The sequence below is a fragment of the Sciurus carolinensis genome, chromosome 8 (genome assembly GCF_902686445.1).
Source record: "Sciurus carolinensis chromosome 8, mSciCar1.2, whole genome shotgun sequence".
NCBI classification, from domain to species: Eukaryota; Metazoa; Chordata; class Mammalia; order Rodentia; family Sciuridae; genus Sciurus; species Sciurus carolinensis.
The window spans coordinates 24,091,724-24,305,454 of record NC_062220.1 but is presented as its reverse complement, the minus strand read 5'-3'; the positions used below and the strand labels follow the sequence as shown (position 1 = coordinate 24,305,454).

At 40.4% G+C, this 213,731-nt stretch overlaps 2 protein-coding genes and 1 non-coding gene across 11 annotated transcripts; all 3 read right to left on the bottom strand.

Moving 5' to 3' along the window:
* Positions 1–11,518: 11,518 nt before the first annotated feature.
* On the bottom strand, positions 11,519–111,298 carry Ube2h (ubiquitin conjugating enzyme E2 H). 3 transcript variants are annotated; one of them, XM_047560260.1, is made up of 7 exons: positions 110,805–111,298; positions 54,407–54,483; positions 53,553–53,627; positions 35,312–35,351; positions 34,028–34,080; positions 19,660–19,788; positions 11,519–15,719 (listed from the first exon to the last, which is right to left on the bottom strand). In XM_047560260.1, the coding sequence occupies exons 1-7, from the start codon at positions 110,855–110,857 to the stop codon at positions 15,595–15,597; spliced, it is 552 nt and encodes a 183-aa protein (XP_047416216.1). In that variant the 5' UTR covers positions 110,858–111,298; the 3' UTR covers positions 11,519–15,594. The 3 variants fall into 3 exon arrangements, with proteins under 3 accessions (XP_047416216.1, XP_047416218.1, XP_047416217.1); XM_047560262.1 differs by lacking the exons at positions 54,407–54,483; positions 110,805–111,298 and adding an exon at positions 41,818–42,070; XM_047560261.1 differs by lacking the exons at positions 34,028–34,080; positions 35,312–35,351.
* Positions 111,299–132,814: 21,516 nt separating this feature from the next.
* Positions 132,815–132,889, bottom strand: Trnat-ugu (transfer RNA threonine (anticodon UGU)). Its single transcript has one exon. It is a non-coding gene; the product is annotated as a tRNA-Thr (tRNA).
* A 16,711-nt stretch (positions 132,890–149,600) lies between these two features.
* Zc3hc1 (zinc finger C3HC-type containing 1) lies at positions 149,601–194,157 on the bottom strand. Of its 7 annotated transcripts, XR_007109954.1 has the most exons (12): positions 194,010–194,157; positions 192,318–192,429; positions 185,078–185,228; positions 184,460–184,543; positions 177,762–177,889; positions 176,284–176,438; positions 174,963–175,206; positions 173,746–173,958; positions 173,083–173,289; positions 170,300–170,509; positions 150,751–150,805; positions 149,601–150,181 (listed from the first exon to the last, which is right to left on the bottom strand). XR_007109954.1 is itself a non-coding variant. In XM_047562633.1 (10 exons), the coding sequence occupies exons 1-10, from the start codon at positions 194,153–194,155 to the stop codon at positions 170,441–170,443; spliced, it is 1,509 nt and encodes a 502-aa protein (XP_047418589.1). In that variant the 5' UTR covers positions 194,156–194,157; the 3' UTR covers positions 170,077–170,440. The 7 variants fall into 7 exon arrangements, 4 of the variants coding, with proteins under 4 accessions (XP_047418589.1, XP_047418591.1, XP_047418593.1 ...); XR_007109955.1 differs by lacking the exons at positions 149,601–150,181; positions 150,751–150,805 and adding an exon at positions 164,821–164,839; XR_007109956.1 differs by lacking the exons at positions 149,601–150,181; positions 150,751–150,805 and adding an exon at positions 165,912–165,984.
* Positions 194,158–213,731: the final 19,574 nt, after the last annotated feature.

Sequence of the window (213,731 nt, the reverse complement as noted above, 5' to 3'; positions counted from 1 at the left end):
ATTTTGTGGGGATTGAACACAGGTTCCTCACATATGCTAGGCAAGTACTCTACCACTGAGAAATATTCCCAGCCCATACAATATTACTTTAATACAAAGTTCCAATTCTAATTAACGTTTATTTTATCTACTAATATTTTTTAATGTTTTCCCTTTCTATTAGAAAAAATAAAATCATATGCCAGTTGACAGACTGATTACTTCTTATGCTCTTCTCTTTTGGAATTACTGGAAGAATTTAAATATATGTGTAACAAAATTGATGGCATTATTTTGACTTCCAAATACGAGATTCTTGGCTGGGTGTGGTGGCGCATGCCTGTAATCCCAGCATCTTGGGAGGCTGAGGCAGGAGGATCTTGAGTTCAAAGCCAGCCTCAGCAATTTAGGGAGGTCCCAATTAACTCGGTGAGACCCTGTCTCCAAATAAAATATAAAAAAGGACTGGGGATGTGGCTCAGTGTGGAAGTGCCCCTGGGTTAAAAAAACAAAATTCCTTATTAATTTCCCCCCAAAACCTAATGCCAGAGGTTGTTTTTTGTTTGTTGTTTTTATTCAATCCTGGGGACTGAACCTTGGGTCTTGCACGTGTTAGGCAAGTACTGGACACTGAACTACAGCACAGCCTCCCTAAGTGCCCCGGCTGGCCTCAAACTTGCCATCCTCCCACCTCAGTCTCCCCCCAGGCATCCGGGATCACAAGCACGCACCAGCACATCTGGCCTATCACCACATTGAAACACGCAGAGCCACACATCTGTTGGAGGAATTTTATGCCTACTTATGATATTCTCTAAATTATAAATAACAATTTATGATTTTAGTAATCATCAAATTTGTTATTTGGTAATATATTAAGTTGCATTGCTATGCCTTAAATAATGAGTAGAAAAACAAATGATCCAAACATGGAAACTCGTGAAAGAATGGCTTTGTGTTTTTGTTTTAAAATGACTTACAAATATTTTCTCTCACCTTTTTATAGTGTCCTTTGAAGAATAAAATTTTTTGACTTTTTAAATTGAAGTTAATTTATTTTTTCAATTTGTTTCAAGATTGCTGTTTTTCTACTTGCATATTCGTTTGGTATCATATCTAAGAACCTGTTACCTAATCTTCAGAGGATGTGGTGGGGCACACCTATGATTCCAGTTACTCAGGAGGCTGAGGCAGGAGGATAGAAAGTTCAAGGCCGGCCTGGGCAACTTAGTGAGTCTGCCTAAAAGTAGAACAATTGCTAGAGATGTAGCTCAGCAATTGCCTAGCATATGTGAGGCCCTTGGGTTCATATCTCAGAACCACCAAAAAAAATTTTTTTTTTACACCTATGTCTTCTTCTGTCTCCTCTACTTGGATTAACTTTGAGTTAATTTTTATATATAATGTGAGATATCTGGCTTCATTTGTTTGCATGTGCATAGCCAGTTGTCCCAGCACTATTGGTTGAATTGGGAATTGAACCCAGGGGCACTTTACCCCTGAGTTACATCCTCAGCATTTTTATTTTATGACAGTGTCTCACTGTGTTGCCCAGATTGGCCTCAAACATGTGATCCTCCTGCCTCAGCTTCCCCAGTGGCTGGGATTAAAGAAATGTATTCCTGACCCCATATTCTATTAGTATGGTATATTACATTAATTTTTTTTTTTCTTTTTAAAGAAGCTACTTCCCAGTATTTTATTTTATTTTATTTACTCTGGTACTGGGGTTGGAACCCAGAGGGACTTAGCCACTCAGCTATATCTCCAGCTCTTTTTATTTTTTATTTTGAGACAGGGTGTTGCTAAATTGCTGAGGATGGCCTTGAACTTGTGATCCTCCTGTTTCAGCTTCCTGAGTCTCTGGGATTATCTCTGGGATTACATGTTAAAACAACCTGGCAATTGTGGGACAAATCCCAGCTGGCAGTGGTGAACAGTGTTCTCGTGAGGTCGTTGGCTTCAGTATCGTAATCATATCAGCTTCCTAGGATGAGTTGGGAAGTGCACCCTTCTTTTATTTATTTATTTATTTATTTATTTATTTATTTATTTATTTATGTGCTGTTCTGGATTCTTTATTCCATTGGTCTGTTTGTTTATATTTATTTTATTTATTTATTTATTTATTTATTTTTTATTGTAAACAAATGGGATACATGTTGTTTCTCTGTACATGGCGTAAAGGCATACCATTTGTGTAATCATAAATTTACATAGGGTGATGTTGTTTGATTTATTCTGTTATTTTTTTCCCTTCCCCCCACCCTTCCCACCCCGCCCTTCTTTTATTTTTAATTAAAAAATTTTTATATGTGTCCAATGTTGATATCAATTCCTCTTAACATTTCCTGTGGAGTTCATCAGTGAGGCTTATGAAGTCTGAGTTTTCCTTTGTGGGTGGTTTTATAATTATAGGTTCAAACTTTGAATTTCTCCAGTCATTAGTTTGTCTTTCTGAAAAGTCGTCAGTATCATCTAAGTTATCTCCCTTGAGGGTTGTTGTTCATGGTATCCCTTTTAATTTCCCTTTCCTTTTTTCTGTAAGGTTAGTAATAATATCCCTTCTTGTTTGAGTTTTGTTTTTCTTTGAGATCCCCACTTACCCCAGCCTTGTCTGGAGGTGGAGCCCAGGGGTGCTCTACACTGCTGCACCCCTTTTTATTTTTGAGAGTCCTGCTAAGACGCTGAAACTAACCCCAAACTTATGATCCTTCCACCTCAGTCTCTGTAGTCGTTGGGTTGACTTCCGTTCCTTTAAATGTATTGAGGTTTGTTTTTATGGCTGAGCAGATGTACTACCCTAGAGAATGTTCCATGTGGCAGGCACAGTGGTTCCTGAAATCCCAGTGACTTGGGAGGTTGAGGCAGGAGGATTGCAAGATCAAGGCCAGCCTAAGCAATTTAGAGAGGCTCTAAGCTACTTAGTGAGACCCTGTCTCAAAATAAAAAACATAAAGGGCTGGGGATGTGGCTCAATGGTAGTGTATCCCTGGGTTCAATCCCTAGTACAAAAAAAAAAAAAAAGCCAGGTGGTGAGTTCTGTGGATAACTGTCAGGTCTGCTTGCTTTACAGTGTTGTGATTCCTTGTTTATTTCATTTCAGTTCTATTTCCTTGTTGCTCTTCTATCTAGTTTTTCTATCTCTTATTGAAAGTGGGCCACTGAAGTTTCCAACTATTATCATTGCAGGGTCTGTTTCCTCCTTCCACTGCTTTTTGCTTCCTGTGTTTTGTGGTTCCGTTGTAAGGTACCCGGATGTTTGTAATTGTGTGTTCCTGATGGAATGACCCTTGAATCAATATAAAACTTCCCTCATTTCCTCTAGTAACATTTTTTTGGGGGTACCGAGGACTGAACTCAGGGGCACTCCACCACTGAGTCACATCCCCAGCCCTTGTTTGTATTTTATTTAGAGACAGGGTCTCAGTGAGTGGCTTAGGGCCTAGCTTTTGCTGAGGCTGGCTTTGAACTCGCAATCCTCCTGCCTCAGTCTCCTGAGCCGCTGGGATTACAGGCATGAGCCACTGCTCCCGGCTAGTAACGTATTTTTTTGTTACTGTGTTGGCCAGGCTGATCTTAAACTCCTGGGTTCCAGATGCCCTCTCCTTGCGCCTGCTGGGTGACGACTTTGGGGGTGAGCCACCACAAGCTACATATTTTGTTTTCTTATGGCTGCCATTTGCAGGATGTGTCTTTTCCGGTCTTTTGTTTTCAACCTATTTGTATCTTTGAATCTAATGGTGTGTCACCTGTAGATGGCATAATATTGGCATTTCCCCCCTCATATTTAGAAGAGGGATACTAAAAAGCTGATCGGAAGCTCTGCGTGTGTGGGCAAGATCGTCCCCGGGTGACGTTGGTCACTTGTGAGCCAGTTCAGCCATTTCACTGGAAACGTCTCATGTTAGCTCTTTGGTCTCTCCTCTTGAGTTGGTCAAAGTGCCCAAAAAGGACCACTTCCATTTCCTGCCCGGGTGGATGAATCTGGCAGCAGCCACTTTTTTTTTTTTTTTTTTTTTTTTTGCGGTGCTGGGGATCGAACCCAGGGCCTTGTGCTTGCAAGCCATCTTGCAAGCTGACTGAGCCATCTCCCCAGCCCAGCAGCCACTTTTTGAGAAGGAAGTTGAGGTCCTACTGTGCAGAGTGTTAACCTTCACTTTGGAAAGTGAAACTTCCAGATGGTAGTTTGCCCTGATGTGCTCCCATTCCTCGGGTTTACTGCTTCCTTAGCAAAATCCTCTGGCCTTCTCAGTTGGAAGAGGATCAGAGACTGGGTGCTCAGAGCTGGGGAGGAAGGCCAGGCATCCATCTCTTTTCTTTTGTCAGTGCGGGTGTTGGAACCCAGGGCCTCACACCTGCTAGGCAAGGGCTTTATCACTGAGCGCCTCCCTCCCTTTTAAAATATATATGTTTTTTCATTGTCCATAGACCTTTATTTTTATTTATTTATATGCGGCACCGAGGATGGAACCCAGTGCCTCACACATGCCAGGCAAGCGCTCTGCCACTGAGCCACAACCCCAGCCCACAACTGAGCCCTTTTTATTTTTCACTTTGAGATAAGGTCTCACTAAGTTGTAAGGCTGACCTCCAACTTGGGATCCTCCTGCCTCAGCCTCTGGAATCTCTGGGATTTCAGGCATGTGCCACCGTGCCTGACTGTATTACAGATTTTTAAGAGGCCATAGTGACCTTGGACTTTGTGGTAGCATCTTTGGGTTTTCTTGTCTGAATAATAAAAATGCCAGTTAGTCAGGATTCTTGACAGCAGGTGACAGGGAGGCAATGCGACCTGGCTTAATACAGGCAGGCTCTCCTGGCCTGGCTCCAGGCTCCCATTAGCTCTGCCAAACGAGGGGAAAAGTCTCTTCTCTTTCCCAGCGGTTGCAACAGAAGTCCCAGCTTTGGCCCCTCTCTGAACTCCGAGTAAGTCACCTGCCTGTGAGGAAGGGGGAGAGGAACCCCCAGAACCCATATGGCCGAGAGTGAGCAAGATGGCCTTGTACCCGCGGCAGCAGAGGAGGGAACAGATGCTGGGCAGGCAGGAGGAACAGGTGTCTTCTGCAGGGTGATGCGCAGCCTCGCAACCCTGATGTAAGTTAAGCCCTCGGCTGGTGGCGGGGACAGGACCACGGAGCTGCTGTCGTTATTGATAGGAGACTTCGAGGTCTCTTTATGCTGAACCTTGTGGCAGTCGGGACACAGACACAGAGGTGCGGCTTCCTGTGGCCCAGGTCACACAGTGAGCAGCGAAGCTGGGCAGCGCCTCCTGATCTCAGGCTCCTCTGCTTATCTAGTCAAGTCAGGACCCAGTGCATCCCGTGTCCAGGCCCCGCCCTTCTCCCTGAGGGCACACGCAGTATGCGCGGCTGGACTTGGCGCCTATCTTGGAGCCATCACTTGGAGCCTGGGCTTGTTGTGCGGGTCCTGTGCAAATAAATGAGAAAGTGCTAGGGCCAGGGCCGGGGTCTCCTCGCCTCCAGTTCCACCCTTTTCTTCCGCACAGGCCCACAGTGCAAATCTGGGCACATGAAGGCAAGTCAAGTGTCTGGCTGGTGGCCTGGCATGGAGGGCAGGGCCCAGGACAGTTGGAGGACACCGGATCATAGGACATCAGCTTCTAGTAACTATGACAGAGGCTGCTCTGCATGTCCCCCAAGTCAACTTCCCTATTTCTTAGAAATAGGATCCCATTTTTTTAGAACTTCAATTTTTCAAATATAGAACTTAGTACTTTTACTTAAAAACAGAACTTTAAAGAAACTTATGAAAAATGTATCACCTATTCTAAAGCAGAGAGAATGGCATAAGGAGCTCGCAGGTAACTGTCACTTCAGCAACTGTCCGCACGTGGGTCTTCTGTTTCCCTCAGCTTATTCCACCCCACCCACCATTGTAATATTTCGAAACATGTCCAGACAGCACATCGTTTCATCCACAAATTCAGCGTGTTTTTGAACATATATGTGGTGTGTCATTTTTTTTTTTTAAAAAGCTGACTTGTTCCAACAGGTTCCAAAAATAAAATATCTAAATGTTGCATTGGTAGAATCCCAATTTTATTCAAGAGGACAATATGCTCTGCTGAAGAAGTAAATTTCCCAACTTCCCTGAAGCCAGGTGTGGTCATGTGGCTCAGTTGGCCTTGGAGATGTAAGTGGAAGTATGGAGGAAGCTTCCAAGAAGACTTTTTATAAGGAGCCATCAGCTGGGAGATGAGTACCTCCTATTCTCCCCTTCCTCCTTCTACCTGGAATTTTGTGATATGATTTCTGGAACTCTAGCAGCTATCTTGGACAAGGAGGTGACCTTGCAAATGGAAGCCAGAGCTAGGATGGCAGACAGAGAGTAGGAAACTAACTGTTCTACTGTTGTTTGCAGTCTTTGTGTGTATGTGTGTGCGTGGTGCCAAGATCAAACGCAGGACCTCAGGCATGCTAGGCAAGTGTACTGCTACTGCTAAACCACATCTCCAACCCATTTCCAGACTTCATCAAATATAAGGTTAGGTTCAGTTGTAATGAATAGAAAATAAAATAAAAATGTAAACGCCATGACTTAAATATGACAAATTACTTCTCTCTAAGTCTAGGGATATGCAGTTTAGGGCCAAAACAGTGCTTCCACAAAGGCATGGGGTATTGGGTATCTACTGCTGCATAAGGAATTACAAAGCTTCCAGGCTTAAAGCAACAAACACGGCTTCCTATCCAATGCCTAGTTTCCCAGAGTCAGGAGTCCGGCTGGAAGTTGCGCTCAGGTTCAAAGGCCCAGGGTCTCCCCTGAGGTCTGGCTAGAGGTTCGTTGGGTCAGCGCTCCACTGGTCTGGGGGATCCACTTCCAGCTCACTCCCACGGGTGTTGGCGGGCCTCAGCTCTTGCCAACTGCTTTTGCAAAGCTTCAGATCCCGGGGCTCTCCAGAGATCTGTCAGCGCAAAACGCATCAGCGGGCTTCCCCAGAGCTGGCGATGCAGAACAGAAATAGGAGCGAGGGGCAGCCTCGGTGCGGGCACATCTTCCGCTCAGCCTCCCAGGCGAACGCCCTGAAGCCCCTTTCTGCCTCCTGGCCCTGCCTCTGGCCCAACGGCCTGGATCCGGGTCCTTGCCCCGCAGCCCTGCCCAGGCCCTCCTCTCCCGCCTGGCCTCACCCTCTTGCCTCCCCGGGACACTTCAGGTGCTGGCCCACGTCTCTCTGCCCTGTCCATTCCTGTCCCTCTGATGCAGACCCGGTCCCAAGCCACCACTCCACCTCCCTTCCCACGTCGTCCTGACCTGCCCTACCTCCCTGCACTCCCCGCATGCTCCCGTCACCCAGCCCTTCCCAAGGCCAGGCCCCTCCTCTCGGGAGCCCCCTCCCCTCATAGTGTGGCCACCCTTTGCCTCCCCTTCTCAAAGGCCGGGGAGTCGGAGGGGCGGTGGCAGGAGGAAGGCAGAGCAGTCTCGCCCCACCCCTGCCCCGGCGCCCTCGGTCCCTGCGGGGAGGGCTGGCAGGGGCGCCTCGGAGGCACTGAACGCAGGGCCTCTCCCCTTTCTGTTGGGGGCTTGCCCCCTCCCGGGCGTGGATTCCGTACTTGCCCACCTGGGCCGGGCTGGCACCTGGGCCTCCGATCCCAGCTGGAGTCGAGGCTCAACACGAGGCTCGGGCTCCTCCTGGTGGCCAGGGAGGGGACAGAGCACAGGTGGCAGAGCGGTCCGCCAGCCTCTGAGACCCACCAGGGAAAGGTGCCCGACCAGAGGGGACAGTTGGGGGACACGGGTTCCGTGGAGAAATGTACCCATAGAGTGACTCCAGATAGGGCCTTCCGGTTCTGGAAGTCACCCCACGGGTTGGCAGTGCTCCCCAGGAGTCCCTGCGAGCCTTTTGGGGCCCCCGGGACAAGGTCAGGATAAAGGCTGCTGGTCCACTAGGTCCCAGCTGCAGGGACATCCCCCGGGAGAGACTGGCTATTTTACCCTTCCAGACCCTGATCAGTCTGCGGGGCGGGCGTGAGGTCCTGCGTTGACTCCAAACCCCCGCAAGAAAAGCAGCGTTTCCACTCTTGTGAGTTTTTCTCACTTAAAGTTCTTGCTGCAGGGAGTGATGCTTCTCAGACTGCCCTGTGCAACAGGCAGTCACGTGGCTATGGAGCACAGAATGTTTTATTTTTTGCAGCACAGGGTGAGCACCGAATTTTTCATGGTATGTAATTTTAAATAAATTTAAATCTGAAAACAAGCAGTGTTTTTCTGCAAAACAACTTTGTTTTGGTATGCCTAGGTATCACTTTAAACAGTGATTTGAAGATTTAATGACCAAATTGAGATGTGTTATGTGAAATACACACTGAATTTCAAACAGGTAACTCAAAGATAAGATTTTAAAATAGCTGATTAATTTTTAAATATTAACACTGAAATATTTTGGGCATATTAAATAACATTAATTTTACTTTTTGTTGGTTCTGGGGAGTGAAACCAGGCACACTCTACCACCGAACTATATCCACAGTTATTTTTATTTTTCCTTTTCTTTTCATTTTGAGACAGGGTTTTGCTAGGTTGCTCAGGTTGGCCTTGAACTTGCTATCCTCCCATGTCAGCCTCTGTGCCACTGTGCCTGGCTTCATTTTACCTTAACAGCAACAAAAAATGTGGGCACCAGAAAGTTATTGGTTACTCATGCAGATAGCATTCTATTTTTATATTTCTGCCGAGGGAGCAGGTTCCCAATAAATCTGGGTTTTATTTTCTGACTCCTCTACAGGCCCCAGAGGTTGGGGGACACTGGTATCAGTGGAACTAGGAATGTATGTGGGGACAAGCCCTGATCTTTAGACGTAGCACAGGACCAGGAGAGGGTCCCCATGGACAGCTCAGGTAGGTGGCATCTGGTTGGTTGGGTCCCAAATGACAGGAGGCTAACAGATAACAGGTGCCCACAGTGAGTGGAGGCTGGAGATGGGCCCTGAGCTTGTCGCAGCATAAGTTCTTGGGAATGCACTCATGCAGGGCCTGAGGCCCCAGGTTCTGGCCTCAGTGGTCCCTCTCCGTGTTGGAGTCCACACTGCTTGGCATCTCACAAGAAGTTAATGGGCAAGTAGGGTCAAAACCTGGTCTGCTTATCAGGGTACTCACAGTGAGTCATGGTTGGAAGTGGGCATCACTGGAGGAGGGCATTGTGGGACAGTCTACTTGTTTCTGGAATGATTTGTTACCAGCACAAATATTTTTTGAAATTTATAGAAATTATTTTTTTAAAAGGGTCATTTCAGCCAGGCATGGTACCTGTAATCCCAGTGACTTGGGAGGTTGAGGAAGGAAGATTGCAAATTCAAAGTCAGTCTCAACAATCTAGTGAGGTCCTAAGCAACTTAAGTGAGACGCTGTCTTGAAATAAAAAAGGGGCTTGGAGATGTAGCTCAGTGGTAAAGCACCCCCTGAGTTCAATTCCCAGTACCAAAAATGAATGCATGAATAAATGGGTTATTTCATACTTTTAAATGAACACAAGTGGCCCATACCTGGCCCAGGAGGACAAGCTGAAGGAGACCTAAAGGCCAAACTGCATCTGCCATCTGACACCCCCTCTTTGGTTCATTGTCTATGGGGTACCCAGAAGGGTTGATTTTTTTCTGTTAGGGAGCCCAAGTCTGTTCCTGCCACTTCTGACTACTTGACTCCAGGACCTGGTCCTCCAAAGAGCTCAGAGGAGTGCAGGACACAGAAGCGCCCAACTTTGATCAAAATAAATATCTCATGGGCACAGTGGCACAGGTCGTAATGCCAGCAACTCCAGAGGCTGAGGCTTGAAGGATTCCAAGTTCGAGGCCAACCTGGCAATTTAGAACTTGTCTCAAAATAAAAAGGGCTGGGGATGCAGCTCAGTGGTAAGGTTGCTCCTGGGTTCAATCCCTAGTACAAAAAAAAAAAAAAAAAAAAAAAAAAATCCTTCATTACAGACACACACACACACACACACACACACACCAATGCACAGCCAGAGGGAAAATGCTCCTTTTCCACCTTCCAACGTTAAATCCTTGAAGCAGGTAACACTTTTCTTCCAAGAGGTGGTGGGCTGGAGAACAGGCCTTGGCTTAAGGCAGGCTACCCTGTACTCTTTATAAATAAGGTGGCTCAGTCTGTCTGGTGGCTCCAGGGCATCTGCAGGCCCAGGGATGTGGGCTTCCTAAATATCCTGTCTGCCCTGTTTCTAGGTGGGGAACAGGACATCCCAGGATCCAGTGTCATAGCAACATACTCCCTGGCAACAGCAGCCTTCAGAGACAGCAAGAGAAGTTAGAATGAATTCAACTTCTGGGGCTCTGGGCCCTCGACAACCTACCTCAGAAACTTAGTATCCTGCTTCCCAGGAAAGGGGCAATGCCTCCTGCGACCCAGGGAGGCAGTGAGGGGTGAGTGATGCGGGGCCACCACTGCATGCAGAGGGAAGGGGCACCAAAGCTCCAGTGAATGCAGAGACTCCTGAGGCAGTTTTCCGAGGAGCTGCCTATGAGATAAACAGAGTGATGGGTCACGTGACCAGGCCTCTCTTCTTCCCTTGTAGGTTCACGTGTGGATGTTCAAAACTTCCAAAGCTCTTGGGGTCTAATGCAGCCAGCCTTAAAACTTGTATCCTGGGGATTCATGTAGGGTGTCCTCTGGAGATTGAAATATAGTGCTTTGGGGCTGCATGGAGTCACAGGTATCAGAAGCCACTAGTATAGAGACCTCACTGTACAGCTGAGTGCCTGAGGCTCACAGGCCATCCAAGAGCTCAAGGTCACACAGCTGGCTAATGGTCCCAGCTCTGGTGTTCAGCCCTCTGGCTGGGGGTTTGGTGAGGACCACCTGCAACAGCACAATGCAGGGAGGAGGAAACTTTGGGGAATTAATGAGGAAAAAAATGGGAGAGAGGCTGAGAAGAGAGTAGAGACCAGAGGAAAACTTTTCCCTTTGTGTGAGAGCTTTTTAACAAAGCTATCGGCAGTCCTGGTCAGACTGCCTGGGCAGCATCGCCACCTGGTGGTCAGAGGGCATGAGTACTAGGAAGGAATGTCCACATGGGTCTAAGGCAGTGATGGCTTGGTGGGGAAATCCAGGGCTGCCCCATCTGAGGCAGGGTGGAAGCTGCCCAGGGCAGAGGGGCTCCTGTTCTGGCAGAAAAGTCCCAGCAGAAGGGTGCATTTCTGCTGGCTGCAGGCTGAGCTGTTACCCTCCGTCATCAGGCTGCAGGTTTAGGAACTGCGTGGTTGGGGACCTCCAGACTATAACTTCCCAGAAGAGATGGCTTTTCAAAGTGCCAGTGGAGAGTCTTTACAGCTCCATTTCTAGCCAGCAGCCATCCGTATCTGGGGACAGAACTGTGGGCAGGGCCTCCCGGTTATTATGACCTGCAGGCAATACATTCTCTTCCCACACTAATCTGGTCAACCGTCTTACAAAAGTTGTTCAGAGGAACCAGAGGAACATTAGGGTTTTTTGTGAAAAGTGGAATGGGCTAAGTAAGAGACATCATGGGGGCTGTTATCTTATTGATCAAGGTCCAGCCATTTGGCAAGGTATATACACATTTTATTTAAAAAAGTTTACAGTTTTCATTATACACAACTATTAAGAGGTTATAGTCAGAGGAGGCATTTGTCTTGGTGACAGACATGCCACAAGATCATCACAATGCAAGGAAAAAGGTGGAAGGAAGGAGATGGGGCAAGGAAAAAATAAGCGATAAAAAGCTTAGATTTCAATGAAGGGCTGGTAAGTCCCTTTTATCTCTTCAAGTATCACACAATATGTACCAAATACAATCAGTAAATAATGGCCATTTCTTCCCAAGCCCACAGACAAGACGAGTATTTGCTAAATTAAGAGCCCTGGCTCTTCCTCAGGTGAGCGGAAACCTGCACCTGAGAGCTGCTAACCCTCCTTTCCCAGAGGGCCTCCACTCCATCCAGTCTCTGATGGGATCACCAAGGTCTTCAGTGGCCAGAGGAAGTGTGAATATGGATTCAGAAGTCCAGAGAAATGCAGTTCTTTGTGCCCAATCAGAAATGATTTGATTTCACGCAACAAGGCTGTGAACCCAGTTAGGAAACTGATGAAGTAAAACTCTTGCTCACTTTTGAAAATGGCTTCACTTTTCTAATTGAGTCACTAAAACATTAAAGGGCCACATGCCATTTAAAATCAAACACATTCCCGGAAACGTGTGCCTAGGAACTTGACCCACAGAGGTTAGCAGAGGACCTGTCATGATTCTCAGCCATCCCAACAGGAGGCCTAGGAAAAAGCAAGTGTTAAGCCAAGGCCGAGGGCTTCGGGAGCCTTTTTGAGGGCAAAACTCCTTCACGGGAGTCACTGCTCAGCAGCCTAGACCAGCCAGTTGGCAATCAGAACAGTTTTTGAAGTGGATGAAAAACATTAGCATTGGAGAGTTTATATGGCAACTTTGATAATTATCTCACTAGAAAATGCTGGTTGAAAATGCACAGTAACCTCCAGGAGGGTGACGAGACTGAAGACAAACCCAAATGCCAGTGTCTGATTGGCTACCACTGAGCATGGTCCATTAGTCACCATGCTGGGCTTCTGGAGGGCACTGGGTTCCGTGCTGCTGGGCTGCAGTCACCTGACTTGTTGGTGCTGGGTGAGAGCTTGAGCTGTCATTTGAGTAGGGGCAAAGGGTAGCTTGTGCTGGTAAACCACAAGGTAGGATTTCAAAAATTATGGGTACTAAGGGTAAAGAAATTGTCAGATGCAGCTTTGACCTACTGTCACTGCCTCTAAAGCCAAGCATTTCAGCAAGGACAACCCCCCACCCGTCCCATCTCTGGAGGTCCCAGTGTAAGGGACACTCTTGGATGGCTCAGCTCGGAAAGGCTTTTGGTGTCACAACACCCTCTACTGCAGACTTAGTCCCCCATCTTTCACAGGAGCTTAGAGACCCAGCCAGGCCCTCTTCTCCTTTGCACCACCTGCGAGCATGAGCTCCTATTCCACCTTGCTCTGGAGTTGGGAAAGGGCAGAATTAGCCTAAGAAGAGATCTGTCCAACCAACCGAAAGCCAATTTCCCAGTGCAGAGGAAAAGGCTGAGAGCACCAAAACACGCCAGCGACCAGGGTTAGTGCCTAGATGGGGTTAGTGCGCAGAACCAGGGTAGTGTGATCTCGGTGGGAATCAGGAGCTTCCACTGCCAACAGAAGCCCAATTACACCTTTGCCACACACACGACACACACACGCTGTAGCCACACTCAGACGTGCTGCTCAGCCCCTGCAGCCTCCACCCCAGCCTTCATGTGGAAATTCGTTCGGCACCATGGCCCAGGCTGCCTCTCCAAGCCAGACCAGCTGATGGCTTTTCCCTGGAGCAAAGTGGAGATGATTTTCCAGCGAGGGGCTCATAGGCCTTCCCTAAACTTGGTTCTATTAGGCTTTTTTTTTTTTTTTTTTTTTTTTTTTTTTTTGACAAGATCAAAACAATTATTTTTTTTGGAAAGGTAATTAGAACACTATTGTTTGTACGATATTGAAAAAATACAATTTATTGTTTGAACTCAAATCACCACCCAGCACTTCAAGCCTACCCTAAGTAGCACCTACAGTAAAGGCTACAGAACAAGCAAACTGCTAAAGTGCAGGGAAGCAGGTCCCACAGTGCTGGCAGAGACCCTCCTCCCCCAAGGTCATGAGAAGACAGAGAGCCAGGTCAAGTACACCATCACATGTTAAATAGTTAATACTACCCTTCCAACAAGCCACAAATGCTAGCGATAACTCAGTATAGTTAACTATCCACAGCCCTACAAACTGCATTTTTCAAAAAGAATAACTTTTGCTTCATGCCCGTAATCAACATAAAATTAGTAAATTCTGTTTTTTTATTTAGGAAAATAATCATGCTAAAATCAAGTTGTACTTTATAGATTTTCAAAGAAAAGACTGATTGTGCTTTTTGAATTAAAAAAAAAAAAAAAAAAAAAAAGATAGGGTATCTTCCAACCTCACTGACTTAAACCTTGTCGAAATACAGCACTTCTAAACTAAAGACACACATCAGAAAGAAAAATTATCCCAGGGACATTCAAAAGTTGTCTTTAGAGGCTTTTAGGATTGACTAATTCTGCTACTGTCCTACTGGTTTCAGGGCGGGGGTGGAGAGCTGCTGTCTAAAACATCTCCGAAATCCCCTCCAGATTCAGCAGGCAACACTCAGATTTGAAAGAAATTCCACCACAACCTGGACGCAGGGTTAGGTGAGCAAACAGTGGACTAGCACACACCTTAAACTGACTTGCTCTGAACCCACCCAGAAAAGAAACCAACCTTTCTTCACAACCCGCCCTACTACCACGTGTTTCTGGATCCCTTCTTCCTAGTCAGTCACTCCGAAGACAGCGGTTTTTCCCATGTAGAGCCACTTTGGGTACAAGAAACTTTATTTGTTCCAATTATTATTCATCTTAAATTTAGAATGTGTATTGGGTCTGAAATACTCATTTCCCACTCCCACAAGCATATGGTGACCAGGCTGCTGCCAGGAGTAGCAGCAGGAGAGAAAACAAAACCCAAGCATTAAAGAGAGCCCGGGGCCTTGCAGCCACCAGGCAGATCTTCTTTCCCAGGTCTAAGAGTCCACCGAGCGGCTTGTCCAGCGAGGAGACCATCTCTTGGTAGGTGAAGTTTAAGTTTGTTACCTGTCTAAGCACAATTCACACAAATTAAAAAAAAAAAAAAAAAAAACCCAAAAACAAACAAAAAGCCCCCTCCAGTTTAAAGCTCTTAAGTCCAGGGCAGCGGTCTCAGGCTGGCCCAACACTAGGATGTGACTTTTCACTGCTGGATGAGAGGAAGCATCTTCCAGTCACTTTTCTCCTCCTGTCCGCTCAAAAAAGGTCTGGATTACAAGCTGTACCCCAAGAAAAATAATTGAATTCAGAAAACACTTCCAAAAGCTTCTCCAAAGCAAAACGCTGTGGCCGCAGGTCTGGTAGCGTGAAGGGCAGGAATCTACGTATAAAAACGTACTTAAAATCAGAGTCAAAAAATTGTTTTAAGTTTCAATTCTCCAATTAGCTCCCTGTTTTACACTGTTACTCCACAGAGACGGGCCCACTGAGGACTCACGGGAAGGAGCAGCTGATTCACGCACGGCTGGCTCTACATGCTCCCAAAGCAGGCCTCTTCCTCCCCAATTTTTTCCTTTCCACTTTGAAAAAGCACTATTCTATCTTCATGTCCAAGAGCTGGTTGGTTTGGTTTGTTTCTTTGGAACCATCAATAAAAGAAGCAACTTTTTCCTGTTTTACTCGTGTCTACCTATCGAGCGGCTATTTCTTTTGACAGTTCAGTAGCACACAGGCTGACTTGGCCAAATGGACTTATGAATGCATGCATTCGGACCGCATATTGCTACCAAAATGGAATGTGGGAATATGCTATGCACCTCAGGTTGAGAAATGACCAAGAAATCAAGATCTAAAGGGTGATATATAATATATATATATCAATGCTATTATTCATAAAAACCTTGTTTAGTAATAAAAAAAATTGCTTTGTTTAAATATGAATATTATAGTCTGCTTCTCATGGTTAGGAAATAATAGTCTTTCTGAAAAGCAGGTGCTTTTTCTACTACAACTCCATGTCCTGGGCCTCATCTTCCGAAAAGTCAGACATAGAACTCTCCGATGAGCTGTCACCAGTGCCCTCTTCCTGCTCCTTCAGGGCCTCCTCCGTTGCATATTTTTGGATGTACTCTGCACGGGGTGTGGGAGAGAAAACACCAGGGGTGAGTGGGCAGACATGCTTCAGTGACCCCAACGCTGCCAAGTCCCACGGAGCTTCCAACTCCCTTTCAATAGCAGGGGTGACCAGATGACAGTTGGTATGGTCACTACAGCTAAGGGGGATCCCACAGGGGAGATGGTAAGGAGTAGGGGCAACCCAGAATGCTGGTTTTGCAGAAGGATAAATACCTTTCATCACCATCCTGAAACGCTGAAGGGATGGGAGAAATGGGCACCCCACACTTTGTATTTTTTACTTTTATATTAATAAAACAACTTACATCCCAGATACAACAGGACTAGTTAGGATTCCACATCAGAAAATCCCCATCATTTTCAGATTTACAGTTGTATAATTACAGTTAGCCCAGATCTATTATTTTAGGATCTACTATTTAGTCTACACAGATCCTGTCAGGTTTTGGAAGCAGCCAGCAAAAACCATCTCCCAGAATGAGCTGCAATCTAGAGGCACAGGAGCCTCTGCATGATTTTACCATGCATTATTCACCTTAAGATTTACACTGCTAGAGCCTAGGCTCAATCTACTGACTAAAAAGGAATTTAAGAACTGCTGAATAAACAATAAACTTGTTCCTAAAATTGCACACTGTTTTCAAGTAAATTGCCTACACACAATATGAAGAGACAGGCAGACAGTGTGAATCACATCAAGAATGAAGGATGGTGCCAGTGGCACACGCCTGTTAATACCAGCAACTTGGGAGGCGGAGGCAGGAGGATTGCAAGTTCAAGGCTAGCCCCAGCAACTTGGCGAGAGCCTGTCTCAAAAAAAAAACAAAAAACAAAAACAACCAAAAACCACATGAGCTGTAAATGTAGCTCAGTGGTACAGTACTTCTGGGTTCAATCCCCAGTACCACCCCCCACCCCCCCAAAAAGAACGCAAGCTGGTCAGGCATGGTGGTGTGCTCCTGTAATCCCAGCAACTTGGGAGGTTGAGGCAGGAGGACCACAAATTTGAGGCCAGCCTCAGCAACTTAGCAAGGCCTTGAAAAAAGTGGGGGGTAGAGCAAACCTGGATTCAATTTCCACTTCCCCACCCCCCAACACAAATGTAAGCAGGACACACACATAATTGTCTTTTCTACTATGCTGTTGCAGGGATAGGGATAGGTAGATGGCTACATGGACTTGCCAACTTCAAGGAAACCACAGGGGTCTAGCTAGACTATTTTCCATATTTTATTTAGAAAGTTTGCAGACTTAAGACTTTAGTTCATTAAAAACTTTTTAAAATTCTCAACCATATGCTTTTTTTAGTTGTAGATGGACACAATACCTTTGTTTTATTTATTTTTTTGTGGTGTTGAGGACAGAACCCAGTGCTTCACACATGCTAGACAGGTGTTCTACCACTGAGCCACAACCCCAACCCCATTATAACAAATATTTATGCCGAGAGCATGAAGTTTAACTAGCCCTTATCTATGTAAGAGTTTACTTTTTGGAGTGAGAAATATTAAAGCCTTAGAAATTTTATTTGTGCCTGGCTCTTTGCTTCTTCCTTCATAGAAGTTGGTACACTTTGACAGTTTTTTGACACTGTAGTTTGATCCTATTAGCTTTCTTTAGTATAGTCAAGGGACAGCAGCTGGGTGAGGTGAGGTGGCCTATAATCCTGGCACTTGGGAGGCAGCTCAAGCGCTAGCAGGGAAGCAGCTTGGGAAGGAATCAGCAGGCCCTGGGAGGGGGTCACAGCCACACAGATCCCAAGCTCTGCCAGTCACACCACAGGACAGGCCATTCTAGGGGACAGGCTTGGGATGTGAGAGTACAGTATCAAAAGAGAACTATGTGTCTTCTTTCTTGAAAGAAATCTGAAGCACATAAGGCAGAATAGTGAGGTTTTGCTTCATTGACATATAGGTCAATAGTGGCTCATGGTAATTAAGTGTTTTTATATAGGTTTGGAACTACCCATGATTAACAAAAGAAAAGAATATACCTGGGTACCTGAAACTCATCCAACTGAATTGTCACATAGTGATACATTTAGAGAAGTAAAGGCGAAGATGTTGATTACCTCAGTACCAGAGAGCCTGCAATGGCAGACTTTATGCCACTCAGCAAAGGTTTTTGAGCAGAAAGTGACATATCTTTAGACAGTTGCAAGGATGCCCAGTTCTTCAGGCTGTTCAACATTTAAACCTGTTTTCAGGTTGTATTTCAAATGTGCACTCTAAAATGGCACTGACCAATGTCCAGGATAGGAAAAGGGTACATACGCTTTGCCGTGAGGTAAATGTACTGTGTTTGTGGTGACTGCCACACAATGGCCATTTCCAGCAGGTAGACTGGGAAAGGGTCAGGCTGGGACACACACATTTGGAAAGCTTCGACCTGCAGGGGCACCTGAAGTTGAGAGAAGTGGACAGCTCCCCAGTGGGGAACAGAGGGGCTCTAAGGACCAGTACACAAGGGAATGGTCACGTTTAGGAAATGAGAAATTTTCAGAAAGGAAAGGAGTAAAAGATCAAAGTTGCACAGAGGTTCAAGAAAATGGAACTTGAGAAGGGTCCACAGCATCAGGAAGAAATGAGGTCACAGATTCAGCAGAAATGGAGAAACAACTGCGGAGTTTAAGGCAAGGAAGCAGGAAGTTTGAAAATGAAACAGGCAGCAAGAGTCCTGACGGAGCCGACAGGAGCAGATAAAGGCTTTGAAACAAGGCAGCTGTGACAGTCAGGGATAGAGGAGGAAGGGACAGCTGGGGGAACAAAACACAGGTTGGTGAGGGGAGTGAGTTTAAGAAAGAAAGTGGGACACCTCTTACTCCTATGTGGACAAAGAAGGTGGGAGGGCTATATAACAAAGGCACAGCAGGAGGCAGGGATCACTGAGGTCTGAAGGCCAGAGTCCTCAGGGCATCAGGAAGATAAAATGATCACCAATTAACAATGGGTTCCTTCTGTAACTGGGATCAGAGCAGATACGCACGAAAATTGGGCTCATGCTAAACTGCTGAGGCATAATGAATACAAGAACCACAGAAATATATTCTGCACTGAGATATCTGTTTTGCAGACACTGTTAAGTGATTCCTAAGTCAAAATTTTAATATGTTTCTCATAACAGAACTTTTTTGAAACTGCCTCTTTTTTGGAATACCTGTTCACTTGGATATGCAGATACTGTGCTACATACATTAAATATTAATTTGTGAAGTATTTGCAACCTGAGTAAATTAATTATACTAGATTTATTTCTACTTTATCTAAACAAAAGCACCGAACAATACCCTACAGAGACCTATAGAAAATGAGGAAATAGAAGAAAAAAAATCACTGTTCAATAAATACCCCCAATGCTCCTGTTTGTCTTATGCCTGACACAGTTAAGACTTAAGGACTACAAATAAGACCTATATATTCAAGCTCTCATAAAACTACTGTAGTCTCTTACAAATGTACCTCAGAGGACCACACATTTTGAGGAAGCCGACATTGTGGAGCCTATGCAGATGGAAAAGCTGTATTAAAACTGGGAGGGTGCCAGTGCCCGCCATTCATTAAGAGCAGGTGCACTTTCACCAACTGAATTTCTTCTCTTTTTTAATGGAGCGCTATATATCCAGACTTTCCAGTGTGAAAGTTCTCAAACTCCAGAGGTGGAAAAGTCAATGAACATCAGTAAACCACTGGAGCTTTAGCCTTCTTTCACACATTTTCCTTTTAAAGAAATTTCAGCCCCATTAGTATGCAAACTGTCTTAATCATGGGAGGAAAAAGGATTCTAAATCCTAAGGGCAAGCCAACTATCAACTAGAGGCTGGCAAGTGCTACAGCTGTCTCTTTTTAGGTCTGAGAAAAATTGAGGAACTAAGCAGCTTAAGACTTGAAATGATTTAAGTTCTTTTGACTAGAGTTTAAACTATGTACCTTCTTACCTTTAATTTTCTGCTTGTATTCTTCTGGTCGATGGAGGTACATGGCTGCAGCATCACCATTGAGAGGATCTATGGGGTTAGGATAGGCCAACAACTGGGGCAGGAAGGATTCAAATATATTGGTAAGATCTGAAACAGACAAACAAACAAGCCCTTCATGCATGGGAACAGGAACATGCAAGTTCACCTAAACCTCAACTGAATTCAGTAGTCAAACCTGCTTACCTTCTCAGATTTTTTTCTTAAACTACATGAGGATGACTTTCCATAAAAGTATGTTCCACTATAAGTGACCTACATTACACATAGGTCCTTTTATTACAGTCCTTTTATTTTTAAATTTTGAGGCAGGGTCTAAGTTGCCCAGGCTGGCCTAGATCTTGCAATCCTCCTGCCTCAGCCTCCTGAGTCACTGGGATATGCCACCATGCCCAATTTCATTTTAACTTGAAGAACCAGATTCAGATATACCTGATATTTGCTTTGAAAGGCAGTTCTTTAAAAAAAATTTTTTTTAATTATTAATTTAATTTTGTGGTACTGGGATGGAACCCAGGGCCTCGAAATGCTCAGCAAACACTCTTCACTAAGCCACATCCCCAGTCCCAACTTTCCAATTCTAAGTCACTCTATTTTCCAAAATGAAAATTTAGAAACACTGCATATATTATTAAAACTTGTGCCAATACTCTACAGCACCCTGTAGTCTTACAAAATGAGCAGTTTCTTAAAATAGCCATCTTCTACAACTTTTAAAATCCTCTAAAAGTATTCAAGTGTCAGCTCTTCTAAGAACTGAACAAAATTGCACAGGATTTGACATTTTAATTCTCATTGACTTCTTTTCTTTGGTACTAAGGATTGAACCCAAGGGCACTTTATCACCCACCTGCATTCCCAGTACTTTTTAATTTTGAGATAGGGCCTCACTAAATTGCTGAGGCTGGCCTCAAACTTGCGACTTTCCTGCCTCAGCCTCCTGAGCCCCTGGGATTATAGGTATGTGCCACTGCACTCAGCTCTATTTTTGTTTTTACAATGAGCCTTCTATGCAGAGTTACATGTGAATGTGTTGCCAAGTCACATCACTTGAGAGTCACGGTTTTTTAACCAGGGGTTTTGCTCCCCAGGGGAATCTGGCAATGACTGGAGACATTTCTGGTATCACAACTAGAGGCTGCTACTGGAATCTAGTGGGTAGAGTCCAGGGACGCTGTTGAAGCATCCCACGGTGCACAGGACAGCCCCCTATAACAAACAATATTCTGGACCAGAGCTATAGTGCTGAGGCTGAGGAACTTGGCTCTTGAGAAGGGGTGAGCAAAGCTTTTTGCAAAGTATCAGTAAATACCTTAGGCTCTGTGGGCCCCTTACATCTGTATTCAACCATCAGTTCTGCTACTATAGCACATAAGCAGTCAAAGATAACAGCTAAACCAATGGACGTGGTTGTATGCCAATAAAACTACCTAGAAAACCTAGCAGACTGTTTGTTACACTCTGCTCTAGAAAACCCTCCACTTAAGAGGTGACTCTTCCTGACCACTGTAAGTTTAAGAAACTGAGCTGTTAGAATACTCTAGAGCTGCACCATTCAACAGAACTTTCTGCAGTTATGAAAATGTTCTCTACCTGCACTGTCCAAAACAGTAGCCACCAGTCACATGGCTAGAATGATTATGTGAATAAAATTTTCATTTTATTTAAATCCAAGTTAAATTTTAATGACCACTAATGGCTGGAAGATGCTGTATTAGGAGACAGGTCTAGAGAATGATGTACAGAGGCCCTTAACAGCTAGATACTAAAACCAAGCAGCTCTCCTTTTTTGGGAGGGTACTGGCAATTGAACTCAGGAACACTTGACCACCGAGCCATATCCCCAGCCCTATTTTGTATTTTATTTAAAGACAGGGTCTCTGAGTTGCTTAGCACCTCACTTTTGCTGAGGCTGGCTTTGAACTCTCAATCCTCCTGCCTCAGTCTCCTGAGCCACTGGGATTATAGGTGTGCACCACCATACCCATCTTTTTTTTGGATACCAGGGATTGAACCCAAAGGCATGTTAACCACTGAGCCACATTCCCAGTCCTTTTAAAAAATTTTTTTCTTTTGAGACAAGGTCTTGTTAAGTTGCTTAGGGTCTCGCTAAATTACTGAGGCTGGCTTTGAACTTGCAATCCTCCTGCCTCAGTCTCTGGGATAACAGTTGTGCACCACCATACCCACCCTTTCCTTTCCTCTCTTAATCCTTGGGTTGGTAGGTGAGTTTTTTAAGGTAACGACAGAAAATACCAAGAAGTGAGCAAACTAAGATTCACAAACTCTCCATTTTACATGTAAAGAAACCCAGGCACACAGAAGTTAAGTAACTTGTCCAAAAGGCTGGAGTTCAAACCTGGGAGTATCCACTATGCTACCACTGTTAATGGATTAAAAAAAGGAGAGGGGGAATGTCTCAACTTTCACTGTGGCACAAGCTCCCAATAGCTCTGCAGCAAAACTACATACCTTCTCGGGCAGGGGAGCCAAAGTCCATGGCTTAAAGACAAGCCCACCCCTTTCTACAAGTTCAGGTCCAGCAGGACAAGCTCTAAGCTCTTTCTCAGAAGCAATATGCTTGTTTCTGCCATGTTGTTACAGGTGCCACTCAGAAGGATTAGCTGCTGACCACACCTACCAAACACCAGAAACCTTTACAAAGTATAGGTTCTATTCTCTGTAAGTAACACCGAGAAGTGCTTCAGGGCTAGAGATATTGCAAACAACATATTACATAACCAGGGGTTTCCTGGGTCCCAGGAAGAGATTTTATACCCTTCCCTACTACCTTTAAGTTTCTTCAAGCTACCAATAAGTGGCTGTGCCTATGTGTTTGTTCCAAACAAGTAAAAGAGCCCTTAATTATTAGTTCTTCCTTCCTGTGTTAACACACTTTTGATCCATTTTTACAGACGCACTGAGTCACACCTACAAAACAGAAGAGCAGAAAAGGAAAGCCCACAGCTTGTCTCTGGGTGAAGACAATAGCTTCTGCAGGCTTAGATGTTCTGGTTCTGGCTGCTATAAAACAGTGTAAACTTCCTCAAAGTGGCTAATAAGGGTGCTAAGCAGCCAGAATCCTCCCAAAAAGGATATCTCTTAAATATGCAGATAACCTACTTTTAAGATAAAGATGTTGGAATGGCACAGTGGCACATGCCTAAAATGTCAGCAAATTGGGAGGCTGAGGGCAGAAGGATGGCAAGTTTGAGGCCAGCCTCACCAAGACCCTGTCTCTCTTTCTTGTGTGTGGTACTGGAGATGAACCCACAGCGCTGTACATGCTAGGCAAGTGCTCTACCATTGGAGCTACATCCCCAGCTTGTGACACCCTGTCTCAAATTTAATAAAAGAGCTGGGTATGCAGCAGCTCAGTACACCCAATCTAGCGATTACAGTCAGCTACCTCCACTTCTGGCCGACCCAAGATCCCTGTGAGGCATGATTTTTGATAAGCCTGAGACTAAATCCGCAGGTACTAAAGAGCGGTTCTACAGCATTCATGTGACTGTGACACTCTTGCCTCAGTTAAGGTATAAGAACTAATGATTTATGTTCATATTTTTTAAACACTCAAATAATGATTTCTCATTAAAAGCAGCATCATTTACCTCACTTAATCTGGAGCAGTGGCTGCTGGGTGAGTTAAGTCTTGGCTGTTTATTAGAAATCACCCAAAAAGCTCTTTCAAGATGTACTTGCTGAGGCGTCATACCTACCCCAGGGCTTCCAACTTAATGACTAGCTGGCCTTTGCACGTACATGATACAAATATCTGAGCCTAAATGAGCAGCCGGGGACACTAGCCCATGTGGCCCCTACCCCCAAAGACCAAACGGGAAGGGTGTGGCTATTTGCTTGTGGGTTCTTTGGCAAGAACATAGGTTTGGCAGCTGAGCTGAAGAGGCTCTGGCTGAGCAGCCTTCCCCAAGTCTATCTTCTTTATGCACAATGAAGTCACAACCACCTTCTTCAGGTGGAGGTATGCCAAACCATAGGCAGGAAAAGGTGGATCCATTCCAGAGGCATTAAAAGGTTGCTTTAGAGAATGGCAGGGCACACATTGCCTAACACAATGTGGGTATCCAGCAGAGCAAATTCCATTAGGATGGAGATTTCAGCAAAATGCAAGTTAGTTCCTCAGTGGTGAGCAATGAATGAAAACCTAGTCTAATCTCAGGCCTTCCCTGACTTGCTCTTTGACCCTGGGCAGGTCTCTTCCTCTCTGCATCTCAATTTCTGCAAAAGAGAAGTATAATACTGCTGGTTCCTTATCAGGAAGTAGTACACATTGCTAAAAATGACTCTAACATCTGCTTCAAACTGCACCAAGGGACTACACTACAATATTAATACAAATGTAATCTCTTTTTTTTGGTGGGGGTGGGGTGGGGGGGAGGAATCAGGGATTGAACTCAGGGGCACTCAGCCACTGAGCCACATCCCCAGCCCTATTTTGTATTTTATTTAGAGACAGGTGTCACTGAGTTGCTTAGTGCCTCACCATTGCTGAGGTTGGTTTTGAACTCTCTATCTTCCTGTCTCAGCCTCCTGAGCTGCTGGGATATAACATCTCTTAAGAGTAAAAATTTCAGCTACCTGTAACTCTTAAGGATTATATGCTAATTAAAATAAGTCACACTGGAAAAAAAAATTGCTTTCTTCAGGTTAAACTGCTGTGGATGTTCAAAGCAGGCCTCACTTAGCAAGCAGGCAGTCATCTTAGGGACTAGTATTTGCAGGATCTTCATTTGTTTTTTAGATTTTTTTTTTTTTTTTTTTTTTTAAAGGTACCAGGGATTGAACCCCAGTGTACTTAACTACTGTGCCACATCCACAGCCCTTTTTTGTTTTGAGACAGTCTCACTAATTTGCTTATGGCCTTGCTAAGTTGATAAGACTATGTGATCCTCCTGCCTCAGCCTCCAGAGCTGATGGGATTACAGGCGTGTGCCACTGTGCCTGGCTCTGTTTTTCAGATTTAATACTTAAAAAAAAAAAAAAAAAAAAAAGCTATAACTCAGAAAATACCACTATCAAATAATATTTACAACTAGGTGTCAAGAATAATTGAAGCCATTCCTACTTTCTCAAAAGTCACCTCACTCACTCCCCTTTCTACTTCTCCTGTCCCCTGGATGCCCATGTGTTAGGCTCCTTTTTACATACAAAAAAGTAACTTAAAAAAACTTATTTGAAAAGATAGCAGTCCCCTGTACAGCAGTGTAAATTCTGAGGTATTTTTAAGAATTAGTTTTGTATCCTCTCACTTTGAGAAGCCTATTCTTAAAAGTTTATTTTACTTATTTTGGGGGGGGATCAAGTCATATAATTTTAAAGAATGATGTTATGATTACCAAACCTTTATAACCCGTCCTTCACATTTCCAGTTTTATCAGACTTGACATTAAAATTACCTCTCGGAAACCCATTCCCTCCTAAGAGAGTAGATTAACTGCAACACCCTCGCCCGTGGGCTCCAAATCTCCAGAGGAAAGGTAGTTAGGCTTTCTTCTTATACAACACTCAGTTTCCCCAGACTTGCCAAGAGCTCTGACAAAACACCTCTAGTTCCTCTTCTCCTCAGCATGTCTTGTCAAGCCCCATCTATATTCCAGGCCTGGATCAAGGCAGCCATCTTCTGGATGGCCTCAGGGTTCCAAACTCTTCCTTTTGTAATCAGAAAAAAACTTCCTTAAAACAATCAGGTAATTTCTCATCAAGGCCAAGTTCCCCTTGCTCATGTTCAAACCTCTTCCTACTTCAGAGGCATGCTACCAAATTTATAATTCTGTCCCTCTTCCCTCTGGTGGAGGACTTCTTTCTGCCCAAGATGAAAACCAAGGGCGGTCTGTCTCTAAGGTATCTACCTGTTCTGTAATTTAGTAAGGAGAAGGGTTGACACCTAGTTGTAAATATTAAAACATCCTGCTCACAATTAGAAAGGGAACAGTGCACAAAACCCACAACGGGTCAATTCTCATGGTCTAGAACTGAGGATTCCCTCTGTGATTTACACAGATCTCATTCCCTGGGTTTCTGGCCAGTACAGTTGAAACTAATGGCTAAAGAAGCTGTGGCCACCTGGGAATTTCAACCATGTTATTCATATTCTTATTACTAGGGAAAATCAATTGCTCACCTTTCCAAATACCCTAGGCTAACTTCTGCCCATCTTATAAGAAACTGTTGAATTCATCACCATCAACTGCCAAGCAAGTCATCAATTGACAAAGGAACAAAGCCAACCACAAAAATGTAATTTCTTTCTTTAGACAAGTTTATTTTTTTGGTGGGAGGAGGGCATCTACTGTATGTATAAAACCCAGGTAGCCAAATTTTGGATGGTAAGATTGAGGGCTGGGGTTGTAGCTCAGGGGTCAAGCATTGGTCTAATTTAACTTCTCTTCCTCATACCAAGGGGAGAGGAAAGTTTGGAATTAGAGTAAATAAGACTTCCAGATTTCCTTTATATGTAATAATCTTGGGTTAATTAACACATCGTCATCTTTTGCTCTTTTGGCCATTCCTAAGAAGTTGCATAATAATGTATTTGTTTTATTTTATTTTGATTCATTGTACACAAATGGGGTACCAACTATCATTTCTCTGGTTGTACACGAAGTAGTGTCACACTGTTTGTGTAATCATACATGTACATAGGGTAATGATGTTTGCCTCATTCCATTATCTTTCCATCCCCCGGCCCCCTCCCCACCTCTTATTTTCCTCTATACATTCCATCCTTCCTCCATTCTTGCCTCCCTCCCCCTTTTACTTTCTTGCTTACATCTATGAACACTAAAAAACCGAAATTCTTATAATCCTAGTGACTAAAGGCTGAGGCAGGAGGATCACTAGTTGGAGGCCAGCTTTAGTAACTTAGTGAGACCTTGTATCAAAAAATAGAAAGGAGTGGGCATGGTGGCAAGGCTGAGGCAGGAGGATCACAAGTTCAAAGCCTCAGCTACTTGGCGAGGCCCTAAACAACTCAGCAAGACCCTGTTTCTAAATAAAATATTTAAAAAGGCTGGGGATGTGGCTTAGTAGTTAAGTGCCCCTGGGTTCAATCACCGGTACCGAAAACAAAAAGAAAGAGAAAGGGTTGATGGGGACAGAGCTCAGTGGTAAAGTACCCCTGGGTTCAATTCCAAGTATTAAAAAAAAAAAAAAAAAAAAAAAAAGGGTTAAAAACCTACGTACCCCATCAACCAGAGAATCCTGCATTGTCCACAACTGGGCAGTTGTTACACACTGGAGGAAAATATATCTTGGGATAAGCAGATGACCAACACACCAAGGGGCTTTAAAACTTCAATAAAGCCTATCAGGAATACCCTCAGATAGGCAGGCAGACTTCAAAAGAGAAGGTTTTTAAGATTTAGAGTAAGATTCTCTAAAATGATTATTTTGAACCCAAATTCAACAAACAAGAGCCCACTTCTCTGTTCCGAGGACACAAAGGTGCAAGCTGGAACAGTTCACCCACAATGACCTCCTGTGGTGCCACAGTACAGGTCCCATTGGCCACAATTTGTCATGCCAGATATAGTTTGCTGAATGCTAACAAGCAACAAATACCATGGTACATACCAACACCAATTTGCTAAAAGGTAAATTAAAGAGTGTACATAACTACTGAACTGAGAGGGTCTTATGTGTGGATAAACTATACAAAAGGTCTGAACTCATAATCCATGCTAGTTCGTGGATCTTTTTAAAGGTCTCGATGCAGGCAAACCCCAAAACAAATCATAACACCTTCCTCCTCACAACTCTTCTGCTACTAGCAGGGATTAAGGATTATTTAAAAACTCAAAAGAAATTTTTTACATGATATATTTAATGTCACTTGGTGGTAGCACTTTGGCTTTTAAATATTCTAAGCTTAGAAATGGTTCTGTTGTATGTGGGAAAAGGGCAATGTCAAAGATGCAGGGTACTAAAACCTAGAGAAGAGTGGATATTTCTGAAGTACCAGGTCACCAACATGAGGTGTGTAGTTATGTAACATGGATGACTTTAAAGCATTCCAAACCCAGTTACCAAATCATTTCCTATTCATTGCCTAATAGCAACATCCCCACCCAATATATTTAAGTTGCACAGTCTACAGAAGAAAATGAATGTTCCTACATAGATCAGAATAGATCAAACAGCTCTTGTTCACTGAAACTGCTGTTCATTGCTTTGCCAATCTCAAAACATTTCTCACCTTACTGAGGTATTTTTTAGAGGTCATTCTAGTTCGAACCTTATGTGCCCTTGCTTACCTTAAGAGATTGCAAGCTAAAAATACAGTAATAGGACTTGTTATTAACTTTTCTGAAATGAAAGTAGTTAATGTGTAATTAGCTAGCTAGGTATTCTTACAGTTACACTAAAACTCCTTATTAAAGCTTTTAATTACTAGGTAATAATTTAGTTGTTGTTAATGCCAGAAAAGAATAACAAGAGACAATGTCATTCAATCGTAAGTGTTCATGCATGGGGAAGACTTTACTCACATGTTGTAATCACAAGCAAAGGAAAACAAATCAAGGTTACTTATCCATATCATTAAGAATGAAACTTGAGCCCTGAAAACTACAGCTCCCAAGAAAGCAGAACACAGCTGTGACTGTCTTTCAGAACCATCATGTTCCATGATCCACAAAGCCTGGACCACTCCATTATAATGCTGACCACCAAATATGGTATGTCTTCCTTCTGCTTCCTTTTTTTTTTTTTTTTTTTTTTGAATGGTTTTTGAATGGTACTAGGGACTTAACTTAGGGGCACTCTACCACTGAGGTATATCCCTGGTCCTTTTTATTTTGAGACATGGAATCACTAAGTTGTCCAGGCTGGCCCTGAACTTTGATATCCTTCTGCTTCAGCCTCCCAAGTTCCTGGGATTAAAGGTGTGCACCACCACACCAGGCTGAACTTGGTATTTCTACTGAATTTTGACTAAGTGTTCAACCCACAAAGACTCCATTTTCCTGGGATAACTAACTGAATTCCTGAATCCCATATTTACACCACCTCTGAAGATTTCCAAGCAGATAAAGGAGGTTGGTCAAGGAGGTAACCTGTATTGCTGAAGTCAACAAATCCAAAACTTAGCATAGTCATATTTCTTTATTTATGATAGGTGACATTACTCCTAAGTACTGAAAAGAAACGGCTCTACCTGACCTCTATGAGACTCAGAATGACACCCAGCCACTCCAAAGGCAGGATGATGTCTGTGATTCCAACATGGATGGATCAATACCGAATACTGAGTTCTGGAACCTATTCAATAGTGTAGCTGTTGGCCAATCAATCATCCGAGAGCACAAAGATTTCTTATCAGTGTGATGACACTACAATGTCTGGAAACAGCATGTACTAATGCAACACAAACCATTATTTAAAGAAACAACTACCTTGAGCCAAAATCTGAATTATTAGGGAAGATGCACAGGTTGCTTAGCTGAAAAAGTGAGATAATAAATCTATGTCTTAAGTTTTTCCTAATCAGTTTGTTTCTCTTGCCTAATCTCCCAGTTCCTGACACATTCCTTCTGTGGTAGTCAATTTCATTTGTCTGTTAAGAATGCCCTAGATTACTAATGAAGTAATATTCTAAATGTTATTTTTCTCCTCAGCAAAGAAACAGTGGGAGTGTAGTGTTTACTGGTTAACAAGCTTAAACTTATTTTATAAGAAAATAGTCTTCCACTTTATTTGTAGAATCCACAACACAAGTAATTTGCCAGTCAAATGGGGATGATCACAATGGAGGCTGGAGAGAGAAATATAAGTGCAGATGTCAGCACGAATGATATCACACGGCACTGCAGCGACGGTGCCGCAGCCCCAGAGGAGTACAACTGAGGATAAAATACATTTTGGAGAAAATCAGAAAATGACAAAATCAAAGGAGGGTTTAAAAAGCTACCCCACGGCTTAATGAACTCTTTCCATCAGTTCTTAAAATTACATTTGTTTTTGAAACTGAAATCCAAGATCCCCTTGGCTGCATTTTAAGTTTCCCTGTGCTTTTATCACAGCTGTCTGGAATAACAGAAAGGATGGTAAGAAAAGATGCTATCATGCAAGAAGCCAAAATAAATAATTTTGTCACCTGCTACTTTCCTTTTAAAGTCACAAGAGTAGCAATAGATAACTTTCAACTGATGACAAGCACCTTTATAAAATTAACTGTATTACCCACTATAATTAGTTCTCTTGCAGAGTTAAATAAAATTAAAAATTACTGGGTAATTAAACTATGATTATGCCAATTTTGAACTTCTGAATGAACAAGTTGCACATACACTTGGCAAAGAGGAAAACAGGATGAAAACAGAAGCCATATGTCAAATGGGCTGCCAGCAATCAATTTTCTCTGGGGAGATAGAGGACTAAATTTACCAAAAAGATAAACATTTTTAATATCAGGTTATAATAAGTGTAATATAAACTTTATACTACACATATGTATACCCATTGCAAAGCACACGCCTGGAGCAAAGTGAACTGCAGGAAATTTCACAACCAACTCCCTGCTACTCACCATATTATATAGTAGGGGTAGGTGTTGAAACAAGTTTCAGGTGCCAGGCTAAGCCTTTTGCTTTTCAGTTGAATAATTACGCTAATATGCCAACTTTCTCCTGTTAGTTATTTAGTATTAGATTGTTTTTCGTCCTTTGAACTAAGACTCTCTTAAGAATCACTGTAGGAAATGAGTGATTCAGAATTCATCAATTATGTTCTAACTTTCAATGCCAGAGCTTCAGCAGTTTGTAATAAAAATTCATTTCAAATCAAGAAAAGTCTTTAAAACAAAAAACAAAAACAAAAACAAAAAAAAAAACCCTTCAAGGTCATTTGAACCAACTCTTCTTACCAGTACTGTACGTGTGACTGGGAATTGAGCCCAGGGCTACATCCTTCGCCATTTTTATGTTTTGAGTCACTGAGTTGCCCAGGTTAGCCTCAAACTTGCAATCTTCCTCCTACCTCAGCCTCCTGAGCAGCTAAGATTTCAGGCCTGCATCACTTCTACCAGTACTTTTATATATGTTATATTAGCCTGCTTCTAAAATGTCCCATGGAAGAAATGTTGAATTTTCTTGAGAAACTATTGAGTAAAATGTCATCAGTTTTCCCATAGTTGGTATACTTTTTTTTTTTTTTTGAACCAAGGATTGAACCCAGGGGCACTTAACCACTGAGCCACATCCCCAGTCCTATTTTGTATTTTATGTAGAGACAGGGTCTTGCTGAGTTGCTAAATGCCTAGCCAAGTTGCTGAGGCTGGCTTTGAACTTGTGATCCTCCTGCTTCAGCCTCCTGAGCTGCTGGGATTACAGGCATGTGCTACTGCACCCAGCTACTCAGTATGCTTTTGTTCAAACTGGAAATATTTGTGTTTTCCAGCACTTACCTGTAATGTTAGTGTACCCATACTCTTGTTATGGAACAGTTAGAATAACTCATACAGATGCAATGTGGAAATCTGCTTTCTGTTTCTATTAACGCTTTTTTTCTTTTGTGGTACTGGGGATTGACTCTAGGGGCGCTCTGCCACTGAGCAGCATCCCCAGCCCTTTTTATTTTGGGACAGGGTCTTGCTAAGTTCATGAGGCTGGCCTCAAACTTGCAATCCTTCTGTCTCCCGAGTTGCTGGGATTACAGGTAGAGGCCATCACACCTGGCCTGTGGTTTAATTCCTGCTGCTTATTAAATGCTTTGCAAATGCAAGAACATATCTAACATTTTATAAATGTAATAAAACCTTAGTTACGTTGGCTTCTGCTTTAAAATCTGTTCTGACACTCATATAGCTGATAGAAATGTGAAAATGGTGCAGCAACTTTGGAAAATAGACCGTCATTCCTCAAACAGGAAAACAGTTACCATATCACCTACCAAACTTACTCTGAGGTACATACTCAAGAGAAACGAAAACCTATGTCCACGATGAGATTTGTGCACAAATATTTACCAAGGGATTATTCACAATAGCCCAAAGTGGAAATAATCTGAATGTCCATCATCTGATAAACACAAACAAAATGTGGTAACAAGGGAATATTATTTGCCCATAAAAAGGAAATTCTGATATATGCTGTGTCAGGGATGGGCCTTGAAAACATTATGCAAAATTAAAAGAATCAAGTCAAAAAAGAAGACATTATATAATTCCACTGATAAGTAATGTTCAGGACAGACAACTCTATAGAAATAAAAAGTAGATTAGTGGTTGCCTAGGGCTGGCTGGGGTGGAGGGTCGGGGAGGGAATAAGTATAAAGACGCGACCTTCCCTCATTCCCTTTGCAGTATCAGGGATTGAACCCAGGGGCACTGTGTAACTGAGCTGCATCCCCAGCCTCACTAAATTGCCAAGCCTGGCCTCAAACCTGTAATCTGCCTGCCTCAGTCTACCAAGGAACTTGGATTACAGGTATGTGTCACTGTGCCCAGCATGAGTTTCTTTTAAGAAAATGTTCTGAATTGTCTGGTGATGGTTGTTCATAGCTGAATATACTACTGAATTACACATTTTCAGTGGGTGATTCAATAAAGCAGTTATTAAAAAATTTGTCCTGAGACATGAGGTATTTGACAATCAGCAAACCTCTTCTAGAAAAAAAGATCTTAGTCAATCTAAAGTCATTGTAACTGAAACCAGCTTGCAGTATTTTGATATGTACACATTTCTAAAATGTGAAAGTAGTTTAAGAAAATACATCATTACATCAGATAGTCCAGGCAGCCTGCCATGAGACATTTTTTTTTAAACCTCCAAAAATCTTAAAAGGAATCCATTTAATCAACTCACAGTATATGTTCTCTCTTGTTGCCTCCTTAAGCCACCATCTCCCTAAAACTCTCAACAGTAGTGGGCATGATTAATTTAAGTTAGCAAAGAGTTGAACCTGTACTGTACACGAGGCATGGTTTTAGGTGTGTGAATGTGTCTATGTGCAGACAAGCAGCAAGACAAAGTCCTTATTCTTGTGGAGTTTTTAACACAACAGGACAGAAGAAACTGTAAGTGAGTTTTAAAAACTTAAAGTAAGGTACTGTACAATGGAGTGGTTAGGAAAAGGAGGCTTCTCTGAAGAAGTCATGGTTGAGGTGAGAAAAGAAGGTACAAATCACACAAAGATCAGGGAAGAGAACTGCAAATAGAGGAAATAATTCCTGACCAGCAGAATGGGGTTGGAGGGTTAAGTGCGTGCTGACCACCAACCCTCCTTTATGATTCTTATTCACTAACTAGCACAAAGATATCTGGGAGATGCCTTACCTACCTTAGACCATTAAAATGTCTCCCGACTCTTCAACTAAAGGAAGCTGTCTTGTGCCCTTCAGCAACTGTTCTACCACTCACGCTTGCAAACCATAATGGACTGCACTAAGAGTCCCAGGACTTTTAAGACAAGACATGCACCTGACAATCTTTAAGGCAGGACACAAGCTAGCAGCACCAAAAAATGAAGGTAAAACCAACAAATACAGGGTGCAAAATAAAACTGGGCCAGAAAGAACTACAAAATATGAGGGTATCTATGATGACTGCCAACAGGAGAATCAGAGGAATCTCATGGGAACCACCAGAGCAAGGAATGTCTGGTCTGAGAATTTCTGACATATGCGTAGAACAAACAGATTTATCTCTAATTTCAAATATACTCCAAAATATTCAGCTCCCCAACCAGGTCACAAGCTCAAGGAGAAAAGGCTTGATACGTCTCATATCTCTGATTTTCAGTTTAGTGTTTTGCAGATGGGCCATTCATTTGTTGATTCACTGCAAAAGATGGGTTATAAGAGCTTGTGGCCTTTGAAAGAGACGATTCCTGGAAACCACTTACACCATTCATCTCATTTCAGAAGGACATTCCTAAGAGTTTTTCTAAAACTAAACCATATTACATATAAACATGGATATACAATGTGCTTCTGAATATACACATATTTAAAATGTCCACATATGTACTTGTGTGCCTATTATACGTATGCCTTAAGTTCAGAATCTCTCAAAATTACTTTAAACTTGCACTGCTAAACAGAAGCTTGTATTTTATAGAATATATTTTTTCACTGAACACACTATCATTCAGTCCCTCAAAATTCCTTCCCACCCCCAACAAAGCATCTTAAACCAGAGAAGAAACACCATTTTTTTTTTTTTCTTTTTTTTGGGTGCTGGGGATTGAACCCAGGGCCTTGTGCTTACAAGGCAAGCACTCTACCAACTGAGCTATCTCCCCAGCCCCCCAAACATTTTCTTAAGCAGTGTCTCAACATCTCCAAAAGGTATTCCATGGCCAAACTCACCATAGAGAGCTGTCCAAGTTTGATTAATTACATCTAGACACACAGTTCCTGACCTGAAACAGATGGAAAGAATGGCATTTAAAAAAAAAAAAAAATCAGAAAGTTAGTTGCATGTATCTGGCAACTAATTTTATTTATCAAGAATAATACTTTTAATAGATCCTTAAATTTAAAAACAAACAAACAAACAAATGGGGCAAAGTATGATGAGCAGTAAAATATTTACAAGGTCATAGGTGTCTCCTTACAGACTGAAAAGGAAAAATAATTATACAACAAAGAAACCAATAAACACCTGAACCAGGTGGTCAGAATTAACATTGGGAACAGGGGCAGACAGAGTTGTGACACCCTGAGAAACAGATTTTCACTATGTGGTGAAGTGAGCGCATACCCTGAAACTAATAAGGAAACAGACAACTGAGGGACAACTTATAAAATAAACTGTCTATATTCTAGATGAAAGTAATTTTAAAGAAACATGACAAACATATGCAATATGTGGTTCTGAACTAAATCTTTTACTAAAAGGGGGAAAAAGTACTAAAAAGTACATTACCACAATATGGCAATAAAGTATTACATTAAGTTCCTGAATCTGGAAACTACTTTGATTATGTAGGAAAATATTCTTGTTAGGATGACTGATATGCTGAAATATTAAAGCACAAAGGGACACAATGTACTTATACAACCTACTCACGCTAAGTTCAGAAAAAGCTCACAGGTAAGCGGTATGAGGGCAAAATGGAATGCTGTGAAAAGCAAAACTGCAGTCCAAATGATCACGTATCCTAAGCAGCACTGGAGGGATAAAATAGGCTACAGTGGAATCATTTTAAAATACCACTAATACAAGAAAAGGAAAATTAAGATTCATAACTGAAATGAAACTAGTCATTCATATTTGCCTTTCTCTAAAGAACTAAGAAATACTTTTAAGGTCTAAAAAATAGCAAATCTGTATGCTGAAAACAGATCTCTGACCTGTGTCTATAAAATGAGAACAGAGACGTGGAATATTATAAATGTTAGCTGGATATCAAGGGAAGCGAAGGACCCAGGCATGACAATGAAAAAAGCAATCCAACAGGTGAACCACAGCTCAGTGGTTTAGAATAGCATATCACTAGAATTCTACAATTTAAATGACCATTCATAGTCCACCTCCCCCATAAAACCCAAAATGATAACTATGGATTCTTTCATAACCAGGAGAGAAAGAGGAACTCTAATCAAGAGCAGTTGCTGCTAAAATGTAAACATTTTTAAATAGTTACTTACGCTTCATCAATGTTGGGATGGAAAATTTTATTCATGAATCCTGTAAAAAGAGATGTTAATTAGCAGCAAAAAATATTCAGAGAACAATGCGTTTTAAAGTTTGTCAGCACTAGAACAACTTCAGTATGATAAGGAAAAAGGTGACAATACTCATAAACCAATACTTTTAACCTCAGATCACTGGCTATTGATAAGACTGTATTCTCCTGTTGACTCCAATTAACTAAAACATATGAGAGTTCTATTAACAAACAAGCAAATTTGGGGGAACAATGCAGTTTTATACAAAATAATCTTAAAAGCAATTGTTTCCTGAGCTATGAAGGAACTCTCCAAAGAAGAATTTTTAATACTGATTTATAACTAGTGTTGTGATAAATGTTAAGAAACTTCACTGACAACCCCCCACCCCCCCTACACAGTTTTATTGTTCAAGCTCCAATCTGGAGGTTCTGCACTTGAACTTCTCCTTCTGAGGCTCATTTACCGTCATTATTAGGCTACACCATGTGCAGAACACGAATGAAGCTGTTGAAACGCTGGAGGAACACCACTTGCAAACTAAAAGGATTTCACAAGAAGTGACCAAAATATTTCCTTTAATTTTTGTCTACTCATTCAAGAAAACCTAATCTTGATTAAAATTGAGGCAACTAAGAAATGAGACACAAGGAGTTTAAAAAAATTCTCAAAGATAGCTGTATCTGTCAGGGATTTAAGTTTTTAAAATTTATTCTAAAAAACAAGTACAGATTTTAATGCATTGCTATTTAAATTGCAAGGAGAAATCATTTTCTAATTTAGAATAAATGATTTAATCAATATTTGTATATGCAAATGACAATATTCTACAGTAGAGATCTACTGTCAAAGTTGTCATTTTGTCATTCTTTCCACTTCGTTTCCTTATTTAGGATTCCATTCTAAACTTGTAGTAAATTCAAGTTCCTTACTGAGGCACTTTTTGCCATTGGCATGTCCCAACCCCACCTTCCTTCACCCGTCCCCACAGGTTCACTCTCTCATTCAAAACCTACCAGAAGCACCTACATGGCAGTCATTGTGCTTGTTTAGGATAAAAAAAATAAAAAAATACACTATTCTTCAAGAGATCACTAAAGAGGACAAGAGCCAGGAAGGAATAAGTGCAATGCATACAAGGTATGGACAAGGGGAACGCATGTGGAGAGGGGAAAAGTCTTAAAGATAGAGGCAGCACTGCATTGCAGGAGGAGCCGCAAGTCAGTTGCTATTGACATTACCTCCAAAAATCTTAGAAACTTTCTTCAAATTAACAATTGGGGGAAAAGAATATAGTCTTTGGTTGCTCTAGCTACTCAAATACTAATCCTGCTTCAATTTGTTTTTACATCCTTTTGTACTCTGTACTGCAACAGTTTTATCTACTATAATGAAGAGGGTCCTGCAATGTTTAAATTACTTTGATTCCCCCCCCACACACAAAAAGCCGTGTTCAATATTAACTTTTCATTAAGGAAATTAAAGATGTTTTAAAGTCTATACTTAACAGGTATATGGTTTATGAAGAAATCATAATAAGCTGATAGACATGATCATGCCTAAGTATTAAAAAGCAGGGGGAAAAGTTCCAGATGACCCATAAGGGTATTCATAGCAGCATTGTTTATAAAAGCCTAGAATGAAAGTCAACCCCATGAACACGAGATGAATGACAGAACACCCATATATACTTGGGAGTCCTATACAGCCAAACATAATCAACTAGATCAATACGTACCAACTTAGATCTAAAGCTGAGTTTAAAAAAAAAAGCCAGATAACAATGATATATTTACAGCATAATAAAATAAAGCAATAACTCTTATTCTCCATGGAAAAACATATCAAAGTTGGAAAAATATTTCATGTAGGGTACAGGGCCATGGTCATGGTGGCAATAGGGAACAGAAGAGGAAATGATGGTTAAAAATGATTTAACTGACACCATATTCCTTTTAAAAAGGGATAAAGTGCTTGTACATTATTTACTTTTTTTTTCCAATACAACCATACACACAGATAAACTGGAAGCAAATATGGACCAAAGACTAGCAGTGTCCAATTCATGATGGTGCAGACATTTTCTCCACTGTACTTTCCATGACCTATCACTCCCTCTGCCACCCTTGAACCAGAAATGGGATTGTGGAGATGTGAAAGGCGAGTGTCAATAGTAGCTGTTTTTGAGAGACTCCCCCACGATCTCTCTCTTCTGACTCTCCTAAATTTCTACAAGTGTAACATCAATGGTTAAACAAAAAACACTTTCAGTGTGGGCACAGAGGTGCAGGTTTTTAATGTCAATGACTTGGGAGGTTGAGGTGTTCAACCTCCAAGTTCAAGTTCAGCAAGGGCAATTTAGTGTAACCCTGTCTCAAAAAAAGGCTGTGGCTGTAGCTCAGTGGTGGAGTGCTTGCCTACCCTGAGTGAAGCCCTGGGTTTAATCCCTAATATAAAAAAACCCCTTTCAAATAAAAAGATCATGAACAATATTCAAGTCTCCTAAAGTAGACCTAATGATACATGAGTTAACCAGTGCTGAACCCTTTTAAGAGATATGTTACCTGTTCACATCTCAATTCCTCTTGTTTAAAACAATTTTTTGCGGGGAGGGGTGGTACTGGGGATAGAACCCAGGGGTCTTCTACTATTGAGTTACCTCTCTAGCCCTTTTCATTTTGAGGCACGGTCTTGCTAAGTTGTCAAGGGCAGCCTCAAATCTGTGATCCTCCTGCCTTGGTTTCTGGGATTACAAGTGTATAACACAGCACTAATCAGAAAACCCTTGGGTTGTAAGGCAAGTCATCTTCAAGATCAGTTATATATTAGGAATATGCTGCTAATCCAAATGCAAGGATTTTTTTTTTTTTCAATGCCAGAGATGAAACCTCACTCATGAGTTACCTCCCCAGCCAAGAAACTTTCTGATGAGTGGGAAACAATGTTGAGCCACTATGTGGTCTACATGGGAAAAGTATTTGGTCCTACTCCGGGAAAAGTCGTATGTTCTTAGTACTTAAAATTCTGCCTCTGCTAGAACCCTCAAAATTAATACCTAGTGAAGCAGTATTTATGGCAAAAGTTCCCAGAGCTGGGTACAGATGAGAATCACCTGCAGAAACAAAGTAAGTGCTAGGTTATAAGGCAGCTAGTGTTACAGAGAGAAAAAAAAAAAAAAAATTGGAAGGTTGGGGTGGGGTTGCAATTTCAAAGAAGATGGTAAAGGAAGGCCTTCCTGAGAAGGTGCCTTATTCTCAAGGAGAGGCAAGAGCAACATTCGGTTCTAAGGGGAAGAGCTCAGCCCAAATGGTCAAGTGCAAAGCACATCAGGAGTTTCCTTAATGCATTTGAAGAACAACAAAGGCATTAGTGACACTGAAATGGAGTAAGGGATACAAGATCAGAAGTGGGCTAGAGAGGTGATCAGCACTGAGGGCTCTTTTAAGGATGCTTTCATTCTGAGGGAGATGGAAAGTCACTGAGGCTAGTGTCTGACTACTAATATGGTATTCATATCCTTTAAAAAAAAAAAAAAAAAGGCTAATTGGAGAAGAGCTCAATCAGCTCAGTGTTGGGGAAGGAAGATGAGGAATGGCAGATCTTACATAAAATGGAATGAGAATCCTAGAAGGGAATTAAGCTTCAACAGTTTGATGCCACAGGGCACCTTAAAGGTGTAAATCAAGAAAACAGCTGTAGTAAATGTTTATCAAAACTATCTCTAAAAGATTAAAGTGCTTCCCTTGTTGACCATGGCCTGGAGAGTACATTTGGAATCAATATAGTTTCTACACTGTTTTCAATTAAATCTAGAATTGGCTCGGTAGAATCTAGGAGTACATAATAAAAAGGGCCAAAAAGGACTTAGTAAACATATGCTTTAGTAATAAGTGAATTTGGGCCCAGTCCCCAGTGCCCTAAGACTAAAATATCATATGAGCTCTGGAACACAGGGCAGAAGCAGACACCAAAGTACTAAACAAGGGTTCTAACCCCAATTCTGCTCTGAACAGAATTGTCAGTTACATCATTTCTGGGGTATGCTTCTTTACCTATAAAGAAAAATAGCTGGATTTCCACAATTCCACTCTTATTCTATTTCTAAAGGCCCTATTGACACCAAAAATCTAGGAGTTAACTATAATGAACAGAGCTCTGAGACTGGAGCTTAAGGCAGTGTCCAATGCTAAAGTCCTTAAAGAAAGCTGGTCTGTAAGGCAGCATTTTTAGTTATGGAAGTATTCTGGAGAATACAATACAGAACTACCACATGCTAAAATGCCACAAAGAGTCATAAAACCTACTGACTCTTTCAAAGTAAGTGGAATCAGAGTTTTAAGCTTGCCTTTGAGGAAGACACTGCCAGACCAATGCTATCAAAAAATCTTTTCTAAACTAAAATGATCTCTCTCCTTATTCCAAGTTTTTTTTAATTGTTAAAAAAATATATAGGGGCTGGGGAGATAGCTCAGTTGGTAGAGTGCTTGCCTTGTAAGCACAAGGCCCTGGGTTCGATCCCCAGCACCCAAAAAAAAAAAAAAAAAAAAAAAAAAAAAAAAAATATATATATATATTTCCAAAGTCAGTCCATGGAAAGGAGCATGTCTCCTTTACATTTGTTCTTGAACAAGCTGTGGGCACTATTTCTGGCAGTCATTTGCATTCTGGACAACGATGCCAACAATGGAACTTCTGGACCAGGAGGGGAGGAGACTGGGAAAGAACAGGCTAGGAATTCAGAGAAGGAACATTCTCAGGACCCAGTGTTTGCCCTGGCATGTTCTCCTTCCTTTTGGCAAGACTATCACCACACTAATGAATATGTCTGCAAAAAGAAAATTTTCCCAACACTTGTTCCCATTCAACCAGGAACTATTTTGAAGATGTTTTAAGAGAACATATTTTGGAAAAAAAAAAAAAAAAAATTTTTTTTTTTTTTTGAAACACGATAAAAGGAAGCAGCAAGTCTTTTTTTTTTTTTTTTTTCCCCCCCAGTGCTGGGGATCAAACCAAGAGCCTGAAGCATGTTAGGCAATATTCTACCTGAGCAATACCCCAAGCCCATCAACTAATTTATTTTAAAATATTTTTTAGATATTGATAGACCTTTATTTTATTCATTTATTCATATGTGGTGCTGAGAATCGTACCCAGTGCCTCACACATGCCAGGCAAGTGCTCTACCACTGAGCCACAACCCCAGTGCCTCAAATAATTTTTACTCTGTATGATATGAGATTTTATTCACTACAATTTCTATGTATTTCAGTTATCTCCACCAGATAAAACTGAGAGCTCCTTTAAATCTTCTGGATAATTATTCTCAGGTACTGCTCTAGCTACTTATTAGAAGGCGGTGGGAGGGTGACAGTAGGAATAAACATCTAGCTAAAAAGTTTGCCACTTCTGTTCTGCATCCTATAGCAGAAGGGCATCAGGTGATTTATAATTCTGGAGAAGAAATTCAAACCACGCTTAGTTGATGCAAAACTATCTTAAAAACACACACACTCTAATTGTTATAAAAGAAAACTATGCCATGTTTTTGCTTATTCCACTCCAAAACTTAACAGCTCCAGAAGAGAAGGTAAACATCATGGAGTCAGTCATGCTGAGAACTGTTTTTTATTTCAGCTTATTTCTATGTCCAATCCCAGAAGGGCTCTCTACAAAGCTATACACAGTAACTTTTAACGTTGGGGCAAATATGTGAATAAATGAGATGAAAATTAATCTTATTTTCTGCTTTCATTTCCTTTACTGGAGGGGATATTAGTGACCAAATCTGTGGGTGATGAAATATCTTAGGCCAATCATCTATCCAGGAACTTCACTCAGAATTACCTTTAAGAAAATGAGAAGTTAGACAAGTGACAAAGGAAACATGGTAAGTCCACTCTAGTGCAAGTCGATGCAAAGCACCAGAGGCAAAAATGGTAGCTCCTTCCCAGGGATTAAGCAGACCTGTACTGAGATGGTTAAGGCAGTTGTAGCCTGTTGCAACTTAATGATAAGTTTATGATGACTGTGAGAAAACAGTGAAAACGTTTAAATCATTCTCATATTTTTACCTTTAGGACAAATGTCCACATAAAGTAGACTATTCACAACCCAAATGACTAATTCCATTTAAGTAGGTATGACTATTTAAAATATGTTCAGGGGCTGGGGTGTAATTGAGTGGTAGAGCATGTGCTTACTAAGCACAAGGTTCCTGTGTTCAATCCCCAACACCAAAAGGAAAAAAAAATCTATCTGTGTTTATTTTATTAAAGATCAGATCTTTATCTTCCCGTGCAATATCTCAGACTATACATTTTTAAAGGGGAGTAACTTGGATCTCAGTTCCTAACTCAGAGGTGACCTGAGTCAGAGTACTGTAGCTGAATTAAGGGGTAGGGATGCTGCCAGCCTCACCTGTGACAGCCAGATGCTGTGTCCCTTAGTGTGCATTAGGGCACACTCTAACAAATTTTTCGTCTTACCTCAGACAGCCAGGCCCAGCCTGCACCCGGGCAGAAGTCTCTTCAGAGAGGTGGGCCTTTCCTACTCAGGAGAGATGGACCTGGGCTGGTCTCTTCTTGGGTGAGGAACCAAGCAAGAAGCTCACTCTCAATGCCCTGTGTCATGGGAACTTCTGAACTGATCCTGTGTGTGTTCAGGAGATCTAAACTCAACAAGGGGTCCTCTTTTCTGTTTCTTCCTTTCTCTCTGATAATATGGAGTCTGAGGAATGGGCTGGATGGATAAGAAAAGTTCATTTATAACTAAGAAAAGGTGAAGTGTTATCCTTCAACAGCATAACCCTTCTACCAACCTAGCAGATCATCAAAACCTCAGCCTACTGGCCTAGAGTTTCATTTTTGGAAGACTGTAACCTCTTTCCCATCTCCATAGTTTATCTTTCAAGTCTCTTGATCTTTCATATACCCACACTGTTGGAATCCAACAGAATTTTCATGGCCAGAGGCCGGACAGTATAGAACACACTGTATTTGAAATCATAAGACCCAATTTCAAGCCTCTACCACTCTTACTAAACAAAGCTGTAGTTAAAAGATCAGGCTCTAGTCAGATTGCTTAAGTCCCACTGTGCGAACCTTCAGCAACTGACAATTTCTTTGCCTTTTTGTTCCCTTATTTCTAAAACCAGGTTAAATAATGTTATCTACATATTATAGGACTGTCCTGAAAATTAAATGAGTTAATATATGTAAAGCATTTGTACAGTAACTGGCATAGTAAGCATTCAATGTTAGTTTCGGTTTAATGAGTTTCGGCAAGTAATTCCACCTCAATTTCCTCATCCTAAAAATGAAACTATCTGCCCTATACATTCATCTCTTAAGCTTTTAGGTACTGTTAAGAATATCAGGATATTTTGATTCAGAGATATGCTTCTAATAATCTTATCACACTGGAAATGGAAAATAAGTTATTCTAATGGTTTGTTAAAAGACCATTCTGACTGCATTTGGCATGGTAAAAAAATGAACAAAACGACACTAGAATGGAAGGCAGATTCTACAACTAGTAAGTAGTGATGTACCTCAACCTTATTTTTTCCATCCTTCAAATGTGGCAACTAGATGACCTAATCTCTAAAGTTCCTTTTAACAATATGATTTTTACCACCACCAGGAATATAAACAAATCTTAAACTGTGTGAACAAGTTTTTCAAAAGGAGATAAGACATTACTCTTGTTGTTTTTAATAGAAATTCAGTTTCACTAAAGAAAAAGGAAGTCAAGAATACATGTTTCCATTCTGATATCAAATCCTAAAAGGAAAGAAATGGACTTAATGCCAAAAAGATGTCAGAATAACCAGCTCAAAAGCTAGAGGTCACCCACTTTAAAGCTTACGCCCAGGCAGCAAGTAAGATGGAATTTTTATATAGTAAATGGAAAGATTATATAATAATGAACTGTCAAAGGCAGAATTCAAACAGACATAAGCCAACTTCCAGAAGGAAATGAACAAGTCCTCTGATACTAACAACCATATGCAAAGGCAAAATTACCCTCAGAGGAGGAGGGGGAAAGCTACTATACTGTTTGTACTCTAACAGTAAGATGAAAGGAGATGGATTTAGATAATACAGATCACTTACAGCAGGTTTTCTTATCAATAAGGTCAATTTGACCACTGGCTTCTTCCCTAAGAACTTCAGCACCTGTCTCTTTACCCAAGTCCTGTCCTTTTCACTCACCTGACACCCTGGCACATCAGTTCCTTATACTTCTCGATGACTTTTCCTCTCATTCCACTTCACATTTCCCACCACATACCTTGAACTGTTATCCCTAACAACAGTTCTATCTCCCATATCACAAATTCAGACATCCCCTCCCCTACCACAGTTTCCTGTTCTTTCAAAGGAGCTTCTCACCCCATGAACTAGTCTTTCACCTGAGAATTCCAACTTATTGATCCATTTTCTACCTGCCAGCACTCTAAACTTCATCCTCTTCTTAAGATTTAAGAACCATCACTGGGACTGGGGTTGTGGCTCAGTGGTAGAGCACTTGGCTAGCATGTGTGAGGCATTGGGTTCAATTCTCGGCACCACATATAAACAACATCTAAAACATCTAAAAAAAAATTAAAAAAAGAAAAAGAACCATCACTATTACCATGCTCTAGCAATCCTCTGAAAATTCCTTGCTCTCTCCCCTTCAATTGCCCACCTACCTATCTATAACTGAAGCAAAGTCAATCATGCACACTCACTATATGCTCATTCCTCAGTGTCCGAGGGGGATTGGTTCTCACCTTCTCCCCCAGGATACCAAAAGCTGCAGATGTTCAAGTCCCTACTCTAAAATGGCATCATAGTATTTGCATATAACCTTGGCACACTCTCCCATATTCTTTATGTCATCTCTGGATTATTCATAATCCCTAATATAATGTACATGCTACACTGTTATACTGTATTTTTCAGGGAATAAAAGGAAAAATTGTTCAGTACAGATGCAATTATTTTTCCAGAATATTTTTGATCCATGGTTGTTGGTTGAAGCAGTGGATGTAGAAACTGTGGATCTGGAGAGTCAACTATACTTGGATATGAGGGTGCCTGCCACTAAGTAGATATTCATTCACTTACTCATTCAAATATTCTGTGGAACAGGCATGTTATCAGACCCTAAGCATTTGCTGGGGTGAGTGCTAATAGTAAAACAGAGCCAGGACTGCCTTTATGAATTTTACATCTACTGAACTGCCAGGGAGAAGAGGTTTAAGTGAACAAATACATACCAGCTTGTCAAGATAGGCTCAACAATTACGTTCATGGACTCCACATCACCTACAACTTTCCTCTTCCTTTCTCTAGCAGCTTGCTCCCCCATTTCCCAATGAATTTTTCACTTACCTCATTCTGCAAATCTCCTACTTCCTTTTCCTCCCTTTGCTCCTTCATCCCTCTCTCTCTGCCCATTTTAAGATGGGAGCCAACTGGGAGAACCCCCCCCTTTCCATTTCTACAAACTTCTCTGCATCACATTTAATCTCTTTCCTCAATAGCTCACACCAATGCTCATGCTCCTGCCAACACCCATACTGTGCTCTGACCTTGCCCCTTCCTTTCCAAAGACATGGCTCCTCCAAGCCTCCTCCCAATTCCCAGCATCACCAAGCTTCCCTCTTTTCTAGACAACTTCCTACAAAGAACATTGAAATATCCTTCCAAATCTTCCATTTAAAAATTTAAAAAACAGAAACTACCCTTTATCTTCCTTTAGGTTTCCCTCTCCTCAATTTGGATGATTTCCTTAATATAGCCAAATTTTCACGAAGTCACAAAGATCTAGACCAGAGTTTCTCAATATTATTACCATTATTATTACCTCTAAACTGGGCCCCTTTGTGAAGAGAAACATGGAGCAAGGCTGGTGGGGAAGAATGAAAGAATCAGAAAGGAATCTTTTGCTGATAATATCTTACATAATTTCACTTCTACCGTGTCACCCTGACTTTTCCCATAGCAATAGAAAAATGCAAATCTACTGGGCACAGTGGTGCACACCTATAATCGCAGCAACTCAGGAGGCTGAAGCAGGAGAACTGCAAGTCCAAGGCCAGCCTGGGCAACTTAGTAAGACCCTGTCCCAAAATAAAATAAAAAGGGCTCGGGATGTAGCTCAGTGGCTCAGTGGTGAGCATGCCTGGGGGTTCAGTCTCCAGTATTGCAAAGAAAAAAAAAAAAAAAAAAAAAAAACTTTCACTCTATTTAAAACCTTTTCACAATCTTTCCATTAAGTAAAATAAAATTCACACCTTTAACCTAGCTTACAAAGTCCCTGCCTGTGTTTGGACTCTATATTACACCTCACTATCTACCCAGATCCCTCAGCCTACAGCACTAGCACTTGTGATTTCTTCTGCCTGGATGCTCTTTCCCTGGTCTTGGGAGATCAGGGTTGGCTTATATTTTCATTTTAGTTTCTGCTTAAATTTTCTCCAGAGAGGTTTTCCTAAATACGTAATTCAAGGTAGCTATTCTATACATCAATTCTCTGTTTACAGCTATCAAAATTTTATATTTTGCTTTATCTTCTTCTGTCTAAAGGAAGTGAATGTTGAGATCAATTTGCTCACTTCTGAATCCTCAGCACCTAGAATGATGAGCACACAGCAGGAGTCCAAAAATTTGTGGAATTAGAAGAAATCATGTCAGTTTAATCACTAGACAAATTTTTAGAAATTCATCCTGAAAAATCTCAGTAAACAGAAAACTTTTAATTATGGCTACATTCTCAGAGCCTTATCTCAAAGAACATTTACAAAACTTTCCTCCTAGAACTTTGCTTCTGTCTAATGGAATTCAAAAGACAGATCATTACGCAGTAGCAGTTATATAAGTAATTCAGACAGGAACTAATTCAAACCCAAGGTCATGAAAATAAAGAAGTATACAGAGGATCTTAATGAAATTTTACTTCCTTAGTCCAAGAATTTATTTTATTTGTGGAAATACAGTGGCCCAAGTAGGCCTTTGTTAAATGACTAAGCAACACCTCTCATGAATGACACACTCCTCTCCAGCTTGACTAAACACTGCTCACTTAAGTTACACTAGTTCCCAAGTAACTGTAGAATGTTTGCACCTAGGAACACACAAAATAAATGGTATTATAAGTTCTATAATTAGCTTAGTCATATACCATATTATAAAACTATACCCCAAAAATAGTGTGAGGTAACTTCTGGTCATAGTCAAATAAAAAAAAAAATTATTCCAGAAGAATCTACTATTCTAACAAAAATATTATAACATTTTCCATAATTACTGGCAAAAATAAAAAATATATATATATGGCTCACTGCTTATCAAAGTATTTTTCAATGAAGAAACTATAATAGCTAGTCAGGGTGGTTCACACCCATAATCCCAGATCCTTGAGAGGCTGAGGCAGGATACTCACATGTTGGGAGGCCAAACTGGACAACTTAGTGAGATCTGGTCTCAAAAGGAATGTAGCTCAGTGGTAGAGTCACTTGCCTAGCATGCAGGAGACCCTGAGGTCCAATACCCAGTACCACAAAACAAAAACAAAAAAAACCTATGACAGACTGGGAGATTTAAAAGGGATTTTGACAAATTATCTAGTCCAGTGGAAAGGACAACTAAACCATCCTACTTAGATAACAGCCTGACCAACTATTAAAGGCCACTGACACAGCTCGGTATAACATTTTAACTATCTTATTATTGCCCATGACTTTCATTTCCATTTACTCGCATGGATTTGGAGTATAGGATATCAAATTCCATGCAGAATGGGCTTGCTAGGTTTTTCCCAGCCATTCTATCAACATTCAGCTCACCATTATGCAGTCTCTCCACAACAGCGTTCTTAAGCTCCCACTTCTGCATATTTCGCTTTGGAATTAAATTGCAATCCAGACAGACTGCACACAGCTTGCTCCTAGGAAAGGACCTTTTTTACTGAGAACATGTAGATACACATTGGTAGCATTTCAAAAGCTAGTTTCTAGACCTGTTAACCAGATCTTACAACAGTTTTCTATTTCTAAAACAAAAGTAAATGGTGAAGTGGGCCCAAGCTGGTCTTAATAGTATTTACAAAAGATTCTAAAATAGTCTACATTTCTATATGAAATTAGCAAAATGCAATTCTATTAATACACTGGCCAGCAGTGATTAATTAAATATGATAAAACAACAATTTAATTTTATCTTAATGTTAGCACTTAAGTAGATATGATTTGAGGGCAACTACTACACATTTCTAAAGAGTACTTTGTGGTACTTTTAGGACCTTCACAGGCTAAAAGCCCTGAATCTAATGTTTTGTATCTTTATTAGAAGATTTGGAATTTTCTTTCTCCTTGCCTCAGGCTTATTAAAAGTATTAACATTATTATTAGTTCTAAACTGGGCCCCTTTTGAAGAGAAACAAGGCTGGTGGAGCAGAGTGTAAGAGTCAAAGGAAAAGATGGTGAGAACTGCTAGAGAAGCCAAGAGACGGGGAAAATAGGAGAAAAGGAATGAAGAAGTGTATAAAGGTAGTATACAAGATAAATTAGACTATCAGCCAAAAAAAAAGGGAAGAGAAGAGCACACACACTTACATGCACACATAATTAAAATTTAAAGGAGAAGAGGAGGTTGGTAGGAAACCTGCAGGTTAGACAGGTTTTAGCAAGCTAGCAGGTGGGAATTCTGGTCAAGGATAGCTTGGTGGCTTTCTAGAATGAAAGAAGTGCAGACAATGATGTGGACAGGACATTCAAAGGTCATGCCTTGTAATATCTTTAAAAATATTTACTTTTGTAGTAAAAGCACACAGTGCAGACTATTTAGAAATCACAGAGATGCTTTTAACCTCTAACTCAAGAGTCACTGATAATTATAGCCATATTCTGACATTAATAATTGAAATTTGCACGTAAAATATTAGCATTTTCCTCTGTCACTCTCAAAGATGGTGTTAAAACATGAGTAATGGTTGTAAAATATTTTGTCCATTAAGACATATTATAATTTAACTAGTTTATCACCAATGGGCTATTCAGGTTATTTCCTATTTTTAAGAATAAATTTTAACACTAAAATTTGCATATTCTTGTACAGTAATCATAATACACATCTGAGTACTTCTTTAGGCAATTTTTTTAATTTTTCAAAAGATAAAATTATAAAGGGCTGGGGATATAGCTCAGTTGGTAGAGTGCTTGCCTTGCAAGCACAAGGCCCTGGGTTCAATCCCCAGCACCGCAAAAAAAAAAAAAAAAAAAAAAAAAAAGATAAAATTATAGTATATACTGCTGGCCTGGCTATCTGAAACTTTTGCCAATATTGTTTAAAACATGCAATTTGATAAATTACTTATTATTACTTATTGTTTTTAATCTATATCCTTTTCAGTAAGATGAAACCAATTCATATACTATGCTTACTGGTTATTTTCTATTTTATTAAAAATTGATATATGTTGCCTTCTTTTATATGAGATCACTCATCTTTATTTCTCCCCCACAGACACTGCAAGTCTATGTCTTCTTTGGTGAGAGTTTTCTCCTTAGTTTAAGCTGAGCATACATGTAATGGGTAAAAACTGTGAGCCTGGAGAAGTAGGGAATAAATAATAGTGTCTCTGCAACAACTTTGCATAAAATAAACTCTTCATGGCCTGGATTACTTGAGGTTCTCAAAGGATACTTCCAAAGTTCTCAGATGTACCTTCACATCTTCAAAGCTTTTAAAGACTATTTTCAACATATAAAACAGTTTTTTTAGCCAGGCACATGCCTGTAATTCCAGTGGCTCATGAGGCGGAGGCAGGAGGATCAAGAGTTCAAAGTAAGACTCAGCAAAAGCAAGGTGCTAAGCAACTCAGTGAGACCCTGTCTCTAAATAGAAAAGGGTTGGGGATGTGGCTCAGTGGTTGAGTGCCCCCAAGTTCAATCCCTGGTACCCCCTTACACACACACACAGACACACACACACACACACACACACAAACAATTAAAAAAAAAAAACTATTTCCTTCTTGTACTCTTCTCTAAACAGGCACTGACTTACTCACACCTCATCTAAAAATACAATGAAGGGTTATGGGCATAGCTCAGTGGTAGAGTACTTGCCTAGTACATGCAAGGCCCCAGGGATCCATCCCCAGCACCACAAAAACAAAACAAAACAAAACAGTGCCACTAAAGAATATGTTGTAGCAATGGGGTGGCACATACCTATAATCCCAGCGACACTTTAGGCCAAGGCAGGAGGCTCTCAAAGTCAAGGACAGCCTGGGCAACTTATCAAGATCCTGTCTCAAAAAACAGGGGCTGAGGATATAGCTCAGGGACAGTGTGCTCCTGGTTTCAATCCCTAGTACGATCCCCAACAAAAAAGTAGTATATGCTATTTTATGTATGTTCATCTTCTAGCTAGTAAAGACCTTCTACAGTTTTCCTCATGTCCAGAAGGACCACATACACTGAGTATTTAATGCCCTGGTCAATATTAAGCATACAAAATTCACTTAATTCCAATATCACTTTTTTTTTTCTTTTCTTTTTCTCTTTTTTTTTTTTTGGGGGGGGGGGTGGTACTGAAGATTAAACCCAGGGGCACTTAACCACTAAGTCACATCCCTAGCCCTATTCTGTATTTTACTTAAGAGACAGGGTCTCACTGAGTTGCTTAGCACCTCGCTATTGCTGAGGTTGGCTTTGAACTTTGATCCTCCTGTCTCAGCCTCCTCGCACTGACTTTAAAAAAAAAAAAAAAAAAAAAAAAAAAGACATGGATCTCATTACTGTTGCCCAGGATAGCCTTGAACTCCTTGGCTTAAGTAATCTTCCTGCCTCAGCCGTCTGAGTAGCTGGGATTATAGGCATGCAACACTGTACCCAGAGACTATCTTATTTTCTAGAAGAGTAAAATGGTTTTCATCGGTCAAGGAGAACTGAGTCCATAACTTCTCTTTCCTGATGACCAGTGACAACTATCTAATCACGCGCTCTTAACTCTACATGGTCGCTAACCCCCAGCAGCATTGCTAAGTACTCTAGGAAATATTTTTGAATAAAAAGATAAAAGTTAGTCTGACTTCTCAAATAAATCAGAATTTAAAGACTCAAATATGATTCCTTTCAAAGCAGTCTCTCTGGAAAACTATGTAAATATTTCAATGATGTTATAGTTGATTAAAGGAGTTTTATAATTTCTCTTTGGAAGTACCCAGAAGACCAGTTTTATGCCAACTGATATTACTCAGTTTTTCCATTCATCTTACTTTCTGGGCTTAAATCACCTTTAGCCATTTCAAAAATTCATATGTAGCTTCAAAGCACCAAGATTTGCCATTACTTATGTATTCAAAGAGAATGTAAAGATGAGCTTTAAGTGGTTGAAAAAGAGTCCATAACCTCCCAAGGTGTCCATTTATATTCCTTTTCTTTCTCAAGAGGATTTGGGGTAGCTATATCACTATTTGGGGGAAAATAAGAACTCATTTATAGATGTAAATTGTTTAAAAGAATATCTCATGTAATCATGCAACTACTGAAAATCTTCTCAAATTAAATTTGCAAAAAAGTATCCCAAAGATAAGTATGTCAAATTATATTGAATATATATTCAATATGCACAGAGAAATGTTTTAAATAAGAGACAAGAATATAAATAATGATACCAATTTAAGGCATAGAATTATGAAATGTTTTTAATCTTTTTCTTTTATTTTTGCTCACCTTGACTTTCTTACATTCCTTTAATGGATATGGATCATTTTTATAATTAGAAAATATACACATAAACACATACTCAAACAGAGAAGTATACCCAGGTATATACTTAAAAATTAATCTCAACTTGTTGGTTTTCTGGTTTTTATTTTGACTACACTGGGAGTTGAGCTCAGGGCCTTATGAATGCTAGACAAGTGCTGTACCACTGAGCTATATCCCCCACTCCAGCTACACCTTAGTATCTAAGAACTTAAAATTTGGCTCAGAAGGAATGTACATCTGCCAGATACAATGGAAACAAGGTTTAAAAAGAATATGTTACCTTATTTCCTTTCCCTTCTGTATAATTTTACATCTATACAACTCAAAAAGGAAAACTTGCCTTTTCTAAGTGAGCCACAGCTTTTCCAAATGCTTAAAGCACATCAACAGTAATTACATTGTTGACAACTTGAAAATGGGTCACCCCACACAACTGATTAAAACGCTCTTATGCAATCTTCCTTTGGAGGAAACAAGGACAGCTTGTACAAATATTTCAACTAGATCTACTTCCTTAAGAGATGATGATACATATTTGTAGACTCTACCAAGTTCAGAAAGCACACAGAAAGGGAAAGAAAAACTAATGAAGTTAAAATGGTCTGTTCATTTGTCCCAATCAATTTTATACAAGGACACTGCTTATTAGTAAATAAGCAATGTCTAAAATTTAGATATTCTAGGGAAGGGGGTGTAGTTCAGAAGTGCAGCACCTGCCTGGTATGTATAAGGCCCTGGGGTTCTAGCTTAACACAAGGAGAAAAAAGCTATACTGGATAAAGTTTTAGATATTTTAGATATTTTTACTTAGAAAGCAAAATGAAATCAATCATGTTTATCTGAAATGATACGTTAAGACAACATCTGGGAAATAACTACATTTATACAGGACATCCAACTACATTTCTCTAGGTTTACTGTTTCAATAAGCTCTATTGTCTCCTCTCTGACTAGGAATGTGGTGTAATAAAACTGGATTCATAAGGCCAACTTTTAGTCTTTCAGTAAATGTATTTATGAGATGTGTCTAAATGAATTTATATGGTTTGTACAATCTGTAAAGGCTTTAGGATCATACCACTCTACTACATGTTAAAAATGTCTGAACAGAAACACTGTCAAGTTAAGAGATGAATAAACTGAGGGCAGGGAACTATAACATGCTGCCACAGATAGAAGGCAGAGAAAGGCTCATGGCTTCAACCACATGATTATCAAGTCAGATGTGCTCTCGAGTTCTTTCAGACTCGACACCTCCGGTACCACTTCACCATCCCTAACTCTACAACTTAGAGGCCCCTAGCGATGAAAAATATTCAGATTCATTTATCCATCAAGTATCTTCTGGATTGCTGGTTTAGAAAACTCACCTAAGAAACTCAAGGAAATTACCAGTCTATTGTTCAAATGAGCACAAAAGTTTCCCAGTCTAAGAATAAATTTTTGGATGCTCTATTTTTAAAGCATAGAACTCTAAAGCATGTAAATTGGTTAGCTATTGGTGAGAGGTTACCACTTTTGGACTTAAGTCTGTGACTATCCTAACTCTTCTGTATTATTTGCCCTACAGAGAAATGCAGAAGCATGAAATTAAAGCAAAGCTTCAGAAAGCTTTGGGTTTTTTTTTTTTTTTTTTTTTAATTTTTTTGTTGTTTGCCGCCAAGAAATCTGACTTTAGCTCTGAAGACAGTTACAGTGATGCCAAGATATTTGAACTCTGGCTATTTTCAGTACAAGGTTCAGTCTGCCCATCACAGCATTCCCAATATATTCCCATTTTACTTAAAATTGATCAATATTTTAAGTTATGTATAAACTGAAGCCTCCCAAAAAGTTGATTGAAGTTAATTGAAGAACTATTATTCTATAATCAAAATATTTAAAGGTGTCAACCTCCAATCAGAAGTACCTTTATAACAACTGACACTAATACACCTTAATTATTAACACTGAGCACCTTAATGGAGAAGGCAAGTTAATAACATCACAAATTAAGGCAGAAGGAAGATGAAGGCAAGGAAACGGCACTTCTTGTACAACCCCACTGAGGTTGCTGTTCTTTTGTCTACTGTTTACAACGCTAAAAAGACTGGAGAGAGTAAAAGTTGTTTCATGGCTTGGTACCCAGAACTGGGGGGTTAACGAAAGCAAAGTAAGATCTAAGCTAGATTTTTAGATGACAGAATTAGGACAGATATTATGTAAATATTCAATGACACCTAAAGAGAAAAATCTACACTGTAAGTCATTACAATCATGCAAAGGTATATGTAAATGTCCTCTATCACCCTATGGAAGTTTCCCCAAGTCACTGATTAACCAACCAAAGTCAAAAACTGAAACATTCAGTTAAATCATTTCTAGAATTGTCTCGCACAAAATGTAGGATATTATTTCCTCTTAGATTTCAAAAGTCTCTAAGGAGAGAAACCAAACCAAGTACTCACATACCTATAGATGGAGATTTGAAAGGGTATTTATCAGGAAGATCCACTCTAACTTTCCATACTCCACCTTCATACGGTGCTAGAATAAAAGTAAAAAAGGTTAAACATTAGAATTCTGTCTCTAAATTAGAAAATAAATCTGAGTGTAAGTTAAATGTTAAACCCTAATCTCTTCTGAAAACCCTCAAATTAATTCCTTCAAGAGTCAGAAACCTACTACATCCAGTAGCTACTCTACATTCAGATTAATGTACTTTATTTTAAAACATCCAAAGTTGGAAAATCAGCAAAGATTGTCCCTTTCAAATTTGATTCTGATAAATGCTATCATCTAGTAACTACCAACCACATCCCCTTTTCTCCTCAGTCAACCCCCCCCCCCAAAAAAGACAAAAAACAAACAAACAAACAAAAAAAACAATAGCTGGGCACGGTGGCACATGCCTGTAATCCCAGCACTTCCAGAGGCTGAGGCAGGAGGATCACAAGTTCAAAGCCAGCTGCAGCAATTTAGCAAGGCCCTGCAATTCAGTAAGACCCTGTCTCAAAACCAAGTACAAAAAAGGGCTGGGGGATATGACTCTGCATTTAAGCACCATTGGGTTCAATTCCCAAAAACAAAACACAATGTACTTCCCAGAAACTACTCATTGCAGCCACCCAGAATTCACAGCTCATTAGAGAGAAAAGTGTATAAAGTAATTATGATGAGAAATTGATTTTTCTCATTGGGTCTAGAGTTCAATTGAATTTACTTTTCAAAAACTATGTATGCTACCACTTGTCCTTGATGTTATGTCTTTAAGGAAAAGAGTAAAAGACTGTAAAAGAAGAACACATACCAACACATATACTTACTTCCTTGTGGTCCATAAAACTTCACTACAAATTCATTGAGTCCTCCCAGGATTGTAACCTCATGCTTACTCTCAATGCTAATGTGGAGGGTAAAGGAAAGTACACAGGCTTTAAATTAGGGAAAAACTACTGATGACATCCCTGGGATGTGCCAGCTCAAGTGTTACCAAAACTTGATGTGATACTGATACAATACACAACTCTAGTAGTTTAGGAGTCATCTTACTCTAAAAAGAGACTATGATCAAACTCTGGATTGAGAGAGACTGATTGATGTTCAAATCCCAGGACTGTCAATTATTTCGTTAGTGAGCCTAGACAAAATAATGCCCTTTGTTCTCACCCTGAAAATTGGGAAAATAGTATTTCATAGGATTTCTGTGAAGATTAAACACGGAAAATGTGTAAGATTACATTTGCCTATATTTAAATAAAAAATGGGCACTTTTAGTATTTTCTCTTTCTGTACCTTCTACTCCCCAATAAGCCCTTAACATAAATTCAGTACTCCCTTTAGTCAAATTCGGATGTCTGGCAAATCACTAAAAATTCTCCTAAACTAGAATTTGCTTGGATCATAAAATTAAAGATTTCACTAAGGAAAGTCCTCACAACTTTCTCCTTGGCCTATGGAATGCTCAAATTAGTTAATGATACAACTCTGCTATAAAGCAAACCAACAAAAAATTTTTAAAAAATCTTATCTGTTGTGTTTATTTTCACCTACTCTTTCCTTTCCTCCCCAAACTCCATCCCCTTTAGATCTGCCTCTAGATTCTGGAGTAGTTCAGGGCTTTAATCATAGAAGGGTAACTCTTCTAAGTTCTCTTCCTAAAAAACTTATCTGGCCCTGAGGCTCTTACCCTTTTACTGACTCAGTTACAGAAAATTAATTAATCCATCTTAGTAGAAGAGAGTGCTACTGATCTAAAACCTGTTCAAAGTCTGCTTTGTGGTCTAACTCAACTGTGACACTATGATAGGAATTTTAGGTGGTATGGTTTTGGAAAATTTTCAAATCTCAATGTAACAATATAAAAGAAAGCCAGAAATGACAGAACTGGTATCATCTTTCTCAACCAGCAGTGCCAACTACATTTTAATTAACACACTAATGTACAAAAGAGATAAATCAAAAAATTTTAAATGCTCTCTTAAATAACAGATAAAATGAAACTTTTAAAGGTTTGAAATTAAATATTTTGCTCCCCAAGTCCTTGTCCTATAGGCCACAATAAAAACTGGAAGAGATCAGGTATATTTTGGGTAAAGCCCTTGCTTGAGAGCCTTGCGTAGTATCCACAAGAGAATATTTAAATTACGTAATTCAGACTGTACCAATTTGGTCTCATACTTTTCTAACTGACAATTATTCTAATAACAAGCATACTCAAATAGTATTCACACAGGAAAATTGGAATCGTTTTCACTGATCGAATGACACACAAATAAATGCCTGCTGTGGTGTACTTAATTTTTCCTGACCAAAAAGTCACCCTCTTGACACTCACAAAATATCCCAATGTTAATGCAATATATATTTTTTAAAGAGTACAACATGTTTAAAATGTTTTAAAAGTTTTTAAAAAGCACCCCTGTGTCGTGTGTGTGTGTGTGTGTGTGTGTCTGTGTCTGTCTGTCTAGGGGGTGGGGGATCAACTCTAGTTATAAGGTAACAATACAAACAAGAAGCCCTCAAAGAAAATATTTTTCCATGGAAAAGGCCTTCCTAAGAATGAGACCAAGGCCAGAAACCACAAAGAAAAGATTAGCAGATATAGGCATATATGTATTTAAAACTTTTGTACTATAAAAGACAAAAATGACAAAGGAAAGGCTAGGGAGAAAAAATATACAGCATACAACCAAAAAAATGTAGATTTTGCTAGGGGTATAATTCAGAGGTGGAGCATGGGTGTGTTAGTATGCATGAGGCCCTGGGTTCAATTCTCAGCATAAATAAGAATTTTTAATACAAGGAATTATTACAAAGCAATAGGGAAGGAGAGAACATCCCAAAAAAGGTCAAAACAACCAAGAAAAAAAAAAAAAATCAAGGTATAAGAAGTTAACTCAAGTTATAAAAAGATTTTTTTCATTATAAAATTGATAAAGATTAAGAACTATATAAAACCTAGTGTTCAGTGAAATATCAATTTGTATTTCTGAGGACAACTCTAGCACCATATTCCAAAATTTCAAATATAATTACTCTTTTTTTCAAATTTAACTTCTTTGAAGCTAATTTTTTAAATAGCCAGCAGGGCATGTCATATGGTTTCATCTGCTTTGAGAAATTGCTGGCAGCACTGAACCTGTACACAGATATGTCCTGTGCCCCTCAGTGCTATCCCTGGGTATGTATTAACAGATATGTACCGCTATGTCCTCCAAAATACATGTTTAAGAAAGTACACAACACTATTTGTTATATCCAAATATTACAGACAACTAAGGGTTCATCAAGAGTAAACAGGAAACTACAGTACAGTTACCCAACAGAATATTACACCACAAATCAACAAAGAGAATTACTTGATACACAAACATGTGAAAAAACACAAAAGAGTAGGTATGAGTCCGTTTACACACTTCAATCAAGCTAAATCAATCAGTAGTATTACAAATTAGGACAGTGGTTACTCTGGTAGGGACTGTGAGAATCAGAACAAGAGATGAGGAGGCTTCTGGGGTATTTATTATGCCTTTGTTCCCTTTACCCCTGAGCTACAAATATGATTTGCATACTTTTTGGATGTATGTTATTCTTTATTTTTTCAGTACCAAAGACTGAACCCAGAGGTGCTCTGCCACTGAATCACATCCCCAGATCTTTTTATTATTTTGAGACAGGGTCTCACTAAATTGCTTAGGGCCCCACTAAGTTGCTGATGCTGGCCCTGAACCTGCAATCCTCCTGCCTCAGCCTCCCAAATCACAGGGATTAGAGGTGTGTGCCACCACATCTGGTTTATATGTTATTCTTTAGTAAAAGTTAAATGAAAATAACGAATATTGTCTTGTCTCAAAATAAAAAGGGCTGGGGATGTAGCTCATGTTAAAGCACCCTTAGGTTCAATCCCCAGTACAATTTTTTTAAAAAGTGTTTTTAATACACAAATAAATGTTTATAGCAAAACTGAAATTTAAAGATGGAAACAACCTAAATTTCTACCAATAGGAAACTGACTAAATGAATTATAAGTCATCTGTATTACACAGGTTACTAGGATAGTCTTCTAGCACCCCTGGTCTAAGAGAGCTCTATTAATGTTATGTTTCTGCTCAACTGTGGGTTTCCAGAAGTTAAAATAAATATAGTGGTGCAGGTGTTGATATCCTAGTCACTAAGCAAAAGTGGCAAAGATAATGAAAGAATAAGAGTAGGGTAAAAGATCAAATGAGTTTTAAAAAGAAGTCAAACTAATTTTATAATATAAAAATCAACAGAAGCAGTGTTCTCCATCAATCAGAAATAATTTGTATGAATGACACTAATCCATAAGCAATTATTCAATCATTTAAAATTATGAGTTATCCTCATGGATGTCACTTCTGGAAAACTAGATATCTTTCCTACCCTTTACCTAAAGAATGCAATAAAACTGGGTTTCTTCCATTTTGTGATTTGTTTAGGCTCTACTTCCACACTTACTTCTACTTGACAAAGATGACTCTCCTTTCTTAAATCATGTTAATTAGAAATCAATGCTCCCTTTTCCCCTTGATCCCCAATACAACCCACATACCAGATACAATAGGTCTCTCTTGTGCTACACATGCCCATACAGTCCATTTGATATGAGAAAGCAAACCAAATCAAACTTTTAAAACTTCTACCAACTTGGTAAATGAGACACTGTGCTAAGTTTAGGCTGCCTTGGAATGATACAGACGCGAAATCAGACAGAGAAAAAATATTCAGGTTTAGTCAAAAGAATAACACTGCATTAAAAATAAGCCATTCCATCACCACTGAATGACTTGCCACAAGAAATATAAAATTACTTGACTACTGTTACCATGAGTATTTATGGTAGAGGCCACACGTTTCTTTATTCTTCTGCTACAAAATCAAGGGCAAAAAAAAGGCAACGAGAAGCCTGGTTAAAATGACAAAAATAATGATCTGAGATGGGCCAGTCAGGCCAGTAGACCAGTGGAAACTCATTAGAAGGTTCCTTCAACACTTTCTCAGTTGCAGAACCTGAAAATATAAGAATTCCTCAGATGCTAGTCTGGTAAAATTTTGTTATATAAGCCATAAATCACATTTTACTTACCTCTGACCTAAGTTATTCACAAAATATTAGTTTTTACCCACTTAGCATTTCACTATCAAGGATTATCACTATTTTCAGCAGATTAGTGATTAACATTCCCAGGAACCCAAGTCCATTTCACTTTTAAAATGCCAGCCACCCACCACCTTATTTCTCCTGAATGGCATTATGATTACACAATTTAAAGGTGAATGCCAAAGTGTCAAGAGAACTGACATTCTTGGCAAAATTTGTCTATCAGGATTTCAGAAGTAATTTTCATATACTTCTGAAAATTTCCAGAAAGGGAACCAAGAGCTAAGCCTATGCCACAGGATTGACATTAACAGGCCAAGGACTCAGATCTCAGACATCATATCCTAAGCTTACCAACAATGAGTTTATAAAATAAACTCCAGAGCAGTGTTTTTAGGGAAAGACTGGGATAAACGACATGCTTCTGTACAGAGGCAGCAAGCTGTACAGCTTTTTCTCTCAAGATTCAGACCAGGCTCTTTAGAGTAATCACAAAGGAAAGTTAAAGAAACTGAGCAATCTTTACCACCTAGCTTCCTTGGTAAAAGATGGAAATCTGCTTATCCATTAATAGGCAAACTATCCATTTACATACAAACTATCACAAAAATACTTGGGGGGTTATGTTTATAAAGAATTCTCTTTTAGAAATACAAATTGAAGTATTTCCTATGTAGAATGTATGACATCTAGGGTTTGTTGTGAAAAAATACAGTTTGTGTAGCGGGTATGAGAGGTACCTAAGAAATGGTATCGGCCCGGAGTTCATAATTACTAAACCTGAGTGATGGCTACATGGCAGTTTGCAATTATCATTTTTGTTTATATTTGGAAATTCTAAATATAAGCTCTAAAACTAATATAGTCAGTTATAAACGGAACTCTTTATTGTTTTTTGCAGAGTTGGGGATGGAACCCATGCATGAGAGGCAAGCACTCTACCACTGAGCTACATTCCTAGGCCCAGAACTCTAGCTTTGAACAGGCATAACATTTTAGAAAATCTCAGTTACTACAGCTCTCTTGAGAATTCATAAAACAATCCAACATTTTCCTAAGGACAATATTTAATCTGCGGAAGAAAAAGCTAGCAAGTGATCCAAATACTTAACATTGCTGGGCAAGGTGGTGCACACCTGTAATCCCAGCTGCTCAGGAGGCTGAGGCAGTAAGGTCACAAGTTCAAAGTCAGCCTCAGTAACTTATTGAGGCCCTGTATCAAAATAAAAAGGGCTGAGGATGTGGCTCAGGGGTTGAGCAGCCGTGGGCTCAAAAAAAAAAAAAGAAAGAAAGAAAGACCAAAGACTTCATATTGAAAAATACTTTGCCAAAGAAAGTAAATGAACAGTTAACATTCTGAAGGAATCAAATTTTAGGTGGCTGCACAAAAATGTCTATAAAAACTCCAACCACGGCTGGGCATGGTGGTTCACACCTGTAATCCCAGCTACTCAGGAGATTGAGGCATGAGGATTATAAATTCCAGGCCAGCCTGGGCAACTTATTGAATCCCTACCTCAAAGTACAATTCAGAAAAGGGCTGGGGATGCAGTTCTGTGATAGAGTGCTTGCCTGGCATGCAGGAGGCCCTGAGTTCAATATTCAGTACTGGGTTGGGGAAGTGATCCAACCACAGAGAAGGAAGACTAGTATGGCTTTTGTGTACCCATGACAAACAGCCTCTGGACGAAATAATAACCAAAGAAGTGTCTTTGTTTAAATTACGAGTAAAGGAAAGACAGTCGTATTTATTAGGAAGGCCTCTAGTTGAAATGAGTTTAAATATAAAAGGGGGGGAGTGTTTAAAGGCTTGTGTTCTTCATATTAGAAGGGGGAACATCTATTTCAGAGAAATAGAAATAAGCTACTGAAAAAATAAGCAGAGAAAAGGATACAGGTTTAATAAGGGGGGAGTCTTCTATGAGTAAGTCTAAGTGTGTGCCTTATATAAAGAATTAAAACAAAATTTGCTCATTATCTCTATCTTGAAAGCAATACTAGAGTGTCAAGGGTAATCAACACATGACTATATATTTGTTTTTTTTTTGCAGTGTTGGGGATCAAACCCAGGGCTTTGTGCTTTCAAGTGTTATTATCTTTTAAGCTGAGCATTTTTTTTTCCCCTCAAAACTGTTCTTTTAGCTTTCCACTCAATTTAACAGGCATGTAGTAAGCTGAGCTATGGAGAATGTAGAGTGGATCTATTAAATCCACAAAAGATCAAAAAGGCTTTATTTCTAATCAGAATAGGGTCACTAAATATTTTACACACCTTCCACATACACACCATAAGGCAAACAAAAAGGTTTTTTTTGTTGTTGTTGTTTTTTTGTACTGGGGATTGAACTCAGGGGCACTCAACCACTGAGCCACATCCCCGGCCCTATTTTGTATTTTATTTCAAGACAGGGTCTCACCGAGTTGCTTAGCACCTCGCTTTTGCTGAGGCTGGCTTTGAACTTGTGATCCTCCTGCCTCAGCCTCCTAAACCACTGGGATTACAGGAGTGTGCCACCACACCCAGCTCAAAAATTCTTAAACAGAGCCTGCCTTCAATAAAATTGAAGTCTAGCATAGGAACACAAGACTTGGTCATTAAGTAGTAAGCAAGAAAGGGTTTGCATAAAAAGCTATCAGAATTTGGAGTAGGAAGAGATTTCCTCTGGTCTGACAGCCCATGTCGGTTACAGGAAGCAAAAATTTATACAGTACTTTAAGAATGTAATTTGGACACACAGAGGTAGCAGGAGTCATTTAAAGCAAAGACAATGTAGGATTGGTCCAGAGATGGCTAACACTGAATTTTTATTTTATGAATGGACCCCAGAGAGTTCTAACAGAAAGCAGGCCAAGATCAGATTATGAAGCAACCTGAAGCATGGATTTGTCTAGTGAACAGAAGTTCTACACACAGTATAGAGAAGTGTGTTCTACACAGATAAGCCAGATGTGGTGTGCAGAACAGGTTAATGGTAGGAATAAACAGAGTTAAAGCAAAAGAGCAGAAAAGAAATGTTCAAGACCTCAACAAAGAGAACAGTTACAGGAATGAGGGGAGAGATTAAACAGAGACTTCGCAGGCCTTTGCAATTGACAAGACATAGCACAGCCAGTAGAAAGTTCCAATGTTGCTACGTCTCACGAGTAATCAAAAAACAGATTTCTTCATGAATCTAATTTCTAAATGTACACAATGCATAGATGTTCCAGCATCTCTCAGGGAAGCCTGCCGGACAACTCCATTTACAATCACACTCTTGCAATGTGATATACTACGTAAGTGTTTTATTTTATATAGTGTAATTACCTATCTCCTAATAGGTGACAAACTCCACAAGGGTAGAGGTTGTCTGTTTTGTTCACGGCTGTATTCCTGGAGCCTGAAAAAGCTCCCAGCAAACAGTAGGTATTCAGTCAATATTTATAAAATGAACACATGAATGAAGTTGCAAGATGGCCATAGCCTGCTGCTGCCAGTCCGAGATCTGTGTCTAGTTCCAGGCAAGACAGATAGGTGAGGTGATACCATCAATAGCACAGTGAAAGAGAGAAGAAGCAGGTTTTTATTTTGTTTTTAATAGAAGAATCTTAATTCACTTTTGTATCTGCCAAACGAAGTATCATCAGATAAGCCAAGTGGTGATATATTATAAACAGTTGGATGACTCAAGACTTAAAAGAAGTCACCTTGTAAATCACTTAACTCTGAACTTGTCTTCTACACTCTAGAAGAGGGGTGGGAGTTGGGGGATGGTTGGGAAAACCTCACTTACAGGATCACTGAAGATTACATGAAACATACTCAGTTATCTGGCCCAGGAGGGCCTCATGCACCCTAGGCAAGTGCTATGCAACTCACCCCTCCTCAATTCCTCAATATTTAAAAATGTAAAAGACCACTCAACCTAAATTAACTCCCATGTAATTAAAATTTACTTAAGCAACAAACTTTCATAAAGCAGTATCTAAAAGTTCTATTTTCTTCTATATTTTAATCAGAATACTCAAAAAAAGGAGAAACCTTTCCTCATGCTGGGTTAATATTAATAGTTGATATATTGTACTATAAAATATAATGATGCCCTTAAGAACTAATCAGGTAGATACTCCTTATACTGTCATGCTAAAGTTCTTGCATTAAGATGTTCTTAGTTTCTTTTCTTTCTTTTTTTTTTTTTTTTTTTTTTTTGCAGTGCTGGGGATTGAACCCAGGGCCTTGTGCTTGCAAGGCGAGCACTCTACCAACTGAGCTATCTCCCCAGCCCTCTCTTTTTTTTAAGATTATTTTTAGTTTCTGTTTTTAACCTTCTTTAGTTAGATTTGTGAGCTGTCAGTGGGCTACTATCTTTTTAAAAATATCTACAAAAAAAAAAAATCTAGTTAGGTTAGAAAGATTAAATAATCAAATTCATGAAAGTGCATTTAAAATATGTATATATTAGTTGTTGATATTTTATTCATTTTTTTGATGTGGTGCTGAGATTAGATCCCAGTGCCTCACACATGCCAGGCAAGTGCTCTACCACTGATTCACAATCCCAGCCCAAAATTGCCTTTTTAAAAAAAAGGGTAAATATATTCTAAGAATGAAACTCCAATGAGTGAAATACGTAACTCTTAGCAGGTTTACAACTAAGTAAACTAAGTTCCTTCTGACTAAGAAAGGTAGCACTTATCAAAAATTGTTACTTCAAGAAAATTACCACGCACAGTGGTACATGCCTGTATTCCCAGTGGCTCAGGAGGCTGAGGCAGGAGAATCACAAGTTCAAAGTCAGTCTCAGGAACTTAGTGAGGACCTAAGCAATTTAGCAAAACCCTGGGTCAAATTAAAAAAAAAAAAGGGGCTGGGAATGTGGTTCAGTAGTTAAGCACCCCTGAATGCAATCCCTGATACAAAAAAACAACACAAAACCAAAAAAATACATGGTAAGTACGCATTGTTCAAAAGCAAAAAAATTTGACAGCTTACTATAATATCTTAAAGACATCACTGTGTAACGAGAAGCATGTATTTTTAGAATTTTACATAGTCAAAACATTTGAATAGGTTCGCCATGGTATGGATATGGTTTAAGAGGGCCTGTCCTACTTTTGTGTTGGAAACTTGGTTAAGAGGTGGAGCCTAATGGGAAGTCACTGAGAGCGTTACTATTGGAAGAGATTAAGACAGTTTCAGTAGGACCCTGAATTAGTTCTGGAGAGAGGGTTGCTATAAAAAGGTCAAACCTGGCCCCTGGCCTCACTCTGGCTTTCTGTCTGGCCAAATGAACTCTCTTCCGCCATGGTGCCACCAACCATTAGGCCCTTACCAGAGGATGAACCAATATGCCTGCCCAATCTGGAACCTTCAGCCTCCCAAACTGTGTGCTACATAAACCTCTTCTCTTTATAAAAATAACCCAGTATTAGGTATTTTGTTATAGTAACAAAATTACAAACAAAATACAAACTAGCACAAGACAGGAGTGAAGTTAAATAGCAAGCATGTTTATTACCTCCCAACAGACTATAAATCGTTCTAGCCTTCAGAGAGATTGTTAATAAAAAGCTCAAGTGTTTCACTTCATTTAGACCTTTTATATCAGAAACCTAAGTAAACACTGGCAAGATTCAAGAAAATGTTATTTTTAAAAGTGGAAAAAATCAACACTATAACTTAGCTTTCCCCCGAATGTATTATTTGGTTTAGACTTTCAAATAATAAAGTGAAAATTCCAAAAATAAAAATTGGAAGTTACAGAAAATAATCTTTAAAACAAGTTTTAGAATTTTATTAGATATATGAGAAAACTCCTCTCTGCCCTCATTCCCAATAAAATATATCTAAAAGTAGATTTATAAATACCCAAATGACCCAGTTGCACAAAAGCAAATGGAGAGAGAAAGGTACAGGGAAATAGGGAACAATGATGTCATCTTGAGATCAACAGGCTATACATTCTAAATAGAAATAAGGTTTATATTTTCAAAGAAATACAAATCCCTTAAAAAGACTTAGAAGCCAGAAGGTTATCCATAAAATATAAATAACTCCTTAACAAACTTCACTACTTTGCAATTTTTTAACAGAACATTTTGTTTACTTCTAACTGAAAATCACACATTTATGCAATACATAAATGTACATAAATTAGCAGAATACCAGTTCAGCAGTGTATTACTCTTAAATAATTTACAAAAGGTTAATCCTAAATTTACTTTCACAATTTGGTTTCTTTGATACAACTGGATTCTAGGTAAAACTGCAAGCATATTAAAAACCCATCATCTTGGGCTGGGGTATATAGCTCAGTGGTAGAGCACCTGCCTGGCATGTGCAAGGCCCTGGGTTGGATCCACATCATCACAAAAGCAGTAACAAAAAACCATCTGTGGAACAGTGGCACAACCCTGTAATCCCAGCAAGCCGAGAGAAGGTAGAAGGATAGCAAATTTGAAGCCAGCCTGAACAACCTAGCAAGAGGCTGTCTCACAACACAATCAGTGCTTGCTTAGCTTATGTGAGCCCCTGGGCTTAACCTCCAGTATAGCAGTCAGGGGACAACTTAAAAGCATCATTTTCCCAAGGCACTGCTGTTTTCTTTTTCCTTTCTTTTTGTTTTTTATTGGGGGGGGGGGGCGGGTATGTACTGGGAATGAGCCCGGGTGCTTAACCACCGAGCCACATCCCCAGCCCCTCCCCCCCCTTTTTTTTTTAATTTTATTAGAGACAGGGTCTTACTTAGTTTGAATTCATGATCCTCCTGAGCTGCTGGGATCACAAGCATATACCATCACACCTGGCTCTCTTCTTTTTTTTGCAGTGCTGGGGGACTAAATACAGGTACCTAAATTGTCAGGTTGGCCTTAAATTTGTGATGCTCCTGCCTCAGCCTCCCTAGTACCTGGGAGCACATGCCACCATATGTGGCACAATGATTATTTTCTTAAGTATGATAATAGCATTATGGTTATTAATATTCATATTTTTAAGAGAAGAATTAATATATTAGGCAGTAAATGACAATGTGTGGGATTTGCCCCAAATACTTGAGAAGAAAAAGATGTCTGAGGAAAAAAACTGATAATTGTGAAATATTAATCGGGTGATGGGAATTCATTATACTACTCTCTAATTTTATATATGTTTGAAAATTTTCACAACAAATAGATTTTGCTTTTGTTTCATTTCTAATTCTCTTTTCCCACTTTTTTTCCAGAAGACTGTACATATCTGACTACATCCTACTTCTATAGAAAGATGACACTGTTAAAGAACTATCAGTCAAGAATCCAGTTTAAAATCAACAAACTTAGAATATAACTTTGAACTGTAGAGGAAAAATATAGGCCTGCAAGATTAAGACAAAAGACATCAATAATTCACAATGCAGATCCAAACAAATGACCTAGGAAAATTATTTTTTAAAACTTTTCTGAATCTAAAAAGAATAAAAAACATTTAAAAAAAAAACTTTTCTGAAATATTTTAGAAGGCAGGACCTCAAGAAGTATACTTGATTAAATGTACTTGATTAAACATTTAGTTTTCCTTTCCTGATCTCAGAGGATTATAAATATTAGTTCTTAGACAACAAAAGTCTTTCCTGTTTAACTGCATTTAGCTAGGGTTGTCACAGCCCCTAGCACCTGTCAGATAGGAGCCCGCGGTACAGACAGGAGACATATGTGGAGCTCTAGACCTGTGAATCTTCAGTGTGGAGGTAGATGAAACCACTCTGCGTGAGAGAAGTCAGCAGAGACAGAGAACCCTGTCATTCCAAAATTCTACTATATCTAATCACAGGAGGCTGGTAAGGTAGAAGACAACAAGGACAAAGGAATTCCACCTTTAAGAATGACATTTAACCTTGCAAACTTCCAAGTCATAGGCGACGTTCAATTTCCCCCATAAATGATACTGAAACATGCAAATAATTGGTGGCCCTCTGCAAAATTCTAATGGAAACATGTTGTAAACATCCCACTTCTCCTTTAGGGCCGTGTGCTCTTTGCTGCACCACCCACAGTGCTTAGAACAAAGCTCATCACAAAACTGCTTCTCAATATTAACTAAGCTAAACTTAATACAGCTTGATGGAATATCTTTGCAGTGCATTTGGTATTCATATTTCAAATGTTGTTCTCCAAAAAAAAATTTTAAAGAACATTACTTACTTTAAAAAAACAAAACAAAACAAAAAAAACTTTATTATGTGGTGCTGAGGATCTAACCCAATGCCTCACATGTGGTAGGCAAGCGCTCTACCACTGAGCCCAAGCCCCAGCCCCAGCCCCATTACTTTTTTTCATTTTAAATTACCACCCAGAAGACTATACATCACTTTTGCCTCAGGAGACAGACCAGTTTTTATGATAACACCAGACACATAAACTGCAATGCCAGTTCTATCAATGAGGACAGAATTAAGCAAGTGTTCAAAAATCCCCACTCATAGACAGTCAAATCAACACGTATGTGAATCATTCACAGTAAGCAGAGGCATTTTATAAGGAAATATTTTCTTTGGCTTTTTTCATGATGACATATATAGTACATGACATTTACAACGTGGTGGATAAGAATTAACAAATATCAAGCATGGTACCTATTTAGCAGATTAGGATTATCAAAGTGTAAACAATGGATCTGAGAAAATAAGCAGAATGGCATCTTAGATATGCTATAATCCTCTTCCTCTTATAGGACATTCAACATACCCTGAAGTGATGAACTACCCTGAAGTGATGAACTATGTAGTAAAAGGCCCAGGTCCCCAACCCAGACCGTGGCTCTTCTTCTTTCACTTCCCAAGACTGGCCAAATTACTAGTTTGGATCTTTAGAGAGCAACAATTTTCCATCAAACTATATTAAATTTTATTATTTAAATCATCTCAAGGAAGATTTCTTAAAATAACCTCTTCAAAATTCAAATACAAATGCCTGTAAGTCCATAGGAAAAAGGAAAAGATAATACACATGCACATAAAATTACTTTTCCTTTATAAACAGGTTAGAAATCCCTGCTGTAAAGCTCTGATCACAAGGACTCATCTTTTTTCTAGAACATGAATAGCTGATACCTGCTATTCTCTTTAATACTATTCCATGTTCACTAAGCATAGCAGGTATCTAATATTAAGTGGCAGTAATTACAACTCAACTTTGATTTCATAAAAATTAAGAGTGCAGAGAACACAGACTTGTCTTTTTAAAGCATTGCATGCAACAAATGGATAACAGATTCAAGATCACTATCAAGATTTTATACCGAAGAAAGCAAAACTATAAGAATACACTAGATAGAACACTAAATAAAATCTACATTTGATTTATCAAGTAAAGAAGAAATATATGTTCCAAAACAACAGGTTTGTTGAAACGGGATTCAACTGGATTCAATTTCTATTGCCCATTTGGGAGACTTTTGAGAGGCAGTAAGCAATCGTCTGTTGGAAGTTAATAAAGGCCTGGATAAACAGATTTTAAAAGCATCAAAAAGTAATATGAAGTGATATGGAAAATAGCTTCTGTATTGAAGTTCTGCTTAAAATCTAAATGAAAGATTAGTTGATAGGCAAAATACCCTATTTGATAATATGTTCAAATAGATATAAGAAGCTGCCTTATTCATTCATTTATTTATTTTTAATGAGTATATTACAGTTCTGGGTTCAGGTAACACTTATTTTACGTTTTCTTATTTATTGTCTTTATGAATAATTAGATGAAAGAACTGGGATGAAAAATTACAGCAGAAGTTATAATGTTACTTTAATTTAAAAGTCCATAGTGAAAATAGCAAATAAAATGGGGGAAAATTTTTTTTATCTTAATTTTTGTGGTGCTGGGGATCAAACCCAGGGCCTCACACATGCAAGGTAAGCGCTCTAACACTGAGCTACATCCTCAGTCTAGAAATGAAATTTTTAAATGGAAAGACACTACTTTTAAAGAAACACTTATATTAATGTAAGAAAATCATTCCAGTATAAGTAAATGAGCAGAAAACCCTGGAAAGTCAAGAGCAGAGAGTTGAAAGAAGACTGTAACAAGGTGTGCCATGTGACACAACAACAAAGATGTCAGAGCTATTTTCAGTTTAATAGAAGTAACAGGTGTACAGCTCAAGAGGAAGCTGGCTTGCCCCACTACTAAGACTGCTAGCTCAAGCCCAGCAGAAATGATTAACAGTAAGAAATTCATTGTCAGGTCCAATGAAGAGAGAGGAAAGTGATAAATAAGTTTTATGAAGCTAACCTAATAATTAAGAGTAAACAGAAACAGGAGAATTAAATATGCACAAACACAAGCGAATAAAGGCTAGATTGTCAGGAGATACAGGTAGTAAATTAAAAATCAAGTTTCTCACATGGAGTATTTCCGGAGTAACTGGACAGTGTGGAAAAAAAATCAGTTATTTATCAAAACAAGAGTAAACAAACCTAGACATATACATAAGGATGGGTATATATATAGTAAGAAAATTTGGCATTGAAAAGGTGACAAAACTATTGGATTTCTCTCTCTCTCGTGTTTGTACCACAGGGACAAGTAGAACTGATAGGCTCAGGTGCTAGTGAGTTGGTGCTGCAATCAGGACAGAGCACAGTGGGCAGTCCCCTTTGAAAGACACATTTCAATAGAACAAAACAACCACAGCAGATCCAGTGCTGAGTTTCAGTCCTCTTCTTATTGTGTGGGGAGTAAGCAGACTTCTCATCTCCTTATCCTGAAGTCCCACTATCCAGACACTACCACTGCCAGCATATTTTACATAGAAATGTTCACATATGCACATGTTCATGGCATCACAGACCAGGTGTAAAATGTTCTGCAAATACCTTTGTCGATGCAATCCAACTACAGGATATCTGAGTACATAGAGACTTAAGATCCCCATTTCTTATGACATCAGCAATAATATCAATAACCACAATTTAAGCATCCATTAGTGAATAGGCTGATTGTCAGACATACCCCCATTACAATGTTACAAAGAACAGCCCAGAACATCTCTCTTGGTACACTTTTTCAAGTATCTGCAATTTCTAGAAGTTCAAGTTCTGATTCAAAAGGACACATACCCAGTTTTGATATCTAGAGCATAAATATTCTCCAGAAAGGGTATTTGTGTCTAGCTAATTTCTAACTACCATCATATATGAACAGAACTTTTTCCTCTTACTCTCACCAATACTGGTGTTAAAAGTTTTTGAAGTGAAACAAAGTTCATCTTGAAACACTACCCTCATTGCCACCTGCACATCAAATTGCCCGGTGCCCTTTCTCTCCCAGGCTGTTCACCAGTCCAACAGCAGCACTGGTGAGGTCACCCTAGGGGAAGGCAAGACACATGCCTTTCACACGATCCACTCTACTGTCCTTCCCTAACACAACACTACATGTTATCAGGATTAATGTAGAAAAAACACACTGAGAGATAAAGTACCTTTCATCAACTCTCTCAAAGACTAACCAATTAAATCTCAAAGTAACCCACAAGATAGGTTAACTCTAGAACCTGGACAGCAAAAGCTTAAAAATAAGAATTTAACATGGCATCACATAGTCAAATGCCTAATCAAATGACAAGTAGTAACTTATCTACATTTCTAAATACTGAAAAGTACTTTTACATCTAAACCTGTGCCCCAAATAGGATGTTAGGCGAGTTTATCTCTTTGGTGGATCTGACATTTTAAATAACTCCTTACTCCAAACTACTTTTACTATTATACCACACAAAAAATAATCAGTTTTCACAAAAGAATTACACAGATTTAATTTCTTCACTGGGTGTAGTGTCATGAGCCTATAGTCCAAACTTATCTGGAGACCAAGGCAGGAAAATGGCTTAAACCTGGAAGTTCAAGGACAGAGCCAGAACCCATCCCAAAACATAACAAAAACCATAGTCAACATTTTATAGAAGCATATGATGTTACTCTCCAATTTACTAAAAGCCAATTTATCTTTGACACTTAAAATAACCGAGAGATTTCACAGAAGATAACTGAAACATATGGAAGATAATTCAATATACTTTTATCTAAATAACATCCTGATATACTATTTTATTTTCTAGTTTCAAATATCCAATGACTTTGTCATGACAGAATGTATTTTTCTCACCTCCATATTCTATCCATGGAACAGTTATGTATCAGTTGTTAAATTCATATACAGAGATTACATTATGACCATAAAAACATTATTCAATTCTAAGCCTTATAGTTTATGACTAAATTTTTTTCAGCTTTTTCACAAGGAACTAATTACTACTTTAAAAAAAAAATTAAGCTAAAAAGAAGCCAATATACTTATCTTTAATTTTGCCCCCTCTCAACTCTGACAGAACTGTCTCAACATGGTTAAACTTATCAAGGTAAGTATTTGTATCTGACTGTTTTCCCAGCAAATTTACCTTTTTCACTTCTTTGGTTTTGATCAAGCAATATTCATTCCCTGGGCATACACTAGCTGGATAGCAAAGGAAGGTGACCCATAAATATGCTACTTTACAGTAGAAGCCACACAAGGATCAATATCTGATTCCATCCACCGAAGAGTAATTAAGAATTCATTTCACTAGTCAGAAGGAACCACTAACATCAATTTAAAATAAACTGAATGTATACAACAGCAGCATTATCTGAACTGTAAAAACCAGGACTAAAGAGTCATTTGTTGGAGACTGACAGAAGCAACTCCTAATACCAAACTACCTTTCTATCACTCAGTTTCACTAAGTCACTCAGAGACAGAGTTCCCTTCTCCAAAGGAAAAGGGCTCTTTCTAAAAATTAAGGTTTCATAATAAAGTAAGTCCTGAATCCTAATGATCAGAGAATGGGCTTACAAGTCTGAATCTCGACTTAATAATTTACTTGCCATACGGTCTTGGGCAGGTCACTTAACCTCTCTGTGCCTTGGTGTCCTCAATGTACAAAGGGAGTAACAGTAACTATATCAGAGGATTAAGGAAAGGGTCAGTGTTCACTCTATTATCACTACTCCTCAGATTTAACAAGTACATCTATTAGTCTCCTCGACCTTAGTCTCTAACTTATGAAGCTGCTATTACATCTTTTAATTGTGAGAAAAGTTAATACATCTGCAACTTTTTACCTTTAATTTGGTTAGGTCATTATATTGATGTTATTAGCACTTGCTAGTGAGGAGATTAATGTATAACTTGTCCCAAAGATGGCCCAATTTCCTGCTAGTACAGTCTCTTTAACTCTTTAAATTGCTACTTTCCTTTTCAGTCACAACAGCAAGTCCTTTTAACACTCAAAGTGCACTGAGCACCATTCTAAGTCTTTTGTACTGAACATAACCCTTACAACAGCTTAGGAGGTAAGTTGTTATTACAAAGACAGGTTAAGGAGCCAGTGAGCTGTGGAGCTAGTGTAAGAACTCAGGTAGTCTAGTTCAAGTATGGGCCCTATCTCATCCTATGCTTTCTCTTTCTACAAAGCTTCTTATCACAGCTTTTAAAGAGGAGGGTAGCATACTCAGACTGGTTCTGACTAGGAAGATGAACTGTAGCCAGACTGCAGAGTACCACAGGGTGGAAGAGAAGCCAGTGGGGGCTTGATGCACAGACAGGTAATAACTGACAGGCAGGACTGGAAAGGAAGTCACATTGCAATGAGTTTTCTAAGAACTGAAAGAACTTGATGACTAATTCTACGTAAGCAGAGGGAAGACCGCAAGAATATCTGATGCTTCGAATCTGGCAGAGAAGGTAGATGACAACTCTTCCAACAAAAATAAAAGGGAAGGCAGGAGGAGAAACAAGTATGGAGCAGGAGAGAGAAAAGAACAACATGTGGCCGGGCATGGTGGTGCACACTTGTCATCCCAACTACACTACTCAAAAGGCTGAGGTAGGAGGATCACTAGTTCAAGACCAGACTGGGCAAGAGTTATCTGAGATCCTGTCTCAAAATAAAAGGCTGGAGATGTAGCTTGGTGGTAGAGTGCACCTGAGTTCTATCCCCAGTACCACAAAAAAAAAAAAAAAAAAAAAAAAAAAAAAGAGTAGATCTTTAAAAAGGGAATTGAGGGCCAGAGATGTAGCAGTAGCAGAGTGTTTGCCTAGCACAAGCATGAGGACCCAGGTTTAATCCACAGCACCATCCCCCCAAAACACACACACACACAGAGGAATTGAGCACATGGAAGTTTCTATGTAAATGCTAAACAAATGAATAAAATATAGCTTCAGAGTCTTACAAACTTAGATCTTTCAATAAATCCCTATTCTAGTAGTGAACATAAAGAGGCTCTATGTGATAGATGAAGGCTGTGGAGTAGAGCAAACCTGGATTTGAGGCCCAACTCCATCATTTCCTAGGTAAGTAGCACAGAATCTACCTATTCAAGTGGGAAGACTTGCTAAAAATACAGAAAATGGGTTGAACTGCAGATTAATTGGATCATCATCTTCATTTTAGCAAGATTCCCCAGTGATTAGCATGCACAAAGAAACACTAGCCCAGGACAAGTTGAAATGTTCTCTAAGCCTTGACTACTCCCCTTCTCCCCTCCCATCACTGACAAAAATGAAGACAATCATATTTACCTATAATGGTAACTGAGAATTAACAAGTGCCAAATATTTACCAAGGCTTTACAAAAAGAAATTAATGTCATCCAAATGTCATTTTCATTTAATTCTCTCAACCATCCTATCATGCAAGTACATTTTCTACTATAAAGACGAAGGCAGTGCTGGGCTGCAGCACTATGCAGGGTCAAAGTGTTGATGAGTTGTACAACTCCTCCTCAGTGGGGCTCTCTACCCTGTCTTTTGCTTCCCATTAACCCCAACAAGCACATGCAACCTAGAGCAGTGAAGGGCACAAAGTGGCATAAAAGTTGGCAAGGAGAGAAGTCTTGCACTCATGGGGAATGAAACAATAATCTAAAATAGCAAACATAATTCAAAAACTGTACTCAGGCACACTGAAATGTCTAGGATGTGCTTATCCTGAATTGGTTTTCAGATGAGGATGTGGCACTAGATTACCAATGTTTATTTCAATAGTTATACTAAAATAGATCAATAGCAGAGATTATCAGTGGTCAATAGGATTATGTTAAAATTCTCAATGATACAGAAATTTCTTGATGTCTACATTCTAGGTTCACTTGGGATAGAAATTCAGACAATGAAAAGGAGCATCTTAAGAGTATCTGCAAGCCAGGCATGGTGGCACATGCCTGTAATCTCAGTGACTTGGGTGGCTGAGGCAGGAGGAAGATGAGTTCAAAGTCAGTCTTAGTAACTTAAGCTAGGCCCAGAGCAACTTAATGAGGCTGTCTCACAATAAAACATAAAAAGGGGTTGGGATGTGGCCCAGTGGTTAAGCACCCCTGGGTTCAATCCCTGGTTGGGAAAGAAAAAAAAAGAAGTATCCTCAGCCGGGTGTGGCAACACACACCTGTAATCTAAGCAACTCAGAAGGCTGTAGCAGGAGAAGCAAGTTCAAGGTTAGTCTGAACAACCAAGTGAGACACTGTCTCAAAAGAAAAAGTTAAAAGGACCGAGGACATAGCTCAGAGACAAAGTGCCCCTGGATTTAGTTCTCACCACACACACACAAAAGTGTCTGCAATTGTGGGATATACATTACACTAAGACAGAATTCTAGGTTTTCAATCATTATTTGTCACTATTAACATTCCAGCAAAGAATATGCAAAATAAACGATTAGAATCACAAATTCTAAACGGGACAAGTGGCAAGCAGATTGTCATTTTCTGGTTTTTTTTTTTTTTTTTTTTTTTTTTTGGTGCTAGGATTTGAACCTGGGCTTTCATGTATGCTCGGAAAGCATTCCACTATTGAGCTACATCTCCAGCGCCAAGGATTGTGATTTTGAGGCCAGTCTGAGCAGCATAGCAAAGTCCATCTAAAAAAATAAAAAATAAAAACCTAAAATCACGAGTTCTAATATTACTAGTTCCAAACAAACCTTAACCTATGTGAATTACTAACCCCACTCACCCATGCCCACAATATGGCTGACAGAGTAGGCCACACTCTCCCTCTCTGCCTTTCTAGCCTCACTAGTCATCTTCACTTCTTGAAATACAAGCTGTCTTCTTCCTTGGGGCCTTTGCTGGTACTGATTTCCCTGTTTCTACAGCTAGCTTGCTTTTCTTATCCTTTATGATGTGGTTTAAATGCCTCTTCCTCAAAGACCCTTTTGATCACCTGAAGTATACACCCAAAGATACCCCCACCTTTTAAAAATTCTCATTTTTTCTGTAGTAGAATATACATAACCACCCGGTTATTTTCTATTTGAGCCTCTTTTGTTACCTTGTAGGTCTTACCATGAGTACTATTTTGTCTGTTTACTTCTCACCTCCAACAAAATTCAAGTTCCAAAGGGCAAGAACCTTATTTGATTTGTCTATTTTGTTCCTGACACCAACCCGAATGCCTGGCCTACAGTCGGAGCTCAACAAAAGCTGGTTAAATGCATGATAAGAGATGCTAGGCACTCCACTAGAGTAGGATCTGGAGACAGATCACCTGCCTTTAGACAGTTCAAAGTTCCGTGAGGAAACGGACAAGCCATCAGTTACCAGGCAGGAAGATACAAGTGAAGCGATAAGGGTTACCCAGAGATGGTAGGGAGGCATCAGGGTGCTCCTATTATAATCTAAGGGTTGGGAAGCAAAGGAATTTTCAGCAGATGGTGAGGCTCTCTAAACCCAAGGGGAGACTGGCATTTTCTTACATGGCAGCTACAATGAAGTTTTCCGAAACACATGAAATAAGATGGCTCTTCATAGGTTTTTATTTTTATTTTTTGGTGGGCGGGGGGGTTGCCAGGGATTGAACTCAGGGGAACTCAGTCACTGAGTCACATCCCAGCCCTATTTTGTATTTTACTTAGAGACAGGGTCTCACTGAGTTGCTTAGAGCCTTGCTTTTGCTAAGGCTGAGTTTGAACTTGCGATCCTCCTGTCTCAGCCTCCTGAGCCACTATGCATGGCTTCCTCATCATTTAAACTGAGATCAATACACAAAGACTAGCCGAGGGACTGCCAATCACCTGAAAGAGAAAGCTTGGTTTCTCATAGAGCAAGATTCAAATATAGGGCTGGGGTTGTGGTTCAGTGGTAGAGCACTTACCCAGCATGTGTGAGGCACTGGGTTCAGTTCTCAGCACCACATATAAATAAATAAAGGTCCACTGACAACTAGAAAAAATATTTTTTAAAAAATCCAAATATAGCCATACTGAGTATATTTATACACGTAAAGAAATAAGGTATCTGATAGAATGGGACAACTCTGTAAGCACTGAAGAATTAAAAAGGGAAAGGTTAGCAGGGGCCATTGAAGCCACTGGGGAGGAGGAGAAAAAGGAGACTACTCAGAGAACTAAGTCTGCTGGTCGCAACAGATTACTACCAAGAGAAGGTGGCATCAACAGATTATGTCAGGTCATTATATACTTGATTTATCTCACTTCTGTTCTGATTCCTGCTCAAACAACCTTCCAATTATGAAACAGTCTCCACTATGTCTACCTACAGGACAGTACACAGTGGTTCACACTGACAACTCTATGCTGGCTTTCAGATTTAAAAGTCTAGTTAATCTGAGGTCAGGAAAATGAACTTGCTCTTAGTTCATTAAACACACCCTGGGAGGCCAAGAGATAGGGACAACAAAGGATAAGACTATCATGAACTCAGTGAGAGGGAAAAGGATTTAAGAAAATTATTTCAGGTGGACCTGACAAATGTAGGAGGGAAGCCAGGCATGGTGGCACACACCTGTACACCCAGTTATTCAGGGAGCTGATGCAGAAGCCTCAAAAATTCAAGGTGCATGTCAATAACTTAGAGAGACCCTGTCTCAAAAGATGAAAAGAGCTGGGAATGTAGCTCAGTGACAGATGCTACCTGGGTCCAATCCGCAGTACACAAAAGAAAAAAAGGAGTAGGCAGAGGGACAAACCAAGGATGTTATTCAAAATTTTGGGCTTGACTTATTTGGGAATGATAGTATCATTCAGCAACTGAAGAAGAGAGACATAAGTCTATGGAGACACATTCCTGTTCAACCTGAGGGCTGCAAACACCCCTGTGTATTTAGTTTACCCATCCCAAGGAAGAACTTGGAAGACTCAACATAGGTTTTGGACATTTTATTATTCATTCCTTGGTGGTGGCAGGCTGGGATACAACAAAAGGCTGCTCCACATCTAGAAGGGGGGTAGGGAACATGTCTGTATGTGTGTGTGTGAGTGAGTGATGGGTGGCATGCACACTGTGCAGGTAGAATCCCTCAGATGTTTCATGAACACATTTACTTTACAATCAGCATCACTGTGTTCAGAGTCCCTTCTAAAGACTGGAGATAGGGGAAGTGGCCAGACTCCCTCTCCATTTCCTTTAGAGACCTTATCTTACTGCAAGTTTTGGAAGCTCTAATTAGTGTTCAGCCCAACAGTTTCACTAAGGACATACTGAATCTGAGACCCCTGAAGAGCAACTATATGAAGATGTAGGCATTTGGCCATCTCTGGAGCTCAAGAGCATTCAGGCAATCAAAGATGAAATCACCCAAGGAAAGTATGTCAATTAACAAGACCCAAGGATCAAATGTGGAACTCTGAATATACCCAGGAATTAAAGGATAAAAGAGGAACCTGCAAAGGATACTGAAAAATAGGCATATAAATTTTTTTTTAAGAATTATCAATGATAGTTTTCAAAAAGAACACCTGCAATTCCTACAGAGAAAATACAAGTTTTAAAATGGAAAAAAAAAAAAAAAGAAGAAGAAAACCAATATGCATATAGTAAATTTACTGAAAGAGACACAAAAGTTCTTTCAGAGTACCATATTATGATTTCCTAGGACAGGAAGGAAACCAGTGAGATACACCCTCCTGCTTTCTCACCAGTACTTCAAAACATGCAATAAAGCAGTTTGAGAGATACAAAGAAGTTGCTTTTAAGACCTACTTTTAAATGTCTACACCTCACCAAAAGTCTAAAACTCATGATGTTAAATACCTTTGGATAATTTTCAAAGCAGAGATGAAATCTGCAATGTGCATCTTAATGACCAACACTGGTTTTAAGAGACATTACTACACATTTATACTCCTGATACACCAATCTTCAGGCTCTGAGAGATCTAACACAGTACTAGTCTCCAAGAGGTGTCACTGAATTGCAAGAACTGCTTAAAGGTTTACTGTCATCAAGCGCCATTTATTGCTGGGCATGGTGACACATGCCTATAATCCCAGCCACTCAGGAGGCTGAGGTAGGAGGAGCTCAAATTCAAGGTCAGCCTGAGCTGGGCAACTAAAGACAACCATGTCTCAAAGTTAAAAAGGGCTGGGGATGTACTTCAGTGGTAGAGCACCCCTGGGTTCAGTTCCCAGTATCACTTAAAAAAAAAAAGTCATTTATCTTTTGAATGTGTGTATTTTACTGGGGGTTGAACTCAAGGGGTACTCTAGCACTGGCTACATCTCCAGCTCTTCTTTCAAGTTTTATTTTGAGACAGGGTCTTGCTAAATGGCCCAAGCTAATCAACCTGCCTCAGCCTCCCAAGCTGCTGAGATTACAGGCAGGCATGTGCCACTGTGCCTGGCAGTTTACTGGTTTTGCTGTTGATTAGCACAGCTAAGTGCTAAAACTTGATTCGCACAACATTTCTAGCCTATTGTTTTTTAATTTTCTTGGGGAAGACCAAACAACACCATAAAAACCTGGGATTTCAATACAAGGTGCAAAATTAAGTGCCAATTTAGTGCCATATTCAGACTAGACCTTGTGTAGAAATAACATAGGGTGTGCTGCTGAATAATGAACAACTGCCCTTGCAGGGATAAAGCCCTGTTTACTGAAGTATAAACACTCCACCAGGGCTGGTTTCAGTCTACCAATGTGATGTCACTGAACTTGAAGTTGGGAAGAGATGCATATAATCGACTGGCTTGAATTAGCCTCAGATATCAAATGTTCAGCATTTTCAACCTGTTTTTGATTATTGTTGAGACCAGGGAAGGGTGGCAGGTGGGGGGGGTCCTCATTTCCCAGTCTGGCTTCAAATTTATGATCTTTCTTTCTGTCTCCTGAATAGCTGGGATTATAAATTATTATGCCACTGTGTGGCTAGCATCAACCCCCCCCCCCCCCACACACACACACACACTCACTGGGAATTGAATCCAGGGGCACCTTACCACTGAACTACATCCCTGACCTTTTTTGTTTGCTGAGCTGGCCTTGTATTTGTGATCCTCCTGTCTCAGCCTCCTGAGTCCCTAGGATTAAAGGCAAGCACCATCACCACCTGCTCTCACATTCCTTTTTGTCTTACCTTTCTTTAGAAGTCTGACTCAAGCCCATTTTTAAATACAGTTCAGTCCTTAAAGATTACACTCTCATGTGATCTTACCATTTACTGAAGAGTTCCTTGATGTTTTCTTCTAACTGGAAATAACAATTCTAAAGAGTCATTTCTTAATCTTACCATTAGTTATCAAAAAAGTGTAAGATGTAGGAGTCTAATGTTTTACTAGTCTCTAGAACTAAAGAGTGCTTATGAATAAGACAAACCTTTGTTTGTCTCTCAATCGAGGTTTCTAGCTATTATGTGATTTGCCTTGGACTAACACCAACTGATGATGATAATGTACAAAAAATTCCAGCATTCATTCCATTATACTAAAGGCTAATTGCATGGTCCCATTATTGGAATATGCTTTCCTAATTCAAACTAGCTGCATTTCAATAGAGTAAAGAGGGTTTTCTGGAGAATCCCTACTGTGAAAAGATGAACTTTGTCTTAACAACTTTAGTTTCAAAAACTATTCATTTATTGATGCCTATTTCACAGCTCTGAAGCAAAATGGCTCATTTGTTATGTAGATTACAAAGCAATCACTTAAGAATAAAGAGGTTTCTTCTTTAGAGGCTCCAGCTAACTATCTGCATAGGTTCAATCTCAAAACCAGCAAAGAATACTTCCAAATACAACAGCAAAGAATTGTGTCTGAGGCTTCTGATTTAGCTGCAGGGAACAAATGATTGGCTTCTGGAAAGAGGTGCTCTAGAGCAACACCTAAGAAAAGTTTGTCTTTAAAGAGTTGTTGAGACCCTAGATATAAAGTGAGAAACAGGTAAGACGATGAGGGTATGCAAGAGGTACAGAATGATGTTCTTTATAGCAGGTCTGAATCCATAAGCCCTTTACTAAACAGATTCATGTTTTGTTTCAAAAGTTCTTAAGTCCATCACTCATAAATCGAAATGTAATTTCTCAGGAATAAGTCAATTTTACTTGATTGCATCTGAATACACTATTTTACTCCACAATATTAACCTTCACCTATAACAATGTTTGTTTCTGCTAAAAATGTAAATGCACCTCAGAGTTCTTAATTGAGACACTAACACCTTCATCAGTTTAAACTCACTGCAGCTGAAGCCTTTATGTCTTAGAGAAAGGGAAATACAAAGGAAAAAAGATCAAAAGAACTATGTAATGTAAGGAACAAGAAGAAAATGTCAGCTGGAGAAAATGCATGAAAATGTGAAGTATGTGTGTATGAGGATCATCAGGGCATTGCTATTCCTTGCCCTACTGAAAACTTGTAGGATGAGATGGGGAGAAGATACTAACTGGACATGTATACTTGACTGAACGCCCCCCCTTCCCAAGTTTCTCATCTATACCCCAAAGAACTGCTGCTCTAGGAAGTGAGCTGCCAATTCCACAAAGAGAATATAAGGGGATAGTTCTGAGCCCCAGGCCTCTCCACTGAGCGTTCTTTGTACCACAGACTCAAGCCCATGGGTATTTTTCTTTCACCCCTCTCTTTAGGCTTCTAATTCCCCCAAAGAGTAGAAATAAGAAACTTTCAATAAGAAAAGCCAAAGGGGTACAATGTGGTCCCACTCTTCCCTCCCTCCATCTGCAAAATGCTCAGGCCCAGATATATAATGTACAGTTCTAGGAGCTGGTGACAAAGGAATAAGATATAGGACCAATCATCTAGAGAGTAATTCAAAGGAGACAAGAGTTAGAGCCAAAAAGTGAACAGCTCCATTATAGAAAGTGGTAACTAACTGCTTATCTGAGGGAGAAACAAAGAGCACTATTAAAGCATACAGCAGGCAGGAGAAGCATATAAATCAACTATTGGGGGCAGGAGGAGGAAGATGCAAGGCTTGAGGTGGATATTGAAGAATAAATAAAAATTAGCCAGAAGTGAAAGGAGCTGTGTAGTTAGGAACTCCCGCTTAAGAGGCTAGTGACTGTCACACGTGTGTACACACAGCTCAACAGCACCATACTTGCACCTATACCTAGGAGGTACTGCCTCTCTATGGCACTGATTTTTATACCAAGGCTAACCTCTCTATCAGCCTCTCTATCAAACTGACTGTTATACCAAGTTAGGCTTTCATGGGCACTGAAGAACAACTAAAGTGTTATAAGCAGGAAGTGGCAATATCAGATGTACTAAAAACAGGACTGTTCTGCAGCAAAATGAAAGGCAGATTGGAAGGAGAACGAGACGAGATGCAAGGAGCCCTGAACCTATGAGATGATTTGCAAAAGTCCAGGTGAGATTGCAGGGTCTGAACCTAACAGTGGTGCTGGCGAATACAGAAGGCAGAATAAACAGGATGAGGGAGGAGTTAAGACATATAGGCTTCCCACTTCAGGCAACGGGATGAGTGAACACACAAACAAAAACAGACTGCAGACATGGGGATGTAGCTCACCCTGCATTCACACCCCACCACTGTAAAACATCATTTAAAAAAAAAAACAAAAAACTATAGTATGAGTTTGAAGAATACAGCACTGAAATCAGTATTATACATGTAATAATTTTTAGGCACACCTGTTCGAATATTCTAGGAAAAATATTTAGAAGGTGGGAAATTATACTACTCTGGAGTTTGGGAAACAAGACAAACCATTTTACAGCAAAGGACATGTGGTGTGAAGACTCATAAGAAAACCCATTGATAAATGTATAGAGAGACGTAGACCAAGGTAGGGATTCACAATGAGACAAAATTCAGAATGTTCCTTTAGTCCAGGGATCCTTAAACTATGGCCCATCTTTTGTTTTTAAAAACAGTTTTACTGAAACATGCTGCCTATACATTTATAAGTCAATGGATGCTTATAGCAAAGATCATGAGGTCCACAGATCCTTCTTTCAAGTTTGCCCACCCTGCTCTAATCAATAGTACTTGAGGTAGAGAAAAAGCCTATCCCTACGTCCTACTTCAGTTTCTCCAATCAAGAAAAAAAATGTATTGTTTAAGTTCAACAAGAACTTAAAAGGTTCATGAAAGTGTTAATTTAAAATTATCAAAGTCATTTGTCAGCTAGGCATAGTGGTACATGAAGGGTTATGAAAAATAATATTCCTACAAGACAGTTCCCTGGGAAAAAAAGAGGAACAGTGTGACTTGGGAGGAGGGTGGGGAAATTAGCCAAACATTAAACCTCTCCCAGCACATCTTTTCCCAGTAACAATGGGCCCTGAGGGAGCAAGCAGACTTTAATCCCTTCCCAGGTTCATCCCCAGCATCTCCACCAAAAGCAAACATTTACCCCTTCCTAACCACAATGGGTCCAGAAGGGAGGAAGCAAATACTGAAACCTGGGCCCTGGACTTTTACCCTTTCCCACTGCAGATGAGTCCAGGAAGGAGAAAAACCCTGAAGCTCTAGGTAACAATGGGTCCCAGAGGAAGAAGACAAGCAGTGAACACGGAGTTGTGAGTTTCTCCCAGTGACAATGAGTTTCAAAATTTTTACAACTGCCTTCCTTTCCAAGTTAAAATTTTAACCTGCACAGTTTGGTCCCTGACTGAAGAGGCCTTCCACATCTCCAATGATTATAAAACCCAGACTCCTCCTATAACCTGAGGGTCATTTCCATACCCAGAAAATGAGCCCTCCAGTGCCTGATGGAGTGACTGCTGCAGAATAAAGGGAAGCTTGCTGATCAGAGGTTTGCTTCCAGTCTTCCAGCCATGTGCTTAGAGTACACACCTATAACCTAGCCACAAAAGATGTTGAGACAGGAGGATCTCCCAATGTCCAGGCCAGGATGGGCAACTTAGCAAGACCCTGTCTCAAAATAAAAAACAAAAAGGGGTAGGAATGTAGCTGAGTGGTAGAGCATCCCTGAATTCAACCTCCAGTACACTAGATAAATAAGGCCATTCATGAAAACATTTGCTTAATCCTTTAATAATACTGTTTCACTACACCAAGTGTCATTTCCCATTAAAGTTGAGGTCTTACAATTTAAAATTTTTTGCACAGAATTTGAGAATATAGTACTTAAGTTACAGGGCAATTTACTGACTTACACGTGACTACAATGAAGGGAATCCCCAACTTTATCTTATAGCCGATTCGAGTGTCACACAGTCTACTTCAAAAAGCATTCAGCTCCATGAAAAGTGCTGGTAATAGAAGAGATGAACCACACAGAAGTCACCACATATACCTGCATGCCTAACATGTTCATTTAAGTCCCACAACAGCCCCTGAGGACACCCATCCATTTTACAGATGAGGAAAATAAGCCTTAAAAAGACCAAGAACCTCACCTCACAATCCCTAGGGAGTTAGTGTGAGAACCAGGCCTGAACTCAGTAATTCTACTTAATCACATTTACCTATGCTGAGAATGTCAATAAAGGAATGACTAGAATCTGGAAACATTAAAAACACATATCTGCTTCTTTTCCTCCCCTGGAACTCCCTGCAGGACTTAGAAGCCAGGTTGGTATCACTGGCGTAAGGAAGAAAAGTCATCAACTGTACCAATGGGCTCTGGCCAGCCAGTCTTGGAACCATCATGGGGTACAGCACTGATGCTACCAAGACAATGAATTCTGTGAGCCAAACACCAATGCACAAATCAACTAACTTTCTTTCTTTCCTTTTTTTGTTTTTGTTTTTGTTTTGGTACTGGGGATTGAACCTAGCGGCACTTAAAAACTGAGCCACATCCCCAGCCCTTTTTATTTTTTATATTCTATCTGAATGTAAGTTGCTGAGGCCAGCTTTGAACCCCCAATCCGCCCAAGTCACTGATATTACAGCTGTGTACCACTGCACCCAGCCACAACTTTCTGAACAATACCCTTCATAAAAAGAAAGCCTACATGAGAAATAAAAAGATCTTTGTAAATCAGATATTATAGTAATGCATTCTAAGAGGTCATGTGATACATTCAGTGAAAAGAACATAAGCTTTCCCTTCAAATTGACTCAGGTTTGAATTCTGGTTTCGATACAAGCCTTATCAAAGTGACTTATTTATCTTTCCTGAACCCACTTCTCTCTGTGAAATAAGGACAACTTCCTACCAGTTGCTACCCAGTCCAGGGAACTATCATCAGTACTATGATGTAGAGTTTAATAATTCAGAGTCAAAGCTTCCAAGGCAGACAGCCTAAGTTTATCAACCACTACTACAACTTACTTCCCGTAAGACTGGGGCCTAAGCCTCCTGTCAAACAATGAAAATACTTTTTTCTGCTTTGGCTACAGGTGTAGGCGACTGTTTTACAAAGAGAGTTCAAATTCTGCTAAACAGATGCCTTTCTGTCTTGGTGTTTCGTTTTGGTGCTTAGAAAACTGCATGCTGGGAAAATGGTCTGTTTTGTTTAGAGGTTAAGGGTGTTGTCTGCCTGAAAGCTGCAGTGGTAGTAGTATGTATTTTGAAGACTGAAGCAGCAGATGAAGAACTCTTCTCCCATTAAACAAGAGTCAAGCTAGCAGTTTCAGCCTCAGAAACGTGCTTCCACCACTCCTTTAAAGCTAGGAAAGTTACTTTCACAGCCTCAGGCAAAGATGTAGCTTCCCCTAAAGACCAGGCTTAGGAGGGCTGGAAGTTGTCAGTTAGTCTATAGCTTAAATTGATAAAAGCATCTCTGAATGACTCCTGAATCAGGCACATTATTAACAGTAATAACAGCTGACGCTGTTATTACCCTGTGCTGGTCACTGTGCTTGTTAGCACTTTCATGACTTCCTCAGAATGACCCTGAGAGGTAGGTACTATTTTCCTGTTTTACAGATGAGAAATCTGAGGCTTGAAAGGAAGGAAAACAGCTTTTCTGTTTTAGATTTCTTTTCTGGAAATGGAAGTAGAAGCAAGGCTTCAAGGTCACACAGTACACACAAAGAACATCCTGTCCACTTGCCTAAATACACTCTGAGCCTGCTCTTAGCTAACAGCCAAACCACCTGCAAAAGTCCCATTTGCTGGGTCTCACATGTTGCCTACAAATTCAAGATTATGCTGTTTCATTTTGTTTATCTTAGAGCAGGCACCCTATATCCAATTGATCCAGCCCACTTTCCTACCAAGGTGTTAACATGCATTACATTTGCAAAAGGCAGGAAGTAAATCAAACAGTCCCAGCCCCTACCCTGAGGACATCCATTCACATTCCTACTCCCTTCCCACCTGTTAAATGTATGCATATATGCATTTGTGGTTAAGCTTGTGCACTTTGCAATTGGGGCAGGTGAAAGGAAAGGATGAGGGTGAGAGAATCAACATGCCCCAGGGAGTTTCTGAGAGGCCCAGGCAAGGATATTGGGCAACATACACTTTTGTCTATAGTTTTCTTAATCTCCAACATGGTTCTCTCAGTGAACACTCTACGTGGATTACATCTGAAACAAACAACAACAACAACAAAACAACTTTATCTTAGAGATAGCATGGAGGGCCAAGGCATGGTGGCACACACCTGTAATCTCAGTGGCTTAGGAGACTGAGGCAGGAGGACCACAAGTTCAAAGCCAGACTCAGCAATTTAGCAAGGCCCTAAGTAACTCAGTGAGACCCTGTCTCTAAATAAAATATTTTAAAAAGGGAATTTTAAAGGGAATGTGGCTCAGTGCTTAAGTGCTCCTGGATTCACTCCCCAGTTACCACCACCCAAAAAAATAGAGAGAGATCAAGGAGGGAAGAGTGTAACTTTAAAGAGTATGATTTTTATCTTTTTAGCTAAGATAAAACTTTGAAATGTATAGAAAAGCTAACCTACCTACATAGGACTCTCTTCAATTAAAAACAGCACAAAGAGCTAGATGTGGTAGCTTACACCTGTCATCCCAGTGACTCAGGAGGCTGAGGCAGGAAGACTGCAAGTGCAAGGCAGCCTCAGCAACCTGGCAAAACCAAGTTTCAAAATAAAAAATGAAAAATAAAGGGATGGGGATGTAACTCACTGGTAAAGCACTCCAGGCAGAAAGATGGCAAATTCAAAGCCAGCCCTGGTAACTTTTAGCAAGACCCTGTCCCTCAATTTAAAAATTTTTAAAAAGGGCAGGAAATGTATATACTTCAATGACAGAGCACCCCTGGGTTCAATCACCGGTATCAGAAAAAAGAAAACAGCACCAAGAACTGAAGGTGTAGCTGAGTGGTAGAGTGTGTGCAAGGCCTTGAGCTTGATCTACCACAAAATGGAGATGATTTATATATATCATATTAATAACATGCAACACTCAGGATTGCCTCAGTCTACAGTGAACAAATCTTTGAACAGCTACTTAAAACTTTTAAGCAAGATTCCAGCTACTTAGGAAGCTGAGGCAGGAAGATCACAAGCTTGAGGCCTGCCTGGTCATTTTAGCAAGTCCCTGTCTCAAAATAAAATTTTAAAAAATGGCTGAGGATATAGTTCAGTGATAGAGTGCTTCTGCATTCAATTCCCAGTGCTGGGGCAGGGGGTGGGGGTGGGGGAACACTGAGAATTTCAAAATACAACTCTCCCCAATTTGGTCTCCTAAAAATTGCTCCTATTAAATAAGGTGCTGGCAGGCTTCAACGTTCATGCCTTAAAGCAAGACAAACACTCCTATTAAAAAGGACTAGCAGTTCAGGAATGCCAAAGTGGCAAGGAGCCCAAGGAGATCTCCACATCACCATCTACACACACACACCCGCCACACACACACACACACCACAGCTGATTAATGAGAACTGGTGTTCTAAAGAAGGTTCTGTTTTTATATTTGCTATGATGTAGCAAGAATAAGAGATAAAGATTGAAAATATCCTCACAAGAGACACTTTCCAAAAATACAAATTCTTAAAATTACAACCCCAATTCAAGTTATACCTAGTCTTATTTGACAACAGAAAACACCTGCGTAGACCATCTGTTGTTCCACCTAAAACCAAGAAGCAAGGAAGAAACTAAATATATCTGGTGCGAAGCTACAATTCATTCTATTTTCCCACTAGGATAGAAAGTTACCAACTCCAATTAAAGGAAAAGTAAGAATTTCTATTATTTACTTGTTTCAAAAGGTGGTAATAAACGATAGCCAAGCTGACAAGCTTGAAACTAAAATTTAGAACTTGACCATCAAAAAAAGGAACAAGGGAGGGGATATAATTCAGTTGGTAGTGTTTGTCTCACATGCACAAGGCCCTGGGTTCAATCCCCAGCATCACCCAAAAAAAAAAAAAATAAAAATAAAAAAAAAAAAAAAATATATATATATATATATATATATAGAGAGAGAGAGAGAGAGAGAGAGAGATTATTATTATGTGCACCCTGCTTAAAACCTTCAACTATGCCCCAGCACCACATTAAAAAAAAAAAAAAAAAAAAAAAAAAAAAACCTTCATCTATGGCTCTGGGTGCCTGTGATACAAAACTCCTCCATCCTGCCTAAATGGGTTTTCTCGGCTTATCCCCTGGCCTCACCAATCTGGGATCCTGTACAGTCATTAAAATTCATTGTGTGAGTGACGAGGTTTTATAGTTCTATTCCTCTGCTTAGTCCTCTCCTCTCCACATGCAATTTCCTTCAACTCCACTGCTCTCTGAAAATGCCTCCTCATCTTTTAAGACCAAGGTCAAACTTCATCTTTCTTAACAGCCCTGTTTCAAATGAGCTGAACATCACTCTCTTCTTTCTACCCCTTGGCCACTCAGGTTGACAAAGCACATCTCTCTCCTAGAATGCAAGCTTTCTATAATAGAAAAGTCATGTCTCACTTATCTTGGCAGCACTTCACTTTTTTGCCAAGGGTCTGACAGAGAAGGGATTAAAAAATACTTGATGAGAAAACAAAATATTGGGAAGTCATTTCACGTCAATCAGATGGGTAAATATTAGAAAGTTGGACAAGTTTGGTGTATGAATAAAGTTCCATGTGGCTGCTCATGGGAATTTGAAGTCTCACACAACCAATATGAAGAGTGATTTTTTTGGGCTGGGGATACAGTTCAGTTGGCAGAGTGCTTGCCTCACAAGTACAAGGCCCTGGGTTCAATCTCCAGCCCCACAAAAAAAAAAAAAAAAAAAAAAAGTAAAAGTGATCTCCTCCCACCCCCCAACTCTATGGAGCCAAGCTCAAGATGTACAACATTAAGACTAGCAATTCCAGGCTGGGGATGTAGTTCAATGCTAGAGCACTTGATTAGTATGCATGAAGCCTTGTATTTGATTTCTCCAAGGGGGGAAAAAATAGCAATTCTGCTTCAGATTATGTACATTATTTGTCAAGTTGTCGTCCTGATCATTTTTTAAACGATGGGATATTTGCAAAGATGCATCTCTCACACTATGTGGGTAAATATTATTTTCAGGGTAGGTATTTTATAAAACTACAGTTTCCATTCTGCATATATACACATAGGTATACTGGATCGAAATATAAAGTACATTTATGTTTTTGTGTCCAGCGAACAAAAAGGTTTAGAAAACACTGACCTAGACTAGAAACACATGTGCTCAAAAAGACAATCCAAAATGTTGATTATAGCACTGTCTATAATGGTGAAAAACTGGAAGTAGCCTAAAAATGCATTAAAAAAGAAGTAAAACATGGCACATACATGTAATTTATTATAAATTAATTTAAAACAAAGTAGAGTTACTTCTATCAATCTCAATAAACTTCAAAAGTAATATTGAGGGGCTGGGTATATTGCTCAACTGGTAGAGTGCTTGCTTTGCATGCACAAGGTCCTGGGTTCAATCCCCAGTACCTCAAAAAAAAAAAAAAAAAAAAAAAAAAGGAATATCGAACCAAAATGTATGATATTGTTTATGTAATATGAAAGTACACATTACTCATGGTAATAAAAGTTAAAATTAGAAAGGAAAAAAATCACGAAGTGAAGGGAAAAGAAGAGAAGATTTCACAGAGGCTTCAATGTAACTTCAAGGCCTTATTAAAAAAAAAAAAAGAGAGAAAAAGAAATTCTGAAGCAAAATAAGGCAGAACATTGAAATCTGACAGAACTGGGTATTGGATGCTGTTCTATTATTTTTTTTTTGGTACCAGGAATTGAACTCAGGGGCACTCAACCACTGAACCACATCCCAGCCCAATTTTTTGTAATTTATTTAGAAACAGGGTCTACTAAATTGCTTAGGCTGACTTTGAACTCCATGATCCTCCTGTCTTAGCCTCCCGAGCTGCTAGGATTACAGGCATGTGCCAGGCTCATTATTTTATTTTTATTCCTCATGTTTATTGTGGTGCTGTAAATATTTTATCACTTAAAATTTTTTTTTAATGAGCAAATGGCTAAAAAATGTAAAAAACAAAAAAAAAAACTTTAAAATGTTCTAGCATTTTTAGCTTTTAGTTCCAAATCAACATATATTCCACCTATATTCAATTCAAGGGGGAAAAAAAGCTAACATTGAAGTGCTTATGTGCCGAATACTGTACTAATAACCAGGTACACAAATTCACTTAACTTGAAACCAAGATCCTCCATGGAGAGTATTATTTTTCTATTTGACTGCATCACAGTTTCTGGTTTCAATACTGAAGGTTCGATTTCATTCATGATTCTTCATTTTCTAAAAGCAGAGAAATGGACTATTCTACTCCAGAAGATTTTAAGATGGATTTAAATCAAAAAGATTTCTTTTGCTCATCCCTTAGTTAATTCATAAAGAATCTATTCCAAGAATGACACACAATTTTTTTTTGGTACCGGGGACTAAACCGAAGAGGCGATTAACCACTGAGCTACTTTCCCAGCCCTTTTTTGTATTTTATTTAGAGACAGGGTTTCACTGAGTTACTTAGGGCCTCACTAAGTTGCTGAGAACTTGAGATCCTCCTGCCTCAGCCTTCTGAGCCTCTGGGATTACAGGTATGCTCCACCATGCCCAGCCACAATTTTAATTGTGCTATAATTTGTCCTATCACTGCAGTCTGTGTTAAATAAACACACATATACTAAATAACTAAATGACTATCTAGGCTCCATTTGGTCATTTTGCTTTAAAGTACACTCATCAAGGTCCAGGGGCGCAGCTTAGTGGTAGAGCACTTGCCTAGCATGTGTGAGCCCTGGCTTGGATCTCTGCTGGGACAGGGGTGGGGGGAGTACACTCATCAAGTACACCCTTACAGAAATGGCTAATTTTTAAAAAACATGCAGCTACAACAGTAAATTTAAACTCCAATTTAAAATCTGACTTTATAAATTAGAGTGTATAAAAACTATTATCCCCACTGGGATAGCAGGTGTTTAAAGCAATCTTTTTTGTATTAACCTCTTCTGAATAATGTGTTAAATCTTTTAAAGAGTAAGACGACTACATACTTTCTTCCTGTGAAATGACTAAACTAAAAATCTCACCATTTGAATACTTCCTCTATAGACATTACATGATATAAAGGGATTTACTGTTCCTATTTATTGGTGCGATAATGGCAAATATGGTGCTTATTTAGGAAATTCCTTGAAGATGCATGTTAAAGTAAGAAGACTAAAGTGCCATGATATATGCAATTTACTCAAATGATTCAACTGAAAATATGAGATAAAGCAAACATACCAAAAAAATTGAGTCTATATGATGAGGTAGTATATAGGTATGCATTTATACTAAACGTTCCACTTCCACATATCTGACATTTTTCACAGTAAGATGGAAAGAAAAGTTTACAGTTAATATCTGTTGAGCATAAAACTTAACATTGCTGTCATTACACAATTCAATCTGACTTACCCTTATCAACTAATTTTCAGAATAAAATGAAGTCTTACTTGCTTTCTAAGTTTGGTTTTACTCATAAAGAATTGGCAACTTATAGGAAAAGATCTACAATGTGGCCATGTTAAAGGTCTACCCATGATATTTTAACTAATGAATATTACCTCCAACCTAGAATTGGTTCTACAGTATTAATCATAATTTACAGCAGCCCTTTCTTGTTGCTGGACAAACTAAGACACTCTATGTGACTACAGAATTACATTGTAATTTGGAAAATCATAAAACTGATCACTCATTTCTTCAATCACATTTCCAATACCGAGTGAACATCCCTGATCCCAAAATCTGAAATACGAAATGCTCCAAACTCCAAAACATTGAGCTTCAACATAATGCCACAAGTAGAAAAAGTAGAAAACTTCACATCATGAAACTTTTGTTTCATACACAAATTTTAAAATAATGTATAAAATTATCTTCAGTCTATGTGTACATGGTATATATAAAATACAAATAAATTTTGTATTTAGACCTGGGTCCCATCTCCAAGATATCTCATTCTGAATATACAAATAATCCAAAATCTGGAAAAATACCGAATCCCAAACACTTCTGATCCCAAGCATTTCAGGTAAGAGACAACTCCAATTCGAATAAACCAAATTCAGTCTAAAGGATCTATAATTTAATACCTGGCACTTACCTAACAATTAAAATACCCCAGTAACCAACTGTAGTATCTGTGGTAACTGGTATTAGAGAGGAGTGATATTCTAAAACACAAAAGCAGTCCAAAATCTATTGTTCCTAACACCAGGGATTAGAGAACAAAAATGAAAAGAAATTTATGGCTAAAAATTATACAAGTATTTGAAAAAATTCTAACAAGGGCTTTGTCCCATCTACTAAATCATACCACCTCTCCAGATGTATTCTACATGAAAATCAAAACTGAAACAAGACACGAAAGAACCACAAGTCTCCCTGTCCTGGAACATAAAGTAACAGATACACTTGCCACACTGGACAGAATCATAAGTTCTTACTTTGGCTGCTTCCCACACCAGACAAGGACCACCTTGATCCTACCATATGTAATAATGACTCATTCAGACACTGGCCAAAGTAGGACCTAAACATGGAAAGCATAGCATTTGAATTCTTAGGTAAGCAGGTGATGAGTTAACACTGGCTAGCATTTTAATAATTACACTTTCACAATACTTGACCTAACTCCAAGGATCCATTTCTAGAAACTCATTACTGGCATAGAGAGGCTCTTCCTACTCAGACTAAGTGACACAGGTTTCTAAATATGAAACAACATTTCATTGCTGTATTTTTAAAATCAGAAATAAGATGCCAAAGGTTTTCTACTTTGGACTTTAAAAAAGCCCTAATAAAAGGTGCCCTTCAATAGAAGAATGGATAAAGAAAATGTGGTGTATCTACACAATGGAGTATTACTCAGTCATAAAGAATGCCTTTATGACATTTGCCAGCAAATGGATGGATCTGCAGACTATTACGATGTGAAGTAAGGCAGTCCCAAAAAACCAAAGGTCAAATTTTTTTTTTCTGATAGGTGGAAGCCAACCTGTGATAAGGAGGGTAGGGGGGTAGGGGTGACGGGAAGAATAAAAGTGCAGATTAAACAATGGGGATGCACAGGGGTATAAGCAAAGACAGTGGAATGAATCTGAGAGTTCTTCCATGTACATATATGAAAACAACTCAGTGGATCCCACCATCATGTACAGCCATAAGAATAGGACTCTGAAATCTTTGCCACACATACTTCAGATAGAGCACTAATCTCCAGAATCTATAAAGAACTCAAAAAACTTTACACCAAGAATACAAATAACCCAATCAACAAATGGGCTAAGGAAATGGGCAGACACTTCACAGAAGATCTACAAGCAATCAATAGATACATGAAAAAAATGTTCAACATCTCTAGTAATAAGAAAAATGCAAATCGAAACTACCCTAAGATTTCATCTCACCCCAATTAGGATGGCTATCATCAAGAAGAAAGGCCACAACAGGTGTTGGCAAGGATATGGGGGAAAAAGGTGCACTCATACATTGCTGGTGGGGCTGCAAATTAGTGCAGCCACTCTGGAAAGCAGTGTGGAGATTCCTTAGAAAACTTGGAATGGAACCACCATTTGACCCAGCTATCCCACTCCTTGGCCTATACCCAAAGGACTTAAAATCAGCATACTACAGTGATGCACTCACATCAATGTTCATAGCTGCTTAATTCACAATAGCTAGATTGTAGAACCAATCTAGCTGCCCTTCAATTGATAAATGGATAAAGAAACTGTGGTATATATACACAATGGAATATAGCTCAGTCATAAAGATGAATAAAATTATAGCATCTGCAGGCAAATGGATGAAGTTGAAGAATATCATGCTAAGTGAGATAAGCCAATCCCAAAAAACCAAAGGACGAATGATCTCTCTGATAAGTGGATGATGACACATAATGGGGGGTGGGAGGGAGGCAAGAATGGAGGAAGGATGGATTGTACAGAGGAAAAAGGGGTGGAAAGGGTTGGGGGAGGGAAAAATTGAGACAAACATCATTACCCTATGTACATGTATGATTACACAAATGGTATGACTACTTCATGTACAACCAGAGAAATAAGTTTTACCCCGTTTACAATGAATCAAAATAAATTAAAAAAAAAAAAAAAAAAACAGGACTCTAAGATATATTCCAGGTATGTTTAATTATACCAAAATAGATTCTACTGTCATGTAAAACTAAAAAGAACCAATTAAAAATAAAAAATAAATTAAAAGCCCTAGTAAAAATTCATACTATGAAAACCTGGTACAGTGGTATATACCTGTAATCCTTGTGATTCAGGAAGCTGACAGGAGGATCACAATTTCAAGGCCAGCCTCAGCAACTAAGGAAGACTGTCTCAAAAATAAAAAAAAAGGCTAGGGATGTAACTCAGTGGTAAAGCACCCCCAGGTTAAATCCCTGCTACAAAAAATAAAATAAAAATACACCAAAAGAATTTACCTATTTTTAAGGCCCATATTTATCTGTGAAGATTCAAAATAAGATTTTAAATTTATAACTTTTTAAAAATTCTCTCTTCCCTAGAAGGCAATACCAGGTACGCATATAGGCTATGAAGGTCTTCTGCACCAATACATACACACACAAAAAATAAGTTACATGAAAAATGTCTGATAAAAACACTTCAAAATTACAAAGATTTAAAATGATCTTTGTAAACCAACTCCTCATTTGATACATAAGGACACAGATCTCAAGAAGGAAGTAAAAGTCCCAAAGCCTCTGGGTCACTGAGCACAGAGCCAAGGGCAAAATCACTGTTCTTCCAGGTAGTTTCCTCTCCTAGCAACCACTGCCTCTCTTCTATCAATCTCCAACAGCAACCAAGCTCCCACATTAGGTCCTCTGAGCATGAAGATAGTAAACTATAAATGAAAGAGCAGGTTAATTTTTTTCCCCTTCTTCCTTAATGCTTAAGTGTAAGTAATTTTATCACATAAACCCAGTCTCCCAGCAAATCAGAACCTAGAAGATATGGGATAAAGGTGAAAGATAAATTTCGTAAACAAAAATCCAAGACATGGGACATTTCATAAAACCTAGGCCTACATAATGCCCTCAAAAATGTAAATGAAAAAAAAAAATTAAAACTTAAAAGAAAAAAAAAAATCACTGACAGACCTTGCTTGTTCCTCAACCCTATATTTATTTCTCCCCTCTTTCTTAATAATAAGACCTCAATTTAATTTAGCACAGTCAAAAAGTCAAATTTCCCTACCTCTCTTGCAGCTAGATTTGGTAATCTGACATTTATTGCCAAGGATTACCAGTGCAATTTATGGGAAAGGACACTCAGTTCCTTAAAAGGTGGATATGAGGAGGGAGCAGTCTGCTAGTTCTTATCCCTTTGCTTCCTCATCCCCTTTCTCCCCTCCCCTCCCCACCCCACCCCGCCACTTGCCCCTGCATGAAACACTAATGTGAAGGCAGGAGCGACATTCTAGGATAAGTCATACAGTATCCACTTGAGTAGATGGGAGGAATTCAAGTCCTAGGACCCTGCCTTTCTTATCTGTCTGCCTGCTAACTTTCCATTAATGCTACATTGTTTCAGAATTGTAGCTAGCAGCACTACAATTCCTAACTGAGCTATTCACTAATGCATTCATATACATATATCTCACATAAACCTCAAAATAAACTATAGGTATTTTCTTCATTTTTTGGATGAGGAAACAAAGGCAAAGACAGATGCAAATCCAAATTTACAACCAAAGCCTGAGATCATTCCAGTATATTTTACTTCAAGTGTTATCACAGAACTGAAAAACTATATGTTATTTCAAAATGTTAATCATTCTCATATAATGTGCCACAATTCCATGTATTCTTTCCTATCCATTAAGACCCTGCCAACCCATGATCAGATTTCAACCACCTCGGTGGACATAATCTTTTCCAAGAGTCTTCCTTTGGTTGATGGATGAGGGCTCACACCTCTAGAAAAGTATCAGGTGTAGCCCTGGGTTGCAGGATGTTCCTTAGGTCAGAAAAAGACAAAAGCTCAGACTGTTCACCTTAAGCAACCCACATAATCTTGGTCACACACCCTGCCTACAGTGAATGTTTTACATCCTTGGATCCTTTAATCAAACTAAGCCTCCTGTCTCCATGACATTCAGCTTCCTCTAGGAAGCCTTCTCTGATAAACTTAACTCCATATTTTCTTAAGGCCCTATGCCTGTTTTAAACTTAAAGATCCTGTGCTATTATTCATACAGTATCTATGTCTCCAAGTTATGGTCCTATTCTTTTTTATACAGAATAAAACAAGAGGCCCAAGGTTAATAACAGACTTCGGTAATATCTTTAAATGTACTTACCAAAGATGGGAAAAAAAAAATTGAAAAAATATCAACATGATTAAATAGAAAGCAAATGGCTTTGTATTTAAAAAAAAAAATACACAAGATTTGTATGAGCTTTATATGTAATAACCTGTATTGTAGCATTTAAGTACAGTCTTCTGGCTTTTAATAAAGATAATTGCTTTATGAATAGAATATTCCAACAATGGGTCCACTGTCAACTGCCCAGTCAATTCAGTGCTCAATAAGAAAAACATCTAATGGCTGGGCAAGGTGGCACATGCCTGTAATTCCAGCAACTCATAAGGCTGAGGCAGGAGGATCATAAAATGCAAGCGTGTCTCAGCAATTTTGAGGCCCTAAGCAACTTAGTGAGATCCTGTCTCAAAATAAAAAGTAAAAAGGGCCAGGATGTAGCTGAGTGAAGTGCCCCTGGGTTCAATCCCCAGTACCAGGGACAGTGGAGAAGGGGAAAGATCCTGTAACTCAGAACTGAATTGCAATCCAGGATGTTTCCTTCTCTCCATAGTCAGCACTATATATCATCACATGTACAACACACACCTACCTTATGATAACACAAAAAAGCTGCATAAAGGGACTCACTAACAATTTTAAGAAATCTCAATTTCAAAGATGTTAAAATATGGAAAAAAGTCTTAGAATTTAGAAAATATGGTGTAAACTTGTTATTTACTAACAAAAATATTTGCTATCTTTTATGCAACAACAATTTTCCTTCTGGGCTCAATGTGTATTTTCATGATTTACTATGTAATTCAACTCAATCTGATTCAAATATTTTATTATAGAACCTACTAATATGACAGACATTATGTTGGGTACAAATTAAAGCATGTCTGAAACCTTATTACAACATGACAAACTTTCAATTCTCCCAAGTTGCTGGAATTACAGGCATGTGCCCCCACACCTGGAGACAACTTTCCTTCAACCTACCTTTGTTAGAGCAGTGGTTCTCAAACCTTTTGGTGAAAGTAATTTGAGGTCCTTAGTTTTTAAGAGTGTCTTTAGGACTCAAAGGACTTTTTTAAAAATATGAATGATACTTATCGGTATTGACCATTCTAGAAATTAACAATAATTCATTTAAAAGTGATAACAAGAGCAGGGCATGATGGCACACACCTGTAATCCCAGCTACTAGGAGGCTGAGGCAAGAGGATTACAAGTTCAAAGCCAGCCTGGCCAATTTACCAAGACTCTATATCAAAATTTAAAAAAGGGGGCTGGGGATATAGCTCAGTTGGTAGAGTAGCTTGCCTTGCAAGTACAAGGCCCTGGGTTCAATCCCCAGCACCGCAAAAAAAAAAAAAAAAAAAAAGAGAGAGAACTTCACTTCCTATCATTTGTGTAAGTGCTGCCCCTCTCCAGCATGACTTCCAAATTGTTTCTATTACAAGTGCCAAAATCCAGTCTAAAAACAACCCAAGGACTTGAGGAAATCTCTTAAGTATATTATTTATCCTATTCATTTAACAGGTACGTCCTGGGCACCTATGATATATGTAAACTGTGCGCTACAAGGGAAACCCCATCAGCCCCAAATCCACCACAAGGACTTACTCTATGATCTCAGTATTTTGAACAGGCCTACATGGCCCAGGCTTTTAATTCATAAAAAGTGAGCCATAACATCTCAGAGCAAGAATACTGCAAGAATAAATATAAAATACATTAGAATGAAAAGAACACATCAAACAACAAGGATAACAAAGGCCAAATTGAGGATAGAATGGGTCAGCAGTACAGAATTTAGCTACTCCCTACCTAAGATTTTTTTTGAAGAAAGTAAAAAGGTGGATCTGAAAAAAGTTAGGTGTTTTTATATTAAAAAAATTTTTGTTCAATCCCCAGCACCCCCAAAATTTTTTAAAATATATATAAAACTTTTTATACTATAAAAATAGCATTCTTACATATAGAAAATATTTTTTTTTATTTTAAAAGTTAATAATAGCTGGGCATAGTGGCTGCAAGCCTGTAATCCCAATAGCTTGGTAGACTGTGGCAGAAGGATTTCAAGTTCAAAGTCAGCCTCAGCAACTTAGCAAAAGTCCTAAGCAACTCAGCGAGACCCAATCTCTAAATAAAATACAAAAAAGGGCTGGGGATGTGGCTCAGTGGTACTAAAGCTCTGTTCACTAAATGTGACCCACAGGGCACTAAATTTAAGGTGAGCAAAGGAACCAAAGGGACAAAAGAACCAGCTGATTGCCTGCCCAGAATCATCAAGTCAGGAAGATGGCCTTAAGTGCCACACAGCTGACACTTAGCACCTACATGATATCTGAGCGCTAGTATTATATTTAAAGCCAGAGGTCTAAAAATGCATCACCAGGTTACTGAACCAATTTAAATAGCTGGTTATATATACTTTTGACTTAAAGATTGTACAAAAACCCAGGTATCCTGAGCAATAAATTCTGAGTTGCAATAACATGCCAATGTTTCTTAGTTTTGACAAATGTACCACAATCCTATAAAATGATAACATAAAAGAAACTGGCTGAGGTACAGGAACTCTCTGGTATACACTTGCAACTTTTCTATAAATCTAAAATGCCTTATATAAAAAAATCAAAAATCAACCAGGCATGGTGGCACATGCCTATAATCCCAGTGATGAGGCAAGAGGATCACAAGTTCAAGGCCAGTCTCAGCAACTTAGCAAGGCCCCATCTCAAAAGAATAAAAAGGGATGTAGCTCAGAGGTAGAGTACCCTTGGGTTCAATCCTCAGTACCAGGACGTAGGTAGTTTTTATATATGCTTAACTGTCTTGAAACTAAAAAAAAAATTACTGCTAAACGTCAAGAAAAATACTAGCAATTACATTTCCTACAAAAGACGTATTTAAAATATCTGCAGAGTACTGAAAGTTATAAGAATAAAACACTTAAATGCTCAAATACTGAACTATTGCAAACTCTTAACAGGATTCTACCTGGACACTGGCATATTCTTTTACTCAAGTACTGCCCTATACCCAAGTTTACCTTCTAAAAAATGAAATAATTCTGGTGATTAAATACATAAAATTTTGAAAGGAACAGCATATTGCCATTCTATCCAACAGAAGCTTTCACAAATCAGGCACTTTTACAGGGCTTATTTTACTTTTTAAAATGATTGACAGGGCACCGAGAATTCAAATTATCTTAAGAATATAAGACATAGCCACACATGGCGGCACACACTTGTAATTCCAGGACTTAGGAGGCTGAGGAAGAAAGACTGCAAGTTCAAGGCCAACCTCAGCAACTTAGATCCTGTCTCAAAAATAAAAATACATAAACAAGGGCTAAAAATGCAGCTCAGTAGTACAGCACCCTTGGGTTCAATTCCCAATACTGAGGAAATAAAATACACACACACACACACACACACACACACACAGCAACGTGCCATCTATTCCATTGTTGTAATGAGACACCAAAACATATCCTGTCATTTTTTTCCTTGTGAAATCTTATATTCATAAATATAATTAATTGAGGGATCATTAAGCTATGTTTTAATTTTGCTTTTCACATAACAAATGTGATTACTAACTAGTAAAACATTTTGCAAGTCACAGATGAAAAGTAGTTTCCTTATTTCAACCTTGACCTCTCTTTTTCCTATCAATAAAAACAAAGTTACCAGAATTTTTCTGTCAAGTTGAAGAAATACAACTAAGCATTAGTACTTCTGAAACTGCTACTGAAGAACAAAATATTGTCTAGAAGAGCATAATTATTAATTTCCACTCAAAAAGCCCTTACAGTCAGAAAACACCACTGCTTTGCAATACTACTATTTGCAATCCAGGTTTTTTACAAGTATAAAAACATGCTAAAATCTATGTAAGTATAATAAGTACTAAAATTTAACTTTAAATAATAAGATGTCATCAGAACTTCATCTGAGCTGACAAAACACTTTAAGAATGACATTTAAGAAATAAAACAGCCAGAACTGGCAGACTGAAACCATTACGTTTTATCCAATTCATTTAAATGAGTAATAAGCCCCAATTTAAAAGCATATAAGTCATACACTATTTTCTGATTCTATAAAAAAGCAGGATTTCGAATTCTATTTCCCATTTAGGGAAGAGAAAGACAGGTATATCTGTCAATTTAAGATAATCCAGGTCAAAGGCCTGAACATATACATCAGGTCACCAAAAAAAAAAAATGGAGAATAAGGATGGGTTGTTGCTCAGTGGCAGAATGCTTGCCTAGCAAAAGGCAAAGCTCTCGGTTTAATCCCCAGCATGGGGAGAAAAGGAAAACAAGCACAAGTAGACATGGTATTTCATCATCCATTCTTTCAACTGTAAGAAGCAACAGGACTAAAACTGAATCCTGGCAATAAACTTCCTCAGGGACAGAGGACCACTCCCCTTTGCCTTGCCTGAGAAGACAACAGGATGACACTGCGTGATGGAGACCTCTAGACTTCCTTCCTAGAGGACTTTATGAAAACACAGTAGGGGAAAAAAAAAACAGTAGGCAGCTTCTGAGTCTCAAACACACTGATCACACTACATAAAAGTAGCTTAAGAAAAAAAAAAAAATCCACCAGTGGCAGGGAGAGCCAAGGACCACTAAAGAACACAAAATTCAGGTGACAGCCAAATTCCTTGATGTCTGATTTCAGTGACATAGTTAAGATAAACTTCAGGTTTTGTTATTTTGACATTCAGAGGATACACATCAAAATTGTAAACTATTATATATTTTTAGCATAAGCTAATACAAGTTTGATGTATTACTGTCAAACTGCACAAAGTAAAATAGATCAAGTTTCCACCCCCTCCCAAACTCCTAGAAAAAAGGATCTTGCCTTGCTTTTGTTTATTTATTTATTTATTTTATTTAGATACTGGGGATTGAGCCCAGAGGCACTTATCACTGATCTACATCCACAGTTCTTTTTATTTTTTCAGACAGGGTCTCACTAAATTGTTGAGGCTGGCCTCAAACTTGCAATCCTCCTACCTCAGACTCTGTAGTCACTAGAATTATAAGCATAGAGTACAGTGTCCAGCTTGGATTACTTTTTAATTAAGCTTAAATGTAAGATACTGAAAAGTATCTGTAAGTATCTTCCCTCCAAGAGAGGGATGGAGAGGGAAAGACAGTAAAGTTACTTTCCTGCCAAGAAGAGTTTAACTGTCTTGATTCTTAGAAATCAAAAGTAGAAGCTAAGAGACTGGGGGTGTAACTCAGTGGTAGAGTACATGCTTAGTAGCACCCACAAGGCCCCAAATTTGATCCCCAGCATAGTAAAAAAATAAATAAATAAAAGCAAAATATAAGCTAAGAACACTAATATAAAACAGACATAGATTTGAAAACAATATATGAAAACGAGAATGAAATGGTACTCATGGCCAGGCACGGTGGCTCATGCCTATAATCCCAGCAATTTGGAGGCTCTGGCAGGAGGATCAAAGTTCAAGGTCAGACCCAACAACACAGCAAGACCATGTCTCAAAATAAAAAATAAAAAAAGGGCTGGGAATGTAGTAAAGTACATTCAATCCCCCATACCAAAAAAAAGCAAAAATAGTACTCTTTTTAAACCAACCTGTGGTCTCCCCAATATAGCTCTTAGCTAAATCTCAAACAAGGGAAAAGTCAAATTTATTATTCAAAAGTTAGAAAGAATACAGTTTCTAACTATACTAATTGAGTCTATATAAAGTAAAATTAAGTGTATATAAAGGCATGACTGATAACACAAACATAAATATATGTCACTGGATAATCAAGGTAGTATTTAAGAGCTACTTTTCTTTACTGCCAGAAAAAATGCTAAACAATTCAGATAATCTGACTAAAGAACATACTCATAGGCCTACTACTTCCAACTACAGGCAAATCTAACAAAGAAAGGTATTTTTTTCTAAAAATCTTTTAAGAATATAGAGCTGGGGGTATAGCTCAAGGATAGAGCATGAGTATGTGCAAAGCCCTGGGTTCCAGCCACAGCACTACAAAAAACAAAAACACCTTTTAGAATACAACAGGGGCAAAAGCAGGAGTTTTTTTCCCCCTTTATTATCAAGATGGAATCTAGGGAGAATTGAATCGCTTCAGTGTGTAACATTAACAGATGCTAATAATGTCCATGTTGCCAAGATCAGTGCTTGCTTTTTCAATTCACCTGATGATTTGCTATCAAACACACGGTGTTCTATATTTTAGTATACTAAGTATACTCATTACGGCAACACTGACAAATTACAATAAAGAGTTAAAACTCCTGTCAAAAAATACAAGCACTTAAAATACATTTTCCTCTTTTCATCCACTTGAATATAATTTGAATATAAACCCAAACTGCCCATGATCAACTTCATGGGATGACTTCTGTTTTGCCAATATTTTAATGTATAGCTTAATAGAAGACAGTTGGATTTTCATATTGGGATGATTTCTTGATAGATTCAGTTTGGATTAGCGATCTGACCAATTACCAATTCACAGCTATAAGAACCTAAGGCCTTATGAAAATGATCATTTGGTGTAAAAAATAAAATAAAAACCCAACCAACCAAGCCAGTTTGTTTCTTGGGGAGTGAAATAAAAAGAGCATATGGGGGCTGGGGTTGTAGCTCAGTGGTAGAGGTATTGCCTAGCATATGAGAGGCACTGGGTTCCATCCTCAGCATTACATTTAAAAAATAAATAAAAGTAGCCAGGTGAGGTGGTACACACCTGTAATTCCAGAGGTTCAGAAGGCTGAGGCAGAAGGATCGAGAACCCAAAGCCAGTCGCAGCAAAAGTGAGGTGCTAAGTGACTCAGTGAGACCCTGTCTCTAATTAAAATACAAAATAGGGCTGGGGATGTGGCTCGGTGGTCAAGCGCCCCCGAGTTCAATCCCTGGTACCAAAAGGGAAAAAAAAATCTAGTAAGGTACACTGGAGAATTACACAAACCATAGAACCTACCCATAAAAATGTAATTCAGACTAAAAAGAACCAATTAAACACACACACACTTCAGCTGCCCGGCATCCACCTATAATTCCAGCAACTGAGGAGTCTGAGGCAGGAGAATCACAAGTTTGAGAGTAATCTCAACAACTTAGCAAAACCCTGTCTCAAAATTTAAAAAGGCTGGGGATGTAGCTCAGTGGTAAAGCATCTATGGGTTCAATCCCCAATATATAAGGTTTAAAAAAAAAAAACTCTCAAATATGATACTGAGGTGAACCACTAATGCCAACAACAGCCTCTCAGAAAGCATAAACTGACTTCTCTGCATAGGTTTCTATACTGCGCCTGAGCTCCACTTTGGCAATTAGAAAATATATTCTAATTTACATGCTCAGAGCACCATCCTTGTGTCTGACCAGTGAAACAGTACTCACTGACATACTATCATTAAATCCAACCCCAAACAGACTTAAACCAAGTTCTTTTTCTTGTTGGCCAAAGTAAAAGTTATAGCTGTCAGTAATGTTAAGTACTACATACAAACTCAAATGTTCTTAATTTACCAGATAACGTAATACCAACAATTACAAAACAGCTTTTTTTATTATGACAATATTTAATACTCTACTAAATAACTCATGAGAGATCAAAAACTTTTTAAACACCATATTATTAAAAACTTTTTTTAAAATTCCAGAAACGTGTGGCTAAGGAATAACCTCTTAAAATCTGTTTCAGGTTCAGCCACTGAGTTACTACTGGTTCCTTTTACCTTAGTTCATTCCATATGAAAACTGAAGATAACTATTCAGACTTCAGAGTTCTAGGCAAGTATCCGTAAACAGATACAAATTTTACTGCAAGTGTTAAAGAAATGTCATGTTGAAAACAAATTCTGCCAGGTACAATGGTACACACATGTAACCCCAGCTACTGATAAGGCTGAAGACAGAGGATTCCAAGTTCAAGGTCAGCCTGGGCAACTTAGTGAGACCCTGTCTCAAAAAATGAGACGGGCTAAGGATATAGTTCAATGGTAGAGTACCTCAGGTTTAATCCCAAGTACAACAAAAAATAAAAATAAAATGAAAAAGGGAAGTGGGTATAGCTCAGTGGTACAACTATTCTGGGTTCAATATCCAGTACCACACACACAAAAAATTGTCAATATAGGTACCATCATCAAAAAGCATTTATCTTTACAAAGAGAATCTTACTAGCAAATGCAAAAATAAAATAGGTATTTGAGACCATATTTCTGAAGTGTTATTTCAGGTTGGGAATGTAGGTCAGTGGAAGAGCGCTTGCTTGGCATGCTCAAGGCCCTAGGTTCAATTCCTAGTACCACAAAAAAGTGCCATTTAAAGGTCCAGAAAACAAATAGGATTCAAGCCCAAATTAGGAAATTGTAGGAGGCCCCGTCTCAAAATAAAAAATAAAAAAGGGCTAGGTATGTAGCTAAGTGGTAAAGCTCCCCTGGGTTCAAGCCCCAATACAGAAAAAAGAGAAGAAAATTCAAGGCTGGGCACAGTGGCACACACCTATAATCCCAACTCGGAAAATGGGGAGGTTGAGGCAAGATGATCACAAGTTGGAGGACAGACTGGGCAACTCAGCAAGACACCATCTCAAAATAAAAACAAAAAGGGCAGAATATGCAGCTTAGTGATAGAGCACCCTGCGGTTCAATCTCCAGTACCAAAAAAAAAAAAAAAGGGTAATCAACTACACAGCTGAATCTCAAAATCGAGTAAAAGAATTCACACACAAAAAAAGTACAAACTCTATGATTCCATTTATATGTAATTCTAGAAGATGCAAAATCATCTGCAATAACAGACATCAGATCAAGGGCTGGAAGGAGGGAACAAAGGATTACAAAGGGATACAAGAAGTTTGGGGGGGAAGATAAATGTGTTCCTTATTTTGATTATGGTGACAGACTTCATGTGTGATACCTAACATTAAAATTTACCAAGTCTATCATTTTAAAACGTACAAGATTATGTCGATTAAATCTCACTAGAAAAGGGGGGAAAAAAAAAATCAAGATACCAAAACTAATTTCAATTTTATAGCTCTTGCCATTCAGAGCTGTGTTCATGAATGTAATGTATCTAACTTACCAACTCATAGTAGGTACCAAAGTATACCTAATTTGAGAATAATCACTATCACAAAAAACAAGAACATTTAAATAAAGAAATCAGAACTCATCTTTAATCACTAAGCCAGGCTGTTTCTGTTTCTGTAACAAATGACACCAACTAAAATGCAACAAATCAAGGAGGCACTGAGTGTAGGACCCATTTTTTTAATTAAGTATTTTAATTCAAATGTCTACTTTTCAAAATCTAGAATCTCATTTCTGGAAAAAAAATAATCTTAAGAAAAAGCCTTATGAGCAAAGATATTAATTTTTTTCCTCCCCCAACACCATACCCCAGTGGTGCTGAGGATGGAACCCAGGACCTCATGGATTATAGACAAGTGCTCAACCACAGCTGCATCCCAGGCCAGAGAAGTTCATTTCAGTCTTACTCAAAGAAAAGACAAATCAATGGCACAGCTGTGGAAGGACATATTACATGAACTATTCATTATATCTAATATTTTTAACTGGTAATAACAGTTGCAAAAATATTGAACAAAAACAGAAGGCACATACAGTATGACCAACAGGTTGAAAACAATATATCCTAGGGAGAGTAAAAAGACTGACATGAAAGAAAATCAAAATGTTAACATTTAAAAAAAAAAGTTAACATTTTAATAATGGTTATTGAAATGGTGCTGAGAACAGTCGCATCAGTATCACCTGGGTACTTCTTAGACCTACTGAATCAGAAAACTTTAGGCGTGGGACCCAGTAACCTGTTTTAACAAACCCTCCAGGTGATTAAGATCACACTAAAGTTTAAGAACTACTGTTTAACAGGTGACTGTTTTCTTCCCTTTTGGTAACCTGTATTTTCCTCAATTACCTTATTACTTTTATAATCCTACTAAGTCTTTTTATTATTTTATTAAAATATACGCTCTGAGTCTACAGGTAAAATGCTATTACACCGCAGCCACTGTAATGCAAGGTCTGAATTATAAGCCTAAAATATCCAATAGCTCTTAGAACTATCAAATCTGTTAATGCTAACCAAAGTAACAAGTATGTGTCTGTGTGTGTATGTATGTATGTTTATATGTGAAAAATACAGGTCAAGGTGCTGGAAAAATCACAACATTAGAAAAACCAACAAAGGTAGACAGTTTTAATGCATGAACACAAACAGGGAAAGGGACTTTCATGGGTCACATCTGCAAAAGATTATTTACCCCCAGAAGCTGAATTTGCTTGTGTGTAATTTACTAGAACTGTACTGCAGAAATCAGATGTTCTGAAGTTGTCAATGCTTACTCATGTAGGTTACTGCTTAACCAAAATAGTACCAGTATGTTATATTTGTCACCAAAATCTAGGCAGGAAAGACAAATTCAAAACACTGGGAGTTGCCAAATCTTTTAACTTTTAGCTTGAAGACCATAAGACTATTTCAACTTTCATCTCACCATCTCACTAAACGAGAGGCCACAGGAAATAAAAGGCAAACCACAGGTCCCCAGTTGACACTGGAGCTAGTTAAAAGATTACAGAATCGACTATACTTTGAACATAAATTAAAGAGTAACAAAGACAACTTAGGGACAGGATAACTACCCATTAACAGCAAAATCCCAAAGTTGAAGTCAAAGACAAATCGCTACACAGTTTAATGTTTGGTTTTGTTTCAGGTTTTCAAAATATATTTTAAATACCAGAAGTACAGACCCCATTGCACACCTTTACTTTTTTCTTGAGCATGGTGGGCAAGTACCACTAAGCTACATCCCCAACTCCTTAATCTTTCTATGTAATTAAAATTCTGAAAGTAAATTCAAGTTACTCAAACAGTGAGGTGGTGCACACACAGTTGACCTAACACAGACTGTTCTGATTTAAAAAAAAAAAAAAAAAAAAAAAAAAAAATTGCTGTTGTTTTAATTCCCTAAGCACCATGACCACTCCCACTGAATTTTTCACTTCTAACCACCACCTCCACCGCCGCCACCCCTCAGCACCATGCCTGAGCTGGCACAAAAGTGGTGTTCAAAGGTTTCAGAGATTAAACTTGTTAAAGAAACCTTAAAGCCATCACTAGCAATTCTGTAAAACTCATGCCATTCCCAAGTACAGTGTACACTGCCCCTTTCATCACTGTTGAAGGTTTTGAGAGGAAAGCTTACATTTCTAACATACTTTTGAATTCCTCCCTATGAGTCAGTTAAGTACACTTAAAGTAGCATATCCTATTTTGTTACTAAGCTCTCTGAAAAAGAAATCTTTGAAAACTCTTGATATTCTAAGTTTCCAAATCTTACAACAGTAACAAATGTAGTGTATGCCAAGTCCCCATTATAATCAGATCTGCTTTTCTGGTTTAATCTTAATATCTCTGAACATTTCTTATACTCTCACAAGTCAGGTTTTCCTATTATTACCTCTCAAAAACACACTTTGGTCCAGTTAACACCCCTCATAAAGTGTTCCCAGCCCCCACCTCTTTTGTATGTAAACACACTCTTGTCACACACTCCATCAGCTGTTTGGTAGCTCCACCCCTCCTCCTTTTCCGGGTAGTAACAGAGCAACCAATGAGCTGCAAGGAGCTGTGCCTGCGGCCTTTTGCCTGCATACGCTTTTCCAAAACAAGCAGCTCTAGCCTTCAGCAGGGGCCACTGGTTCACAGATAAAAGGATCACCAGGGCTGTGCAACAGGGTGAGACGAGTAACCCCCACCAACAAGGAAACCCATGTAATCTGAGCTGTTTGTTCCTCCACTGGGGAGAACTTAAACCGATATTCCTTTAGGGCAAATCACCGCTTTAAAGTCACCGGAGTCCCAGCTCTCAGACAATCTAAATAATCAGAGAGTTGGAGATGGAAAACCTCGGAGGTTGCCAGGTTGAGAACAGCACAAGATCACCAATCGACCTGACTTTGCAAACAAATGGCCGCACCACTCCACAGGATTTGGGCTAGCTGCAAGTTCTTTGATTGGAACACATTACTACAGCACCCAAAAGTCATGTAAATCAGTTTCTAGGCTCCTAGGGAGGTTTGCACAACCTTTAGCAGAGGATCAGAAAAGAAACAATGAATGAGTCAGAGTTTCAGAGCATAATCGCCCAGCAGATTATTAAGTGCATTGGTGCAAAACACACTCACTCCCTGCATAACTTGGGAGTCAGCTCTCTTCCTACCAACCCGTCACAAAAGAAGTATCACTGACTCCAAATAACAACCAGAGACTGTATCTGGAAAGAACCTAGCAAGGTGGTGGAAAGCAGCAGCCAATTAGTTACACATCCTCTTCTCTCCCTACCCCCACACCGCTACTTTCATACTATATAGGTTCCCTGCCAGGCTGTAAATTGTGGTGGTATAATTATGCTCAGGAGACAGACAAAAATGGGCTGAAACAGGAGATTGCAATGAAACCAGTTATCAGCCTCCACACCAAGGAAATCATCGAGGGGCAGTGAGGGCCAAGGAGTAATGTACATTCCTTCAGACCTTTTCTTTCCACTTCCTCTCCACCATCTTTCATTTTCAACCCTCGGCCCTTTCACACAATTATATTCGTTTTAGTAATGGGGAATTTTCCCTTCAATTTTTTTTTTTTTTTTTACTAAATATATCTTACTAAAAAATTGTGGGCCCCATTTGGGCCTACTGATATGAATTCCACAGAGAAAGGAGGCCACAAAATCATTCACCCTGCACAACACACACGCACACACACAAAAGGAAAGCAGAAAAATTTTAACTTACAAACTACATTACACCAGAAAACAAACACAAAATAAAGATAACCTCTGGCTTTTCAATACTGAGACTATTATCCTATCTCAGAGATCTACAATTTTAAAGCGCCTCTGCTTTCTTTTGTCAGCAAGAAGGAAGGTGGGGAAAGAACAGAAGGCCAATGCATCTTTGCCTTTCTTCATCTTCTACTAAAAATAAGCTATGAAATAAGCCACTTAGGGGGAGGAAAAAAAAAGACACCCTGCTGTTCTTTGTCTGTTTTCCTCTCCCTCTCCACCCCCCACACCCCAGCTCCTAAATGCCGTAATCATTCTAGATGCCACAACTACTAAATGAACAAAAGGCACTGTATGGAAAAGGCATCAGGTCAAGTTAGGCCTCACTCTTTATCCTCAATTTTTTTTTTTAAATCTCTATATGTACATAATTTGAGGCTGTGACATCTATCAAAAACAGCTGGAATTCTCTCCCCCACTCCATTCCAATTACCCCTTAGGTAGAAATTTGCATTAGGTGTGACAGTAACTCTGAAGATAAAAATAACTCGTCTGCCACCATGTCATTTCCTAGTTTCTAAACAAAAATAAAACCCAAAACTGCTTTGTGAAATATGTACACACAGTCATAGTTAGAAGTTTTCCTGCAACCTTATGAAAAGCCAACATTACTGGTATCATTTGCATTTACAAAACAATCACAGCTCAGCTGATTTCACTTTGGTACATTATCACTTGCTGCTTCCCAATCCCTACTACTACTCCCCCCCCCCAAAAAAAAATTCTAAACTCCAAACCCTAAATTCAGAAGTTCATCTGGTATTTCTAATTTCTAGCCAATTTCTACCCCTAGCAAGGAGAAAACACCTTCTTTTTCTGAAAAGATTATTTTAAAAAGTCTCTTATTAAGAGCCCAGGCAACTTCAGTCCCATCCCCCACTTTCAAACCATATACAAAAACTACTTTTTAAAAACTTTACTAAATTCCATACTGAGCATTTGACAATCATCACTGATCTCTACAAAGAGGTAATATAGTCAATCAAAAACAGTAACAAATAAAAGAAGGAATTCACCTGAAGAATCTAACCAAACAACTTGAGTTATATAAACAAAACCCTGCAACAGGGGGAAATGGTGGGGGGATGGGGGTGAAGCAGAAAGAGAAACAGGAGACAGGACTTTTTAACTGCCTTTCACACGCTACCGCCCCCCATTCCCTTTTCCCCCTCTCCCTAGGGATTAGCTATTCAGAACCGTGGCTCACCCCACCCTCTAAATTCTCCCTCAAAAAAAAAAAAAAAAAAGAATCCCTCGATTTGTCTCAGGAACCTTCGCGAATTTCTCTAGCTGGTCATGAAATAATCAGTCTGGCCTCCAACCAAAACCACTGCCTGAAGGACTCTTATCAGTTACAGCTTTCCCACTGCAACCTGGAGTGTATAAGTTGGGGGAGGGGGACAGGAAATAAAGGGTGTCACTTGGCAAGATCAGGGCAAGCAGTCCCCAAGAACCTGACCCTCACAGAGGGAGTTTTACTCGAAAGGCTAGTATAGGGGCTATTTTGTCCAAGCGTTCCTCTTTCTCTCCTTCCTCCCAGCTGTCAGATCCACAATATGGAGGGTGGCTTGCTGGAGGGCCTGGGGGTCCTCACCGCATACAAGTATGGGTGGGATAGGCTTTGTCAGTGGAAAGAAAACAGGAAGGTTCTCCTGGAGACCCGAAAGCTTAACAGGAGTCTCTGATTTAAAACACACAGAGCTCTTTATTAGAATAGGGGCCCTGAGCAGACTACTCTCTTCCTAATATAGAAAGGAATTAGGGATAAAGGAGGTCGTTTGAGTTACCCCAGTTCAAGAAGCACTGAGTAGAAGGAATGGGGGCATCTCAAGAGAGAAAGGTTTCCTCTTGGGAATTTCTACCGTGAGTCCCTAAATCCAGGGTGAACAAACAGGAAAGAAAAACCCTGAAGATGGGTTCGGTGGTGAAAAGAGAGGTGGCTAGTCCTGCCCAAAAAAAAAAAAAAAAAAGAGAGAGACAGAAAAAGGCCGTTTGGGGAGTCCAAACGTTGTAGAGGAAAAGTCACGGGCTCTGGGGATGCAGGGAGAGCGAGGAGCAACGCATATTTCGGGGTGCTGCAGATAAAGAGGAGCTGAAAAGGCCCTGGGCTCCTGGGAGGTGCCAAGGAGCCGCCGTAGGCACTGGGGGAGGGAAGGCGTCTCGGACAGTGGCCTGGAGTGCCCCAGAGCCCTTTCTTGGGTTTCGGGGGTGCCCTGGGCATCCCCACACCGCCCCCACACGCAGGCCGATTTCCCCTCCACGAAGGATACAGCTTGACCACGTCCGTGTCCATCCGCCTCTTGCCCGGACTGGGGGATGACATGGTGTCGCCGCCGCTGCCTCCCCGTCGCCTGAGCCGCCGCCGCCTCTCTCCCTTCCTCGGCCCGTCTGTCACGGGCCCCGGGCCCCGGCTCTGAGGAGCCCGCGGCCGCGCCGGCTCCTCGGCGGAGGTGGCAACACCCCCGCGGTCCTGTCGGGTCCCGTCAGCCGCCGCCGCCGCCCCCCGCACGGGGAAACACCGGGCACTGTCCGGCCGAGTGGGGGTGGGGACCCCGCGGCGCCCGGCTCGGGCTGCCCTCTCCGGCTGTGGTTCCTCCGCGGCCGGGTCCCGGCTTTCCTCCGCGCGGCGCGACGCTCCCTTCTGCCTGCTCTAGCTCGCTCGCCTGCCCGCCCGCTCACCCTCTCGCCGGCTCCTAGCAGCCTCCACGACAAGCGGACGACTCCTGCTCTGTCGGCCTCTCTACCCCAGCCTCGCTCTGGTCGCCGTGACGTCACCTCTGTGACGTCATCAGATGGGCGGGTCCGGTCGCGAAAGGGGTGGGGCGCCGCCGAGGCGTGTGCTTTCCCATAGCATTCTGGGAGATGTAGTTCCTCTTTCTCTTGTCCTCTCAGGACTCTGCCCCCTCCCCCAACTTCCCCACACACTTCATCGCTTAACTGTCGTTACCATCATCATAAACGATGATAGTAAATAATGGCAATATTATTACATTCACCTGTTTTACGATCCTCCTTCCCACGTACTGTTAAAAAAGCTGTTTGGATCTGGAGGAGGCCAAGGTATCAATTACTCAGGTGCCAAAACCTTGAAAATCCCACAGGGGCATGTTCCCTGCACTTTACTCGTTCGTAGGGTGGAGAGAATTTGTTTGCAGAAATTGTAGACTATAGCAAGTCTTTCTCGGAACTTGCAAAATAGGGTTCATTACCTTCCACGTGTGTAGATAGGACCACTATTTCATGGACTAGAGTTGAGGTTGCAAGGTGCAAAGGCTAGAAATAATTGAGCACCAACATCCTCATTCTGCAGTTTGAGATAATTTCACAAAATGAGTGACTGATAGAAATATTCACCTATGCTCTAGCTCAGAACAAAGACTATTCTGCCCTGTGAACTCCTGTGCCAAGCTAATATATTCCTTCATTCATTCAATAAATATTTATTAAGCATCTTTTGTGTACCATCACTTAACCGAACATACTGTAATGGTGAACCAAGATTAAATTTACATGACCCACCCCCAGTATGGATCTATAGCGTAAGCATTATCTGGGAACTTGTTGGAAATGCAGAATCTACTGAGTTAGAATTTGCTGTTTGAATGTGGTCCCCAGGTGACTCCAAAATACAGTGAAATTAGAGATATTGCTGTACAAGGCCCAGAGGAGTCTTACTGAACCCAGAAGCCAACCAAAGGGAGCAGAAAAGTGTTTTCAGGTGCCTCCCATATTTATATCAGATTCTCAGTGCCCTCTGTTTTCAAAAGTTTGATTTCCTTGCTCCCATGAATATACTTATACTTTGTCAGACCAGGTGCCATGAGTTGGGTGCCATTATGTAAACACACACACACACACACACACACACACCTGGGGCAACAGCAATCTGCTAAAATTATAGATCATTTGCTCCTGTCATTCCATCTCCCCAAAAGAACTTTTTAAATAACACATATGTAACATAAAATTTAACATTTTAACCATACTTAAGTATACAAAGCAACAGCATTGAATGCATTCAATGTTGCTCAGTCATCTCTTCTATACATTTCCAAAACATTTTTATCAATCAAAACAGAAACTCTGTACACATTAAACAATTTACTCCTCATTCCCAATTCCTCCCAGCCCTTGATAACCTCTACTCTGTGTTCTGAAAGAGATGGGCTATATTAACTGCTTCTAAAAGGAGAGGTTCAGGCCTGGGATTGTGGCTCAGTGATAGAGCACTCGCCTAGCATGTGTGAGGCACTGGGTTCGATTCTCAGCACCACATAAATAAAGATATTGACTCCATCTTACAACTAAAATTAGTTTTAAGAAATAAAAGGAGGAGTTTATTGCTCTTCCTTATTGCAGATGGCCAATCTGTCAGAAGTTAGAACATGTCTGCATGAAGAGACTTCCAACTCCCATTATTTGACTACCTTATTAAAGGGAAATAAAGATGGAGCAGAGATGTTTTCTTCAATGTGTCTTCTCTAAGCCCCCTGGATTTCTGTTGCTGCTACCTCCTCTTTCCCACCCTCCTTCACCTTTTTAACTCCCACTCCAAGGCTAAAACAGTGGTTCTCAAGTTTGAGAGTACTCAACAATCACCTGGGGATTTTGTTAAGCTCACAAATGTCCAGATGGTGCCTTCCCTGGGAATTCTGATTCAGAAGATCTGAGGTGGGACCTGAACATCGTTGTCTTTAACAAGGTTTTCAGATGGTTCTAATGCAAACCAAAGTTTGAGAACTACTGCCTTTAAGATTCCAATAGACATCACACTTTGAGGACACCTGCCTGACGGCCCAGGTAGTTAAGTGTGCCTACAGTGTCCTATACAAATATGGCAGGGTCTGTGTACTCTCCATTCCTCATTCTCACCAGAGAGGAACACTGTGGCAAGTTTAGAGGGTCCAAAGCTGTTGCTTCTAGATAAGCAGAGTATGGAGTCCAAAACAGACAGAAAGAAGGGGTCAAGGAGGGGAGATTTGAAGAAGGGAATGATGGAGTGGGACCTAGACATGTTCCCTGGCTCTTTATTTTTCACTGATAAGGTAACTGCTGTGATCCAGTACTAGGCAAAAATAATCAGAGGAGTGCCAGTGATAGAAACACATGGACAACACTGGAAAAGGTGGGGCTGCTCTATCTAGAAATGCAGTGGAGGTGTGGTCTCCAAGCTTGTGGAAATGGAGTAGTCATGGGAAAGGAATCATCTGAAAGAAGAATTACTATGTCTTTAGGAAGCATCTTAGCTCTGGACTACTTGGGACAAACCTGCCTCTCCCTGCTCTTAATTATGCCTCAGTTAATTGTCTATATCCTCCCTGAGCCTCAGTCTTCTCATCTGTAAAATGTGCCTCATAATGCCCTACCCACTCAAGTGGGTTGATGGAATAAATGGAAAAGATGAATGTGAAAGCCCCTTATAAACTATAAACTGCTTTCATAAAGTTAATGTGAAGTGTTGATTGCAAGGTGTGATGTGGTAATGATGCTGGTATTATTGTGTAACTATTACCATACAATCAATACCCCATTTGTCCCCTTATATCATTTAAGAAGAAAGGTAGATGAAATTGGAGAATATCATGCTAAGTGAGATAAGCCAATCTCAAAAATCCAAAGGACGAATGATATCGCTAATAAGTGGATGATGATACATAATGGGGGGTGGGAGGGGTTAGTGTTAGGGTTAGAGTTAGGGTTAGGGAGGGAGGCAAGAATGGAGGAAGGAAGGACTGTATAGAGGGAAAAGAGGGGTGAGAGGGGTGGGAGGGGTGGGAGGGGTGGGGGGAAGGGGAAAAATAACAGAATGAATCAAACAACATTACCCTATGTAAATTTATGATTATACAAATGGTATGCCTTTACGCCATGTACAAACAGAGAAACAACATGTATCCCATTTGTTTACAATAAAAAAAAAAAGAAAGGTATTCATTCATGGGGGGAGGGCTTTTGTTTTGTCTTTTTTTTTTTAATGCTTCTCTTTTATTTTTTTAAAATTTATTTTTATTGTAAACAAATGGGATACATGTTGTTTCTGTTAGTTTTGTCTTTTTGCAGATGTCTTAACATCAGTTCCCTCTCTTCGTGACCAAGGTATATTCACATTTTTATGATACACCTTTTCTCTCTGGGCATTTTGCCATTTATTCCCTCATAAATCTACCTCCCCTAATCCAACTTCCTCCTCTCTCTCCTTCTGTGACCCTTCTTTCCTCTTTCCAGAACTACAGAGGACTCCTGAGCCTGCCCTTGACCATCTAGGTTGAAAAAGCTGGCCCTAAAGCTGAGCCTAATGGCAACCCTGCTTTTAGGTGGTTTAGCTTAGGAAAAGTGGCGCTCCCCTTTAACAGAGGTAGGTTTGCTCTCTCTCTTTTCCCTGGTGTTTCAGCCATTCAGAATGTCAATAATTTACTCTAAGACAACACCGGGCCTGGGAGTGTCTGTTTATGTGTGTGCTCACAAGACGGTGCACTGGAATGAGCGATGTTCTTCCTTATCAGGTGCAGCCCAGGGGTGCCTGCAAGGCAGCAGCTGTCCGACCCTGCCTGACTCACTAATGTTGCAATCTGGGAAATGTATTCCAGGCCTGTTTATCTCTGCCCAAGGCAGAGCCAAGCTTGACCCAAGGGGCCTCTGATCTCAGGAGCAGCTTCTCCAAGGCAAGGAAATAGGCCTGGATAGTGTGTAATGCTTTGAGCAAGACCCTAAGATGGAATAAGATGACACAGGTCATTTGGTGGAGTGAGTGGAAGAGCCCAGCTCAGAATCGGCTGTCTCCAAAATTACCTGTTAACCCCTCTGGAACCAAAGTGAATTTATCACTGTCCCTGACCAGCATGAAATCCCCAGACACAGCCTCCTCATTCCATTCGATGATTTCTTATCGGAAAAGCAGCTTAAGTTGACCCACTCACATCTGGGATCACAGGTCCGGATCCCTCTAGAAGGTCATCATATCAGCAGTTTCTTTGCTGCTGTGGAAACAAAAGCTCAAGACTCATTTCAACTCTTCTCCATGTAACCTTGTCACAATGTGTCCCCAGAGAAGCAGTCAGGAGAGCTTAGGAATGTGCAGCATAATTCAGTGATAGCTTGGATACAGAGAACCCCCCTAGTCCTGGTTCTACTTATTACCGATAGAATCTCAGGCTGGGTCACCGAACCCTTATGCCTCAGTTTCCTCATCTGTAAACAGGGACAGCTTCTGTATTTCCTTGGTCTGGATCCAACAGGAGATGTTGCAACGCCTACAGTGCTAGTCAGATGTAAGGTATTGTCCTATCCTCTCCCCCCACCACAACTAACACTAAACCTCAAAGAAGCAGTGAGCTTGGAAACAATCGCACACCTACATCTAGGGAGCTCTCTCATTGTGCCAGCTTGCCCTGGTTGGAGCCCTTCCTTTGCCACTTGAGGCCTCCAGCCTTTCCTCTGTTGCTGTCTCACCCCCATCTGGACACTCGAGGCCTGAGGCCTCTGCTCTTTTTCTATGGGTAATTCCCAGGTGACTGACCTCCTCAGTCTCAGCTTTAACTGCGGTTGTCTGCTGCCTGCCTGACCAGTGTTTCTAACAGGGGTTCTCACCCCTGAATTCCAGACACATATATACAGCTGCTCCTGCAGCATCTGCTCATGACCCAAAAAAAACTTCAAACACCGACTTCCCACCTCTTCCTCACATAGTTTTCTTTATTTCAGTAAATGGCAACTATTAAGCTGAAGTATGTGAAATCACCTCTCTTTCTCTCTCTTTCACTCTCTCTCTCTCTCTCTCTCTCTATATATATATATATATATATAGCCCTTTCTAAATATATTTTTTGAGACAGGGTCTTGCTAAATTGCTGAGGCTGGCTTAGAACTTGCGATCCTCCTGCCTCTGCCTCCCAGCCGCTAGGATTACAGGTATGTGCCACCATGTCTGGCATGAAATTGCCTCTTAATGTTAAGAACTGCCAAGTATTGACCATTTTGTTTGGTTCAACCTAATGCATCTTTCTACTGATAAATCAAGGGCCTCAAACTATGATGCTTGACCCTTCTCTTCCTCTAACCCCCTACATCCAATCATCAGGAAAGCTGTAGGCGCTACATCAAATATATCCAAGATCTTTTCCCCATCCCCCATCAAGCTGCTATCATCTTTCACCTGGATTACTATGATCACTTCCCAGTCAGCCTCCTCCCTTCAATGCCTGTATTGACTCAGATAGTAGCCAGCTATCTTTAAAAATCATAAATCAGAGCTGGGCGCTGTGGCACACACCTGTAATCCCAGCGGCTCGGGAGGCTGAGGCAGGAAGATCATGAGTTCAAAGCCAGTCTCAGCAAAACAAGGCACTAAGCAACTCAGTGAGAACCTGTCTCTAAATAAAACACAAAACAGGGCTGGAGAGGTGGCTCAGTGATGGAGTGGCCCTGAGTTTAATCCCCGGTACCTCCCCGTCCAAAAAATCATAAGTCAGATTCTACTCCCCCACATTGTTCAGAAACACCCCCCCCAACTTCCCGTTCCAGGCTGTGCAAAGTCAAACCCATCACAGTCTTCAAGGACCGACAGGAGCTGCCCTACCCTTTTCCCTCACTCTCTCCTTTCTAGACACACTGGCCTTCTGGCTGGTCCTCAATACACCAAGCATGCTCCTGTCCCAGGGCTTCACACTTGCTACCTTCCCAGCCTGAAGCACTGCTCCCCCAAATAATAAAATAATAAGCACACCTGACTCTCTAACCTCCTATAGGTCTTGCTAACATGTCACCTTCTCAGTAGTCTTCCTTGAACACCTTATTTGAAATTGCAGTACCCAGTCTATCCCAGAACCTCCTCTTCTCTTGACTTGCTACCATCTAATATATACATGTGTATATACATATATATACATATATATACATATGTACATTTTTTTAAAATTTTGAGACAGTCTCACAAAGTTGCCTAGGCTGGCCTTGAACATTTGATCCTCCTGCCTCAGCCTCCCAAGTCACCGGGATTGTAGGTGTGTACCACCAAACCCAGCCCTTTTTATTTTTTGTTTTGAGAAAATCTCACTAAGTTACCAGGGCTGACCTTAAACTTGCAATCCTACTGCTCCAGCCTCATGTGTAGCTGGGATTATAGGTGTGTGCCACCAGGCCTAGCTAGCTACCATCTACTATCTATCTAATACATATATATACACACAAATAAATATATATATACACAGACACACAGACACAGACACACACACACACACACACACACACACACACACACCTAATTGTTGTTGTTATAGTTAATGTTATTGTTTTGCAGTAGTGGTGACATCCCCAGCCATTTGTGTTTGTTTATTTTTAAGACAGGGTCTCACTGCATTGCTGAGGCTGTCCTTGAGCTTGTGATCCTCATTCTTCCGCCTCCAGAGTGGGTGGGATTACAGCACCACTATGCCGCTTCCTAAGGGTTTTCTGGAGTGGCAGGAAACCTTGTATAATGAGCGCCCACTCTGTTCCAGGCGCTGTACCAACATGTGTTATTTCCTAACAGCCTGGCAGGACAGCTGTTATTTTGCCTGTAGTACAGACAAAAAAACCCTTAAATTCAAAGAAGTCAAAATAACTTGTCCAGGGTCATCCAGATAGTAAATGGAAGCATCATGATTTGAATTCACGTCCCCAACCTCCTGGCCCATGCTTCTTACAATCTTCTATGCCACCATATTTGTTAACTCAAATGAAAAACTTAATTTGTAGTTGATGATAAACTTATTATGTCTAGTTCCCCATCCAAATTCCAGCTCCTTCATAATCATAAAGACTTCCAGGCCATTCCAAACCAAATTAAGTCTCCTCTGAAAAGAACAAGTCTATGCCTCCCTCTGGTGTTCCCTGTCTCAGCAAAGTGACCATTGGGACAGTTGCTCAGCCTAATTCCTTAGTCTCCCTTGTCTACCAGCAAAACCCATGAGACTCCCCCCGCTTACTCATATTGCCAAATCTGAGCCCTCTCCCCACATCATCACCTAATCTGTTACCTCCCTCTTTGCAGTAAATCCCAACTGGCCTCTCTAGTCCCATTCTTGCCCACCACAACCCCCACCCTCACCCTACAGTTCAATATTTTTTATTTATTTATTTTTTTTAATTGTTGATGGACCTTTATTTCATCCATTTATTTATATGCGGTGCTGAGAATCAAACCCAGTGCCTCGCACATGCCGGGCAAGCACTCTACCACTGAACCACAGCCCTAACCCCCATCGTCCTATCTTTACCCCAGTAGACAGAGAATTTTTTTTTTTAACAGTCTAGGTGTAAGTTCTAGATATAAGCGGTTGCAGGACCCCTGTGGGACTTCGGCACTGGCAGATGCTCAAGTCCTTTCTATTAAATGGCACAGGGTTTTCGTATAGCTTACATACATCCTCCCCGACATCTTATGTATGTATGTATGTATGTATGTAGGTATGTATGTATGTAAGTACGTATGTATGTATTTTGAGATGCAGACTTACTCTACTGCCCAGGATGGTCTCAAACTCCTGAGTTTAAGGTATCTTCTCTCCTCAGCTTCCCCAGGAGCTAGGACTACAGGCATGTCACCACATCCAGCCTTCCCAAAACTTGAAGCCATCTCTATATTACTTACAATACCTAATACAATGTAAATGTTATAAATAGCTGTTTAAGGAATAATGATGAGGAAAAAAAGTCTATGTACATGTTCAACATAGACATGACTTTTTAAAATTAGCTTGAGGGACATATTTTTATTATAAATTAATATAGCAGCATTCTGCTATAAAGAAGCATTTTAATTAATGTGAATGTTATCCTATCAATGAGATCATTTTAAGATCATACAACTCTGAACCATACATACAGAAGAGGAAGTTCTACTTCTGCAACATGAAAAGTCTTTTCTCATTTATTTTGCTTATAAAAATATAGCCATCCCCATACATACTATTTCTTTTTACAGACTGCATTTTGATTCATTGTACACAAATGGGGTACAACTTTTTATTTCTATGATTGTACACTATGTAGATCCACCTCATTCATGTAATCATACATGTATATAGGGTAATGATGTCTCAGTTAACTATCTTTCCTTCCCTCTAGACAAGACTTTTTAAAAGTATTTTCAGTTCATGATTCTTTTTTCCTTTGGTCATAATTACTACTGAGCTACATTCCTAGTCCTTTTCATTTTTTAGTTTGAGACAGGATTGATAAGACTGGACTCGAACTTGGAATTCTCCTGCCTCAGCCTCCTGAGTAGTTGGGATTACAGTCGCATACCACCACACCTGACTCAATCCATGATTGTTAAATTCAGAGATGCAGAACCCATGGATATGGAAATTCTGTTATATATCTATGTTTATGTGCATACAATGCACACATGTGTTGATTGCATATATACAGTTTTGCTATTAACTATTTCTTTTTATTAAGGTATAGTTGACAAACCAGACATGGTAGCGCATGCCTGTAAATCCAACTACTCAGGAGGTTGAGGCAGGAGGATGGCAAATTGGAAGTCAGCCTGAGGAATTTAGCAAGAGCTTGGTTCAATCCTTAGTACTGTAAATAGAGAAAAATGTGCGTGTGTGTGTGTGTGTGTGTGTGTGTGTGTAGATAAATAGATAAGATAGATGATAGATAGATTTCAAATCACTCTGCACTCACAGCTCTTGCTACCTCAGGACCTCTGTACTTGCTGTTCCCCCTTTCTGCCTTATTTTATTTTTTAGGGGTGACACTGAGGCTCAAACTCAGGTCCTCCTGAATACTTTTGATTTGGTTTAATTTTTGTTTTGTTGGTGCTTTTGGTTTTGATTACTTTTTGATAATTTTTGATCATTTATTTGCTTAAAATTTTTTTTTCTTCCAGGACTAGGAACTGAACCCAGGGGTGCTCTACCAATGAACTACATCCCGGCCCTTTTTCTTTTTGGGGGGTAGGTACCTGGGATTGAACTCAGGATCACTTGACCACTGAGCCACATTCCCAGCCCTATTTTGTATTTTATTTAGAGACAGGGTCTCAATGAGTTACTTAGTGCCTCACTTTTGCTGAGGCTGACTTAGAATTTATGATCCTCCTGCCTCAGCCTCCCAGGCCGCTGGGATTACAGGCATGTGCCACCACTCCAGGCTCCTTTTCTTTTTTATTTTGAGACAGGATCTTATTAAGTTACCCACGCTGGCCTTGAATTTGCCATCATCCTGCTTCAATCTCTCCAGTAGCTGGGCTTAGAGGTATCACTATCACACTGGGCTGGCAATTTTTCTTAAATTTTTATTTTGAAAATATTCAAATATATTTTAATATTGAGAGAATAATACACTGATCACCCATATTAAATACCTGTCATCCAGGTATTAACAACTGTAAATATTCTGCATTATTTGCATTATTTACATGTAGGGGTGTGTGTGTGTGCGTGTGCGTGTGTGCGTGTTTATTTTCTTTTTTGCTAAACCTTTGCAAGATAAGTTGCAAATATCAAGTCGTTTCAGCTTTATCTGCCTTAACACACACATCCTAAAAATAAGGACATTTTTAACTGGGCGTGGTGGTGGCATGGCACAAGACCTCCACAACTGAGCTACATCCCCAACACTTCCTATTTTTTATTTTGAGGCAGGGTCTTGCTAAGTTGCCCAGGCTGGCCTTGAACTTGAAATACACCTGCCTCAGTTTTCCAAGTCCCTGGGATTACAGGTGAGGGCCACGGCATCCCCCCCCCCCCACAATCAGTTCTTAATGACCTCTTTTATAGCGCTTTTTTTTTTTTTTAAACCAGAGTCCATCAAAGATTTACATAATGTGTTTGGATTTCTATCTCTTTGATCTACTATGATGTAAAACAGTGCCCCCACCTGCATTTCACCGTGCTGTAGCATTGAGGCTTTGAAGTGAAAAAACCAATTGGCTGGGCTGGGGAGATAGCTCAGTCGGCAGAGTGCTTACCTTGCAAGTATCGAGGCCCTGGGTTCAATTCCCAGCACAGCCATTTAAAAAAAAAAAAAAAAAAGCCAATTGTCCCAAGGAACCTCTTATAATATTAACCATGGTTTCTTGGTAGTCATTTAACTTCCTCTCTCTCTCTCTCATATTTCCTATGTAAGAAACCAGATCTACCCTGGGCATGGTGGCCCACGCCTGTAATCCCAGAGCTCGGGAGGCTGAGCTCAGTAGGATACTCAGGATGAATATTTTGGGCAAAATGACGGTGCTTGATAGGTCATGGTTTGTGCTTCAGATTGTATCACTTCACTGGAAGTACACTCTGTCAGGTGAAGCACCTGATGGGGTGGTGACCAACTGCCCTGTCTCTCTATCGATGCAGCGGTGTATTTTCCTTTTGCAGTCAGTTCTCATCCTAGCACTTGCCTCTTAATTGCCTTACATGGTTGGTTGCTAGTCCCTATCTACTGGTCACTTTTGTTCTGGATTTTATGAATCCAGAGCACCTGCAGCAAACTTGGCACAGAGCTGATACTCAACAAATATATATTGATCGAATAACCAGAACTGTGCCTGCCTCTGTTCACTTTGGCATTTGGTTGCTTACAGGGGTGATACAGAATGACAGTTTTGACTCTCTGATTGACCATATGTTGATAATCATTAAAACTGCTGGGCATGGTAGCACATACCTGGAATCAAAGTGACTCAGGAGGCTGAAACAGGAGGATCACAAGTTTGAGGTCAGCCTTGTCAATTTAATGAGACCCTGTCTCAAAGATTTTAAAAATTAATCAAAAGGTCTGGGACTGCTGCTCAGTGGCAGAGTACCTCTGGGTTCAATCCCCAGTACCAAAAAATAAAATAAAATAAAAAATAAAGTTGCATGATAGATATACAAAGTTTATTGTACTGACTTCTCTAATTTTTTGTGTTTGAAAATTTCCATTATTCTCTTTTTAAAAAGAATGAGTTGAGCTGAGCACAGTGGTACACACCTGTAATCCCAGTGACTCAGGAGGCTGAGGCAGAAGGATCACAAGTTTGAGGACAGCTTCAGCAATTTAGTGAGGCCCTACGCAGTCTAATGAGACCCTGTATCAAAAGAAAAAAGAAAAAAGCTGGGGATGTAGCTCAGTGATAAAGCACCCCTGGGTTCAATTTCCAGTACCTAAATAAATACATAATGAGAAAGAATAAGTTGGGCATAGCAGGCATACCTGTAGTCCTGGCACTAGGAAGGCTGAGGTAAGAGGATTGCTTGAGCTCATGAGTTTGAAACTAGCCTGGGCAACATTGCAAGACCCCATCTCAATAAAACAGAATCCACTGAAGGTTCACATAATGTGTTTGATTTTCTGCCTCTGTAGTAGTCTGCTGTAATCTAAAATAGACTCCTCACGGGGCCAACTCAAAAAAAAAAAAAAAAAAAAAGTAAAGAATGAGGTTCTGGAAACAAGATGATTTGCTTGAATAATGGCTTCGGTCTCATTAGCTTTGTGACCTTGGGCAAATTGCTGAACATCTCTGTGCTTCAATTTCCTCTGCCAAACAGAGCTGACCCACTCTGGCCTGATTTTAAGTAAGTACTCAAACATGCATAAGTATCATTAGTTATTTAAATATCTCTTTAAAGCATACTCTGTTTTCTCCAACTAGTCGGGGAACAGAGATAATAAAATTGCATTTTATATTTATCATTAGTTTGGGTCTCTGCCCCACCCCCATGCTATGTGTACAATAGGCAATTAATAAATGCTTGCTAGTGGTTAACTGATAAGTTCAACTCTGCCACACAAAAACTTGTACACAGGTGTTTATAAAGCAGCTTTATTCTTAACAGGCAAGAACTGGAAATAATCCAACTGTCCATTAACTGATGAATGGAATAAAAAATGTGGTATGTCTATGCAATGGAATATTACTCAGCAATAAAAAGAAAAAAGTACAAATGAGCGCTACAACATAGGTGCCCCTGAAAACATTATGCCAAATGATTTGGGAGGGGTACTGGGGCTTGGGGGTTCAGCCCATGGTGCTTTACCACTGAACTATACCCCCTAGCCCGTTTTTTAAAAAATATTTTTTCAGATGTTGAGAGACCTTTATTTCATCCATTTATTTATATGTGGTGCTGAGAATCCAGCCCAGTGCCTCACACATGCTAGGCAAGCGCTCTCTACCACTGAGCCACAGCCCCAGCCCCACCCCCAGCTCTTTTTATTTTTTTCTTTTGAGACAGGGTCTCACTAAGTTACTTAGGGCCTCACTAAGTTGCAGAGACTGGCCTGGAACCTGCGATCCTCCTGCCTCAGCCTCCCGAGTCACTGGGAAAACCAGTATGTGGCACTGCATCTCGCAACATGATGCCAAATGAAAGAACCAGTCATAAGCAGTCATATTGTGTGATTCCGTTTCTATGAAAAGTTCAGAGTGGAACTATCTATAGAGTGAGAAAGCAGACTGATAGTGACCTAGGACTGACTGGTCGGGAAGAGTGGGAAGAGATGACAGGTCAGGGGTGAGGAAGTTCTTTTTCAGGTGCTGAAAATGTCTAAAATTGATAATGGTGATGGCTGCACAAATCTGTGAAAATACTAGAAACCACTGAATTGTACACATCACGTGAGTGAATTGTATGCTATGTGAATTACAGCTCAATCAAGGTGTATTTGTTTGTTTGTTTTTAAAATATTTTTAGTTGTAGATGGACACAATACCTTTATTTTTTATTCATTTTTATGTGGTGCTGAGGATCAAACCCAGTGCCTCATACGTGTGAGGCAAGTGCTTCACCACTGAGCTACGACCCCAGCCCCATTTGTTTGGTTTTAAAAACAATTTTTTTTTTAATTGTAGATGGACACGATAGCTTTATTTTATTTATTTACTTCATGGGATGCTGAGGATCGAACCCAATGCCTCATGCGTGCTAGGCAAGAGCTTTACCACTGAGCGACAATCCCAGTCCCTGTTAGTTTTTTAAGGTAGGGTCTCACTGTGTTGCCCGGGCTGTCCTGGAACTCCTGAGCTCAAGTGACCCTCCCACCTCAGCCTCCCAAGTAGCTGGGAATACAGTGCACAGCACCACGCCTTGCTTAAAGTCCTTATTATTATTATTTTTTTTTATAAAGAGCTCAGTGATAGAGCATTTTTCCTGGCATGTGCAAAGTCCTGGGTCCCCAGGACCACAAAAACAAACAGAAAGCAAGAAAAGAGTGTCTTCCTTTTCCTTGTTGCTCCAGGTCCCAGCAGGGACAAATGTTGACAGAGCATCCCACACAATGCCCTCTCCTGCTTCTCCCCTCTCTGCCTGCCTCCTGCTTTGAGTCCTCCTCCTGCAGAGCGGTGTGGGCTGGAAACCAAGAAGCTTGCAGGACGCAGGGCTGTGCTCCACTGCTCTCCTGGAGAGGCCCCGGGTCATCTTGTCTGCTAAGAACTACAGCTTTTCTTCTCAACGAGCTACTGCCTTGTGCTCTCTGAGGCAGTAGCCTATTTTATCCTATCAAATGTGTGACTGGTCCTTGCTCCCAACCTGTGAGGCTGTTGGAGGTCAAGGTTCCCCAAGAGCAAACACAGCTGCCCATCTGCAGTCAAGGGTACCTTGCCAGGCTCCATGTGTCCACAGCAGTTCTCTTTTACGGGTGTTGTGTGGTTGGAGTGGCTGCTCTTTTCCGGTCCAGCTCCCCTACTGCACTGTGAGCAGGAATCGTTTTGTTCCATCTCTGTCTTTTCTGTATGTAAAACAACCATCTGCACTTTGAAGGCAGAATATGTGGATCCAGGGCTTCCACCTCTAGGGCTCTGATTTGGCCACTCTCTGAAGAGAAATGAGGGCCCTCAGCGATAAAGCTCAGGATCTGGGGATTTCAAATGCCAATCCTGGCTCTCCCAGGGCTTGCAGGGAATTCACCTCCTCGCCCCCCAGCAAGTAGACTGTGGGGAAGATTGAGTAATTACCAGGAAGGTTACACATGTAATAGAATCAGAACCTTTTTAAAACAAAATAGGTTAAGTTTTAGCCAGCCAGGACTTTTCTGCTCTTTTTTTGTTTGTTTGTTTTTTGAGGGGGAATGGGGTTGCATTAGGGAAAAGTGAGATATATTCCTCTGCTCAGTTATCAAAGGACAAAAAAGCTGAAGTGAGAAACCAGGACTCCAGGTCCCTTTCCTTTCCTAGTCTCTCTCACCTGACTTTCTCCCATTGTCTACAGATCCTGTGTGGTTTTCCCCAGGGTCCTCTGGTGGTCTTAGTGTATGAAGGCCTTTGGCTCCAGACCAGTGGTGACACAGCAAAGGATCCAAATCTGTCCTGAGGGTCCCTGATGGCAGGAGGGGGAAAGGAAAAGGTTTATGATTGTTACCAAACTGTATTGTATGATGATTGATTTGATTCTTATCATACTCTGCCTGGTATGAGAAGTTGAATGGATTGGTGAATCAATGTGTAAGAAATAAAAAGTCTGGTGGTTCATTTTCAAAATCTAGTATTCAGCCTTAATTGGATCTAATGGTAGCCCTTTCCTTTCGTCCTCCCCAGTTCTAAACCTGGTTTATAACCTGGTTACAAACAATGCTACCCCAACACTGTTTTTGGTTTCCTGGTCAGTGGTTGAGCCAATGATTCAAGCCTTCTGCAGAGTTGCAGGCCCAGTTCCAGCTTGCAAGGCCTCTGGGCCCTTGCAAACAGTTGCATCATTACAGCATAAGAACAGAGCCCAAGAAACCACTCAATTCACATCCCACATCCTTTTATTTATTTATTTTTAAACCAGGGCATACCAAATTTGCAATCACAATACATCCGAGTATCAGGGGCCTGAACAAATTTGGAATCAAAACAGCTTTTATTCTAAGTCAGTCTCTGGACCCAGCTTATACATTTCCCCATATTTGTTAAACCCACTCCTTCCCAGGCCTCCATCCTGCCTTGCTTTTGCCCTACTTCCTGGCTGGAGACAACAGCCCCAGCTTGTATCCTTCTGTGTGACTGTCTCTGCCATCGCTTAATCCCTGCAGGCAGCCACTACTTCAGCCTCCCCCAGGGGGACAAGGCCAAGGGCAGCAACTCCAGTGTATAAGCCCACCTGGACTCAGGATCTTCAAGCTTTCCAGCAGCTGCTTAGAGGGGCCCAGTAACAACCCCATAGGGGTTGGGACAGAGCTAACACCTTGGGGTAAACGTGCAGCAGAAAGAGAGGAGACTGGAAGGAGCTGGCAAGGGCTCACCCTGCTGCTGTGGTCTCTTCCTGGTGGTTCCAGTACTCAGTGACATCCACATGAGTGAACAAGCAGTCACACAGCATCCTCGTGATAGCACACGCCCTTAGATTGCTTTCCTTTCCTCCGGCCTCAGGTCCCTTCCCTCTTTGCTCACGCTTGCTGCTTTCCGCTTCCAGCTTCCCCAGAAAAACATGAACGCTGGGACTTTGCCTCAAGTTGTTCTCTAGGAAGTCGAGCAAACTACATTTACTTTGCAAACCCCCAGAGGCTTTCTTTGCTGTCTAGATCACCCTGCCTTTCTGCTTTGCCCCTAAAGTAAAAACTTCTGCTCTCCTCTCTGAGAGCAATCATATGCCTGGGGGTGGTTGCCCTGCAGTTATGCAGTAGTTTTGCCTGTGTCTTGGGAGTAAGGTTAATTTGGGGAGGAAAAGCTAAGAAACCCACTTGGATGTAGGTACCAGTCACAGGTTTTCCAACCCAGCTTTATCAGTAATAAAGCTACATTTTTATGTCAATGTATCTGTTCCTAGGCCTTGTTCTCATTTGGTTCAGAACCTGTCTGTGGTGGTGGGGAAATGTGTTATGATTATTACAGTAATGATAGTGAGCCCACGTACCCTCCCCAGGCTACAATAGAGAGCTAGAGACCACCAGACACCCCATGGTTCCAAAGGAGGCTGCCACTGGCCAGTGGCTCTCCAAAGGTAGCCCAGGCATGATTGGCAGGTAGGAACCTGATGGGAATAATGCTAGTAAAGAGATAAGGGCATCATAATAAAATGTCTGTATTTTGCTTTGGGCACAAATGTATCTGTCGTATTTAAGACTTTTTGTTATTTATTTGGAACTGGGGATTAAACCCAGTGGCACCATGGAGCCCCACCCCAGTCCCTGTTTTTATTTCTCATTTTGAGACAGGGTCTCCCTAAGTTGCTTAGGGCCTTGCTAAATTGTTGCCGCCCGCAGCAACAATCCCTTGGAAGGAATCAGAGGTGGACTGGGAATGAACTACTTCTATTATCTTTCTTTATTGGACTGCTTTCTTGCTTGCTTGCTTATTCACTAGTTTATAGAGGAAGAGAGGCTTTGCTTAGAGGAAGAGAGGCTCGCTTAATTTTAGAGGTGTTACGCTTTCAGAGGTCTACAGCTTCTTAGAGGTGGGTCGCTTCTTGGAGGTGTGGGGTGCGGCATGCAGCGAGCGGAATGCGGACTACGGCCGGCAGCCTGCGTACTGCGTCCTTCATTCTGCGATCTAAAGGTGTGTTCTTAGTACTGCGTTCTGCCATCTTCTCCCAGGCGAAGAGAATGTCTTATATACACTAAGGCAGCCAATCAGCTTAGGATTAAATAGCACGATTGGAGCACGCATCACGTACCAATCAAGAAAGAATGAGGAACACGTGTAGACCTCGAGTGCGGAAGAGACATCAACCAATCAGGCAAAAGGTCATGAGAGATCATGCCATGTTAACACTAATCAAGTGCCACCTCTTGGCCCAACGCCAGCCACCATCTTAGAGCTTTCTACACTAAATTGCTGAGGTTGGCCTTGAACTCATGATCTTCCTGTCTCAGCCTCCCGAGTTCCTGGAATTACAGATGTCCCCCATTGTGGCCAGCTGATATTTAGGACGTTAATTTCATCATCACTGTGTCACTGAAAGATGTACTGCCTGTGTATTAATTCTAAGTGGTTGTTTTGCTGCGCTCCCACCCCCCAGTAGCTAGGCTTCTAGTGTGAGATTGGGGTTCTTAATGGTGTGCCAAGATGTGGGTTACAGATTTGTGGGGAGAGATGGACCCCCAAAGCCCTCAAACAGCTGATCCTGGGAGACTGCTTCCAGTCTATTTACCCTGCATGCCATACAGATATTACCACTGACCTTGTGCCATGACTTGAAAAAAGTCTGGGAAGCAATGAGGCAGTTCATATTCTTAATAAGGGATCTTTTGTTTCCCCCGAAGTGAACCACTATTTGAAATGTTTTGGAATTTGGGATATAAAAACAAGGGTCAGAGGAATATTGGTTGAATGGATTGGTGCTCATTGTGTAAGAAATAGAAAGTCCAGTGGTTCCTTTTCAAAATCTAGTATTCAACCTTCATTGGATCCAATGGTAGCCCTTCCCTTTTGCCCACCCCAATTCTAAAATTAGCCACTCCCATAGATTATAATGCCAGACTCCTCCCATCAGAGTGAAAGAGTGAAGGGCAACACTGCATTAGGTTGGAGATATAAAAGGGTGGACTGCCTGCCCAGACGGCTTGCTAACCAGGTCGGTAGCACACCCTTCTTCCAGGAGCAAAGCTTTGCCTTGCCCGCCTGCTCTCGAGAACGTGTTTGGTTTCTTGCAGCACCTCAGTTATTTCTAACAATTTTGGTGCCCAACATGGTTCTCCATGCGTCACAGGGAACTCCCCCGCAAAGGAGACACGTCCCACTGCCTTGTTGCCATGCCCTCCAGAGCAGGGGAGGAAACTGCCATTCCTGAGGCCAGCAAAGGATCCCAAATCTGAAGAGGATCAAAAGTGGATTGGCAATGGCAGGGAAAAGGCCCAGGCAAGTACTATGGCAACCAAGTAATTCTATGCATAGGCCAAGGTAGGAAAATCTGTTCTTGGGCTCCAGGGAGAAGTGCTCCTTGGTGGTCAGCCCATCCCCAGAGGGTTGTGCGCGTGTGACTCAGAAACATAAGATCACACCCAGAAAAACAGGATGGGAGGGTATTTGGGAAATCTCTGAATGAGATTGCACATACAGGGATCTAAGATATGCAAGAACTCTCCAGAAGGAAGGATTGAGCATATGGTGAGGCCCCAGGTGTGTAAGAAGTCCCCAGTAAGGGGCACTGAACACGTGGTGGAGGGAGGATAAATGACAAGCAGAAATTCAACTGCAGAAATCTACCAAAAATGGGAAATAAAATTTCTAGGGCTAGGAACGAGTAAGAGCAATGGAAATAGGCCATATGTACAAATATTTTCCTTTAAAGAATTCTGAGCAAGAAAATAAATAGAGGTGATAGTGGAAATAAATATCCCCTGTGAAGGATGAGTGATCACCTGAACTTCAGCAGCTACCATGACTGGCAGATTCTATTTCTACTATTCCCAACTACACAGGCCCTTTTCATGTCTGGGTCATACTGTAAAAATCTGTGACAGGCTCTATTTTAATCTGTGTATTGTATGTCCTGTGTCTATGTATGTGTTTGTGTCTATATCATGTACCTGGTACCAAAATTGGCTTATAGATAAATAAGTACTCATAAATTTAAAGAACGGATCCAAATGCCTTTCACTTTACATGACTGAAAATGAAATGAAATGAAGACAACCTATATTTTCCTCTGGTATCTTACAGAGAAAAAGGCAGAAAAATAAACCCAATTTGTCTGAAAAGAGGGATCACCTGGAATAGGATAATACAAGAAAGGAGCAGTTGTACTAGAGGAAGGACAACAGAAACTTCCGAGACTGTTCTCCTTAGGTCCTTCCACTCCTAAAAAATCTTTCCTCTATCTCTCTTCATCAGGGAGATACAAATCAAAACCACACTGAAATATCATCCCATCCCAGCTTGAATGACTGGTATAAAAAAAAAAAAAACAAAAATAACAAATGCTAGCAAGGATGTAGGTACAGGGACACTCATACACTACTGGAGGGAGTATAAATTAGTACAGCCATTGTGGAAAAAAACATGAAAGGTCCTCAAAAAACTAAAAATAGAACTATCACATAATCCAACCAGCTCACTGCTGGGTATATATCCAAGAAAATGAAATCAATATATCTAAGAGATATTTGGACTCCCATAATCATTGCAGCACTATTTGCAATAGCCAAGAAATAGAATCAACTAAGATGTCCACTGGTGGATGACTGGATAAAGAAAATGTGCTATATATACACAAGGGAATACTACTCAGCCATAACAATGAAATCTTGTCATTTGTGGCAACATGAATGGAACTGGAGACATCATGTTAAGTGAAATAAGCCAGGCACAGGAAGCCAAATACTGCAGGTTCTCCTTCATTTTTGGAAGCTGAAGAAGCAGATCTCTTAGAAGATGGGACAGTGCTCACTAATGGTTAGAGAGGAAGAAAAGGGGACAGGAAGAGGTTAGATATGTGGGACCAAAATATAGTTAGGAGGAATCAATTTTAGTGCTCTGTTAGCACAGTGGGGTAACTATAGTCCACACTTCATTAGATATTTCAAAATAACTAGGAAAGTTTGAAGCTTCTCACTATATAGAAACAATCCATGTTGGAGGAGATGGAAATGCTAATTACCTTGATTTGGTCATTACTCATTGTAAGCATGTGTACAATTATGGTGCTATCCCCTTCAAAAATGTGCAAATATTATGTGTCAATTAAAAATGTCTTTCCCCCTTTCCTTCATTATTTGTGTCACTTGGCTCTTTCTGAAGATCGTGGTTGACTTTCTGGTCCCCTCAGGCTCTCTCCCTTCTTCCCACCTCTAAATAGACAGTCCTTGTTTCCTGAAGGAGGCCCCACCTGGGCCTCCTCCCTCACCCTCCCCTGGGATGTTGGCTTGTAACCCTCCTGTGATTCACACATGTGTATGTGCCTTTGTTTTCTGCTCTGTTCACCTCTTCCCTGCTTGTGTTTTGAACTCCTGAAAAGGAAACTTTCTGGTATTCATTGGCACTGAAGAAAGACAGGAAACAGTCTTACAGCAGGAAGAATTCCAATACACGCTGTGCCCAGGATTTCTGTCCAGTGAACAAGGAGATAAACTTCCAACATTCTGCACTCAGGAGCTTTGGAAACATGCTCAAGAGCTCAAAACCCCTGGCCTGGCCTCTTCCCAATACAGCTGGTACCAGTTCCCATGATTACCAGTTAGGCCCAGTGCTCCTGCCCATCCCACACCCAGCCAGGACTTGTCTATCACCCCAATGGTTCCTTGTTAAACTCCTGACTTTTAGGTTACCCCAAATTCTCAACTTTCTCCCTCACCTTGAGGGGAAGGGAGAGGGATGCAGTGGCTGTTGGTCTACAGTGCAGGAAAGGTGAAATGAAGTCCCCATGGGTGTCTCTGCTGGCTCTGGCCCCAGACTGGCAACTCCCCAGCTCTGCTTCCCTCCCCCACTAGTCTCAGAGCTATTGGCTCCTTCCTGAGGCCCTGCAAAGGCATGCCTCCTACCAGGCCTCAGTGGTGTGTGAAGTTCACCTGCATGCCTACCTGCCACACCCTCAGAGGGTGGCCAAGGCTGGGGGAGGTGGCGTGGTTTGGGCAGAAGTAATTTCAGAAGGGAAGACAGCCAGAATGCTCTTCCAAGCTCATGAGACCAACTGCTAGCCTCTAACTCACAGGCCCTTGGTTCCTGAACTGGAAACAAAGAAGAGACCAGCAGGAAAAATTTAGAATTCAAAACGAAACTTAACTACAACTGCTTATGACTCTGAAATTAGCATTTTTCATTTTTAATGCCTCTTTTCTGATTTTAAAAGTAATGTCTTTCTAATGGGGAAAAATCTAGAACATGTAAAGAGCCGCATATGGTGGCACATGTCTATAATCCCAGCTGCTTGGGAGGCTGAGGCAGGAGGATTGCAAGTTCAAGGCTAGACTCAGCAATTTAGCAAGACCCGAAGTAACTTCAAGAGGCCCCATCTCAAAATAAAAAATGAAAAAGGATGGGGATGTGGCTTAATGGTAAAGTACCTCTGAGTTCAAGTTCCAGTACTAAAAAAATGGAAAGTAATATTCATCCAAAATCACCCCACCTCCCAGAGAAAACTTTTTTAACATTTGGCATATTTACATTTGTATGTTCATGTTTTTACATTGTTAAATTGTATTGTATATATGAGTTTGTATCAACTTTTTTCTTTTTTCTTTTTTTTTTGTATCAACTTTTTTCTACTTACTATTCCATGAGCATCTGCCCCATCAGTATATTTGGTTGTTGCAAACTATTCCATCACGTGAATATACCATAATGTATTTGATTGTTCCCTCCTCCTCTTCCTCCTCCTCCTCCTCTATCTCCTCTTCCTCCCCCCCTTCCTCTTCCTCCCTTTCTCTTTCTCCCTCTCCTTCTTCTTCTTCTTTTTTTTTTTGGGGGGGTGCTGGGGATCGAACCCAGGGCCTTGTGCTTACAAGGCAAGCACTCTACCGACTGAGCTATCTCCCCAGCCCCTCCTTCTTTAAGACAGGGTCTCCCTGCTGGATGTGGTGGGCAGGTCTGTAATCCCAGTTACTTGGGGGGCTTAGGCAGGAGGATAGAAAGTTTGGGCCAGCCTGGGCAACTCAGTGAGACCGTGTCTCAAAATAAAATAAAGAAGGCTGGAGGTGTAGCTCAGTAGTAGAGTGTTTGCCTAGCATGCCTGAAGCCCAGGGTTCTGCAAAATAATCATCACCATCTTCTTAGGCATTGTTACAAATAAAGTTGAACTCTTAGGTCAGGAATGATTTTTAGAAAGGTTGTACAGCCATCATATTTGAAAATGTCAATCTGAAGATTTTTAAGTAAAACATTGATATCCCCCCCAAAAAAATATTAACCTAATTCTGGGGAGGTGATACTGGGGATTGAACCCAGGGCCTCATGCATACTATACAATCTCTCTTCCACTGAGTTACCTCTACCCCCAGTCCTGTAAATTTTGTTTATTAGCAATAGATTTCCTCTCTGAGCTGTTAAGGGAGGAAAGGGGATGTCCTCTGAGATCTTTAGAAAGTTGTGTTGGAGCTAAATCCATCTTTGGCTGTAACCCAAGAACACTGTGTGGCTGAAGCAAAGCCCTGGCCAATACTGGGAGACTAAAATACTTGTGGACTCTTGAAGTTCATGGCTATATTCATGTGATTAATTGATTAATGTCACACTCTCTCTCACAGTACTAGAAACTCCATGAGGGTGGAAACCAAATCTCTCATACAATGTAGTCCTGGTGCCAATCAGAGTCACTAGCATATATAGCCAAGTTCTCAATAACGATTTCTGAATGAATGCACAAATTAGAGAGGGTCCCTTGCCTCCTTTTTCATGGTATCGAAATCCCTCATTTTCCAGTTCTGTCTCTGGTGGCCATTGTCCAAGTTTATGTGGAGAATTTTTCTCCCTGTCTTCCTTATGCTCTAAGGAGCCCTGAGGATTCCTATGCTACTGAAGCATCAATCCAACAATATTAGATCCCATCCCTTCAGCTCTGTTCTTTCACCATTAGATTCTGTCTGACAGATACAGCGTCCCCACTGAGAATGGATTTCCTTTACACATCCTCTTCTGTGATGGCTCGGTGCTGATTCTCTCCCAAGACATCCAGGTAGGACAACCTCAAGTCTAACCTGTGCTCAACTTTGTGTGGCTGATTTAGCATTGAGAGGGGGATATTTCTGATTATAGTTCAAGGGTTTGCTTCTTACTGCATTGCAGCTCTCTATCAGATAGATAATTAAGTCAAGGAGAATCAAAAAGAATCCATAAATTCGTTTGATATGACTTGTTTTGTAGAAATGAGTGTGTGTTGGTTATTAGATACTTTCTCTCAAACCCTGCTGGGGTTTTGATCAGTATCCCTCGAGTTCACACACAGACTACTGGAATTAAATTTCTCTCACTGAGGGATAACAAGTTGTCTGCTATTGAGCTAACTAAGTGCATTTCCAGGCTCTCCTCATTTCTACGGAGAAGGGAAGGAGATCTTGAATCACAAATGCTAAGAAGATTGTCCCAAGGAGACCTTCTTTGGTCCCATGCCCTTCTGGGATAGAATAATCCTTATTGTAGGGGTCAGTTTTGCTACCAAGGCTTATTTTCAGCACAGGTAGAAACACGGCATCCCAGGGTACCTGGGTTTCTGGAACAGTACCGATTCAGCAGCTTATTATTTGGTTAGTTTTATTAATACCCTGAAGGCAAGGTTTTAATGGAGCAAACACAAAATAAAGCAAAAACCAAATAGAAGCACTCACACACTCATAAGAAAATAAACCAACAAACAAATCCTACCCAATCACACAGATAGTCTTCCAATGTTTGTCTTGGGTGAATAAGTCTGTATTTGCTAAATTATTAACACTTTGATTCCTAAGTGCCTGGAATCAGGAGGGTCAATGGAACTGTGAACCATGGAACTGATCTTCACAACTGACAGACTTGGCCACATATGCTAGAAATTTCTCGTACAAACATTCTGCCCCCTACAAACTTGTCCCTCATATAAAAGTCTAGGAGGATGAGACACTATCATGTTTTGAAAATTAGGAGTTCTCTGCTATTAAAAGAAGGCAAGAGGCTGGGGTTGTGGCTCCGTGGTAGAGCGCTTGCCTAGCATGTGTGAGGCACTGGCTTCGATTCTCAGCACCACATATAAATAAATAAAGGCATTGGATCCACACACAATTAAAAAGATTTTTAAAAAAAGAAGAAGAAGAAGGCAAGGGCCTTAGTATTTAAGCCCTGTGATAACTGCTGGCAAGTACAATAGTGTACTAAGAGTTCTGAGTTCCACTGGCAATTCCTTCATTCATTCAACATTTATTTATTTACTTACTTATTTTTGTGGTATTGAGGATTGAACACAGGGACTCTTTACCACTGAACTAGGTTCTCAGCCCTTTTAATTTAAAAAAAGGTTTTTGGTTTTTTTTTTTTGAGACAGCCTTGCTAAATTGCAGAGTCTTACTTAGTTGCAGAGGCTGGCCTTGAACTGGCTATCTTTCTGCCTCAGTCTGAGTTCACTGGAATTACAGGTGTGTGCCATCACACCCTGTTAGACACCTACTCTCAAGGAATTGTGGGGGATGTCTGCTGGAGGATGCGAACCTTGACCTAGGAGTAGGAAGTTAGCCAGTTAAGGCTGGATAGGGAGTCTGGGAAGAGGTATTTGGGGAGGAAGAAACAGCAGTACAATTAAAAGTCCGGGGAGAGGAGAGGCAGTGGTACATGCCTGTAATCCCCAGTGACTCCGGATGCTCAGGCAGGAGGATAACAAGTTCGAGGCCAGCCTCAGCAACTTAGCCAGGTCCTAAGCAGCTGGGGGCTTAACTCAGTGGTAAAGCACCCTGGGTTCAAGTCCCATCACCAAAAACATACCAAAAAAGGGCTGGGATGTAGCTCAGTGGTAGAGCACCACTGGGTTCAACCCCCAGTATAAATAAGTAAGTAAAGTCAGGGAAGGAGACACTAGTGTGCTTGGAGAGAGTACAGCACAAGGAGATGGATACAGTGCTGGTCGCTGAGTGAGGCAGAGCACAGGAAGTGAGGAGACGTTCCCTGTCCAGAAACGTCAGGGTCCGGAATTAGATCAGGTAACCCTGGGCCACTCCCAGATGGCCTCTTTCCCCAGTTTCTCAGAACTCCCAGCTCTTCAAAGGGTAAACCATCAGCCTCTGGCAGCTGCCAGCCCTTGGTAGCAGAAAGTATTAAGCACACAGCCTCCCCTTCTTTCTGGCTAGAATAACTTCAATTTTGTTTGGGAAATCTACCTGTCATGGCTCGCTTTTCTCCTGTGTAATTTCTGACATCTGAGATGCAAAGGAAGGCTACAGCAGGCCTTCTGGCATCTCTACTCTTAGAAAGAAGCACTTTGGTGAGCGGGGGTGCAGCTCAGAGGTAGAGTATTTGCCTAGCATGGTGAGTTTTGTACTGCAAAAAACAAGAACAATAACAAGAAAGCGGGTGGGAGACCTAGAGATACAGACACACAATGGGAAGAAACCCTGGAACAAGAGAAGCAGAGGTTAGAGTGGATGTCTCCAAGATGAGAAATACCAGTAACCACCAGGAGCGGGAAGTCAAGGAAGAACCCTCCCCTGGAGCCTTCAGAAAGACCCTAACCCTGCCAACACCTTGATTTGGAGGATCTGGGACTTTCAGTTTCTAGAACTGTGGGAGAATAATTTTCTGAGTTGTGTGTATGGTATTGGGGATGGAACCCAGGGCCTTATGCATACTATGCAGGCACTCTTCCATTGAGTCACGTCCCTAGCCCTTCTTATTTTGTTTTGACACAGGGTCTAGTTCAGTTGCCCAGGCTGGCCTCCAACTTGTGATCCTCCAGTCACAGCCTCCAGAGTTACAGGGATTACAGTCATGTGCCACCACACCCTGCTTACATTTCTGTTCTTTTAAGTCATCCAGTTTGTGCTAATTGGTTATGGTAGCCTCAGGAAACAAATATGTCACTGCTCAATGACTGTTTTTCTTAATCAATTATTGTCTAATGGAAACACAGATCCATTCCAATTAGCTTCACCTTAAATTTCTTTTATCAAGGGTTTCAGTGGACCATCAATACTACAGGTCTTATATTTACGCTCCAATTCCCTCCTAAAATCTTGCCGTGCTCTCTTTCATGGCTACCATTGCTATATAACTAATCCACCCCAAACTTAAAACCACCAAGTAGAGACTGGAGTCGTGGTTCAGTGGTAGACCACTTGCCTAGCACGTGTGAGGCACTGGATTCGATCCTCAGCATCACATAAAAATAAATAAATAAAGGTATTGCATCCATCTACAACTAAAAAATAAAAAGAGAGAGAGAGAGAGAGAGAGAGTTCAGACAGATCCTAGTGGGAATGACTTGTCTCTGCTACTCAATGCCTCGGGACTCAGCCAGAAAGCCTCAGAACCTAGCTGTGAACTCATGCCTATATATATAAAGTCATCTTTGTTTAACTGTATGATATATTATTCCTCTTTTCAGAAGAGGAAAAGTTAATTTTGGCTCACTCAGTTTCAGAGTTGCAGTCTATGGTCAGCCAACTCCATTGCTTTGGGCCTAAGGTGATGCGAGAACATCAGGGCGGAAAGGCATGGTGGAAGAAAGCTGCTCAGGTCACGACAAATGGGAAGCAGGGAGACTATATGATATAGTCTTTTTTTTAAATTCAAAAAAATTTTTGGTTGTAGATGGACACAATATCTTTATTTTTACTTATTTATTTTTATGTGGTGTTGAGGATGGAACCCAGTGCCTCACACATGCTAGGCAAGTGCTCTACCACTGAACCACAACCACAGCCCTATACGATATATTCTTTTTTAAAAAAGTCTTTTTAGGGGCTGGGGAGATAGCTCAGTCGGTAGAGTGCTTGCCTTGCAAGCACAAGGCCCTGGGTTTGATCCCCAGCACCAAAAAAAAAAAAAAAAATATATATATATATATATGAGTTTAGATGGATATAATACCTTCTTTTTTTTGGCATGGTGCTGGGAATATGAACCCAGGGCCTCATGCTTGCAAGGCAAGCACTCTACCAACTGAGCTATATCCCCAGCCCTACCTTCACTTTTTAAAAATTTAGTTTTATGTGGTACTGAGGATTGAACCCAGTGCTTTGCACATGCCAGTCAAGTGCTCTACCACTGAGCCACAATCCCAGCCCTTTTCTGATATAGTCTTGAACTCAAATATATGTTGTCATTGTGACCCTAGCAGAGGTAGTAGCTACCCTGGCAGGTCAGTTCTTTGACCTGAACCTGAGAGCCATTCAGATATTTGTTAATGAGTTTATAAGTCCTCAGTATTCATCTCTGTCTCTCTCTCTCTTTCTCTCTCTATTCTCTCTCTCTCTCTCTCTCCCTCTCTCTCTCTCCCTCTCCCCCTCCCTCCCTCCCTCCCCCTCCTTCCCTCCCTCCTTCTCTAACACTAGCCAAGCTGGCACTGCTTTGGATCATTAACAAGTTGAGAAAATCAGCAAGTACACACTCTGGACATGGTCAGGTAGCCAAGTCACATAAACTCATAATCCTAAATGGATAGGAGACAGGAGCAATCTTACTTTCTAATGCTGGTGTGCCCTAGATAGTGATCACAATCTCTCACATTTGTATAGAACTTTACACTTTAAAAAAGGGCTTTTACAAATGCTTCCATATTTAATTTTCACAGGAATCCTGTGAAAAAGACAGGACAGGTGCTATTTATCCTAATGTTCTCAAGGAGAGACAGTGGGTTGCCACCACCTGTTTTGATTCATTGAGCCTCACAACAGAAAGGGACTGAGCCTTGTTCTTCTCACTCCAGTCTGCCCCATCAGGTTCCCCTGATTTCCACAAGGGCCAGTGAGGTCATAACTATCCCTCCACTTGAATGTCAAGATTCCCAGAGAAAGATGACTATAGACTAACTTCTTGAAATGTATTTAATTTAGACATATTATGGGTGCTCAAAAAGTTTTTAATCTAGTCATGGAAAAAAACAAAAGTAGGTCCCTAAATGGTTTTTTAAATAACTCTGCAGAGATAACATAAAATTCTGAAATAGAATGTGACAAGGTCAAAAACATTAGAGCACCAGTGTTTGTAAACTTGCTGTCCTCCCAAGCTCAATCTGACAGCCCAAGTTTCCTCAGATCCAGTTTTGTGGGCTGGGTGCAATGGCACACACCTGTAATCCCAGCTACTAGGGAGGCTGAGGCAGGAGGATCATAAGATTTTTTTTTTGTTTGCTCTTTGCAGGGCTGGGGATCAAATCCAGGGCCTTGTGCATTCTAGGCAGATGCTTTACCTCTGAGCCAAATCCCCAGCCCTGAAGGATCAAAAGTTTGAGGCCATATTGGTCAACTTTGTGAGACACTGTCTAAAAATAAAAATAGATCGGTGATTGAGCAGTCCTAGGTTCAATCCCCAGTAAAATACACAAACACATACATGTTGGAGCAGCCAGCCATGGTTACACTGAGGGAGGAAATGAATTTTAGTAGCTTTTCTGCACATGTGGAAGAGATCGGAAGGGGTGGTGGAGGAGAAGATGTCTCCTGAGCTCCAGGTCCACCCTTCCAATTGCCTGTTAAAGAGCTAAAAACTGCCAGTTGTGGCAGCTTATGTCTGTAATCCCAGTGGCTCAGAGGCTGAGACAGGAGAATCATGAGTTCAAAGCCAGCCTCAGCAATTTAGCGAGGCCCTAAGCAACTCAGTGAGACCCTGTTTCAAAATAAAATACAAAAAATAGGCCTGGGATGTGGCTCAGCGGTTGAGTGCCTTTGAGTTCAATCCCCTATATCAAAAAGAAAAAGAAAAAAGAAAGCAAGCTAAAAACCTCCACCCACGATTTCCTGCCAAGTCAACTCCTTCTCCACTGGGTCCCCTGAGTGCCTTCTTGACATTTTACCTTCCTAATCATGGGATTACAAGCCTCTTCCTCTGCCTTACCCTCACCCTAACTAGTTCTCAAGTACCATGGATTCCACCTGGAGAATGTCACTGTCCTCTCTTGCTGACTTGGTTCAGATCATATTTACCTTTGTTTGGGTCTCATCTGTTTAGCAACTGCCTAAATGACCCCTCTTCTTCAGATCACCTTCACCCTGCTACTGAGCTTACTGTCTTGCCTGACATGGGGTACCCATCTCCCAGATCAAAACTCATGCAAAACTGTCCTCCTGCATCTGTTCTTGAATCCATATATGCTTGTGCTAGGAATAAGTATAGATATTTTTGATGGGTTTGGGGTGGGATATTTTGATGACTTTGAGATGGGAGCAGAAAAACCCTATCCCAAAAGAAAGGTCATACCCTCATGGGATTTTTTAAAAAACCAGTGCAGTATCCCTGACACAGTAGCAGAATCCAAACATGGCCGAAAGTGGTGATTCTATGTGCAATGTAGAGTCTGCTTCCAGAAAACCTCAGATCATGTGGTCTCCCTGCTTAATAATGCAGGCTGGCTCCTCATTGCCTATGGGATAAAACCTCAACTCCCTAGCTCAGCATGCAGAGCCATTTGCAATCTGATCTCACCTTACCTTCCAGCAGCCTCCCCTCTGGACCACCCATGCATTCTGGCTCCAGGCTTCTTGAACTTCTTTGCTCTGAACCAGCCATGACCTGTTACGACAGCTGGAATTTGCTCTCACTATTCCTGCTCCTCAACTGCGCTCCCATCTACGTTTCCCTGGCAGACACCTGCTCCTCCTTCAGGTTACCTTCTCTCTAGGAAGCTGTCCCTGACTCCTCCAGGCCTGGACTCACCATGGCCTTGGCATTGCCTGGCACTAGCTGCAGCCTACTAAAATGGATGTGTACTTGTTTACCTCTCTACTCAGTATTGTTTAAGGACCCGTCTTTCCCTGTCCCCTTCTGGGGAATTGCCTGCCCTCGCAGACACTCAAGGAGCAATTCTTTTGGACAAGACTCTACTACCTCCCTGCCCACAGTTAATTGTGCTAGAGCTGAATACTGGATCAATACAGCCACCATAGGCTGCCTAGCAATTGGTGACTTGCAAGTGCGTCAAGATGGTGAATTGAGCTGATCAAATTTCTTTGTTGGGAATTTGGAATTGGACAATTGAGGGACTGAGCCAGTTAGTAGCAGGGACAGGAGCTAAAGGACAGCCTCAAGAATTGCATCATGGCCAGGCTTGGTGGCTCATGCCTGTAATTCCAGCTAGTCAGGAGGCAGAGGCAGGATTGCAAGTCTGAAGCCAGATTGAGCAATTTAGCAAGACCCTGACTTAAACAAACAAACAAACAAACAAACAAAAACCTAGAGGGGCTGAGGATGTGGCTCAGTAGTAGAGCAGTTGCCCAGTGTTCCTGAGGCCTTGGGTTCAGTCCTCAGAACTTCAAAAACAAAACCAACCAGCAGACGGTGGCCACCAGGGAGAAAGTTGTGAACTGGGAGAATTGCTAGGGTCATGTTCAAGGTCAGGTTGTGCAAGAACACTGTTTCCTTGCTAGGCCATCCCTTTCCTGGTGTTTTGGCTAAAGAGAGCAGGCTTTTGTTGGGACTTTTTTGGCTTGTGCCCGTTCATGTTTCCTGGTTGCAGGCTTCCTCAGCCCCACCTCTGAGGTAGAGGGGAAAAAAGACAATCTAGGGAAGGCACCACCATGTTGGGGTCCAGGCTCCCTTGCCTTCTTCTCTCCACCTTTCAGAGTCTTCTTATTTTGTTTCATGTGTAATGTCCAGGGTTTTTAGTGATATTAGTGGAAGTTTTAGGGACAAGTATTTCTACTCCATCTTCCCAGAAGCAGCCCTCCACCATTACTGGTACTGAAGATTGAACCCAGGGGGTTTATTTTGAAATGGGGTCTCTCTAAGTTGCCCAGGCTGGCCTTGAACTTGTGATCCTCTTGACTCAGCCTCTGCAATAGCTGGGATTACTGGCATGAGCCACTGTGTTCAGCTCTAGAAGCAGGTCTTTAGAGAATAATTTTATATAATACCACTGCGATGGTTTGAATATTTTCGTTTCCTAAGAAACCCATGCTGAAACTTAATCCCTGGTGCAGCAGTGTTGGGAGGGGGGCCCTACCGGGAGGTGTTTAGGTCACGAGGGTTCTGCTCTGGTAAATGCATGGATAAAATAAAGATTTTCAGAAGCAGGTGCGCACTTTTGCTCTTCTGCTATGTGAGGATTTTACATTTGTCCCTTCCTGCCCTTCTGCCTTCTATCATGTGATGATACAAGAAGTTCTTCAGCAGATACCAGATGCCAGCACCATAACCTTGAACTTCCCAGTCTCTAGAACTGTGAGAAATAAATATCTGTTATTTGCAAATTACCCAGTCTCTGATATTTTGTTCTGGCAGCACAAAACAGAGTGACAACCATCAACGTCCCTTCCACCTTGGTAGGCTGAGAGAGCACAAACCCTTACCTCTCATGCCCTCTGTTCTCTTCCCACCTGCATCCCTTTTCTTTATCCACACTGTGGCAACTTCTTTCCTCCACTTTATAGTTTGCCACATATGCATGTATCCCTACACAATATCTTATTGTTTTCAACTTTTTTGGAACCATACTGTATTTTCTGATTGGGGTTTCTTTTTTCTCTTTTTGTATTATGGGTGTCTTGCACATGCTGGGCAAGTGCTCTACCTCCGAATTATGTCCCTGGACCTTTTAAATTTTTTAAAATTTTGAGCCAGGGACTTGCTAAGTTGCCTAGGCTGGTCTCAAATTTGTGATCCTCTGCTGCAGTCTCCAGAGTAGTTGAGATATAGGCATGTACCACCGTGCCAGGCTCTGGCTAGCTTTTCTCACTCAATATTAATTTGCAAAATTCAATGATGTGATATATTAATGATTTCATTTACATATAGTAACCCATAGTGTGAATGTACTGTGATTTATGTAGATATTGTTTTGATAGAATTTAGATTATTGGCAGTTTTGTGCTCCCAAGATTCATGCTACCGTGACCGTTCTTATATACATCTTCTGGTACAAGTGTCTGAGTTTCTCTGGGTGTATACCTAGGAGAGGAATTGCTGGGCCTCAGGACATGAACTTATTTAAGTTAATTCAGTTCAGTTATTGCCCAAAGTGGTTATACCTATTTGCCAATGGGATTTTAACTTTTACTTTATTTATGACTGCTTAAATAATGAAAATATAGCAGTTTCCCACTCCCCTGATCCATGGTTTCATTTTTTGCAGTTTCAGTTACCTATGATCAGCTGTGGTCCAAAGATATTCAACAGGAAATTCAAAACACCAACTATGCATAGGTTTGAAATTTACACCATTCTGAGTCCTGTGATGAAATCTATCCACCCCACCCAGGACACGAATCATCCCTTTGCCCAGTGTATCTGTGCTGTATATGCTACCCTCCCAGTAGTCTCTTAGGAGCTATCTTGGTTTTCAGGGCAAGTGTCTCAGTATCATGGTGCTTATGTTCAAGTACCTCATATTACTTAATAACTACCTTAAAGCACCAGGGTAGTAGATGCTGGCAATTGGATATGCCACAGAAAAACCATGAAGTACTTCCTTTAACTGAAAAGGGAAAAGTACAATAAGAGAACATATTCATATAATGTTTATTACAGTATGTTCTTATAATATCTATTTTAGTTATCAATATTTTACTATATTTATTTATTTACACTGGGGATTTAACTCAGGGTACTTTATCACTGAACTACATCCCCAGTCCTTTTTATTTTTTTTTATTTTGAGACAGGGTCTCACTAAGTTGCTGAAGGCTTCACTAAGTTGCTGAGGCTGACTTAACTTGTGATCCTCCTGCCTCAGCCTCCTGATTGCTGGGATTACAGACATGGGTCATAATGCCTGACTACTATGCCCAATTTACAAATTAAAACATTAAGTGGGGCATGGTGGCACATGTCTGTAATTCCAGTCACTTTGGAGGCTGAGGTAGGAGGATCACAAGTTTGAGGTCAGTCTTCACCACTTAGTGAGACTCTGTCTCAAAATAAAAAATAAAAAGGGCTGGGGATGTAACTCAGTGGTAGAGAACCCCTGGATTCAAATGCAGTATTGCAAAACAAACAACCAAGTAATCAAACCATCTGAGGCTGGGGCTATAGCTCAGTGGTAGAGTGTTTGTCCCATGTGCAAGACCCTGGGTTTGATTGCTTGCTCTGCAAAATAAAAATGTAAGTAAATAAATAAATAAAATTTAAAAACCCCAACAAAAAACACCTGCCACACTTTATCATAAGTAGGTATGTAAAGGGAAAAGACACAATATATGTGGGGTTTAGTACTATCTGAGTGTTTCAGGCATTTGGTAGGAATCTTGTAATGTATTCCCCAAGAAAAAAAGGGGGCAACTATATAAAGAATTTTTTTGAGGTACTGGGTATTGAACCCAATGAGCCAGATCCCCAGCCCTTTTTATTTATTGTTTTAAGACAGGGTCTCACTAAGTTTGCCCAGACTGGCCTCAAACCTGTGATCCTCCTTCCTCAGCCTCCTGAGTCACTAGAATTACAGGCATGTGCCACTGTGCCTGGACACAAATATTTTTATGTAAAATAAAAGAAAAACAATAGATGTAGCAGGTGGTCGGTTGACTTCTGACATCCCCTCCAGCCTGGCATCCAATGAGGCCGCCTCTCTTCCCTGGTACTGAACTCATACTCCTCAGTTCTGTCCCCCACACTCTCCCACCTTCTCTGTCCAGGCAGAAATTATGTGAATGAAGTGAGGGAGACGTGGACAGCTGGCATGTGAAATGTACCTTTCTAAAGGACTTGGACATGAGCTTCTCCGAGTCCCCAAGGCATCTAACTTCTTTGTAGCCTCCTCTCCTTCGAGCTCTGTAAATTCTCTTCCATCAGAAGGAAAGTCCAAAATTCCACCAGGACACTTGGCCAGACTTCAACTTGGAGATTCCCCATCGTTCTGGGAGGAGAATACCTCCCTCATCATTCCAGGGCTTCCTGCTCTTGTTAATATCCTCATGGTGGGAGCCAGACTGGCATCCGCCCTGGTAATGAGTCAGAAACATGGAGGTGACTGACAGTCTCCACTCAGCCCCATTGGTAGGCGGGAAGGCTGAGGCCGAGAAGGGGTGGAAGAGAGGAGGGAAGAGGCGGTCTTGGTAGAGGTAGGACGGGTGCTGTTCCTCTGAGGCTGGAGTACAGCTCTCTTGCATCCCACAGCCTTTGGGGCTCCACTACCTCCATGCTTTCCTCCCTAATTTTGACCTGCAGGTTCCTTCCATCTGTCAGGTATCACTTTCTCAGAGCTGGCCCCTTCCCCTGGCCCGTCCCTGTCACATCAGCTTATTTTTGTTCTGTGAGAGCATTTCACAGCAGACACTGTTGGCCGCCTTCCCAACTGGCCATTTCCCCTTCCTCCTGCTGATGCAACTCTAGTCCCGTTCAAGTGACTCTCCCCAGCCCTGCTCATCCTAGGAGGAAATTCTAGTTAGTCTAAGCCCACATGGTGCCACCAGCCCCTTTATCAGTGCTTGGTTTAGGTTTGGGTATGTGAGGACATTATTCCCAATGAAATGTGAGGAGATCTTACTGGTGGGGCCTCTGGGGAAAATTTTATTTTTCTGAAAAGAAGACACATGGCATGAAAGAGTCCCTTTTTCCCCTCAGGGAATGTTTCCTGTTTAAGAGTGATGCCTGGAACTTCAAGAGTCAGCTGACAGCCTCATGACACCCTGAGGACCAGGTGGACACAGAGCAGGATGAAAAGAGCATAGGTTATAGATGAAGCAGTCCCTGAATTAATCAAGCCTGGCTCTGTCTGCCAGGAATTGCATGGGAACTTTGCTTTTCTTCCCATAACAAAGTACACAGATTGGATGGTTTAAACAATAAAAATGTATTGTATCACAGTCCTGGAGTCTGGGAGTCTGAGAACAAGGTTTTGGTATCTTCTGTGGCCTTTCTCCTCGGTTTCTTCTCCCTGGGTCTTTTTTTTTTTTGTACTGGGGATTGAACCTGGGACACACCCTTCCTGCAACTGAATTACATACCCAGTCCTTTTTATTTTTTATTTCGAGACAAGATCTCACTAAGTTGCTGAGGGTCTTGCTAAATTGCTGAGGCTGGACTCGAACTTGCAATCCTCCTGCCTTAGACTCCCAACTTGTTGGGGTTACAGGTGTGTACCACCATGCTCGATTACTCCCTGTCTTCACATGACCTTCCCTCTGTCCATTTCTGTGTTCTAATCTCTTCTTCCTATAAGAACCCCAGTCACATAGGACTAGGACCTGCCCATAAGACCTCATTTTAACTTATGTCTTTAAAGCTTTTATCTCCATAGCCATGTTCTAGGTATGGAGAATTAAGACTTCAATATATTAATATTGAGCAGATACAGTTCAGTCTTAACAGTGGGGTAAGAAATCACCCATGAACTTAAGCCAAGTCAGTTGAGATTTTCTGTTACTTCTGATTGAGAAAGAATATTCTGACTCAATTATCTGCTGAAATGATGAGGGACCCTACCTGGCCTGTTCCTTGCTGTATCCCTAGAACAGTGTCTGGCTAATAAATGGTTCTTGAATAAACAAACTATGCCAAACTGCTGCTCCTGATCCTGTTTTTTGTTTGTTTGTTTGTTACAGATCAGGGATTTAACTCAGGGATGCTTACCTACTGGGCCACATCCCCAACCCTTATAATCTTTTATTTTGAGACAGATTCTTGCTAAGTTGCTTAGGGCCCTGCTAAATTGCTGAGGCTAACCTCGAACTTGCAATCCTCCTCCTGCCTCAGCCTCCCAAGTCACTGGGATTACAGTCATGTGCTACAGCGCCCAGTCCTGACCGTTATTCTTGCTAATACTCATATTTTATATTTAAGAAGCAGAATCTGATATGTAAGAAATTATAATCCCTAGGCAAATAGGAAGTCAGTCCTTCATTTGGGAGGATGCATGATCTTAACATTGCTTTAGAGAGAGGCAGAAATGATGTTAGTTCCAATCTGAGCCTCAGAGGTTTCCAGTTTCAATCAAACAAGTATGTGAGGATCAAAGAGACCATGACTGATTAGGGCATTGACTATGAGTTTGGTGTGAATCAGAACCACCTGGAATCTCGTTAAAAAAAATTCAGACGCCTGGACCCACCCCATAGACTCTGAGTTAATGGGTTTAAAATGGGGCCCAGGCATCTGTGTTTTTAACAAGTCATCCAAGTGGTTTTGATGACCACTTATGGGTTTTTCCCCACCTAAATATATTGTTTTAAAGTTGTAGATGGAGATAACGCCTCTGTTGTTGTTGTTCTTAAAGTGGTGCTGAGGGTCGAACCCAGTGCCTCATACGTGCTAGGCAAGCGCTCCATCACTGAGCCACAACCCAGCCCACCACGTGTGTTTTGAGGACAATATAACTAGGGCCAGCTGAGGAATCTGAACTGAGGAAGGTTAGGAAAGGGAAGGATTCAGCTGTTATAAGTCCTGGGCTTTAGACAAGCTGTTGTCCAGGACCTGGGGGGCAGGAGGCTTGGGAGGGCTGAGACTGCCTCTCTGTAGGCACAGTTGGGCGGTGGATCTGTTGGATGAGATCATGCATGAAGAGCCAGCAGCTACCAGATTAGCTGCCCTTCTATTTACTGTGACTTTTGTTTTCTGCTTTTCGGTCAGTTGAGAGGAGGAGACAGACATGGCCTGCGTTGCTGAAAGTTTTGCTGGTGGCTTGGGAGTATGTTCGGGACTGGAGACAATCCAACCTACCACAATGTCTAAAAATAAAACCAAGCCAGCCAGAAATCAGCTAGTTAAAGATCCTGAGGTTCTCCCCAGTGATGGCGAGGCCCCGGAGCTGTTGCTGTCCTCAGGGAACCACAGCCATCTCAGCAAAGCTCCTGCGGCTCCTACAAGGTCAGGCAACTCCCTTGGGACCCCAAAACAATGCCGCTCTTGCAGGCAGGCCGCAAGAGAGTCAGCCTTCTGCCATGTTGGGTCAGCCAGGCCCCAGTAGGCCTTGCTAACTTGCCCTCGCCACCAGTAGGGCTCTATCTATTTTAAATCCTGAGAGTACAGTCCCCACAGAACAGCTGAAGCAAGTGCTTAAAATAGAGGGCCCTCTGTTTCCTGTGCCCATCCCTCCCCTCTCTCACCCAGCTTCCAACCCCCTGCTGTCTGCCTGCCAGAGAGTGGAGAACTCTTCTGAGTTTCTGTACTGCCGGGAACAAGGCGGAAGGTCAGACATTATCACAGTGAATATACCCATGAGGAAGGGCCAGGGCAAAGGGCTGGCATCTGTTTAAGCAGATGTGTTTATTGGGCACAGATCTCTTTGTGCACTTGCTTGCTTGATTCTGGGATAAATATTTTTTGAGCATGTATCACGTTGATAGCTCCATGCCACATAACAGACAAAAGTACATCCGTGGTCCCTGTCCCTGGAGGACCAAAATCATACTTGGAAAATTACTCACTCACCAAGCATGACTGTGGGACCAGGCACTAGTCTCAATGACTCAAAAAGTCCTCACTCACTGAATTTTCATAGCTATCTTATGGAGAGGTTTCAAGGAAGTCACGATTATTATTATCCCTCTTCTGAAGATGAAGACTGTTTTAGTCAGCTTTTTTTCGCTATGACCAAAAGACCTGACAAAAACAATTAGTGGAGGAAAAGTTTATTTGGGGGCTTGTGGTTTCAGAGGTTTCAGTCCACAGATGGCCGACTCCATTCCTTAGAGCCTGAGATGAGGCAGAACATCATGGCGGAAGAATGTGGCAGAGGAAAACAACTGGGGACATGGCACCAGGAAGCAGAGAGTCTCTACTCACCACGTAAAAAACATCAACCCAAAGGCAGGTCCCCAATGACCTACCTCCTTCAGCTACACTCTACCTGCCAACAGTTACCACTCAGTTAATCCATATCAGTGGATTAATGCGCTGATTAGGTTACCTCTAAACTTACATTGTGTCACATGAGCTTTGGGGGGACACCTCATATCTAAACCGTAACAAGGACACTGAGGCATAGAAGGGCTAAGTCATTTGTCTTTGGTCACAGCTTGTGAGGGACAGAACTGCAGTCTGAATCCAGTCACTGGTACCCAAAATGGGGTCAATCACCCTGGCACTACACTGCCCTTAAATGTGATTGGCACAGACTGGGGACCAAGAAGACACTTCCTGGAGCTCTTTCCTCCTCCTGGGAATTCATAACTAGGAAGGATTGAGGCTGTTTCTTAGTTGAAAATAGAACTCCAAGCTCTCAAGTTCAAAGGAACTCCAAGGTTGTGGTGTGTACGCCCTGCCTCGCTCTGGAGCCGCACAGCCCAGCCCTTTCCAACTGGGGAAGGCTGCACAGGGTTGCTGCTGTGCCTCCAAACATTCTTGGCCTGCAGGGTCGCAGTTGCTTCCAGAGACAGTTTTTGAACAAGACAAGAATCAGCCTCCAGAGAGGCACATTTATTTATTATTTATTTGCCCTCGATGCTGTTACCTAGCTTTATCACAGGACTTATTTGCCAAGCTATTTCTAAATGTTAGATCTGCCATAAACCACTCATGGCTTTGCTGCCACTGAGGTTATTCAAAAGAATGTGCCAGAGGCTCTTGAAGCTATTTCAGGAGAAAAGCTTACCAAACAAAATGAACAAAACACAAAAACCTGAGCAGGGGCAGCTTTGTTAGAAGCAGGCCGGGAGATTTCATCTCATGTTGTAACTCTGGAGGGGAGTTTCCCTTGGCACGATTCCACTCTGCAGGTTTGTTAGGAACATCAGTCTCACGGCCTGTGACCATCTTTATTTATTTGTTTATTTATTTAGTGGTGCTGGGGATTTGAACCCAGCGTCTTGTGTTTGCGAGGCAAGCACTCTACCAACTGAGCTATGTCCCCAGCCCTATGACCATCTTTGTCCTCTAGGTTATACTCTCTGGAGGGCAGGTGTCTATTTTGCCCACTGTTGTATCCCCAGCAGTAGGCGCTCAAGAAATTTGTGGTGAATGAATGAACGACTTGACATACACTAAGTGCTGTGAGAAGCTACAACCAGTAATGGAAAGCTGTAGGGCTGGAGGTGTGGCTCCGTGGTAGAATGCTTGCCTAGCATCTGCAAGGCTCTGGCTTCCATCCTCCGCCCTGAAAACAAGAAACAGCAGAAAGCATACACTGGAGGTGCTGAAGGTGTATTCTCATAACTTGAGATGATTACCTTCCCAGAGAAATGAAAATGAACACAGCCAGATACACACATATTTCCCCTGAAATAGGCTTGTCAATGTGGAGCCAGAGGACTTGGGAAACTCTCAAGACCATTCAAAGGACAGTCAGATCTAGAACAAAGAGAGGTTAGAGGGGAATTAATGGTTTGGGAAGTTGGCCAAAGAAAGAATGCCTTATCAGGGCGTGGGGTGGGGGAAGTCTACCTACAATTTGCAAAAGAGGAAGTTGAAAGAGCAAAGGCGAGTCAACACCATTTCCAGGTGTAGACACCCGGGGAGAACCCTGAACAAGACAACCAGCCACAAAAGTCATCCCTGCAGATGCGTGGGAGCCCTGTTGCTAGTTCCTAATGCCACAAATGGTTAATGTCCCCTGACCCCTGGCCTCTGACACTCTCTAAGGAATCTTAGAGATTGGGTTTTCCACGAGTCTTTCCAAGAATGTGCATTTGGAGAGCTGGCTGGCTGGTGTGCAGGGAGTTTGATTTATGAATCAGTTCCCACGAGGCTGGTCGACTCCAGAAACACTGACAGGATCATGCTCTGAACCTGTGTGGTCCAGGCCTTAGACTAAGGTGCCAACCAAACGACTGTGGCCTCCTCCCTTTGACATGTATTAACCTCTAAAAAAGATAGCACCATAATGTGAGAGAAGGTAACAAAGAGCTAACAATGCCTACCATGTGCCAGGTATTGTTCTAAGCACTTTCTTTCTTGAGGGTGGGTTGGTTAAGCCTGGTAAAATAAACATAACATAAAATTGCCAATTTAATCATTTTTAAATATACAATTCAGTGGTTAAGTACATTCACAGTGTTATACAATTATCATTACTACCCATTTACAAAAGTTTTTCATCATCCAAAACACAAACTGTTTTCATTAAATAATTCTTCATTCCCACCTTCCCCCAGACCCTCATAAGCTCCATTCTAATTTTTCTTTTTCTTTTTTTTTTTTTTTTTCTTTTCTGGTACTGGGAATTGAACCCAGGGGCCTCAAACATGCGAGGTAAGTGCTCTACCACTAAGACACATTCCCAGCTCTTTCAAAATTTTTTTTATTTTGAGACAGGGTCTTGCTAAGTTTTCCAGGTTGGCCTTGAACTTGAGATTCTCCTGCCTCAGACTCCCGAATCACTGGGATCACAGGTGTGTGCTACACCCTGCTTAGCTTCTTTCATGTACCATGTTTTCAAGGTTCATATGCATCCTGCAACTGCATTCCTTCTTAAGGCTAAATGGTATTATGTTGTATATATGTATATTTTTGTCATCTAGATGATATTGATAGACTTTTAGGTTGTGCCCACTCTTTGGCTCTTATGAATAGTGCTGTTATGAATATTGGTGTATAATAAGATCTGAGTCCCTACAGAGCTGGACATGGTAGTACACGACTGTAATCCCAGTAACTTGGGAGGCTCAGGTAGGAGGATCTCAAATTCAAGGCCAGCTTCAGAAATTAGCAAGATTCTGTCTTAAAAAAGAAAAGAAAGAACTGGGGATGTGGCTCAGAGGTAAAGTGCTTCTATGCTCCATTCCTCAGGCTCCTGAATCACTGGGCTCACAGGTGTGTGCTACACCCTGTTTGGCTTCTTTCATGTACTATATCTATATATTACTATATATGCCCCTGCTTTCAGTTCTTTTGGGCCTATACTTAGAAATGGAATTGCTGGGTCATGTGGTAATTGCAAATTTATAAGTAACTTTTGTGTAGTAAGTAATTTAATCATCACAGAAAATCCTAGAAGGCCAACAGTATTAGTATTCTCATCTTATGGATGAAGCAGAGTTAGGTAATTCACTCAAGGTCACACAGCTAACAAATAGCAAAGTCAGGATTTGAACCCACGGAATCTGACTTTGGAGTCAACATTTTTTTAAAAAATATTTTTTTTTTTAGTTTTAAATGAACACAATATCTTTATTTTATTTATTTTTATGTGGTGCTGAGGATCGAACCCAGTGTCTCAAACGTGCTAGGCAAGTGCACTACCACTGAGCCACAACCCAGCCCATGGAGTTGATATTTTTAACCACTATGGTAGACAGCAGATATGTTAAGAAAACAAAATGATGCATAAGCAAGAAATAAATGTGTATGTACAATCAGAGAATTCTAGAGTTCAGAGCAATGAATCCTGAGAGCTGGTGTGAAGCTGGAGTACAGCTTAGTTCTAAAGTGGGGGATCCTATTGAGATAGGGAGAGGGTCACAGGAGGGGCATTTGAAACCAGGGAGAAAGGCATGGGATGGAGGCTTGACTGAGTGTGGTTTGTAGAGCAGACTCTTCTTATGGAACTACAGTGTACAAAGGCTGGGTCTGGGGTTGTGGCAGAGCGCAGTGGCAGAGCGCAGTGGCAGAGCGCTTGCCTAGCAACTCTGAGGGGCTGGATTCAAACCTCAGCACCACCTAAAAATAAACAAATAAAGGCCTGCTGTCCATCTAGGACTACAAAAAAGAAAAAGAAAAATGAAAAATGAAAAATGTACAAAGGTTTTTGAAATCAGACTGGGAAAGCCCCAGTTCCATACAAATGGGGATTTGCTGAAGGATTTGGAAGGTGGTGCTTGGTAAAAGCAGGATTTGGGAGTGATTCTACTGGTCGGAGGGGGCATGAGGGGCTGGGATAAAGTGTGGAGGCAGATTCATCCTGGCAGGCAGCTGTCTAGACAGGATACCGAGAGGCCTGGACCCTGGGCTGGGTGTAGTACAAGTGGGGAAGGCAACTCAAGGCTGGGAGAGATGCAGGAGGAAGGGGTGGCAGGCTCCAGAGACTGATGAATGGTGGTGAAGGAGAGGAAACATCAAATATCAAAGGCGACACTGAGGCCTCCAGCCCAAGTGACTGCAATAACAATAATACTGACAGAAAACAGGAGGGGACCTCTGTTGAGTTTGAGGTGACAGCAGCACAACCGGATGCAAACATCCAGGAGGGTATTAGTGATGTAGGTGGAGAGTCTTCAGCTTGAAAGGACAAAGCACTGGTTTCAGTGTTGCACGCCTGTAATCCCACCAGTATGGGAGGCTGAAGTAGGAGGATCGAGAGTTCAAAGCCAGACTCAGCAATTTAGTGAGGCCCTAAGCAACTCAGTGACATCTTGTCTCTAAATAAAACACAAAAAAGGGCTGGGGATGTGGCCCAGTGGTTAAGTGTCCCTGGGTTCAATCCCCAGTACCAAAAAAAAAAAAAAAATGACAAGGCTGGGCATGATGCCAGACCCTGTAATCCTGGCAACTCAAGAGGCTGAGGCAGGGGGATCACAAATTTGAGCTAGCCTGGGCAATTTAATAAGGATTTTGTCTCAAAATAAAATGTAAAAAAGGGGCCAAGGATGTAGCTGAGTGGTAGAGTGCTTCTGGGTTCCATCTCAAATATCCCCCATTAAAAAAAAAAGACTGTGGGTGCAGCTAAGTGGTAGAGGACCTGCTTAGCACACGCAAGGGCCTAGGTTTGATCCCCAGCACTCAAAACAAACAACCATAACAACAAATGGTCAGTGGATGCTGAATCGCAGAGAACAGTTTGATAAGGAATGGGACATTTATGGAATCTCAAGCTATTTGGCCACAAATTACTCATTAGTTACAAAAGGAGAAATAAAAGCCACACAGAAGAGAAAATCGAAACATCTTAACCAGAAATAACATCTCATTAAAGATATTATGTGTGTCTCCAGTTGTGATATGCTGAGGATACCGTGTACTTTGTAATATTCTAGTCGAAAATAGGTAACCTGAACCTAATCATCAGGGAACATTGGACAAACCCAAATTAGGGGACATTCTATAAAATAACTGGTCTTTTTAAAAAGATCATGAGGTCACTGGGTACAGTGTATTTGCCTATAACCTTATCAAATTAGGCAGTCTGAGGCAAGAGGATTGCAAGTTTGAGGTTGGCTACAGCAACTTAGCAAGACCCTGTCACAAAATAAAGTAAAAAGGGCTAAGGGCTGAGGACATAGTGCAGTGGTACAGCAACCCTGGTTCAATCCCTAGTACCAAAGTGGGGAAAAAAAAGTCATGAAAGACAAAAAATGAAGGAGAGGAGAAGCCAAGGAATTAATAAGGGTTATAGCTTAGAGAAAACTAAATAGGTCCAACTTAATGGGATATGTCATCTTGGATTAGATCCTGTGCTAGGGGAAAAAATACTTTTAACAGATATCATTGAGACTACTGATGAAATTAGAATATGAACTATTCATGACCCTCCTACCTCAGCCTCCCAAGTCACTGGGATTACACTATATATTTAGAAAAAGTATATCAGTGTAAACTTTTCTAGATTTGATAACTGAATTATGGTTAAGACGGTTTTTTTCCAAAGGCCGAATGTTTTCCCTGATAAGTGGAGGATGATATATAATGGGGGTAGGGGTGGGGAATGAGAGAATAATGGGGGAACTTTAGAATATGTAGAATAAAATGAGAGGGAGGGGGGTATGAAAGATGGTGGAATGAGACAGACATCATTACCCTGTGTACATGTATGATTACACAAATGGTATGAATCTACATCGTGTACAACCATAGAAACGAAATGATGTACCCCATTTGTGTACAATGAATTAAAATGCAGTCTGTAAAAAATTAAAAGCTAAATAAAAATAATAATAATAAAAATTTACCTAAACTTACATATATAAATACAAATAGAACTATGAAATTAAAATCTAACAAAGACTGATTTCTAGCACAAAAAAAAAGTTGTTTTTTTTTTTTTTTTTTTGTTTTTTTGAGACAGAATGTCACTATGCTGCTTTCTGGTTTTAAAATCTTGGTCTCAAATGATCCTCCTGCCTCAGCCTCCCAAGTGACTGGGACCACAGCTGTGTACCACAGCACACAGCTGAGAATATTCTTTTTTTTTTTTTTTGCGGTACTGGGGATCAAACTCAGGGCCCTGTGCATGTGAGGCAAGCACTCTACCAGCTGAGCTATCTCCCCAGCCCTGAGAATATTCTTGTTCTTAGGAAATATGTGATAATTAAAATAGGAAAAATACCTGAAGAATTGAGGGGTATAAAGTAAAAAGGGCCTGAGATAAGTAGTCCACTCTCCAATTGTTCAGAAAAAAGTATGTGTGTGTGTGTATAAAAAGAACTACAAAACATTTGTGGCAAAATGTCATAAATTGGTGACACAGGGTAAAGGATATGGGTATTCTCTTTACTATTCTTGAAACTTTTCTGTAAAATTATTTCAGTTATGATAGGATATGATTTCCTTATGATAAAGTCCCACATAAGATTAGTTACCCTTATTTATTATTTACTTATTGCAGTACTAGGTATTGAACCAAAGGGTACTCTACTACTGAACTACATCCCCAGCCCTTTTTATTTTTGAGAAATGATTTTGCTAAGTTGCTGAGCCTGGCCTCAAATTTGTGATCATCCTGCCTCAGCCTCCCGAGTCACTGGGATTACACTCTTGCACCACGACACTTGGTTCCCCAGATCTTTTTGAGACTGGGTTTCACTAAAGTTACTGAGGATCTCACTAACTTGCTGAGGCTGACCTGGAACTTGTGATCCTCCTGCCTCTTTCCAAGTTGCTAGGATTACAGGTATGCACTACCACACCTGGCTTACCCCTTTTCTTTTGTTGTTGTTTTTATCATTTATTTATTTATTTTATTTTTACAGACTGCATTTTGATTCATTGTACACAAATGGGATACAACTTTTCATTTCTATGATTGTGCACAATGTAGATTCATACCATTTGTGTAATCATACGTGTACATAGGGTAATGATGTCTCATTCCACCATCTTTCATACCCCCACCCCCTCCTCCCTCTCATTTCCCTCTATGTTATCTAAAGTTCCTGCATTCTTCTCTTAACCGCCCCCCCCCCAATTATGTATCATCATTCACTTATCAGGGAAAACATTCCGCCTTTGGTTTTTTGAATTTGATTTATTTCACTTAGCATGATATTCTCCAATTCCATCCATTTATCTGCAAATGCCATAATATTATTATTCTTTATGGCTGAATAATATTCCATTTTGTATATATACCAGTTTCTTTATCCATTCATCTGTTTAAGGGCATCTAGGTTGGTTCCACAATCTAACTATTGTGAATTGAGCTGCTGTAAACATTGATGTGACTGCATCACTGTAGTATGCTGATTTTAAGTCCTTTGGGTATAAACTGAGGTGTTATTTTTTCCTTTTTATATTTCTTTTTTTTAAATTTTGTTTCCTTTATTTTTTAGTTTTTATTTTAAAATTTTTACCCTTATTTAAAAAAAAAAAAAAAAGCCCAAGATTTTGCACATAGTTCTCTCCTTTATATGACCAAAGTTGAAAATGTCAAATGAGAAGGGGAAGAGCTATAGAAGTATACATTATGTCAGCTGGGTGGGGTGGCACATGCCTGTAGTCTCAGTGGCTCAAGAGGCTGAGACAGGAGGATGGAAGTTCAAAGCCAGCCTCAGCAAAAGCGAGGCACTAAGCAACTCAGTGAGAACCTGTCTCTAAATAAAATACAAAATAGGGCTGGGGATGTGGCTCAGTGGTGGAGTGCACCCGAGTTCAATCCCTGGTACCCCCCACCCCCATAAAAGCGTATATTATGTCAAAATTTTCCTAATATTATCAAAGTCAGGCCACATACTGGGACACGCGGTCCTCCTCTTCATTTCTTTGTCTCAAATTTCCCCTCTCCAGGACTCCACTAGTCTCCCCTTCTACTTCCTCCTCATTGTTCTGAATTTCACTAAGGGGTGGACAATCATGTCTTCCACACCCCTTTCAAAGTAGGTTCTTTTCTTTTTTGATACTGGGAATTAAACCTAGGGCCTCATGCATGCTAAGCACATGCTGTAATACTGAGTTCCATCTGGCAATCCCCTAAGGTAGGTTTTTTGTTTTGTTTTGTTTTGTTTTGTTTTGTTTTTAGTACTGGAGATTGAACCCAGGGCCTGGCACATGTAGGCAGGCACTCAACCACAGAGCCACATCCCCAGCCCAATGTAGGCTCTTTGGAGGACCCAGAATGCAGTCCCTCATCTTGCATAGGATGGAAAGACAAAGTTAGCTCTGCCTCCAACCTTAACACTTAACTACAAACATGTGTTTGTTTACATATGCAAAGATTTTTCCTGAGCGTTTCTCTGGGCCAGAAACTGTGCTGGGTACTGTGAATAGTCATGGCAAAGAGACAGGCGTGCAGGTGGGTGAAGTCATCTAGAATTTCTGAGAGATCAAAGGTCATCTTACACATGATTTCACATCTTTCAACGCTCAATTTGTCTTGCTTATTACTCGTACCCTTAAGTATTGTTGTGCTCCACAAAATCTCAGTCCTAAGATTTTCAATGAGCCTGAGAACAATCAAAGCCAGTTTCTCACTGAAATCCTGTTCCTGTCCAAACTTCCGTATACCTTTAGGACACCCAGTTCCTTTGTATCAGGAAAAAGCACTAAAATTGATCTTGCAGATAAGCAAACGTGAAGGAACAGCTCCTTCTGAGATGGAGATTTGCACTTGTCCTTGTTCCAAGGATCTAAAACTGCCTCAAGGTGGCAAAAGGTAAGGGTAGAAGGAGGATCTTGGTGGAGAGAAGGAGGATTGATCAGGTAGCTGTCCCCTGTCTAATCTTTGATCTCGGTTCATGTCCTCATAGTCCGAGGGGAAAGTTCAGAAGCCTTCCCAACAGTGCACAAATAGCTTTGGAGGTCACACACTGTGGTTTGGGTTGCACTGCGGTGTTAGGCACTGAACCAGAGGGGTTACTTCACATAGACAGGACACCCAGCTTCCTGGAATGCCCAGAAATATAGCAGTTTTGGTTCCTTCAAGGGGTGTACGGGTATGGGGAGTCACTGATGAGAGCCAAAGTCAGAGACAGAGAACCTGATGTAACTGCCCCATTGTGACTATGACAGACTGGCTGATGGACACATGTGAAGCCTCATTTTGGAACTCCTCAAAAGATCTGAGGACTCCGGATGGCACTAAATGTCCACTCAGAGTTCAGAGAATAAGAATCAGCATTTCTAAAGACTTGTCTTACATGCCTGGGATGCAGTGACCTGTTCCACAGTTAGTGCCGATTCTGGCATTCCTGAGTCTGCAGGCCTCTGTTGCTTGCTCTGGCTTAGGGGCTCAGAGATGGGGAACAACCCTGGAGCCCAAAGCCTGGGCTCCTAGTGGGCAAGCTAGATACTGACTATATGCCAGTAGGATCTCAGGCACACAGCCACTGAGGAAAAGAGCATCTGCTTGGGTCATCACCCAACCCCCTCTTTCTTCTGACCTTGGCAGAAAGCTTATCGACCTGATTTCTCAGGGCTTTCTTCGTTGGCCCTTGACTTTCCATGTCATTTCTGTCTTCTGTTCTTTGCCTGTTCTTGACTCATGTCAGTCACTGTTCCTTCCTGTGGTGAAACTTCTCATCCCCAAATCAACTCTTTATGTACGTACCCTGTCACACCTCATATGGTGTCTGTGTGTGTGTGTACTTTCCCCAAAAGTTTTTACATGTTCTGAACATCAATAAGTTGTTCTGAACAAGTTAGATACTTACAACTCCTGGACATAACATGAAGACTGGCTTCCCCAAGGTCACCAGGATGACGGATGGGGCGTCAGGACAGCCAAGTTCCCGATCCTAACTTGGGCCTCCCGTGTTTACACTGAGCCCTGGGTGAACCACATATTACATATCCCAAGTTTTCTGGGTCTCTCTCTCTCTCTCTCCCTCTTTTTACACAGGTCTTGCCATGTCATCCAGCTTAATCTCAAACTCCTGGATTCAAGTGATCCTCCCACCTCAGCCTACCTAGCTGGGACTATAGGTGCACACCACCACAACTGGCTGGACAGTCTTTTTTTTTTTTAAACCAGGAATTGAACCCAGGGTCGCTTAACCACTGAGCCACATCCCCGGCCCTTTTTGATTTAAATTTTGAGACAGGGCTTAACTCAATTGCTGAGGCTGACTTTGAACTTGTGATCCCTCCTCTCAGCCTCCCAAGCTGCTGGGATTACAGGTGCGATCCACTGCGCCTGGCGGGACAGTCTCATTTTGTCATATTGTCTTCACCAAGTTGGTCCTACTTAGACCCCATGTCCTCATTTTTCTCTCAGAATATGTAGTGATGAAAGTTGTCTCAAATTACAGGCTCCAGGTCTTGTTCTGGGGAGTCACAACACAAGGACCTAACTAACAAGTGCTGTGGCCATCCTTGACTGACCTCTGCCACAGGAAGCCCAGCTGCTCCCTGTACACCAAGAGGCACAATATCCTGCGTGAGGCCATCTAGAAGGCCAGGGCGGGGAGGCCATTGGTTGGCAGAAAGTCAGTCATTATGACACTGAGGTCATGTTTTAGTCAGCAAGGCCAGAACTAGGTCTTCCTCCACCCTCCTGCCTCTCCCTCCCCTCAGGGGATAGTCTGTTGTCAGGCTTACTTCATGACAATCTAGAAAACGTGAGGGGCTGTGGGTGGAAACAGGAGTGTGCAGAGGCTTAAATGGCAGCGGGTGCCACACCCATGTCTAATGATGTGGAAGCTGTAGGGGGAGAGACAGTCAAGTGGGACCTCAGCCGGAGGGAGGCAGGCCTGACGCAATCCGCCTCTCAGCAGGACTTGGTTTTATGGGGTTCTTTGGCTGTCTTTCTTAGAAGGGAGAGCCTCATTCCTAGGCCTATGGGATCAGTGCCTCAAAAGATGGCTTCCTATATTTCCTGTCCCACCCACAGCTGTCCCCACTGGGGCCTTCTCAGTTTCCCCCGCCAGCCATACTGCAGATGGGCCTCTCTGTGGAAATCCCTTCAGAGCACAAACGTCCTCCTCCCAGTTCCACATCTTTTCTCCTCTGCTATGTCCTTGTTCCCCTAACCCAGTAAGTCAGAAGGAACAGGGGACATAGATTCTCATTTTTTATACCTTTTGAAAAAGTATCTTGTTATTATTTTGGAGATGTTTCTTGTGACACATAGCACCTATCTTGCTCCTCATCTTACTTTGGGAAACCCCAGGGTGGAGCTGTGGGAGTGGAACCCAGGTCATGGCTGACCAGTAGGGTGGGCCTGGACAGAGCTGGGGCTTAGCAAGAAAGCCCAGGGCCTCCGGGTAGTGGGACCTGGAGATGGGACGGAGGGGTGGGAGAAGCTGCTGCCCTGTTCTCTACCTCTTAGATGCAGCTCTGATCTGTGAGGGCATTTTCCAAATACTCTCAGACCTCAGCTCTTGTCTGCTCACCCAACAACGGGCGCTGGGGTTTCTGGCTTGTTGTCAGGCCCCTGCCCAGTTCCTCGCTGTTTGGAGTCATGTTTGTGAAGCCAAACTGCCTTGACTGGCTCTGGGAGGGAAGAGCAGGCAGGAAGTGCTGGCACCAGTCGGTGCAGCACACAGAAGGCGTTCCGGCTCCTGGCAGCCTGCTGGTCTAGCTCCAGGCCCAGGTGGCTGCAAGCTTCAGGATGGATGACTCAGGTAAGCTGTGCTGGACAAACAAACCAGTATTCTCACCCCAGCAGGATGATCCTGTAATTAGCCCTCCTGTTGTCATTGTACCACCACCTCCTGACGGTGGCCTTGATGGCACAGAGCCAGGACCCAAGGAGACTGGCAGGAATGTGGTTATCTTGGTTTGTGTTTTGTTGCCCAAGGTGCTTCTAAAGCTGGGCTTGGAGCTGAACTACCAGCACCCACACAGTCTGATGGTGTGGAAGCTGCTGAGCTAAAAGAGCCCTACTCAAGGCTGATCTGTTGAGGAAATTCTAGGATATCATTTTTCCTGATCCCAACATCTATCATTTCAGAACTTCCTTCTCTCAGAAGACCCCAAAGTCCAGGCAAACTGGAGACATTTGGTCAGAGACAACAGGGCGGCTGGCTGTGCCACTAAGGCAGGTGTGCCATGCCTGCCTCTTATGAATAATACCAAACAGCTTACTGAGCTACTGTTCAAAGCACTTCAATATCTCATTTAGTTTTCTCTTTCTTTTCATTCTCTCTCTCTCTTTCTTTCCTTTCTTTTTTGTAGTACTGAGGCTTGAACCCAAAGGCATTCTATCATGGAGCTATATCTCCAGTCCTTTTTCTTTTGAGACAGTTTTGCTAAGTTCCTGAGGCCTGGCCTCAAACTGGTGATCCTCTCTCCTCAGCCTCCTAAGTGGCTGGAATTACAGACATGAGCCACTGTGTCCAGCTCTCATTTAGTTTTCAAATACCCCTATGACATAGCTACTAGTATTATCTTCGTTTTACAGATGAAGAAACCAAGGTGCTGAGTAGTTGGCTCAGAAGTACATGCTGGTGCCCATCAGGTCCAATATTTGAACCCAGAATACTGGATCTAGTGCCTGCTCGCTCCACCTGCCAAGTCACCTGACCTAAGGCTGGCACTCTTACCTCTCACAGGATATTGCCTTTTTTCTGCTCTGTCATGATTACTGTAGAGCAGGAAGGGTACTGAACATGGAATCCCAGGACTCTAGGCCTGACTCAGCCACACCCACTGTGTGATCATGGCTGTTTCTGCCCACTCTGGCCTTCAGATTCTTCATTGTGGAACTTGGGGGAGTTAGGCCAATAGCTTTTCCAACTGTTTCCAGATCTGTGGCTCTACTGGCCTGGAAAGGGCACTGAGGAAAAGTCCCTCCCTCTTCCCCTGCACAGCCCCATTGGAATTCTTTACTCCTGACAATCAAGGGCAGCTTCATGGGCCCTGGAGCAGGATGGTGATAAACTTGTGACCTGGTGCCACTGACTAATGGAGCAAAGCTGCTTCCCGACTCCATACCTCAGTTTCCCCACTCAATCTAGGGAGATAATGACCTCGCTGTACTCAGTGCTACCATGAGTCAGGGTTAATTAGCATTAGTCACAGACTTTGGAATCCTTATGAGCAAAGGGTCACCTGCCGAGTCTAAGCAGCCCTATGGCTATGATGACACACCATGCTGGCCTGTGCCCCTATGAATATGTCCTTAAAACTTCATTACTGGGCTTGTTGAACTTTTTGAATTGGCCCTGAGGTGACTTGGCTCTGGGATGACCCAGACTTGAGTGCTGGTGCTGAGACTGGGGGCAAGGATGACATCTTGAGAGGGCTGCCTCAGCACTTTCACGTGTGCTGGTGGGTGCCAATGGCTTATCTTCCCCTGGGTTTGCTTTTTCAGCTGACTTCCCAGTGAACCTGGTCCTTACCCTTGCTATTCATGTCCCTATATCCTGGATGCAGGGTCCTAACCCCAACCTTGAAGTAAGGGATATTTTGTCCCACTTCTCTTGTTCTTCAATAAGTATCCATTCTCTCCATATGGACTCTTTCAATGCTTTCAATCTCTCTCTCTCTTTTTTTTTTTTTTTTTTTAGTGGTTGATGGACCTTTATTTATTTATATGCGGTGCTGAGAATTGAACCTACGCTAGGCAAGCGCTCTCCCACTGAGCCACAACCCCTGCCCATCAATCTCTTTTTCCACCACTGGACTAGCCTATAGTTGAAAGCAGGCAGCTTCAGACTGAAGTAGTTTAAGCTGGACTAGGAAGACCTGTAACAAAAATAAGGACAAAGTAAGAATGATGCAGAAATGAAGATAAATCATTTGAAAAGTGAGTGCTGTGTTGCTCACCACTGTTGATAGTGATTGGTATGAAGTGTGGAGGTCAGGTTTGTCTTGCCTGGGCAATTCAAGCTAGAAAGTCAGACATGGAGTACTGGGGGCATCTAGTGGCTGCGGCTGGTACTTCAAGCATTAGTGCTTGACACTAAAGCCCCATACCTGACCTTGAATCTCAAGTAGGCTGCTGAGACTTGCCTCAGCTCTTAGAGTTTTGGGAGATGGCATGATCAGTAAGAAGTAAAAATTTTCTAGCCATTTAATATTTGGTAAGGCACATTTCCCTTGACTTATAACTTCTCTGGCTCTATAAATAGAGTCTCACTTTTGGTTTCATTCATTTTCTTCCCCCACCAGAGAAGGTGCAATGTAAATAGAAAACCAAGACCATGACCACAGCTGGGTGTCAGAGCAGACATAATCAGACATGTCAACAGAAAGAAGGGATGATGAATTATGCTGCCCAAGTCTAGACTGGAAGAATTAAGGGGGCAGAATACAAGAAATAAACTTGTTCCATGTGTATAACAGGTTGGTGACAGTAGAAAAGGCCATTTCTATTTTCCTTATTATGGTAAAGAACACAAAAAAATTTACCGTTGTAACCTGGGCATGGTAGTGCACACCTATAATCCCAGCTGCTCTGGAGGCTCAGGCAGGAGGCCAGCCTGGGCACCTTAGCAAGATCCTGTGTCATAAATAAAATTTTAAAATTTGGAAAATTTGGGGATGTAACTCAGTGGTAGACCACTTGTCTCACATTGTGTAAGGTCCTGGGTTCAATCCTCAGTATTGCCAAAAAAAAAAAGCTAAGATCATCTTTTTTTTTTCTCCCAGACTTTGCACATTCTAGGGAAACACTCTACCACTGAGTTACATCCCTTGTCCCCATCTTAGCTGTTTGTTAAGTGTCTAGTTCAGTAGTGCTAACTATATATATATATATATTTTATATATCTATATAAATATATATATAGTTAAATATAAATATATAACTATATATAAATCTGTTGCACAATACATATATATAGAATATATATATATAGAATTTTTATTTTAGAATATATATATAGAATTTTTTCATCTTGCAAAACTGAAATTCTCATGTATGATAGGCAAAAGATCTACCAAACTACAATCTCAGCCTGTATATTTTTGTCATGGTTGTTTTACATATATCACAAAAAATTGTCCACATTGCTGCATGATCAATTACAATGATTTTAATGGTTTGAGTTATATTCCACACACATATTTCTAGTAATCAACTGTTTTAGATGTTTAGGTTATTTTCAAATTATTACCAGTAATAGTGTATTAAAGATCATCATACATATGCCTTTTCTTCTTTTGAAATATATCCTTGTTTAGGAGGCAGGCAGAATAGTGTTAGCAACACAGGCTTTGGGGGAAGATGGCTTGAGTTTGAATCTTAGTCCTCGCCTACTGACTAGGTGACTTTGAGCAAAGTTATTAATTTATACTTTAGCTTCCTCATTTGTAAAACAGGAATAGTAACTGTACCCACTTCATAGGATTACTACAAGGCTGCTGAGCATGGTGGCAAATGCCTGTACTCCTAGAAACTTGGGAGGTTAAGGTAGGAGGACCACAAATTCCAGGTCAGTCTCAGTAACTTAACAAGGTCCTGAGGAACTTAGTGAGACCCTATCACAAATTAAAGGGCTGGGAATGTAGCTCAGTGGTAGAGCACTCCTGGATTCAATTTCCAGTACCTCAATAAGAAATAAAAATAAACAAAATTTTATTTTGAGGTTGGGGTCTTGCTAAATTGCCCAGACTGGCCTCAGAATTATCTACCTCCAGAGTAGCTGGGATTACAGGAATGTGCCTCTGTGCGTGGCTTGGAGGTGAATCTTGAGTCCCTTCTAGGCCTCCCATTTTAGGCTCCTATTTCGATACCATTGAGAGGTTTGCTGACCCACCAAGGAAAATAGTCAATTTTCCTCTATCTGGCTTCTGGGATATCAGTAGCTAGCAGATAGAAGTGAGTACAGAAAGCTGACAAGTATATTCTTAGAATGATTTGAATCTTCAATAAAAGACCAAATTTCCATGACCTACCTGTCCTACCCAGAGGCCTTTGTATATTCCCTTTTTTCTTTTTCAGCTTCAGCTATACAATAGTCAATTCAACCAGAGGCACTGTGGATAGAAAAGTAGTAACCGCTATAATTGTAGCCAGGGAGCTATGGGAGAAAAGAGAACATGGCTAAAGATGGAATGAATGGTGTCTTATTAAAGGGCTCAAGTGCAACACTCTCTTCTGAGAGCATGGGTCAACTGACCCAGATGACAGCTATATAAAGCCAAAGAAAACTGAGAATAGGAATATAACTAAAAATAGAAAGGCATACTAGAGGAGGAAGCATCTGCACTTTTGTTGTTGGTCAAGCTGTACATGCAGCTCTTTTGGTGCCTAAGATGGGACAGGGTTGAAGGGATAGAAAGCTGGTTTGGAGGCAGCCACAACTGATCTGAGAGTTGTGAGCACAGGAGGTCCCCCAAAAGAATGCCCCACTTGCAAAGTCTACTAAAGTTAGTTAACATCTAAAAAGAGCCAGGATGCTCTTATCCCATAGCTACGAGGATTTCTACTGTGAAAGGAAGAATTCAACGTTGAGCTTGGGAAAGGAAAATCAGAATCATAGTGCTTGAAAGATATTCCCAGCTGTACTGTAACAGAAAGAACACGAGGCTGGAAAGAGCAACTGAAGTGCAGCTCTGCCATATTCTAGCTACGGCAGAGCTAGTTATTAAATATATTTGAGATTCAGTCTTCTTCTCTGAAAAAAACAAAGTGAATTTGGACAAGACATCCAACCTTTGTTAAAATGAAACAATTCTAGAGGCCCAGTGGAAAAAAATAATGAAAGGAGATTTTTTTGAAGGCTGGGATAACTGGGCAAACAAAGGGCATGAATAACCTTGAATATCAAGGGGTCTTCAAGATACTACCACCTTCCCTGATCACTGAGACCGTGCTGCAAAAGAAGGTGCTGGATGGAAGGCAAAGAGGAAGGTTTTGAAATTCTGTTTACCAGGAGGAGACAAATTAACACAGATTACACAGTATCCCATAGTACTTAATGCAGATAATACAAGTTGACTACATTTTTTAGCACGTTGACGTACAATACCTTTGTGGATAATAAATGTGTTGGTGTGTGTTGCTATAACAAAATACTGGAGACAGGGTACTTCATAAAGAAAAGTGGTTTATTATTTGGGAGACTGAGTCAGGAGAATCACAAGTTCAGGACGAGTCGGGCAACTTGATGAGAACGACACTGTTTCAAAATAAAATAAAAATGGGCTGGAGATATAACTTAGAAGTCCAGCATTTGCAAAGTATGTCAAGGTCCTGGATTCAATTCCCAGGACTGCAAATAAATAAATAAATAAAAGTTTATTTAGCTCAATTCTAGAAGTCCAAGGACACAGCACAACGTCAGATTCTGGTGAGGGCCTCATGATAGATAGAATCACATGGAGGGAACATGTGAAAGGGATACACAGTGAGAGAAGCAGCAAGAAAGAGAACCACCAAAGAAGTTAAACTTACATCATAACCACCCATTCTCTTAGTAACCAAGCCAGTCCAAGGACAGTGTGAACTCACTCCATGAGGAAAGCATCAATTTCTCTTATAGGCCCCAATACCTCTCAAAGGTACCATAAGCCAACACTGCCACACTGGGGACCAAGAGAGGCTGGATTTAAGATCTCCCGAGAGAAGACAAGGTTGAGAGCTTCACTCTGCACAGTCCTATAGATGCTGAACTTTTGGACTAATGTTCCTTGATTTCTTTTTTCTTTTTTTTTTTTTTTGGTACTGGGGATTGAAGCCAGGGGAATTCAACTACTGAGTCACATCCCCAGACCTTTTTTGTATTTCATTTTGAGACATGGTTTCACTGAGTTGTGTAGGGCCTCCTGAGCTGCTAGGATTACAGGTGTGTGTCACCACCCGGCATGTCCCTTGATCCCTTCCCAACTAGTTCTCTATTGTGATTGGTTAGGCCACGACTTTAAGATTACCTTTGATTTTTCCCCTTTTCCTCATGCCCAATCACGCTGAAGGCACTGCTGACATTTTTATCAAATCATGCCCCACTACCATCCCTGTGGCCACTGCCTACATACCTCCCTTAATCCTTCCTGTCTCCCCTAATATAGGCTATTCAGAGGGACCAGAATTAGCTTTCAAAGAATGAACATCATTCCTCTGCTCAAAAATTCTTCAAGACCTCTTTCCCTACAGAATCAAGCCCAAATTTCCTTGTACAATATACAAGACTCCAATATGGCCCAACTGTCACTCTCTTTGCCTCTTTCCTCTATTCAGTGCAAGGCTCTAGTCAGAACAGGACACCTGCTCTTCCTGGAACATATCCTACACTCTGCTTATTTGCTCAGTGTTCCTTCAACCTCAAATGGCCTTTATCATTGAGTGTCCACCACGTGCCAGGTATTGTTCTACATGCTGAGATTCAAACCATGATGGCCAAGGTCCCTGTTCTCATGGAGCCTCCACTTCTCACTCCTCCCCCAGGCGCAGGTCAAATCTATACTTTCCTTGAAATGCTTTGCAATTCTATAACAAACACTAACTTCCTTGTCTTTTATACTTCCAGAGCATTTGGCAGTTTATCTTGTTGTAACATCTCTATAACCAAACAATATTTGTATATTCTGGCCTGGATTACAAACTTCTTGAAGGTAGAAACTAGGTAGTCATTCATGTATGACAGATCCCATGGTGTCTCAGAGGAAACCTAATGTTTCTTAAATTACAGCAAGACTATCTCAATCTGCTTCATTTATGATAAAAATAAACACAAAAATGTGAAGTTTTGCTGATTTTAAAGAAATGTAAATACTTTTTGGAGGGAGTATAAATTAAAAATTTATAGTGGAAAGACTTAAAAACTACTCACATTATTAGAACCTGAATCTAAGGCTTAGAGTACACATGGTTACCTTATATTAAAGATTTTATACCACTCCTTAAGAAACTATTACCTAGAAGCCAGGCACTGTGGCACATGACTTTAATTCCAGCTACCTGGGAGGCTGAGGCAGGAGGACTGCAAGTCTGAGGGCAACTTAGTGAGACCCTGCATTCAAAATAATATAAAAAGGGCTGGGAATGTAGCTCAGTGGTAGAGCCCTTGCTTAGCATGCATGAGGCCCTGGATTAATTCCCAGTATTTAAAAAAAAAAGAAAAAAGAAAAAAGAAAAAGAAAGAAAAAAGGAAAGAAAAGAAAAAAGGGTACTATGACATGACACAGAGGCTCAGATCTTCTTGGGTAGATTTCCAATTAACTTCATCAACAGCCAGCAAATGATTCCCAACCTGGGCCAGAAGTCTCATTTCTATAAACATCAGAGAACTGCCCCTTAGTTTCTAAGGAGGACCATGCAGACTGACAGTGAACAGTCAAGCCATTTATCAACATCAAAAGTAGCACAGCATTAGAAAAATAACCTGTCAGCCTCCACCTGACTCCTCCATTGGGAGAAGTTTGATTAGGAGAGATATCAACAACTGTTTACCATTTTAAAAATCAGGATTAGAAATGATGAATTTTAAATTTGACAGCTTAAGAAGGAGTTTAAGTTATGCGATACACAATCTTGATTTGGACAAATTAGATATATAAAGAACATGTTTAGAAGAATGAAGAACTTTCTTGTGGTGCTGGAGATTGAACTCAGGGTTTCACATTTACTAGGCACATGCTCTGCCACTGAGCTACACCTCAGTCCCACAATTAGGAATTTTGAATACAGATTGGTATTACATGATATTCATGGATAATTACTTTTTTTCCTTGTGGTACTGGGGATAAACCTGGGGGTGCTTTACACTTAGCTACATCCCCAGTCCTTTTTATTTTATTTTAATTTGAAACAGGGTCTTGCTCAATTGCTGGGACTTGCCTTGAACTTGTGATCCTTCTGCCTCAACCTCTACATTCAACCACTGTGACCAGTTCCCAGGGATTATTAATTTTTATTGGATGTAACATGTAAGGAAAAAGGTCTGTTTTTTAGAGATGTAAGCCAATGTATACTATGGGTAAACTATTATGATTATTATTTTCTTTAAATCACTTTAGTTTAAAAATAAAGATAAGAGGCTGGGGAGATAGCTCAGTCGGTAGAGTGCTTGCCTTGCAAGCACAAGGCCCTGGGTTCAATCCCCAGCACCCAAACAAACAAACAAAAAAAAAAAAAAAAAAAAAAAGATATAAACCAGGTTTGGTGGTACATGCCTGCAATCCCAACCACTTAGGAAGCTCAGGCAGGAGGATCATGGGTCTGAGGTCAGCCTGGGCAACTTAGTGAGGCTCTATCTCAAAAAATTAAAAAGGGCTGAGGATATAGATCAGAGGTAGAGTGCCCCTAGGTTCAATCCCCAGTAACCATTTAAAAAAATAAAAATAAAAAAGGCCAAGCATGGTGGTGTACATCTGTAATCCTACTGACTCAGGAGACTGAGGCAGGAGAATCACAAGTTAAAGACCAGTCTCAAAACTTAGCAAGGCCCTAAACAACTCAACAAGACCTTGCCTCAAAATAAAAAATAAAAAGGGCTGGAAATATGGTTTAGGGTTTGACCACCTGAGTTAAATCCCCAGCAAGCCCCTGTACCCCCGACAAAAAAAGGTGAGCCATAAACTAAATCAACCAGTGACTAAAATGACATCAGAGAACACTTTCCAGTCTCTAGTAGCTCATGGTCACTTTACCAGTAGACAGATGTACTTAGATGGGTCAGGTTCAGGTCAATCTTCTCTACCATAGAGACTGATGAGCCTCACAAGCAGAAAAAGAGGCCTGGGGCACCCAGTTAAGGGAGTCAGGCATTAAAAAGCACATGAGGGGCCTCTTGTGGGTATTTTCTTCTATCCTCCTTCCATTCTTACTCTGTTAGCATCAAAGTGAGGAGAAAATAATCAGTTCACCTTATACTGCATCACACCAAGAGACCTGTTGACATAATGACACCACCTTGCTTCTAGTTTAAGAAAGACTACACGCCTTTGACTGGAATTACAAATACATTTCAGGTTTTAAGTCCACACTGAAAACCCAGTTTGACTTTTTTTGGGGGGCAGGGACAGTACTGGGCATTGTATCTAAGGATGCTCTAACACAGAGCTATGTCCCTAGCCCTTTTTATATTGAGACAAGTTCCAAGTTGTAGAGGGTCTTGCTATGATGCCCAGGCTAGCCTTGAACTTGAAATCCTTCTGCCTCAATATCCTGTGCAGCTGGGAGTAAAGGGGCCCACAGTTTAACTCTTGATAATATCACTGAAGCTTTCTCCAGCCTACCAGGCAAGGGGGAAAACAATTCTCAAGCACCGAAGCACCTTGACAAATACTTTAATAACACACACTGTCAAATTCCTGGGATACAGTTCTTGAGACACTGCCCATGCTAAAGCTGCTGAAATGAGTGTTCCTGGGTCTTTCCTCTAGTTTTAAAGCCCCACAGTCCTTTAATAGAACTGGGTTTGCAGTACCTTACCCAGTTCACATCCCCACAGGGAGATGGATCTCCTCTTAATCTTGCAGATTGTTGATACTTACTGCCTCTACAATGGCAGGGGCTCCTTATGATTAAACCAGAATGGAGAAAAACAGCATCGGCTGACCCAAAGGAAATTCAGGCTTTATTTTTCAAAAAGTCACTCTCATTTCAGTTCTCTCCAGGAATGGGCTGGAATATCTTCAGGATGAGCATAATGATTCCCACTGCCGGAATATTCGGAATACTTTTCTTGATTTTTCAGAGAGACTCTATTGGTAGAAAAGCTTACTATTAGGATTAAATTATTTTATAGAGACAAATAACAAATAACAGATAACAGTTTTTTTTCCTGACTGGATGGTACAAAGCTAAAGGGGGCTGTGGTGAATGAGTTTGATGTTGGAAAAAAGTTTATAATATTTTTTTCAGACTCTACAGCATCAGAATCTGTAAATTTCTTCTACAATGATCAAAATGTATCTGGAACTGAATAAAAACTCATTTTATATTATGCTACACATAATGTACAGGTAAGATCAAATAAAATCAAGAAGACTTTGTTCTACTGTCAGACTGCTATTAACACACTGAGGCACCAAAACATGGCTCATTATCTTTTCTGTGTCTGCAGCCATCTTAATCTTCCTATGTGATGATGACACTTCTGACCGACCATTAGTAGAGCACATACTCATTTTGCATTTTTTAAAATAAAATCCATAATGTTCAATTGGCCTGAGTTCATTATTTTTTGTGAACAGGCTTCAAATTTACCTGGAACCTACCTACTGGGGTTAACAGTATAATCCAAGACCAAGAAAGAAATGTTGAATGACCCCTAAGAGTCTAAACTATGACCTTGACTTTCTCAGCTTTATTTTTAGCCAGCAGAGCTAAAAATAGGAAGACTCTCATTGCCACTAGATCATACCTATAAAAGTGCTCTGAGATTTGGAGAAATAGTATTACAAGGAGACAAAGCAATTCAGTAGCAGATAAAAATTCTTGGTAAATCAGAACCCTTAGTTCTCTCTGCCTTTGAGATAATAAAGAGCAGATATTTCACACAGCAAGGTCTTCAGTGAGAGAACAAAAGAATATTTAGTAAAACAATCCATAAAATAACCTCAAGTTTCTCATATAAGATGGATTTCCACTGTTTTCCTATCCTCCTTGTGGGATGAGTGTTTCAATAACATAAGGACCCAGGAGGAAAAGTTTGAGCTCTGACTCAAGGAACTAAGGGGAATTTAGTTTAGTAACAAAGTTGAAAGAAACAAAGTTGAAAAAAAAATATAGGGGCTGGAGTTGTTGCTCAGTGGTAGTGTGCTTGCCTGGCAGTGATAGAGTGCTTACCTGGTGTGTGCAAAGCCCTGGGTTTGATATTCAGCACCATACATAAATAAATTAAAAAGACCCATTGACAACGAAAAAAATATTTAAAAAAATATATAAACTTTTTTCCAACGTCAAGATCCTTTGCCATAACCCTGCTAAGCTGTGTATCACCCAGTCATAGTAGCTGGTGGGAAGGTTAAAAGACAAGTTATGAAAAAGGATCCTAAAAGCCCCAGAATCCAGGGCCAATTATGAGACCAACTTTTTCCACGAACAAACAAACAAAAAACCTAACCCAGTGTGTTTTTTTTTTTTTTTTTTTTTTTTAGTATAACAGTAACAGAGGGAACTCTTAGTAAAAACTAAAAACTGCCAAAATATTATTACTTCCTAAAGGCCTAGGCAGAGAAAATTTATGTGTAAATACAGATTTAATATCTCCAAATTGAATAGTGGGGCAAATATTTGTCTTTAAATAGCTTTACACATTTCCAAAAGTTTTTAAATTGAAAAGAAGCAGATTTTTTTTTCCTGCAAAAACTTGGAAACATTCATCTACAAATTTACTAAAGGCACTAATGCATCAGTACAAGCTGGGAGTGGCCACACATTCCTGTAATTCCAGCAACTTGGGAGCCAGACTCTGCAGTTTAGTGAGACCCTGTCTCAAAAATAAAAAGGGTTGGGGATGTAGCTCAGCGGTAAAGTGCCCCTGGGTTCAATCTCCAGTACCAAAAAAAAAAGGCATCAGTACAGCTCCCTAAGACATCAGTGGCTTCCTAAGACAGTACAAAACCATGAATTTAGGAACACTGGCAAGTATTAGTTTGTACTTGGAGGGTATAGAGGTCAGAAATTGTTATATTTACACTAGGCTGCAAGGTAAATCTGGAAGTGAGCCCGCAAAAGGGAAAAAAACCTAGTTTTTACCATTCCATGAGAGAATCATGGTGAACATTAAGGACAAACTATCACTCTCATTCTTGACATAGAACAAACATTTGACTTGTTTTCACAGTTGTCATGATGGCTTTGCCTGTAGCGGCATTTGTTAACCATAGTCATGACTATGATGGCTGATGATGGTCCAGTGCACATGCGTGACACAGGGAGTAAAATCACTACCCTGGTGTTGGAGCACAGAGATCCAAAGGCTAAGTTGACTGGTCAGGCTCCAAAGGCAAGTGACAGCAACTGATGGAGAAAGCAGCTGCCCTGCAACATGAGGCCAGAGCAGCTGCTTATTCATCTATTTCTGTTTCTGTATTAGTTTTCCACTTTGAGTCATTTTATTTGGGAGAACAAAGAATTTACCAGAATTTGATGGAATGCTATATGCAGAAAGACTGGCCACTTCCACGCCTTTCTTTAGGATAAATCAGAATGAGTCTACATGACTTAGGAAAGCTGAAGGCAGGCAGGGCGCTAATTATAGGACTAGACACTGCTGCTTATACCATAAACAGCAAGTGCTACACACAAGCAGGGCAACAGCTTATCTCACCATGGAGTCTGTTTCAGCTGGCTGGTTAGACTGTTTATGGGCCAAAAGGATGGTCAGCACTGCCTTCCAGCCCGGCTCTACTGGGGTGCTGGCATCAAGCTCCGTTCCACCATTCTCTCTGGATTCTTTACCAAGTGTGATATTCACCCAAGGGCACCAGTCTCTGTGCTGAGAGGTGGGATCAAAGAAGCTCCGAGATGATGTGTCCTGAGGAGGAAGAAGAGAGACAGTGTTAATGAAGGGCAGATGCTGTATCTATTCAGGGAGACATATTATTATAGGCATACTATTAATCATAAAGTCCAGAATCTCATAACTGTCCTCACTTCTAGTTTTAATGCTCTTTTAAATTGCCTTTTCATTTTCGTTTAGTCCTTTTGTGTTAAACAAACTGTACCATCTCAGCTTTGTCCCCTATTTCACTGCTGTCCCCCTAGTCTGAAGTATTTATTACCTCTCCAGAATCTACCCAAAGGAACAAATGACAAAACCCTTCATTTTTTTCTTTTTGGTCACTTAAATGTCTCACCTTTAAACTTATTCACACAGACTACCTTTAACCAGAGGACCCCGCATGGCTCACCCCTGTGTCTCAGTGCTGCGTGGTGAGAGCACAGCCTGCTGTTTACGCTCAGTGATGGCTACATGAGAAGGTGGACTCACTGAGCTGCTGGAAGAGCAGAGGCGAGCTCGTTTGGCTTTCCGGAGAGGGCTAGAGGGTACTTCCAGGCCAGCAGAGTCTCCTGTTCCCATGCTTCGGGTCACTGGGCGGCTTCTGGTAGTGGGGCTGGCTGCCTCCGGCTCAGGCCGATCAACAGGACTAGAAGAGTCCCAGCTCCGGGTTCGGGAGACAATGGGACTAGGGCTCTTTTCAACCTGAAGAGGAAATAATGGGAAGTCCACCTATCACGATGATGATTATGGCCAGAGTATTTCTTAAGGCATATGAAAACAAGTATTTTATAGTTTAAATTATATTTAGTTAGGTGTGAGCTGGGTACAGGTTTCAGAGAAAATCTTTAATTGGTACACTGAAAATAATTTAGGATGGTTACACATGACTGTAATCCCAGTGAGTGACTCGGGAGGCTGAGGCAGGAGGACAGCCTTAGCAACTTAGCAAGGCCCTAAGCAACTGAGATCCTGTCTCAAAAAAAGGGGGAGAGGGACTGGAGATGTAGCTCAGTGGTAAAGAGTCCCTGGGTTCCATGTCCCAGTACAGAGAAAAGAAAACATTACTAAAAAAAAGATCTGGAGCAGAGTGTGGTGACACAGGCCTATAAATCCAGTGACTTGGGAAGCTGAGGCAGGAGAATCACAAGTTCAGGGTCAGTTTCAGCAATTTAGCCAAATCCTATCTCCCCACACCCCCCAAAAAAATCAATAAAAGGGAATGCAGCTTGGTGGTAGAGTGCCCCTAGGTTCAATTCCTGGAACTACAAATAAATGAATAAAAATTTAGTTTCTGCCAGGCACAGTGGTGTACCCCTGTAATCCCAGGTACTTAGGAGGCTGAGGCAGGAGGAGTCTAAGTTAAAGGCCAGCCTCAGCAACTTAGCAAGACTCTGTCTCAAAATTTAAAAAAGGGTTAGGGATAAAGCTCAATGGTACATTCTGGGTTCAATCCAAAGTACCACCAAAAATTTTTTTTTTTAAGTTTCTGAATTGCCTATATAGCTGTACTCTTCTAAGAATACTGTATTTCTTTACTGAATTCCTATAAAGAATTTAGCTTCTCAATTGGTGAACAGAAAAATGACATGATGGTCTGATCAATATGGCCAAAAGTGAAATCTACCCACCAATTTCTCACTTTCCACCACCAACACTTTGGCAAGAATGTCATTAAAACGTCCACCTCAAACAAGCTAAGTCAATACCTGCTCTAAGCCTGGGGAAAACGTGGCATCCTGGCTCCGAGTCATCATCCTCCGAGGCGATTCAGGCACCAGAGGAAAGCGTTCTGGACGACCCTCAGGGCCTGCAACTGGGGAGTTGGTCAGGCCAAATGATGTGTCCAGGTCAGTCATGGATGATTCAATCTGCTGGAAGCCCCAGAGCCCCACCTTCCGCATACACTGTGAACATGTTATCAGGGAGAGCTGCATGGGTTCCAAAGCAGAGCTAGGAAGGAATGGAAAACAAAAGTGGGTCTTTCTGAAGGATAACACTTCTATGTGAGCAAGTGTAATGACCCGTGAGTATGGCTCATCTATCGAATGAATCGCTGCAGTGGTCCAGGGACCTGGAAACCATGTCCTTTCAGAGCCCCATCCTCTGATCTGAGGACAATCATCTTTCTATGTCTCTCCGTCATCTCTCACATTATTTCCTATAGAAAGGTCTATGGGTCTTGGTGTGCTCTCTATGGCAAGGCTATGTTGGAAGTTATGTTTTATAAAATTCTCCTGGTCCCTCTTCAAACTCTTTCCTTAATCTACCAAAGAAAGCATAACAAAGGTCAATCAAGCCAGGCATGGTGGTGCATGCCGGTAATCCCAGCAATCTGAGAGGCTGAGGCAGGAGGATTGCAAGTTCCAGGCCAGTCTCAGCAACTTAAGACCCTGTCTCAAAAATAAAAGGGATGTAGTTCAGTGGAAGGGCACTCACCTAGCATGTGTAAGGCCCTGCTAGCTTCACTCCCCACTGGGGGGCAAAAAAAAGTTTGGTTTGACAATCTTCTATCTCAGAGCGAGTCTTTCCCAAACTGAGCAGTTAGAATGTTAAAAACATCAACATGGAGCCACAGGATTCCAACTAGTGTTTCCTTTTTTAAATTGGGGGAGGGGGGTGCTGGGGACTGCATCCAGGGTTTTGCACAGGCTAGGCAAGTGCTCTATTGAGTTACATCCCCAGCCCCCATCTCTGGTTAGTTTCCATCAATTACACTGATTGTTCTTTCTTTCTAAAAATGGCTTATTTTCTATTTTCAAAAAGGGAGTTTCACTGCTTGGAGCAATGCACCTGGATAGTTACAGTACAAGAAACAAAGTTCAGGTGTGAACACCAAGAATTCCCAAGTTCTAATTCTGGTTTTGTTACTAATTCTTGTTATCTATCTGTCCTGCCTATTCCTCCCCTCAATCTTCTCTTTGTTTCTGTTTTCTCATGTGATTTCCAAATACTACTTAGTGAATGCTGTATATATGAGTGAATGCCATTGCCACAGCTTATGCCCTCAGGCAAAATTTGCTGACTGACCTACACGCCCAGCCACACACAGCAAGAACACAGGCAGTGATGTGGACTTGGATGTCGGAGCCTAATTTGTTTGGAGTTTTTCTCTCTTCAGTTCCGTGATCAAGTTCATCTTCAAGCAGGTGTAGCAGAAGACTGATCTTGTCTTCTGTCAAGCACTACAAAGGAACCAAGATAAAAAACCTTCGAGTTTAAACTATTATACAAAGAAAAAATTGCCTGCAGTGGCAATTTTCTTAGAACTCTTAATTCGTTTATTAAATTGTTTTTAATTTACCAACCATAGATTTTTCTCTAAAACTTGTGAAATTCAAACCTAAATAATGAAAACAGATTACTGTTTATGTCTCAGTTTAACAGTGTACTTTTTGACAGAACAATAGATTTTGCCAGCCTTGATTTTTTACTCTAAGAATAATAAAGAATTATGACAGGGTACAGAAATTTGCCTTGGCCAGGGACAGGGTGACTTTCTAATAGGCTTCAGAAAATCAACAAATTGGTGCTAAAAGCCGTACCAGTCTCTTAACTTGAAGAAGCGAAATAATCAACTGTGTTATGGTTTGGAAGTGAGGTGTCTCCTAAAAGCTCACATGCGAGACAGTTTTGAGGAGAAATGATTGGGCTATAGCCTTAACCTAATCAGTGAATTAACGCCCTCCCCCATGGGATTAACTGAGCAGTGACTGGAGGTAGGTAGGGTGGAGCTGGAGGAGGTGGTTCATTGGGGACGTGGCTATGGGGTATATATTTTGTGTCTGGAGAGTGGAGTCTCTCTCTGATTATCATGTGAGCTGGTTCTCTGTGTCACATTCTTCTGCCATGATGTTCAGTCTTACCTCAAGTCCCAAGGAATGGAGCCGGCCTTCTATAGGCTAAGACCTCTGAAACCATGGGTCTCAAATAAACTTTTCCTCCCTTACAATTGTTCTGGTCAGGTCCTTTAGTCACAGCAGCAAAAGAGCTGACTAAAAGAAGCTGCTATTTCCTATAATACAGCTTTCCCTCACAGTACTAACAGGCTGATGAAATGGGACAGTAAGTGTGGAATTTCAAAGTACAGATGGGCCAGAGTATTTTAACAGTTCTATTCACAGGAACAGTTTATAATTTAGAGTTTCCTCTAGTACTATGGAAAACTTCACACAATAATGACATGCAGTCACATGTCAGGGTCTTCTATTAAACAATATAAGTAACCAATCAAGATAAAATTAAATTTGCCACTTGAAGAATTCAAATTAAATCAAGATAAAATTAATTATGCCATTTGAAGACTCATACCTAAACATTTAAATGGAATCTATTTACTTTAACCCTCAAGAGTCACCTTTCTGGTTGAAACTGAAAAGTCCAAATGAGAGACAAGTGAGTAGTTCTCTTCCTAACAATCTGCATCCTCTTGTCATTAAAAGAAACACTTCATGTGCAAGTGCTGGTGACAACTGGAGGTCACTACAACCTAGCCAAGAAAAACTCACCATAGTTTTCAAATCCTCTGGCCTCAGGGAAGGAAGCTGGAGGTCCAAGTGACAAAGGTTTTGAAAACGATCTAGGAATTCACTAATAAGAACAGCAGGCTCATCCAATGGTAACATACCAAATCGATCTGTGGAAAAAGTAAATAGGAAGATGATATTGGTATACGAAATAAAAAACACAAACAGAGGCTTTGAATAGGTGACACAGCTTAGAGAACCAGCATTTTATAACAGCTACCAAGCTGTTAGATAGATAACTCATTGTGAGCCAGGAAGGAAAAGAACCTGCAGGTACACCCTATCTTTGGTATTACCATCTTCATCTATGGACATCTGGTACACTGGCAAAAGCAAATGTTGAGGGCAAAAGAGCCTTTCTAGTCTATTTGGCCTATAATGATTAGTAGAAACCACAATGATCAGCTCTGATGAAGAATAAAAACACATTTTGAACCAGTCCTGGTGGCCATGCCCAGCAACTAGGAAGGCCAAGTCAGGAGGATCACAAGTTTGAGGTAAACCCAGAAAACTTAGTGTGATCTTTCTCTAAATGAAAAATAAAAAGGGCTGGGGGGCTGGGGAGATAGCTCAGTTGGTAGAGTGCTCGCCTCACAAGCACTGAGGCCCTGAGTTCAATCCCCAGCACCGCAAAAAAAACAAAAACAAACAAAAGAAAAAAAAAAGGGCTGGGGATGTAGCTCAGTGGTAGTAACCCTGGGTTCAATCCCCAGTAACACCACCATCACCACAAAAAACAAAACAAAACAAAAAAACAACCCAAGAGATTTCATAGGAAAAATGAAAAGAGAACAGGTCATCCTAACCTGACTATTTAAAAAGTATGGAATAGCGAGGGACGTAGTTCTATGGTACAGCACCTGCCAAGCAGTTACAAGGCCTTGGATTTAATCTCCAGCACCATCAAAAAAAGAAATAAAAATATTTAGCAGTGATATTTTCAAGGGTGTACATATATCACTTGTCAAAACTTATCAAATTGTATCTCTAAATATTTTAGTTTATTTTGTGTCAATTCTATCTCAATAATGCTCTTTTCCAGTTGTTACTAGAAGGAACTCAAGAGCAGTAACAGTAGCACTTTTGCCCATCCATTATATGCATCGTTAGCAATCAGATTTTGGTCTCTAATAGTATTCTAATACTATTAAAAGGATCCGGCTCTTGGGAGAGTTGCTGATTTCACATTGTTGGGTAGGGAAAATAAATCAAGTTGTATTCAGAATAGTCGCGTGTTGCTGCCAAGCAAGAATGCTTTCAAGAATGCTAGAAACAATGTTGAAAGTACAGAAGAGTCAGTTTAAAGGAAATCAATTCATTAGTCCAGCTGTGAATACTTTGAAACTCAAATAAGAAAATAACTTATAATTAGAATAAAATGCTTTTGCAAGGCTATGAATTCTTAATGATATGCACACAAACATAATACAACCACGCATACAAGAAAAAAAATAATTTTTTTGCAGTACTGGGACTAAAGTAAGGGCACTGCACAAGGTAGGCAAGTGGGTCTATCACTGATCCACATCTAAAGCCCTTTTGATTTGGAGAGAGGGTCTAACAAAGTAACCTGGGCTGGCCTTGAATATGTGATCCTCCTAGTAGCTGGAATGACCACTGTACCTAGCTGTTATTTTTTAAAATTAATTTTAGGAAGTAGGAGAGCACTTATATATTAAGTATTTTTTCTGTCGTACATGTCTCTTGCTTCTGTGTAGGATGTTGTTTGTGGGAAGGTGGACTGAGAATCTCTGAAAATCCTGTCTTCTATAAAAACAGTAAGAATGTTGGCAAAAATTATAAAAACCAACTTCTTAGCATTCTCAAATTTAACCAAAAGCTGGCAATAATCTGGGAAGCATTTAGTCAAGAAAAATGGCTGAATCTTGGTAAGAATAAAGACTCCAGTCAGCTTGGGAAATGAACTTTGTGGCATTTTACCTTGTGTTGTTTCCATCTTCCTTTCCCCAGCTTAGATCCTCCATATAGCCCTGAAAACCACAATCATGGTGGAAACCAGCAGCCCAATGGCCATGGAGGAGGACACTGGGGAACTGGGCTCCTTCAAAGCCCTATCCTAGAGAACTGTGAGATTATTTGATCTGTCTGGCAGTGCATGGAAAATCATATTAGTCCAGTGAGATCAGTGATAGTGCACTTGTCTTGCATATGGGAAGCTTTCTTTTCCTGAGAAGAGATTTCAAGAATAGTTGTTTCAAGCAACTATTTAGCATCACAGTTAAACTGAGGCAGCTAAAACAGTTGGAGGCGAGCAACAAATGGACCACAAACCTTAAAATGAAAAGTTAAGAACTAAGATGTCCACAGGAGGGTTTGCAAAGTTCTGACACATTCCTTGGAATCTGGGATATGTGAATGTGTAGGGCTGTACACAAGCTCAGGAAAGAACTGAGAAAGCTCTAAGTTCTCATCTCTGGCTGACTTGGAGGCTCTGTGCAAGCAGGAAGTGAAAGCTAATGAAGACTTGCAAATTGCCTGCTTGACCACTGGTGCCCAGTGCACAGAGTTCCTTGGCAAAGACTGGCAGACTTCTTATTCTTAGGTGTTTAAGGAAATCTCTGTACAAATGATTATCTAAGTAAGCAGAGACTTCAGCAACCACATATAACAAAGAAGATGGTTTTACAGAATCAGTTCAGGAAAAGTAACTAAACAATCAATAAATAATAACAAAAAGCGCTGGTGGAGGTGGGATGGATTTCCAGAGCTGACACATTATTATGAAACATAGAAAGAAACAAGATAGGGCTCGGATATAGCTCAGTTGGTAGAGTGCTTGCCTCACAAGTACAAGGCCCTGGGTTCAATCCCCAGCACTGCAAAAAAAAAAAAAAAAAAAAAAAGAAAGAAAGAAAGAAAGAAAGAAACAAGATAGTATGAACATAACAGGAAAAAAAAAAAAAAAAAGTCACTAAAAAAATCCTACCACTGAGAAAGCCTAGACACAGGATGTACTGGAAAAAGTTAAAATGTTAAAAAAACTAAAGGAACGTATAAGAAGGATATCTTACTAAATAGGGAATATGAATAAAGAGAAAAAATAGAAACTGTGAAGTTGGAAAGTATAATAACTGAGATAAAATATTCACTAGAAGGGCTGTGAATGTGGTGGCACATGCCTGTAATCCTAATGACTTGGGAGGATAATAAGGACAATCACGAGTTTGAGGCCAGTCTAGGCAACTTTATGAGGACCAGTCTCAAAAGAAAAAATAAAAAGGGCCAGGAGTATAGCTCTGTGGCAGAGTGCCCTTGGGTTCAATCCCCAGTATCACAAAAACAAATACAACCCCCCCAACCCTGCCAAACACACACACACACACACACACACACACACACACCCCACACAAAGTAACGTGGAATGGTTTGAAGCAAAAAAGGCAGAATGTTGGCATTACGTGGGTCTGGGTGATAGAAATTTTTGTCTACATTTGAAAGATTCCAAAATTTTAGAATTATTTTAAAAGTTAAAAAGTGAGGGGCTGGGGAGATAGCTTAGTTGGTAGAGTGCTTGCCTTGTAAGCACAAGGCCCTGGGTTCGATCCCCAGCACCCAAAAAAAAAAAGAAAAAAAAAAAAAAAAAAAAAAAAAAAGTGAAAACAAAGGAATACTTTTTTCCCACCTCCCCATACTGGGGATTGAACCTAGGGGTCTTGCATGTGCTAGGCAAACATTCTATACCGAGTTACTGAAAGCAGTACTTTCTACATTCAGGGATGACAAAATCAAATTATTTGAAGTTGTTGCAAACAGAGTTAGTCCTCGAAATCCATGGGTTCTGCATCCAAGATTCAACCAATTACAAAAAAAAATCTGAAAAAAAAAAAAAAAAAAATCTGAACGGGTACAGACTTTTTTATGACAACTACTTGATATAGGATTATGAAGATATCATAAGTAATCTAGAGATGATTTAAACTGTATAGGAAGATGTATGTATGTTATGTATAAATACTATGCCATCTTATATAAAGGCCTTAAGGATCTGTAGGTTTTGGTATCAAAGGGAGTTTTAGAACCAATCCTTCATGGATACTTATGGACAATTATAACTTATAACCATATATGTCAAAATACATGCAATTTATTTATTTATTCATTAATTTATTATTTATTCATTTTGTGATACTGGGGATTAAACTCAGGGTTTCCCATATACTAGGCAAATGCTCTACCACTGAGCTATATCCCCAGTTCATTTTATTTTGTTTTGGGACAGGGTCTTGCAAAAATTGCTCTGACTGACCTGGAATTTGTAATCCCCTGATTTAGGCTCCTGAGTAGCTGGGATTATAGGCGTGTGTCATTGTACCCAGCACCATCAACTTAAGAAGCATCATTTTACTAAGAACATCAGATTACAGGCTGGAGAGTGGCTCAGAGAGTGCTTACCTAGCATGTTTGAGACCCTGGGGTTGATCTCTAGCACTACCAAAAATTAAAATTAAAATCAAAGAAAAAGTATGAACTTTAAAAAATCAAGTAAGGTTTAACAATAAAAAGGCACATGTTCTGATGACCAGTGGTTTAGGTTTGGCAAAATTTGGAAGAAGAAAGCAGGTACTAAGGCCTTTCTGATCAATTTCTAATGTAGTGTTTGGCATGATTGCTACAATATTAAGAAAGTAACTGCAAAACCTTATGAAAGGCCAGGCTGGTGGCGCAAGCCTGTAATCCTAGCAGCTCAGAAGGCTAAGACAGGAGGATCGGGAGTTTAAAGGCAGCCTCAGCAACTGCAAGGCGCTATGCAACTCAGTGAGACCCTGTCTCTAAATAAAATACAAAATAGGGCTGGGGATGTGGCTCAGTGGTTGAGTGACCCTGAGTTCAATCCCTGGTATCAAAACGAAACCAAACCATTATAAAGGTAAAATAACAAATAGAGAAGAAATGAAATCCATCATGAAAATGTCTTAACATAAGCTTAAATGTGTTTCATAATTGATATATTTGTATCATTTGTGTATAAAGTATTTGAACATGTCCAAAATAATCAGACTAGTAAGTTAGTAACTGTCATTTAAATGTTTAAAGCAACTATGTAATTATTAGGAAAAAATTACCTTAAAAAATTAACAGACATGCTTAATAAATTTAGGAATCACAACACAAATAATTGTGCATACTCCTTTCTCCACATAAAAATCCCTTTAATGTTAAAGAACCAAAATAAAGAATGGTATAATTGAAAAGTTTTATCTGAGACCTACTTAGGAGGAAGAATGTATAGGGCACAGTGGGTGATGATAGAAAAGGGTGGCTACAAATGATTTCTGGGTTTAGGACAAATGGATGGAGAGGCTGGTGTCGTTTACTGAGCTGGGCAAAGCTTTAGGTAGACAAGAACAGTTCAGCTTTGTGTAAGTTGAGTTCCAGGTACCTATAATAAAAAGTGGAAATATTTAGAGTATACTTAAAAAAATGAGTTCAGTTCAAAAGAGAGGTCTAGATAGGAATTACAGGTCTTCAAGGTAGTAAAGTTGTAAATGGGGTCAAGAAAGCAATGTGTAGTTACAAGAGTTGGGAACCATCAACAGAGCCCTGCACTGGACAAGGATGGACTCAACTCCTCCAGGGCTGAGCTGTGATATACTATACAATGATATAATTTAGGTCAACAGTAGGAAATCTTTGTTGTATGTCAACTTCATTTAGAAAATGTCATCAGAGGCAGATAGCAATCCATAGTCACTTTCAATCTATTTTATCCTCTTAGTAATCATTCACGGAATATTCATGGCCATTAGTGAGCCTGGAATTACCCTGAGCTGTCTTCCCAATATAAAAAATATACCTACACTGCACCGTTCTGTGGTCAAGGAATAACAAATATGGATGAACAGTGTTGCTTTATAAACATGGGTCTGAAAAATTTTGTTCTGCTCTTGGTGAGATTCCCCACCAGAGGGCTCTGCTGTTGAAGCAATTTACTTAGCAGAAACATGCCTGCATAAACAACAAAATATTCCAAAATCCCAGTTGATACTGCATGTTTGGCTTATTATGAAGCACTCTGTGCAAATCAGTTCCTGATTTAAAAGAGACTGTCTCCTGCCATGGCCCTTACACAAAGAGGAAAGAGGACTAGAACCTGGCCATTACCCACCCCTTGCTGAGGCAGCCTTAGCTGCGAGGCTGTCCTTTCTTCAGTGCTGCTGTTATGTGTACTGCTTTCATGTAATAAACTGTAGACTTGCACCACTCTCACTTGGGGTCCTGTGAGCCTTCTGTAACAACCAAAACGTATTTACCTCTAAAGAAGTCTTGAGGAACCTGGAGCTACTCAGCATGTGGGAAAAGCAGAGTTTGGAATCATAAAATCAGTTATGGTTCTCTTTAGTTTGTTTTAGGACCTCTGATTCTTTGTTTCCTCAACTAAAAAAGCTGAGTTGATGATATCTACATCCTAGGTTCTGTGAAGATTAAATGAGATAATGTATAAACATGGCTAAGCCACTGGCACAACAGGTATACTTATAAAATAAGTAATAATATAAATGAATCTGCAAGGTCTTGAAAAGAACAAATAGAAGAAAAAGAAAGTTCAAAGATTAGGTCTCTCTCTCTCTCTCTCACACACACACACACACAAACAAAACAACACTAGAAATGCAATGTCTCTGAAGACATGGTAAATGAGAATTCTCAGAAATAAGTACCTGGAGAGGGGCTGTCTGGCCAAAAACAGAACTTCTCATGGGCAGTACACAAGGATTTCTTCAGCTCAGCACATCGTTCCTTATCTGAAATCCACACAGGTAGCAATGCCTTAAAAAAACACTATAAAGATTCAAAACCCAATAGACTTAAGGAGTACAAATACAACTACAAATAAAAATAACTAAAATAATTTAAAAATACACAAAGAAGTAGTAATATTTCATCTTAACACTTTCCATGAAATGAATTCTAACCATATCCTAAAATCAACAAGGAAGATGTAACATTTAACTTATGAGGCTGGGCATTCCAAAGTGAGACTTCAGAAAGTACTTTGTCTCTCTTTGTCTAAAAGTATAAATTTTCAAATCAAAAAGTAAACATACTGCTGTCAGCTACCTAGAATACATGAATTCAAGACCTACTCTACAGTAGCTTAGTTTAAAAAAAAGTAATAAATGACACTAACAATTAGGGTGAGGGCAACTGCAAATTCCCCTTATTATATATGGTGAAGCACAATCTTTGTTCAAAGTGACTCCCCACTCCCCACCCCAGGGAAAAGCTAGTATATCTTTAAAAAGTAGAGGAAAATGTAATCTGTGCTTTATACTTACATCTGTCAAAATCAAAAGCTGGTTGTAAACTGGCACAGAGAAAAGCTTGACAGCTGGAACACTTGAGCATATCACACTCGACTGTGACCCAACCATATTTTGCACAGACAAGTGGAGACAGCTCAGGGGGCTTCCCTGCCCATTTCAAGGAGTATTCATATTAAGAAAAGCAACATTGCAAGCAAATTAAAATGAATAAATCAAAAGGAAAACTACCTCATTCTTAATTCATATAAGAATAAGCACATCATATTAAGGAGAAAAGCAGTAATACAAATGGTAAAGAATATTTTTTTTAAATTTATTTTTATTATAAACAAATGGGATACATGTTGTTTCTGTTTGTATATGAAGTAAAGGCATACCATTTGTGTAATCATACATTTACAAAGGGTAATGGTATTTGATTCATTCTGTTATTTTCTCCTTCCTTTTTTTTAAAAAGAAACTATTTTTAAAGACTATTTTAAAAGTAGGTAAAGACTATTTTTTAAAGCAGGTACATGCTTTGCAAAATGATGGTCATTTGAGTAATAAAGGGGGAAAAGTTCTTCTGTAGGAAGCCTCTGTATTTTATATGATTCACATGTTTTATAGCTTATCTATAGTAAGTCCTTACTACTCAGGAGGGTGAGACTATCCTAGGGAACAAACATAGCCAAGATAGTGTCTCAAAAAAAAAAAAAAAAAAAAAAAGTTTATAAAAAGGTTTATTACTGGTTGTGAGGTGGACTATAGAAGTCATTCATTTTCATTTAATCTGAATACTGGGAACTTAGAAACACTAGTGAAAGCATTAGGACATGCCCAAGCAATAAGGGACGGGCAAAGTCAAAAGGCAGAAATATCTTCTGCAACTTGTCTATGCTCTCCCTATGCACATCCACCCTTACTTTCCAAAGAACAAAGGTGTTAAAAAAAAAATAATTCTCATTATCCCCTCCAAATTTTATTGTTGTGTACTAAACAGGTACAGCATATGTGTTTTGAGGGTTAGCAAGTTCATTTTATTCCGAGTATGTGTTTTAAATAGTCAAGCATCTAAGTCCTTAATCATTTATTGATCCTTAATAGTCAACACTCAGTTTTATGGATCTTTTCTAGACAGCCCTTATTTTATAGAGTAACAGGAAAGAAAAAAAAAAAAGGATAAAACATAAAGATGATGTAGGAAAGTTCTATATTTTTATATTTTTATAAGGAATTTGGAATTTTTTTTTTTTTTTTTTTTTTTTTAGATAGGGTCTTGCTATGTTGCCCAGACTGGTCTTCAACTTCTTCCTCTTTTTTTTTTTTTTTGTACTAGGGATTGAATTCAGAGGCACCTTACCACTAAGCTATACCCCAGCCTTTCTCAATTTTCTATTAGCAGGGTCTCACTAAGTTGCTGAGATTGACCTCAAACTTATGATTCCCTGGCCTCAGCCTCTACAGTCCCTGGGATCACAGGCAAGTACCACAGTGTCCAGTCTGGCCTCTAACTTTTGATCTTCTCGCTTCAGTTTTCTTAGTAACTGGTATTAGCATGCATCACCATGCCTGGCATGATCTGGGCACTTGAAAACACTTCAATATCAGCGAAAGAATGAATGAAGGCTAGAAAACAGGATTTAGATGTAAATGTTAAAGGAGCTGGGATTATCTAGTTATAAAATCACTTAACTTGATTAAGTTAGATAAATGATTATTGTAATGAAATGGTGATCAATTTATAGCCTATGAGAACAGAAATAGATCTAAGTACTATATCAAAATCAGAATTGAATGCAAGAAACAACTATAAAAATAATTAAAAATACCTTCCCTTTCCTGAACAATTTCATTGTAAAGCATTAGGTGGGGAATAAGGAAGATGTATGAGCCACAATGTAGAGAGGCAGCTCAGTACCAGGGGTCAGAGCCCAACTGGGTTGAAAAGGGTGTCATCAACAAAGATGGACAGCCCACGTTGAGATACTGAAACCAAGCAGGGTAAAAAAGGCATTCACATGGGGAGCTTACTACAGAGAGCTAGAGCCTGAATGAGCTAAAAAGGGCACTCATGCAGGAAGGAGACAGTAGTATAGCAGTTAAGTGCACACAGGAAGACTGATCAAAGTAGTAAATATAATCAGGATAAAAGGAATTAGGTAAAAAAGGAATTAGGTTTCACAAAGGTTGAATAAGGAAGGGACAAATGTGGAAAGGGAAATTAGAATAAATCCTATGGTATGGAATTTAAGTAGGAGGTGTACAGTCAGCTGTCCCTCTCAGCAGGATCTACATCTGCAAATTCAACCAACTGTGGATTTAAAATATATATTTTAAAAAACTGACTCTGGGGGACTTTGGTTGTAGCTCACTGGTAGAGCACTTGCCTAGCACGTGTGAGGCACTGGGTTCAATCTTCAGCACCACATAAAAATAAATAAAATAAAGGTATTGTGTCCATTTACAACTGAAAAAAATATTTAAAAACAAAAAACTGCATCTGGGGATTGGGACTATAGTTCAGTGGTAAAGTGCTTGTCAAGTACACAGGAGGCCCTGGGTTTCATTCCAGAACACCAAAAAAGAAAAAAGAAAGAAAAAGTTATCTATACTGAACATGTATAGATTTTTTTCTTATCAAAATATTCCCTAAACAATGGAACATAACAACTGTCTACATAGTATTTGCATTGCATGAGGTATTTTAAGAAATCTAGGGATGATTTAAAGTACATGGAAGATATATACAGGTCATGTGCAAGCACAAGTCATTTTATATAAGGTACTTGAGCATCCAAAGATTCTGGTATACAAGGGGGGACTTCTAGAACCAATCCCCCATAGACACTGAGGGTCAACTGTGTATTTGTGAATATACATGTATATGGGGGAGACAGAGAGAGAGAGAGACAAAGAATTTCTTAGTTTTTTTTCTCTGATAGGGCCTCAGAACAGTGGCACACAGTAGCTACCAGTACACATTGCATACCCCAGAGCTTGGTTTTTAAATAATATTCTCCACTGAAAAAGAACAAGTATCCTTGGAGAAATGGTGGATTCTGGGAATGGGGCAAGAAAAATACAAGATGAACCTAGAATTTCTCATCCCAGGCTGGGGATGATGGTGTATACCTGTAATCCCAGTGACACAGGAGGCTGAGGCAGGAGGATTATAAACTCAAGGGCAGCCTTGGCAATTTAAAGGACCATCAACAACTCAGAAAGACCCCATTTCAAAATGAAAAATAAAGAGGGCTGGGGATGTAGCTCAGAGGTAAAGTGCCCCTGGGTTCAATACCCTGTACCAAAAAACCAAAAAACCTCAAAACAACAATCAAAATCAAAATGAAACATTACACATCTGTAAATGTGTTACATTTTAGAATGTTCATTGTACAGCCAGGTAGAGTGGTACACACTTGGGAGGCTGAGGCAGAAGGATTGCAAGTTTGAGGCCAGACTCAGCAATTTAGTGAGACCCTGTTTCAAAGTAAAAAGTAAAAAGGGAGTTGGGTATGGTGGCACATGCCTGTAATCCTAGTGACTTGGGAAACTGAGGCAGAAGGATCGCAAATTCAAAGCCACAATCAGCAATTCAGCAAGGCTCTAAGCAACTTAGCAAGACCCTGTCTCGGAATAAAAAATAAAAAGGTAGGGATGTGGCTCAAAGGTTAAGTGCACCTGGGTTCAATCCCTGGTACATAACATAACATAACATAACATAACAACATAATGTAACATAACATGACATAAAATAAAATAATAAATAAATAAATAAAAAGGGTTGAGGAGGTGGCTCAGTGGTAGATCACCCTTGGGTTCAGTCCTTAGCCCCACCAAAAAAAGAAAAGAAAAGAAAAGAAAAGAAATTCAATTCCCAGTACCATTAAAAAAAAGGGAGAGTTCATTGTGCAGCTGGGGAGGCCAAGGCAGAAGGATTCCAATTTTGAGTCAACAACCCTCATCAATTTAGCAATAACTAAATGCAAAATTGTCTCAAAATTTAAAAAAAGGTCTGGAGATGTAGCTCAGTGGTAAAGCACTCCTGATTTTGATCTCCATTATCACCAAATATAGCAGTAAAAAATATGTGGTCTCACTTGGCATGGTGGTGCACACTTGTAATCCCAATGGCTCAGGAGGCTGAGGCAGGAGGATTGCAAGTTCAAAGTCAGTCTCAGTAAAATTGAGGCACTAAGCAACTCAGTGAGACCCTGTCTCTAAATAAAATACAAACGAGGGTTGGAGATGTGGCTCAGTGGTCAAGAGCCCCTGAATTCAATTCCCAGTACCACTAAAAAAAAGTTGTCTCCCTGGTACAGTACTTCCTTGCATATGCAAGGCCCTGCATTTGATTCTCAGCACTATAGGAAAAAAAAAAATTTTTTAAACTATTTCTTATCCCAGAAAGCAATAAAGAGATCAAACAATTACAGAGGACATTTCAAAGGCACAAAAGTCATTTTGCAGGGGATACCACTGACTAAATATAAGCCAACTAGAGCATCAAAATATATAATGATTGTAATAGATTACAACCCACGGAATAAAAAAAGAAACCATGACTCCAAATAAAAAGTTTGATGAGGAATGCAATATTTACACAGTTTTAGAGAACCTCTCCTTGAAACATTTTTCAATTACAAAGGAGGAGTTACTTGACAATGGAAAAATATCACAAGCACTCCTTTAATCAAGTGATCAAAGTGATCACCACCTAAAGGGATAAACCTTCAACATGTGCCAACTGATAGGTTCCAATGAAAATGCACCATCATTTCATGATTCTCCAACATAATTCAACACAATCACAAAGAAATATCAGACACATGTGAACTGAGATATACTCTATAAAATAACTGGCTGAAACCTTCAAAAGTATTGAAATAACAAAATTCAAGGGAAAACTGGAAATATTCCAGGTTAAAGGAGACTAACAGCAACTAAATGCAATGTGTGATTCTCAACTGGATCCTTTTGCTACCATAAACATTATTAGTATAATTGACTTAAAAAAAACAAAAACAAAAAACTGGGATGCTAGGTGTAGTGACTGCACACCTAAAATCCCAATAATGCAGTTAGCTGAAGCAGGAGGATCCAAAGTCCAAGGTCAGCCTGGGCAACTCATTGACACAATCAAGAAAACAAACAAATAAACCTGGGGTCTAAGGATTAGATGGTAGTAACTTACCCATTTCCTGCTTTTGGTTGTTACATTCTGGTTATGTAGGAGAAAGTCCTTGCTTGTAGGCATCACTTTAACAAATTATTTGCAAACAACTCACAAATTATTTTTTTAAAAATTTTATCAAAAATATTCTTTATAACCTCCGCAAACTTTCTGTAAGTCTGTAAAATCAGCCCCTGATATTTTCAAGTTCTATATCCATATATTCAATCAACTGAGGATGAAAAACATTCTTTTTTTTAAAAATACAGCATCTGAGCTGAACATGGTAGTGCACGCCTATAATCCCAGTGACTCAGGAGACTGAGGCAGGAGGATCTCAAGTTTAAGGCCGGCCTTAGCAACTTAACAAGGCCCTAAGCAACTTAGTGAGAAACTGTCTCAAAATAAAAAGTAAAAAGGGCTGGGGATGTTGCTCAGTGGGTAAGTGCCCCTGGGTTCGATCCCGAGTACATACATACGTAAATGGCATTTGAACCAGGTGAAGTGGCAAATGCTACAATCACAGCTAGTTAGCAGGGTGAGGCAGGAAGATTTCAAGTTTAATGTCAGCCTCAGCAACTCAGTGAGAACCTGTCTCAAAATAAAATATAAAAAGGGGTTAAGGAAGTAGCTCAGTGGTAAAATGCCCCTGCCTTCAATTCCCAGTACTAAAAAAAAATAGAAAAGGCATTTGTATAGAACATGCACAACCTTTTTCCTGGTCATTATTCCCCACACAATAAAATGTAACAACTATTTACATAGCACTTAAATTTTATTAGGTATTATAAATAATCTAAAGATGATTTAAAGTTGCATAGGTCATATGCAAATACTGTGCCATTCTGTATGAGGAACTTAAGTTTCACTGAATTTTGGTATTTGAGGGGGTCCTGGAAACAATCCCCCAGGAAATTTAAGGACAAATTTAACTATTTAAAAATTTTAAAAATAAAAATTCTAAAAACTACCAGCTAGGCCTTTTGGTTCTTGCATATGGGACAACAAAGTCATCAAAAAAAGGAGTACTTGGAGTGGACCACCATTTCTTCCATATTCTGTCTCTATGATTCCTGTGGCGTGACCAACAGTTAAGTAAAGACAGAATATCCATTTCTTAGATGAGTTTATGAAAACAAGTGTGGCTTCCACTTTGCTCTCCTGCTTGCTCATTCTGATGGAAACCAGGTACCAAGTCATGAACTGTTCCTATTTTTTTTAATTTATTTATTTTCTTGGTGCTGGGGATTGAACCCAGAGCCTTGTACATGGGAAGCAAGCACTCTACCAACCGAACTATATCCCAGCCCTAACTGTTCCTATTGAGAGGACCACATAGCAAGGAATCAAGAGGAGGTCTCTGGTTGACAGGCAGCATAGAACTGAAGCCCTTGGTCCAATAGCCAAAAGAATACGAACCCTGCTAACAATCATGAGAAAAGGTGAAAGTGGATCCTTTCCTAGCTTAGCCTTGAGATGACTGTACCCAGATGACCTTGCCTGCACTCTCACTAAGAACCTGAGCTAGAGACTCAACTAAGCCTTGCCTAGACTAAGAATCCACAGAAGTTGTGAGATGTTTGTTGTTTTAAGCCACTAAGTTTTAAAGCAATTTGTTATGCAACCACAGAGAACTAAGACACAAAGGAAAATCTAGAAAGAGATAATGTAGTAATATAGTCTTTTAAAAATTAAACTATAGTCTTGGTTCTGCCATTTGCTAGAAGGCTGTTTTGAGCAAGTCATATAACCTGTCATGACTGTGTCCGCCTCTGTAAAATGTATAATAATCATAATAACTATTTTCACAGACTTAAGGTGAAGAGCAAATGTAGTAATTTATTGACAGCACACTATACAAATATTTGTTATTGTTCTTCCTTTTCTCAGGTCTTCAGTTTTTTACAGGTCTTCTGTAAAAAGAACAGGTTAGATAATCTCAAATATTCCTTTTGCTTGATAGCATGTTATGATCTTAATTTTCCTATAAAAGTTGTTACCAAGTTAAAATATCAGAGTAAGTGGTGTAATGGCCTGAAGTAATAATAATTTAAGGAACAGGTAGAAAGTACAACTACATGAACTGAAAAAGGATATAGAAAATGTTTCTACTCTGCTAAAGAAGGCTTCTTTGCTTGTAGACTCCAATGGAGGTTGTTCTACTTGGGGTGATCCATTAACTGACTGGAATGTGGCAGATGTATCCCTCCTAAAATAAAGTGGTAGAACTGTTAGTAATCCTTTCATGGTACCACTCCACTTAAATATCTCATATCTAGCTTCTCTGCAAATCATACCATCGAACATACCAACACTGGATTTTAAGCTTTCTAAAAAAGAATTTCAGAGACGTCATTTCTCTGCTTAATATTTTCAAATATTTCAAGCTGCACACAGGGGCACAAGCCTGTAATCCCAGTGGCGCAGGAGGCTGAGGCAGGAGAATTGCAAGGTCAAAGTCAGCCTCAGCAACTTAGTGAGGCCCTATGCTAAACTCAGCAAGACCACCCTGTCTCAAAATAAAAAATAAATAGGGTTGGGGATGTGCTCAGTAGTTAGGCACTCCTGGGTTCAATCCCTGGTTTTAAAAAAAATGTTTTTCCAATCATTTTATAATACTTACTATATTCCAAATTCTTTAACTTAGTATTGAAAATTCTTTACATTTTAGCCATATCTAGATTTCAGTAAATTTTTTACTTCTACAGAGCTCTGCTAGTACCAGCAAGCTATTCTCCTAGCTCACTCACTGTTCTCCAACAGTATCTGGCACAATCTTAAAACGCACAAAATAAGATTCAAGTCCTCAGGTAGTCACCATACAATTTGAACCATTGCAGAAATGCAATTGTTGTAACAGGAGAAAAAATAACTTTGATATTGCTAGCTGAATAGACTCTTGAGAACCACTCTGTCCCAAAGAGAACCAAATAAAAAATCAAATCAAAGTAAGGATCTTTAAGAGATTTCATGAAAAATTTTCAGGAAGGGGAAAAAAAAAAAAAAAAAAGCCAGGTAATACTCTTATTTTCAATGAAAGGCAATTTCAGCAGTGCCTGAGGATACAGATAGTGTTGGAATTGCTGAGACAAGTATCATTTTAATAAAAATTGGGTTACACTAACAATTATGGTTTCAAAGAAACAAAATTTTTCTAAGAATCTTCCTCAAAGTTTTTGAGAGCCTCTTGGAAAAAATTCAAAAGACCCATAACGTTGGGTGGGAATAAAGCCGCACTTAGTTCACTAACCTTTAAGATTCAGCATTTTCTTCAGTTATGAAGGAAAAACAAAACAACAAAAAACCCCACAGTATAAGAAGTACTTATAAATTGGTCCCCAAAAGCAATAACTTTTGTCACCAATGAAAATACTTTTCTCACATTACGGTTGTTGGCTATAATTTGAAATACAGTTGATGTTCTTTACTACTTCAAAACTGTTTGATAGTAGATGTAGATACCACTTAACTCTAATAAAAAAAAAGATTAAGAACCCCAACTAAAAGAAGTCTGGTGGGCTCAACTAACGGTCCTTTTTACATTTCCTTCCCAAAACAACAGGATGGCAAAATTCCTCCCGTGGTGCGAAATCAGAACATCCTGAGAAAATCTAAGTCGATCAACCATAGATGCCTCAGTCTCTTTCTGGTCCCAAGAACAATTCATCCCCACTGAACAAGTAGCCAACCGAGGAGACCCCAATACCACCCGCCCCTGCTCCAGGGCTATCTTCCCCAAGCCATCTCCATTCTCCCAGTGCCTGACCCACGTTTGACTCGAGAACTCACGCTTCTGCGCCTCCCTCTTCCGGGGCAATCCCTTCATCTATTAGCTGCCGGACCTTCTGGGGGGTCCCCTCGGGGGAACGGACTACTGTACCCCAGTTCTTTTCAACCCCTGAAGCAAACGCCTGCCCCTCACTGGACGCCGCCATCTTGGTCCGTTGCGGAGTTGCTTCCCCGCGGGTTTGAAGGTTCAGGAACTTCCGTTCTGGGCGGTTAAGATCCGCTTCTCGAAGCAGTCTCCCGCAGCCAGAGTCTAATCGCAGGACACACCCCTTCCTGGTGCCTTTAGGAAAAGGGAAAAAGGACGGCCGCAATATTTGAGACCAAATTTAGGTTGATCTGTTCCTTTATTAACCAACATATTTAGGTTGGTGAGGAATCTTTTTTTTTTTTTTTTTTTTTTTTTTTTTTGGTGGTGCTGGGGAAGTGAGGAATCTTTAGAGCTTTCAGCAGGGACTAGGGACCCAATGTATCGTATTTCGCCACATAATCATCGCAGATTTTATGCCTTTTTTTTCTTAAAGCAAAAAAGCGGGGTGCGAGAATTATGTGAGGCTTTTTTAGAAAAAAAATTGTGTTGGTATTACTTAAAAATCATTTATTGGCCGGGCGTGATGGTGCACGCCTGTAATCCCAGTGGCAGGGGAGGCTGAGGCAGGAGAATCGAGAATTCAAAGTCAGACTCAGCAACTTAGTGAGACCCTGTCTCTAAATAAAATACATAAAAGGGCTGGGAATGTGGCTCAGTGGCTAAGTGCCCCTGGGTTCAATCCCCCCACCCCAATGTACTCCCTCAAAAAAAAAAAAAAAAAAAAAAAAGCATTTATTACAGGGCTAGGGGCGTCATCGGTGGTGAGCTTGCCTACCATATGCAAGGCCCTGGCCTCCATCTCCTGTACCGCAAAAAACAAAGTAAAAATAATAAAAAATCACTTATTACTGAACTGTCTTTGGAGCAGGATTAGAATGCACAAAAATACTCGTGAATATATGTTAAAGCTGAATAATCCAAATCGATGTGCATCATTTCTTCCTAACAGTTTAGTGAATATTTTTCCGGTTTGGAAAAGAAAAGAAAAAAGTTAACAGAGTTGTTATTCATTTGTGCATCATAGTTGAAATATTACAATGGAGGAAATTTACTCGTGTTGCAAAATACAGACTTACAAAATTTAATATGTCTGAAGATTCTTCAGGGCTACAATCTTTTCACTGTAATCATCAGGCAATTTGGGTCATATGGTGGTTCTCCTCCGCACAGATAGATTGCATTGTCGCAAGAATCTCATAACCCAGCCACGACTCACCTTAAACTGAGTTTTAAGAAAGTTGTTTCTGCCGGCTACCTCCGGTGTCTTCCACTGCAACCTTTCATTCGATACACTGCAGCCACGGTTAGGCCTTTCGTTGACTTTACACAAATACTTCAATTTGTAGAAACTTGCCAGGTTTAGGACCTTGAACCACGCGTCTGGAAAGGTTTGTGGTTTTCAGCTAGTCTTTGAGTTTCTGCCAGTCTCTAACCAACTTTTCATTCACTGAAAACTCTGCAGCTCGGTTTCCATGCTGTTCAGCGAACTGAATCACTTTCAGCTTGAAGCCCACAGAATAGTTTTTCTCTTTGCCCATAACCAGAAAGAAATGCTTCGTACTTTAGTGTGTCGCAGACAGAAGAACTGTAGTTTACTGTCGCCTCTGCCCATTCCACGTTACTGTCTGCGGGCAGCTTCCTGGGCCCGCTGGCCTGGCACCCGCCGCCCTCGGTTGGGTTGAGTGACTTAGGGTCAGCACAGCAGCGCTCTGAACAACCCGCGCGTCTGTACTGACACTGTCCTGACGGCGCGTGTGCGCTGAGGACTCTCGGCCCGAGGCTGACAGTGCGGAGAAGACCAACGCACATCCATCCGTGTGCCACTGCTGGATACACTGGTGCTCCGTTTACCTTTTAAGCAGCGTGATGAACTCAATTATACCGGGAGACGATTATGCGATAAAAAGTTATGAACCAATTTTTGGACTAAAACAACAGGGTGACCACGATTATGTGGTGAAATATGGTAATCTGTCAAATAATTAACTCACACTGGCGCTCCTAAATTGAATGTTTTTATAAGTGAAGAAATGGCTACCCTCACTTGAAAACAAATAATTTAGAATTCTTAGAAATCATGTTGTGACCTGGCGCCGCGGTGCATACTACTGTAATCCCAGCAACTCGGGAGGCTGAGGCAGGAGGATCACAAGTTCAATGCCAGCCTCACAATTTAGGGAGGCCCTGTCTCAATATAAAAAATAAAGAGGACTGGGGATGTGGCTCAGTGGTTAAGCACCCTTGGGTTCAATCCTTTGTACAAGAAGGAAGGAAAAGAAAGAAAGAAGAAAAGAAAAGAAAGAAAAAAAGAAGGAAAGAAGGAAATGAATAAATCATGTTGTGGGTGGATATAGAGGTCTTTGCATTTGATGCTACTGCACACCCGCGCCCTTGTCTAACATATTTATTGAACATGTCCTGTTGACATTGTACTAAGCACTGGCAATGACCGTAGTGAACAGAGGAGACATAGGTTCTTAGTGGAGTTAGACATCAAATATTTTTTCTATAGTGTTTTTGTTATTGTTGTGGTTTGTGTGTTTGTTTTCACAATGTTCAGGATTGTTACCCAGGACCTCACACTAGTGCTTTATTACTGACCTAGATTCCTGGACCCCTCCTATGGATTTTTGTTTTGTTTTTGGTACCAGGGTTTGAACCCAAGGGTGCTTACCCACTGAGTCACATTCCCAGCCCTTTTTTATTTTTATTAAAGATAGGGTCTCAGTGATTTGCTCAGGGCCTTGCCAAGTTGCTGAGGCTGGCTTTGAACTTGTGGTCCTCCTTCCTCAGCCTCCTGAGTCACTAGGATTACAGGCATGTGCCACCATGCCCTGCTCCTCCTACAGTTTTAAAATTGTGATTATAAATGCTCCAAAGGAGACCCACCTAGGGTATAATAGGAAGATCTAATTTGATTTGCAGATTCTTCTGAGAGAATCAAGCACTGGAGCTGAGATGAGATTGTAGAAAAGGAATTAAAATAGAATCTTCCAACACTTCAGTTTGGAAGACTGATGTGATTGAACAATGGGCAAAGAGGAAAGTGGGATTACCTCTACTCTTCCAGTTCACTTTTATGGGCTCCTGTCTCCAAAAATGTTTCCCATTTTCCAACACCACTCTTGTTTCTTCTCTCCTTAGCCATGTTAAATTCACCAAAAAAAAAAAAAAAAAGAAAGAAAGAAAACATGAAAGAATAGATGAGTGAAGACTGCAAAAATATTTTTAACTGTTGGATTTGGGTGATAGAGTATGGGGTTCATTATATTATTCTTTCTTTTATAGAATATATTTGACAATGTTGTAATAAAAAGCAAAATAAAATAAATAAGCTTAAAATACATTCTCTTGAATACCCTCTCAATTTCCTTGCAGCTCTCTTGGTTTTGTTGTTATTTTTGTTTGCAGTGGTGATTGAACCCAGGGCCTTGAGCATGCTAGGGAAGCACTCTACTCTAGGCCCTTTTTGTTTTGTTTTGTTTCCTTTTCTTTCCTTTTTTGGGGGGTAGGTGGGTATTGGGGATTAAGCCCAGAGGTGCTTTACCACTGAGCTACATCTCCATCCCTTTTCATTTTTATTTTGAGTTCTCGATAAATCGTTGAGCCTGGCCTGGAATTTGTGATCCTCCTGCCTCAGCCACCTGAGTCGCAGGATTACTGGTGTGCAGATTATCATACCTTTTTGTAGCCTCAGCACTTTTGCCCAGATCTGTAAATTCAGGAGGCACTCAGGTTGTGTGTGAGTGTGTTTTAATGGTTATAATTATGCCAATCACAAACTGATTCCATGGTAGAAAGAAGTCTAGAAAATAGGTGTACAGTCCATGCCACTACAGTTTTCAGGAGTTACAGGGTACTAGATTCCATCTTCATCGTTCCCACACAATCCCTCTCAGTACATTTGTGAAGCATTCTGATTTACCTGAAACACTCTATGGGGAAGGCCTGCTTATCCTCAGGTATAGTATCATCCCATTACAGATACCAAGAGATCTGTGCCTGAAGATGCTCTGTCTGACCCTTTCTCTTGCCCCTGTTGTATAAGCAGAGCTTGAGCGGTTGAGAAGTGTGGGAGAGAATTCTGGCTCTTTGTACGGAATACTCTATCTTTTCTGTGCTTCGGAGTGAGTACAGGAATTTTCAGAACACACAGTACAGTGTCTTCTCACTGTCCTTTTCTCCTTGCTCCAGGTTCCCTTCTACTTAACAAAATGTACTGAACAACCCTGTGGAAGGCATTAGGTTGGGCACTGCAGAGAACATCACAATCCCTACTTCGTAATAGTTTGTAATGTAGTGGTAAGGTGTTGGGAGAGATCACCAAAGGGGCAGGGTGGGAGTTGTCAGTGGTACAGAGGATCAGAAAGAATAGGGCTGGTTATGGAAGTAAGACAAAAACCTCAAATAATTTTAATGCAGAGCAAGGTTCAATACATACAAGGCAATCAGAATAAGGAAGAAACTCTGGTCTAAGTTAGCACTTAGTGTAGAATCGTTTACTTATTCATATGAAAAATGTTTATTGAATATCTACTATGTGCCAGGTACAGTTCTAGGTGCTGGGGACACAGCAAGGAGAGTATCTTCTAATGGGTGGTACAGATAATAAACAAGAATTCAAAAAGTTATAGGTGCTACAAATGGAAAAATATGAACTTTTGGTTCTTTTTGTCCTCATTTCAAGCCCTATGTACTCTAAAGTTATATTTGACCCAGAAAAAAAAAATGAGCCTTTGAGTAACATAGACACTAAAATAGAAAGAAAGAGAAAGAGAGAGAGAGAGAGAGAGAGAGAGAGAGAGAGAGAGAGAGAGAGAGAGAAATGAAGGAAGGAAGGAAGGAAAGTCAAAGACAAGAAAAGGAACTGAGTTCCACCCTCTCGGTTCACAAGTGGCACAGAGAGCCAAGGATCTTGCTCCATGTTGTGGAGCAGCTTAGGCAAATGTTATCAAGTGAAGTTCCCCTGTGCTTTTTTTGTTTTGCAGTACAGGGGATTTAACCCAGAGGCAAAGACTTTACCACTGAGCCTCATCCCCCATACTTTATTTTTAATTTTTATTTTTTTAAATTTTGAGACAGGGTTTCACCAAGTTGTCCAGCCTGGTCTCAAACCTTCCATCCTCCTGCCTCAGTCTCCTGAGTAACTGGAATTTCAGACCTGTGCCACCACACCTGACTTGCCATACTTTTTGATGTCACAGAAGTCTCTTGTTGATTTTGGGGTGAAAGTAAAGAAAAAAATGGGCCCTTTATCTTTCTTTCTTTTTTCGCGGAACTGGGGATGGAACACAGTCTTACACATGCCCTATACCATTGAACTACATCCCCAGCCCTTTTTAAAATTTTATTTTGAAGCAGGGTTTCTCTAAGTTGCCCAAACTGGTCTCAAGCTTGCAATTCTCTTACTTCAACTTCCCAAGTAGCTGGGATTACAGTTATAAATTGATGAAAGCAGTATCATTGGTTGCTTTTGTAATCCTATGTGTTTTATTATATGTATTTTTTAAAACTTTTTTTAGTCGTAGATGGACACAATACCTTTATTTTGTTTACTTATTTTTTTATGTGGTATTGAGGATCAAACCCAGTGTCTCACACATGCTAGGAAAGTACTTTACCACTGAGCCGCAACCCCAGCCCTATTATATGTATTAAATCACTATTTTGAAAGTGTTCATTGACTTCACCAGGCTGATATGTTGCCAAAAGCTCAGTTCTTGTACCCAATGCCAACCAATAATGAGGACTGGTCTTGAGAAAAAGGAAAAAAAAAAGAAGTTTTATTACTTCTAAAGGAGAAACACAGGACTCCTGTCTCAGAGGCTGTGATTCTGATCAGCAGGGGGAACAAAGGACTTTAGAGAGGTGATTCAAAGACTACATTCCAGGCCCTTAAGGGGTCATAATTCACTGGTAGCCTTAAAAGATGACCCTCTTTTAGGTCTTCTGGCACCTTCCCCAAATTCTGAATTACTTCATTCCTGTGATGTGCGTGCTTAAGAACAGGTAACTCCGCCTAGGGTAGGAAAAAGGTTTATCTTGCTTCCCCAGGGAGAGAGGAGGAAGAGAAAGGTTAAAAAAAAAAAAAAAAAAAGTCAGTTTTAAAATAAGTCACAAGGGCTATGTTCAAAGTATGAACCCCCTCTTACAGATACAGGCCAAAAATTCTGATTTAAGTAGTGATATTTATAAGGAGAAACCAGAACACTGTCCTGTGACCAGTTACAGAGGAGAGGTGAAACTCAGTGGAACTTTTTGAGTCTACTGTGCAGTGTGACCAGAATAGTCCCAGTTCAGCTCAGACCTTGGAAAAAAATAAAATCTTTCCCATTTATAGATACCTTTCAGTCTCCTAATTCTTTTCCCTTTTTTCCTTTGATTCTGGGGATGGAACCCAGGGCCTCCCACATGGCAAACACATGCTTTACCACTGAGCTATGCCCCCAGCCCCAGCCTGTTTTGTTTTTGAAGTGAAAGATTGTTTAGGTGCTGGAGGCAACTGTTTTGCTGTGATTTATTTGGAGTCCTTACATTTCTTTAACACCTTTGTGTTTGATTTTTGTTGTAGTGTTTTTAAAAATTTTCATTCTCAGAATGTGCTGATTTGGGACTGAGATATCTTCCCTCATGGTTTTCACTAGTGGTTGACAGAACGACAGTTGCAGGTTTAAAAATAATAATAATAAACTTCTGTTAAATAAACAATAACAATGTAGGAGTATGGCTCAGGGGTAGAGTGTTACCTAGCATGCACAGGCCCCTGGGTTCCATCCTCAGCACTACAAAAAATAAATAAATAAAATAACAGTGTATAGAGTTCTCTAAGACATATTGTATAAAATTACAGAAGCCATTCTGGTTTTTTTGTTTGTTTGTTTGTTTTATCAGGGATTGAACCCAAGGGTGCTGAGCCACTGAGTCACATCCCTATCCTTTTTTTTTTTTTTTTAACAGGGTCTCCTTACGTTACTTAGTGCCTCGCTAAATTGCTGAGGCTGGCTTCGAATCCATGATCCTCCTGCTTCAGCCTCTTGAGCCACTGGGATTACAGGCATGTACCACCACACATACTCTGCTGTAGAACACATTCTGTACAGTTACCTTTATGTGATAAATAATAATTGAATACCTGCATTGATTTACAAATATGTATGTAAATACATTTTTTTTTTTTTTTGCAGTACTGGGGATCGAACTCAGGGCCTTGTGCTTGCAAGGCAAGCACTCTACCAGCTGAGCTATCTCCCCAGCCCTAAATACATTTTTAAAAAAGATCTGGAAGGATAGACATCAAACTGTTAACAGAGTGGAGAGTGAAACTGGGAGGAGAATGAAGGAGAGAGTTTAACTTTTTCTATATTTTCTTTATTTATTGAAGAATATACAACAGGATGCTTTTTTTGCTTTTTTTTCCAGTCTGGGGATTGAACACAGGGCCTCGTACATGGTATAAGTTGCTTTGCCACTGAACCACATCACAAGCCCTGCATTCATTATTTAAAGACAGTAGAGTTACCCAATGCTATGGTTTAAACATGTACCCACCCCCAAAGTTTGGTGGTACAACCTTATGTTTTGGAAACTTAATCTCCAAACTCATATGTTAATGATATTTGGAGGTGGGGCTTTAGACAGGCAATTAGTATTAAGTGAGATAATGAGGGGTGAACTTGATGGCATTAATGGCTTTGTAAGAAGAGGAAGAGAGACCTGAGCTGGCCTGCTTGCGGTTTTACAGTGTGTCCCCATCATGTTATGATGCAACAAGAAGACCCTCACCAGAGGCCAGTGCCATGACCTTGAACTTCCCAGTCTTCAGAACTATGAGCATTGGGTAACTCTACTGTCTTTAAATAATGAATGCAGGGCTTGTGATGTGGTTCAGTGGCAAAGCAACTTATACCATGCACGAGGCCCTGTGTTCAATTATGCTTTTTTATTGGTTATTGTTAGTTATATGTGACTAAACCTCAATTCTTATAAGTTATTCAGTCTGTGGTATTCATTGATGGCAACAGAAAATAGACTGACACCCATACAGCTATTGGCCAATTATGGGGACTGCTAAAACATTATGTATTTTTTTTTTTTTTTTGGGTGCTAGGGATGGAACCCAGGGCATTGTGCTTACAAGGCAAGCATTCTACCGACTGAGCTATCTCCCCAGCCCCAACATTATGTATCTTATTTCATTTCTCCTAGCTGATTAATTTAAAAACTTTTCTGAAGAATCTACTTCAAGGCTTTGTTTACTTTTTAAAGATAATTGGACTTCATAGTTCACAAAACTTTTCCACAGGGCATTCTTCTAAGGTCAATTTAATGAGATGTGACTTGGTATTTTAATAAAATTGTCTTGTTCCCATTGAAATCTGCATTAAATAAGTATCTAAACCAATTATTGCTAAAACTGGGAACTGTAAATAATATCTGGATTTCAAGTTCAATTATTGAAGATGTTGAATAAAATGGCCTTGTTTTAGTCCAGAACTTTCTATTAGGATTGTTGAAGGAAGGAAGTAAATACTCAAAAGTCTCATTCACACAACTTAAACATCATCTGGTTTTTATCATACTTGAAACACTAGAGCACTGTGAACCTTCTCTTGGACTGTCTGCTCTATTGTAATTCCAGCTTCATTTGACATGGGAGCATATTTAAGTGTTACATGGTAGCCTTCCTCCTCTTGTTATTAGCCTGCAACGCCTAACGTGATAAATTTCTTCATCACATTGTATCATTTTCATGATGCCAAGTTAAAAAAAAACTGATAAAATAACTTAAAGAATTTAATTCTGCTTTAGTTTTTCAGTTACAAAGCACCCCTACATAAGCATCTTTTAAAAATATTTTTTTAGTTGTTGATGGACCTTCATTTTATTTATTTATATGTGATGCTGGGAATTGAACCCAGTGCCTCACACATGTGAGGCAAGTGCTCTACCACTGAACTGCAACCCCAAATGAGCATTGTTTTTGTTTATTTTTTTGCTTGTTTTCTTTGCACAGTACCAGGGATTGAACCAAGGGTATCGGGCATGTTAGGCAAATATTCTACTACTGAGTCACATCCCCAATCCTGAGAATTATCTTTATAATTGATGGTTACAAAACCATGTGACTTAGTATTAGATCTGTACTGCATATAAATCATAGTCTAAACAGAAATTCCAATCTTTAGTTTCATTCACACATCATGTCACCTGATAGATCTTCATTGTGGCAGGTGGGAGATATTTAGGAAGAGGTTTTATTCTTGAGGCTGCTGCCTATAGGCGCTCCCCGACCCATGGCAATGGAGAGGCTCCCATATAAATTCTCAACCAATTCATTGAGTTTAAGTGATCTTTGAAAACATAAATCTGATCATGTCACCTTTCTACCTAAAGCCTTCAATGGCTTCTTGCTCCATTAAGATTCAATCAAAGCTCCTTTATGAGGCTTACCTTTTCAATGTCATCTTAAGCAGAGTTATTTAACTCATTTCCCACTCCAGAATGAAAGCTTGGTTTTACCTTTGTGTAGCAAAGCCCAAGCTCTTTTCCCCCAAACCTCAAAGGCAAATTTAGTGAAAAGGAGAATACAGGGAGGTTGGATAATGGGTCCCAAAATATCTACTCATTCCATTTTTGGGTACTGTGGAATCAAACACAGGGACTTACGCACGTGAGGCAAGTGCTCTACTACAGAGCCATATCCTCAGCCCAAAATACAATTAGGAAAAATAAGCTCTAATGTTCTATAATACAGTAGGGTAACTATAGTTTGCAACAATTTATTACTTTTTTTTTTTTTTTTTTTTTTGTACCAGGGATTGAACCCAGGGGCTGTTAACTACTTAGCCACATCTCCAATCCTTTTAAAAAATATTTTATTAGAGGCAGGGTCTCTTTGAGTTGCTTAGAACCTTGCTAAATTGCTGAGGCTGGTTTTGAACTCATAATCCTTATGCCTCACCCTGGTTGCTGGGATTACAGGTCTGCGCCACTGAGCCCAGTTTATTATCTATTTTATAAAGAACTAGATTAGAAGAGAAGAGTTTGAAGCACCCCCAGCTCTGACTGTAGCCCTTGCTGCTGTGCTACTGCAATTTATTTTTATTTATTTATTTTTTTCGGTGCTGGGGATCAAACCCAGGGACTTGTGCTCGCAAGGCGAGCACTCTATCAACTGAGCTATCTCCCCAGCCCCTGCTATTTATTTTTTAAATGGACATGTTTCTTTCTCTTCCTCTCCCTGCTCTTCCCTCATCTCTCCCCTTCCCTAATCTCAGGGGAAACAGGCTCACCTTTCTCCCCCATCCTAGACCATCCTAGGCAGGACTATCAGTCCTTGAGTTTATCCACCATAGGGATGAAGTGATCCAGACTCTGGGATGGCACCAGAAGACCTCAGAGAGGACTATCTCCTAAATTAACAAGTGAATGACAACTCCAACAGAGAACACGTGAATGTGGTCTTTGAAACACCTCTTTAAAAGTCCCCCTTTCCTGCTGATGGGCAGAATCAGCCTTTGTTGACAGGAGTCCCCAGTGTTTCTCCTTTGCTAGCAAAGCCATAAACTTATTTTTCCTTTTTCTCAAAACTGTGTCCTTGTTATTGGATTGACATCCAGGATAAGAACTGAGCTTTCAGCAACACCTACACAAAGAAATGATGAGAAATGATACATATTTCAGAAGAAAAAAATGCTAATTCCTCTGATCTGATTATTACATATGTATATGTGTATTGAATTATCACACTATACCCCATAAATATGTGTCAATTTTTTTTTTAGGGAGACAAATTCAGTCCTTCCTGTCCAGAGCTACACACAAAAAAATATGGAAGTAACTTGACCTGGTGGCTCATGCCTGTAATCCCAGTGGCTCCGGAGGCTGAGGCAGGAGGATCACAGCCAGCCTCAGCAACTTAGTGAGACCCTAAGCAACCTAGTGAGACTATCTCAAGATAAAGTATTAAAAAAAAAAAAGGAATGGAGAAGTGGTTCAGTGGTTAAACACCCCTGGTTCAATCTCTGTTGCCAAACGAAGCAAAACAAAAAAATAGTGGAAGCTTTCAAATTAGTTTTTGTTGTTGTTGATTTCAAGTGGGGATGTGGAAAGGACAAGGAATTCCTTTTAAAATTTTTCAGATCCTTTTCTTAAACAGGGCTTAAGTTTTCCAGCTTCTGGGAATGTAAAACTTTGCTCAACACAATCATTACCTACTTCAGTATTGATCAAACACCTGCCTGAGCACCAGGAGAGGGGAGATGAAAGACACTATAGTCCATTGTTATGGTTTAGGTATTAGGAGTCCCCCAAAAGGTCATGTGTGAAAAATGCAAGAGTTCAGAGGTGAAATGATTACATTATGACAGTTTTAACCTCAGCGGTGCATTAATCCCCCAACAGGGATTGACGGGTGGTAACTGTAGGCAGATAGGGTGCGGTTGGAGGAGGTGGGTCATGGGTGCCTTTGAGGTATATATTTTGTCCTTGTTGAGTGGAGCTCTCTCTGCTTCCTGGTGTCATGTTCCCGACTGCTTTCCTCCTTCATACCCTTCTGCCATGATGTTCTGCTTGTTCTCCAGCCCAGAGCAATGGAGTTGACCAAGGATGGACTAAGACTTCTGAAGTCCCCACATAAACTTTTCCTCCTGAAATTGTTCTTGTCAAGCCTTTTTGGTCACAGTGGTGGAAAACCTGACTAGAATATCCATCATGTCCTCCAGAGCATGGCTGTCCAACCCGAATATCTATAGGCAAGGTTTTTCAAGGTCTTCCAGGTTCCTTTTGCACCTCATTGCCACATAGTTACCTGCCTATAGTGACTGCCCAGTTTATCCTTATAAGTGGATTTATCCACTGATCAAGTTATACATTGTAACCTAATCTTTTTACCTCTGAAAATTCTTGCATTGTTTCAAACATGAGCTTTTGGGGACAACTCACATGCAAACCATAACAATGATCTTATTTTTTTTAAATTTCATAGTCCTGTATAACTTTAAAAAAATTTTTTTTAGTTGTTAATAAATCTTTTCTTTTATTTATTTATATGTGGTGCTGAGTATTGAACCCAGTGCCTCACACATGCCAGGCAAGCACTACCACTGAGCCATAACTCCAGCCCCAATGATGATCTTATTTTTTGTAGATTCTTTCCCCACTCCCTGTTTTCATTATGAAGATTTTCTAACATATACAAACTAAGCAGAACAGTATAATGAATCCTCACGTACTCATCATCTAGCTTCAGTTTAGGCCAATGGTGTTTAATCTAATGCTTCAACCACTTTTCACATCTGTGTCATTTATGATTTTGTTCTTGATATATAATTCATATGCCATAAAATTTATCCCCCCCTTTTTATTTTTGGTATGGGGATTTAACCTAGGGGTGCTCAACCACTGAGCCACACCCTCAGCTCTTTTTAGTTTTAATTTTGAGACAGGGTCTCTCTAAGTTGCTTAGGGCCTTGCTGGCTGGCTTTGAACTTGTGATTTTCCTGCCTAAGCCTTCTGCAGTGCTGGGATTACAGGTGAGCACCACTATGCTCAGATAAAATTTCCCCTTTTAAAATATGCATTTCAGTGGTTACTATATATTTGCAAGGTTGAACAACCATCACCACTGTCTAATCGTAGAACATTTTCATCATCCCCAAAAGAAACCCTATACCCTAAGAGTCACTTCCAATTTATCTCCTCTACCAGCTCCTAGAACCCTCTAAAATTCTTTTGTATCTACGGATTATCTATTCTGAACATTTTCACATAAACAGAATGAAATAATACATGGTCTTCTGTGACTGGTTTTGTTCACTTAGCATACTGTTTTCCAGGCTCATCCATCCATCAGCATTTCATTTCTTTTTATTGCTGAACATTATTCCATTTTAAGGCTATGTCACGTATGGAGATTCCTCAGAAAGCTTGGAATGGACCCACCATTTGACCCAGCTATCCCACTCCTCGGTTTATACCCAAAGGACTTAAAATCAGCATACTACAGTGATGCAGCCACATCAATGTTTACAGCAGCTCAATTCATAGTAACTAAGCTATGGAACCAACCTAGATGCCCTTCAACAGATGAATGGATAAAGAAAATGTGGTATAGATACACAATGGACTATTACTCTGCCATAAAGAAGAATAAAATTATGGCATTTGCTGGTAAATGGATGAAGTTGGAAAATATCATGCTAAGTGAAATAAGCCAAGCCCCAAAAAACCAAAGGCTGAATGTGTTCTTTGATAAGTGCATGACAATATATAACGATGGGGGGATTGCGGGGGGGGGGAGAGAAGAATGAAGGAACTTTGGATGGTGTAGAGGAAAAAGGGGTGGGAGGGGGTGGGGATGGAAAAACAGTAGAATGAAACAGACAGTATTACCCTATATATATGTATGATTACATGAATGGTGTGAATATACATTGTATACAACCATAGAAATGAAAAGTTGTACCCCATTTGTGTACAATGAATCAAAATGCGTTGGTAAAAATAAAAAAAAAAGTTTTTAATTAAAAAAAAAAGGATATGCCACGTTCATTTATTCATTCAACAGTTGATGGACATTTGGGTTGTTTCCACTTTTAGTTATTATGAATAACACTGCTATAAATGTTAATGTACATATTTTTGTATGTAAATATGTTTTAATTTCTTTTTTTTATATACAAATGGAATTACTGGATTTTATGTTATTTCAAAGTAAATGACTGACTCAAATAATTTCATCCAGGGCTGGGGAGATAGCTCAGTCGGTAGAGTGCTTGCCTTGTAAGCACAAGGCCCTGAGTTCGATCCCCAGCATCCAAAAAAAAAAAAATAATAATAATAATAATAATTTCATCCATGTATATTTCAGTATATATCTCTAAAAGATAGAGTTTTGTTAACATTACCACAAATCAACACTTAGCAAATACAAAAAAAATTTGATATAATTCTTTGCATCTTATCAGATCATAATGGTGCAAAATTAGAAATCAACATGACAATACCCTACAAAACCTGTATAAATATATGGAGATTGAACAATATACTTCTGAATGATGAATGGGTGATAAAAGAAATCAGGGGAGAAATTTAAAAATTCTTAGACTCAAATGAGAACACAGCATATCAGAACATCTGGGATACTATGAAGGCAGCTCTAAGAGGAAAGTTTATAGCTATGAGTGACTATATAAGAAAATCAGAAAAAGCCCAAATAAATAATCTAAGGATGCATCTCAAGGCCCTTGAAAAAGAAGAACAAATTAATTCTAAAACCAGTGGCAGGAAGGAAATAATTATGATCAAAGACAAATCAATGAAATTTAGAATAAAAATAATACAAAGGACCCATGAAACAAAAGAGTTGGTTTTTGGAAAATATAAACAATATTGATAAGCCCTTACTCAAACTAACCAAAAGAAAAAAAAAGAAAACCCAAATTATTAAAATTAGATATGAAAAAGGAAAAATCACCATGGACATCACAGAAATCCAGTGGATCATTAGAAACTATTTTGAAAATTTATACTCCAATAAATTGGAAAATGTAGAAAACATGTATACATTTCTAGTCAAATATAATCTGCCAAAATTGAATCAAGAGGCAATAGAAAACCTAAACAGACCAATAATTAGCAATGAGATAGAAACAGTAATAAGATACCTTCCAACAAAGAAAAGTCCAGGACTGATAAGTTGTTAGATGAATTATACCAAACCTTTAAAGAAGAACTAATGCTAAACCTCCTCAAAGTATTCCATGAAATAGAAAGGGATGAACACTTTCAAATTCATTCTATGAAGCCAGTAGCCCACTAATACCAAAACCACATGAGGACACATTGAGGAAAGAAAACTACTGAAAAGATCAATATCCACGATGAACTTAGATTCACATTTTTTTAATACATTTTTTAAGTTGTGGATGAACATTTATTTATTTATTTATTTATTTATTTATTTATTTATTTATTTATATGTAGTGCTGAGGATCGAACCCAGTGTCTCACACATTAGGCAAGTGCTCTACCACTGAGCTACAACCCCAGCCCATAGATGCAAAAATTCTTAGTAGAATCTTAGCAAATCATTTTCAACAACATATTAAGAAGATCATACATCACGACCAGGTTGGTTTTATTCCAGAGATGCGAGGATGGTTTAACATCTGAAAATCAATAAATGTAATTCATCACAAGGCCCTGGGTTCAGTCCCCAGTACCAAAAAAAAAAAAAAAAAAAAAAAAAAAAAAAAAAAAATTGAAGAAACTAGGGATAGAAGAAACTTATCTCTACATTATTTAGGCTATTTATGAAAAACTCAAAGACAACCTCACAGTAAATTGGGAAAAACTGAAAGCATGCCCTTTAAAATTGGGGACAAGATGAGGGTGTCCACTCTCACCAATTCTATTTAATACTGTGCTACAAATTCTAGGCAGAACAATCAGGCAAGAGATGGATATATAAGGGATAAAAATAGGAAAGGAAGAAGTTAAATTATCACTGTTTACAGATAATATGATCCTATACCTAGCACCAAAAATCTGTTAGAGCTAATAAACAAATTTGGCAAAGTAGCAGGTTACAAAATTAGCATACAAAAATTAATAGCTTTCCTATATATACCAACAACAAATGTGCTGAGAAAGAAAAGAAATCAGGGAAACCTAGGAATAAATCTAACCAAGGAGACAAAAGACCTCAACAATGAAAACTATAGAATGTTGAAGAAAGAAATTGAAGACCTCAGAAGATAGAAGACTTCCTATGTTCATGGATATGCAGAATTGATATTGTTAAAATGACAGTACTACCAAAAGCATAAGCTTTTTAATTAGATGCCATCCCATTTCAATCCCCATCAAAATACCAATGAAATTCTTCACAGAACTAGAAAAAGCAGTTATAAAATTCATTTGGAAGAATAAAAGTCCCAGAATAGCCAAGACAATTCTAAGCCAAAAAAATGCTGGAGATATCACAATACCTGACTTCAAATTATACTACAGAGCTATAGTACCAAAACAAACAAACAAACAAACAAAACCTACAAATTATACTACAGATCTATAGTAACAAAAACTGCATGGTACTAGCTTAAAAACAGAGACATAGACCAATGATACAGAATAGAAGACCTCTGTATCTACAGTCATCTGATCCTTGACAAAGATCCCAAAACATACATCAGAGAAAGGACAGCCTTTTTAACAAAAGGTGCTGGGAAAACTGGTTGTTCGTATGTAGAAGAATGAAACTAGACTCTTATCTGTCACCCTACAAAAAATCAACTCAAAATGGACCAAAGACCTAGGAATTAGACCAGAAACTATGCAAGTCCTAGAAGAAAATGTAAAGTCAACACTCCAACATACAGGCACAGGCAACGACTTTCTCAATAGGACCCCAAAAGCTCAGGAAATAATGCCAACAGTTAATAAATTCGATGGCACCAAATTAAAAAGCTTCTGCACAGCAAAGGAAACAATTAGGAATGTGAAGAGAGAACCTTCAGAATGGGAGAAAATCTTTTCTAGCTACTCTTTTGACAGATGATTAATGTCTACAATATATAGAGAACTCAGAAAACTTTACACCAAAAAAAAAAATCAAATAACCCAATTAGTAAATAGGCAAATGAATTAAACAGACCCTTTACAAAAGAAGAAATACAAATGACCAACAAATGTATGAAATAATAATGTTCAACATCATTAGCAATTAGGAAATGGCAAATCAAAACTATACTGAGATTTCATCTCACACTAGTCAGAATGACAGTCATCAGGAATAGAAATAAAGATAAATACTGGAGAGGATGTGTGGAAAAAAAGAACACTTTTAAACTCTTGGTTGGATTGTAAATTAGTTCAAACACTCTGGAAATCTGTATGGAGGTTCCTCACAAGTCTAAGCATGAAACCACCAAATGACCCAGCTATATCACTCCTCAATATTTATCCTGAATAATTAAAAGTCATCATATGCATGTCCATGTTTATAGCAGCACAATTTGCAATAGCCAAATTATGGAACTAGTCAAAGTTTCATCAATGGATGAATGGATAAAGAAAACGTGGTATACATACACAATGGAGTTTTATTTAGCCATAAAGAAAAATAAAATTATGTCATTTGCAGGAAAATGAATGGAACTAGAGACCATTATGTTAAGCAAAATAAGTCAGATTCAGAAGGTTAAGGGTCCCATGTTTTCTCTCATATGTGGAAGCTAGAGAGGAAAATGGAAAAGAAACCTGGGGCGGGGGGATCTCATGAAAATCAAAGGGAGATCAGTAGAGGGAAGGGACCAAGTGAAGGGAGGTGGGGAGGGAGGGGGGAAACTGCTGGGGAGTGATATTGACCAAATTATATTGTTATATTGTGTATGGTGCATATGTACAAATATATAACAACAAATCCTACCGCTATGTATAACTATAATGCACCAATAAAAAATGTGGGAAGAGGGATATAGTGAAGTGATAGAGCACCCAAGAAAGAAATTCGGTGTTGGAATTTCCAATACTGTCATTAATGCTTTTTCCTCAGTCGATATGAATCAGGATTCCTAAAAAGCCCACTATAGCACTTGGTTGTTATGTCTTTTAAGTCTCTCTCTCTCTCTCTTCTGACAACTTTATTTTTATTTGTTGTTTGTAGATACACATGACAGTAGAATGTATTTTGACAAATTATACATACACCGAGCATAACTTATTCTAATTAGGATCCCATTCTTATGGTTGAACATGATGTAGAGTTGCACCGGTCATGTATTCATATATGATCATAGGATTTTGACAGCCTCATTGAGATAAAACTCACATATATAATTCACTGATTTAAAGTGAAATCAAGTTGTTTCACTTATCTCACCATCCACTCCTGCCTTCCCATATTACTTAAAATTTCTTTAAGCTATAATTCATATACAATAAAAAATTAATCTTTTTAAAGTGTACAATTATTTGGTGGTTTTTGATATATTTACAGAGTTGTGCATCATTATTATTCAGCAATTTTTAGCATATTCACAGGGTTGAACACCCATCAGAGGTCTCTTTAATTTGTAGATTTCCTCCTCTAAATTTCTTTTTTTTCCTTTCAATTTATTTGTTGAAGAAACTTGCTTATTGTTGAATTTCTGTAGTCAACTTTGCTGTAATATCTTTAAACATTCTTTTGTATTTCCTATAAATCGGTGCTGGATATAGATGTCTCATGAGACTCAGGTTTAATTGTTTTCTGCAAGATTTTCATAGTCGCGTTTGTGTTTTTTGTTGTGTTTTTTGTTTTGTTTTTTGGTGCCGGGGATTGAACACCACTGAGTCCTGCTGTGTTTGTGTTCTTGAGGCACATATTGTCTCACCTCTCATTATGTGAGGCTAGCAGTGGTTGAAACTCAATGAGTAGAGCTCAATTTATTAGGGGCTGCAAAATGGTGGTATTCTATCAATCCTTGTTTATTTATTACTTGGAATATTCCTATAAAGAGAAATTTTTTCTTCAGTTATAATTTGGTTATTCAGTGGTATAATTTCTTAATTTTGGTTTTCATATTTTAGAGTTATAGATTTTTTTCTTTCAGGTCTCATACATTTCCATAACCAGTGTTTACGGGGAAATAAATGTTCTTTGTAACTTAATGGCTACAATACCTCTTTTCCTGCAGAAATTGAACGTAGGAAAATAACCACGCGGCGCCTGAAGGTGGCGATCTAAAACTTGCATGTCAGGGTTGAAGGATATTTGTTCTCGGCTTCAGCAGAGTTTCTCCCTTTTTCTCTGCAACACGTAAGGTTCTCTGATATGAAATACCATGGGAGAAAAAAATCCATCAGATCCAAGAACCTCGAAAAGTTTTGTTTGCCTTAGGAATTTACATGCTTTTTCCTTATTCGAAACATGGGTCTGTGTTTTCCCACTTGGAATGCGCCCCCTAAATTCAAAACCAAATTTTCTGTTTAATTTTGGAACAATAGGAATTTCCGTTCTGCACATCTACATCTTTTTTTCACCTCGATCATCCATACCTATTCCTGTCACTTACTTCACACTTCCTTTCCATTGTACACAGTCTAAGCTGATTAACATTTTCTGCGAGTAAAAAGGGGTTGATTGAACAAACATTTACATGGCCATCAGTCATCTATGAGGATGTTTTTTTCTTGGCACTCTACATACATGGGTGTCATTTAAAAAATCCTTCCCAATGCGATAAACCGGAAAAGGTTTCTCATCGGGGTTTTAATTGTTTCTATCATTACTGCTAAGATTGAACATTTTCCCATATTTGTTAAAAGGTTTAAAAGCTTCTTGCTTGGGGTGTGTCTTATATCGGGATTAGTTCAGCTAGTCTCAGAAAGACAAGAGAAACGATGAAACCCAGGAATATCTCGTTTTTACATTCAAGCTTTGACTCCGCCCCTGAGTTTTCCTCCCTCCGCCAGCAAGCCCTTTGTGTGTGCCAACAGTCAAGGAATGGGCTCTTCTTCTGTAAAGCTGGCAGCAAACTGTATCGCCCACAAATATGTGTGTCATGTGCATAGCCTGCTTCTGAATGCAATGATTACGGCACAGTTCCTGCGTCCTAAACATGTCTGGGGTACTGGCCGTCTCTCGGAGC

Excerpts from the sequence above, each read along its gene's own strand:
- Ube2h (XM_047560260.1), bottom strand. The coding sequence starts at position 110,857 with ATGTCATCCCCCAGTCCGGGCAAGAGGCGGATGGACACGGACGTGGTC. Across the intron at positions 53,628-54,406 it reads GTTTTATGGACCACAAGGAA|CACCGTATGAAGGTGGAGTA; the intron begins GTAAGTATATGT and ends CTTTTATTCTAG. Across the intron at positions 15,720-19,659 it reads ATACAAGCAGAAAATTAAAG|AGTACATCCAAAAATATGCA; the intron begins GTAAGAAGGTAC and ends CACCCCGTGCAG.
- Zc3hc1 (XM_047562633.1), bottom strand. The coding sequence starts at position 194,155 with ATGGCGGCGTCCAGTGAGGGGCAGGCGTTTGCTTCAGGGGTTGAAAAG. Across the intron at positions 185,229-192,317 it reads GCAGAGTAGAAACATTTTCT|TCCTTGAAATGGGCAGGGAA; the intron begins ATATCCTTTTTC and ends TAATATGAATAC. Across the intron at positions 173,959-174,962 it reads TTTCCCCAGGCTTAGAGCAG|GTTGAAAAGAGCCCTAGTCC; the intron begins GTATTGACTTAG and ends TTTCCTCTTCAG.